Genomic DNA, 203,203 nt, shown 5'->3' with positions numbered 1-203,203 from the left:
AAGTCACTAAATGTTGGAATAAGACTGATAAAGCCAAAACCCGAAGTGAGAAGTCCTATTTTGTAGCAGCAGCTCCTGCTGCTGATGGTGGGAGGTGGATGGATGGAAGGTGCCTTTGTACACCTTCCATTTCGCAGCTGCTGGCCCCCTCCACCAGGAGATCCACTGTGGCCGCGGCTCACCTACCCTGTGGGGGTGGGGTAGAAGAGAAGTTCCTTCTCTAATTAACAGCTCAGAGAAGCTGAGTAAATAGCCATTGTTTGCTGTGACTAATAAGAGAGGGGTTCCTATAGAGGTTGCCAGGCAGCTAGTCCCCACTTTTTGTTTGTGTACTCAACATCTACCTTCTTCCCAAAATGGTCTGCTCTCCGTCCTTGGCCTGGACTGAAAGGGGTGGGGGTAAGCTTAGGGGGCTGGGGAGGGTGAAAGCCCTGGGAACCTAAAAGTCTGCCTCTCCAAGGGTGGCTGCCGGACTCGAGACGGTACTACATACAGGAAGGAGGGACCGTGGAGGGCAGTGGCAGTTTCTTCTGGAAGAGTTTCGGGGGAGGTGACCTGACATGAGCCACCTCCCCTACACGCTGGAGAAACGAGCTGACGTGGGTAATCCTCCAAAGGAGCATGTGGTCCAAGAGGGAAGACAAACACATCAAGGTATAATTGAAATGCAGTGGGAACTCCACAACAATAGGGGTGTGTACAAGTCGGGAAAGGGCTTCTGGGATGGAGCCCCTTCCTCTGGTGAGTGTCAGGGCGGGAAGGGGGCACGCAGGAGCGAGGCCCAAGTACGATCCTGGAGGGTTAACCCAGCCCGGTGGGGCTTCGGTGCGCTGGAATTTGTTGTGCGAGGCACCAAAATGGTGAGCAGAAGCTGGATCACAAAGGACCTGCGGACCATCACGCGCTGGGATTGATTTCATTTTTGTAGGCAGAGTTTAAGGAAAGGATGGTAGAGAAAAGCGTGGGTTTTAAACCGAAGCAGGGAGGTGATTTAGGAGACAGGAAGAGACAGAGGGAAGGAGAGGAAGCTGCGTGTGAAGGATGCTCAGCGACAAGCGCAGGGCTCAATCGCCGACGGGTGTTGGGAGCAGGTGATAGTTTCCAGGTTCTGGCTCGGGGTGGCGGGTGGGTGCTAGTGCCTTGGACGGATACCGAAAATGATGGCTTGGAGGTGGGGGCAGGAGTTTGGGTTTGGGTTTGTGGTCCATCCAGTGAGAATGAAGCTCAGGAGAGAGGTCAGGGCTGCAAATACAAACTGGAGAAGGCACCTGCCTATAGCGTCATGAAAACCGTGGGAGTGGAGCTGAGGAAGAGAGCAGGCAGCTAGAGGAGAGGATCGACCTGGGACCAGCCCTGAAGAGTGAACCGGCAGAGGAAGAGAATGGAGGAAGAAGCTGGGATGGAGAAGTGGGAGACAAAGGTGAGACGGGGCGGGGGAGGGGCAGTGGATGCAGAGGAGGGAGGAAGGGTCAGCAGGGCAAATGCTGCTGCTGCTCCCACTACAAAAGGACCCAAGATATCTGGGTGGATTTAGGGATCAAGAGGTGAGGTCATGGGGCCAGCCCAGTGGCAGAGTGGTTTGGTTCGTGCCCTCTGCTTAAGTGGCCTGGGGTTCACAGGTTCGGATCCCGGGCGCTGACCTACGCAGCACTTGTCAGGCCATGCTGTGGTGGCGTCCCACGTATGAAGTAGAGCAAGATGGGCACGGATGTTAGCCCAGGGCCAATCTCCCTCAGTAAAAAAAAAAAAAAAAAAAAAAATGAGGTGAGGTCAGGCAATGGGGTGTTGGAAGAGAAACCGACTGAATTTATATGACCTAATTAAATCCTGTCACTGCCCTGTGATGTTGGTATTGTTTTGCCCGCTGCACAGATGAAGAAATTGCGGCTTTCTGAGAGTATGAGAACACTGGGGGGGAGCGTTACCTTCTTTAAGTGGAACTTGCCCTACACCCACACCCCACACTCCCTGCGGCCTCTACAGTCAACTCAGTCCTCAGCACCTCTGAGAAACAGTATTGGGTACATTTGTCTTCTTGATGCTATTCTTAAGTTAGAAGTCCACATTAACAGAGGGTGATTTGGAAAAGTTAAGAATCAGTGATTACATGGCATTGAAACAGTAGTTTCACCCTGTTTTTCTCAGTGGCAGGTGGCGGTGCATCTGTGAGAGAGAAGGGAATGGGCATTAAATCGTTACATACACAGATGCCTAGAATTAAAGGAATTACACAGAAATTCAGTAGAGCTGGGTAAATGAGGTCAGTTCTCCTGGTCCGGAATCCGGAGGAGACCCGGCGCTGTCCCTCTTCCGTTTCGTCCCATTGCCCCGTGGCTGACCCGAGGGCAGCCCACAGGCTGCTCAAGCAAGGCACGAACGTCACTTTAAGGGAAGTGGCCTGCCGTGGGCAGCCCCACCTCCAGACTCCACCTGACAGTGCACCTCGCTTTCTCTCGCTTTATTGAGAAGGCAGAGCAAGAACAAGCGCGCTACGTTGTCTAACGTAACCGGCGCTGGTAGAGGACGCTCCCTGACCAGCGCTGCTGCCGCTGTGCACGCTCTTCCAGGACGCCCCGTGCCGCCCCTTCCTGCCATTCTGCAGACGCATCCACCCGGGAGTTCTGGGTCAGGAGGGCGGGATTTTCTTTACTTTACCCTTGATTCCTGGTTTGCGCAGCACTTGGGTGCAGCCCGCAGTCCTGGGGGTCAGGTAAGTGCGTTAGAAACACCATTTCTTTAAATTCAAGTTAAGGCATCGGAGTCCTCAAGTAGCTCTCATATTATCAATGTGTGATAATCCTGCTAATTATTTGCAAAGTAGGCAGATGTCTGTGGAGTTTGGGGTAGGAACGAGTGAGCCGGTTCAAAAATTCATTCTTGAGGAAGAGGCTAAACAGGAGATAAAAGTAGATTTTGAAATTCTTCTGCCAGAACTCCGCAAACTGACTGAGAGGAGGGGTGAAACACAGAAGAAATCATAGGAACAGCAGACTTTTCTAGACAGCTTTCTGGAGACGCTCGTAGATTATTTTGCACAAATTTAATGTGTACATTTTTATGTTTATGCCTATACTAATTTACACAGTGTAGTTTAAAAACAAGCCCTTCAACATATGTTATGTTGAAGAAGAAATACATAAAATGTACAAGGTATAGAGCATGTAGGAGGAACATTCAATGAAGGACATTTAGAGTTTAGAGTCTTAGACTGTCAAATCTGAGAGGGATGTGGGAGGTTAGTTCATCCCTTGCATTTCATGCACAAAAAAGCAGAGGCTCAGAGGTTTGGAGACCCAGTAAAGATTGCTCAGCTGGGTTCTGGTAGATCTTTACTAAATCTTAGTTTGGGGGAAGGAAGACTCTTGAAGTGTGGAAACCTTCAACCTTGGCCGTGAATTAGTGATATCATGTCCTTGGAGAAAATTAATCAGGAGGGACATTAAGTAACCTTTTAGCAAGAAATTCAGTAGTGAAGGAGAAATATAGGTTAAGCATTGGAGAAACAACCCAGAATAAGAAGTTAACTAAGACACTATTTTATTTGGGTCTGAAAAGCAATACCTCCAAAGTCATTTGCAGCCTGTGTCCCTTTGCCCCCAACCGCATCAGTGTGTCAGGTCTACGAGATCACAACAGTTCCCCAGGGCCTCTCAGCCCATGAACTCGGCATTCAGCAGAAGGATTGCATCTGTTCTCTAGGCATTCACACTGATTTGTGTTCATGTGTCTAACGCAGTGACTATTGTGGGTTTTCTAATGTGTCACCTGGAGGGTTGTATACCAGTGAGTCCTCAGCCCCTCTGACTATTGGGCCACCTGACTACGGATGTCCACAAACCTTCCTCACTTCGGATGAGTGCCCACACCTTTGACAGCAGAAACCTCGCATTCGTCAAGATACAGGCTTAGCTGTGCATAAAAGAGCTTAGGCACATTAGTAGTATATGTCTCTCTCATGTCAAAGATGGGCTGGTAGGACAGGTCTGGTCTGTGCAGTCATCAGAGACTAGGATTTTTCTATCCCCAGAATGTCAGCCTCCTTCGAGGAGTCTGAGGTGGCTCAGCACCCCATGCACACCCCAGCCACAGGAACAGGGAGGGCCAGGGAGGCACGCTGCTTCCCTGTAGGGCCGTGGTCACAAGTTGCACACCACTTTTGCTCACTTCCCACTGGCCAGAGTCTAGTTTCATGGTAGTATCTGGGCTTCAAGAGAGGCTGGGAAATGTAGTCTATTGTGGGCAGCCACACACTCAGCTAAAATTTCTATTCCATGGAAGAAGGTGAGAAGGAGTGTTGGAGAAATTAGTGATCTCCACCAAAAGCACCGCAAAGATTAGATCTCACACCCACTCACCTCCCCAAGCGATGATTTGCACAGTTGGAACCGAGATAATATTCTTTCGTTCATTTAATTACTCAACAAATACTTGACTGTGAGGTACTAAAATAAGAAAGTGGAAAGACATAGTCACTATCTTCAAAAAGCTCTAACCTTGGGCCGGCCCCATGGCTTAGCGGTTAAGTGCGCGTGCTCTGCTACTGGCGGACCGGGTTCGGATCCTGGGCGCGCGCCGACTCACCGCTTCTTCAGCCATGCTGAGGCCATGTCCCACATACAGCAACTAGAAGGATGTGCAACTATGACATACAACTATGTACTGGGGCTTTGAGGAGAAAAAGGAGGGGGATTGGCAATAGATGTCAGCTCAGAGCTGGTCTTTCTCAGCAAAAAGAGGAGGATTGGCATGGATGTTAGCTCAGGGCTCATCTTCCTCACACACACACACACACACACACACACACACACACACAAAAGCTCTAACCTAGGTTGGTGCCTCATAGGTCTAGATGCAATGTGGAGAACAAATGAGGGCGGGTGGTGGTGATCCAGGCGAGAGAAGACAAGGGGAGGGAGTGAGGGAGGGAAAGATGGGAGACAGACGGGAGTCCTGGCTCTAATGCGTTCTGGAGAAACACCAGACGTAGGAATTAAAAGTTGGGTGTATTGACTGTGGTTGAACTCATGAAACTGACGATCCAACCCATGACTTGGTGAGAAGCACAGATGTGATTTTTTATTTTTAAAAATAACGTATTAACATAATTTCTGCTTTATTCCTTGTACAAACTCTCATGTCCCTCTTTTAAATTTTCTTATTAGAGATAGTGCCACAATTTATTTCACTGCTTATTTGGGAGCAAAGCATTTTCCATTATTCAAAATCACTTGCAGAAGGTCGTCTACATGCTAGGCACGAGGTATGAGCAAGCTAGACACAGTCCGCCTCCATCCAGTATGAGAAACCAGTGAAGGAATTACAGAAGGATAAATATTTGCTTTTATCTTAGCTCTTCTCTAGCTGGAGAACAAAATGGAATTTATCTCAATTTCATACCTTTATGATCTTGTGACCTTTATATTACTGGAATAATTGTAACACGTATTTTGAAAAATTTAAGAAGAAAAAATGTAGACCCCTTAACAGAGGTTAGGTGCAATTTAGATTTGACTACTACCAGTCACTTCTGAGTTAAACAGAAGAGCCTGGTGTAGATTATTCACGGAATTTGGCTCTAAGAAATGTCAATTTCCTGGTGTGGCGTAAGTTTGTGACTTCAAAGGGAAACATCTGTATTTCCTTTTCCAAAAATAGTCTATTTGCATCAAATTGGACCTGTGATATTTAAAGGCTTCCATAAGATGGCGATATAGTCCTTTGGATGACAGAGTCGAGCTGGCTTTAAAATATATATATCTAGAAATATTTTTATAGACACTGTAAAAAAAACATTGTTTAGAAAGGAAAAAACTCCCATAACGCTGACATTCTAAAGCAACCATGTTCATTTGGATATGTTTGCTTCTAGTTTTTGTCGATATGCATATATAATTACAGGGGTACATTCGTAAAGTACATGGCATTTAGTCTACTTTTTAAAAATTCAACACAACATACATCTTTTACATATTTCTACAAGACTTTCATAATTATTTTAGTGGTTACATAATATTATACTTACTAAACCACTCATCTTACACATGACCTACTATGCACTTTTTCACTATTATACATAGTGCTGGGGTTGATATCTTTGGCACATGAGTTTTGGATTATTGAGGAGAATTTTAGGGATGAGATTACTGGGTCAAAGACATGGACGCCTTTTCTCTGTAACTTTCCGCAGGGCTGTGCAGCCACACGCTGCCTTCAGCCCTGCGTGAAGACCTAGGTTCCAAGCAGTCCTACCAGCTTTATGTTAGTACTTTTCTTCAGTCGTAAGATATCTACCATGATACATTCATTCCCCTCAACCTGCTGTTCCAGGCTTAAGATGGGGTACTGGGAATACAACAACGAGGAAAATACAGTCAGATTTTTAGTCATACAATTATATAAGCAAATGTAACCTTCTACTATGACAGGTGCCATGAAAGAGAGGGACCTGTGCCATGTGCCCCTTCGTGGGGAAATCTGACCTAGGTGGAGGGGCCTATGAATCCCGAGTGTTCACACGGCTGTGGGGGCTTGCCTGTGTTCTCCTCGTCAAGAACACTTCCCAGTTAACTCCTTTCCTTTGATCTCAGCCCCCACCTCGCTACCCAGCATTGTCTTAGCTCCTGATGAGGGTGGAAAGCGAATCGGTAACTGGATGGAGGGACTTGAAAGTGTGCTTCTCAAGCTGTGCGCCCTTTGGTGTGCACGTGGACTTCTTCACAGTGGCCTCCCAGACAACAAAACATTAAATACATCTAATCATAGTAGGACCGCTTGGAACACTTTACTATTTTTTTATTTAATTTTATTTTTTATTGTGGTAAAATATACATCACATAAAATTTACCATTTTAACCACTTTTAAATATACACTTCAGTGGCATTAAGCACATTCACATTATTGTGCAACCATCACCACCGTCCGTCTCCAGAACTTCACCATCCAAACTGAAACTTTATACCCACTAAACGCTAACTCCCCATCCTCCCTCCCCCAGCCTCTGGCAAGCACCATTCTGCTTTCTGTCTCTATGAATTTGACTGCTCTAGGGACCTCATATAAGTGGAATTATATACTATTTGTCCTTTTGTGACTGGCTTATTTCACTTCACGTGATGTCTTTAAGGTCCATCCATGTTGTAGCATGTGTCAGAATTTCCTTCCTTTTGAAGGCTGAATAATATCCTATTGTATGAATATTCCACGTTCTGTTTATCCACTCATGTGTCAATGGACGTATGGGCTGTTTCCACCTTCTGGCTGTTGTGCTAAGGCTGCTATGGCCCCGCGTGTGGAGATATCTGCTGGAGTCCCTGCTTTCAGTTCTCTTGCGCGTATCCCCAGAAGTGGGACTGCTGGATCAAATACTAACTCTATGTTTGCTTTCCTATTTAAAATGTGCTTTCATGCACATCGTGATCAAATGCGGTTTTTGCAGCAGCCCTGTGAGATAAGTAAGCACTAATCTCTTCTCTGGCTCTGAAAAGTGGTTTGCCCCGGGTGAAATGGTAAATGGAAGTATCCTGACCTGGAACTCAGCTTTCTCCTTATCGCTCGCTGTTAAGAGGGGTCCCAATCACACGTGTCCCTTCCAAGGACAATGCCCTTCCGATGGGAAGCAGCGGTCTGCTACCAGCTTCTCCCCATACCTGCCCCGACCCTTCTGTCCAAGTCTGACCAGGGTGGATCCATTTCACATCTGAGGGAACAGAGGCTGTGTCGTGGCCCCAGCTACAAAGGTTTCTCCTTTCTGTCTGTGTTTCCCTCTTTTAATTCAGCTCTGTCATCTGAGCCATGAGGATCTGGTGGCTCCTGCTTGTTACTGGAATCTGCACAGGGAATGTGAACTCACAGGACACATGCAGGCAGGGGCACCCTGGCATCCCTGGAAATCCCGGTCACAATGGTTTGCCTGGAAGAGATGGACGAGATGGAGCAAAGGGTGACAAAGGGGACACAGGTACTCACCCCCTGGTGGCCCTCAGCTGCTCCTCCATATGTTCCTCCAGTCCTTTTACCTCCGTCACTCACTCATCACCTGTGTGGTTGCCACCTACCTGCTCACTCCCTTCAGCCATCCACCCATCACCCCACAAACACTTATGGAGAGCCTGCTCCATGCCAGATTCTGGGCCAGGTGCTGGGGACAGTGCAGGACAAGACCGACAGGACCCTTTCCTCCTGGACTTTCTCATCTAGTGGAGATACTGTTTGTGAGCCTTCATCTCTGATACCGTAGGACCATCTTCAGGAGTACAGTTATCTGACGTCAGAGATCTCTGCCTCGGGTGACAGGTATGATGGACCTTTGGCACGTGGGTCCTATAGAGAGATCTGATTTCTAGGTATTTGGCAGAGCACCCAGCTGTGGTGCTGGTGAGAGTTAACACCTCACCGTGTGGTAAGGCAGATGATGCAGAGTGACAGAGAATACAAAACTGGACAATAACCTGAGGCCACACAGCTGCTACTCAGGTGTCTATGCCATATGTTGGGACCTGCCCCAAGCTTTGGGGATTAGGGGACAGGATCCAGCCTCTGGGAAGGAGATTTGCAAAAGCCAAGATGTGTGCGTGGTTTCCATAAGACCAAATGCCAGGCCTGGTTTTTAAATAGGGTTCTTGAGCCCTGGTCTGACCATAGGGTCGCATACCTAAGATCCGAGTGCAGGAAGAAAACATCAAAACTTCTATTGACATTTTAAAAGATAAACGTAGGTGAAGAAAAAAATTGAGCTTTTAAAATATTTAATACATGAATTGGCATGGGTAACCTCACTTGGTCCATTTGCAGATGGTTATGTGTCATTTGAGGCCTGGAATGCATCCTGTGGGGTGAGTGGGAGCCCCACAGTGTGAACAGGCTGGCTGGGAGCCCTCACACGCTCACTGCCCTTCAGTGTGTTGTGGAGGATTGCAGTCACTGTGCCTGGGCCAGGGGATTTCAAATTACAATATCAAACTGTTACAAATAGATGAGTGTCTGAAATACTCCTGCAAAGAAACTGAAGATTGAAGGTGGACTTGATAATGAAGCATTAAAGAATCACAGGAAAATAGGGCCAGCCCTGGTGGCCTAGTGGTTAAGTTCAGCACGCTCTGCTACGGCGGCCGGGGTTCGGTTCCCGGGTGGACCTACACTGTTCTGTTAGTGGCCATGCTGTGCTGGCGGCCCACATACTAAGAAATAGAGGAAGACTGGCACAGATGTTAGCTCAGGCAGGATCTTCCTCAGCAAAAACAAAACAAAACAAACAAACAAAAAGAATCACAGGAAAATAGCAGAGCTGTCATTTCTATTCTTAGTGTGCTTCAACAGTACATTACCAGGAAAAAACAATGATGAACTAGTCACATCTGACAAGAAGTCTGCCAAAAAACTGGAAATAATTAAGACTTCGGGCATATGAATTTACATTTACATTCATTAAAGTGAACCTCATCCTAACTGTAAGTTGTGCCATGAGACATCAGTTATTTACAAAAAGAAGTGCCCCAATAGTAAGTCATCTCAGGACTCTCTGTGGGATGTGAGCACAGACCACTGTCATTTGCTCTCAGCAGTTCATTTAGTAGTATAAGAACTTCACCAAACTTAGTGATAAATATTTAGAAGCTTTTTCTGATATTTCTTAATCACGTAAGAAGATAAGATATTCCTCTGGCTATATTAAAAATGGTTGAAATAATACACAGAAAGCAATTTCAGGATGGACTAAAATTAATGCTTTGTTAGCAAATGCTGTTAGAATATGGATTTATAAAAAGCCTTTGTTAAGATTCGGAGAAGCAAGTATTAGAAGAAATTACTTAGTACGGGAAGTCTGCTGTACAGTTGAATGAAAGTCTAGGTGTTTCCCTGCTCGTGGCATCTGGTGGTCTAGCGCGTTTATTGGGCGGACTGGATGAAGCAGAGGGTCACCAGGAAGCAACGTCATTTCTCTCCAACCGTTGCCCTGCACATCCGCTCTGTGGGGTCTCCTACTGGATAACACCCCCAGTAAGTCCACATCACTTTTAGGCACTAGACCTGTCTCATTTCTGGGCAGTAAAAATCCCAGTCCAAGGTAATGGCAAAACCTCAATCTTAGTGAAATCCATTTTTCCACCCTCCCACTGGGACCACTGTGTGTGTGTGTGTGTGTGTGTGCGCGCGCGCGCGCGCGCGTGCGCGCGTGTGTTTGCTGTGTGTACATACACAGGATACGCCCGTGTCTTCATGACTCCTCCCCCTTTCACTTCCACTCTCCTTCCTCACTGCGAGGACCGCCGTTGACTCCAGAGATGGGGCTGGGCAGGGGGAAGAGGTGCAAGAAGATAGGACTTAGTTGTTGCTATTAAAATCTGGCATTGGTGCCCTCTAAGGAAGATGACCCAATGCTGGCTTTTCTCTTGCGAGATTCTTTGGGGGTTCTTTGTGGACCTTCTGCACCATGCCTTGGAGTGGGCAATGCACTCGTTGCCTGACTGCATCTGACTGCCCCTGGTTTCTTCATGTACTCTCTTGCTGTTGGGGTCCCCTCACCTTGGCAGCAGTTTTCTTGGGCAGGCCCTTACTACATCTCAGGCCTGGTTCCTCTGGAAGCACCCACCTGGCCTGCACGAAACTTGAACTGTGCCTGCTGCACTCAGGAAGCAACGGGCATTCCCAGGGCAGCCGTCCTCTACTCTGCCATTCGGGCAGCTTCAGTTGGCTGCTTCTTTAGACTCTTCTGGTTAAAGTCAGGCATCAGTCATGACCTCAAACTCCCTGGGTCACATTCTAGCTTTCCCTAAAATTCTGAGCATACTCTGCTCCAGTCCCAAGGCAACATTTCTGCAGCTCAGCATGCTTCTGGCCCCAGGAGCACGGTGGGGTGAGGTGGTGGTCTCACCTGCTGGTGCTCATCCCCTCTCTCTGACTCAAAAGTGGCTGTGTGTGTTTTATTTCCAAATATATGGGGTTTCAATTTTTAAAAATTTTATTAAAAATATTTTATATACACAAAAGGAGATAGATGATAGATAGACAGATAAAAAATAAAGACAAATGCTCATATATCCAACACCAAATTTCTCAGCTTCGCCCCTATTGAATCTTGCTCCTTCTTCCTCAGTGGTATTCATTCTTTCAAGTGTTACATATTTCTTCAAAGCATATATGTTTTATATATAGTTTATATATATTGTATATGACATAAATGTTTCTCAGAAGTATGTTCAATCACATTTCTTACACTAAAAATTAACTTCCTCTTAATCTTACCCTGTTCACGTGTATTTGTGTGTATGTTCTATAATGAACACGTTGTTAGAACATTACCTGTACATAATGTATAAAGACATAAATGTACATGATTAGGGTCCATATTACTTTTTGTTACTGGGAGGTGCATGATCATGAAAGTTTGGGGGCCACTGTTCTAGAGAATGGAAGAACTGAGAATTAAGCAGGGCAACCAAAACAAGTAGGGAGAGGAGGACTCATCCTTCTGGAGCAGGCCAATGAGGGAGTGGAGTGGGGAGGAGATCGAGGAGGGAAAGGTAGCAGTGACTATGGCAGGAGACTCCGCAGGCCCCAGGACCTGCTTGGGCACATGGGCTTCCCGCCCCGCCTGGAGTCCCAGGAGACCAGACATTGTCATTGGTACAAATCTGCCTATGTCAGTCCCATGTCAGCACCTGGAAGCTGGCCCAGCCTGCCCCTGTCACCACAGCTGGTCAGTGGTGCTGAAGTACAAGGTGTCTGCTGTGTGGGGGAACCAGGGTCTGGGGTGCACTGTGGCCTACCAAGCTCTTCTGCTGCCGTGCCTGGAGCCGCTTCCATCCTGCTGACACAGGACCTTGGAGCTCAGGGTAGCCTGTTCTAAGCATCGGGACCCTCGTATGGTCAGCAAAACCTCTCTCACCTGATGTTCTCACTGGGGTCTGCCATGCCAGCTTGATCAATGACATTTACCACCACTCTAAGGCGCTGGAGAGATCCTTCCAGAATCCTCCCTTCCATCCCCAAAAGCGGTGTGTGACCATCGTCATCTGTGTTTTCACAGGAGGCTAGTAAATCTTCCACTCCACTCTCAGCAAGGTGATAGGAAAGGAGCGGAAGTGAGAAAGCCCCCCATGCCTCCAACATTCAATCACTTCCCGAGTTCTCGTCACATGAGAAAAACGCCATTGTGATCACTCATATGCACACAACTCCCTTCTTGTCCTGCCTTCTCAGAGCTGCATGCTTGGGAAGTGTGCCAAATTCATTTCATAATCCACTTCTTTTACACAACTTGGCACCCTAGCTGCTCACTCGTATTTGCCTCTCTCCACCTGCACTCCCATGTGTGGACGGTGCGTGTGTCAGGGCTGGGGGTCGGGACTCCAACCTACGTGACTGATTGCAACCAATGTCTAGGAAAGTCAGAACTGGAATTTTAACTCTTGTCTATCTTCTTCTTTTCCACCTAGGAGAACCAGGACATCCTGGTGGTCCAGGGAAGGATGGAATGAATGGAGAGAAAGGAGAACGAGGTCAGAAATTGTGTTCCACTTACCACGCTCTAATTCCGAACTATCAGTGATTTAACAAAAATTATTAAGTGCTTACCAAGGACAAGTCCTTTACTTGTTCTGAGGCCCTGAGGATGATCCAGTGACAAAGGCAACACAGTTCTTGCTCTCCAGAAGCTCATGGTTCAGTGCAGAGATTGGCAAACTTTTTCTATAATGGGCCGGATAGTAAATATTTTCAGCTTTGCAGGCCACACAGTCTGTCACAACCACAGTCACGCGCTGCATAACATTTCGGTCAACAATGGACTGCATATCCGATGGGAGCCCCATAAGATTAGCACCATACAGCCTCAGTGTGTAGTAGACTGTACCATCTAGGTTTGTGTAAGTGCTCCCTATGATGTTTGCACAATGACGAAATCGCCTAATGACGCATTTCTCAGAATGTATCCCCATTGATAAGTGACACAGGACTGTACTCAACTCTGTCACTGTAGCAAAAAGCAGCCACAGACACTATATAAATAAGCAAGGCTGTGTTCCAATGAAACTCTATTTATGAAAACAGAAATCTGAATTTTATATAATTTTCCTGTATTGTGGAATATTATTTTTGACCATGTAAAAATGTAAATCATTCTTAGCTTGTGGGCCATACAAAAACAGGTGAGAGGCCAGATTTGGCCCATGGGCTATAGTTTGCTGAAGCCTGATTTAGTAGATGAGCATTGAGGAATGAGACTGAATTTTGACTCAGTGCATCTGGCAACACTGCACGGAGAAGGTGGCACTTGAATTGCGCCCTGAAGGGTAGGGAGGACTGTTGGCAGTTGTGACTGATGGGGAGGGAGAATCGTCTTAATGGCAATTGCACAGAATGTTCACTTTGTGCTAGATTGTTCTAAGTGCTATTCACATATTGACTCACTTAATACAACAGCCTATAAGTGAGGTAGTGGTATATTCCGATTTCACAGATGAGGAAACAGAGGTGTAGGTGGCCATCAACTCTCCTAATGTCCCACTGTGCATAAGTGCTGGAGACAGGATTGAATCCTGGCATTTAACTCCAGAATCCGGGCTCAGAACCACTACTCTCCAGTAAAGGTGGAGGAAAAGGGAAGCACCGAGCCTGCATGCAGAATGATGAATACTGCGATATGCTTGGCACAATGCACAGGCTGGGCGGGATGGTAGACAGCAATGACTGCCACACTGAAGACTTTATTTTGTGTTCACTCCAGTGAGGAGCCTTTTAGGGGACGTCACGTAATTCGGGCTGAGTGTCAGTCTACTGAAAGTAGCCTGAGTTAATCTGCTTTTTGAAGTTCTTCCCTATTCCAAAGATGTGTTCTCTCAAGGACTGGCATTGTTTAGTGGTCAAATAGAAGACTTAGATGGTAAAGAGTTGCAATATTTAATGCGAGCCTCGACGCTAATTTAGTAGACAGGAGTCAGCAGGTGTTTTGTGTGTGTGTGTGTGCGCGTGTGCGCACGCAATTTAGGAGTAAATTAATTTTCAAACCCTGAGCATATCGTGACCCTGTGTACTACTTCATCTCATTTGTATGCTCAATAATAGAAAAACCAAAGTTGTTTTTCAGAAAGTAATGTCTCAGAAATCATCTCTTCCCTTTGTTCTTTCTTGCTCCATTTAGGAGCAGACGGAAAAGTTGAAGCAAAAGGCATCAAAGGCGATCAAGGCTCAAGAGGATCCCCGGGGAAACATGGGCCAAAGGGATTTGTTGGTCCCATGGGAGAGAAAGGCCTCAGAGGAGAGACTGGCCCTCAAGGGCAAAAGGGGGAGAAAGGGGATGTGGGTCCTACTGGTCCAGAGGGGTTCAAAGGCAACACTGGAACTTTGGGCCCCACTGGCCCACCTGGCCCGATAGGCCCCATTGGAAAGCCTGGTCCCAAGGGAGATGCTGGACCCTTGGGGCCCCAGGGCGAGCCAGGAGTCCGGGGAGTGAGAGGCTGGAAAGGGGATCGAGGAGAAAAAGGGAAAATTGGTGAGACTCCAGTCTTGCCCAAAAGTGCTTTCACTGTGGGGCTCACAGTGCTGAGCAAGTTTCCTTCCTCAGATGTACCCATTAAATTTGACAGAATCCTGTATAACGAATTCAACCATTTCGATATAGCTACGGGGAAATTCACTTGCCACATTGCTGGGGTCTATTACTTCACCTACCACATCACTGTTTTCTCCAGGAACGTTCAGGTATCTTTGGTCAAAAATGGAGTAAAAATACTGCACACTAAGGACGGTTACACGAGCTCTGAGGACCAGGCCTCGGGCGGCACTGTCCTGCAGCTGAAGCTTGGGGACGAGGTGTGGCTGCAGGTGACAGGAGGGGAGAGGTTCAATGGCTTGTTTGCAGATGAGGACGACGACACAACTTTCACAGGTTTCCTTTTGTTCAGCAGCTCATGACAGGGAAGCGTTTATAAAGCTGCGTCACCATCCATCAGAATGAGGTTGGTGAAGATGTGATTAGATAATTTTACTATATTAATTACTCTCATTATTATAATAATCATTAAAAGGTGAAAGTTATTCCTAAAACTGATTCTATGTAATTTACTGTCTTTCCAAGAGTAAATTTAAAAATACTTACATTGTTTATTATAATTTAATATTTTTTATCATTCCTATTATCTGAATAATACTTTCCACGTGCATTTCTTGAGGGAAGAGTGTTTTGATATCATTCTAGTGCGCCAAGGAGCCATATTATGATTTATCTCTCACCTGAATTTCTGAAGACATTCAATTTCTGAAGGTAAGAAAAGGAAAATGTTTATTCCATTTAGTGAGTAATAAGAGGTTTATACTGGTGACAACGAGACACTCCAGAAAGCTGCAGAACACTTTGCTCATTTTCTAACTTAGGTTTTAATCACCATTCAATTCAACAAATAGTTGTTTAGTAAACCATTTGCCAGACTTGAATCTGTATTAGTTTCCTAGGATTGCCATAACATAGTACCACAAACTGGAGTGCTTAAAACAACAGAAATTTATTCTCTCACAGTTTTGGAGACTAGAAGTCCAAAATCAAGGTGTTAGGAGGGCCAGGCTCCCTCTGAAGCCTCTAAGGAAGGATCCTCCCTTGATGCTTCCAGCTTCTGGTAGTCCTAGGCAATCCTTGGCTTGTGGAAGCATTACTCTAAGCTCTACCTCCATCTTCACAAGGCTGTCTTCCTTCTGTGTCTGTCTGTGTACAAATTTATTCTTCTTATAAGGATACCAGTCATATTGGATTAGGGCCCAGTCTAATCCAATATGACCTCATCTTGACCTGATTATATCTGCAAAGATCCTATCATTCACAGATATCAAGTGTTAGGACTTCAATGTATCATTTTGGGAGGCACAATTCAACCTATAACAGTGGGCTCTCTGGTCCCCCCAAATTCATGTCTTTCCCACATGCAAAATACATTCATCCCATCCCAACATCCCCAAGTCTTAACAATTTCAGCACAAACTCTAACTTTAAAAATCTCATCTAAATATCATCAACTCAAAGCCCCCAATATCATTAGCTAAATCATTTAAGTTCGTTATAGGTGATAGCTATTGTGACTTATCCTGGGGCAAAATTCTTTTCCATCTGTGAACCCAAGAAACCAGACAGCAAGTTATCTGCTTCCAAAATACAATGGTGGGAAAGCATAGGGTAGACAGTTCCATTCCAAAAGGGAGAAACAGGAAGAACAAAAAGGGATCACAGGGCCCAAACAAGTCCAAAACCCAGCAGGGTAAATTCCATTAGATTTCCTTCACTATTTACCTTATAAAATTTTTAAACGAGCTACGCAAAAGAAAAAGGTTACTGGACAGAGACACCCGAGTTACAGTTGGAAGTGAAGGATGGGGATGAATTTATCAAGAGAGTGGGGTAAAAGGGAAACTTGTCCTTCAGGCCATAGCGGACATTTCTTGTTCAGATAAGTACCATCCACTTCCCTTTCTTCTGATAAAAGTATCCTTAATGTTCACTCTCAGACCAAGTCTTTCAGATGGTGTAGACCCCACACTCTGGGGTGAACATGGGATTCAGGCCTGGCTAATCAGAATGGCACCTTCTCTGGCCACGGTAGCTATTTCCAAGATGGTATTGATCCAATCAGAGCCACTGAAATGCAATCTGCAACTTTGGAAGGACTGTTGAAGAAAAGGCAAGATCTCTTTTTCAAGCTAAGTTAGAACTTCAGCTGGCAGCTATCTTGCTAATCTACAGAGCTCGAAAACAAAGGCAAACAGCGCTGGAGATAACCCAGTCCTGACGACATCGTTTAGGCCCCTAAACCCAGCTGTACCTGAAGGCAGAGATACCCCTGGACCATTTTGTTTTGTGAGCCAACAAATTCTCTGTTTGCTTAAACCAGTCTGATGCAGGTTTTGTTGTTTGTTGTTGTTGTCACTACTGCTTTTGTCTAAAGGAATCTTAAGTGGTCTATGGTCCAAAGGGAGGGGCATAGGATTATAGTGGAAAAAGCCCAAGACTAAGAATTGAGATGTATGGATTGTTATTCCTGCCACAACAAAGGAATGTGAATTGGGTGCATTATTTAGCCTTTCTGTGCCCCAGCCTCCTATTGCACAATAGTAGTTGAACTGAATTAATTTCCTATGGTCCTAACCCTCCTCTAAAATTCTGGAAGTATTACACATGCCTAAATTAACTTGATAACACTTTTCTCTTAGTTGAGAGCAACTAATAAAGAAGGAAAAGGATGGAAGCTCAGCGCATATGCAAGCTAGAGCATTTTCCAAACCACAGCCCAGGACGGGCTGTCTGACAGGGAGTGCCACTGAAATTGGGACTCGGAGCCATTCTATCCATACTCCAACCAAGTCAACACGGTGGTAATGATATCGTCATTCCCTGGGAACATGGGATTTTTCTGAATTCTCATTATAAGCAGGCAGCACTGCTGCAGATGAAATATTAAAAAAGTACTTGGTGGTTATGGAAAATTTTGGAAATATACAGAAATAATTTCTGTTTATAGGTATTTAATTGGCCTTCCTTAATTTATGTTTCTTCTAGAACAGAGCCAGGAATAGGGGGAAGCAGGCGAGGCACCCAGGGTGCAAAATGGAAGGAGGCGCTCCCTCTGGAGAGGGTGCTGACACTCACGCACTTGACCGGGGAGGGAGCCAGTGCCTCCCTCCATTTCGCACCCCGCGTCCTGCACTTGCCCTGCTGCCCTGCTGCTCAGCAACAGAATGACTGATCATTTTATGTAACGAGCCAAAGTCCTTATTCTTTGGCTTCTTTGGCTTTTTTGAACTGTAATAATCCAAGCTGTCTTTCCCCAGTGTAAAGTCTGGTTTTGTTATGACTGAATGGGGAAATACCTGTGCTAACTCCTTCTATTAAGGAACACAACTTCATAGGCTGAGATAGGCATCAAGAAAAAAAGCACAACTTATGCCCAGGACATAGCATACAAGCTCTTACACAATTCTTTTTTGTGGGACAAATATGGAAGATGAGATGTAAAGCACATTTTAAAGGACTTTAAAAAGATAAAGTTGACTGGCAGCGGTGGGCGGAGAGGTGTCCAATCTGCCATTTGGGATTATGCTTCATCGGTTGTCTGTGAACCTGGACTGCAGTTTTTTTCCCCCCAAAGCCCCAGTAGTTGTATGTCACAGCTGCACATTCTTCTAGTTGCTGTATGTGGGACACGGCCTCAGCATGGCCAGAGAAGCGGTGCGTCTGTGTGCGCCCCTGGGATCCGAACCCAGGCCACCAGTAGCGGAGCGCACGCACTTAACCGCTAAGCCACAGGGCCAGCCCTGGACTGCAGTTTTTAAAAGTCTAACTCTGCCAGGCTCTCTGAGACACAAGACACGAGTTTGGACCATAGACCACTTAAGATTCCTTTAGACAAAAGCAGTAGTGACAACAACAACAAACAACAAAACCTGCATCAGACTGGTTTAAGCAAACAGAATTTGTTGGCTCACAAAACAAAATGGTCCAGGGGTATCTCTGCCTTCAGGTACAGCTGGGTTTAGGGGCCTAAACGATGTCGTCAGGACTGGGTTATCTCCAGCGCTGTTTGCCTTTGTTTTCGAGCTCTGTAGATTAGCAAGATAGCTGCCAGCTGAAGTTCTAACTTAGCTTGAAAAAGAGATCTTGCCTTTTCTTCAACAGTCCTTCCAAAGTTGCAGATTGCATTTCAGTGGCTCTGATTGGATCAATACCATCTTGGAAATAGCTACCGTGGCCAGAGAAGGTGCCATTCTGATTAGCCATCATCCCCTGAGGGCGCTTTTAGGGTTAAATGTTTGCATTAAAAATGGTTAGGTATCCTTGTATAAAAACTATTCTGGGCTAAAGAAAATCTCTCAGATTTGAAACTCCCTTTAAAAAAATATGATAAAATAAGCATTTTTGTCAAATATATTGATGAATTTTCTTTTTTTTGGTGAGGAAGATTAGCCCTGAGCTAACATCGGTTGCCATTGCCAATACTCTTTTTCCTGAGGAAGACTGGCCCTGAGCTAACAGCTGTGCCCACCTCCCACCATTTTACATGTGGGACGCCGCCACAGCACAGCTTTATGAGCAGTGTGTAGGTCCGTGCCTGGGATCTGAACCCATGAACTCTAGGCAGCCAAAGCAGAGTGCGTGAACTCAACCACTATGCCAACAGGCCGGCTCCTGAACTTTCTTTTTTATATGACACTTGCCATCTTTGTAAGGACCTGCTATACAAGCATTAGGCCTGCAATGTGGAGTGGCTGCCCTAAGAAGCAACAGTTATAGATAATGTGATGTTAATCAACATGGAGTTAAAATTTGGGGATTTTAAATAATTTAAAATCTCTGATTAAGAAACCAGTAGAAAATGAAATCACAGCCTACTATATATACACAATGAAATACAGAATTTATGGTTAAGTTATAAACAATTGTATAGGTACATAATGGTACTTGTCTTAACTAAATTTTAATTGTTATTTATCAGCATTATCATTTGGGCTTTTTCCCCCTACCAGGCTAAAATGGAAACAAAGTTCATTTAAAACTGAATTGTTTGGGGGTTGGGGGGGTTGGGGTTAGATGCTATCCATAGGAAGCACACACCGCTCTTAGCCTTCACTTTTGGCTCTCTGGAACTTTAGAGGTTCTTAGCACTGCTCAAACCCAACATGCAATGTTAAAACGAGCAGAGCTTTATTTACCCTGAGACCAAACATTCAGGTGAGAAAAGCTGGGAAAAGACTTCAAATAAAGCACCTTTAAGGAAACGTGACTGTAGTTTGCCATAGAATAAAAAGGTTCATTTGGGTTCTTGTTCCTTTGCACAAGGCACACCTCTGGTATCCAAGGCAAATGAAGCCTCCTGTAATTAGTTCACGGAAGCCCACAGCCGTCGACGCCCTCTGCACTCAGACTCCAGTGTACCCGAATCAGTTGGCATCCAGCTCCCGCGTGAAGCCGGGGCTGAGCCCGTATTCCGAGGAGCGGCAGAAGGCCGCAGGAGCAGGCTCTCCCTCCTGTTGCTCTCCCACGCGGTCTTCTTCCTCTCCCCCGCCACCTGGCTCCACTTCCCCGGAAGGGTCAGCTCTCAGGAGGCCAGTCCCATTCGGCCCCCCAGGCCCCCCAAGAAGCGGCAGGTGTCTGGGGACAGCCAGGCAACATACGCGAGTTGCTTCGGCAACCTCACTTTCCTCAATCCCTTTTCCAACTCCACTCACAGAAGCCTTTCAAAGTGAGAACACCATACCGCTAACAAAACCCTTGCACTCGGCCTCCGCGCTCTCCCGGGAGACAGATGCGGCGCCCACTACAACTGCCCTCCGCAGCCGAGGACGCTCAAGTCCCGCAGGGTTCAGCGCGGATCCGGGGCGAGCACCGGGCCGACTCCAGCTGCCGCGTGGTTTCCGCTCCCTCAGAGCAGGCTCCGGCTCCTCGGACGTCCGGGGTCCCCACGTCCTCCCCAGCAGCGCCGTCACGTTTCTTCTCCCCGTCACGCCCCAAATCTTGTCATTCTGGGGCGAAATCCTCCCTCTACAAATTTATATCCTAGATTATTATGACAACTTTACAAGTCAAAATAAGTGAGGAGTCACTGGTAGTTTACTCGGTTCCACACCACCGTAGCTCTGGGCGCGGTCACGCCGTCCATTTAATCTCAACCGTCTCTCGGAGTAGAGGCCGAGGGAGTCGGTCAGCGTCGGCGGCCCTGCCCACCGGGAAGGGACCCCGCCCCGCTGGCCGCCGTCTCTGACGCGCACCGCCCCTCCCGGAAGCGTTCCTCCTGGAGGGAGGCGGCCCCCCCCCGCTGAGTCACGTGGGCGGGAAGGGCAAACCTTGGCGGTTCATTACTCCAGGCACACGGGGGCGCGAGACCGCAGCGGCTGCCGAGAAGGCGGCGGGGTGACGCTCTTGCCCCAGGGACGCCGACGTGCCCCCGTCCTGAGGGCCCGGAGCCCGGAGCCGGAAGCGCGGGCGTCACGTGGCGCGGCGTGTGCCGCTACCTTGGAAACGCGGCGCCGGTGCTCCCGGCTGGAGCTGCGGTGCCGGGCGGGGGCCTCGTGGCGGGGAAAGGGGCTGCTGCAGACCGCGATGCTGTGCGCCCGAGGGCTAGGCGGCCTCAGTGCCCGGGCAGCGGTTCTGCGGCCGGCGCGAGCGGGCCTGGGCGGCCTCGGAGCCGGGATCCGGGCCCGAGGGGTCAGCACCAGCTGGTCCCCGGTGGGCGCCGCCTTCAATGTCAAGCCCCAGGGCAGCCGCGTGGGCCTCTTCGGCGAGCGCCGGGTGAGCGGCGCGAGAGGGGCCTTTCCCCGTCCCCCCGAGTGCAGCCGGCCCCTTCTCCGCGTGGCCAGCGGGGATCTGGGCAAGGTCGTTTGGGTCTGGGAGGAGCCGGGCAGAGCCCACTTGGTACAGTAGGGTGTCGTTTGCGCCCTGGGTGACCTTGACCTCCTCTTTAGGGGCTGGTTTAAAGCGGGCGGGGCGGCCTTGAGTGGTCCCGTCCGCAAAATGTGGGTGCCGGGTGCTGCCTCTGCGTGAGCCTCTTGCCCCACGTGAACCTGAAATAGTTGGTCTTGGCGGTGGCGGTGGATCCCGCCTGCCCGGTCCCGCCGTCTTCTCACACTCAGCCCAGCCCCCGACCAAGTTCCCTTGTGCTCCAGCCCTACGCTTGTGCAGTGCAAGGCCTCGCCCTGTGAGTTCACGTGCGGTTTCAAGTGTCTTTTTGCAAGGACACGCTTTCCTTTAGTTTTCTCATTAGTTCCATTGATGCCCGAAATTCCATCATTTTTTTCAGAGCTTTGGGCTCGCTTTGTTTTCTTTTAAAACTCAGAACTGTTGAGAACGGTCTAATTTCCTGTATAGTGCGATGGAGTCGGTCATGTTGACTTCTTCCCCTGGGAAGTCACTGAGTGAATTCTTTGGTTCCTGTTTATTTTTATATCTTATATCCACACGCCCAGCATGGTGTCTGGCATTGAGTAGGCACTCAGTAATATTTATTGAATGACGGAATTAAAGGTGAAACGAAGGCAAGCTTGAAAGGGACTTACCTAGTGCCTGTTCTATTTTGCATTTGTGAATTTTGTCCGCTTTAGATTGTTATTTTTATTTTTGTCTTTTTAATTTCTTTATTATTTTTACCACTGTCTTTCTTATAAAGAAGAGCCTAGGATATGGTTACAGTAAGCCTAATGATGTGTTTTCTTATATTATCCCTGTCATTAGCTTTGTCTGTTTTAAAATTATTTTTGTATGAAATTTGCTGCACTAGCTTCCATACGGGTAAATAATGTTGGTATTAACGTAGTTGGTGTGAGGAGGAGGAGAACTACTCGTAGGTACTGAGCAGAAAGACGGAAAGAGTAAGCTTGGTTTTGGGTGGATGAAATATAACTTTAGCTTTATTAATTTTTCTTTTGTAAATCATGATTTTAGGTACTTATATCAGATTTTCAAATATGTGCATTGGTTTTTGACTAAAACAGACAGACAAAAACCCTCAAAGGTTTATGTAGTTTTTTAGCATTACCATAACTGGTAGCCTGAGATTTAGAATTCCCAAGTGTTGTATGGGGAGGTGTGCTGGGAAGTGAAAATAAATAGTCTGTACTTGAATCAAATTAAATCAAGTTTGTTTTTGGTTGAGCCAGCCCTGACAGGCTAGCAGTTCAAGTTTGGTGCGCTCCGCTTCGTTGGCCTGGGTTCAGTTCCCAGGCGCAGAACCATGCCACTTGTCTGTCAGTAGCCATGCTGTGGCGGTGGCTCACCTAGAAGAACCAGAAGAACTTCCAACTATACACATCTATGTACTGGGGCTTTGAGGGCGAAAAAGGAGGAAGATTGGCAACAGATGTTAGCTTAGGGCAAATCTTCCCCCTCAAAAAAAAAGACATTTCTTTTTGGTTTTATTCTGCTGTGCACCCAACTGTCTTTATTTTCTTCAACTTCTTAATATATTTTGAAAAGGTGAACAACTTCCTGCATCCCTTCTTGCAGAAACAGTAGGCCTTATCAGACCTGAAAGTTTTACCCATTGGTATTTCCCCAAATCAACATGTTAAGCATCTACAAAGGTAATCTATGAAGTTAAGCGTCTAGTCCATTAATTTGTTTCATTCGTCAGTTCTTCTGTGTGTTGGGCATTACGTTGGGCAGCTGGTTAAAATGGTGAAGAGCAGGGTTCTTACCTCTAGGAGCTCGCCTTCTCAGGAGGAAGACTTCCAAACAGATAAATAGCAGTACAGAAGTGTGGAGAGAGTGTGGGCTTTAGAGATGTAGGGAGCAGGTTCAAGTTCTGTCTTTCCTACCATTAGTGACCTCAAACATGTTTTTTTAACCTCTTAAAGTGTGTTTCCTTATCTGTAAAAGGAGAAGGATAGTTCCTGCTCTAGGATTGTGTGATTTAAATGAAAGAACTTAAACCAAGTCACAGGCTGAAATGGGCAGCAAATTTTATGTTTTTCCAAAAGCATTTTAATATCTTGATATCAAGACAAAAATCACTAATCGGATGAGAATAAGCTTTTTCCTGTATCAGTTCAATCGCACTTGTTATTGCACTCAGGAAGAAAAAAAACACAAAACATTTATTATGCATCTGCTGCATGCCAAGACGTGTACTGTGTACTTTAGATAACATGTTTATTAAATCTTTCTAAAATATCTATGTGCTCAATAATCACTCATCCTCCCTATTTTATAATTGTGGAGTAATTGGTACTGTGTACTGGACCTGACTCGATGCCTGACGGTGTCCTAAGGACTTTATGTACACTTTCTAACCTAGTCCCTGTACCCATACTGTGAGATATGTATGGTCATCTGCATTGTGCCTGATGAAAAAATCAGTCCTAGGAGGAGAGAGGACTCGGCCAAGGTTACACAGCTAATGATTATAGCTAACGTCTCTTAAAGGCTTTTATGTGCCAGGCACTGTTAAAAATTTTTTTTTTTAACATATATTATCTAATTTAACTTTGTAACCACTTTATGAGTTAGGTTCTGTACTAGTGACATTAGCTGGATTTGGAACCTGTATCATTCTATTTCTGTTTTTTATAAAATAATTAAAAATTGAAGAAAAGTTACATTCTTAAAACATTTTTTGTCTAATTTATGTGCATGATATAGGGAATGTGAAAGTGGTATCTGTGATCACAGGTGTTGTAATTATATGATATACCAATGAAAACCAAGATTTCCTTTGTGAAAAAAGTATTTATACTTAATACCAAAAAATCATATTTTTAGGTACAAATTAGAAGTATTCTTTTGATTTCAGGGTCTTTTTGGAGTTCCTGAGCTCAGTGCCCCAGAAGGATTTCGTATCGCACAAGAAAACGCCTTGAGAAAGGCGGACTTGCTTGTGGAGCGTGTGTGTTGTACGCCCCCGGGGCCCCAGACCGTTCTCATCTTTGACGAGCTCTCCGATTCCTTGTGCAGGGTGGCTGACTTGGTAAGACGCTCGCTTGGTGTAAGACTTGAAGCTCTCTCTCTCTCAAACTGTTAACATTTCAGCTAAGTTTATTAGGTTTAATATTAGACTGTAAGGTTACAAACGTCTGAACTATTTGAGAACTGTTGGGTGTAATTTGTTACAGTGAAGTATGTCATTAGAAATGGAAAACTGTATAGGAGCAGGCTGTATTTTGAACTTGTACTTTAATATGTATATTTGAGAAAATATATATGTAATATATGATAAAAGAATGATTACTTGTATGGCAAAGATTCTTAATTTGACAAAGATTCTTCATTCGACAAAGATTCTTCATTCATGAAAACTTCTACCAAAATTCTAATAGAACATTTGTCTGTACATTTACAATAAAATTAATCTTTTGAAAAACTAGTTTTTCTAAACCTTTCAGGAGTGCCTTTTCTAATTAAAAATAAGGTTTGCCATCAAATTAATTGTATTAAGGGCTTCCTTTTGTTTTCTCATTTTGAAGTTGAAATAGAAGCTTACCTGGGTCTCTTCACCACCTAAGAAACCCATGATAGAAGGCATGATTTTCAATCAGCCCAGAAGAACCGCATCTTGATTTGTAGTATCATGAAGGCGATTGTAGTAGTGCACGTAATCCAACATTGTGATCAGTCGTGATCCTGTCTACTTGGTACTGGGCTGTAAATAGCTTTTTTTCCACAGTCATTTAATATTGAGGCCCCACCATGTGCCAGGCACTGTTCTAGGCACTGGGAATGCGGTCATGAATAAGACAGTCTCTGACCTCGTGTTGCTTATATTCTGGGGTGACTTTTTTTTAGATCTTACTAGGCACCAGACCCTGGTAAGAGCTTTACCTGGATTAACTGATTTGACCACCTCAGCATATCTCCATTTTCAGATGAGGAAAGAGAGGCACTAAGAGGTGAAGGGGTGTGCCCCAGGTCACCTAGCCAGGAAGTGGTGGAGCTAGGCTTTGAGGCCAGGCAGTCGGGCTGCTGAACTCATGCTCTTACCTGCCGTTCTGTACCCCTCTAGGGGCTGGCTGGCTGCTCAGGTGTGATGAGCAGGTCTTCCTTACCTGGAGAGGTTGGCAAGTTGGTTAGCCTCCATCTTTTTAGAAAGTGTTTGTTTATTTTTAAAATTATCATACAGTGAAATTTACTTCTTTTAGAGGGTGGTACAGTTCTATGACTTGTAACTCATGTACTCATGTAGCCACCACGACAATCAGGATACATAACTATTCCATCACCCCAAAAAAGCTCTCTTTATAGTCACACCAGCCCCTCACCTCTTACCTCTGGCAACTCCCGATCTGTTCTCCATCCCTGTAGTTTGTCTTTTCTAAAATGTCAGAGAAATGGAATCATATTTACGTTTTGAGATTGGCTTCTTTTACCAGCGTAACACCTCCCCATCTTTGCTTTTTCCTTTTTTCAGAAAATTTCCTTCCTCCCATACATGTGAATTGAGCAGTAACACCTTTCAGATTATCATACAGTCACTATAAGCTTCCCAGTTTTTTTTTTTTTTTTTTTTGTGAGGAGATCAGCCCTGTGCTAACATCCGCCAATCCTCCTCTTTTTTTTTTTTTTTTTGCTGAGGAAGACGGCTCTGGGCTAACATCTGTGCCCATCTTCCTCCACTTTATATGGGACGCCGCCACAGCATGGCTTGCCAAGCAGTGCGTTGCTGCGCGCCCAGGATCCGAACCAGCGAACCCTGGGCCGCCGCAGCGGAGCACGCGCACTTAACCGCTTGTGCCACCGGACCGGCCCCATAAGCTTCCCAGTTTTATGGAAATTGATTAGATATCTTATCTTAAAAGTTTTTTTCCCAGGAGTGAAGTGAGATGTGTTTCAGGCTCCTTGTAGTCCTCAGTTTTTTGGGTCTTGATTCTGTCCCTCAGCAGGTGGGTAGCAAAGGGAGACGTACTGCCACAAAGGAGGCCTCACACCTCTCCGCTTAATTGTGTCACTGAAACCTGAACAGGAAAGTGTGTCAGTGAGTTTCACTTATGTGGAGTCAAGTATTGGCTTTTTCGGTCAAAAATCCCACAACTCGCTGTCTGTTGTCTTAGCCTGCCTCTTAATTAAGCAGTGTTCTCGGATATTTTCCCCATTTTTGCTTTTGCTCTTTGCTAAAAGATTTTAACTTCTCTGCCCCATAGCTTGTCCTATTTTTGAAAGTTTTTATATTTATGAAGTATAATAATATCACATTTAAAAACTATAATGTGATTTATATATGTAAATCTTTGGGTAAAAAAAATTCAAAGAACCTTCTTCCTTCTACAGTTTTTAAGATTTTACCTGCAGGTAAGATCAATACCATTATAATGCATTGGTTTTACAGACTTTTTCCCACCAAATGTACATTTTGTTTTTTTCTTTTTTAATACAGTTGCTATATAACAGCGTTATTTTCCTCATCACTATTACAAATGAGTTTTAAAATGTATGCTGGTGTTTTGAATTTAATATTGTATGTTCTACAACATATAGATTAGTAATTTGTACAATTTATAAATTTTATATAGCTTATTTTCAGGTGCTTTAGTACTAATGTTATCTTATTGTTACATCAAATGTATCAAACTGTGGATTTAAATGTTTTTACATTAAAAACTATTTGATAATAAAATTAGGAAATTTTACCTTGTGATTTTATTTCATGTTATAGTCACACATGTTGTCTTCTTGGAGAATGATGAAAATACGTAGTATTTTGTAGTTCCCCTGTACTTCTCTTTTGCAACTTGCTGCAGTTAGCATGAAAACTAAAATCTAGTTTTACCTGATTTCATTTTCTGTAAAGAAGAATTGTAGCTCAGTGCAATCCTAAGGTCAGCGTAGCAGCAGCCGCAGCAGTGGTGGCTCTGCTGTTTCGGCTGGGACTGGGAATTCATATTTATTGAAAGGATAGAGAGAGAATATGCCTTTGTTTTCTTCACAAAGGCTAGAATGTAGTTAAATTGGTTTTGAAACTATACTGCGTGTCAATTTAAAAAAAAGGAAAAGCCTCTAAGAGTTGTTCTCTGGAGCCAGGTTAACATGTGAGAACCATATTGCAAACAATTTTAAGTCAGCAAGTTTTAGAATATTTGAAACAAGAGTCTGCTTTTTGAACTATACAATTAGGAAGAATTCACTTGGTGTTGATATTTGAAGGAGAAAGACTTTTCTAAAGGTTAAAGTATTTTCTCTGCAGTGAAACAAATGTGGTTCCAAGGAATAACAGAATTAATAAAGGTTCAGAAAAGCTGCTTTGCCCTACTAGTTGAGGAAAATCTCAGTAATGGAAATGCATAGGTTAAGCCAGATGGCACATTTTAAAACACAGGTTTTTATTTTTGCCCTCAGATCCTAAAAGAAAGCTTTCCATCAAATTCCCTCTTGGTTTTGTCTTTCCTCTTTATTAGGCTGATTTTGTGAAAATTGCTCACCCTGAGCCAGCATTCAGAGAGGCTGCGGAAGAAGCTTGTAGAAGTATTGGCACCATGGTAGAAAAGTATGTTCCGTTCCCCCTTCATTACAGCATTGGCTGACATGGTTTCGTGGATTTGTCCTTTAGGAAATTTGTCCATAGGGCTTGCCCCTGCCCTGCAAAGGGGGGATGGTGTGTGCTACCACTGCCTGCTGCCCAGGGTGGAGGGGCAGAGGGAGAGCCGGGGGCAGGCCGCTGCGCTCACCTTCCCAGTACTTGCAGTGTGACTTTGGGCTAGCTATTTATCTGTTCTGTCACTTAGTTTCCTTGTCTGTAAATGGAGTAATAAAATGATTTGCCTCTTAGAGTTGTCTTAAGGAAAATGGGATAATAAATATAAAGTGCTTATAATGGTGTGAGGCATATAGCAGACATCCAGCATCCTTATTACCGTTGTTCTTGTTTAAGTTAAGTAGGGGTATCTTGCTTAGTATCTCAGTGGCAAGTTGGAGACTATAGATTATCGTGTGATTAAATTGCGGTTTCACTGGTGGCTGTGGGCCGCAGGGCAGGAAGCCGACACTGTCTCTACACAGCCGCCTTGCAGTCCCTGTGGATTTGGGATTGGGAGGTCTAAGGAGATCATAATATTATCCGAGAGGGCTGAGGCTATGATGAAGTGAGTTATTTTAAAGTGATTTTGAGGTGAATTTAAATATTTTAAGCCAGGGGGCCGGCCCGGTGGCGCAAGCGGTTAAGTGTGTGAGCTCCGCTGCAGCGGCCCGGCGTTCCCCGGTTCGGATCCCGGCGCGCACCGACGCACCGCTTGGTAAGCCATGCTGTGGCGGTGTCCCATATAAAGTGGAGGAAGATGGGCACGGATGCTAGCCCAGGGCCAGTCTTCCTTGGCAAAAAAAGAGGAGGATTGGCAGATGTTAGCACAGAGCTGATCCCCTCACTATATATATATATATATATATATATATTTTAAGCCATTTATGAGAGCTCCAGCGTGCTTTTTAAAATAGCTTAGGGGTGGGCAGTGCTATATTCAATCATTTAGGCACATGACGCCCTGCCAGAAAGTGTCTAAAGCTAGGGAGAGCGCGGGACTCACCTGGCATGAATTTACCACTGAAGAAACATCGAGAGACTGTATTTCACGAAGCAGATGTTGGAGGAGGGGTCAGTGTCTCTAGTTTGACAAGGCTTCCTTGAGGACCTGATGCTTCGGGATGTGCTGCTTGTCCCCCATCGAGCACCATTTTGCTCTTTGGGACAATGCATGTGATTTTTCTTATTGAAAATCAGCTCGTCCAATAGGATAACCTGGTCCCTACACATTCCAGACACTGGGCATGATGACGGGGCTGACACTGGGGACTCCCTGGGAAAAAGAACACTGCCTGGGGAGAGGCCCCAAGAAATGAGTCAGAGCTGCCAGGTCACCTGCCTGAGGCACCCAGAATGCTGTTGTGCCCGAATTTAGATACACATCTGGTCTAAAGGACATGGGCTCTTAATTTTGTGGGAGGGCAGTGGGAAACCCTAATTGGTAGCGAAGTGTTGTCAAGAGTGTGTGTGCCAGGTCCTCGCTTCGCCTGGAAGAGCTCGTCTGTTCTTTGTTGCGCTCCGCTGCGGCCCAGGCCTGCCTGGGACGGGGAAGTCAAGTCCTGAGGCAGAGCCCGTGGCCTTCGCTGGAGCTCTGCTTTCCCTCCCCGCCCAGCACTGACTCGTTTTCCCCTGTAGTCTGAGTCATGTCGTAACTGCTGCAGTTGATGTTTTAGCTGCATGCGTAGAATTGACTTATTTTCCAGTAGTGGAAAAAAAGCCTAAAATTAGGTGTGTTTGTTTAGAATTAACGCCAAATATAAGCTTAAAATATAGACTTTATCTCAGGGTCTTACAACGTGAAACATTTGTCCAGGCTTCTGAGGAGGGTGCGGTGCAGGCTGCCTCTGAAGTGCTGTCCTTCTGACGTGGAGTGGCTCGTTGGGTGAACGGGCGGGAGGAATTGGCGCCCACGTGGACTTTCCCCCCGGGTTCCTGCCCTTCCTCTTGAGGGCTTTTCGGTTGGCACTGACTGCCTCAGTTCCCTTGGGGTTTGGGGTGGCCCATGAGAACCATGGCAACAGAAACCCTTCGATTTTTATAAAACTGCAGGTTATTGATTGTGAACTGACTGGGGAACCAGGCCATCCTGGAGTCCCTGAGTAGGAATTGGTGGTTGGTCCTTATAACCTCGCCCTTCCCTGCGGATCCACCTGACAGGACTCAGATTGTATCTAGAAGTGGCTCACTACTTAGGCCTGGGAGTGCCAGGGCTTTTGGCATCCAGGGAAGAAGGACTCAGGACCTGAAGTGGTACCCTGAATTAGGTTGAGAGCAGTGCTCAGGTTGGGGGGCCAGAGGCAGGCTGGCACGGCACCTGACAGTGGCTGTGGTCTGTCCATGTGCAGAGTGTGTGCTGTGCGCTCGTCATCTCGTTTACCCCTCAGGACGACGTTAAGGTCTAACAAGCTGAGGGAGGTCAGTAACTGCCCCAAGGTCAGAGGAGTAGGGCTGGTGCTGCAGCCTGGTGTGTGGCTCTGGAACCTGTGTCCTTGAGCTCTCCTCACAGCGTGTGCTACTGCTCCCCCAGACAAGCAAAGGTAGCCCAGGTTCCAGGGTACATACCCCGTTCAGGACTATAGAGTCTGTGTGTGTGTATCCTCCCCCAATCCTCACTCCTCTTCTTTTATTAAAAAAACAAATGGCTGTTGGCATGTTGCTGACGGGGACTGGTTCTCAGTGGCAGTGGAGTCAAATCATCAGTTATCATGTTCCTCCCTTCTTTCCTGTCTGCTTTTCTGACCCCAGCTGCTGACTGGCTTTAAATTTATCCTTTTAACTTCCAACAGTTAGTACCTTGACGCTTGGCCTAGCAGACTGCCTGTTCCTGTGCTCAGTGTGGTGATTCTAGTCCCAAGCCAAAGGAAGAAACAAACAAAACCCCAGACCTTTGGTCTCTGAGCGTGTATATGCCAGAATTTGACATATTCTTTTGATGTAAAATTAAAGGTATTAGAAAATCATTTAATTTTTTTCATTTGTAATCTTTCTAGGTTGAACACAAACGTGGAATTATATCAAAGTCTGCAAAAATTACTAGCTGATAAAAAACTCGTCGATTCCCTTGATCTAGAAACCAGGTACTCATTCGTTTCATTCATTGTGATTGTGACTGTAGAGTAATATTGGAAGACCCCCCAACCCCCCCCCACTCCTGACCTCCCCATGTCTCCGTACTCGCAGCCCCCCTCTCCCCCACATCTCTGCACTTGCAGCCCCCCGTGTCTCTCGAAGCCTGCCTACCCCCACCATATGTCTGTGCTCTCTCCACCATAGTATCTGTACCAGGTCGTGCTTCTTCCTCTTACCCTGCTTTCTTTTTCTTCTTAGTCCTAATCACTTCCAGCATTATCCTACCTGTGTGTTCGTTTGTTTATCATCTCTCTACCTCACTGGACCAGAAGCTCCTTGAGGGCAGGGACTTGGTCTCTTTTATTCACTGCTGCATCCTCAGCACCTACGACATCACGTGGCTTGTGGTAGGAGCTTCACCAATGAATGAAGTCTTCTAAACACTTGATAATTACACTTAGCTTCATGCTTAAAATTCCATAATCGATGCCACCAGAAGATGTAAGCCAATTAATTTCATTTACTGGGTGGATGTCAAGATCCTTGAAATGGTTTGCTTTGGTTCATTAGATTACGTTTATTAATCTGAATCAAAAAGGCTTCATTTCTAAGTCAATACATAAAAATATTTGATATAGGATTTTGGATATCATATTTCTTTGCTCAGATTTATTTATTTATAAAATAAGTACAGCAGGGTTTGTCATTAACCTACCTATATATTATTTGTCTCGTAGCACAGAGATTAATGTTTTTTCTTACCTGTTTGTACTTGTTTATCTACTTTTATTTATGGGATACTTGTTTCCTTTAGCTCCTCAGTTCTCCCTCCTCCTGCTTCTTTCTCTCCCTTCTGTCACCATATGTGGCTTGTGACCCAGGTGAAGCTGTATGCTCCAGGGATCGGTGGATGGTGGATCAGTTGTGTTAATCTGGTATATGAGTACTATGCTGTACGAGTAGCACAGGGAGGCTGTCTTGGAGGGCTAGTTTTCACCAGACTGCCTGGCATGCAGGTATTGGTTTGGTCTTATTTCACCTCATCCATCCTGGTGCTCAGGATGCTAGTAAAGCTCGCTGTACTGTCAGGTTAGTTTCTCTTTATTATAATTTTAGGCTTGAGCTTTCTATTGCCTTCATTAGCAAAACAAGCAAAAGTTGAATGCCTGCTTAATTGTGCCAGATTTATACTCGGCTGGTACTGACTGAGTAGCAATAGCAGGTTATTCATAATCTGACTTTACTAAAGATTCACCTTTCCATATTTAATGTGTAAAAATTGCAGTGGAATAGCAGGCTATTTTAGATACAGAGGACTTGTGCTAATAGGATACATACCACATTTCTAGATGTTACTGAAAATTCCGATAGGATTTTTTAAATAACAAAATGATAAATACACTGGGAAGAATAAGCTGGGTAGGATATCAATATGCTAGAAAGGAAAGGTACCTTGGAAGTGGGTGGAAACAAGAATTTGAAGTAATGATTATCGAAAATCATGGCACTTATACGTCATCGACAGTGTTGTCTAGAACCCAGAAAGAACCTTGCCTATGGTGAAGTATAAGACAATGGCTAAAACAAAGAATTATAGATTTAATGAATTATCTTGTCATGACAAGTTAATGTGTAAAAGAAATGATTTAAATTGAGTAGACCATCATTTTATTCTTATATGCATTCCTTGAAATGCTAGGTCTATGAGCTATTATAAAGTATTCCTAGAGGGGTCCTGTTGGTCAGTAAATTTGGAAATCTGACATATTAATGTATTTTCCTCTCGGAGAATTTTAGTATATTAGAGTCTCCGAGAAGTCCAGCCATAAAGAAACCTGTTTTACTTGGTGTTTTCCAAAACCATCAAGAGCTCTCTTGTATGCAAAGAATATAACAAACACATTCTTCAGAAAATATAGTGGAGAGAAAATCCCAGTCACAAGAGCAACAGAAGCTGTAGTACACCTTGGAATAAACTCAGGAAGGCAAAGAGTGTGGAACCTGAAAACACAGTCACACCTGGGACGCATGAAAGATGATGTTTAAATAGAAACCATGCTGTATCCTTAGATAAGAAAGAGGAAAGCTCACTAGTGTTCCCTACTGGTCTGTGAGTTTAGTGCTATCCAACCTATGTCTAAAGAAGGTTGTTTTTGTTACTTAAAATGACTTTGAAGGCATAGACAATAAATATGCCAAAATAGGCAGGAAAAATCTGGTAAAGAAGAGTACTAAAAAGGGACTTGTACCAGACAGTAAGATATATTATAAAAATACTATATTTACAAGAGCATTATACTTATGCCGGAATAGTCAATTAGATCAATGAAAGAATAGAGAAATTTCAGATACACACACAAATATATATGACTGTATTCAGTATGTGATAGAAGTGTCATTTCACATCAGTAGGGAAAGACTTGGTTTTCAGTTAAAAATGTTAGGCCAGTGGATAACTATTTTGAGGAAAAAGTAGGTCAATTAAAGATGTAAATATTTAAAAAAAAAATCATAAGAGTACTAATAATCTTGGAATTTGGAAGGTCTTTCTTAGCATAATATTAAAGTCAGACCACAAAAGAAAAGATTCTGATTTGATTATATAAAAACTGCAAACTTTGGTATGCCAAAACCTTTCCACATTCAAAGTAAGAATACACAAATGTTACTTACATGATAAAGGATTAATGTATTTACTATGTTAAGAGGCCTTACAAATTATTAAAAAAAGGAAAAAATGAACCCTCTGTAGAAGAATGGGTAAAGGATTCTTTTTGTGAAACTCTCATTTCACAAAATAAAGAATATTTATTTTGTGTGTAAAGTGGTGGCTGGAGATGTGGCCTCTAGCATTAGACTGTGTCCGGTGGATATTGGCTCCATAGCTTTCCACACCTTGGTTTTCCCCTCTGTAAGAGGAGAATAAAAAAGTACTGCATAGGATTATTTAGAGGTCTCAATGAAATAATTAATGTAAAATGCTTTGTCATTATCCAGCACATAGTAGTCATTCAGTAAATAGGACCTACCACCATTAAAGAAGATAACACAAAGCCAAGAGCCCATCAAGTGATGAGGTTGAAACAGTAAGATTAGTGTTTTGATGGTTTGAGGTAATGGGTCCTCTCTAGTTAAGGTAAACTGATAAATCTTTATAGATGACAATTTGGTACTATATATCAATGTGCATACTTTTTGATCAATGTAATTTCTTGAAATTTATCCTAAGGAAATAAACAAGGATAAAAAGATGTATGTAATAAGGATTTTAATCATAGCATAGTTTACTGGAGTGGGAAAAATGAAAGCATTTTTAGTCCATATGACGAAACACAATATCAACATTAAAAACCATGTTTTTGAAGGATATGAAGATATAGAGAAATGTTCAATGTTTGTGATATAATTTTATAAGAAAAAGCAAGATACTAAAGCCTATGTTGTCAAGTCCCAGTTATTCTAAATAAGTAGTATAACATATTGAAACTAGATTGGATAGAAGCCAGGAGAAGGTCTTTATTGTTGTTGATGTTAGCCAAAAGTTAATTGCCCCCAAGACAGTATTTTCATGAGACCAAAGATGCTGCCTCAGCCTGTGCTTCTCAGGACAGGGGTCCCGTTGGGTGTCGTGTGTCGTGTGGTCCACACACACACCCCCCCCGCCCCCTCCGCCACAACCTGGCCTCCTGGGGCAATGGATGTTTAAGAGTGAAGGAATCAATTTAGTGCCCCTTATGTCTGTTCAGAAACTCAGCAAACATTTTTCAGGTACCTACTATGCTGGGCACTGTGCCGATTTCTCTAACCTTATCTATTTAATTAGACCTCCTCTTCATAGCCTTAAAAAAAATGAAGTAGATTGGAAGGAAATACAAGAATTTTAATAGTGGTTATCTTTGGTGGGATTAGTGATTTTAATTTTTTCATATATTTCTACAGTAAAGCTGTTATACAGTAAGCCTTTATTATATAATAAACATGTTATACGATAAATTCCCATCCCCAATTTATCAACCCTTGCTATCTTTCTTTTCTTTTGTTAAAACAAACAGAAGATACCTTTGCTAGAAAAGAGAGTGGTATGTTTTTTGGGTTGACTGTTTAGGAAGGAGATCAGTGTGAGGTGGAGATAATGGGGACAGTTTAGGGGCTTGAGTGAGGCACTTTACATTATTTAAGAAAGAAGTATATGACTAAATTATTAATGTGGTCTATTGAGTTTTCAGAATTTTAGAAGAACTTTAATTCTGTTCATTGAGGGTATATTGGTACAATAATCAGGAAGATAAATATATCCATTATGAAAATTCAAGGAAAGGCAGGAGAGTAGATCAAATATTTGAATAACTTAATTCCAGAAGAAAAGTAGATTTTTAAAAAAAATATTATTGACAGAAAGATGTGTTACACTGGAAATTGGTTCCAAGCATGCAGTGGGATTGGAAAGAAAACAATTCTGGTTAGCCAAGAGACTCAGCTTCCGGCACAACATCCAAGAATTTAATATTCTAAGAAGCTGCTACTAGTTGGAAGAAAAACTGAAAATCTCATGCAGAAGGCCTTTGAAAAATTGTCCAAGTATAGATGGTTTCATGTTTTTAATTATTGGGATTTGGATGGAGTTGAAATAAATAAGTAATTATCATGGTAGCTTTCACAAGTTTGTACTCTATGAATAAAGGAATAAGCTCTTACACAAAAAGCTAATCATAATTGTTTTTCATGTTCTGCAGTACATACATTGACATTTAAACATTGGTTGAAGCTATTTTTTGTTCCCTCTTTACTTACTATACTTAAACATCAAATAAAGCATTTATAACCCAGTACAATGAAGGGCTCTGACCACAACTTTCCATCCTATGGCTTCAACACAACCTTTTCAAAAATTCTGTGTTTACCCAACATATATTTTTCTTTTAATTAAGTTTGTTAAGTGAAGATCACAAATGCTGTTGGAGCTCATAGCAGAGGCCCCTAATTTGGTTGGTGGGGAGGATGGTATTCAGAGACCTCAACGTGGAAGACAGGGCATTTCATGAGGTGCCAGGTGAGTCATGCCAAGGACTTGTGATGCTGAGAAAGATCTCCTGCAGGGTTGGAGCACTGGAGGCACGGCGGCCCGTTGTGGGTGCTTACAGTGTGTCAGGGCCCGAGTGATAGCAGCCTGAACTAGGATGGTGGTAGTAGGGAAGGAGAGAAGGGGTCATTTTGGTTGACTGCACTATTTCTTTCTAATCTTCCTCCTCCTTACCAACAAGTAATTAGCTGCCATTTATGAGCAATTTTCATATGCCAATAAATAAGTGATAGGCAATTATATCTTACATTTTAGTAATACTAACATAAGTTCTGTGAGATATACTCTTGTTTCCTGATCCCCCAATATTTATCAGTCATACTTATTTATGAGTGATGTTAGACTATTATCTCCTGGACCAGGTTTTTTCACTCTAATGGAGTTGAAGAACTGTTATCCAAAATGCTTTCATTGTGGTTGTTGTTTATTGTTCTGATTAAATTGTTACATCAGGGAGAGGTTAGGGAGTTGGGGCCTGTTGTTAAGTTTGCAGATGCATTTTATGATCATTAAAAAATGTTGATCTTTAGGGGCCGGCCTGGTGGTGCAAGCGGTTACGTGCGTGCGCTCTGCTGCGGTGGCCCGGGGTTCGCTGGTTTGGATCCTGGGCGCTCACCGACGCACCGCTTGTCAAGCCATGCTGTGGTGGCGTCCCATATAAAGTGGAGGAAGATGGGCATGGATGTTAGCCCAGGGCCAGTCTTCCTCAGCAAAAAAAAAGAAAAAAAAAAAAGGAGGCGGATTGGCAGATGTTAGCACAGGGCTGATCTTCCTTGCAAAAAAAAAAAATGTTGATCTTTACAAAGCATACTAGTACTAATTCTTGAAGTAGTGAGGAATCTTCCTTCACAGATCTTAAGCAAATTAAGCACAAGGGGAAGAGGATGGTGGCTTGAAGCTGATAAAGAGCTTGCTTTTTAATAGTGATGTGGGAATAAAAGGTGATGTTTTAAGTACTGCTGCTATTATTATTGATGGTCTTCTTCGAAGTCTCCAAACACTTTATTTGTACCCGTGTTTATATCTTTGTTTTTCCCAGGGGGAGATTTACCCTAAGCTAACGTTTGTTGCCGATCTTCCTTCTCCCCGCACCCCCTCCAAAGCCCTAGTACGTAGTTGTGTATAGTTGTTAAGTTCTTCTACGTGACCCGCCACCAGAGCATGGCTACTGACAGACGGTGGTGTGGTTCTGCACCCGGGAACTGAACCAGGGCTGCCGAAGCAGAGCGTGCGAAACTTTAACTGCTAGGCCATCAGGGTTGGTTCCTGTTTATGTCTTGTATTGTATTCATTCATTCAAAAAGTGTTTATCCCCTTATGGGACCATGCCTTATGGAACATATGGAAATCTTTACTCACAAGAAGCTTAGAGTATAGTTCTGTTAAATATAAATATGCTAAATATAAATAAGTAATATAAATAAATATGCTAGATATAAAATCTATTATAGTTACACATGTACAGGCTTACCTGTTGCAACAGGCAGCATGTGTCTGTCCCACAAGTACTTATTTGGAACATTGCATATAGTAGGCAGCAGGTATTTTTTGAAGGAAAGGCAGCTGCATAGTTGAAAAGATGTACACCTCCTTTGGAAAAAAGCAGGAGGCAAATTTGGCCTCATTGGAGTAATCGTCATTCTTTTGGTTCGATTTAAGGCTTATTGTACAGTGAGCGTGATGTTACGGCACCTGGTCATCCGTAGGAGAGCTGAACACCCCGCCAGTCAGCTGGCTGCTGTGCTCCACTTCTAAGAGGTTACGCTCCTGGTTTCAAACAGATTATCTGTGTGTGTGTGTTGAAACATCTGGCTTTTGGGCAGTAATGTTAAAAAAGACCAATTTATTTAACCAAAAACTGATTTTTGTTAACAATTGTTATTACCTCTTATAACCTGGGCCGCATTTTATTTCTAGGCGAGTGGCCGAACTGTTTATGTTTGATTTTGAAATCAGTGGAATCCATCTAGACAAAGAAAAGGTAAATCTTGCCTCTCTGTTTTGACTCCTCTTGTTTTGCTAATATTTAATTGGCATCTTTGTTGCTCCAGTCCTTGTATATTGCTTGAATTTGCATATTAAAAAAACTCTTGGGTTGTTTATATTATGAAATTCTTCCATAGGTTGTATTTGAATGTGTAGTGCTCTCTAGAAGTTGGCCTATCATCCATGATAATTCAGAATTAAGAAATTACTTGAGACAGTTGGGTGTTTTAGATGTCGTGGAATTAGGGTGAGATGGGCAGTATCAGGAAGGGCAGGCACGAGAGCAGGAAAGCTGATGCCATTGAGGATTCAGGTCTGGAAGTGGCAGTACAGGGACTACTATCATTAAGACCTTTACAGAAACGTGTTTACTCACATTAACCGTGTCTTTGACAGCTCCACACAGTTTTGTTCTGGAAGCAGTAAGCGTGGGTTATACAGTGTTTAAACTGTGGTGGGAGGGATCTTATACATTGTCCAGACCCCTTGTTTTACAGATGTGGACGTAAGGCAAAGGGGTTTGTTCAAGTTCCCATCCTTAGTTTCCAGGACTTCTAATTCTGGCCACTGTTCTTTCTAGAACATAACATCCTAAGAAACTGAGTGCCTCGTTTCAATATTAAGCTCAGGGTTGGAACAATGGGGGTGACTCGACCATCACTGAAAGATCTGTCTGCTCCACAGTATCTCCCCTACTTGCCTATAGTCTAGACTATTATGGTTATCCTTTTTTTTTTTTTTTTAATAGATAAATGTGTTTCTCCTAATATAGTATAAAGCCAGTTACCTATTAAGAGATTAGTTTATCAGAGTATCTTGGAAAGTAGAGGGCCGGGTCTTGGGGGTGTATGTCACATACACTAGATAATATCATTTTGATTGATGCTGGGTTTGAGTAGTGCTGAAGCTGCTCACACCTTCATGTGCTTATGTGGCTTTAAGGGCTCAGCACAAGACTCCTGGGCTGACCCTGAGCCTGGGCATGCCTTCCCGGCAGTCCATGAGGCTGACAGGCTCTGCTGTGAACTCACATTGCTTAAAATGGACACATCTGCCCCTCTCCACGCCAGTTCTTGATTAATACTTCTCTGTATCAATGATACCACTATTCTCTCAGTCACCCAGATAAAATTTTGGAGTCAGTTTGCATTTTTTCCATTCCCAATACTTTCATATCTAAATTAGTGACCAAGTCCTTGGATTGTTTCTGCATCTCCAAAAGCAGTTCATCTCGACCCTTATCACCAGACACCTGGGCTGTCCTAAAGGTCTTTGTCTTTCTGACACTCATTATAATTAACAGCACTTAAGCATTTGCTATTTAAGCATATATTTCTCATCAGATCTTCATAACAACTTTGAGGCTGGTACTCCTATTATCCCTGTTTTATAGATGAAGAAACTGAGGCACCTAGAGGTTCTGTGATTTACCCAAGGTCACAGAGCTAGTAGGTGGAGGCTGTTACATATGCCAGACAGACTCCAGAGCCTGCTCAGCTAGTCCCACCTGCAGGTTTCTGCTGGTCAGTCTAACCTGTCTGTGAACATTAAAGCATTGATTTGATTGTTACTCTCCTGCCCAGAACCTTTCAGTGACTTTGAATTGTCTATTGCAAAAGTATAGATAGCAGTTAATATGTAACAAGAATTCACATGGCAGTACTTTCCCAGCGCTCCCTGTGCCAGGTGTAACTCATTACACTGTCCTGCTCTGTCTGCTCACCAGGTGTGCCTGCCTGAAACCCCCCATTAAGGCTTTCATCTTCAGGCCATGGTGTCTGGGAAGCTTTATCAGTCCACCAGGTGGAATTTTGTATTCATCTGAACTCACATTTTACTTATTGCACGTATATGGCATTTATCTTTAACTGCCTTTTATTGAAGTTGTTGTTGTTATTATTATTGCATCGCTTATCTAAATTATAGGCTTCTCAAGGACAGAGAGTGCAGATCATGCTTTTTCTAGTTTTGGACTCAGTTAAATATTGAATGAATGTATGATTAATCATAATAATGATGGCTGATATTAATCATTTGATATCTTCAGGAGGAAGGTTGCTAAGAGAGAATCTAGATGAATAGTTTTATTATTTTATATAATCCTCCTGAAAGATGTTTTTGAAACTTTACTAAAAAGCAGTATGTGTCAAGTCAGGGACAGTTTCACCAGCGTTGACCTTGTTGCTTTTATCTAAATGCATGTTCTTACGAGGATAGCTTCCCTTCTAGCAAGTAACTCCCTGGGGACCCAAGAGCATTAAAGATGCAAGTGAAGTCAACCTGCTAAATTCCTCTCTTGTAACTTCCCTGTCTGTTCTCAAAGGTGCTCCAATAGGACAGAATAAAAGGAAGACATGTTACACTCTTTAAAACAGAGATCTTGAAATAAACCCACCAACATAATCTACAAGTGTAAAGGTCTATATTTTTTCTATAGGTTCTTATTTTTAAGTTCTCATGAATATAACTTCAAAGTTTAAAATTAATGGAAGTATGTGTTTTTTAGCAGTCATTTAATAATTGACAACAATTTCATAGAACAATTTCATAGAATTCTTAAGAGTTCAGAGTACTGCGTGTTTAATTATGTCAGAATGATGAAATGATATGCCTAGCAGATTGGTGCAGGCAGGAAATAAACCCAGTTTAAAATTTTCTGGAGATTTTAACAGGTGACAAATTCTTTGAAGTAATTAATTTTATCCCTTTTTTTCATAGTAAAGACTTTGGGGAAAATTTTTGAAACTATAGTGTAATTTCCAGGTATCTTTCACCTTTTTTGTTATTCCACTAGTTACCATTGGGTGGTGATAAATGGCCATATCAGAAACAAAATAGGCAAAAAGAGAAATCTGTACTATCAAGACTCTAAAAGCTAATTTTTCCCAGGAAGTTTGCATTTTCTATATTGAAACATTTTTGGTTATTAATACACAGTTAATTTTCTTCAACATCTTATCAAGTGTACATCTGCATCTTATCTACCTTTTAAAAAATATTAATGCTGCTTTATCATTTTTTAGGGTCATAGTATAGAATCTGTTAACAGCCATTGACCCCCTTCCCAGAAAGATCTGCATGTGGCTTCGCCTGAAGCCTGTCATGAGTCCAGGTCCAGACGCCCACCTGGTTTTCTAGTAACGGGTAACTGAAAATTCACCCCTCATCTTCCAGTAGACCTAATTTTGTGGACTATAGTTGATGTTTCATCCGAAATGCTTGTGGCACCTGCTTTGATAATACGAGTTTTCTCAGGAGATTGTGTGTCCTAAAGGTGTGACTGCAAGATAAAACCCACTGGGTGTGCCAGCACCACCCACGTCATCATCAGTGACTCTCCCACGGCCCGGCAGGTGCCAGGCACGGAGCAGGAAGATGGGGTCCTGCCCTGCGGGTTCTGGTCCAGTTCTCACCACTCCCTGCTGTCGTGTTACAGCTACTCAGTATATGCAAAATCAGAACTTGTAAAGTGCATCTCCCCCTTTTGGATGTCCACTACAGTCTTGGGAAGAATTGTATTAGTTACTTTCCTTTCCCTCTACTCTTTTAGTCTAATCTTCTAAGACTGAGTGTATATGTACATATATATATATATATATATAGATTTTGGGGGGGGGCCAATTCATAATTTTATCAGCATACTTTAACACTCCTCAACAAACTAAGTGGGTAAAAATTAGTAAGTTTGAGTAATATATATGTATTAGATGTTTAGCCTTCTGGAAAAGTAAACATGACTCTTGAACACAGGTGGATCGTTTATTAAAAAAATAAATCCCCAAACTTAGAAATTCTCCAGCTGTGGTGGAGGCTGGGATGCCCTGCCCAGAATCACCTTCAGGAATGAGGAGGGTATTCTCCCTGCCCTGGGAGCCCTGCCCGCAGACAGCATGCAGCATCAGCCCCTCAGGGATCGCCCCACCGCAGAGTCCAAAGCTCGCCCCTCCTGGGCAGCCTGCATAAGACTCAGTATATTTTCTCATCTGCCCTTCAAATACTTAATTTTTTTAGTCTAAAAATACTTTCAAGCATCATATTGACTAGATTCAACTAGCCCACTGTTCTCTGACTCACTTAAAGAAGAGATCTTTGGGGGGATTTGAGAGGATTCTGCACTTCCTAATGTTGTTAACTTCAGAGATTATATAAAAAGTTATATAACCTAGACATAAAATAGAGCTCTAGAAGTTATATAAACCTTAAAGCAAAGAAACACTATAAAACCAAAAGGATAATCTTTTGGTTTATTAAATATTATCAAATTAAATATCTATCAAAATAGAATTTACTTATTTATAGTATGTTATATATTATACGTTTATGACAAACAATATATTCAATATTCATTTTAATACTTTTAATGTCTTATTAAATTATAAGTCAACTATATATGTTGATTTGCCATCTTTATAGACTGTCTCTTAAATTAGTTGTGAAATATTCCTGTAAATGCCTTTAAATAACTTTTACTCCTCCCACATGTAGCGTAAAAGAGCAGTGGACCTGAATGTTAAAATCTTGGATTTGAGTAGTACATTTCTTATGGGAACCAACTCTCCCAACAAGATTGAGAAGCGTCTTTTACCAGCACACATTCATCGTAACTTTACACTCACTGGAGATCATGTGGTAATTGATGGTCTGCATGCAGAAGCACCAGATGACTTGGTATGTGTGTTCTGTTCTCTGTATAGTTCAGGTCCCATCTGTGTGTCACTGCTGTTTTAACCAAAATTCAGTGATATTATAATCATACCTTTAAAGATATTTTAGTGTTACTAAGCCCTAAAAATTTAACTGTGGGATTATTAAGTCCATAAATGCTTTGAAAGATGAAAATGGTTTAATTATTCATGTCTCATAAAGAACACCTCATTTTTATTTTATTTATTTATTTATTTATTTATTTATTTTGTCCCCAAAGCCCCAGCAGATAGTTGTATGTCATAGTCGCACATCCTTCTAGTTGCTGTATGTGGGACGCGGCCTCAGCACGACCAGAGAAGCGGTGCATTGGTGCGCGCCCGGGATCTGAACCCGGGCCGCCAGCAGCGGAGCACCACGCACTTAACCGCTAAGCCACGGGGCCGGCCCTCCTCATTTTTAAAGTATGATAAATAGCAGCAATAATTGACAGTCTGGACTACTCAGATTTTAATGCGTGTAGTCTTCTCTTCATCCAGTTGGAGGTGCTTTATGGCACCTTTATACCTTCTGGCACATGCACTGGGTATAATCTTGTCCCACCATACCCTACAACAGAGAACTCCAGTCAAGTATGTTGTTGTATCCCATACTAGTTTATGAATCTAAGAGCTTTATGTACCTTGTGTAAACCATCATTTTATTTCTAAGGCAATGATCACCTGCAGAATAAAGTGGTGAGAGTTAGCCTATATTATTATTGCATAGGACTTCTTATCATGGTATTTATATCTTTCACCATTTACTTTTTAAATATAGGTGCGAGAAGCCGCTTATAAAATCTTTCTTTATCCCAATGCTAATCAGTTGAAATGTTTAGAAGAATTGCTCAGCAACAGAGATCTTCTGGCAAAGTTAGTAGGATATTCCACATATTCCCACAGAGCTCTCCAAGGAACAATAGCTAAAAATCCAGGTAAGCTTGTTGCTCCAACTTTTAAGGGCAAAATAGGATTTTTATGGAACTGACCTTCTGATTTTAAATATTATAAATGTGTTCTATTTTTACTATGCTCAGAGAACCATTTATTGCAATTTTCTACCTCTTTATATTTTTAAATAGAACTGATAATTTGGAATATATTCTGTCCACCCAAGCTATTTTATTTCATGTACATGTTGAGAGTAAGTCATACTTAAATTTTCATTGATGCTAATTTAAATTACTTTCATTTTAATGCAACTAGTTTCTATGCTCAATCTGACCAAAATGGTTAGAATTAGTGTGAGAGAGGATGAAAGATCAATATTTCTGCTGAAATCAGGGTTAAATATAGGCTAGGTCATATAAATACACATAGTTCCATAAACCTTCTCTTTCAGAGAGAAGTGCACTGCTTGGGAAGGTTTCTGCAAGGTGGGGGGAAAAAGCATCTTTCCTTGGATTTGTGATGTTTGCATTGTGCTCTGTTGAGTTCTTTATGATTTATAATGTATAAGAGAAAATGTTATACAATAATATAAACGCATGTAGTAAGTTTTTTGAAGGCGTTTGTTAAATTACAGTTATAGTTTAGAGTCAGGAGCAGGGTGATTGTGATGGTAGAGCTGTTCAGATTCAAGATATATTTTAGAGGTTGAAGTTACAAGCCTTGGTGGTAGGTTGAGAGGGAGGAGGAGACAGAGTGATGGACACCCTTGGTTTCTGGTTGTGCATCTGGATGGACATGCCTTTCACAGATGGGGGAGCGCTGGAAATGAGCTCTGCATGGAGGAAGATCACATCTTTTATTCTCTCCTGTCTTTATTTCTTCCATGTTTATCCTTTCTCTCTCTAGTATGTTCCTGTCTTCTCCAAAGTTTTCTAAAATCCACCTTATCTTATTTCTCACTCTTTTGTCAACAACCGTTTCCTTTGACCTGTCAAGGCTCTCTATTAAACCGTAGGCACATCACACTCGTTCCTTTGCTCATGTTGTTTCCTGCACAGGGAAGAGCTCCCCCTTCCCAATCTGTTTGTTAAAATCCTATACAATGTTTCAGAGCTCTGCTCAAAACCCACCTCTTTCAGGAAGCCTGTTAAACTCTTGCATTTCCCTTGGGCTCCCTTGTCTCTGAACCCTTTTAGTACTTACAATTTGTTTCACGCAATTTAGCTCCTAAATAGATATTATATTTTATATATGTAATATATATCTGTTATAAAAACATTTTGTATGTTATTCTGTAATCACTGTTGTCAGCAGATTGATATAATAATATATTATTATTTTACATATATTTTTAATATACATAAAATATATATATATAGACAAAACAATGCCATAGGATTTTAGGAGTTCGTGAAGCTTATCAGATGCTTATGTGGCTGTTGAAGGTTTTGTGAGGGAAGAGAAACTTGAGATGCACAGGGAAGGAATAGTGAGCTTTCAGCAGAGAGAAGGAAGGTAAGGAAGGGGATAGACAAAAGTCAAAGGTCAGGTGGGCATTCATGGGACAGGGGAATTAGAAATAATTTTCCACTGAGGTGTTTATTTGCTTTCAGGGAGTTTCAAACTCATTTTTTTTTTTTTGCTGAGAAAGATTCACCTGAGCTAACATCTGTTGCCAATCTTCCTCTTTCTTTTTGGCTTGAGGAAGATTAGCCCTGAGCTAACATCTGTGCCAGGCTTCCTCTATTTTGTATGTGGATCGCTGCCACAGCATGGCTGATGAGTGGTGTAGGTCCGTGCCTGGGATCCGAACCCATGAACTCCGGGCCGCCGAAGCAGAGCATGCTGAGTGAAACCACTACACCATGGGGCCAGCCCCAAACTCACTCTTTTTAATATGACATTTTCCGGATGGATTAATTGAGGTAGATTTTTCATATATAAGATACTTGACAAACAAAATGGGTGAAAAGTTAGTAAAAAATAGTTATTTAGAAATAAAAAGCATACTCAGAGATTTATAAAAACAGCTGTCATTTGTTCTTTATGGCAGCTGGTATGATATCCTGAAATAAGATTTTTTTTTTTTTTTCTGGTAAGGAAGGTTAGCACTGAGCTAACATCTGTTGCCAATCCTCTTTTTGCTGAAGAAGATTGGCCCTGGGTTAATGTCCATGCCCATCTTCCTCTACTTTATATGTGGGACGCCTGCCACAGCGTGGCTTGATAAGTGGTGTGTGTGTCCACGTCCATGATCCGAACCTGCAGACCCTGGGCCGCCAGAGCCGAGCATGCGAACAGTTTGTTTCTAAACTTCCTAATACCGTCTAACATGGAACATGAGGCAATGTTTTTAGGATGACTATATACGATGCTTGTTAAGTGTTGGCAGTGGCAAGAAGCCTCATGGTTTCTTGGTTTAGGTTGACCTCCATCCTTTTCTCAGCCTTTTATTTTACTCAGAAAGGAGACAACTTAAATTGAACAGGGCAAGAAACTTAAAACCATATAAAAGATCATCTGGAAAATATAAAAACAGTGTTTGTGGCAAACTCTAAAATACATATGAGAGCTCTATACATATAAATCAATGGCAAAAAGTGCTAAATTCAAAAGTACACGTGAAAAATTTCCTATCATGGGAAATAATGGTAATTCCAGTAAGTTGCCTTTATGGGTTTTTAAAATATAATGACTTACAGCTGAAGTATTTTAAGTACTTAAAAAAATTCTAACAGAGCTTAAATTTTTAGTGTTCTAATTTTGCAATATTTTCTTTTGGTATTGATCCTGAATAGATTATTCTGCAGCTGTATATAAAAATAAAATAGTTACCCAGGAAAACACTGATTTTTAAAATCTAATTTTCAGTGAATCATACTTCTAAATTGTACTGATTTTTATGAACAAATGAGAGTCTAGCTGTCTCTTTAAAACTCATAAAAAATTAGACATGTCTAAGAAACTTATTTTTTTCTCTTACACATATGACAAGATAGAAACAGATTGAAATTTTGAATTCTTTTCTTTAGCCTCCCATTAACTCTACTCATTTTGGGGTATAATCTAAGGTTTTGGATTATTACTATGTCAGTTTAATTTGTTTTTCTGCTAAAGAGATCATCATCATCTAGAAATATTTATTATATGCCTAGTATATGTTAGCAACCCTGATTCCCTTTGAAAATCTTCATTTTAAGGGCATTATAGAATAGAGATCATGATCATCACGTTATAATTTTAACAGATATGTTCATTTTATTTTATGTAATTAAAGATATTTTCTTTTGGATTTCATTTTTAGAGACTGTCATGGAGTTCCTTGAGAAACTATCTGACAAACTTTCTGAAAGGTTAGTTTTTATTCTACTCTTCAGAGTATATGTCATTTAGTTTTTTTAAAAAAAGACTTGATTTATAAAAAATTAGGAAGTGATCTATTAAGAATATAAATGTTGGAATATTGGGTCACATCTGTGGACTGTTCAACCAGAGAATAAATTAACTATGAGGTACACTTTGAAGGCACGGACTTGTCTTCCTAAGGTGACAGTCTTGAAAACGTAGGCCGTCCCCCCCATTAACCAATTAATTTACTTTAGGTGATCTGTAATTAAAAAATGTTTCCAAACTTTTTTGGAATTATATATTTTACCTTGTACCATCAATTTTATAACAAGTTCATAAAGTAGTATTTCTCTTCTTTTGGCCTAAGTATAGGCGGCTCATGGATGTGGTAAATTATCTGTGTTTTTGATTTGAAGAGTGCTCTGCCTCTGCCTTTGTAACTTCAAGCTGCAGTGTTTCCCTCTCTATAGTGCATCCCTGTGTCATGTTCCCGCCTTTCCTGTCCCGCTGCCCCTCTCTTGGACCCTGTCACTGTCCTTCACTCGTACTCTGTAGAGCTTTGCTGAGGGCAGTGCGCCTGTCGCCTTCTGACGCCTAGGATTCCGGGAGGAGGCATGTCGTGGCTTGTGAAAGAGGGTGATGTTCTCGTTTCTTTCTTACAGTGCTGTCTAAAATTTCATGCCTTTTTGACTATACCAACATGTTAAATTTTAGCTCAAATTTCCATTTTCTATTATAAACTCATGCCTTAGAACCCAGTCCTCTCTAATTTGGATTATATTTATAAATTCTAAAATTTTCTTTTAACCTAATGAACCATTGTGGCTTTGATGTAATAAAGAGGAAGTGTTAATTATGCAATTATTTGAGAATTTATTCTTAGTTAAGTGTTAGTATTCTTTCTTCACGTGTGTGTAGCGTTGTTATAGATTATATTTTGAGCAAACATCTTTAGATTTTTATAATTATAAATACAAGTTAATTCTAACAGAAATTTCATATTCTACAAATATTAAGCACATATTTGATTATTGCCCACTAGAGTTTTTCTGTAGGGGAAGAATTATGAATAGCAGTCTTAATATATTCTTTGTTAATATTCTTTTATAGAATGTAAAACATTAGTCTCTTACCTTTTTAAGGTATAGCAAAGAGTAGTGATGTAAAGTTTGCTGATTAATGCTTTGCATGTTTCTGTAACATTGGTAGTTTTTCCAAGCTTTGATACTTTCAAGACACATGTGTGCTGAGATGCTTTGTAAGGTCAAAATTGCAGTAATTTATTGATGTATATACTGCTGTCTTCTAACACATGTAAAATTTGGATTAATGTTGGTTTACTTTTGCACTACAAATTACTTCTAATTTTATCATGAATATTGGAAAGTAGCATAAGCAAACTAGTTTTTTTTTTAATAATGTAATCATTAAAATTTTGTCCTAGCAATTAACGATGAACCTGTTTTACAGAACTATAAAAGATTTTGAGATGATACGAGGGATGAAAATGAAACTAAATCCTCAAAATTCTGTAAGTGACAATGTTGGAATATTTTTATTATATACAGTCTATCAGCTGAGGTCATTATGGTTTTTTTTAGCTTTTTTTTTTTTTGGTGTGTGAGGAAGATCAGCCCCGAGCTAACATCTGCCAATCCTCCTCTTTTTGCTGAGGAAGACTGGCCCTGGGCTAACATCTGTGCCCGTCTTCCTCCACTTTATATGGGACACCGCCACAGCATGGCCTGACAAGCAGTGTGTCGGTGCACGCCAAGGATCCGAACCCGGGCCACCAGCAGCAGGGCGCACGCACTTAACCGCTACGCCACGGGGCCGGCCCCTGTGGTCATTATCTTTTGACTCTAGAACTTTCTTATGCTGAAGGTGAATATAGTTCTGTTTCTGATTCGTAATCTTGTTTCTGATCCTTGGTTTTGGTGAATAAAGTATTGAAATATTTCATATGTCCAAGTCTGACATTTCCAGGAAGTCCAGTATTTTTGTTGGTTAGTTGACACAATACGCACACACACCTATTAGTGTATATTAACACAATCTGTGTTAATATATACTCATGCAAAGGCTGCTTCCGTTCTATAGAAAGTTGGCTTCTTAATTTGAAGCAGGCTTTAAGGAGGCTCAGTGGAGGATTCATCTGGCAGGTGGTAATTTTAACCATCAGTGTTAACATTGCTTTTACTTATTCGTTTGCTAATTTATGAAGCTCAATTAAGTAGATCGATATTGACCGACAGAGTACACCCCATCCTAAAAACGTAAATGGTTTTTCAATCATAAGATCAAGTGATTACTTGATCTTACTGTACAGACTAAATGTCCTGTGGCCAAAGTGCTACCCAGGTGATTGGGGTGCCCTGAAAAGTGTTGAGATTCCAGGTATCGAGACCCTGGTTCTCCTTTAGTTCAAGGGCGCTACAGGATTGCTGGGGTTGTCTACAGCATTCTTCTGTAGGTGCTGTTCTTGGTATTTCTTGATTTGGTGGTGGTTGCCAGAGCCTTAGTCATAGGGAAGATTTAGGGGAAATGAGCCTTGCAGATTTAGAAGCTATTTACTAGCTTCCCAGATACAACCAATAAGAAATACAGTAGTTCCCCCTTATCTGCGATTTTGCTTTCTGCAGTTTCAGTTACCCACAGTCAACCAAAGTCCGAAAATATTAAATGGAAAATTCCAGAAATAAACAATTCATAAGTTTTAAATTGCAAGCTGTTCTGAGTAGCGTGATGAAATCTCTCGCTATCTGGCTCCATCCTGCCTGGGACGTGAATCATGCCTTTGTCCCGAGTATCCATGCTGTACACACTACCTGCCCATTAGTCACTTAGTAGCCGCCTCGGTTATCAGGTGGATTGTCGTGGTATCGCAGAGTTTGTGTTTTTGAGTAACACCTATTTTACTTAATAATGGCTCCAAAGTGCAAGAGTAGTGATGCTGGCAATTCAGACATGCCAAAGAGAAGCTGTAAAGTGCTTCCTTTAAGTGAAAAGGTAAAAGTTCTCAACTTAATAAGGAAAGAAAAAAAATCATATGCTGAGGTTGCTGAGATCTATGGTAACTTCTATTATAATATATTGCTATAATTATTCACTTTATTATTAGTTATTGTTGTTAATTTCTTACTGTGCCTAATTTATAAATTAAACTTTATCATAGGTATGTATGTATAGAAAAAAAGATAGTATATATAGGGTTCGGTACTATCTGCAGTTTCAGGCATCCACTGGGTATCTTGGAATGTATCCTCCGTGGATAAGGGGAGATAAGGGGGATGCTGTAGATTAATCCTCTCAAATTCACCAGTTTGTAGAGTAGCATGTCAATTTGTTAACTTTTGGTTGAAGCTGTATCTGGCAAAGTAACTAGGATTAGTCATCTGCACACTTGGGCTTGGTGGGAAGGTCCACTTAGGAAACTAAATAATAAATCAGAATTTAGTTTGGTGAATATAGAAACAGAAAAAATAAAATGTGTTGCCAAAAGCTAATTCATTAAAAAGCTAATATGACTTGAAACTATCCTCCCTGGACATATAGCTTATTGATTATTTTGTATAGCTTGTTGTTATTCTACAGGTATTTGTGAAGTGCCCGATCTTCTTATGAAGTCCCTGTTTTGGTGAATGGTATTACCATTCACCCTGCTACCCTAGCCAGACCCTGGACTAACTCTAGACCTGGTTCTCAAAATGTGTTCCCTGGACCAGAAGCCGTAGCATCACCTAGGAACTGTTAGAAATACAAACTCTCGAGCTCCCCATGAGACTCACTGTATCTCGAGCCCCACAAACTGTGATGATTCCACAAGCCCCCCAGGTGACTTATCTGCCCTCCCATATAATCAGCTATCAGGTCCTGTGGATTCTACCTTCCTGAGCACTCTTCCTGAGGAGTGTTCTCTGCTCTCCATGCCCAATGCCACAGCCCTGGTTGAGGTCATCATTACTCCTCATCCGGATTAGAGTTGTAGTTGCCCAACTGGTGTTCTAGCCTTGTCTTCTGCCTCCCTTCAAAGGCGTCCTGGGTTTGGACTGCTTAGCAATGTGCATAGCTCACTGTTGACGTAGATTAGGTACTCAGCACTTATTTTGAAGTATGAACGAATGAATGAATTGCCACCAAAGGGGTTTTTCTAAAAAGCAGATCTGATCTTGTTTAAAATTTTTCAAAGCCTCCCTGTGATTCTCAGATTTACCTTCCTATTTCTTAGCTTTTCCCACCAAGCCCTTCATAATTTTGCCCCTCCCTGCTTCTCCGGCCTTATCTTCTGCTGCCCCTGTAAGCCGAGTTTGTGTCCTTTGCTCCCTTCTAATACCTGTGTGATGCTCACGTGTTTTCTTCACTTTTTGCTTTGCTTTCCTTTCTTTCACTTTTTAAGTCTAATTGATATTTGTGTGCCAGCAACAGTGCTAGGTAGCTTCCAGTCCTTCACAAATACCATCCCTTTGCCCCTCTCTCGTCTGGATTGAGTGCTCGTGTTCTTCAAAACTCAACTCCGGCTTTGTCTTCTCCAAACATTTCCTGACCTTCCACTGTGACTTAAATGCCCTCATGGGCTCTGTTTCACATGGCACAACATCATAGATGTGACAAACTTCTCCGATTGTTGGGTCACTTGTCTTCCTACTGCCTAGACCATTATCAGCTCCTTGGTACAGGGATCACGTCCTATTTGTTTTTATTTCATTAGAGCCTGCACCCTGTCTGGTGAGTAGCAGATAGTAAATGATAATCTGTTGGAGGAAATGTATGCCAGGAACTGAACACTTAGGGGCTGGAGCTCCAGGGATGCTGTTCCTGCCCTTCAGGAGCTCATGGGGAGAAAGAAAGTAAACCTACAAGTATCTTACGCTTGTTACATTCTGTGATAAAAGTATGCACTATGAGAAAGAACACCTTGTTATTCGAGGAGATAATGTCTAAACTGAAATTTTAAAGGATAGTAGCTTCTATCCTTCATGGCTTCTATCCTTCATGGAGCTCTTACTCAATGCCAGGTATTCTGTTTAATAGTTTAAGTGCATTAAGCAATGCTATTTGGGAGATGCTGTTGATTGATTCAAGAGATAACTATTGAGGGACTACTGTGTACCAGGCTGTCTTCAGGTGTTAGGATATAATAGGAAAAATGCAAACAAAATCATTGCCTTCATGAAATTTACATTCTAGGGGAAGAAAACAGATAGTAAACACATGAAAAAAATAAATATGTGCTATGTCATATGGTGATAAGGGCTATAGGGGAAAATAATGCAGAGAAAAGGGGATGGAGGTTGGTATTTTATATGGATTGATCAGTGAAGACTTCTCTAGTAAGATGACACTTAAGCAGAGACTTGGAAGAAGTGAGGGAGTACACCATGCAGATACTGTAGGGAAGAGCATTCTAAGCAGAGAACAGCAGATGCAAAGGCCTGAGACAGGAGCCTGCCCATTGTGATCAAGGAACAATGAGGAGACCAGTGTGGCCAGTATGGAGTGAGTGAGGAGAAGTCACAGGAGGTGGGCTCAGAGGTACAGTGGGACAAGATCAGATCACGTAGAAGGAAAACAGGAAAGCATCGGCGAGCAGAAGTATCTTTTCCAAGTCGTACCACTAGTGTGGATTGAGAACTTGAACTCAGGCAGGCTGACTTCACAGCCTGGTCTCTTAACCACTGGCCTGTCACCTGGACAGTTTGTGGGGAGGATGATCCATTCAGGTGTTCAAGCTTTCCTTTCTTTCAGTATCCTGTACCAGTTGTCAAAAACAACTATTATTACAATACTTCTTTAAGGCATATTTTCTTTGCCAAGATTAGAGTTAATTCTGCTTTAGTTACATTTTAAATTGTTGCTTTCATTTTGGGATCCACCCTAAGCTTCTTGCTTAGATTTAGAAAGAACTCTAATCTTACCTTTAGTGCCCTAGTCTTACCTGCAGTATGTTTCATGGATTAAGACATTGGTTACATTTTGGGAAAAATTTCAGCATGGCTGATTTAATCCATTAATGTTGACTTTTATTAGTTTACATTTTAGAATGACATTTGTTTACCTTTTCCCCAAATCCTGGGATTATGCCTCATTTATACCTCTCTACTCATAGATTCCAGGGAAGTCAAAATAAAGAGGCAGGTATTTTCTGCCAAGTCATGAATCTTCAGGGTTTTTCTAAAAGTTTTCTGATACAATACCAAGTTTACATTTTATAAGCTGGCTACATTATTGATAAAAATTGTGAAATAGTCAGTAAGTTTCATAACAATGAATTATTCCGTTGTAGGAATTAATGCCTTGGGATCCCCCATACTACAGTGGTGTGATTCGTGCAGAGAGGTAAGTTTTATGAGAAATACTCATAGATGAGAAGGAAGAGGGAAACTAATATTTATTGAGCACTTTGCACATTAATTTTGTAGCTACTCTCCTCACTCACTTGCCCATATTGCAAACCTGTATCCCCTCAAATTCAGGCCCCCTGCTGGTGGGGTCAGCATCTGCCCACGTGTTTTTATCTGGATACAGAATCCTGCTTTACCCTGCCCCACAGTGTGCCTCTTCTTCTGTGGCTTATGTCATTTCCTTCTTCACAGCTTTTATCATATGTCAATTATACCTCAATTTAAAACAATTAGAAAAAACCCAAAACTTTTAAATATCTCCCCACGGTGCCTAGAGTCTGGTCCCTCTGCCTCTTTCCGTGTGTGGCTTCCAGGTTCTCCTACTAGACTGTGAGCATTTTGGCGCTTGGACTTTGCCAGAATCCTTGTAGTACCCATTTCTGGTCCAGGTTGGGTGCTTAGCAAATATTTGTTGAACCAATGAAGGAACAGAGTAGTATTGGGCATGGTGCAAAGTGATTTTCTTATGTTTTCTCATTTTTATTCGAACATGTTGTCAACACATTGTTGGCACTTCTGGAAGGATATAAATGAAATAAAGAGTTAGGGAACTTAAGTTGATTAAAGTACTCCTCTGGCTTCTGTCTTCTCCTTTGTTTATTATATTGTGGCAGAGTAGTAGATACTTTTTTTCCCCTAAATATACCTTATTTCTGTCATTTTTACATTTGTATGTAAACCTAAGAAATATGGAGGTCTGGGGCCAGCCCCATGGCTTAGCGGTGAGGTGCGCGTGCTCTGCTACTGGGAGCCCGGGTTCGGATCCCGGGCACGCACCGACGCACCACTTCTCCGGCCATGCTGAGGCCATGTCCCACATACAGCAACTAGAAGGATGTGCAACTATGATATACAACTATCTATTGGGGCTTTGGGGGGGGGGGAAGAAATATGGAGGTCTGTTTAAAGTGAACACATTTTAAAACATGTGTGTCCCAAGCAACTTTATATGCCCAATAGGAATTTTTAAAAATCTCAGAATCCTACCCTTTAGCAAATCATTAGCATTTTTCTGTTATAGTTCCTATTTGAGATATGCGTTTTAACTAAGAGTTAAGATTGGTTTGGATAATGGAAGAAAATGAATGCGTTATGTGTTTTTCCTCATTAAAGCATGTTGGCATATGTCATGATAATAATATATTCATTTGATTGGTATTCAGCTTTAAAGACGTTTTGTTACTATGCATTATTCAGGCATCAAGTAAAGGGTAGCAAGTACCTCATTAAAATTAGACTTTGTTTATTTTAATTATTTCTTTTGGTGTTTGTCCTAAAATCAGAAAACAATGACTGTATGTGTTCTTTCCCTCACTGGCAGGAGCAGGTGCCCTGAGATAGTGTGTGGAAGGGCTTGCTCACCTGGTTTTCGTTTATCTTCCTCTCTGGCTTCTCCGTTACCTCTCTCTTCCCAAAACCAGTCTTACGTATGAAGCATAATTGTCTCATAACCTTTAGGTAATAATACTTTGTCAGCTACTATTTTTATACATGTACCCCAAATTCAGCATCAGTCATCTTCTTTGTGGAAGCACATAAACTGTTATTCAAAATCTGTAATAATTTGATCATGAACAGTAAGTGCTTAGAATACATGTAGCTTAACATAAGATATTGTTTCACAGATGTGTTTTATGGTTGCAAAACTTCAGACCCTGCTCCCTATAGTTGCATAAAAAATAGAGTATCTCTTTTAAAGTTTTTTCAAAGAAAGGTTTGGCTTGGTTGCTTGGCCTGTTAAGACATAGCAAAAAGGAATACTAAATACTTTTTTTATTAATGCTTTCCATATTTATAATAAAGTATTTTATTTGATTTTTGATATTGGAAAAGTAATGTAAATTAGATGTATTTGTTTCTAATTTTTGCAACTGTGATTTTTATATGGTATTCCTCCATATCATGCCCTTTACCCCTTATTATTTTAATTAATGCCTTAGCCTTAAGTTTATGGTATTTTTGTCATTTAACTGTTTTCTGTAAGGATAGCACGCCCAAATGGTGGCTCTGTGGAAATTACATATGAAAATTTGAAGATTTGGAAAGATATGATCAATTGGAATTTAAAGAGTATGCTTTAATTAGGGATATGAGATCCCTGAGAAGTTTAGTAGTGATCTTAAGTCAAAGCTATTGAATAAAGAGTAGTGACTTCTCCATTTCTACCAAAAATACAACGCTGGAAAGTCTTGATGTTGCTGACTGACTCTGGAGTCAGTACCTACAGATCCTTGAGCCCCCGCATAGATTGTGAGTTCTCCTCCTCCACACCAACCACAGTAACGGACAGGGTCTGATTGTCCAAATCTGCCACTGGAAAGAATGGGAACACCTGAGGCTGTGTGGTGGGGTGGCCAGGTGCGTGTTCCCTGACTTCCGAGGTACCTGGGCAAGTCTTGGCTCCACCACCAAACCAGCTGTACACGGTATTTGGGAAGCTCCTTATCCTCTCCAAGCCTCTTAGCAAGGTTATCTGTAAAATGGGGGTTATAACAGTCCCTACCTCATAAGTCAGGATTAATGAGATCATGTTTGTGTTATTAGTACTAAAATAACATTATTATATGGAACTGGCCATCTGTGGACATTGTTCTAGAGAATAGTTCACTCTGAGAGATGATTTTTAAGTGTTCTCTAGAATCTTTTGAAGGAGTGGTAAATTCTCCCTTACAGCTTCTCTGAGAAAACACTTGTCTAAAATGTAGTAAATGTATCAAATTAGTTGTAGAATGCTCATCACAGAAGCTTGAATGACAGAGAAAGAATGTTGACACAGGGAAGTCCATCCTGCCAGTGCTGCCCAGCCTCCCTGTGTCCAGAGTGGAGGAACCCTCTGTCTGGCTGGCAGGACAGCTCACTTTTGGTCCCTTCCCTCTTCAAGGTCATGGGATCACTACTACCTTCAAAATAAAATTGGAGCTGTCACTCAAGGCCTTCTAGATCTGATCACAACCCACTTTGCTTTAACAAAAAATACGTACACACCCAGAGTTATTTGTTTTGGGTATAGCCTGCCCTTCTGGTTCTCTCCACCTCTCCTCTTCCTCTACAGTTTACGTCAGCCGCACTAAACTCTCTGCCCCCAGCCAGATCCCTTTCTGTCTCAGAGACAGAGCCTGTATCTGGTGGCCAGTCGTGTTCCCTTTGCCTTCCTTTGCTATCTTATCTGTGAAATTTTGCCAGGAGTCCTCGAAGCCTCCAGGTCTGTGCGAGCCTGTGCAGCTCCTGCCTCCACCATGCTTACAGCTTCCCTGCTGCAGTGACATTCTGGTTGTGTTCTTTGTGTCATATTGTTAAATGTGTCTTGTCAACCATATCTTCTTAAAGCTTTTAAGAACAAAGTTTGTCTTATTTGTTCTGTTTGCAGTTCAATGCGCAACACACACTCTGGCTCTCAGTGAATACGTATTAGTTGATAGCCATTGTTCAAGCCTCTGTCTGAACCAGTAATTGGAAATCCTTATTAAAAGCAATTCAGTGATACATTTTTTTTGTAAGGAGAATATCATATTTTTGTGAATAACGCTTTTCGTCTGTCAGATTTGTTGAAAGCAGGTGACCCTCTGGAGGTCTTTGTAATGCTCATTTGTTGACAGAGGTTTCCACCAGCCTTGTTGCTTCTTTGAGGAAGAGAGAAGTCACCAGCTATTCTGGGGACACAGTGTCGCCTACCTGATACCCACAAGGTGCTTTGGTTTATTTAGTTCAGGTTTCAACACTAGTTCATTTATTTGGCTATTAACTCAGTAAAAGGACCAGGAAAAGGGATGCAGAAGTGCTTCAGACGACATTGTAAGAATTGGGGCTCTTAAACATCTATTTTAAGTAGCTTAAAAGGCCGATGGTTGAGTTTTGGTTTGAGGTTCCGTGATCTTGACTGACAAGCGTAGGCAGAGAAGCGCAGGTAATGGATGAGAAAAGACAGGGCAAACAGAATAGTTTGGGTTTGAGGTTAGAAGAGTGGAACAGAGTGAAGATTTCTAAATCCTTGTTAAAGTCTCCTGCTTCCAATTAAAGACTTAAATGTGTGGTTTGACACGAAATGAAAAATAGAAGGGGCTTTCCTTGACTTGAGCTTTTCTTCAAGGTAACCCCGGGGACTTTCTTTGCTTTTATGTTAAATACTTCAGATTTATTTCAAGTTTCTTAAATGTCCACCTAAAGAAAAGAAAGGAACCTCTTAGAAGTAAGACAAGAAATTAATGTGTTTTAAAATTACTAAAGGTGAATCCCAGAGATAGTGGCAAAAGTGATGGGTGGTAAGTCCTAAAGAGCAGCTAATTTTTTCCTTTTTCAAGTTTCAGTGTTAGGTTCTTCATGGAAGAGTAAAAGTAATTCTTTAAATTATGTCAAGTATATATGAAATTATTTTATTTAAAATTAAATTTTATTTTTGAATAGGCAGTACATTTATATGGTTCAAAAAATGAAAACAACATTAAAAACTGTTCATCGAGAGATTTTGATCTCCTCCCTGCCCCTGCCTCCTAGAGGTAATCATTTTAAAATTATTTAATGTATTTTTCCAGTGTTTTGTTTTTGTTTTTAATGCTTGGGGACTTTCTTTTCTGCCAGTAATGAGTTTCAACGAATCATATTTCATCTATTTTGGTGCCAGTTTATATAGGGGAAGGGGAATTCAGTATTGTCTTTTCCTTGTTAGGGTATAGTCTCACCATCTAAGGAGCATTTGGGCGCTGGCCCGGTGGCACAAGTGGTTAAGTGTGCATGCTCTGCTTCGGTGGCCTAGGGTTCGCAGGTTCGGATCCCTGGTGCGCACTGACATGCTGCTTGTCAGGCCATGCTGTGGCGGCGTCCCGTATAAAGTGGAGGAAGATGGGCATGGATGTTAGCCCAGGGCCAATTTTCCTCAGTAAAAAAAAAAAAAAAAGAAAAAAAAGAGGAGGATTGGTATCAGAGGTTAGCTCAGGGCTGATCTTTCTCACACAAAAAAAAGAGCATTTGCATAATGACGTGGGAATGTTTTGTGTTTTAAACTATTCAGAAAACATTGGGCTTTCACAGAAGGATGGCATTGTGGTGTTTCAAGATAATAAGGACTTCTGTTTGATATGTGAAATTGTATACTTTATTTGTGAGTATATGTGCAGGGAGTTTGGTGCTTTTAATTTTTTTAAAAAATTAACTTTTATTATGAAAACTTTCAAAATAAACAGAAATAGAGTAATATAAGTAACCCTCATATATTCATCTCCCAGATTCAATAATTATCAAGATTTTGCCATATTGCTTCATTTATCTCTTTTTTCTTTTCTCCTTCCTTCTTGTTATTTGCTAAAGTATTTTAAAATAAATCCTAGACCTCATGTCATCTCACTCTTATATATTTATTATGTATCTCTAAAAACTATGGGTATTTTCTTACATAACCCCAATACTGTTATTACCTGATAAAGTTCACAGCAATTTGTTGGCTTCATCTACATTTGTATTTTCTTGATAGTATCAAATCTATTTTTCCCAGTTAGCTTGTTGGAACCAGAATCCAAACAAGGCTCACATATTTCATGTGGTTTTTCTGTCTCTAAGTCTGTTACTTAGAGCAGTTCTCTATACCTCATGCCCCTTCCCCACCTTCCACCTTTTTATGTTACCACCTTGTTGAAAAGACCAGGCTATTTGTCCTACAGAATTTCCAAACTTCTGGATTTCTCTGGTTGCTTGCTTCTGGTGTCATTTTGCTGGTTCCTCTATTCCTATAATTCTTGTAAGCTAGATATTACACCCCTCCCTCTCCCCTGCTCATTATTTTGGTTATTCTGTCTTACTGTAGTATTTCAGATATGGCTATTTAGCTTCATATATTGATATAATTTAGGAAGCTGAGTGAGAGACTGTCACGGCTGTCCTAAGATTTAGTTTGAGCCTCTGTCATGGGGGTTCTGTCACCTAGTGGCACATTTGTGTAATATTATCATCCTTTCTGTTAGGTCAGGCCTGCTGGTTCACTTTCCTACTTCTCTAGGGTGATGATGAAATTGTACTGTATTTGTTAACTTTAGGTTTAATTTATGTTAACTGCAATTTCCTGTGAACTGTGTAGCTAATCTTCTGCATTAAGGAGAATTACTCCCTGATTGGCTGGATCAGTTCTGCCTCCAGCGTCAGAAGTCAGGCTAGAACAGACTGGCAGCGGCTGACTCTTTGTAAAACAGAGAGGAAAAAAGATCTCCTTTATTTTCAGTACAGTATAATTACCTGAAAGGTAAACAGGCATCTGGTGTCATTCAGTTCTTTTATTGCTACCTTACCTTTATTTAACCAGATAAAACATAGCTCTCCTGTGGCTTTCAAGACTAAACATTTAAAAATGCCGTCCAACTACCACATTATAATCGTGCTTACACAATCACTCCTGATGCCAAAACATTCTACTTCATTTTCTTTTGATAAAGTTAAAAATAGTCCTCTGACAATTTTGTCTCATGTGCTGCTCTTTTCAAGCATGCGCTTCCCCTGGCCCACACGTGCCCTCGGGCGCCCTGTCTCATGCATCCTACAGCGAGCCTCTGTAAGCGTCACCGTTTGGTGCAGTGTTCTCTCATACGCTTGCTCTAACTTACTGAACAGAATAGGGTAAGACTGAAGCCTCTGTTTACCTGCAGTTTCAACCTGGATCGCTTGATTGTGCTTAATCGTGTTTTGTATTTTCACTAGGTTCAGTGCCGCGGTTTTTGGAAGTAATGTCCAAGTTCTTTCTTTACCTTAACTGCAGGTGCATCAGAAGTTGAAATATGTGACTCATAGAATGTGTTTCATAAACACAGTGATACATTGATTTTTTTAAAAAACTCAAATTACAACCAACGAAGACTTCTTCAGTTGAAAATCTCTCATTGACTAATATTTCTGTACTTATTTCAATGATAATTACTGTTCCTGATGAGGATTTTGAGATACTGATAAATTCTGTTGTTCTTAATAAGAAAGACTTAATTTATACCATTTTACCATGTTGATTATAATATGTTCTAGTTTTTTGAAAATTGATAAACCCATATGTAGCATATTTTTAACAAGAACAAATAGCAGAGTATTTATTGAACTTCATTTAGCAACTATAATGGATAATAATTTTCTTCCTATTTCTTTCTGAGGAAGAGGAATCAAAGGATTCTAGAGATCTCTTATTTCCGGATTCAAATCAGTGAAACATCTTTATTAAAAATAGCAGTAAAACTCTCTTGTAAAACTGTAAAAGATTTTGAGGTGATGAAAGGGATGGCAATGAAACTAAATCCTCAAAATACTGTTAAATTTTATTATGTTTATGTTGGGCTGTGGCTCTGATATGCTGTAAGGTTTTACGTATTGCCTCTTGTACTTTTCTATTGTTTTGGGATCTCTAGATGATAGAAGAAAAGGTTCTTTTATGTAGTATCTATGCAAATAAGAGAGTTGTGGGGGAAGATGCTGCAAGCAGGATTCACGGGTAAACTTTGATGAGTCTGGTGCTGAGGCTGCAGGCCTCCTTTGAGCTGCGAGCACCAGCTGTGGAGATTGTCCTTGCACTTCAGCTCTGCCTGAGCAGAGGGGCCAGCCGCATCCTGAGCCATGGCTTGGGTGGCCTTTGGCATAGCATCCTTGAGGGGTCCAGTGACCTGTGACCACTGAAACGTCCAGTGTATTCTTTCACAGCATGTTGGAGTTGTCAGCTGATAGCATAAAGGGCAGGGGGCCCAGGGAGCCGGGCCGCCACCTCCTGACTGGCATGTCAGAAGGGACTGTTCCTCAGGGCGCCTAGCCCTGGGCTGTAGCTGCTGGAAATACCTTTGAGCTTTTTGAATCTCTTGCAGCCTCTCTGGACCTTTTCCCATTCTGACTGTTCTTCGGGAAGGGACTTACCTCTCGGTGTGAGAGGCACCGAGGGCGTGGAGGGCCGAAGGTGTGTGTGATCTCTTTCTTGCTGTTTGAGGTGGCTGAGGAAGGTTCGAGGCGACCCTTGCATGATAAAGCTTGCATGCCCTATTCTGTTTACTGCCTAGGAGCCTTTGCTGCTGCTCTTTCTTCTCCTGATGCCCGCCACCTCCCCCGCAGATGCCTCCCACCCTGTACTTCTCCCGCTCCTCACGTTCTCGCCCTCCCCTGCTGGCAGGTGGACTTCATCACAGCCTCGTCTTGTTCCCAGCCCTTCGTGCACTGCCCTTATGCTCTCATCACTTGGCTTCACCATTCCTTGTCGAGGAGATCTCAGGTGTGTAGTAGGTGACCAATGTAGGTGACTGCATTGACTCATACTTCTTGACAGTGTTGCTGTAACTTGTGGAGTGCTTGCTTTTCTCCAGGCTCCATGCCAGCTTCTTTGCATACATTTATCTGATCATCAGCGGAGCCTGGGGACTATTATCCCCATTTTCCTGGTGAGGAAAGTGTGGCCTAAAAAAGTCAAACAACTTGCTCAAAGCACAGACCCAGTAAGAGAGAGCCAGGATTTTAACTTCAAAACCAGGACTCTTTCTCCTAGACTGCCTTGGACTATCACAGGCCTCTCTGAGCCTCAGTTTTCTCAAGTAAAATTAAGTAATAATTCTTGCTCCACTTGTTGCATAGAATTACGTAAGGAATATGGGAGATGCTTGGTGTGAAAGTGCTTTGCAGATTGTAAAGCACTATGCAAATATAATATTATCTCAAACCATTACAGGTATTGCTTCATCAGTTATTCTAACTTTATTAGTATCATCAGTCTCTTCTATTAACTTCTCCCCCTTTGCCTGCAGAGGTGCTAAGATATCCCTTATCTTAAGGCACAGACAATTACCCCTCCCATGGCCCTTGGAGAGATTGTAGTCCTCTCTCATTTTTTCCTATCAAACCTCCCCCAATAGTAGTCTATACTGGATGCTTCCTCTTTCTAATCTCCATAGTCTGATTTATAGCCCTGTCAATCTATCAGACTAGTCTTTCCAAGTTATCAGCCACTTGCCAATCATAAAATTCAATAGCTTGTTTTAGTCCTCAACACCCCTGGCCTCTGCAGTTTTTGACACTGCTTACCATTTCCTGTTTCCTAAAATTCTTTCTTCAGTGCATACCCTCAACTCCCTGTTCTCTCCTTTCTCATGACCCACTCGTTTCTCTTTAATTCTCTTCCCTAAACTGGCAGTTCTCAATCGTTTTGTTCGCCCTTGTGCAGCCTTAGGAGTGAACTCAGGGTTCTGATGCCCCGAGGGTGGTCAGTGGCTCCTCTCTCTTCTCACTCATGAAAGTATATTGGGAAATGTGAATAAGAATGAGCAAGACAAGTAGAGTGCTTCCTTTAGTACTTTAACTTGTAACAAATGCTTGTGAAAAACACTTCAGTACCTAAACAGAAACAGGCCCTCAGTTATCTTCAGGATCTTTTTTTTTTTCAACTCGCATACCATTATCATCCAATTAAAAAGAAAACTTCAGCCCTTCTACTCATCATCATTGTGACTTTGGAATAACTTTTCATCTTGTAGATTAAATTTAGAGGAAGTGGACAGATTTGCAGTATTGAAACTTCTCTTGCCATAATCATGAATCTTTGTATCCTAGACTCGGTTGTATTTTCCAATGCTGGAATCATCTTTCTGCAGCACAGCATTTCTTTCTCTCCCCTCCTTCCCAGCTCCTAACGGCAGCTGCTCCTACATTTGTAGGAGATATCCTGTAAATGGTGGCAAAATGAAGGCCTTGCGCTCTCCTCTCCTTCCTGGCACCCAGTAAAATGAACAAAAAAAACCATCAGTGTATCTGCCTCTACATCTATACATAACAATAGAACAGATCAGGAGGGCAAGAGAGGAGATGGGATGATGTGATTGGGGGAATCATTAGATTCCCCCAATGATGATGAATCAATCAATCAATAAATGTTTAAGTGTTTTAAAAAGTGATAGAACCACCAGAGGAATAAAAACAGACTATAAACACACCGAATTACCAGAAAGAAAAAGAAAATGCAGCCCACAGAGCCGAAGAAAAAAACAAAGGAAGCATTAAAACGAACATAAGAGAATGACATTGTCGAGAGTGAGGACACTAGGCAAGGCACTTGCATACACGGTTGACAGGAATGTCAATTAATACAGCCTTTTTTGTTTGGAGGATGATTTGGCAATACCTATTTAAAAATTTAAAATCTCATAGTCTTTGCGACAACGTCATTTCTGCGATCTGTCCTACAGATAAGCTAGCACGGGTGTGACGGGTGTTCCCTGCAGCATCGTTTGTAGCAGAGACACACTAACAGCAAGCTGACTCTCTGGGAGCAGAGGCAGACCTGCGCAGGGAGGTTAGCTCTGGATGCGTTCTCTGCGGAGAAGGTAAAGTTAGTAAAAACACGATGAAAAGTCTGGGCTGAGTTTGTTATTACCATGGGTGGGTGATTCCCAACAATGCCAGTCATAGGACACTCGCGTTCAAAGTGCTGACCATCGCTGGCCCTCCTCCCTGCCCACACACGGGAGGAGGAGCCGCGCTGGAGGCGCCGCGGCGGGTGCTTGTCTAGAGGACTCTGCACCCGTGAGGGAGAACGGGCTAGGGCTTATCTACCGAAAGGGACAGTATTTCAAATTATGTCTGTTAAAAAAGGAAATCACAGGGTAGTATGAATGGTCTTGATTCTGTTTGTGTAAAAAGATATCTATATGTATTTCTGTATATATGTGTGTATATATGTACACACACACGTAAACCTTTTTACACAAATAGAATCGGGATACATAAGAAATGATTAATAGTAGTTACCTCTGGGTGGTGGGAATAGTGAGCCATGGGATATTATTTGAGGTTTTTTTAAAGCAGGGAGTTTATATTACTTTATAATACATTTGTTCTTAATCATTTCAAATTAATACCATTTGCTTTTCAGCATTTATAATAATTTTATTTAACGTATACAGCATTGAAGTCATACGTAGAGTATTATGTAAACTTATATTCTATACTTAAATTTTTTTCTCCAAGCTACATTGTCTCCTTGAATTTTGCCTGATTACCACATATGGGTGTCATGGGCACTAAGTCAGTCAATAAATATTTTTAGGTTATGGATAGGCTACGTTAGCTTTACTATATTTCTTTTCTATAAACATAATCAAATAAGTTACGTGTCTATTATAATCTAAAAAGGTTTAATTTTAAGATTTAAAGATTCTTTTTATTTTATTTATTTTTGTTCCTCTCTTTCTTTTTTTAATTGAGTTAAAATACACATTACAAAATTTACCATCTTCACCATTTTTAAGTGTACAATTCAGTGGAATTAAGTACATTCACACTGTTGTGCAGCCATCACCACCGTCCATCCCCTAACTCTTTTCCTCTTGTAAATCTGAAACTCTACCTATTAAACGATGACGCCCCTTTTCCCCCTCGCCCCAACCCCTGGCAACCACCATTCTACTTTCTGTCTTTATGATTTTGACTACTCTAAGTACCTCATATAAGTGGAGTCATACAATATTTGTCTTTTTGTGACTGGCTTATTTCACTTAGCATAATGTCCTCAAGGTTCATCCATGTTATAGCATACTGCAGAATTTCCTTCATTTTTTTTTTTTTAAGGAAGTCTGGCATTGAGCTAACATCCGTGGCCAATCTTCCTCTGTTTTGTATGTGGGATGAGGCCATAGCATGGCTTGACGAGGAGTGTGTAGGTCCGCGCCTGGGATCCAAACCCTCGAACCCCAGGCCACTGAAGCGGAGCGCGCAAACTTAACCGCTACACCACCCAGCTGGCCCCAGAATTTCCTTCATTTTTAAGGCTGAATAATATTCCGTTGTTTGTTCAGTGGTAGATGGACAATTGAGTTGCTTACATGTTTTAGCTATTGTGAATAATGCTGCTATGAACGTGAATATACAAATATATCTCTTTCTGAGACCCTGCTTTCAATTCTTGGATATATACTCAGAAGTGGAATTGCTGGGTCATGTGGTAATTCTTTTTTTTTTTTAATTTTTCGAGGAACTTCCATACTATTTTCCACAGTGGCTATACCATTTTACATGCCCACCAATAGTGCACAAGGGTTCCAGTTTCTCCATATCCTCACTAACACTCAGTTGTTTTCTGTTTTTTTGATAGTACCCATGTGAATGGATGTGAGGTGGTATCTCATTGTAGTTTTGATTTGCATTTCCCTAATGCAAATGTTGATGTTAAGCATCTTTTCATGTGCTTATTGGCCATTCCTATATCTTCTTTGGAGAAATGTCAATTCAAGTCCTTTGCCCATTTTTGAATTAGGTTGTTTGTCTTTTTGTTGTTGAGTTTTAGGAGTTACCTATATATTCTAGATATTAATCCCTTATCAGATAAATGATTTGCAAATATTTTCCTGCATTCTGTAGGTTCCCTTTTTACTCTGGATAGTATCTCTTGATGTACAAAATTTTTTATTTTTCATGAAGTCCACTTTGTCCGTTTTTAATTTCATTGCCTGTGCTGTTGGTGGAATATACAAGAAATCGTTGTCAAATCCAACATCATGAAGCTTTTGTCCTATATATTCTTCTAAGAGTTTTATTGTTTTAGGTCTTACATTTTTAATTCATTTTGAGTTAATTTGATCCATTTTGAATTAATTTTTGCATGTGATGTTAGGTAAGAGTCCAGCTTCATTCTTTTCACATGGATATCCAGTTTTCCCAGCACCATTTGTTGAAAAGACTGACCCTTTCTGCTTTGAGTGGTCTTGGCACCCTTACTGAAAACCATTTGACTGTATATGCAAGGGTTTATTTCTGGGCTGTCTATTCTATTCCATTGGTCTATATGTCTGTCTTTATGCCAGTACTGTACTATTTTGATTACTGTAGCTTTGTAGTAGGTTTTAAAATAGGAAGTGTGAGTCTTCCAGTTTTGTTCTTTTCCAAGATTGTTTTGGCCATTCGTGGTCTCTTGAGATTCCATGTGAATTTTAGGATGGGATTTTCTATTTCTGCAAAAGATGCCATTGGGATTTTGATAGGGATTACATTGAATCTGTAGATCGCTTTGCGTAATATTGACATTTTAACAATATTAAGTCTTCTAGTCCATGAACATGGGATGTATTTCCATTTATTTATGTCTTTAATTTCTTTCAGCAATGTTTTGTAGTTTTAATTGTTTTGGAACAAGTCTTTCACCTCCTTGGTTAAGTTAATTCCTAAGTATTTTATTATTTTTGATGCTATCATAAATGGAATTGCTTTTGTAATTTCCTTTTCAGATTGTTCATTGTTTATATATAGAAATGCAAATGATCTTTTTGTGTTGATTTTGTTTCCTGCTACTTTGCTGAATTCATTTATTAGTTCTAACAGCTTTTTTTGTCGAGTCTGGGATTTTCTACATATAGGATTATATCATCTCCAAATAGAATTAATTTTATTTTCTTCTTTGCCAATTTGGATGCCTTTTATTTCCTTTTCTGGCCTAATTACTCTGGCTAGAACTTCCAGTACTGTGTTGAATACAGTATACAAGAATTCTGAATACAGAATACAAGGCAGGAATCCTTGCCTTGTTCCTGATCTTAGAGGAAAAGTTTCCAGTCTTTCACCATTGAGTATTATGTTTGCCGTGGGTTTCTCATATATGGCTTTTATTATGTGGAGGTATTTTCCTTGTATTCCTATTAGTTCAGTGTTTTTATCATGAAAGGGTATTGAATTTTGTGAAATGCTTTTTCTGCATCAATTGGGATGATCATGTGGTTTTTTCCTTCATTTTGTTGATCTGGCATATTACGTTGATTTTTGTATGTTGAACCATCCTTGCATTCCAGGAATAAAGCCCACTTGGTCATGATGTCTGATCGTTTTTGTGTACTGTTGAATTTGGTTTGTTAATATTTTGTTGAGAAATTTTGCATCTATGTTCATCAGGAATATTGGCCTGTCGTTTTCTTTTCTTGTGGTATCTTTGTCTGGCTTTGGTGTCAGGGTTATGCTGGCCTCATAGAATGAGTTAGGAAGTATTCCATTCTCTTCAGTTTTTTGGAAAAGTTGAGAAGGATTGGTATTAGTTCTTTTTTAAATGTGTGGTAGAATTCATCAATGAAGCCATCAGATCCAGGGCTTTTTTTGTTGGAAGAGTTTTGATTACTGATTCAATCTCTTTACTATTTATAGATTTATTCAGATTGTCTATTTCTTCATGATTTAATCTCGATAGCTTTTGTATTTCTAGGAATTTGTCCGTTTCTGTAGGTTATCTAATTTTTTGGTGTACAGTTGTTCATAATTTTTTTTTATTTCTGTAGAATCAGTAGTAACGTCCCCACTCTCATTTCTGATTTTAGTAGTGTGTGTCTTCTCTCTTTTTTCTTAGTCTGTCTAGTTAAAGGTTTGTTAATTTTGTTGATCTTTACAAAGAGCCAACTTTCAGTTTCATTGATTTTCTCTATTGTTTTTCTGTTCTCAATTTCATGTATTTCTGCTTGAATCTTTATTATTTCCTTCTTTCTCCTACTTTTGGGTTTAGTTTGTTCTTCTTTTTCTAGTTCCTTAAGTTGTAAATTCAGGTTGTTGATTTGAGATTTTTTTTTTTTAATGTAAGCATTTATAGCTATAAATTTCCCCCTTAGCACCACTTTCACTGCATCCCATAAGTTTTGATGTGTTGTGTTTTTGTTTTCATTCATCTGTAAGTATTTTCTAATTTTGCTTGTGATTTCTTCTTTGATCCATTCGTTGTTTAAAAGTGTGTTAATTTCCATAATTCTGTGAATTTTCCAGTTTTTTTTTTTACATTTTTGCTTTCTAACATCATCCTGTTGTGGTCTGAGAAGATGCTTTTGTGTGATATCTATCTTTTAAAATCTATTGAGACTTAATTTGTGGCCTAACATATGGTCTATCCTGGAAAATGTTCCATGTGCACTTGAGAAAAATGTGTATGCTGTTGTTGGGTGGGATGTTCTGTATATGGCCATTAGTTCTAGTTGGTTTATTGTGTTAAGTCCTCTATTTCCTTATTTATCTTATTATCTGGTTGTTCTAGCCATTATTATGAGTGGGATATTGAAGCCTCCAACTATTACTGTAGAACTCCTCCCTGCAATTATGTCAGTTTCTGCTTCATATATTTTGATAGTCTGTCATGGTAGTAAATGTTTTTAATTGTTATATCTTATCGCAGTATTGAACCTTTTATTAACATATTATGTCCTCCTTTGTGTCTTCTAACCTTTTTTGATTTAAAGTCTATTTTGTCTCATATTAGGGTAGCCACTCTTGCTTTATTTTGGTTACTATTTCCATGGAATATCTTTTTCCATCCTTTCACTTTCAACCTGTTTGTGTTTTGAGATATCAAGTGAGTCTCTTGTAGACAGCATATAGTTGGATCACGTGTTTTTATCCATTCTGCCAATCTCTGTCTTTTGATTGGAGAGTTTAACACATTTACATTTTAAGTAATTACTGATAAGGAGGGACTTACTTCTGTCATTTTCATAGTTGTTTTCTCTGTGGCTTTTAGCTTTTTGTTTCTTCATTTCCTGCATTCTTGTCTTCTTTTGTGCTTAGTTGATTTTTTGTAGTGAAATGTTTAATTTCCTTCTTAATTTTCTTTTGTGTATATTCTATAGCTGTTTTCTATGTGATTGTCATGAGGATTACTTATAACATTCTAAAATTATAACACTCTAATTTTAATTTATAGCAGCTTAACTTCAATAACATACAAAAACTCTGCTCCTTTACAGTTCCGTCCCCACCTCTTTCAGTTGTTGATGTTACAAGATTATATCTTTTTACATTGTGTGCCCCAAAACATAAACTAGTAATTTTTTCAACTGCATTAGTCTCCTAAATGATGTAGAAAACAAGATTTGGAGTTACAAACCAAAGTTACAGTAATGCTAGGTTTTATATTAATAATTGGTTTTTTATTTAAATGTATTGGTCTCTTTATGTAGAAAACCTACCTTTGTTTACAAAGTTACAAACCTTTGTTACAATAATACTAGATTTATAGTTGCCCATATATTTACCTTTGTTGAGATCTTTATTTCTCTGTACGATTTCGAGTTACTGTCTAGTGTTCTTTCATTTCACCCTGCAGGACTCCTTTGAGCATTTCTTGCAGGGTGAGTCTAGTGGTCATGAACTCTTTCAGCTGTTGTTTATCTGGGACTTGCTTGATTTCTCCCTCACTTTTGTTTATTTATTTTTCCTACTTTTTTTTTTTTTTTTTTTTTTGGTGAGGAAGATTAGCCCTGAGCTAACATCTGTTGCCAAGCCTCCTCTTTTTGCTGAGGAATATTGGCCCTGGGCTAACATCCGTACCCATCTTCCTCTACTTTATATGGGACGCCGCCACAGCATGGCTTGATAAGCCGTGCATCGGTGTGCGCCCGGGGTCTGAACCTGAGAACCCTGGGCTGCCGAAGCAGAGCGTGTGAACTTAACCACTATGCCACTGGGCCAGCCCCTCTCCCTCACTTTTAAAGGATGGTTTTGCCATCTATAGGATTCTTCACTGACAATTTTTTTCTTTTAGCACTTTGAATATATCAGGCCACTGTCTTCTGGCCTCCAAAGTTTCTGATGAGAAATCTGCTGATAATCTTATTGAAGATCTCGTCTATGTCTTGTTTCACTTCTCTCTTACTGCTTTCAAGATTTACTGTTTGTCTTTGACTTTTGAAAGTTTGATTATAATATGTCTTGGTGTTGGTCTCTGAATTCACAACTTTCTTGAAGTTTGTTGAGCTTGTTGGATGTTTGTATTTATGTCTTTCTTAAAATCTGCTGTTATATCTTCAGATGTTCTTTCTGCCCCTCTTTCTCTTCTTCTGGGACTCCCATGATACAGATGTTGGTTCTTCTTATGGTGTTCCATAGGTCTCTAGACTCTGTTCACTTTTTTTCAATCTTTTTTCTTTCTATTCCTCAGCCTCTGTAATTTCCATTCTTCTGTCTTTAAGTTTACTGATTCTTTCTTCTGCCTTTGACTCCCTCTAGTGAATTTTTCATTTCAGTTATTGTACTTTTCAGCTTCAGAATTGCTTTTTGGTTTCTTTTTAGGTTTTCTCTGTCTTTACTCATATTTCCATTTTGTTCACCCGTTGTTTTCTTGACTTTCTCCATGTCTTCCTTTAGTTCTTTTATTTATTTATTTATTTATTTTTCCCCCAAAGTCCCAGTAGATAGTTGTATGTCATAGCTGCACGTCCTTCTAGTTGCTGTATGTGGGACGCGGCCTCAGCATGGCCGGAGAAGCAGTGAGTCGGTGTGCGCCCGGGATCCAAACCCAGGCCACCAGCAGCGGAGCACGCGAAGTTAACCACTAAGCCATGGGGCCAGCCCTCTTTAGTTCTTTTAGCATCTTTAAGATTGTTGTTTTAAAGTCTTTGTCTAATATGTCTGCCATTAAGTCATTTTCAGGGACAGATTCTGTTCAATTAGTTTTTTCCTTTGGGCCAGACTTTCCTGTTTCTTTGTATGCCTTGTGATTTTTTAACAGTGGACATTTGAATCTAATTATGTGGTAACTCTGGAAATCAGATTCTTCCCCTCCCCAGGGTTTGCTTTTTTTTTTGTTAGTGTTTTTGGTTTTGATTGTTATAGGTGGTCTCTGTGCTGAGGAAAAGCCTGAAGTGTAAACTTCATGTCTTCTTAGGTCCTTTCTAAGCCTTTCCCTGGACATGTGCAGTCACTTTCTAATTTTCCTCATATATGCAGTTATTTTGAATGTTCTAGTCTTTAATGTCTGGCTCCTGAAAGGGGAAAAGTGAAAAATGAAGGAGAAAAAAAGGGCGCTGGTCTTTTAAATCTCCTGGAAGTAACGTGAGCTGGAGTGGCAGGAGCTGGACAACACTGGGGGAGGTGCAACAGCACTGGCTGGCTGCCTCTTTGTCTGCATCTCTGAGATCAGAAGCTGCAGTCAGCAATCAGAGCACGGATCCCCAGTATTTGGGGGACAGAGTACTTTTTGCCCACCCTAGTCCCACAAACTATGTGCAAGTGCTCCAGGAACGCGTGCACAGCTGCCTACCATGTGGCTGGACATGAGGGCCAGATAGCTGCTACTATGCTAAGAGCTGAAATTGACCACAGTTTACCCCTCACGCTTTCCCCTGAAAGTTGCAACAGACTCTGGAGTTCCAAAATCCTTACATCAGACAAGTTCTGCCAGTGCAGTTGTTGTCCAGGTGGGGAGACAGCTTCCAGGTGCTTTCTACCTGGCATCAGCCAAGAATTCTCTATTCTCTTTTTTTTTCTTTGTATTGGTTTTTATTATCTGACAATAAAAAAAGTGAATTATCTTTTAAAATCAAATTGTCTAGCTTGAGTGCGATGTGGTTAATTTTTATTTCTATTTATTCATGTTCTCTCTGTGATTTGAACTTGACCTTTTGATTTTATACCTTAAGGTCAGTCTGGCCTGATTTAGTGTCATAACAGATAAGTGAGTTATTTATTTTTCACAAAACTGAGTTCTGTTTTAATATTCTTGTATTCACCCAAACAAGTATGTTTTGAGTGCTGATGACACAAGGGTGCCAACTCCCAAAAAGATACCTTCTAATTACCTGTAGTCCTTATGATGTTAATCCAAATGTGAAAAAATGTGCTATAGGGCCTAAAAAAGGATCATTTTTAAAGCCATTAAATTCAAATGATGGCTAATGTATTAGTTACGACCATTTCAGTTATCATGATACAAACCCAGCTCAAACTAACTTAAGCAGAAGAGAGAACTGATTGATGTGCAGGGCTGAGAGATCTAAGGGTAGAGTTTAGAAACATTTGTAGCCATGGGTACAGAAGTAGCCGGACTGCCAGGCCAAGGTCGTGTGTGTGGCTGTAGCTGGTGGCGTCAGTGCTTCTCGAACCACCTGGAAAAGGGTTTCCTGTAAGGAAGAGGGGTTCTGTAATCAGTAGAACAATGTGCAAATGGTGCTGTCGAGTGCCTCCTTCCCCTCCTTCTCTTCCTTTTCTCCCTCCCCTTCATCAGCATAACTAATATTTATTGAATATTTACTATGTGCACTTTTCTAAGAACTTTATATGTAGTACCTCATTTGAACCTTGCAACAACTACCTGAGGTAGGTGTGGTTGTTACCCATATTGTCATAGATGATCAAACTGAAACGTAGTGAAGGAAGTAATTTGCTCAGGATGACTCAGTAAGTGGTAGAGTCACATTTCAGGCTCAAGCCTGCTGGTTCCAACCTGGTGCTCTTAATCAGTACTCCTTTATCTTTCTAGATATAGAAACGCTTTTTCCCATTCCTTAAATTTCAAAAATATGCTTCACCGCACATAGTAAAACTATCCACATTCTGGAAAAAGGCACTTAGTTCCTATCCAAAGTCACACCCAGGTGGAGCACACAAAGGCAACCTGGGTAGAAGGAGAGCCTCTCCTGCAAGAGATGATGGTGATGTGCCATAAGTCTAGCGTTCTTCTGGTTTGCTCTGCGGCTCAGAAACACCTTCTGGAGCCCAGCTCTTCCAGTTTGTTCTTCCAGACTCGACCAGTTCCTGTGCACTCCTAGGGTCGCTTCTCTTCCTTGGATGATATTGGTTCCACATTCTGATTCCCCACAGTACTGCCTGTGCTCTGGGTGACTCCACTGGACAGGCATAGTAGCCTTGCACTTCTTGATTACTTCTCTTTTTTCATCCCCTTAAGAAAGTATTGTTTACTGTTCACTTTTGAATATTCAGTGTCCTAAAAATCAAATACAAAGAGATTTCTGACCAAGCTTGAGTAACAGGAACCAAATTTACCCTCCTGCATACACAACTAAAAACAATCTGATAAAATGTGTTGTAACTGAACTCAGTGGGTTTGTCTCTTGGTGAGTGCAGAGCTGAAAAGCACAACCAAGGTGGAATTGGGTGAAGAAAAGGTTTGTTGTTTGTACAAGCCATGGAGAACACTGGGGATAGCTTCCAAAGCCGTGTTCCCCCGCCAAGCTTAGCGCCTTACACCAGAGTGCAGAGGATGTGTTACGACTGTGTAACGACTGGGCCCAGTCAGGGCACATGTGCAGGCCATTACATGACGAGTTCAGTGTAACATGCCATTACATGACGAGTTCAAGGTACCATTACGTGAGTTCAGTGTAACATGCCATCACATAACAAGGTCAAGGAACATGTCATTACATCACGGGTCCAGGTAACTTTGGGACACTTAGAGCTGGAGCAGACTGCAGGGGTCTTGCTGCAGCCATGTAAGTTTCGCTGTAGGATGGCTACATCTGCACAAACGGGACATCAGCCTCTGGAAAACAGCACATTTAGCTTTCTCCTTGTCTGGAAAACATTTGACAGACCGTGTTAGTTATTGGTCAGATTCTCAGTCACCCTTTCCTTGCCTGATTCCTAGTCACAGTATGACACAGTGATTTTCTTGCCAGTGCGAGACAGTGATCCTGGAAAGAGGGGAAACAAACGAGTGACCCCTGCAGTTGCAGCAGCTTACTTCTGGGAGGAACTTCCACACTGCAGCGTGGGGATGAGGACTGCAAGAGGTCCGTGGTGGGCTCCCTGAGTGGAGATGTTGGGGCCAGGAGCCTGTGGAGGCCCAGGAGGCTACAGTCCACAGGACAGAATAAGAGGAAGGAGCTGCATAGAGAGGAGCTCTGGAAATCGGAAGAGGGTCCCTCTTGAGTCTTCAGCTGAATCCTGTTCAGAGCATTGGTGTGAGGAAACAATGTGAGAAAAGAACCATATGAAAGGAGCCAGGGAACAATCACTGTCATGCGGGGCCTTGGGTTACTCATGTTCCCATCATACCGGAAAAACCTGATAATTTGTGGACTATCAGGTAGAATACTCAGAAGGGTACTGCCTTATTAGTGGAGTAAAGTTAGGCCTAGACTTATGGATGCTCTGGCTCCTTACAAGAAGGCTTAAAAGCAAGCCTCTCTCAAGCATTGTTTCTTAACAGTGGCCCTATTGGCTTTTTTTTTTTAATTAATAGACTTTAATTTTCAGAGAAGTTTTAGATTTATAGAAAAATTGAGTGGAAGTACAGAGAATTTCCATAAATCCCCTTGACTCCCTCACATTTTTCCCTATTATTAACATCTTTCATTAGTGTGGTACATTTGTTACAGTTAATGAGACAATATCATTAATTAAAGTCCGTAGTTTACATTAGGTTTCCCTCTGTGTTATACGTCCTATGGATTTTGACACGTGTAATGGCGGGTATCCCTATTGTAGATTATACAGAGTAGTTTCACTGCTGTAAAAATTTCCAGTGCTCCACGTATTCGTCCCGGCTTCCTCCCTGGCTTCCCTCCAGTCCCTGGCAACCACTGGTCTTCTTACTGTCTCCATAGTTTTGCCTTTTCCAGAATGTCATATAGTAGGAGTCATATAGTATATAGCTTTTTCAGATTGACTTCTGTCACTTAGTAATATGCCTTCAAGGTTCCTCTGTGTCTTTTTGTGGCTTGATAGCTCATTTCTTTTTAGTGCTAATATTCCGTTGTATGGCTATACCACAGTTTATTTATTCATTTACTGAAAGACATCTTGGTTGCTTCCAAATTTTGGTAATTATGAATAAAGCTATTATAAACATTCTTATGCAAGTTTTTGTGTGAACATAAGTTTTCAACTCATTTGATTAATACCAAGGAGTGTGATTGCTGGATTGTATGGTAAGAGTATGTTTACTTTTGAAAGAAATTGTCAAACTGTCTTCCAAAGTGGCTGTACCATTTTGCACTCCAGTCAGCAATGAATGGAGTTTCTGTTGCTCCATATCCTTGTCAGCGTTTGGTGTTGTCAGTGTTTTGGATTTTTGCCATTCTAATAGGTGTGTAGTGGTATCTCATTGTTGTTTTGATTTGCATTTCCCTGGTGACATATGATGTGGAGCATCTTTTCATAGGCTTATTTGTCATCTGTATATCTTCTTTGGTGAGATATCTATGCAGATTTTTTGTTCACTTTTTAACTGAGTTACTTGTTTTCTTGCAGCTGAGTTTTGAGTTCTTTGTTTGTTTTGAATACCAGTTTTTAATTAGATATGTGTTTTGCAAAGATTTTCTTCTTGGTCTATAGCTTGACTTTTCATTCTCTTAACAGTGTCTTTTGCAGAACAGAAGTTTTTAATTTTAATCAAGTTCAATTTAATGATTTTTTTTTCATAGATAGTGCTTTTGGAGTTGTATCTAAAAAGTTACTGCCAAATCCAAGGTCACTTCAATTTTCTCCTGTTATCATCTAGGAGTTTCAGTTTTGTGTTTTATATTTAAGTCTCTGATCCATTTTGAGTTAATTTTTGTGGAAGGTATAGGTATTTGTCTAGATTCATTTTCTTTGCATGTGAATGTCCAATTGTTCCAGTACCCTTTGTTGAAAAGACTGTCCTTTCTCCATTTGGTTGTCTTTGCTCCTTTGTCAGAGATCAGTTGACTGTATTTTGGGGGTCTATTTCCAATCCATTGATCTGTTTGTCTGTTCTTTTGCTAATTCTGCACTGTCTTGATTACTTAGCTTTATAGTAAGTCTTCAAGTCAGATAGTGCCAGTCCTCTGACTTTGTTCTTCTTCTCCAATATGGTTAGCTGTTCTGGGTCTTTTGCCTCTGCATGTAAACATTAGAATCAGTTTATTGATATCCACAAAATAACTTGCTGGGTCTTTGATTGAGATTGCATTCACATTGGAAAAATTGACATCTTAGCAATAGTGAATCTTCCTATCCATGAAAATAGAATATCTCTCCCTTTATTTAGATCTTTGATTTCTGTCGTCAGAGTTTTACATTTTTCCTCATGTAGAGCTTGTACATTTTTTAAAGATTTATATCTAAATATCTCAGGGGTTTTTTGCTGTTAACATAAATGGTATTGTATTTATAATTTCAAATTTCAGTGGTTCATCGCTGGTATATAAGAAAGCAACTGAGGGGCTGGCCCGGTGGTGTAGTGGTTGAGTCTCCATGCTCTGCTTTGGCAGCTCAGGGTTTGCAGGTTTGGATCCTGGCCGTGGACCCAAACACTGCTCATCAAGCCATGCTGTGGCAGCGTCCCACATACAAAGTAGAGGAAAATTGGCACAGATGTTAGCTCAGGGAGAATCTTCCTCAAGCACAAAGAGGAAGATTGGCAACAGATGTTAGCTCAGGGCCAATCTTCCTCACACATACATACAAAAAAAGATGTTCAGAAAGAAAGAAAGTGGGCCAGCCCAGTGGTGTAGTGGTTAAGTTCGCATGCTCCACTTTGGCAGCCTGTGGTTCACAGGTTCGGATCCCGGGCGTGGATCTACGTACCACTTATCAAGCCATGCTGTGGTGGTGTCCCACATATAAAGTAGAGGAAGATGGGCACAGGTGTTAGCCCAGGGCCAATCTTCCTCAGCAAAATGAGGAGGATTGGGAACAGATGTTAGCTCAGGGCTAATATTCCTCACAAAAAAAAGAAAGCAATTGACTTTTATATATTAGCCTTGTATCCTGCAATCTTGCTATAATCACTTATTAGTTCCAAGAACTTTTTAGTCATTTCTTTGGGATTTTCTACGTAGATAATCACATCATTTGCAAACAAAGACAGTTTTATTTCTTTCTTCCCAATCTCTGTAACTTTTATTTCCTTTTCTTTGTCTTATTGCAAGGTCTTCCAGCACAATGTTGAATAGGAGTTGTGAGAAGGGACATCCTTGCCTTGTTGTTGATCTTAGCAGGAAAACATCTAGTTTCTCACCATTAAGTGTGATGTTAGTATAGGTTTTCTGTAGTTGTTCTTATCAAGTTGAGGAAGTTCCCCTCTATTCCTAGTTCACTGAGAGGTTTTATCTGAATGGATGTTGGATTTTTTCAAATGCTTTTTCTGAATTTATTGAAATGCTCATATGATTTTTCTTTTTTAGTCTGTTGATGTGATGGATTACATTAATTGATTTTCAAATGTTGAACCAGTTTTGCATACCTGGAATAAATCTCACTTGGTCATGGTGTATAATTGTTTTTATACACTGTTTTGATGTGCTAATATTTTCTGAGAAAATATTTTTGCATCTATGTTCATGAGAGATATTGGTTTGTAGTTTTCCTTTCTTGTTATGTTTTTGGTTTTGGTATTAGGATAATACTGGCCTCATAGAATGAGTTAGAAAGTAATCCCTCTGCTTCCATATTCTGGAAGAGATTATAGAGAATAGGTATAATTTCTTCCTTAAATGTTGGGTAGAATTCACCACTGAATCCATCTGGGCCTGGTACTTTCTGTTTTGGAATGTTATTAATTATTGATTCAACTTCTTTAATAGATATAGGCCTATGCATATTAACAGTTTCTTCTTGCATGAGCTTTGGTAGATTGTATCTTTCCAGGAATTGATCTGTTTCATCTAGGTTACCAAATTTGTGAGATTAGAGTTGTTCATAATATTCCTTTATTATCCTTTTAGTGCCTTGCCTATTGGATCATTAGTCATATTCCCTCTTTCATTTCTGATATGAGTAATTTGTCTTCTCTCTTTCTCTTTTTTAGTTAACCTGGCTAGAGGTTTATAAATTTTCTTGATACTTTCAAGGAACCAGCTTTTGGTTTCTTGATTTTTTTAATATTGATTTCCTGTATTGTTTCATTGACTACTGCTCTAATTAAAAAAATTTTTTTTCTTCTCGTTACTTTGGCTTTAATTTGCTCTTATTTTTCTAGTTTCCTAAAATAGAAGCTTAGATTATGGACTTTAGATCTTTCTCCTTTTCTAATATATGCATTCATTGCTATAAATGTCCCTCTAAGCGCTGCTTTCATTGCATCCCACAAATTTTGATAAGTTGTATTTTCATTTTCATTTTGTTCAAAATATTTAAAAATTTCTCTTGAGATTTCCTTTACCTATGTGTTATTTAGGAGTATGTTGTTTAATCTCAAATATTTTGGGATTTTCCAGCTATCTTTCTGTTATTGGTTTCTAGATTAATCCCACTGTGATCTGAGAGCATACATTGTATGTTTTCTATTCTTTTAAATTTGTTAAGATGTATTTTATGGGGCTGGCCCGGTGGCGCAAGCGGTTAAGTGCGTGTGGTCCGCTGCGGTGGCCCGGAGTTCACCAGTTCAAATCCCAGGGCGCGCACCAATGCACTGCTTGGCAAGCTGTGCTGTGGCGGTGTCCCATATAAAGTGGAGGAAGATGGGCATGAATGTTAGCCCAGGGCCAGTCTTTCTCAGGAAAAAGAGGAGGATTGGCAGATGTTAGCTCAGGGCCAATCTTCCTCACACACACACAAAAAAAGATGTATTTTATTTTCCAGAATGTGGTCTATCTTGGTCATTGTTCCATATGACCTTGAGAAGAGTGCTATAGTTAGATGCAGCAGTCTCTAGATGTCAGTTATGTCCAGTTGATTGATGGTGCTGTTGAGTTCAGCTGTGTCCTTGGTGATATTTTGCCTGCTGGATCTGTCCATTTCTGATAGAGGGATGTTGAACTCTTTGACTATAATAGTGGATTCATCTATTTCTCCTTGCAGTTCTGTCAGTTTTTGCCTCACATGCTTTGACGCTCTGTTGTTAGGTGCATACACATTAAGGATTGTTATGACTTCTTGGAAAATTGACTCCTTTATCATTATGTCATGCCCCTCTTTATCTGAGATAACTTTCCTGGCTCTGAAGTCTTCTCTAAGTGAAATTAATGTGGCTACTCCAACTTTCTTTTGATTAGTGTTAGCATGGTACATCCTCCATTCCTATACTTTTCATCTATCTGTGTCTTTATATTTAAAGTAGTTTCTTATAGACAACATATAGTTGGATCTTGTTTTTTTTTAATTCACTCTGACATTCTCTGTCTTTTAATTGTCATATTTAGACCATTTATGTTTAAAGTGATTAGTGATATAATTGGATTAATACCTATCATATATGTTTTCTATTCATTGCCCTTATTCTTAGTTTCTGTTTTTCTTTCTATTTTTCTGTCTTCCACTCTTTTTCTGCCTTTTATTGTTTTACCTGTGTATTTTGTATGATTACAGTTTTTGTCCTCTCTTTTCTTATCTTTTTGAGTAATTGCCCTAAAGTTTACAGTATACATTCACAAGTAATCTAAGTCCACCTTCAAATAATACTATACAGCTTCATGGAGAGTGCAAGTACCTTATAACAGAGTATTTCCAGTTCTTCTTTTCAGTCCCTTATAACATTGCTGTCATACATTTGCTTATCCATAAACTATAATCGTCAAATACATGTTGCTATTATTATTTTGAACAAACTTATCTGTTGAGTCATTTAAGAATAAGAAAAAAGAGTTTTTTATATCTTTATTTGTCTCTTCTCTGTAACACTTTTTCTGTCTTTATGCAGATCAAATTTCTGGCCTGTATCATTTATCTTCTTTTTTTTTTTTTAATAATTTTATTTATTTATTTTTTCCCCCAAAGCCCCAGCAGATAGTTGTAGGTCATAGCTGCACATCCTTCTAGTTGCTGTATGTGAGACGCGGCCTCAGCATAGCCGGAGAAGCGGTGCATCGGTGCACACCCGGGATCGAACCCAGGCCGCCAGCAGTGGAGCGCGCACACTTAACCGCTAAGCCACGGGGCCGGCCCTCATTTACCTTCTTCCTGGAGAACTTCTTTTAACATTTCTTGCAAGTCAGGTCTACTTGTGAGAAATTTCCTCAGTCGTTGTCCAAGAAAGTCTTTATTTCTCCACTTTTGAAGGATAATTTTGTTGGATACAGAATTCTAGCTTTGTAGTGTTTTGTTTCAACACTTTAAGTATTTCACTCCACACTCTTCTCACCTGCATGGTTTCTGAAGAGAAGTCTAATGTAATTCTTATCCTTGCTCTTCTATAGGTAAGGTGATATTTTTCCCTCTGGCTTCTTTGAAGATTTTTTTTTTCTTTGTCTTTGATTTTCTGTGGCTTAAATATGATATGCCTAAGTCTATGGATATATATTTTGTTGTTGTTGTATTTTTCCTGCTTGGTGTTCTCTGGTCTGTGGTTTGGTGTTTGTCTTTAATCTGGAAAGTTCTCAGCCATTATTACTTCAAATATTTCTTCTGTTACTTTCACTCTCTCCTCTCCCCTGGTATTTTCATTATGTGTACATTACACCTTTTATAGTTGTCCCATAATTCTTTGGGTATTTTCTTCTGTCTTTTTAATTCTTTTTACTCTGCATTTCAGTTTTGGAAGTTTCTGTTGACATTCTTCAGGCTTACTGAGTCTTTTCCTTGGCTGTATCCACTGTATTGATGAGCCCATCAAAGACATTCTTCATTTCTGTTAAATGCTTTTGATTTCTAGGATTTCCTTTTGATTCTGTCTTACAGTTTCCATCTCTCTGCTAATGTTACCCATGTATTCTTGTGTGTTTTCTACTTATTCCTTTAGAGCCCTTAATGTATTAATCATAGTTATTTTAAATTCCCAGTCTGATGATTCCAGAATTTCTGACATATCTGAATTGGTTCTGATGCTTGTTCTGTCTCTTCAAACTGTTTTTTTGTCTTTTCACATGACTTGAACTTTTTGTTGAATGTTTGGCATAATCTACTGGGTGAAAGGAACTGAGATAAATAGGACTTTAGTGTGAGGCTCTGTGTCTGGCAGGGGGTTAAGCTGTGTTGACGTTTTGCAGTAGCTGTTGATGTGTAGGCTAAACTTACCTCTGGTGTCCTTTTTTTTGGTCTCTGCTGTTGTCTTTGAGTTTCTCTGGATGCTTCTACTTAAATAAGGTCTGAGACGTACAGTTCTCCCAGTTGTATTCTCCCGGTTATTGTACAGGAGCCCTATTGATGTGGTGGTGATGTGTGGAGGAAGAAGATGCATTCTACAGTCCTATTATTAGTTCTCAGTCTGTTAGTGACCTGTGCCCCTGGGCTTTGATTTTCACAGTGCTTTTCCATTCCCCTTCCCTGCTTTGATGGGACGGGAAGGCTAAAGGGGGCTTGAGTTGGATATTTCCCTTCCTCCAGGTAAGTTAGGCTCTGGTAAGATAGTTTCTTTTGAGGGCAGGCTTTATTAAGAATAACAGAATGCTCTAGTGTATTTCATAATGACTACCTTTTCTCTTCCCCTGTTGGAAGCATGGGACAATTTTTCTCCATCTTTGCTGTGAGACGTTGGTAAGGCTTCTGGAGGTAAAACTCATAAAAGTGGTGATTCTGCTCTTAAACTGGGCCTCCCTGGAGTTTTTAACTCTCAGACTTGTTCATACTGAGCCTCCAGCAGTTTGTCAGTTGTAGTTTAAATTTTCCTGCCTTGCTACTAGTTTGCACTGCAGAATCCTGTGAGTTGTGATTCTCTGTATCTGCCTACTTGTCTTTCCAATTTTAGGAGCAGCAATTTGCTCTGTGACCTCAGTTCTCTGCTGGATCTAAGAAGAGTTGTTGGTTTTCAGTTTGTTCAGCTTTTTACTTCTTGTTGAATGGAGTAATGCCTTCCAGGCTCCTTACATGCCAGACCAGAAACCAGAAGCCTTGATTATTTCCTATTTTTCAACGTATTTTCTCCTCTATCTCCATGATATCCTTTTCTTTGGATTCTCTAGCAGCTGTAACTTTTCTTCTCTGTCTTCCTTTCCACTCCTTCATCTGGAAGTTCAGGGATCTGCTTCTGACCCTCTTCTCACCTTGCCTCACCCTTCCCCAATGACCCCATCTCCTTCTACAGCTTTAACTCACACCTGAATGATGAAGTCTCCTTGGTCTTAACGTCCTGAGTGTCCCACATCTTAATGGCACCTCAAACTTAGGGTCTCCAAAACAGAATTTATTTTCTGTGGATCTTCCATTCTTCTCCCACAGTCACACCACACCTTCCTTTCTTCTCCCACAAACACACCCCTACTCTCTTCTTCCTTTTTTTGTGTTCATTGCTCTGATTAAATGACTCTGCCAACCCCTCCACCCATTTGCTCAAGCCAGAAACCTGTGTATTATTCTAGACCATTCTTTCTCACTCACCCTCCAAATTCAATCACTCACACAGTCCCAAAACTTTTTCATCTCAGAGAAGAGCAAATTCAAATCTGCCTCTTCATCCTTGACCCCACTGCTATTGCCCTTGTCCAGACCCTTATTAGTTTACCGTCTGCTCTCCCTGCCTCTCCTGCATTCCATCCTCCACACTGTCAACCCTGCAGTGTTCCAGAAAGCATCACATTGCTTCTCTGTTGCCTACAGAAGCCATCTCCCATGTCTCCCAATCTGTAAGCAATCCGTTGAGAGTGTGGACATAAAATATTAGAAATTGTTTGGATTGATTTTTCTTTGTCTGAACTTATAAAAATGTCTCTCTTTTTTTGTTTTGAAATGTAGTAGAACAATAGCACATACATATAATTTATAAATATATTAAGGTTGAATACTCAAAAATTATTTTATTGATGGGGTATATGATCAAAAAGTTGAGAGACCGTGTGCCTACAACATGAAATTCCAATTCCTCAAGTTTATGTCCCAGCCCTCAGTTCTCTGGACCCCGCCCACTTGTGTTCAAGCTCCTCTCCCACTCTTCTCATTTATCCCCTGTGTCATGTGCTCCGGCATTTAACCACCTGGTTACTAGAAATTACCAGGCTATTTCATGATTTCATACATTGTTACACTGTTGCTTCTCCCTGGAATTCCCTAATTACTACTCCCTTCTCTCATCCCCCATCCCCACCCTACCTAGCAAACTCCTTTTTGTTCCTTTCTGTGACCCCCTCCTGTTTCTGCCCCCTCCACAAGTAGAGTCGGCACGCGCTCTCTCGCTGTCCTACTGCGGATGCTCGCTCACTCGTTCCCTCAGCAGCAGCCCTGAGCACCTCCTCTGTGCCCACTGCTCTAGGCTGGGGAGACACAGTGTAGTCAGTTCACTTCTCTGCCTCCTGTGCTGTGAGCTCCCCGGGGGCTGTCTGTTCTCATTCATACCTCCAACGTCTAGCAGGTCTGTCAACAGCCTGCATGAGTGAGTGAATCAATGAGTGAGGGCACTGGACCACTAACGTCTCTTTCAACAGTGAGATTCTGTTTTTATGAAAAAGTGATCTGAAATTAAGTGGTAAATTTGTGGATTTCTATAGCCAAAATCTCATTTCTAGTGCAATTTATGCTCACTCACAAAATCTAATCACTCATTTAGTAATAAGCATAAATTTGTATATATTGTATATGTAAGTTTGCGTGTTTTTTGTTAATCCCAGAAAGTGGAAATAGAATAAGTACCTACTGTTATTCTACAGCCATTCTTTCTAGCTGTGATTATAAAGTTTGGCCTGACTAAAAAACTCAAAAATGAACATTCACATCACATATTCTGGATGTGCTTTGATTTATGTTGGAATAGGACATAAAAAAGTTGTTTTTGGGTGAAGAATAATTAACTTACCAGTATGTTATCCTTCTTTTAAGATATATAACTGCAAAACAGATAAATTAAGATCTGATTGTTTATATTACAGAGATTTTTCCCTTAACAAAATTTTTACTGGATGTGAACTTTAAATTCACTTAGTGTGCCTCAGGACTTGTATTTGTTTAATATTTATGTGATATAAGTCACAACTTTTTAGAATGTAACACATTGCATAAAGTGAGGTTTACCATTATAGCTCAAACTGGTCAGACCTTATATAGAAGTATGCGTAAAGGAATGTATGTTGTGTGGATAATTGAGACAGACAGACTGCTTAATTGAGTCAGTGAAAGAGTAAATAACCTGAAAGAGATGGAGATTAGGGACTAGTAAGTCTACCTTAACTACTAGTGTTACTCTTACTACTAGTAATAATTAGACTGCTGCTCTTCTGAAGAAAACTAAGTCTGAAAATCCCTCAAAAGATAGATATACCTTTGTATTTTCAATCCTTTTTTAGGTACTATGGTCCTAAAGTTTAAATGAAAAGTTAACTGAATTTACCTTAAGAAATTGAAGTAAACAAAAATGCTATGAACTCTTTTCTTTCTCTTAGGTATAATATTGAGCCCAGTTTATATTGCCCGTTTTTCTCCCTTGGAGCATGCATGGAAGGCCTGAATATTTTGTTTAACAAACTGTTAGGGATTTCGTTATACGCAGAGCAGCCTGCAAAAGGAGAGGTGTGGTGTGAAGATGTTCGAAAACTGGTAAGCATTCCAGTTAACGTCAAGTTGCATCACTTTCTTTCTCGGGTTTGGTAATTGAATTAACCACAGTTTCATCTGCAAGTTAGCTTTGCCCTGATGGAGCGTGTCTCACTTTATTCCTGTTCCACAAAGAATCCAGATCACCACTTCTGATTTAGGATATTGTATAAAAGACACATTTTTCTCTAAAACCAGTTGTTGCCTGAAATTGATGTAAACATGTAACAGCAGAGTTGGTTCTCCAAAAAAAATTTTTTGAGGAACTTGAAAGTTGAATCTTCATATGTTGACAAATTCTAGTTGAAGGAAAATTTGTCATTACTTTTCATACTCCTGCAGTGCTAAGTGTCCTTTTTGGTTAATTCCAGAATCCATTGCATTTGTCACTTTTCCTTTCCTTCCAACCCCCTTCCCATCTTGTAGGAGCTTATATTTGCATCAGATTTTAATTTGTATCCTGTGTTCTGATTTGACTTCTTTGTCAGTAACTTCAAGCCTAGTTGCATCCTTCTCCTATTAGGGCCCACTTTGTTTGAGGTGTGAATATTTTTGTTTTTTCCGATAAGATTTTGAGGATTTATTGACCCATGTATTTATTGCAAAGGCTTTGTGTTGTTATTGTTTTGCTTTTTTGCTTATATGCTTACCACACTACTCTTTTCACTATATTTTAAGAAATGAAAGCTATCTCATTGTCTCTTGGCTAAGTTTTGTGAGAATAGAATATATGTGGTGGTGGAATTGAAAGGATAGAATGGGAGCACATTTCATCACTGCACTTAGTTACCAAACTATCCATCTGTTTGCATATTATGTGCTTCAAAAAATGATAGACATTGATAGAATGCGTAGATATAATGAAAAGAAAAACTGGTAGGAGAAGAGTGAAAGGACAAAATGCGGGTGGTGACTGCAGGGTGTGAGCCCACTTGGGCAGCACTGTTGGCCAGTTTTGTTCACTGCTGTATCCCAAATGCCTTGAAGGGTTCTTAGCACCGAGTAGATGTGTGATAGATGTTTGTTGAATTAGTGCTTGTTGAATATATGCTTGCAGGAAATTTTAAAGCATAAAATTGAGGTTCTCTTGGGCAGAATCCTCAAGTTGTGAAAAGACAAAGAAGGCAAGATGGAGACTAGTGGCTGAGCTCTTTCCTGTAAGCTGTGCCTCTTTTACAGGCCCGATTTGGGATAAAGGAATAAATAATGATGTTACTGATCTTCAGCTGGAGCCAGAAGCTACCTTTTATTGTTTCTATATTCCAGGGTTATAATTTGTATGGGCATATATCATTACATTCTAAGATTTGAAGGAGAAATAATTTTGTTGCTAAACTTGTCCAGCCAGCACTTATTTCCAGTTCTTTTGGGTGGTTTGTGAACAGTTGGAAGAGCCATGTTTGGTCGAGGTGTTGTTGGGGACTGGCAGAGAGGATGAAGGGCCAGAATGAGGAGGGTTTCCTCTCCTGGATGGAATTCCCAATTTAAAATCATCTGAGAGATGGAGCAAAAGACGTTGAGGGGAAAACTGAGTCTATCTGGAGATAATATGGGATGTAAAAAGTAATAAAATGTTTATGGTTGTAGCTGTGGATGTTTTATATACAGATTCTTGTGTTAGGGATATTTTTTCACTTTTGGAGTTTCTGATGGCTTCATTGACCACTAAATTTAAAATTTTTTTCTAGGCCGTCGTTCATGAATCCGAAGGATTGTTGGGGTACATTTACTGTGATTTTTTTCAGCGAGCAGACAAACCACATCAGGTGAAGCTTTATTTACAAACTGGTCTCTCTAGAAGGGATTAGCAGTTAATTTGTATTAATGTGAACTTTATATCTCATTTTTGTAGTTCCCTAATATTTAAAAGGCATTAATGATAGTTACTAAATATCTAAATTTGAAATTAGGGTAGAATTTAGAGATGATAAAGGTTATAAAAATAATTACATAAATTTGTGCCTGTCACTTTTATCTGGGTCATAGTAACAATGATAATAATGATAATAGCTGACATTTTATGAGCCCTCCTAATGTGCCAGCCCTTTATACACATCACATCTTTGAATGTTCACCTCAGCCTTTTGAATAGACACTAACATTATGAGGAAACTGAGGCCAGGGAGGTTAAGTTATTTGCCCAAATCACACAGCTAAGAAGTGCTAGGGTATGAACCCAGACATTCAGACCAGCGCCCCAACTCTTAACTACTTTCCACACTTGACAATGGGCCTAGTTTAGAATTACAGAAGATAGTCCATGTGGAAACTTCATCAAGCACCAGTTCACTCCTCCTGTGGAGTGCATGAGATTCATTTCCTTTAGCTGTGTCACAGGTTTGCTGGTCAGTCAGCTTCTGCAGTTTTGGGTACTTTGATGGGAAATGCCAAGAGTTCAGGTTTTAAGTTATAACAGAAATAATTTGAATAGTGATTCACAATTTCCAAAGCATTTTAATAGATGTGAGCTTATAAAATCTGGGCAACTCCTCTGGGATTTGACAAGGTAAAGATGAGGCTCGTAGAGGCAAACTAGTTTCCGAGATGGTTTGGCCAGTAGACCAGAGTCTAGGTCATCGGACACCAAGTCCTCTGTTCTTCCTCTTTGCTTGAATGGCTGGTGGAGAGTCCAGGTTAGTGATTGGGAGCCCTGGCTCCTAGTCGTCAGTCTGGGTTCAGATCTGAAATGCAGCAATCCTCGTTGTGTATCCTTGGATCCATGACTTAATATTTCCAAGACTCATTTTCAGTTTTCTCATCTGAAAAATGAGATACCTGCCTCATAGGGTTATTGTGAAGAATTAGTGATAATATGTATGTGACTCTCAGCCTGTTACAGAGAAGCTTACTCAAGATTCCTTGCTTTGTGATAGTTTAGAGTTCATCACTTCCAAGTGGTAAAGATAATAGGTAAGAAAAGTGTCTCCTAGTTCATTGCCTGACACATAGAAGGGGTTCAATAAATATTAGCGTCCTTTCCTCCAGTAGCTCGGTGTCTTTCTCTTCTCACTTGCTTGTGAACATCTTGAGGGAGTGGATCTAAGCTCTTTGGTGATGTGTTTCCAGCATCTGTTACAGCATCAGCGCAATACATATTTTTGGAGTGAATGAATGAATTCGTCAGTACAAGTCTGATGTATTATTGGTGTTTTAAAAAACTAAAATTTTAGCAAAATAAAGTGTTGGAAAAAGTGTCTATTACTAAATTAATAGAAAAATGGAAATTTGAACTCACACATTTTGGTCTAATTTTACATTCATTAAGATTATTTTATCTTTTAGATTACGTAATACTTTCTTCTCATATTATGTTTTCTGATTCTTAAAGGATTGCCATTTTACAATCCGTGGAGGCAGATTAAAGGAAGATGGAGACTATCAACTCCCAGTTGTAGTTCTTATGCTGAATCTTCCCCATTCCTCAAGGAATTTACCTACTTTGTTAACTCCTGGAATGATGGAAAATCTTTTCCATGAAATGGGACATGCCATGCACTCTATGCTGGGACGTACTCGTTACCAACACGTTACTGGTGAGCCATGCAAAGGAGACTTTTATTTAATACACCTTTAAAAACATGTATTTTAAATTGGAAAAAAGCTTTCTATTTAGAAAATCTGATCACTTAATGTCCTGTGGTCATTTATGGCAGATTGCCTCATCTTGTCTTTCCATTGTTCTGCAACCCGATTCTCTTGTATTTTTTTCCTTTCTTGCTAATAGTTCTCACCGAGGAGTAAGTCACAGTTGTCTGTCTGGAGTTTGTACCATTTTACATTTTTTAGTGTTTTATATGGAATTTAAGTTTGTGGCTATATGTGGGTGAATAAATATGTATCTCCTTAGTACCTAGCACAGAGTTAGTAACTGAATGAATGTTGCCTCTTTTTATCCAAAATCAGTTAGAAAGCATATTAAAGCATGTTGAAAAAATATGATAAGCTACTTTTTATTTTTCTTATACTTTCCCCTCTATATAGTTTTTCATGTGGCTGTAGTTGATGATATTGTAGACTTTCCTCTTATTTGTCTTATCTCTGAGTCTTAAGCTCACTATTGTATATGGTCAGCTTTAGACCACCTGGTAAATTGTTGGTATTCAGTATTTGTTAACTAACTTTATACACACAATATTTTGGGGGAGGAGAAGATATTTGAAAAGACTATAGATGAGTTGGACAGAATTATTAAATGTCACGAAAAAGTTCTTACAGGATTTGTTGCTTTAAATAATTTTTAGTTTAAAATATTGCTTTTCTGCATTGAGGATCAACCTTGTTAACAGAAGCAGTCAATGAATAAAATAAAGTACTTTTAAAAGAAATGAAGGATAAGTACATTTGGTGCTGGAATTCAGTGAATTAAATACAAATGCTGTATTAATTATAAAGAATGTTTTAATTTGTGTTTCATGTATAGCCCAGCATAGCTGAAGACAGGTTGTTTGTAGAGGGTGTGAGCCCTTGCTTTACAAGGTGTTTTATCCAGCTGTGCAAATATTTTGTTTTACTTTTCATATACAGGGAAATATATAGGATTATAATAAACTTTTCTGCAAATATGTGCAATAGTTTTATAGAAGTAAAATATTGATTTAATGAATTAAAACTTATCATAGTTCATCAGAAGTACAAATAAAAGTTTTAAAAGAGTACATAAGAAGTAAGATAAATATGTTGATTTGATTCATGCCAACTTTTTTTCTTTTCCCTCATTTTAGGGACCAGGTGCCCCACTGACTTTGCTGAGGTTCCTTCTATTCTGATGGAGTACTTTGCAAATGATTATCGAGTGGTTAACCAGTTTGCCAGACATTATCAAACTGGGCAGGTAGGGAAGCCTAATGCTGTAGTAGTGTCCTTCAGGGGGTGGCGTCAGCCTTCATGACCTGCTGGATGGTGCAGAACTGAGGGCTTTTTCAGAACTCTGTCACCCTCTCTCAGTACTGGAATCCTTCTGCAGGTTTTTGTTTCTGATTCCCTTTCTTTTTTTGCCAGTCTATAGCATCGTAGTCATAGCATATAGTCGTGGGTTGACAAATAGCTGCCCTTTGTTGTATACCAAGTGATAGCCCATTTAGTCCTCGCAGCCGTCCCCTGAGGAAAGCACTCTGCTCCTCTTTCCCAGATGAAGAAACAAGCTTTTAGTAGAACAGGCCTCTGAGCCTGTCTCACTTCAAAAACGCCTTAGCTCTTTCTTCTTTCTTTTATGCTTCTGAATATTTGCTCTCTTAATGTTGTTCCATAAAACTGAACTACATTGCCATATTTTCCCAGTATGCTTAGCATCTATATGATGCTAAGTCTGAAAATTCCTAATTTTGAGGTTCAGGTTTAAATAGTACGTTGTAATTTTAAAGATTTTTAAATTGTGTCAAGTAGGATTAAAATGAGGTCACCTTACAGTAAGTTAGCTATAAGCCTGACTGTCAGCATTGTGCAGTTTACTGTCCACATGTACTTCGGAAAATGCATTCTTTCCCTTCTCTCAGAAGTTTGATTATATAATATTACTTTAGTTGGTGTTTTTCCCCCTTAGACTGTATCTCCTGAGTGCAGGTGTAAAATTATATTCATTTTTGAATCCTTAGCACTTAGAATTGTGCCTATCACATAAAAGACACTAAAAGAAATTAATTGAAGGAATGAATGGAATCAGAAAAAGTAGATCCAAAACCACCTTTATTTGTGACTCTTTTCCTGATTGTGTCTCCAGATGCATAATGTGATTTGGTCATTTTTTTTTACTTGATTTTGTCTAGCTATTACTATCAACTGTAGAAAAATGGATGAGTTTCTTCTGAGTTAGTCTTCATCATACTGTTTTTCAGTTATTAAGATGACAAAATTGAAATATTTGAGGACCAACTAGCTACCTGTCCGTTAACCTGTAAAGAATTGCTCTGGGAATTATGTAGACTCAGTCAACAACATAGAAGCACATAGCCCATCAAATAATAACATAATCCATCCATGGCTCCACATTTGGGGTTTGGGAATGATTGGGAAGACCTAATTAAATCCCCTCCTTTGTAATTGCTCCCCTGTCCATCCTCAAGGGTAGCAGAGCATGAGGGATGTTGGAGCAGAGCTGCAGGCACAGTGCACAGGACCATAACGGAGAGCCCAGCTGGCTCTACTGGAGATGTTGGGAGAGGCTTTCACACAGGAAGTGCTGGAGGAACTAGCTCTTGAAAAAATATGTAAAGGGGGCAGTTTGCCAGTCAGCTCTCAGCAGCCCTCATCCATCTCATTACAATATTTTTATTGAGGACTCACTAAGAACATATATAGGTCCTTCAGTTAGGAAATAGTCATTGAGTTTTTATTATGCACCAGGCACTGTTCTCAGCATTCCAGAAACAGCCAAGAATAAGGGAGACAGTGTTCAGTGCTCATGGCTTTAAATCTCAGGGGAACTAGGGCAGAGCTAAAGACAAGGTTATTCCAGCCAGAAGGAAGAGCCCATACGGAGGCATCGAGAAACTTGAGACAATGGCAAGACGGTGACTGTGGCAAGAACAGGAGGAGGAAGGGAAGGAGAGACAGAAAAAGACACTGGAAGGTTCTTATTTCTAGAATTTGCTGCCAGTCTCTGCACTCCTCTTGCCCACACACACCTTTTAATCCCAGCTCATTTACTAGACCACCTTTTGTGACTGTAGAGATTTTTCCGGGCGTTCTTTATACTAGGCTTTGCCATCACACTTCCTCTTGGGAGTTGTGTCTAGTCCTTCTGGCCACTGGCTCTCATACAACTCTGCCCCAACCCATGTTCTCATTCGCCTTTGGCAGACAGGTTCCCTAGATTCCACCTTTGAATTTGTGACCTTGCTCAGCCCTTAGCGCTAAGTGAGGGCCAGAACTAAGGCAGCGGCAGTAGGGGGCTAGGAGAAGCAGAATTGAAGAGCTATTGGAGACTTAACTGGAAGCGCTTGAAGCTAGTTAGATAACAGGGGAAGGGAAAGCAGAACAGTCGAAGATGGAGGTTCCATGAACAGAGAATTCTGAAGAGGGCCCAGTTTGAGGAAGGAAGTTCTTTTTTGGATAGATTGATGAACATCATTCTTGTTTATGAGGCCATTAGTTGTACAAGTCTGAACTTCAGAATCAAATAGACACTAAGGAAGTGTGGGAATAATTGGCATAGAGATGGCCAGTGTAAGAAGAGGAGAAATTGCCCAGGGGAGAAAAGCAGGAGGCGTCACCAGGAAAGGAGCTGTGTGGGAGCTTCGGTTTTTAAGAGGTCTGAAAACCAGCTGTAAGTAGGACACACATGGGTAAGGATGACTGCAGGAGGGCACCGTGAGCCTTTCAGAGGAGTACTTGGGCTGAAATTCACCACAAATACTAAGTCAGTTTTTAAGATATTATCATCTATTTACAGAACAATCAGAAGAGCAAAGAAGGGCTAGAGCCACTGTTTGGAGGGTGATGTGATGTCCCAAAAAAGGACAATTCCTATTTTATTACTAAATTCTTCAGTAAGAAGAACCACTTTTGAACAAGATCGTTTCACGAAAACAATATTAAGTCCAAAAATGTACTTTAAACTAGATGAGATAGGCAGAAAGCAGTAAGCTGCTTTGAATCAATTCAAGGTTCAGACTCAGAAGACATGTCCAGTGGGCTAAAGGGCTTGCAGACACAGTCTCTAAAGAATTTCAGATAGTTTTGTGATTCCATGGAGAATGACAAGAGTGCCAGAGGCAAGAGACATATAAATGCCTTGAGTTTTACAGAGGGCTTGCCTCTTCTTGTTACTAAAGAAGACAGCAAGTGGCTTGATGTTTTCAAGGCCAGTTCTAGCCTTAAGGACAGGAGTTAATTCCCTAAAATCTAAGTCTTTGTAAATAAATAACATTAAAGCCCATAAGAAGAATAACAGGGTTGCATTTTAATGCTTCATTTCCTATCCTGCTGCATTATCCAGAAAGGATTTTTTTTTTTTTTTTTTACCATCATATGCTGTATACCAGAGAGCTCTCAGAGTAAAGATAATATACTGGTGACTTATTAACACCTGCAAGTATCTTATCTGAACTCAAAGATAGCATAGCCAATGAATTCCTTGTAGTAGAGGAATTAGAAGTATGCTTATCAGATTTGCAGGTGCTATATAGCTGTCAGAGATGATAAATGCCAGAGGTGCTCATTTGAGATTCAAAACTGTCTTGACAAGCTACAGCATCAAAGCGGAAGTGGAATTTATTATAAATTAATCTTAAAATCAATAGCACAAGTATAGAAGGAGTACACACTTGGTAGCAGTTCATGTGAAAAAATTCCCAGGTTTTTAGACGTGATCAACTTACTGTGAATCAGTAGTCTGATGGAGTTTCCCCGTAAATCTTATTCAGTCTTAGGCTGCATGAGGGGCCTGTGGTGTCTAAGAAACTAAAGGTCATTGTCTCTCTTCTCAGTGCTTGCTGTCCAGCCTCCAACCTAACCCCTTTCCCATTGCTCCCAGTCAGCACACAATTATCTGTAGGAGGCCCTGCTTCTGGAAGCATGATCCTTGTCCTCCCTTAAATATTCTAAGATGCAGTTTGTTTTTAGTTGTGGTAAAATGCACATAACATAAAGTTTAGTATCTTAACAGTGTTTAAGTGTACCATTCAGTGGTATTAGTATTAAGTACATTCTCATTGTTGTGCTCCCGTCGCCACCATCTATCTATCCATAGAACTCTTTTCATCTTGCAAAACTGAAACTATGTACCCGTTAAACACTAACTCATTTCCCCTCCCGGCAACCCCGACAGCCTTCATTCTGTTTTCTAGCTCTGTGAATTTGACTACTCTAGGTACCTCATATAAGTGGAATCCTACAGTATTTGTCCTTTTGTGACTGGCTTATTTCACTTAACATAATGTCTTCAAGGTTCATCCATGCTATAGCATGCATCAGAATTTCCTTCCTTTTTAAGGTTGAATAATATTCCATTGTATGGATATATGACATTTTGTTTATCTGTTCATCTGCTGATGGATGCTCAGGTTGCTTCCACCTTTTGGCTATTGTGAATAATGTTTCTGTGAATATGAACATGGGTGTAAAAACATCTGTTAGAGTCCCTGCTTTCAATTCTTTTGGGTGTATACCCAGATGTGGGATTGCTGGATCAAAGAGTAATTCTATTTTTAATTTTTTGAGGAACCACCATACTGTTTTCCACAGTGGCTGCATCGTTTCAGTTCCCACCAACAGTGCTTAAGGGTTCCAGTTTTTCCACACGCTTGCCAATACTTGTTATTTTCTGATTTTTTTTGATAGTAGCCATCCTAATGGGTGTGAGGTAGTATCCTATTGTGGCTTTGATTTGCATTTACATATGACTAGTAATGGTGAGCATCTCTTTATGTGCATATTGAACATTTGTATATCTTCTTTGGAGAAATGTCAGCTCAAGTCCTTTGCCCAGTTTTTAATTGGATTGTTTGTTTTTTGGTTGTTGAGTTATAAAAGTTCTTTATATATTCTCAACATTAATCTCTGATCACAGATATGATTTGCAAATATTTTTTCTCATTTTGTGGGTTGCCTTTTCACTCTGTTGATTGTGTCCTTTGGTATACAGAAGTTTTTAGTTTTGATGTGTCCAATTTATCTATTTTTTTTTGTTGCCTGTGCTTTTGATATATCTAAAGAAATATCTAAGAAATCATTGTCAAATCCAATGTTGTGAAGCTTTTCCCCTATGTTTTTTCTAAGAGTTTTATAGTTTTCAGTCTTACATTTGGGTTTTTGATTCATTTTTAGTTAATTTTAGTAGATGGTACAACTTTATTTTTCATATTTTAGTAATTCTGAAAATGAAATCTCTTGTTAGCTGTCTATATCTAATGGCGTAGTGTGTCGTGCTCCCCATCTGTTATAAAATCACAGGTTTTTTCCCGCAATTATTAGATTCTCAGATTCATGGAAATAAGAGAGTTTTAGCCCCTACACCAAAGTTGAAAATGCTGAGCACTTCCATTTTGCAGTCTGAAAGCCTGACCCTTGACCCCTATCCCTAAACACCCCTTGGGGAAGCTAGGCTGTCCCTGACTCGCAGATTACTTGGAATACCCAGAGTTTTCTCTTCTTTCTCTTGCTCCCCGGAGATACTGATTCCTAAAGGGGGCAGGATCTTTGTGTCTCTGCCCGAGATTTTTGATCTATTTGTAAGTTTTAGGTGGATTTCTAAAAATGAGCACATCTCATACTTCTACTTTGTATTTCTAAAGTTCTGTCCCAGCTCTCTCAGATTGAATTTTTCCAGGACTCTGTAGCTATATGTAACCTAATTAAATTAGCCAAGCACCTAAAAGAAAAAATTCTGTTTCCTCTACATTCCACACTTCTAACACTAAATGTGTGGGTGTTTTTGCCACACCAACCAAATTCTCCCATGCTTGGCTGACACCAACTGGGTATCCTACAGTTTAACTCAGTTCTGGCACTAACTGCTTGGAGTTAGCAGACCCCACATATTAAGAGCTCAGTCCCGCAAGACTTCCCCCTACTATAGATGCCAGTCAAAAGTCCAAGTTATCACCTGTGCTTCTGACTGACCGTATAAATTGGAGGTTCCCTCGACCCTCTTCTCAAGTTCAATAGTTTGCAAGAACAGCTCACAGAATTCAGGAAAACAGTTTACTTACTAGACTACCGGTTTATTACAAAAGGATGCAACTCAGGAAGAAGCACATAGCTTCCGTGCCCTCTCCAGCGGTGCCACCCTCCTAAGACCTCCACATGTTCACCAGCCCAGAAGCTCCCTGAACCCCTTTGTTTAGGGTTTTTATGGAGGCTTCATTATGTAGGCACATAGCCATGATTGCTTAAATTATTGTCCATTGATGAATAAGTCAGTCTCCAGCTCTCTCCCCTCCCAAGAGGTCAGGGATGGGGCTGCAAGTTCCCACCCTCTCATCACCTGGTTGGTTCCTTTGGTAACCAGCCCCCATCTTCCAAGAGTCACCTCATTAGCATAAACTCGGGTATGGTTGAAAGGTGCTTATTATGAATAACAAAAGATGCTTCTCTCACTCCTACCACTGAGGAGATTCCAAGGGTTTTAGAAGCTCTGTGCCGGAACCTGGGGATGTACTTATTATATCACAATATCACACCACGCTGCTTCCCCTTCAGCAGGTATCTGCCTCTGTCCCCTTTTGTCCTGTGTTCCTCAATTTCCAACTAATAATTTCCAACCCTCCTTCTCCTCCGACAGGTTCTTGCTTTGTCCCCACCTCTTCCCACAATAGGTACCCTTTGCCCTCAGCGTACTGCATGGAGCAGGGCTGCCAACCCTAGTGTATGTCAATACGTACAAAATGTTTTGTTCATTGTGGGGTGCCGTGTTTTACAGTGATATTGATGAACCAGAAAGCATTCTGAGAAGAGGCTGCTGTATTAGTGTGAAATTGGATATTAGAAATGGTGTAAGAAAATATGTTTTAGACTAGAAAAAAGAAACTGCTATCTGTCATATAATATTTGAAGGATACCATGTAAAGGAAGAAAGTATATTTGTTCTATGTCATTCCAGAAAAAAAAATATTACTAGGAACCGTGGATGGGAATTATAATAAAGCTGATTTAAGTTCAGTAGATTCTTCTCATAAATGATAAGAAAGGAGATGCCTCTAAAAGTAATAGAATTTTTATTTAATATTTAATGTTGCAAAATAATATTTGTAGAATGAATAACTGTGAAACCACCACCCAACTTAAAAAGTAAAGCATTACCATAGGCTCCTTTCGAGAGGTAAGGACAGTCCTGAATTCTTTCTAGTTTTTTGCTTAAAAGTAGTTTTTACCCATAAGTTACTTATTCCTCAGCAATATGGTATTTAGTTTTGTTTGAGCTTTACAAAATGGTATTATACTGTTTATAATCTTCTGTGATTTGCTTTTTCCAGTTATTATATGCTTAAGACACATCAGTGTTGCATGTAGGTGCAGTATATTTACTTTCAATTCAGCATGAAATTCCATAATTTATGTACTCATTCTTCTGTCATTGGGCACATGGATTCTTCCAGGTTTTTACTGGTTCACATGATTCTGCTGTGAACATTTTTATACTTTTCTCCTTATATTCATGCACAAGATTGGAATTGCTGGGTTTGTAAGGTATGCACATCTTCAAGTTTATGAGATAATGCCAAGTCGCCTTTTTTTTTTTTTTTGGTAATTGACATGTAATTGACATATAATATTGTATTAGTTTTAGGTGTGCAACATAATGATTTGATATATGTATATATTGCAAAATAATTACTACAATAAGTTTAGTTAACATCAATCGCCACACTTAGTTACAATTTGTTTTTCTTGTGATATGAACTTTTAAGATCTACTCTCTTAGCACCTTTCAGGTATGCAATACAGTATTGTTAACTGTAGTCACCATATGTACATTACATCCCCAGGACTTATTTATCTTATAACTGGAAGTTTGTACCTTTGGACCCCTTTCACTCATTTCGGCCGCCTTCCACCTCTGGCAACCACCACTCAGTTCTCTGTATCAATGAGTTTGTTTTTGTTTTGTTTTGTTCTTTTTAAGATTCCATATATAGGTGAGATCATATGGTGTTTGTCTTTCTCTGTCTATTTCACATACAAAATTGTTTTTCAAAATGTTTGTACTTATTTTCCTTCCTCTCAGCAGTGATTTCCATTGCACCACTTCCTCATCAACATTAGATATCGTCAGAAGTACTAATGTGCCAGCTTTGTGGTCATGAGATGGAATGCTGTTGTGACCCTCATGCAGCAGCATTCCCTGATGACTTGTAAGGTCAAACATCTTATGTTTGTATCGTGTGTTTCTGTTTTCTCTTCTGTCGAATACTTGTTTGTCTCATGCTCATTTTCCTTTTTGGTGTTTGCCTTTTTCTTATTGATTTCTTGATATGTTGGAATAGTAATCCTTTGTTAGCCATATGTCTTCTCTCAGTTTATGGCTTGTCTTTTCACTTAACTTTATGGTATCTTTTGGTGGATTTAATTCCTTTGTTTTAATATTGTTGAATTTAGCAGTCTTTTTTTTTTTTTATAGATAATGCTTTTTATATCTTATTTTAAAAACCTTTGTTTCCCTAGAAGTTATAAAGATATTCTTCTGTTTTCTTCTAAAATTTTTAATGTTTTTCCTTTATCTTTAGGTCTTTAATCAAGTGGAAATTCTCTTTGTATTTAGTATAATGTGGAAATCCAGTTTCCTTTCTTCCTTGTGGATAAGCTAATGGTCCCAGCACCATTTGTTCTCTCTCCAGGGATCTGTCATATACCAAGTACCCATATGCAATAGTCTGTTCAAGGGATTTCTCCTTTATTCCATTGTTTAGGTTGGTCTGTCTTGATACCAGTGCCATGCTGTCTTTATACTATAGTTTTATAATCTTGATATCTGATAGGGCAAGTCTTCCATTATTTGTTCTTCAAAAATTTCTTGTCTATGCTTGGGCTTTTGTGGTCTTTTGTATACATTTTAGAATCAATTTATCTATTTTCTTGAAAAACTCTGGTAAGAGTTTGATTGGGATTACAGTAAATCCATAGATCAATTTGAGGAGAACTTCTGTCTTTTAATATTGAATCTTCCAATCCATGAATATGATGACATATCTCTCCATTTGTTAGGTCTTTTAAAAAGTCTTTTAATAAAGTTTTAAAATTTTCTTCCAAAGAGTCTTGCTTAACTTTTGTTAGACTTACTCCTAAATGCCCTACCTTTCTGATAATATTATAAATGTATATTTAAAACAGTTATATTTTCTTATTGTTGCTAGTGTTAAAAGTGTAGTTTATCCTTTTTTGGACATAGATCTTATTTTCTACAACCTTACTAAACTGTCTTATTAATTCTAATAATTATCTATAAAATTTTTAAAGATTATAACCAGACAGTTACTTCTGCTGCAAATAATGACAGGTTTATTTTTCTCTTCCTATTTATATGTCTTTTATTTCTTTTTCTTGCCCTACTTGACTTACTAGAACCTCCAGTACAGTGTTGAATAGAAGCTGTGATATGGCCATTATTTGCCGTTATCCTGATTTTTAAAGGAAATGTTTCTAATGTTTTACTATAAAGAAAGATATTTGTTGTAGGTTTGGTGGAGATATCAGGAAAAGGAAATTATTTCCTATTTCCAGTGTGCTAAGTTTTTTTTTTTAAATCATTAATGAGTATTGCATTTTATCAGATTTTTTTCTGTATCTTTTCAGATAATTGGGTTGTTCTTTTTCTTTAATCTCTTAATATAGTGAATGTTAATGTTAAATGTTAAGCCACCATTCCAGGATTAAACGACCTTGGTCCTAACTTCCTATTTTTTAATACAGTGCTGGCTTCAGTTTGCTAATGTGTCATATATGGAGGATTTTTGCATCTGTACTTATGAGAGAGATTCGCTTGTGATTTTTCTTTGCCCTCTCATTCTTTGCTAGTGTTGGTATTAAGTATATACCATCTCATAAAATGAATTGTTGAGTGCCTCTTCTTTTCCTTACAAGCTCTTTTATAAAATTGTAATCATCTGTTCCTTGCAACTTTGTCAGATTGCTCTATAAAACCATTCAGGTCTATTATTTTCTCTTTGGGAAGATTTTTTAAATGACTGATTCCTTAATAGAGGAATCTTCAGGCCTTCTTTTTTCTCAAGTAAGCTTTGCTAAGTTCTCATTTTCTAGAAATTTATCCATTTAATCCACATTTTCAAGTTTTTTGACATAAAGTTATTTATAACCTTCTTTTATCCTTGAAATCCTGCTAAATCTGTAGTTATGTCCTTTTCATTCCTGATGTTGTTCTCTCATTTTTTTTCCTATTAGTTTTGGCAGAAGCTTGTCTGTATTATTTGTATTTTCAAAGAACTAATGCCAACTTTGTTTATCCTCTTTATTTTGTTTGTTTTAGTTCATTAGTTTCTGTTTTTATTGTTATGCTCTCCTTCCTTCTTTCTTTGTTTTTCCCCCCAATTTCTGAAGGTAATTTCTTAGCTAAGTTTCAGTCTTATCTAACATATGCATTTAAATTTTAGTGCTATAATTTTACATTGTGTGATGCAGTGCTTTAGCTACATGCTACAATTTTAATTCAAAACATTTCAAGTGTTGCTAATTTCCATTGTAATTTCATCTTTGACCAGTAAGTTGTTACAAGTGTAGTTTAAAAATTTTGAACCTCTGTGGGGGAGTTATTTATCTTTTTGTTATTGACATCTAATTAATTAGTTTAACTGGTATTGATTCGTTACAGGTTGTTGATATTTATTTTGTGACTTAGTGTGTCATCAGCTTTTGGGAAATGTTCTATTTGTGGTTGAGTGCATTGTATATTTTCTAATTGTTGGGTCTGGGGTTTCATACAAGTCTGTTAAGTCAACCTTATCCTTGTACTATTTAGATTTCTGATATATAACTAATTTTTTTAAAATATGGCTTTTTTTTGTGTGTGTGAGAAAGATCAGCCCTGAGCTAACATCCATGCCAATCCTCCTTTTTTTTTCCCTTTTTCTCCCCAAAGCCCCAGTAGATAGTTGTATGTCATAGTTGTACATCCTTCTAGTTGCTGTATGTGGGACGCCGCCTCAGCATGGCCGGACAAGCAGTGCATCTGTGCGTGCCCGGGATCCGAACCCAGGCCACCAGTAGCGGAGCGCATGCACTTAACCACTAAGCCACGGGGCTGGCCTTATAACTAATTTTTTTTGACCTAGAAAAAATTGAGAGGTGAAAGTCTTCCTCTAGGATGATGAATATACAGTTTTCCCCCTTAGTTTTATCCATTTTTTTAAAATTATTAAAACTTTATTTACTTAGGGCAGTTTTAGGTTCACAGCAAAATTGAGGGGAAGATAGAGAGATTTCCTGTATACCCCCTGCCCCACACATGGAGAGCCTCCCTCATTATCAGCATCCCAGAGTGGTACATTTGTTATAAGTGATGAACCTACATCGACACATCATAATCACCCAAAGTTTACATTATGGTTCACTCTTGGCATTGTACATCCGGTGAGTTTGTGCAAATGTGTAATGTCGTGTATCCATCATTATGGTATCATTCCAAGTATTTTTATTGCCCTATGAATCATCCTATCCATATTTGCTCTATGTATTTTGAGATTATTTTATTAAATGCATAAATGTATAGAGTTGTTATATCTTCCTGATGAACTATCCTTTCTTCCTCATGTGTTATTCTCTTTAATCTTCATAATGCTTCTTGTCTTAAAGTCTGTTTTTTCTGATAATTTTGCAACCCTAGGTACATTACTAATCACCAAATATGGTCAATTGATTTTTGAGAGAACCTACATTTTTTTTGTAATTTTGTCCATTACCCACTACAGTAAAATGTTTGTTGCTCTAGTTATCTTTCTCACAAAATATTTATCAAATAATAAATAATAGATAATAAATAATAGAAATTAAAGTTTATTATTTTATATGTTTTTTTTAATTTAATTCTATCTAGCAGTTTATGAAGTAGGTACATAGTTATCCATACTTTATAGAAACTGAGGCTCAGACAGGTAATAATTTGCCAAGGGTCACACAGTAGTAACATGGGGGTTGGTAGACTTGTTAGTTTCACGTCAGAATTTCCTTAAAGTTCTGTCAGAATTGCTCAAATCAATATTACAACATTGTGAGTGTTTTCTTTTTCCAGTTTTTGCTAGTTAAAAAATCCCTTAATATGATAGGAAACATCTTATAGTTCTTACACATTATGTCTCATAAAATAACAGACCCATTTCTATTGTAAGTGTTATTTTTGAACAGTTAAATTCCATGCTTTCGCTTTAGAACTGTTCTGTGCTGCATCATTATAAGATTTAGTTTGTGGCCTTAGTTTGTGAAAGGCAGCCCAAGGCTAAAATTGCTTGAGATCTATTTCCAAGGAGACATACAGACTCGTAATAAATCTTGTCATTCTTTTTCAGGAGATATGAATGAGGATTGAAGGTAAAAATTATATTGCAACAAGAACTAGATTAGTTTTGGCAAATTTAAGCTGTTTTGAAACTTTTCTTATTTTCAGCTCTAATGCTTCTCAGTTGTGTCTAGACAAGAGCGTTGAACTGGGAGGCAGAGCCGGGTTTGACCCTGGCCCTAGCACCATGTGCAGGTGACCTCAGATCAATTACTGAACTTGTCTGAGACTTCTCTGCTCTTTTGTATAAAATAAAAATTTAAAATTTAGAAATTAAAAATTAATACCTCCAAAATTACCTCAAAAATACTTATCGGTCAAATTTGATAATGTATGCAAACTATGAACATGGTACTATTGGAATTTTTTTAAGAAAAAATGGAAGTTAGACCTCAATCACACATTAAAATGTTTAATGTTGAACCCTGTAAAGTTGGAAGCCCGGTGACTTCTGTCTGTTTCTTTGAGCCATCGGTGAGTCTGTGATAATATGTAAGCATCTCTAAAAGTTCTTTCGTCTCACATTGTCTTAGTTTGTTAGAAAACACCGCTGAAAATTAAGTGAGAAATAATGTTATTTCCTATGGATTCAGATCTGAGATTTTGTCTCTGTGGGCCTAGGCAGTGTTTTCATTATATTGATTATGTGCCATCTGGATTACTGGTTAGTAGCAAAACAGGCTAGTTGAGACCTGCGGAGTCCAGTTGTTTTCCCGTTACAGACACGTGCAGAGAGTGAGTGCCTGGGGTGCTGTAGGATCACGCTGCGAAACTGAAGCTGCTGACTGGGCAGCTTTGATGCTTGGCTTTCTGCCTCTGGAGCCTTTTCTTGTTTTTGATGACCATGTCTCAACAAGTTTATATCATCAAATCCAGCGTGTTTCCAGGGGATATCGATGGTAGGAATTCTCTGCTTCAGGAGGAGTTGAATTATTGCCATAACAAGGATTTGTATCAGAAAATGTCTTAACTTTTAGTATTTATGCAGCTTCTACCATAATAAATTTTCTAAGTGGTGATAAATAAAACAAGATACTTTATCATAGGGACTTGGCTCTGTAAGAATTTGATGCCAAACTTTTAACATAACATTTAAATTAGCCTGGTGAGATTGCGAAGTGATAGAAAATGTCTGGCAAATTTATGAGGTTACATGCTTATGAGTTAAGCTTATGGGGAAACATTCAGAGAATTCAAGTAATGCCAAATTTGCTAAAGTATTTGCATTTTTTGACATTTCTAAAATCTTCTAAAAATGTGCTTTCTTAATAGAATAGAAAAGCTATTATTATTTTAACATTTTTTTTCTTATGTATGGTCAGCAAATACTGCAGCTTGTGTTTATCCCAAGAATACAGTAAACAGCTTCCTTCCTTTGGAGAGGCAGCATACGTAGGCTCTGGACAGCTAACAGTGTTGGACTCGTGTGGCGCTCTCGAGACTGGTTATCAGGGCAGCGGTGTAAGCTGTTGTCCAGCCAAGACACTTTTGAGAAGGAAGAGGGTGCTGTTGTTAGTCACACCGAGACAGCAGTCCTGACCTGAGACGGTCAGGCCCTCGTGCACGTGTGGTCACCCTCGCTGTGACAGCATTTAGAAAGACACATGTATTCGATGCAGGGACTTGAATTTTTTCCAATTAGTTAATACTGTTCACAAGTCGATTGAGTAACTATTACCTCATTGAATCTTCGTACTAGTTTTTTTGCGGCAGTGTTTTTATCTTCGTTTTACAAATGAGGACACAGGATACGGAGAGACTTGCCTGCTGTGACAAAGCAAGTGAGAGCAGCAGGAACTGCGCGCTGCTGACCCCAGGCGCAGCCTCTGTCTTGCAGGCAGTGCTGCCTGCTTATGGACAGTTCTTCTGCTTGTAAAATTAGGATTTCATTTTGCTCACCTTTGTTTTTCAAGTCATTGTGATGATTGTGTTTTTCTGAGTCAGGGCACCTCAAACTTTAAGGTGCATAGAATCACCTGCGGATCTGGTTAAAATGTGGATTCTATTCAGTGGATGTGGAGCGGCCGAGATGTTGAATTTCCAAGAAGCTCCCAGATCATGCTGATGCTGCTGGTCTCTGCTTGCTTTGGGCTTCCTATAACTGGGTATTTATTGTCCTTATAATTCATATTTTAATTCTAAGCAAGAAACCAGACTTTACCTTCTTGACAGAAGAAAAGTCGATTTTATAGTCTTTCATCTCCCCTTTTTGGCCATAATTTTGTTCTGGCATTTTAAAAAAAAATGAGCGAGTGAGTGCTGGGACTGGGCTCTCGCGTAGCCATGTGCTCTGGGTGCACAGAGAAGGACGGGCTTCCACTCCCGAGGGTGCTTTAAAGGGACCTTTCACAGCATGATGGCTGACTACATCTCAGAGTCTGGCTGGGGCTCCAGAAATTTAAATTTAAACCACTGGATGCATCAGTGGATATAGATGAGTAAGTTAACTAAATACTAGAAATAGGAACTGCTACTCTACACATAGCAGAACCTTGGGGATGGAGCAGTGTGGCCTACTGCTGCTCTGAGATGTAAGTCAGATCTTTGTAGTTTATGGGGACCTGGGCAAAGACAGCCTGCACGGTTAGACATTGTTGTAGTCATACAAAACCAGATCTCAATTCTTCAGAAACAAACACAAGCATTTTTGTTTTTAAATAAAGGACAAAGATAATTATGGAAAAATTCATATTGAATTATTAAAATAAATTAGGTCAAAGGGCTGGCCCAGTGGCGTAGTGGTTAAGTTCATGTGCTCCACTTCAGCAGCCCAGGGTTCGCAGGTGTGCGTCCCGCGCACGGACCTGCACACCGCTCATCAAGCCATGCTATGGCAGGCATCGCACATACAAAATAGAAGAAGATGGGCATGGATGTTAGCTCAGGGCTGATCTTCCTCAGCAAAAAGAGGAAGATTGGCAACAGACGTTAGCTCAGGGCCAATCATCTTCAGCAAATAAATAAATAAATAAATTAGGTCAAATTAGGTCACTGTAGCTAATTACTGGCGTATTATGTTCCAATTGTAGAATCAACAATTCTACCATTTTCCTATTTATCAGTGGAGAGAAAAAACCCACAATGTCCTTCTACATTTTGTAGCTAGGGTAAATCTTTGAAGTAGAAATACCACCACTATAATAATACAAGAGGCATAATTAATTGTTAGAGTAATTGCCTTTCAGACACTTTAAATAATTGCTGTCTTCTAAATTCCTCCGTTACTTTATCTTTACCTCTTTTTTGGTACTTGGGGCATTTTCCCTTGCATTATTAATTTTGATATACATTCCTTTCCTCATTCCTGGTAGCAGGATCAAGAAGGATTCATTGTTGTATTACCCAGCTCTTGCTAGGGTGCCTTGCACACAGTGGGATGCTTCGCAGAGATGAGCGGGATGGGTCTTCCTGACAAACCTGACCTGATTTTGTCACTGTCTTCTGCAGGCAGGGCCTCCACTCAGTACACACAGGAGTCAGCCAGCATCAAAGCAGAACTAATTCAGACCTGTGGGCTTCTATAGAGACAAAAAAAATTCCAAGTGTTTTTATAAAAGAAACTCAGGCAAGAATGTAAATTATCTCAAGTATAAAGTTCATTAATAAATATGATTTTTGTGTGTGTGTGAGGAAGATTAGCCCTGAGCTAACATTTGTTGCCAATCCTCTTCTTTTTGCTGAGGAAGATTGGCGCTGGGCCAACATCTGTGCCCATCTTCCTCTGCTTTATACGTGGGATGCCGCTGCGGCATGGCTTGATAAGCGGTACGTAGGTCCGTGCCCCGGATCCAAACCTGCGAACCCCAGGCTGCCAAAGTGGAGTGCGCAAACTTAACCCCTAGGCCACTGGGCTGGCCCAAATTAGATACAATTTTGACATAAATTTGCATTAGTATTCTCAAACCTTGTTCAAAATAGTCTACAGTTGTTAAGGGATACAGATTGTTTCAGAAAATCATTTCTGAACAACTTTATCCTAAGATGGTTTGTAAGGGTTGCAGATTGCTAAGCTTTGTTGAGGGTATGTACTATTATATTTAAATGAAAGGGCTCCATGAAAACAATACTGATACTAGGAGATATCTGAAAAAGGGCATAGTAGAAATCTTCCTCTTTTTACTGTGGAAAAAGAATTTTGCAGGAGAGAAAGGTAGGGTTTGGGGCTGGTATTATTTGGCGTTTTCAGCGTGGACTCATTGTCTGAGGCTGGCTGTGTCTTCTGTCTGTGGCTTGGCGAAGAATAGCAAGAGGTTTGGAGCAGAGAAGTCAGAAGGAGCTTCGGGACCCACTAATGCAATGAGGAGACTAGAGAAACAGCATCTCCTTGGAACTCTGCCCGTTTGTTCCCTGCCGTAAAGAAAAGCACATTAGTGTGTCTCCTCCGTTAGCTCCAGCAGCTTGCCTTAGCTAGGAATGACCACTCTGACCAAGGCGCTGAAACTGGTGGGGCTGAGGAAGCAGCTGGGGCATCCAAGTTTCCAGAAAACCTGAAGAGTCTACTGGACTTCGGAGAGGAGAGTGCCAAGATGGATTTAAAGAGCTGAAAAGGAGCTTTCTAAAGAAAGTGTACAGATGTAGGACTGAAAAGAAGTTTAAAAGATTAGCAAGACTGATACAACAGTATTTGTACATTTATTTCTTTAAGAAGTTTTATTTATAATACTTTTTCTTCTATTAGTGAAAGTTTCCATTTAATTTAACAAATTATTTCTCAACTAGTGTCTTGTATATTAAATCACCTGTTAATGTAAAGATATATTATGTAGTGGAAACATATTCTATGCTCAAATAATTGAGTGGAAATGAGTGTAGAAGTTAAATGGGTTTCTATACTTGAGAAGCTAGGACTACTCACAACTTTTAACAGGCTCATTTGAATTGGGAATCCTTAGGAAAGGAATTTACTTTTTTGGGCATCTCGTGGACAAATCTGACCTACTTTTATTGCTATATCTTGTGCCACAAGGCCAGGCCTCTGCTGAGTAAACCCAAACATGGGAATCAGCCAGTATCAGGTAACTTCAGACCCAATTGGATTCCACAGATACAAAATAAAGAGTATTGGAAGAGTCTCTCACCTATTTTGCTACTTAACCCATTTCCATTGATGCTCCTATAAGCCTCTTCAGGAAGAGGTGTACAAAATGCTGTTTATGGAACACTTTGAGTGAATAGTTTTATTATTTTTTGTCTAAGTGGAAAATTCAGTCTATCTCAGGCAAAATATATGCCGCGTAGACTTTCATAGTTTTCTATCTGAAACTTTGAGATTAGATCTTTTGGAATTCAGAATATTCTGAATTTTAGAAAAGTAAAATGGTTTATATTTTGTGTAATTTGAGTTAAAACAAAACCTAATGGGTTCTGGCAGAGTACCATATAGTCAAGGGAATTCACAAAGTGGGATAAATACTTTGTAAACCTCATATTTGTTCAGGTCAGGTTTTGCCTTTACATGTGTTTGTGTCAAATTTGTGAAAAACTTTCAGTCTTCAGACATTTCTGGATTATGGAACTCCAGATAAAGGGTCTAGACCTGTACTCATAGCATTTTGAATGAGGTGTCATTGAGTTTCCCTCTCTGACTAGAGCTAAATTTATTGCCCAACTGTGTAAGTTGAATGAAACTATAAGACACATATGTTTATGTGCCTAACCTCAATTCATTTTCCCACCTTCGTTTCCCCTATGTCTGACTACCTCATCTATTAATTATATACTAATTACATATTAAATACATGTACTTAACATTAATATTGACTGAAATTTTTATTACCACCACTAATCCTGTTTTGGGAGCAACTTGTTGGAATATTAATAAAACAAATTTTGCAAAGGGTTAACTTTACCGTCAAGTGGCAGTATACCTTAATTGCAATATTGAATTTTGAGGAGTACATAAATAAATTGAAAATAAATCTTCAAACCTGAAGTTACACAACTACATCATACATCACAAACTTCACCGTGTGAAGCAGGTATCAGAATTGTAATTCTTCTGAGGGCAGGAGATGGTGTTTGTCTTTTTTCTTCCCATAGTACCTAGAATGGTGCCTTATACTAAATTCTTATACTAAGAATTTATTGAATGAATGGATGAATAATTGGTTGCTGCTTTTAGCACATACTGAGATAATGCATTTGTGTATTTTACCACTTTATTTTCTTTGGAAGTATGTGAATGCAAATTATATGCATATCTAACTCTCATTCACTATTTGCTGACTACCTGTTATTTAAATGTAAGTTGCCGACATACTCACAAATGAATTTAAATGAATGAAGATTGCCTATGTAAACAGCATCATAATTAGTAATGTGATCCTTTTGGTCAGCCTAAAGGAGATGGTGCTTTAAATCTCTGTCCTTTTATTCCTTAAGCCTATGGGAACTGAAATAATGAAAAATGTCTTTTTTGTTCTTAGTGGTAATTTTAAAAAAATACCAAGCTCTCCTAGAATATAAGTTCCTTAAGAACCGGGATTTTTATCTGTTTTGTTCAGTGATATATCAGCTGTGCCTGTCACATAATGGGCAGTCAATGAATGTTTGTTGAGTGAACTGTCTTTTGGCTAAAACCCACTAACTGATACTTATAGATGCCTGCTTGACAGTATTAAAATAAACTATCTTATCACACATGCTGATGCATTGCAAGTTTCTTCCTAATAATCTTTAATGATGTGTGATTCCTGACTTAATGGAATAGTTCACTCCTTACAAAGCTTTTCTGCCTTTTTTTCCCTTTGGAAGCCGAAAGCCCAAATGGTACTAATCATGAAAGTCTAATCATGAAACTGTTGGGGATGTGAAAAGCTGAAAAGAGTGCTGCTTCCAAGCTAACTACAGGAAAAAGACAGATAAAAGTCTAACTTTTCTTGAGCTCACAAGAGAGTTGAGGTCACAGGGCCGTCAAAGCATCTGAATCCAAGGAGGTGCAGACTGGCTCACCTGTGGCAAAGCATGGGTAGAAGGGCTGGCTGCCATACAAACGGGTAAGGAGAAATCAGATAACATTTTAACAAACTGTTGGAGACCAAGTATGGGCTGGCCTGTCAGTCTGGACTAGCTGAGGGCCCTGATGTATGGAGAGTTTGCATTCACTTCACTTTTCCATCGGCCTTTACCACGTGCTCACGAGGAATAATGGGAGCGGGGCGGGAGACACAGAGCCTTCCTCAGTGTTGCAGGCCTACAGGAAGTGAAACAGCACAAAACCCTGCCTCCCTGCTCAAAGATAAATCAATAGAATCAGACTCAGGGACTTTAAAATAACTGATAACTAAAATAACTTTAAAATAACTATCAGACAGGGATTTAAATAACTCTGTCAAAGGGTATCTTGGAAAAGGTGGACAACGTCTGAACAAATGGGGAGAGAGAGAGAAACTATGAGAAACACTCAAATGGAAATGCAAGAAATAAAGCCATGGTATCATATATGAAGAATTCCTTCCAGAGGCTCATTAGGACACTTAACAGCTGAGGAAGGAATCAGTGAACTTAAAGATAGGTCGATAGAAATTATCCAAACTGAAATACAAAGGTGGGCAGGGACGAAATGGAGCATCCAAGGACTTTCGGACGGTATCCAACAGCGTGACATGCACGCAAATGGACTTCCACAAAGGAGAAGAGAGAGAGAACAAGGCAGAAGAAATATGCAAAGGGATAATGGCTGAGAATTTCCCCAAAATAATGAAAATCAGGCCAGAGATCCAAGAAGCTTAGAGAACCCCAACCAGGATAAATAACAAAAAACTCACCTAGATACATCGTAGTCAAACTATGGAAACCAAAGATAAAGAGAAAGCCTTGAAGACAGCCAGAGAAAAAAAGCAACAGAGGAACAGAGATAGAAATTAGAGCAGACTTCTGATCAGACTATGAAAGTCTAAACTATCAGGATCCATAGCATGAGATACATTTGGTTAAAATATCATTAGAAGGGAAAATTTTCTGATTAGTACTAACCTTTTCTAAATATGATCTGGACCCTGCAGATGAAGAACTGACTTATTGTTTGATAACCAATTCTACTTAAAGTGAGAGAAAAATATTTTCAAAATATGAGTTAATGACCAAGTTTTATGGTAAATATTGAAATATGGTAAATATTGAAATATGGAAGATAAACTAGTAACACTTGAGTTGATTTCATTGTTCTTCTAAAAGCCGTAAAATAATCACCATGTAGGAGAAAGCATCCTCTTCTACAGCTGGTAATTTCAGGAGGCACGTGTGTTTCATTAAGCATATTTGGCTATTTTATAAATGAAAAGAAATATAAACAGGAAACTATGAAAGTACACTTCCTTATTAACTACTTGATTATTAGGTGCTACAGAGAGAGAACTGTTTACCTATAAATCCTTTCTCCTAAGAATTTATAAATCTAAAGCAGACCATATTTACAGAATATGTAGATAAAACAGTAAAATGTAAATAAAATTTGTGAAAATCAATGATTATTATATAGAACAGTTGTAATAGTAAATAATACTAGCTACCATTTATTCAGCATCTACTGTGTGTTAAACCTGACATAATATGTTTTTTAAATACAATATCTTGTTTAATTCTCATCTAATTCTGCAAAAAGATAATATTGACATTTTGCAAATGAGGAATATGTGGCCTAGACAAGTTCAGTAAATTGCCCAACATGATGCCACTACACTGGTAAGCGGCATAGTTAGGATTCAAGCTTAGTTTTGTCTGGTTCCAAAACCTATTGTCTTTTCTTTAAACTCCAGTGAAGCATAATAATGGGAGTTTCAGGTTCAGACAGGTGTTGGGTTAAGGCAGACCATGCTCTCCATTCTCCTCCACTGGGTCTAAGAAGAAAGGTTCTCAGAAGAATGGTGTTTCTGGATTTTTGGGAATATTGTGAAGCAGCCATTTAAGCAGGCAAAAGTTAAGGATACTGGAAACAGCCTGAAAGGCCCAAAAGAGATCTCCAGTCATGCCGTTTCTTGGGCGATCATTCTTTACCGTAATTAGATTTATCTTGATTTATAGTATTCTTAGTATGCTGATAGGATTCTTTTTAATCTTTAATAAATATGGCAGTGTCTAGATCCTAAGGAATTATATGTCATTGTTTGGATAGCAGATTTATTGATGAGTGGAAGGGAGTATTTTTGACCTTGGAAGTTATGGAGATTGAAGTAGAATCTGGTAAAACATGCAGTTGATTATATGGTGAAAGAGTTATTATTTCTAGTGCCATGGACTTTGGTAAATTTCATTTTACTATAATGAAAAGTAATTATAATATTGTTTGAGGTTGAGGTGTTTTAAATGCATTTTAATTTATATATAGTTGCTCATTACCTGTCAGTTAGGATGTACAGTCATGCACCACATAATAACATTTCAGTGGCTGACGGACTGCCTGTATGACAGTGGTCCCATAAGATTAGTGCCGTATAGCCTTGGTGTGTAGTAGGCTATATCATTTAGGTTTGTGTAAGTCTACTCTATGATGTTGACACAATGACAAAACTGCCTAACAACACATTTCTCAGAACGTATCCCCATTGTTAAGCGACGCATGGCTGTATTCATTCTGTTTCTTCAGTATATCAGATGTGAGAGTCTTGGCTTTCAGAGACAATAATATGAAACATCTGTGCTACTCTGTAGATATAACCACTTTTGGAATGACAGCAAAAATTGGATTATTTCAATATTGGTTATCATGACACTGGTTGGTAAAGTGATATTTACAGAAGAAAATCTTGACTAGGAAACATTTTTCTAATTTGAAGTTTAAGATTTAACTTCTAAATATTGTTTATTTAAAAAAATTATATGTAACTTAAAAAGAAAATCAGTGTATGGTATTTAAGTTTCTGTTTTATTTTTTATTTTTCTTTTAATTAAAAAAAAGAAGTACTTTCTAAGGGAATAAATATGTAACTCCATTCCAAGAGCTGAAATGCATTTATTAATTCCAGTTGACTAACAACCAAACTCAATTTAAAAAAAAAAGAACATCTGTTTTCCTATTTGCGCCACACATAATATAGATGTATTATTTAATTTCTGATTTGATGGATTAATGATTCTTTCCTTTAAACTATTCTGCTAGGATTGTGCTTACCTTCTAGTTCCATGTTTCCGTATATTTTTGGTAAACTCACTTTGAATTCACTACAGTAGGCCTTGAACACATAATTTGGGGAGGTTTTTTGTACTTACCGTTTTATTTTGAAATAATTATAGATTCATAGAAAGTTGCAAAAAATAATACAGAGATCTCATGTCACCTTCACCACAATGGTACTCATTTCCCCCAGTAGTAACTGTTGAGGTACTTTCCTTCTATACCCATTTGATTGAGAGTGTCATAAATGGCTGTTGGATCTTGTCAAATGCTTTCTCTGCGTCTATTGAGATGATCATGTGATTTTTATTCTTCATTTTGTTAATGTGATGTATCACATTGATTGATTTGTGGATGTTGAACCATCCCTGCATCCTTGGAATTAATCCCACTTGATAGTGGTGTATGATCCTTTTAATGTATTGTTGTATTTGATTTGTGAATATTTTGTTGAGGATTTTTGCATCTATGTTCATGAGTGATATTGGCCTGTAATTTTCCTTTTTTGTGTTGTCCTTGTCTGGTTTGGTATCACGGTAATGTTGGCTTTGTAAAATGAGTTAAGAAGCATCTCTTCCTGTTAAATTTTTTGGAAGAGTTTGAGGAGGATAGGTGTTATCTTCTTTGAATATTTAATAGAATTCACCAGAGGATCTTTCTGGTCCTGGACTTTTGTCTTTTGGGAGGTTTTTTATTACTGTTTCAATCTCCTTACAAGTGATTGGTTGATTCAGAAGCTCTATTTCTTCTTGATTTAGTTTTGGAAGGAAATTTATCCATTTCTTGTAGGCTATCCAGTTTGTGGGCATATAGCTTTTCGTAGTATTCACTTATAATTCTTTGTATTTCTGTGCTGTATTTCTGTTGTAATCGCTCCTCTTTTGTTTCTGATTTTATATATTTGAGCCTTCTCTCTTTTTTTCTTAATGAGTCTAGCTAAAGGTTTATCAATTTTGTTTATCTTCTCAAAGAACCAGCTCTTAGTTTCATTAATCCTTTCTATTGTTTTTTTTTTCTATTTTTTTAATCTCTATTTCATTTATTTCTGCTCTGATTTTTATTATTTCCTTCCTTCTACTGACTTTGGGCTTTGTTCTTCTTTTTCTAGTTCTTTTAGGTACAGTTTAAGATTGTTTATTTGAGATTTTTCTTGTTTTTTAAGGTAGGCCTGTAGTACTATAAACTTCCCTCTTTAGTACCACTTTTGCCACATCCCATAAGTTTTGGTATGTTGTCTTTTCATTTTCATTTGTCTCCAGGTATTTTTTGATTTCTCTTTTGATTTCTTCATTGATCCAATGGTTGTTCAGTAGCATGCTGTTTAGTCTCCACATATTTGTGACTTTCCCAGCTTTTTTCTTGTAGTTGATTTCTAGTTGCATAGCATTATAGTCAGAAAAGATGCTTGCTGTGATTTCAATCTTCTTAAAGTTATTGAGGTTTGCTTTGTTTCCCAACGAATGCACTTGAGAAGAATGTGTATTCTGCTGGTTTTGGATGAAATGTTCTATATATATCTATTAAGTCCATCTGGACTAGTGTTTCATTTAAGGCCACTGTTTCCTTGTTGACTTTCTGTCTGGATGATCTATCCACTGACGTAAGTGGGGTGTTGAGGTCCCCTACTATTATTGTGTTGCTGTCAGTTTCTCCCTTTAGGTCTGTTAATAGTTGCTTTATATACTTTGGTGCTCCTGTGTTAGGTGCATATATGTTAATAAATGTTATGTATTCTTGGTGGAATGTCCCTTTTATCATTATATAATGCTCATCTTTGTCTCTTTATCTTTTTTGTCTTGAAGTCTGTTTTGTTTGATATAAGTGTGGCCAACCTGCTTTCTTTTGCTTGCCGTTTGCCTGGAGTATCATCTTCCATCCTGTCACTCTGAGGCTATGTTTGTCTTTATAGCTGAGATGTGTTTCCTGCAGGCAGCATATTGTTGGGTCTTGTTTTTTAATCCATCCAGCCAGTGTATGTCTTTTGATTGGTGAATTCAATCCATTTACGTTTAAAGTGATTATTGATATATGAGGGCTTACTATTGCCATTTTATATTTTGTTTTCTGGTTGTTCTGTATTTCCGTTGTTTCTTTTTCCTTATATTTCTGTCTGCTATTTCCGTTTGGTGGGTTTCTGTGATAGTTTTCTCTTTATGATTTGTGACTTTGCTCTAACTTTTTGTTTTGTTGTTACCGTGAGGTTTGTATAAAAGATCTCATAGATGAGATAGTCCTTTTTCTGATAGCCTCTTACTTCCATTAGGATATGCAGGTTCCATCCTTTTCCTGTTCCCCTTGTATGTTTTTGTTGTTACAAATTATTTTTTCTTGTGTTGTGAGTATGTGAACAAATTGAAGTTGTTATAGTTATTTTGGATGGTTTCTTTCCCTTTATCCTTTATGTTATAATTAAGTGTTTACTAACCTATTCTTATATAGGGCTGCTATTTTCTGATTCTGTTTATCTCCTTACAGCTTTGTAAACCTTTGCCTTGTTGTTCAGGTATGAGGGCTCCTTTCAACATTTCTTGTAAGGCAGGTCTAATGGCATTGAACTCTCTCAGCTTTTGTTTGCCTGGGAAAGCTTTTATTTCTCTGTCATATCTGAAGGATAATTTCTCTGAATAGAGTATTCTTGGCTGATAGTTTTTGTCTTTCAATATTTTGAATATGTCATTCCACTCGCTTGCAGCCTATAGAGTTTCTGCTGAGAAATCTGCTCAAAGTCTGATGGGAGTGCTATTGTAGGTTATTTTCTTCTGTCTTGCTGTCCTTAAGATTTTTTTCTTTATCATTGACTTCTGATAGTTTTAATATTATATGCCTTGAAGAAAGTCTTTTTGCATTGAGGTCATTAGGAGTTTTATTAGCTTCATGTACTTGTACGTCCAGTTCCTTCCCAAGATTTTGGAAGTTCTCAGCTATTATTCCTTTGAATAAGCTCTCTGCTCCTTTCTCCCTCTCTTCTGCTTCTAGGATACCTATAATCTTTATGTTACTTTGCCTAATTGAGTCAGATATTTCTCAAAGAATTTCTTCATTTTTTTAAACTCTTAGTTCTTCCACCTGAATCATTTCTAGGTTTCTGTCTTCAGGCTCACTAATTCTCTCCTCCATATGGTCTGCTCTATTTTTAATGCTTTCTACATAATTTTTCATCTCATTGTGTTCTTCATCTCCAGAATTTCTTTTCTTTTTTTTTTTTTTTAGAGTTTCTATCTCCTTGGTAAGTACTCCTGCTGTTTATTAATTTTATCCCTGAGCTCATTTATCTGCCTATCTGAGTTTTCTTGTAACTCATTGAGTTTCTTTACAACAGCTAATTTGAATTCTCTGTCAGATTTTAATCTTCTGTGAGTTCAAGTTTGGTTTCTGGAGAGTTGTCATTCTCTTTCTGTTCTGCCGTGTTACTGTTCTTCATGGTGTTTGATGAATTGATCCTCTTCTGGCACATTTGTGGTAGTAACCACCTTTCTTATTTGGGTACGGCTTTGGTTACTTTGGTTCTGAGCTGCTTCTGGTTGTATTTGAGAACCTTCACTTTCCACCCTCCACTGTCTCTGCTAGAGGTGTCGTCAGTGCCCTCTTTGTGCTGCTTGTGCCTCTGAGGTAGCTGGTGCCTTGCTGCTTACAAAGTCACTGCAATCCCAGGTGTGGCCACTGGACCCCCAGGCTGCAAGCACTTCTGATGCTTCTGAGGTCGCCTGGGTCTCATGTTCCTTCACTAGCTCTGTGTGGGCTCCTCACAGGCTTGGATGCTGCTGCCCCATTCACCACTTTTGCTGCTGCTCCTGGGTTGTCTGGCGGTGCTGGCTGCACTGCTGCCAGAGGTGATATGTTCACAGGTGTTGCTGTCGTGCCAGGGGCCTGGGGATCCGGGGACTTGTATGTAGCCCATGCTGTTGGTGGAGCTGGTGTTGGGGGTGCTTCCACTGGGGGTTGAGTCACCAGTTCTGCCATGGTTGCTGAAGCCTTTGGTCGTAGGTTCCACCTGCCACTGCTGAGGGGGAGCAAGGGCTAAGCAGGGACAGGTTGTTGTTGCACCTCCCTTGTGAAGCCTCTAGTCTCTGGCACTAGCCAGTGTGTTTTGAAAACTCAGGTCAGGGTGCCCAACCCCAGCTGGGAATATCCAAGTTTTGTATACTATCCCCACTGTTGGAAAGACCTGGCCACTGCTGGGGGAGGCGGGGGGCACATGCACTGGGTCACTGGGAGATGGATGGGGGAGCAAGCTGCACCTGTTTTTTCTGCCTTGCAGAGACCGCTCACAGTCGTGCAGGCCAGATCTGCTGGCAGCAAGCCACACCTGTTTTTTCTGCTCCCACTGCTCATAGTCACACAAGCTGTGGCACCCGCTGCCTCCGCTCCACACACAGTCTCGTGAGCCACAGCGTCCACTGTTTCCGCTCCACTCACAGTTGCGCCTGCTGTTTCTGCTCCGCATCCTGGATTGCTGCTGCTGGGGAGAGGGAGGAGGCTGCTCCCCTAGTTCGACTGCCTCCTGGGGGTCTAGTCCACCCTCCTTCAGACGTATAGATGCTTGGATCTCTTAGGCATCAGTTGTGTTGTGTAGGGAATCCTCTGTTGGTGAATGGATGTCTGATTGGTTGTAACTTAGAGGGGAGAGACAAAGGGAACAACTCAGTCCATCATGATGCGGACATCCCTCTTCCATCTGTTTTTTTAATACATAATCTTTGATGAACTATTTTCAGTTGTCCTTGTTCTTACATACTCTTTTTTCTTTACATCTTTTGTTTCATTGTAAATTTGACAAGGAAAGAATTAAACCTCATTAAATTTGTCCCTTTATCATTTGCCATTCATATGGTTATGAATCTCTGAGATACTGGCCTCTAAGTAAACAAGCTACTTCCCAATGGAAAGGGGTATGTTGGGTTTGACTCTTGATCCAATACTTGGCATTTCCACATCAAGACGGAAAAACAGAGCAGAAATAGTAAACCTTTCAAAGATGCCTGACCACCACTGTGGGCCTCTAGGGCGGCTTGTTTCTCTGCTCCTCCTTCAGCAGGGATGCTGTGCGTTTGCCTTTCTACTCTCTCCCTCTCCCACTGTGACTTGACTTTCCTCCTCATCCACCTTCCATTCCCCCCATCTCCCTCATCTGTGCTGCAGGGAGGCTGCTCAGTTCTGCCTGCACCCCAGGCCAGATGGGAATCACAGGCTCTCCCAGGGCTGATGATTCTACACTTCTCAGTGAATAACTCTCCACAACTTTCTCTAACTTCCTTAGTGCTCTGAATCTAACTCCCTCCCAATAGCTTCCTCTCTGACCTCGCAGAGAGCACACATCAAATGGAAACCCCATACCTGAACCTCCTCTCGCCTGTGATCTGTTCAGCTTCTCTTCCTGCCTTCTCAGGAACCTTAAGCTCTCATTGTCTCTTCTCTTTTCTACATCTCTAGTTTTTGTCCCCTCTATGGATCTTTACCTTCAGCATTTCTAAAGCCTGCTTGAGCATTTCCCAACCTTAAACAAAAACTTCTCCCTCTGCCGCCTCCACTTTACCTACTGCCCTCACTCTCTTCGTGCTTGTCACTCACACTTCTGGAAACAGTTATGTGTCCTATGTACTCGCTGTCTGTGTCTCTCACCTCCCACTCGGCTCCAGCCCTCTCTCATGGTGCCTCTGCCCTCGTCACTCTGCCAGTTGCTTTGGTTACTGGTGATGTGTGTCACTGGTCCACTAACTATAGCCTCCTAATTGGTTATTCCTAATCCACTCCTGCCTTCTATCTAATGTCTACACTACAGCCAAAACACAAATCTGACGATGTGACTTCTTTGCTTAAAACTCCCAGTGGCTTACCACAGAGGTGGAGTCTGAGGGTGGAGACCAGTGTCCTTTCTTGGCTCAACCTCCGGGCTTCTTTAGGCCCGGGTCCTGCCTGCCTCTCTAGCCTGGCCAGAACCCTGCTTTCCTGCCCATTGCTATCTTTCACCTCCTGCCAGTGGCCCTCTTCTTTTCTGCCCTTTGCAATGCTGTTTCTTCTGCTGGAAGTGCTTCTTTCTCCCTGCAGCCCATCCCTCCCTTGTCTAGTTAATGCCTGTTCGTTTTGCAAATCTCACTTCTACGTTATTTCCTCAGTTAAGCCATTCTAGGTTATGGCTCCCAGACCGACCGACCTGCACTGCCTTCCTTCTTAGCACTCATTATAGTTGTAACTCTTTTTAAAATCGTACTTAGTGGGTGATGCTAGCCTGTGAAGTTCATGGGCCAGGGCCCCTATCTAATCACCATTTTCTGTCCCTTGAGCCTAATACAGTGCTTGCCCACAGTGGTTTTCATTGTTTATTGGATAAATGAGAAAATGCCATCCTTCCAGATGTACTTCATTTTTATGAAAATAAAACTGTTAAAACTTTGTGAAGCATGAAAAATTCAAGTATAGCATGAGTCCTCTCAACAGAAGGTATAATGTAAAGTGAGGTTTAAAGGAACCTGAACATTTTGATACAAGCCATTGGCATGTGTGACTTAACTAAATCTTGACTTTAAAAAATCCTATTTGAGGAAATTTTTGTTTTATACAAGACAGGTGCCTCTGTTGTCAGAAAGCCCCAGGCCTTTTACCTGCACCACAATTTGTACTATACAACTTCCTTCAGTCCATATTTTAACTCTTTAAAATTGCTTTTTTTTGCCTGGTTTGCTTTCTTTATAGCCAAACAGAAAGAGAAGAGAAAAGGCTTTGTTGTCTGAGCCTTCATCATATACTACTACTGTAGTCCTTCACTTAAGAAGCCGTTTTTTAATGATGATTCTTATGTTCATTCATTCCTTTTGCAAATATTTATTGAGTGTCTCCTGTGTGCCAGGCACTTTTCTAGGCCCTAGGGAGATATGGATACATATATATGTATGTATATATATTAGTGCTTAGTTTCCCTTCCAGCAGGCTACTCACATTATCATTGATTGTATAATGCATTTCTCTTTGGAGGGGCTTTTAGCTTAATTTAAATTTATTTTAAATAGAGTTGTGTAAAGTGGTAGCTTTCTCCAATAAACATCAGTATTAATGATTTTAAAGTAGAGTAAGATTGCTTAAAGCACCTGTTTAACTACATTATTAGTTTATTTCTAAGAGAATATGTAATGTTATATGATTGGGCTTACTTAGTCTCCTAGAGGAAGCCTTAATCATACAGTGACTTTATACTGAGTTTCCAAGCTTTGCAATTCTTTCAGGTTGGAAAATAAAAGAATGCAATTCTTTATCATAGTTATTTGTTAGGATATCAATTCAGCCTTAATACTCACTGGCACTATAAATTGTAATTTATTTCTTGACATTTTAATCTTGTATTCCTATCATCAGTTATTATATACACTTAAAAGTCAACAGAGCACTTGAACAGGCTTTCATAGGTAACAAAAGAACAGAAAAAGTTCTAACTTTTATTCAGATTTTAAATAGATTTTTAAAGATCAGTGCCACTATCTTAGTTCCCTACAGTGCTGTATTTTCACGCACTAACTCCTATTTGACAATTACCACTTGTTGAAATTAAATGGAATATCTTCATCCTTTGCTATCTTGTCAGCTAAAGTATTTCAAAGTTGTTATTTTTAAACCATAATGAAATTCTATTATTAATTTTTTCATTTGGTGTTATTCTTAACTTTCCTGCCTCATAAGTATTTAGAGCAGTGACTTATTAAGCAATTTACTCACATATGTATTCTTTTGTTTCTCAAGTCACTGCCCAAAAATATGGTGTCTCGTCTTTGTGAATCTAAGAAGGTTTGTGCTGCAGCTGATATGCAACTCCAGGTATGTATGTACCTTTGTTCTGAAGTTTTTCGGAGTAATTATTCAAAATAAATATATAACTTGAAATTCTTGCCAGTGCTACACATTTATTATAATAATTATGCTTCTAAAACATCTTTCATCTGAGTTCAAAGAACTTGACCAAAATTGACGCATTCAGTCTTTGCACTGTCCTTATGAAGTAGATGTTATATAAAATTTCCCATTTTCAGTGGGGAAAATCAAAGCATGGAAAAGTTACATGACGACTTCTAAATTATACATTTCAGCAATCAAGTTATATATTTTTTATTCACTTTGTATCTTTTTAAAAATTTGTGTTCTGAGATGTAAAGTGAAAACAGTAATGACTGTTAGTTTTAGATAATATTCAAAATCAATTTTCCAGGTTTCCAGATAAAGACTAGAAAAATTTTATGAACCATCTGGATGTCTACATCGGGTCTACATGATACCAGATGTTTAGGTTATTTGTAATTACTAAGATTGTTTATGGAATTCTTACTCTTCATCAGATGTTGAGAGTTATATAAATATAGCCTAAATACCTGTATTTCATCTCAGGCAATATTCACTTTATAATGATTCAGTTACCTATTTAAAAGTGTAGCTACTATTTAATTGCTTTATAGTTTTGTAAAATTCAGTCCTTAGAAAGTAATGAATGAACTCTGTTTTTGTTGTACCTTAAAATATATATTTTAGTGCAGAAAATGAATACTATAGACAAAACCATGAATTTGCAATTGATTTACATTATTTAATGTCTATTCATATCAATATAATTAAAGAAGAATTTCTGAATTATTTGAAAAAATTAGCATTACTTGGAAAAAGTCTTTGATTTGCTGATATCTATAGTGAAAGTGGAAGTCCTACCTTTTAAAAGTCTGTGTTGTGGCTTTCTTTTTGATCAGTTGTTCCAGTGATTTTCTTTTAAAGTGGAAAACCAACCTTTCACTCCTCCCACCCTCCAAAAAGAATAACCTCCTGAAGGAGAGAAAGAGATTGAAAGAGAAAGAGAGGAGGAGAGGAAGAGAGAGAAGGAGAGAGGGAGAGAGAGGAAGGAGAGGGAGAAAGAGAGAGAGAGACTCCTGTCAGAAGAGCTGCTTGTGCCAGCTTTCATTTTATACAGTAGTCCCCTTGTACAGTGGGTGGAAAGGAAATGAATTGTTTCAGATTTCTAAGGGGGCATAAACAGTGTTTTAAAAATTGTGAACTTTTTTTGTTGTTGTACATTGTTTTAAAAATAGGCTCCTGTTTTTCTGTGGTTCTAAGGTTCTTGGTCCCAGGCATGCATGACTCCCTGGGTGGACAAAGAGGCCCATCGCTTTAGAATTGTTTGGTTTATCAGCAAATGAACATGAAATACATGCACATTTAATATACTTTGCTCTGTTTTTATAATTTAAAAAAAGTCACTCCGTGTTTATGCTTTTCTTTTGCGAAAGGCATAATTGAAGGAATGAAACTGTTGAATTCTGATTTGTTTATAGATTGGGGCAAAAAAAAACACCTCAGTTGAGGTTAGAATTTAAGTTTCAATTCCTAATAATTTATTCTGTTAGAATATAGACAAGACATGGATGAGTAATTTTGGCTCCTCTGATTATCTTCATGCATTGTTACTCATTATAGAATATAGAATTGAAAGAGCTGTATTTAGCTACATGTTTAGATTACCAGTTAGAGTAAAGCAATATTTATATTTAGGAAATGTCTGTATTTTTCTAGGGAAGGTTTAAACTTGACTTTATAATTTAAAACCATAATTCCATATCAAGATGAAGGCAGAAGCTAGAGGTCATTTAAATTTTTTCTTTTATCCAAACTAATCCTCAGTTCTTTCAAGTCAACAGCTGCACATTCTCTATGAATTCCATTTTTGAATCAGAAAGATATGTATCAGAAACATAATTGCATGTCAAAATTTTTCCTTTAAAGTAAAGCACTTTCTCCCTTCTTGCTTCAGGTGAACTGCAAACAATATTAATATTCAAGTCAAATGTTGCAGTGAGAAAGCACTTTATCTTTACTTTAGATTTCCTATGCAAAATTTAGTTTTCAGAACTTTCTAAGTGGCAGATTTCATGTTCAAACTTTTTCTAGTGCTTTATTCTCCTATTATGTTTCAATGGCTATGTCCTCCCCTCAGAGGTGAGTGACCCCTCTCTCCTGGTCGCCTCCTTAAGCCAGAATTGCCCCTGCACAGCAGCAGCATCTGTTGTACCTCCTGACACCAGGTGTGGGGTCTGATTTGGCCCCAGCCCCAGACTCCCCAGCAGCTGCTCCTGGATTATCTGTAACATCTGTACTGACCAGACACTAGATTAATATTCCTTTCTCCACCACTCCCCACTATTTAATGTTCTTTCATCTCTCATCACAAAACTAGGATTCTGACCATTTCATTTCTCTCATTTAAGATAAATCAGGATTCCAGGAAGAAACCAAACAGGGTTTGTTAGATCCAGGGGGTCACACATTGTAACTTTTATTTTTTCATATTTCCAACTGTATATATAGACAAAATTCCAGTTTTGTGATCACATATTTTATTTGCTACATTTTACATAAAGAGTACCTTATACATAAGGTTCAGAATACTTTAATATCCTTTTTGTGTGTGTGAGGAAGATTGGCTCTGACCTAACATCTGTTACCAATCCTCCTCTTTTTGCTGAGGAAGATTGGCTCTGAGTAGACATTCGTGCCCGTCTTCCTCTATTTTGTATATGGGACGCTGCCACACATGGCTTCATGAGCGGCGCATCAGTTCGCACCTGGAATTCAAACCTGTGAACCCCAGGCAGCCAAAGTGGAGTGTGCAAACCTAACCACTACGCCACTGGGCCGGCCCCTTTAATATCCTTAATCATGAAAAGGTTGACAGCTTTCCTTTTCATCATTAACATGGTCTTAAATGTGGTACAAAATATATCTCAAGCTATATACATTTATATTTGTGAATATTTTCAACTGTGATTTATAATTATTATTCTGGTGCACTTACAACATCTTTGGTTTACCAAATCTTAGATAAGAATGGGCTACCAAAACTAAATAGATGTCTTCATCTGTCTAGGTCTTTTATGCCACTCTGGATCAAATCTACCATGGGAAGCATCCCCTGAGGAAGTCAACCACTGACATTCTCAAGGAAACACAGGAGAAATTTTATGGCTTACCATATGTTCCAAATACTGTGAGTCTAGCATTTTGATCCTGTTATGTGCCATTGAACGGTTATGCTAGTGTATCTGTCGGAGTGAGTCAGTTGTGATCACTTTCCCTCTTGCAGAACTTGAAATCCTTACATTTATGTTGAGGTTTCATATGGGGCAAATGCTAGAAATTGCCTGGTTTGTTTAATGTCTCCAACCATCCTTTTACATGTGCTTATTTTTCCCCTGCTAGTAGTATTTTTCGAGATTACTAGGAAAGTGGGGGCATTGGACTTACTCTATATTCTTTTTTGTTATTTTTCTATAATGAGAAAATGGTTAGTGATGTAAGATGAATGTGATTATCAATCCCTAATCATTTTCATTGCAAAGAGAATTAACATTTATTGAGTACCTTATTTGTATCAGCGATTGTAACATGTTTTACATATCTTATCTCATTTAGTGCCCTGTCAGGGTAGAGAGCAGGAGTGTTGTTACCATTTATTAAGTGCTACTGGCTAGACTCTATCTAATTGCTTTGCAAAAAAGAAAAATCTCTAATTTAACTCTCAGAACAATTCTATAAATTAGATACTATCCTCATCTTTGAGGCTCGTATTGAGGATCATACACATTATGTCTTGTGTAAGATCATTTAGGTAGTAAGTAATTGTGTTGAAATTCAAAACCAACCTCTAAAGTCATGCTTTTTTCATTTCCTCAAAGTTCCTGTGAGAACGCTGAGTATGGTAGAAAGAGCATTGGCTGATGCAGTTAGTAATGTGACTGACTCATGTTACTCAGGGTTCTCTTAGTTGCAGGTCATAGAAACCCAGTTCATCTTGGCTTAAGCAGGAAAGGGAATTTATTGAGTCACGTAACTGAAAGGTGTAGGGCTATATCTGGTTTCAGGTAAATTGGATCTAGTTGGTTCTTACACAATATTGTTAGAAATGTTTCTCAGCTCTGTTTTTCTCTGGACTTGTTTCATGCTCAGATAGGCTGCCCTGAATACGTAGTGTGGTAGCTACCAGTAGGTCTGTGTTTATATCCTTCTAGCTTAGCCAGTCTAATAGAAGGAGAGCTAATTTGAAAGTACTCTGTAAACTGTAAAATGCCAAATAAATGTGGTTTTATTGGATACCAGCACATGTTGTGCTAAATTGTTAAGTTAATCAGTAAGCTATAATTGTCCACTAGATCTTCAGGTCTTAACACTCAGACATGCATATTTTCATATTTACCAGAAAAGTAAAGTAACAGGGTATTTTGTCTTCATAATACTCCTTATCAACAGTTTTGATCATCTTAGAAGCTTAATCATCTCCATACATATAATGCTAGTCATACTACCTACCTATTTTTGACCTTATGTGTAATTTATTGTTCTAATGCTGTATACTGTTGAGCTCTGGATTATCTGTATTAGTGAAAATTTGTAGTAGTAAGAATTATCTAACAATTTATCAGTGGAATAAATCATAATAACAATTACCTAGATTTTAATAGCTTTTTACAGTTTACGGAACATTGCCTGATTCATGTGCTTCTGTGCTCGTGTGTTTTTGTGCTCATTTTATATTCTTCTTCGCTTAGTTTTGAAATGGATGTGACTTAAACTCCGTGTGGTTACAACATAACCAGTAAGTAGTAAAGTCATAGGAAGACCCAGATCAGGAGGAACTGGGATGCTTCCTAAAGCTGCAGAACTTCTGCTTGGCTGAGTGGCTTGCACCTGCCTTTCTTTCTCTTCAGTCTCATAAAGATGTAGCTATGCCTCCTTTCAGAAGAGAACTCACACTTCCTTCCCATCCAGGTTTCTTCTGTGTAATGACTAAATATACAAAGATAAGATAACAGTGGCAACCAAATTCTGAATCAACCATCAGTAAATTATTTTTAATTAAAGGGAGGGATGATGTTATTAAGTCCTCTATCCTGTCCTAGTTCCTTTTGAGAAAATATAAAGATTTATCTCTTCACTGAGATTATCTCCCCTGTTCATTGTCAGTGGCCATAGCACTTTGTGTAAATTGTTTTGAGAGGTCTTTAGAAGAAGCATAGCTACACTTAGAAAAGAAAGACTTTGTTTTAAGGCTTGTCTTTTTTTTTTTTAATATCTGAGAGTTTGTTTAGATTTGCACAAATCCTCTATTCTTCCTACTTAGAAACTTCTGCATGTCCTCATTCATTTGTCCATTCATCATTAAGCCTATAACAAACATTTCCACAAAAATAAAGAATAAAACCAGGATGCCCATTGGACTTCTTCAGTGCAACATTCGTCAGGATAATAAAACAAAGAAAAGAAAAGATAGAAGCATTGTAAAGGAAGAATCAAAACTGTCACTATTTGGAGATGATTGTTTGCTGAGAAAATCAGAAGTATCTACAGATAAATTATTAAAATTAATGAGATGTTAGCAACTTTTCTGGATAAACAATCAATATATAAAAATTCCATCTCTGTTTACCATCAACAAACTGAAAAAAAAATTTAAAGATACCGTTATAGTAACAAAAAGTATGAGGTACCTACTAAAAAAACTTATTAAAAAAAGTGTATTATCTTTATCTTCAAAATCCTAAATAAATGAAGAACTGAACTGTATTTATAGATAGTAAGATTTAATATCAGAAGGATACTAATTTTTCTCCAATTAATCTATATTTAATGTAATGTAATTCTATTTGATTTTTTGTTTGAACCTAATAAGCTGATTATACAATTTTATTTTATTTTATTTTATTTTGTGAGGAAGATTAGCCCTGAGCTAACATCTGTTGCCAAGCCTCCTCTTTTTGCTGAGGAACACTGGCCCTGGGCTAACGTCCGGGCCCATCTTCCTCCACTTTATATGGGACACCGCCACAGCATGGCTTGACAAGTGGTGCGTCGGTGTGCTCCTGGGATCCGAACCTGCGAACCCCGGGCGGCTGGAGCGGAGCGCACACTCTTGACTGCTGCACCGCCAGGCTGGCCCCTGATTATACAATTTTATATGAAAGAGCAATGGCCCAAGGATGGCCAGGGCAATTTTGAAGAGCAGCAGCAAGTTGATGGATTTGTCTAGTGGGGATTAGTGTTCAAATAAAGCTGTAGGGACTAAGACAATGTAACACTGGGGTGGGGATGGATAAATGGGACAGTGGAGCAGAACCAAGCGCCCAGGGGCAGACTCAACACGTTTATGGACTCTTGAGCATAAGCTGGGTGACGCTGTAGATCTGTGGGCAAAGAAGGGACTTTTTTTAAAATGGCACTGTAGCGATTGATCATCCCTGTGGAAAAGATGAAACTTGGATCTCAGTCTCATACTGCACACAAGAATAGAGTGGGGTAAAGACCCAAATGTAAGAAGTGAAGCTCTAAATTTTTAGAAGATAATGCAAAAGAAAGTCTTTCTGATAGTCCCTTTTTATACTTGCTCAGACTATCTTATATCTTATTTACAATTTAAAATAAATACAATATTAACCATAAAGCAAGACTGATAAATTCAATGATATTAAAATTTGAATCTTCTGTTCATCAAAAAGCATGTAAAAATTAGTCAAAAGAAAAGCTACAGACTGGAAGTAGAGATTTTCAACACATATCACTGGAAAAGGATATTTTTTTCCTTCATTTAGTTACTTATTTTTATTGTGGTAAAAAAACCACGTAATATAAAATGTACTGTCTTGGAAAAGGAATATTTTTTAAGTGCTTTGAATGGGCAAAAGACATGGACATGCAATGAGCCGTACATAATGACCACCATATTAATCAGGGAGTGCGAATTCAAACCACATTAGAATACTGTTTTACTCTCACCAGTTCAGCAAAAAAATAAAGCAGTTGACGGTACCCAGTGTTGATAAGGGTATGGAGTCACAGGCACTCACACGTGTGGGCAGGAGTGTATATTCGGTGTGACCGCTTTGGAGAACAATTGGGCATTATCTGTTAAAGTTGAAGATGGATGTACCCTGTGACCCAACAATTCAACTCCTATGTATAACCTAGAGAAAGCGTTGTTTTATATACTAGGTATTAAGCATAGGAAGGTTTATAACAGCATTGTTTATAAATGGGAGAAAAAGGGGAGGTAGGATTCTAGAAAGAACCCAAGTGATTGTCAACAGGAAAATGAATACATAATTTGTGGCATATTCATCAGCTAGAATACTATTCAGCAGTGGAAACTGAGGAATACAGATGATAAACTTAACAGACATTATAAAGTTAAAAAAAGTGAGTTTCAGAATTAAACTATGCACATTTATAATAAAGTTGAAAATCATGCAAAACTAAGTAGTACATTATCACAGACATATATATATGTAGTAAAACTATAAAGAAAAGTAAAGGAGTAGTAAGCACAAAATTCAGATAGTGCTTACCTCTAGAACAAGGAATGAGATCACAGAAGTCTTAGAAATATTTTATTTCTTAAACCTATTAGTAGGTATATTATTGATAATTTTGTCATTCTTTCTTCCTTATTAGTAGAAATATATTCTTGGTATGTAGAAAATATTTCTAAATGTTAAAAGGTTATTTTGACTTCAATGTATGCGGTAAAGAATGGATTTGGGGAGACCAGCTGGGAAGTTATTCAAGTGCTTGGGCAAAGCCGATGGTGGCTTGAACTAGGATGGTGGCGATAGAGGAGGAAAGATTGAAATGGATTTGAGAACAGTGCAGAAGGTAGAATCAATAAGGGTAGGCAGTGGACTGGATGTGGAGGGTGGGGTGATGAGTGAGAAGTATGAATCAAGAATGATAGCATAGTTTTTAAACATGACTATTGAGTAGACGGTGACTTTATCATGTCTTCCCGTGCAGACCAAAAGAGTGACAGTTTTTCCCCTTATAAACTTATCTCCAGAAATTCTTTCTCTCAAATGAATTATTTTACTCCCTCAAATTGAACAGTGAGAAAAGGAAAATATAATTTAAACAACAACCTATAGAGTATTCATAATGATTATAGGGTCTGTTCAAATTATATGTATGTAATGTGATCTAAACTTTTAGACAGTGATTGTTTGTATCTGTATTAGCATCTCTCTAAATGCGCTAATAACTCATCTTGGGAAAAAAGTGTCCCAGCAGTTATGTTTGAGAAATACCGGTTTAAATAATGTTTTGTGTGGGTTTTTTTGTTTTTTATTTTGGTTTTTTTTTTTTTTTTTTTTGGTGAGGAAGATTAGCCGTGAGCTAACATCTGTTGCCAATCCTCCTCTTTTGCTGAGGAAGATTGGCCCTGGGCTAACATCTGTGCCCATCTTCCTCTGCTTTATATGTGGGACAACTGCCACAGCATGGCTTGATGTGTGGTGCATAGGTCCATGCCTGGGATCCGGACCTGCGAACCGCGGGCCACTGAAGCAGAGCTCGCAAACTTAACCACTACACCACTGGGTCAGCCCTTGTTTTTGTTTTTTTATCGAGGTAACATTGGTTTATAACATTACATAAATTTCAAGTGTACACCGTTATATTTTGACTTCTGTATACGCTACATTATGTTCACCACCAAAAGTCTAGTTTCTATCTGTCACCACACAATGTCCCCCTTTACCTCTTTTGCCCTCCCCAGACCCTGGTTTAAATAATGTTAACCGGGCTTCTCCACTGCGGGACTTCTCAGAATCTGCAACGTGCTAATGAACATTATGAGTCTAGTGCTCTGTTCCCTGACTTATTAACCATGGAAGTCTTCATGGTTTATTTCTAGGCACCTAGCCCTGTGTAGGACGTGTTTTGGAAAACTCTGCACTTATATTATGCAACTATTGAACAGGGGCAGCTCCGTCAACATTCCACAATAAATAATGGATGCTTATTATTCAAGTGAAGAAATAGCCTTATTATATCAGCAATTTATTAATATTTATGTGAGTACTAAAATACTCTGTACAACATATGGACAAACTTAATTTGCACTTTTCTTGCTGTTCCGTCTCACAGTAGTTTGATGCTAGAAATCCAAAAGTGCGCGCTTAGTTGTGAATAGAGGGCAGTTTTACAGTGTATGCCAACAGACTAGACTTCTATTGTTAGCACTTCTCTTTAGAGTTTTGTTTTTATATTAATGACCATCTCTTCTGAGATTATTTTCTTTCCAAATGATTGTGCATCTCCCCCATTTCTAATTCAAAGAGTAGAAAATGCTGTGTTTATTTTTATAATATTCCAGGTTTATATTTTTATTTTGTCAGTCACCTCTCTGAAGCAGACAGTCATGAAGCAGACAGTCATGTCAGGGAAAGTGGGATAAAACCCTTCTCTAGCCTTATGATCCTCCAATTCTGTCCTAATGAGTATTTTTCAAGTTCAAAACATGAACAATCAACTCTGCTAATAGACTGCAGTTTTTTCAGATTTGTTAATGATGCAGTGTTTTGAACAAATTTTGTAGATTTGTAAACTTTGGTGGTAAAACTGTCTCACACGTGGCTGTTCTCAGAGTAACGGTGTTCTCTGAATAAGTCCTGCTGCCAGTGGGAGCTTCTTTGTCACTTACCCAGCTCAAATTGAAAACAGTAAGGTGTACAGAATAAGAAAGTCCTGAGCACCTGTAAGTCTTTACTTCATGCAAATAGCAAAATACTGTGAGAAGATTGTCTTTCTTATCCATTCATACTTTAACATTTACTATGTTGATGGTATAAAAGTTGCTTAAAACTAAAATAAAAGAATTATTTTAGGAAAGCAATTACTGGGATAGAATGATATGTTGATATCTGGTCATTATTCTTGTTAGAACAAACACCAACAAAGAATGTGAAACGAAGACGTTTCTTGTAAATAGTATTCACTCCATGTTTAAGCTTCATTTCTGTATCCAGCAGGAAACTCATATTATAGTGGCACAGTGCTACACTGATTAAAAGTGGCACAACAATTATTCCAGTTTACCAGAGGAAGGGGAGATGGGGATTGATATGATTTGTGCGCATTGCTTACCTGTACATCTTTTTGGGTGGGCGTGTGCTGCTGCAGGCTTATTGGGGAACATACCTGATTGGCTGCAACCTGCTCAAGGTGCATCATTTTGGAAAGGCTGCTGCTACTGGAGACTGATTCCTATTGAGGCTTATTTCTATTAAGTCTAATTATAGAGAAGTGATAAATATATTTCACACTAAGTATAATTTTCTATCTATAGCTTACCCTGTTATTAGAACAAACAGCTGAAAATTTTGCTAAATTTAGACACATCAAAGAGCAAACTCCCTTTCCTTTGTTATTTAATATAAAGAAAACTATTTCCAAATCCCAATTTATATATTTGTACATTAATTCAGTTATATTATTTATATTATTATAGATAATATTTGTAAGTTATTTTTAACGATGTATTATATCTGTAATATATTTTTGTTAAGTGCCTACTATACACTGTCCACTGTCTAGGTGATGGTGATAGAGTAGTGAATAAAACAGGACCAAAATCCTCGCCCTGTTGGAGCCTCTGTCAGAAATGGATTGTTTAGGGGTGTGTATACATAGTTTTCATTGTGTCTAGCTGTCCTGTCAAACATTTCACTATTAAGCGATATGTTCCTGGAGCCCCACAAATTGCTTTGAGTTGTGATCAGATCGACTGAACCTAAAAGCTGAGAGAAGGAGACATTCTGATGCGTAATACAGCTAATACAAAGGCTGTGTTGCAACCCTAGTTTTAATTTCCAGAGGTAGGCTTCTTACCTTAAATACCATGAGGAGAGTGTCTTGTGCTTTCATCAAGCTCCTGCATTATTCCTCTCCTTTGCTGAGGAGGTGACTTTGCATCAGCAAGCATTTGTGGAGGCGTAGCACTGGCTAGACACTGGGAGGTTAATCAAAAGAAAAAAAACTGTGGCTAGGCAGAATAGAAGAGTAGTTTAGAGGCTTAGGTAAGCCATCAGAGAGACGTGGGTATTTGGTGTCTGATAGGTTGGAAGGTGGTGATAAAAGAGGAGTAGGGAATGACTCTCACGGTTTTAACGGGGCCACCTGTAAGGATGGGGATGGCATTCAATGAAACGTGGAATACAGGAGGGGTGGCTACCTTATGGTCTGGGGGGGTGCAAAGATGGTGAGTTTAGTTTGAGGTGACGATAGAATATCCAAGTAGAGATGCCTGCGCATATTTAAGCAGTGGGCACACACTAGATCTGCCAGTGTGATTGGAGAAGATCTAATTGGGACAGTTTTTTTTCAAGTACCAGCTAAAAACAAAATTTTAAACATAGTTTCTCTTCTGTTTCTACTACTATAATTATAACAGTATAATCCTCTGCTCTTTTATTTTAGGATTACATTGAGTATATCGTAGCTTGGAACATCATTTATAGAACATTTGTTTTGGATGTGTGTTCTGAGTTTCCAAATAACAGACTAATAAATGAACTTTTAGTGTAGAATTTATGTGTAATTTGAGGGCTGCCCCTCTTGAAATTGCTCAATTTTTAGAGCAAATTCTTAAGCTGACATTGCTGTTGTCATGATTATATGTGCAAAGGAAAGCAACCATTAATTTACCACTTGGGAGATGGGATGCAACCAGTGGTAAGCCCAGTTGTTTATATAGCGTGCTCATCCCAGATTAACTTGCACACAGACCTCTTAACCATGGGGAAGGTAGGAGTAGGGAGATGAAATCAATATAATGGAACATTGCAGAGAGATGTTGAGAGTATTCTTACCGTATTTACTTTACCGTATGAAGTTGCATTTTGTTTTTTAGTAGTCTCAAAACAAAGAAAAATAAACCATGAGAAAATAGCATTTGCTACACACAGTTTGGGTGTTAAGACTTGACTTTATTACTACTAGAATTTATTTTCTTTCCTGCTTACTTGATAGTTAATTTTGAAGAACTTCTTTCTTCAAAATATATATGTGAGTGTGTGTGTGTGTGTGTGTGTGTGTGTGTATATATATAAAAATCCATGTAGATGCCTGACGTTTATGTATTCAGATTAAAAACTGTTTTTATATTTTTAATTTTAAATATTTATTTAAAAGCTTTTCATAGGAGATTTCACAATTTTAGTTCAGTTAATATAAAATTGTATCACGGCTTGTTGACTTTATGTAGCACCAAGTGTTAATGATTTTATTCTAAAAGCTTTAATTTTAGAATAATTGATAAAACGTGGAGATAAATAATATCTATTAAATGATTTCTACCATCTACATTAAAATGGCAATCAGATGTCTTCTAATTAGTTATTTTTAAAGAAAGGCTGGTAAGAGAAACTGATCACATGGGAGTCTTTTTATACAAAGCTGAGGTCTGCTTTTGACCTTTGCTATTCTGACCTCATGCTTGTTCAGATGTTGGTTCAAAGAATGGCATAAAAGTCTCTTTTTTTAATGTGTAAAAAAAATACTGTCTATTAAACAGTGGAACTGGAGCCAAGGTGCCTAAAAGTTCCTCACTCTCCAGAGAAATTAACTTAAATTATTTGATAAAAATCCTCATTCCTCCTCTTTAGTTTTTTTCTTTTTTCCTACTATTCCTCCGCCCCTGCTCTGGTACAAATGGAAAGGCCCTTTTGTGACGTGGAGGTCCTGCCCAGGTTGTGCTAGTTTAGAGTATTTGATGTTGCTAAGCAAATGTTAGATTAAACAAAACAATATTTATTTTTTTCTTACCTTAAAATACAAAGACCATATGGTGCATATCTAGAACAACCTAAGTGGTTAATTGCATGTTAAATTCCTTTCCTCTTTGGCTGCATAAACAACTGAGAAAATATTTACCTTCTCTGTCATGCTAGATTTATTTATGACTTTGTAACTAAAACACAGAAGTGTTATAAATTGAAACTTTAATCTCATGATTGACTCATTTTCTAAAAATTTATATGGTTTCAGTTTGTGGGACAGCTGCGACTCTAGATTTCACTGATTTAAAACATGAGGAAATTATATGACTGCCGGAGTTGTTTTTATAATATAGTCCTTTGAGCCAAGTCACCAACTTTCATTTTTGTCTTGGTTTTCATAAATAGTTCTACACCATTTTTTTTGCCTGCAAATTCACGTGGGCTAGATATAATGAAATAAAAATCCAAGCTATTAGAAGTTCTTTCTTTAGTAGGTAAACTTTCTATTTTAAATGATACACATGTGTCTTTTAGATTATAGACTGTTTACATTTCAGAAAGCTTTTTCTCTGGTGATTCTCTAAGGTAAACCATGTTCTCATCCACGATGAATGTGAGCTGAGAGCAGGACACAGGGCGCTCACTATTATTCCTTGGAGTGACAGTACCCAGAGGTGCTTGTAACAGTGTTAGCAATAGAAGGAAGCCTCCAGTTGAATAATGTTAATTTTGTGTTTTAATTATATTTTGAGTAAGTAATATATGCACATGACTAAAAATCATAAGGTGTAAAAGGGTTTACAGTATGAAGTTTCCCTCCTACTCTGGTCCTCCTGGCCCTCGGCCCTTTTCCCTGGAGGCACCGGGTGTCACTGTTGTTTCTCACACACTGACTTAAAGATAGAATCACTTCTGTTAGATATAAAGATACATCCAGTCTGCAGTTCTCAGTAACTCCCTTCCTTTACTGTTCTTCCTGCCTTTTCTTCCAGATGGGCTAACTCTAGACGGGACGATTACTATTCTTCCTTAATGAATCTCCCCTTATCTACTTTTTTTCTCTCAAATCCACACAGCTAACAGTGAGATCTTTCCTAAATATGAATTTGATGATGATATGCCTCTGCTTAAAACTGTCCAGTGGCTTCTGTTGCTCTTAAGCTAAAGGCCAAAGGCCTTGGCCGCCCACGAGTTCCTGCGTGGTCCGGTTACTCTGGCTTCATCGAGCTGCAAACACCCTGCTTCCTTTGACATCATGTCTTGGCACTTGTTTCCCTCTGGCCGGAGCACTCTCTTTTCTCCTCACTCCACCTCTGTTAGAAATGTCACTTCTCCAGACCTAGTCAGTTCCTCCATTATACATTCTCACAGAACTGAGGTCTTTCCCTTCATATTGGTCATCCCAGTTTATAATTTCTTCATGTCATTTGATTAATTTCTGTCTTTCCAATGGGAATGAAATTCACATAAGAGCAAGGCGCCTTTCTGTGTTCATTATTTCTCCAGGGCCCTGCACAGTTAATTATGCTTGGTAGGTGCTCAACAAATATTTACTGAAGTTTTTTTTTTTTTACCTTTTTATTGATGCATAACTTAATAAAGTGCACAAATCCTAATATACAGCTCCATGAAATTTTGTATATATATTCACCTTTGTAACTACTGCCCAGATCAAGATATACATTTCCAGCACCTCAGAAGGCCCCTGCAACCCCCTCTCGGTGAGTACACACTCCCCACAAGGTAACCGCTAGTTCTGCCGGTTTTGAACTTCATGGAAGTGCCTTTTGTGTCTGGCTTCTTTCGTACATTATGTCTGTGAGATCTGTCCATCTTGTTGCATATTTCAGTAATCTATTCTTTTTCATTGCTTTGAAGTATTCCATTTTTAATATGCCACAACTTATTTATCTATTCCACTATTGATGGACGTTTGAGTTATTTCCAGTTTGGAGCTATTATTAATAAAGTTCCTATGACTATTCTTGTATATGTCTTTTGGTGGATGTAAGCATTCGTTTCTGTTGAGTGTGTACCCAGGAGTGATATGGGATATACTTTTATTTAGTTTTAATGTAGCTATTGCCAAACAGTTGTTCAAAGTAGTTCTTGTGAGTTACATGCCAGCCAGCAGTGTCTGGATTTACCATTTGCTCCACATCCTGTCCAGTACTTGATTTTAATTTCAGCCATGCTGGGGGTGTGGAGCATTATCTCATTTTGGTTTTAGTTTGTACTTTTCTCATGACTAATGATACTGGGCGCTTCTTCATATGTTTATAGGCCACGTGAATGTCCCCATTGTGTAAGGATTTCAGCTCTAATCTGGATGAAATAGGAAGCCGTTGCAAGGTTTCAAGCAGAGGACTGACAAATTGAATGTGGAATGTAAGAGAAGAGTCAAGAATGATCGCAAAGGTGTTGGCCTGAGCAGCCAAAAGGATGGTGTTGCCCTTAAGATGGAGAAGACTGTGGGAAGAGTAGGTCCTTAAGGGTGATCAGGAGATCAGTTTTCAGAAATACTAAGTTTAAGGTGTTGATTAGACAAAGAAGAGAAGATGTCATGCAGGTAGGTGGGTATACAAGTCCAAAGTTCAAAGGAGCAGTCTGTGCTAGAGACATCAGTTTGGAGTTACCCATACCTAGATTGTATCTAAAGCCAAGGTTGTGGTTGAGATCACCCTTAAGAATGAGTATAAATGGAAAAAGATATTTCTGAAAGATAAGCCCTGGGCCATCATTTAGAAGACTGGAAAATGAGAAAGAACCAACAGAGGAGAATGAGAGAGAGAAACCAATAAGGTAGGAGGAAAAAGTAAGAGAGCACGATGTCCTGGAAACCAATTGAAAAAAGTGTTTCAAGGAGGAGTGAGTGATGTATCAAATGGTACTTTTAGGTCAAGTGAGTTGAGGACTGAAAATTAACCATTGGGTTTAACAACATGAAGGTCATTGGTGACCTGGATGAGAACAGTTTCAGTGGAGTGGTAGGAGCAAAGACTAAGTGGAGTGGGTTTCAAGAGAAAATGGAGGGAGAGGAATTGGAGGCAGTGAATATAAGTAACTCTGGTGTTTTCCTGTGGGAAAAGGAGAGAAATTGGACTTGGAAGGAGTGCAGTATAAAGAGAGGTTGGTTTTTTTGGTTTGATTGATTTCATTTTTGTTTATTTATTTATTTATTTATTTCCTTTTTTTGTGGTGAGGAAGATTGGCCCTGAGCTATCTGGGACCACAGATAGTCATCTATAGAGCATATGAGCAAAGATACAGGCACTGGATAGATACACTTGTGGAAGTTCCCTTCAGGTTGCTTTGTTCAGTGAAATAGGAAGCACAGTCATCAGCTGAGAGTGAGAATGGGAAGGTGGTGCTGGTACTGAGGAAAGAGGAAAGGTATAAAGTGGTCATTCCCGAGAATGGGAGAGTCAGTAGAGTGAGATCTGTAATTTGCTGCCAAACAGCATTAAGGTGAATGCCACTAATTTGAAATAAGACCCATCAAGATAGTTGTGTGCTTTTCCCAGCCATATGCAACTGTGCAGGTACAGGTGTCGAGCTTTGACCAGAGTTGTGGTTTTGCCAGGTGAGTATAGTGATGCAAGAGGAGGCAATGGACTCGAGGGTATATGCAAAGATTATAATGACTGACCATGGGATGTAACTGGGCAAAGAGAACAGTGAGCACATGAGGGAGCTGAAGCATAGTGAACAGTTGGTAGGGTCAGTGGATTTTGAGGTCCCAGTGGGGTTTGAGATGAGGTACTAGAGAGAGTGAGTGGAAAAGATAGGAGGTGATAGTTGAGGAAAGGAGTATTTGAAATTGGTATTATGGGGGGGTTTCAGTTATAGTAATGACAAGGTCCAGGTTGTAATCATGGAGGTGAGAGACTGAGTTAGGGCCAAGGACAATAGCACTAAAGGAGAGAGGTCAAAGAATCAAGAGGCCAGAGTATACATATTAGTTTTCTATTGTTACTGTAACAAATTACTACAAACTTAGTGGCTTAAAACAGCAAAAAATTTATTCACTGACAGTTCTGGAGGTCAGACATCCAAAATGAGTCTTAAGGAGCTAAAATCAATGTGGCAGCAAGGCTTGTTCATTCTGGAGGCTCCAGGAGAAAATCCGTTCCTGCATCTTCCAGCTTCTAGAGGCTGGCAGGATTCCTTGGCTTCCAGCCACATCACTCCAATCTCTGCTTCCCTCTCACAGCACCTTCTTGCCTCTTTGACCTTCTTGCCTCTCTCTCATAAGGACCCTTGTGATTACATTTAGGTTCCACCCAGATAACCCAGGATAATCTCATCTCAGGACCTTTAACTTATTCACATCTGCAAAGTCCCTTTTGTCGTGTAAGGTAACATTCACAGGTTCCAGAGATTAGGACATCACATCTTGGTGGGAGGGGGCATTATTCTTTCTACTACACAGGGCATTTGAAAGATTAGCTATGGGGTCATAGATATCAGCAAAATTACAACAGGAGTAACTGGTGAGAGTGAAAGTAGAGCAGAAGTAAAAAATCTTCAAGGAATGGATGGGAATGACTGGAATTCTAGCTGATGACTGCATAGTGAAGGATAATGATTGTCCTAGGCCACTCTCAGGAAAATCAAAGTTGGAATATCTTTAAGGAGGAGGAAGGGAGAATGGTCTAGAACTGGCAATGAAAAACAGAGAAAACACCTACCCCACCTCCAAGCCCAATGATACAAGGGATTTGAAAAGATTGCAAGGGAAGTAGGATTCTCAGTGGAGACCCAAGTTTTTGTTAGAAGAAAAAAAAAGTGAAGGGAACATTCAAAGAAGGCAGATGAAAATACAGATGATTTTGCTGATAATTGAATTCCAGAAAGCTCAGTGGAAGATGGGGAGAAGAAAGAAGAGGTCAGAAAATGAGATACACAGAGCTATTGCGAGACCAGAGCTTCCTATGGTAACTGATATAAATAGGGCAGGTGGTCTTAAGACAGATAATGGTGGTGGAGCTGTGAGGGGTGGGCATAGGGAGGGTGGGAGCCTTGGCAGAGCACGCCGTGCTCTGGGGCTCCCCCGACATTGGCAGATAGAGGCTGGTGGAGGGTTGGTCCCTCTCAGAGTGTATGGAAGTTGGATGAGGAAAGCTCAAAACCAATCATACTGGAGAAACTGAGAGTTCAAGAGAAAGGCATGGAAAATGAGACATGTTTTCACATTAGTTTGCAAAATAAAAGTATTGTATTTTTGTTTATTTATTTGTGCCTGATACTCTGGTTAATCGCAGAGGCCACGATGCCCCTTCAGTTTTGTACTGAAACTAAGAACCTTTCCACACTTTGGAGTTATGTTGTAGGGACAGAATGGAGTGATGATTAACTAATTTACCTAAGGTAAATTAGGTATACATATTTACCAGAATTAGTATACATATTGCCTGACTTTGGGACTGGAGTTCTCTCTGTTAGACTAATTTACTGTTGTGAAATGAGTTCCAGATAGTGTAAACATTTAAATAGAAAAAAATAAGTTATTAAAAATGGTATATATAGGCAAATATCTCTTTCATTTAGAGGAGAGTAAGTTAAAAAGAAATGGAAGAAATCACAAATGAAAACAGTAATAGATTTGATCACAGGCATTTGAATTTCTCTCAGAAAACATGAATAAAATGCATAGGCAAGCAGACTGATTTTTAAAAATTGTAACATTTATGACAAATGGTTTACACTTGCTGCTAAAGAGCTCATAGAAATACAGCAAAAACAACAGAAGAATAACAACAAAATCTCAACACTCCCCAATACGAAAATGGACAAAGAACATAAAACATCAGTCACAAAAGTGGAGAATGTAAATGATTAATATATATATATATATATATATGAAAAATTGTCTGACTTTCCTAGCACACAAAAATATGCAAATGGAAATAACAGTGAAACAAAATGTTCACTTATCAAATTAATAAATATTTTATAAAAAGACAACATACTAGTGCCAGTATTGGTAGACTGAGATAGATATTTTTATATTTGTTCATAGGAGGATAAATTGGTTTGGCAGGAGGGATCAAGAACATGAAGAGCTTACAAAGCTCTTAAGCCAATAATGTAACATTTAGGAATTTATTCTAAAGAAATAAATAGAAAACCAAATAAAGCTTTATACCTGATAAACACTACATTTACAAAAAATTGGAAAGAGTCCAACATTCAAGGAATGGTTAGCAAACTGTGGTGTGCCCATGTGGTTGTCATCAGGCCTCTTCACTAACGTTCCACTTCTTTCTATGGTGCTTGGTAGAACTGCCCTTCCTTGCTCCATGCAGGTAGTTGTGACCATGTGACTTAATTTGACCAAAGAAACGGAGCAGAAGTGACGTGCGTCATTGCTAGGCTGCAGCCTTTAAGAGCTCCTGTGCAGTTGTCCACACTTTCTTCCCCTTGGCCCAGCAACCAATGACATTCCAGGTGGCAGAGATCCTAAAAGCGTGAATGCCTAAGTGCTGATGATTTGAGAAGAGCCTGCTGACCTGCAAGGGACATGTCATCTGCTCAAGGAACCAATCTTCGTTGTGTGGAGCCACTGAGATTTTAGGGTTTGTGTTATTGCATCATAACTTAGCATATCCTGACTAATGTAATCCTGCGATGAAATAATATACAGCCATTAATGTTTACAAAGAATTCTTAAAATCAGGTTTGTGAAAATGGATATAAAATTGTAGATAGAGTGATTTCGTCTTTTGAAAGCAGACTGAAGAGAACTTTAACATATTGACAAATGTGTATCACACAGTCATGGATTAGGGGTGAGCTTCATTTTCTTTTTTATATTTTTCATTATATCCAATTTTTCTATAATGAGCATATATTCCTTGTAAAATCAAAAGGACACACACACACACACACACACACACCCGCACCTTCAGTTGGCTTCCAATGATATGGGCATCCAATTCTCTATGTGTCGTCAAAAAGGTAAAGATAATTGAAATGACAATGATCATATGGGCCCTTTTTAGACCTGGGCAGCCGAACTGAGATGAAGCAGCAGGGCTAAGCTTAAATGAGGTTGAGAGTAGAAATTCCCCTTCCCCATGGCTTTAGTTCTGGATATAAAATTCACTCCCCTAGAACCTAAATACTTTCCCTCTTAAGTGATCTTGGAGGTTAAGAATGCAAACTCTCTTGCCTCAGAAAAGATGCATCCTGAAAGAGAGAGCTTTTGGAGTGATAACCAGGCCCTTCATAACATTGACCAGTTTTTCATTGCAGAGCACTGTGCAGAAATGCCATGGAGAGCATAGAAGAAAGAGAAAATGTATTGTTTGCCTGGATAAAACTTATGCATGACATTAATAAATGAAAATGAATTAATTTGAAGCTATGTAGTATGAGTCCCTTATTTTCCCAAATCATCTTGAAGTCTCATATGTCTATTTATTAGGATTAAATTCAATCCTCCGTGAAGTGTAGCTTAGACTTTGTTCATTGTTGTTCATGAAATGTTTTCCAAATGTGTTGATACTTTGTGCAGAGTGGACAGTATGCTTGACACTTACGTACATGCCCAGCTGTGGCCTCACCCCTAGTGTGTTTTCCCAGGCCCATTTGGGGCTCATGTTCCCTCTCTCACTCCAGAACTCTGCCCCAGAACCCTAGTCTCCTAGCCCCAACTCTTGTTCAAGGTTCTGAGCCCATTTTTCAGTATTATAGGAGCATTGCAGATAACCCTGTGAATGGGTGTATCTTTGTGCACTTGACTACTCTATCCTTAAAATAAATTCCTAGGAGTGGGATTGCTGGGCTAAAAGAAATGCTCAGTTTATATTCCAATTGCAATGCTGAAATCCAGATAGTTTCCTTTGACGAACCTGATTGCTGATTTGATTTTAATTTTTGCTGATCCAGTAGTCCACAAATAGTGTAAGATTTTTGCTTGCAATTCTTTTATTACCAGTAAAACGAACGTCTTCCCCTATGATATTTTACCATCTATATGGGAGGTGGAGGGTGAATTGCCTCTTTTTCTCATTTTCCCATGTTTCTGTTCATCTTTTTGTTATTGATTTTTATAGGGATATTAACCTTTTATCCTTTTTGTTATAGATATTTTCCCCACTTTGTTATTTTTCAATTTCTTTTATGATTTTTTAACATCCAGAAGGATTTATTTTTGTTAGTTTGCTTGATGGTGGTGGTGATTACTTTTAGTTAAATCTATCAGAGTTTTTAAAGTTTCCTGTCATGCTTAAAAAGAACTTCCAACCCAAGAATATTTAAATTTTGCCCATATTTTCTTCTAGCACTCTTATGGTTTTATTTTTCACTCTTTAATCTTTGATTATTTAAATTCATGGTGGTATAAGGTATGAGATTTGGAACCAGCTTTTGTTTTTCTCGTTGGTTTTTTAATAATGCATTTTTCCCCACTGATTTGAAAAGCCTTCCTTTGTGAGATACTGAGTTTTCATATACAACAAGATGTATTTCTAAGCTTTCCATTTCAGGGGTTCTTGCCCAGACTGGATAATCATTTGTGGAGGTTTTTGTTGATTGTTGGTTATGTTTTTAACACAGGTGCCTTTGTTCCACTATTCCATTTATCTACCAATTCCTCTCATACTATCATATATTTATAATGTTCCTCTTGCAAGTTCCTCATATATCTTGTTAAATGTATTCCTATTTTATGATTTTTTTTTTTTTTTTTTTGCTGTTGTGAATGGGTATATATTCCCATCTCCCCCCTTTTTCTAGCTGATTATTATTGGTACATAGAAAGTTATTTATTTTAGTTTGTTGATTTTGTAGCTGGCATTCTTAATGAACACTTACTGTTTTTGATACTTATTCACTAGATTTGGGGGATTTTCCAGATCTATCTGTCTATCTATCTATCTATATATATCTCATATATCTTGCAACATATATAAATAATATTTTTGCTGCCCCTTTCCAATATGTATATGTTTCCACATGTCATTGACTGTTTCAGTGGCTTGAACTTTCAAAATAATGCTAAATAATAATAGAGAAGTTGAGCATCCTGGTTTTGTTTATGGTTTTAATGGAATGTTTCTGGTTTGATCTATGATTTGAAAGAGAGCTACTATGTACGTTTGAGAGAAGAGAACATTCCAGGTTCAAGAGTCACATATTCAGATTACAAAGACAAGAATGAGAAAGTTATGTGTGGAAACAGGTTGTATGAAGCTGAAGTTCTGTCTAGGGGAGTAGCAATGAGCAAAAATAGGCTCCTCTGAGGAAGGTGAGGGTAGCTGTACATGATCGGTGATGTAGGAGTAATGTGGAGTGCGGAGCTCTAGCATCAGATGACCTGGACTGAGTCTTAAGCATCAGATCTTCCTCTGTAAGATGGTGATATTGAACCCATACCGTTGTTATGAGGACTGAATGAAATAATATATGTCAAAAGCACTTAGCCAATGCCTAGCACATAGTAAACACAAAACAAATGTTAAGTAGTAGTAGTAGTAGTATTGTCAGTGTAATAAGTGATTATTGAAAAAGGAGAATTGAAATGATAAAAATGGTGTGTGGGAATGATAATTTCATCAGTTGCATGTAGGATGGGTAAGAGCAGGAAAAGCAAATTAATACATTAAAATGGTTGGGAATCTGTGTGTTCAGCATTCTTTAGTCAATGACTTTGAGGCTGATCCCTGCTCCTGTGGGACAGCCATTTGCCAGGCCATCGGAGGGCCCGTAATAATGCACACAGGGCTACTTGCTTGAGTACCGTTATGGCGGATTTGTGCCCTTCTAACTGCTTTCCATGACCAAATGTGGTTATTAATGTGTGAGAGTAGTTTATCTTGGTGTCTTTATACATCTCGATTTGTAATGTATATATTTAATAATTATAAAAGTGAGCACCCAGTTAGTTGCTTTCTTTAATGTACATTGTCTTCAGATCCTTAACTTAGTGATGATGCAATCATTCTTTTCACATGTGTATATTTTTCTGTGTCTCAGGGAAGCTTTGAAATACTTGCTGATTTATGGAGAGTGAAAAGTGAACCAACCTTTCTCAGAACATTTAGAAAAACTCAGACACTTAAAAGCTAAAATCAAACAATATTTGAAATGATTTATACAATTTCAGCAATAACTTTTTTCCACTTAAGCCAAAGTACAGTCTAAACAACTCTTTCACAGAGCTAAGTCCTTCAAATGAAAGCAATGGAGGTCTATAAATCAAATGATAGTTTACATTTATTTCATAACCACTTTTTCTAACTCATTTTCCCTCTTAAAACTTAGTATATCCTCTAAAATGTTGAACCAGTGCTATATTGAATTTAAATTAAAGTGGATAAAGAAATACACAAAAAGATTTTGGAGAATAATATACAGCCACAGCTTAGTTTAGAAAAGCATAGTATTGAAAGAAAGTCGAGTAGTACTAAATGCTGTTGAGCTGGCTTATTTGAAATAAGAGAATTCAGCTGGAAGTTGGTTTGTCTCAGGAGTGAGTGAGTGACAAGCATGGTCACTGTGGTGGAGTAATCTCAAATTAACCTATTGATACTGATCCTAGGAATCCACCAAACACTTTAATCCTAATTATTTTTAATAACCTCTTATTTTGAAATAGTGTATTCATAAGTTGCAAAAATAGTTCTCATATACCCTTTACCCAGCTTCCCCAGTGATAATATCCTACATGACCATGGTCCATTGTCAAATCCAGGAAACGAACGTTGGTACAATACTATAACTCAGTAATCTGAATTACTTTTACATCCTGTATTTGCTCATTATGATTACTTCTGAAATTTACTGTCTTTTATTTTCCAGGGTCTCAGAATGGTTTTAGTTAAAACTGGTTCATAAGTTGAATCTTACAACCTACAACTGCTTTTGTTCTGTTTAGATGATAATGAGATTTCATGAGCATTGTGAAGACAGGACCAGTAGAAGCTGAATCAGTAGAGATTGGCACATTATTAGAGAGCCTGCATTCTAATTATTACAATGTTAGGAAAACACAAATATTTTAAAGTACTTAATGTAGAGAGCTACAGAGGCTATTTATCTCTTTATAATCTACTACCCTGCCGGGTAAAATCCAGTATATGCTATGAGATCACCCCTCTTAAGCTTTTTTCATCTGCTATTGTATCCTTAGCTTTTCTCTCTACTTATAGTAGCACTGATTTTCTTATCTGTGTCCTTGAACTGTTAACTCATTGACTTTCAAGCATTTTGACCAAACTCATAGTAAGAAATGCATTATATTACAATCTGTTATATAAATATGTTTATGTACGTTTAGGGGTGTATGTGTGTGTGTAAAAATGAAACAGAAGTACCACAGACTAAAAGTCACCCTAACTATGTGCCGTGTGCTCCAGTGTTTTCCAGTCTCTTTTTTTATTTTTAAATACTGGTCCCAACCTACTGTATTGATTTCAAAACCACTAGTAGATCCTGGCCCCACAGTTTGAAAACACCATGTTAACTTACCTTGCCCCATTATTTTGCTTATTCTACCCTTCTTTCCTAAATCAACCATAAAACCTTTTTCAGATAGAGATGTTTTACAACCAGATAATTTAGAAATAAAACTACAACTCCCATTTAATCCCAGCACTCCCATTTCTCTTCATGCGGATTAATTCATTTGACAGACATTGTCTTTTAGGAAAGATGAGTATGTCTATGTATAAGATGGTGTGAAAATGACAGAATGCAGCACTGAGAGAATTCTCTAGGAGATCAGGACGTGTTTAGTTTTGCCTCATGGAGTCAGAAATGACATTTTATCTGGGCTTAGTCACTTCTCATTCAGATTTTACGCCAGCTTGAGCCAGTGTAGGGAGGAGGGAAAGAGGGACAAGTCAAGTGTGACAGGAGGTGCTTAGAGAATATGTGAGTCTAGGGTTGCTTGACGATAGGGAGCTTGGTGTGGGAGGAGGGGCCACTGTCCAGGGTTGAAAACGAGGTGAGGATAGAAAGTAAAGAGTCCTTTATGTCTGCGCAGAGGCTTATACATGATCCTGGAGGGAATAGGGAGACCTTTGAGGTTTGAAGTTTGTGAGCAGAGTAGTGACTTGAGCAGATACGAGCTGGAGGGGAAAGTTAAGGTGTCAATACGGAGGATGCGTGGGAGGGTACAGAGACTGAAGGCAGGCAGAAAAGAATCTATCCAAGTAATAGATGAAAACAAATATAAAAATATAGTGAATTTTACCATATACTTAAAAACATCAATTTTTATTTATAAAAATTACCTACTTGATCTTTTTTTTTTTTTGGTGAGGATTACTGGCCCTGAGCTAACATCTCTTGCCAATCCTCCTCCTCTTTTTGCTGAGGAAGATTGTCGCTGAGCTAATATCTGTGCCCATCTTCCCCCATTTTGTGTATGGGATGCCGCCACAGCATGGCTTGATGAACGGTGCGTTGGTCCACACCCGGGATTCAAACCTGCGAGCCCCGGGCCGCTGAAGCAGAGTGTGTGAGCTTAACCACTATGCCAGAGGCCGGCCCCTCTACTTGATCATTTTGACAATATTTTATTCTTTCTGATCTTGGTAATGCATTCGCCAAATGTTTTTTGAAGTATATTTTATCCAGCATTTTAGTTGTTTCATTCAGGAGAGTTGTTCAAAATATCAAATCCATCATGCTACAAAACTGAAGCCCCTCCATCCAATTTCTCCATTCCTTCCTTCAGGTATTCCTGTTATGCTTTTGCTTATGTTGTATTCTGGGAGATTACTTTCATTTTTTTCTTCCTACTCTTCCCACTGTTTTTGGTTTGGTTGGTTTTAGCTTTTCACAATTATATTTTTATTGCCAGTAGCTGCCACTGCTTCTTTCTTTTCCATAGCATCTTGATCTTGTTTAATGAGTGCCACTTTTTTGGTCACAGAAAATATATATGCACATAGATCCTGCCCTAAAGGTCTTACCAGCCAGGCAACAGATGATGAGGGTCTAAATCTGGGCATCGTGGGTAGGCATGTAAATAAGGGAAAAAATACAGGAAATATATTGAGGTAAAATTGTCAGGACTTGAGGATTAATTGACAGTAACTGGGGATAAAGAATCAAGAGTCAGTACTGATCCTCACCCTGATAAAGAGCATCTAGGAAAAACCCACAGCTAACATCATACTCTGGTCAAAGACAGAAAGCTTTCCCCTAAGATAGGAATAAGACAACATTGTCTGCCATCACCACTTCTGTTCAATATCATACTAGAAGTTTTAACCAGAGCAATTAGGCAAGAAAAAGAAATAAAAGGCATTCAGATTGGAAAGGAGGAGGTAAAATTATCTCTGTTGCAGATGACATGATCTTGTATGTAGAAAATCCTAAGGAATCCACAAAAATCTATTAGAGCTAATAAACGGGTTCAGCAAGGTTGCAGGATGTAAGACCAATAACAAAAATCAATTGTATTTCTATACTCTAGCAATAAACAATCCAAAAATTAAATTAAGAAAACAGTTCTATTTACAATAGCATCAAAAAGAATAAAATACTTAGGAATAAATTTAACAAAAAAGTTTTAACACTTGTACATTGAAAGCGATAAAATATCATTGAAAGAAATTAAAGAAGAGCTAAGTAAATGGAAAGATGTCTCATATTCATGGATTGGAAGACTTATTGTTAAGGTAGAAATGCTCCCCAAATTGACCTACAGGTTCAATATAATCACTATGGAAATCTCAGTTGCCTTTTTTGCAGAAATTGACCAGCTGATCGTAAAATTCATATGGAAATGCAAGGGACCCAGAATAGCCAAAACCATCTTGAAGAGGAAGAAAAAAGTTGGAGGGCTCACCCTTCCCAATTTCAAAACCTACTACAAAGCTACAGTAATCAAGACGTGTGGAATTCTGAGAGTGACGTCACCAAAATGGTAATGTAGGAGACCCCAGTCTCCATCCCCCATAAATATCAACAATTAGACAGCTATCCATGGACTAAAACAGCTCTGGGAGAGCCCTGGAGTCCGCTTAAGAAACTTGAGCAACACAGTGGAACAAAAAACCTGAGAATAACCATGCAAGAAGAGAAGGAAGGCAGCTTCATTTTGCCTGCATCATACCATCCCCCAAGCTGACATTGCTCAGTGCCAAGAGGGAACTTCCCAGCTAGAGAGAATTTACCTCACCAGGAAAGGAAAAGCAGGCTGAGCTACCAGCTTACTTAGCCTTTCAGGCACTGCACAAAGGTCTCACTTCAGTTTCACCCCCCCACCTAGACTGGCAAAGCTAAGATGTATAGAGATGGCTAGGAACAAGGAAGAAAAGCAGGGACTACCAAGAGCAACCATGTAGCAGGAGTGATCACAGATCACAGTCACCTGCTCTGCAGACAAACCCAGCACGTTGTGCCACAGAAGAAACTAGTGGCTAGCACAGCCACAGATCCCCTGCAGATTTAACTAGTGTTAGCCCCACAGGTGTACATGTTCGCTGACACCAACCTCCTGAGTCCCTCCTGCTCTTTCCCCATCCCCTCCCCTCCCAGGCTGGAGCCCGGGAACTGCACCAGCTCAGGCCCTCTGTGGCTATGTCAGTGCAACAAGCCAACCTAGATCCGTGTGGCTGACCTTCGTTGCCATGCACACACTCAGGGCTAGCCCCTTCAGCTATGCACTTGCACACCACCGGCCTGACAGCCGTCACCAGCCTCTGCTATGTGCGCAGGCCCAGGGGAAGACTGCGTAAACATGGGAGAGCACACCAATAGCCAGGGCCCCTAAAGCTGCTTGCGGGCCCAAATCAGGCCCTGTCTTCTGTCACTGGCCTGCACCACTGCACTCACCTGCAGCTAGCCCTCTAGTGGCAACATAATAAAAGCCATATATGACAAGCCCACGGCTAACATCATACTCAATGGTGAAAAACTGAAAGCTTTTCCTCTGAGATCAGGAATAAGACAAGGATGACTACTCTTGCCACTTTTATTCAACATAGTACTGGAAGTCCTAGTCAGAGCAATTAGAGAAGAAAAAGTAATAAAACGCATCCACGTTGGAAAGGAAGAAGTAAAACTGTCTATACTTACAGATGACATGGTTATTATATATAGAAAACCCGAAAGTACAAAAAAACTGTTAGAACTAATTGACAAATTCAGTAAAGTTGCAGGATACAAAATCAATATACAAAAATTATTTGCATTTCTGTACACTAATAATGACCTATCAGAAAGAGAAATTAAGAACACAATCTCAGGGCCGGCGCCACAGCTTAGCGGTTGAGTGCGCGCGCTCTGCTGCTGGCGGCCCGGGTTCGGATCCTGGGCGCGCACCGACGCACTGCTTCTCAGGCCATGCTGAGGCCGTGTCCCACATACAGCAGCTGGAAGGGTGTGCAACTGTGACGTACAGCTGTCTACTGGGGCTTTGGGGGAAAAAATAAATAAATAAAATTATTTAAAAAAAAAAACACAATCTCATTTATAATTGCATCAAATAGAATAAAATACCTAGGAATAAATTGAACCAAAGAGGTAAAAGATCTGTACGCTAAAAACTACAAGACCTTAATGAAAGAAATTGAAGACAACACAAGCAAATAGAAAAATATCCTGTGTTCATGGATTGGAAGAATTAATATTGTTAAAATGTCCATACTACCCAAAGCCATGTATAGATTCAGTGCAATCCCTATTAAAATTCCAATGGCCCTGATAGTCAAGACAATCCTAGGAAAGAAGAACAAAGCTGGAGGCATCACACTTTCTGATTTCAAGCTATGCTGCAAAGCTGTAGTAATTAAAACAGTATGGTACTGGCATAAAAACGGACATATAGACCAATGTGAGCCGAGAAATAAACCTCTGCATATGCGGTCAACTAATATTTGACAAGGGAGCCAAGGATACTCAATGGAGAGAGGATAGTCTCTTCAATAAGTGGTGTTGGACAACTGGATAACCACATGCAGAAGAATGAAATTGGACCCCTATCTTACAACAGTCACAGAAATTGACTTGAAATGGATTAAAGACTTAAACGTAAGACCTGAAACCGTAAAACTCCTGGAAGAAAACAAAGGGAAAAAGCTCCTTTGACATTGGTCTTGGCAGTAATTTTTTGGATTTGACACCAAAAGCAAAAATTAGTGAGTGAGACTGTATCAAACTAAAAAGCCTCTGCACAGCAAAAGAGAGACAGTCAACAAAATGAAAAGGCAGCCTGCAGAATGGGAGACTATATTTGCAAATCATATTGATAATAGATTAATATCCAAAATACATAAAGAACTCCTGTAAAAAACCAAACAATCCAATTAAAAAATGGACAAAGGATTTGAATACACATTTTCCCAAAGAAGACATATAAATGGCCAACGAGGACATTCAGAGGTGCTTGACATCACTAGTTGTCAGGGAAATGCAAATCAAAACCACAATGAGATCACCTCACACCTGTTAGAATGGCTATCATCCAAAACACAAGAGAAAACAAGTGTTGCTAAGGATGTGGAGCAAAGGGAACCCTTGTGGTTACTAGGAATGTAACTTGGTACAGCCACTATGGAAAACAGTTTGGAGGTTCCTCAAAAAGTTAAAAATAGAAATACCGTATGATCCAGCAATCCCGCTTCTGGGTATATATCCAAAGGAAATGAAAACAGGATCTTGAATAGATACTTATACTCCCATATTCATTGCATTGTTATCCACCATAACCAAGATGTGGAAACAACCTAAGTGTCTGTCAATGGATGAATAGCTAAAGAAAATGTAGTCTATATATAATGGAATATTATTCAGCCATGAGGAAGAAGGAAATCCTGCTGTTTGTGACAATTTGAATGACCTTGAGGTCATTGTGCTAAGGGAAATAAGTCAGGCAGAAAAAGAGAAATACTAAATGATATCACTTATATGTGGAATCCAAAATAGCCCAACTCATAGAAACAGAGAGTAGAATGGTGATTATCTGGGGCAGGGGATGTGGGAGAAATGAGGAGATGTTCGTCAAAGGGTTGGTCATCTTCCGGTTACAAGATGAATAAGTTCTGGAGATCTATTTCACAACATGGTTATAGTTCATAATACTATATTATATAGTTATAGTTAATAATACTGTATTATATACTTGAAAGTTCCTAAGAGAATGGATCTTAAATGTTCTTAACACCAAAAAGAAATGGTAATCATGTGACTTGATAGAGGAATTAGCTAACACTATAGTGGTAATCATTTTGCAATATATGTGTATCAAATCAACACATTGTATACACCTTAAACTTATACAATGTTATATATCAATTATAGCTCAATAAAGCTGGGGGAAAAAAGACTGTGGTACTGAAATAAGGATACATACAGCAAATTGGAATACAATTGAGATCCCAGACATAAACCCATATATTTATGGTCAACCGATTTTTGACAAGGGTGCCAAGACAACTCAATGAGGAAAAAATTGTTTTTCAAAGAATGGTGGTGGGACAACTGGATATCCACATGCAAATGAATGAAGTTGGACCTCTACCTAACGTCAAATACAAAAATTAACTCAAAATAGATCAAAGACCTAAATTTAAGAGCTAAAACTGGAAAATTCTTAGGAGGAAACATAGGCATAAATATTTGCGACCTTGGATAAAGCAGTGGTTTCTTAGATTTGACACCTAAACCACAAGCAACAGAAGAAACAAAAGATAATTTGGACTCATCAAAATTTTACAATTTGTACTCAAAGGACACTATCAGGAGAGTGAAATGACAACTCACAGAATGGGAGACTAGATGTCTGATGAGTGTTTAATTTCCAGAGTACATAAAGAACTCCTACAACTCCACAATAAAAAAACAAACAATCTAAATTAAAAATGGGCAAAGGGTTTCAATAGAATTTCTCTAAAGAAGGTACACAAATGAGCAATTATCACAGGAAGAGATGCTCAACATCATTAGTCCTTAGGGAAGTGCAAATCAAAAGTGCAATGAGATATACTACTTTACTCCCACTGGGATGGATATAATAAAAACAGACAATAATAAATGTTAGCAAAGATGTAGAGAAATTGGAACCTTTGTACACTTCTGATGGGGATGAAAATGATGCAGCGGCTTTGGAAAGCAGTTTGGCAGTTCCTTGAAAAGTTACACAGTTACTATATGACCCAGCATTTCCACTTCTAGGTATATACTCAATAGAACTGAAAACATACGTCCACCCCCAAATTTGTACAGGAATGTTAACAGCAGTATTATTCATAATAGCCAAAAAGTGGCAACAACTCAAATGTCCTTCAGTCAACATTTGGATGAATGGATAAACAAATGTTGTATATCCATACAATGGAATGTTATTTAGCCATAAAAAGGAATGACAGGCTGACACATGCTGCAACATGACTCTTGAAAACATTGTGCTAAATGAAAGAAGCCAAACACAAAAGGCCATCTATGTATGATTCTGTTTATGTGAAATGTCCAGAATAGGCAAATCCATAAAGTAGGTTAGTGGTTGTCAGGGACTCAGGCAAAGGAGGGAATGCAGAGTGACTGCTAAGGGGTAAGGGGTTTCTTTTGGGGATGATGGAAATGTTCTGAAATTAGTGATGATGGTTGCACAACTTTGAGAATATACTAAAAATCATTTAATTGTACACTTTAAAAGAGTGGATTTTATGATGTGTGAGTTTTATCTGAATGTTTTTGAAAAGAATGAATGCTGACATAATGCCTTGAATCAGAAAATGGCTGTGATGAGTCACAGTTGATAGGCTCTGCTCCTTCCCATGAAGAAGGAGACTGAATTGCTGTACAGGTTAGGAATCAGCTTACCTCAAAAGGGTGTTCTGGCTATTGTTGTGTAGAATAAGATTTAATTTAGTAACCCAGCCATTTAGAAGGAAATATAAGGCCCTCAGTTCATTTCAGCCTTAAGCCATCACTCACGGCTGACCCTTTTGAAGATTACACCTTGAACTTTCAGATTTAGGAGGTATGAGAAGAAAACCAATATATAGCTCCTATTATTATAACATCGTAAAATAATACTAGATGATACTATTTTTATTTGAAGAGTTATAATAATACTTAGGTGTTGCTTTTAATATAGTGACTACAAATTTTAGCTAACGGTGTTGATTATTTTTATCTAATACTTTTTTTTGAATTGCAGTAATATGTGCTGTTTGGCATGACCCAGGTTTACCATATGTTTCAACTATAACTATAGCAGTTTCTTTTTTGTAAGAAATTGCTAAAAGCTGTTACATCAGGAATTTTGGAAATTCTTCAGATGAGATGCCCAGGGGGATTGATGACATGTTGATAGAAAGCAGGCAACCCTAGTAATTTCAGTGGATCAGTCACGTATTTTATTTCTGTCAGTTACTCTGTACAAAACACAGGTAATAACACGACCCACAGATGACAGTATCGCAAGCCCTGGGCTACACTTCAGTATATGCTGCTACTTAATAAACCTCTGGAATGCCTTCACAGTATTACATAGGGAGTCGGGGAGGTGGTTATTATGTGTTCCTGCAGGTGAAAGTGTTTTTTACCATCTTTATTAACTCCATTTCATCTTGGCAAGAACATAACCCTTAGTAAGACACATTTCCTAATTGCAGTGTCTAACTTTTGTACATCTTAGGCAACATAAATGAAAGTTAATAGGATATACTTTTTAATATGATCTTGAGGAATCTTGCACCATGTGAATTAGAAAATAAGTTTGGAAAATAGCAGTTATTTAAACCAAGGAAGTTGAGTAAATATCATTTAAAGTTATTAGGTAAGAGTTAATGTGTTAAAGAGCCAGTTAAATGGAGATGTTACTGTGCAGACACCAGATTTCACGAATTCCAGGGATGGGATAATAGGACTGTTAGAGAATAATCTGCGTGAGTCACACATTCTTCAGAATTACCTTTATACTTTGGTCTCATCTTATGAGAAGTAAATAAAAGTTAGTAACAATTTTATTTTAATTTTGTTTTGTCACTTCAGAAATTCAGACATGTGTGTATAGTCAGTAAATTAGTTATTTTTACCCATTTGTTGATATCTTTATAATTTTAGTGATTAATGAAACTAGTTAATTATAGAAAGAGAATTTTGACTTACAGATGTTAATTGTGTCTAAATTACAGTAATTTTATTCAAAATTTTTCTACTCTTCTTATCTTTCTGTGAATATTTATTGAGGACACTGCTGGGCACAAGATACAAAGAGGTACACAGTATCCTGCTTGCAAAAGGTTATATTAGTAGCTGACAAACTGAGCCATCCCTCAGGGCCAGCACAGTGCAAACTTTTCTCTTACTGTCTCTCATTTAACCCATGAGGTGGGTGTTATCACCATCACAAGCTCAAGATGAGGATTTAGGGAGGTCATGGGATCTGGTGACGGTCGTACAGCTGATCAGCGCAGAGCCCAGATTCACGTGACGCTTGCCATGTTGCAGTCATATCCAGGTGACCCTTTATTTAGTGACTGTCCCCCCAGTAGACTGTGTGGCCATGAGGGCAGTGTCCGTGAATGCTCCCTCTGTAGCAGTGTCCGGTATACCGCGGGTAGTCAATGAATTTTGGAAAGATGGCTGAATTTTGAGCCTGTATGTTTAACCATTGTGTGTCTTGCCCCTGGGTGAGGAGGAAAGAATGTGTGCGTCTGTAAGTAGCAGTGTAGCCCCTTGCTGCTGGTGCAGATGTCAAGGGCTCTAGGAGTTCAGGGAAGGAAGAACGGCCTCTTCAGTTTTCTCTATGAAGACTTTAAGGGCACGATAAAAACTCACTTGTAACTGGGATTGTATTTTGAAAATATTAAACAAGTGTGTTTTCATCTCCCATCTCCCTAAGTCATTTTCCCCTCTGCCATTCCACTATGATAATCCCAGGTGTTGACCAATTAGATTAATGGGGAGAGGGCCAGGGGCCGTCGCTTTGGTGGGGCAAAGTGGCCCTGAGCTGAGGACTCTAGTGCAACGTCAGGGAGGTCCACGCCCCCCCAGGGGGCAGCAAGGTGAGGCTGAGGTGCAGGCAGAGGAACCAGGCCCTGACCAAGCAAGAGGACATGGAGTGGGAGCTCACCAGCACAGCCTTCCATGATGGGGATAGGGTGGGCGGCGACCCAGGGGATGAGCGGGCCCTACTGCCATGAGGATGGAGGCGGAGTGCGGGGGGACCCAGCAGCTGGGGAGCAAGAGAGCAGCAGGAAAACTGAAGGTGAGGACCCCAGTGTCAGTCTCCTGGCTGTGCCCACCATCAGCACTGAGGCAGTGCCCTTTTTCATCGTCAGAGAAGGCCTCGTTGGAAAAGTATGATTTGAACAGAAACTGAGGAAAGTGGGGGAGTGAGCCATACAGAGACCTCGGGTGGGAGAGTATCTGAGGCAGAGAGAACAGCAAGGGCAGGGCTTGCAGGAGCAGGAGCTTACCTATTGTGTCTTCTGACCAGCAAAAGAGCAGAGTGAGGAGGAGAGAGTGATCGGAGGTGACGTCTTAACAGGTAGGGGCTCCAAGAAGAAAGGCCAGGGTTCTCTGCCTGGTGGGTGCACAAACTTGAATCAGATTGTTTGTTTCTCTTTCCCCTTTTTGCATTGCATCTTTATCTCACAGGACAGGGCTCCTGTCTGCCTGCCCAAGGTGAGTTGGAGATGTTGGTTATAAATCTATAGGCCAGGCCCCTGCAGGAATGAAGTAAGAGTTGAGGAAGCCTCTGCCCACACAGCCAGATTATATCCCTTCTCCACCATTTGCTTCCCTTGCACATCTCTGTGGAGTCCATGGGTCATGCACCTGCTCTTGGATTTGTTTTCCCCACTGAGAAGTTACTGTCTGCTCTGCATTACTTTTTATGCATGAGCAGAAAATCCCATCATCTACAAAGGACAGTCAGGTCTTTTCTGTGTTTACTTTCCTGGTTTTTGTCTTATTCTATGCAGACACCTGCCTTCTTTGTTGAAGGAGTTAATTGAGTTGAGTTGAGTTAATCAACACATCCATCACTTCCCTTATTTACCCTTTTTTTGTGAGAGCATTTAAGTTCTACTCTCTTAGTCAATTTCAGTCATACAATACAGTGTTATCAACTATAGTCACTATGTTACACATTAGATCCTCAGACCATATTCATATTATGACTGCAAGTTTGTACACTCTTACCACCCTTTTTCCCCCAGACCCTGACAACCACTTTTCCACTCTGTTTCTATGCCTTCAACTTTTCTTTTTTTAGATTCCACATATAAGTGAGATCATACAGTATTTGTCTTTCTCTGGCTTATTTCACTTAGCATAATGCCATCTGGGTTCATCCATGTTGTCAAAAATGACAGGATTTCGTTATTTTTATGGCTGAATAATATTCCATTGTATGTATATATCACATTTCCTTTATCCATTCATCCACTGATGGACACTTAGGTTGTTTCCAGGTCTTGGCCATTGTGGATAATGCTGCGGTCAACTGGGGTGGGGTTGCAGAGATGTTTTTGAGAGAGTGTTTTTGTTTCCTTCAGATAAATACCCATAAGTGGGATTGCTAGATCATATGGTAGTTCTATTTTGAATTTTTTGAGGAATCTCCATACTGTTTTTCATAATGACTGTACCAAGTTACATTCCCACCAACAGTGTACAAGGGTTCCCTTTTTTCCACATCCTCGCCAGCATTTTTATCTTGAGTCTTTTTGATGGTAGCCATTCTAACAAGTGTAAGATGATATCTCATTGTGGTTTTGATTTGCATCTCCCTGATGATTAGTAATGTTGAGCATCTTTTCATATAGCTGTTGGCCATCTGTATGTCTCCTTTGGAAATATGTCTGTTCAGATCCTGTGCCCAGTTTTAACCAGATTTTTTTTTCTATTGAGTTGTATGAGTTTTTTATATATTTTGGATATTAACTCCTTATCAGATACATGATTTGCAAATATTTTCTCCTATTCAGTAGGTTGCTTTTTCATTTTGTTGATGGTTTCTTTTGCTGTGCAGAAGCTTTTTAGTTTGATGTAGTCTCGCTTTATTTTTGCTTTTGTTGCCTTTGCTTTTGGTGTCAAATTAAAAAAATCATTGCCAAAAATCAACGTCAAGGAGCTTTTTCCCTGTTTTCTTCTAAGAGTTTTATGGTTTCAGGTCTTATGTTCAAGTCTTTAATCCATTCTGAGTTAATTTTTGTGTATGGGTCAAGATAGAGGTTCAGTTTCATTCTTTTGCATGTGACTGTCCAGTTTTCCCAACACCATTTATTGAAGAAGAGACTGTCCTTTCCCAACTGTATATTCTTGGTTCCTTTGTCATAAATTAATTGACCATATATGTGTGGGTTTATTTCTGGGCTCTCTAGTCTGTTCATTGATGTGTGTTTATTTTTATGCCAATTCCATACTGTTTTGATTATTATATCTTTGTAATATAGTTTGAAATCAGGGAGTATAATGCCTCCAGCTTTTTCTTCTTTCTCAAGATTGCTTTGGCTAGTCAGGATCTTTTGTGGTTACATACAAATTTTAGGATGTTTTTTTTTTTTTTATTTCTGTGAAAAATGCCATTGGAATTTTGATAGGGATTGCATTGAATCTGTAGAATGCTTTAGGTAGTATGGACATTTTACAATATTAATTCTTCCAGTCCATGAGCATGGAATATCTTTGCATTTATTTGTGTCTTCTTCAGTTTCTTTCATTAGTGTCTTATAGTTTTCAGTATACAGATCTTTCACCTTCTTAGTTAAATTTATCCCTAGGTATTTTATTCTTTTTGATGCCATTGTAAATGGGATTGTTTTCTTAATTTTTCTGATAGTTCATTATTAGTATATGGAAACACAACTGATTTCTATATTTTGATTTTGTATCCTGCAACTTTACTCAATTCATTGATTAGTTCTAACCGTTTTTTGGTGGTGTCTTTAGAGTTTTCTGTGTATAGTGTCAGGTCATCTGCAAATAGAGACAGTTTTACTTTTTCCTTTCTGATTTAGATTCCTTTTTGTTTCTTGCCTAATTGCTCTGGCTAGGACTTTCAGTACTATGTTTTTCACTGTTGAGTGTGATATTAGCTGTGGGCTTGTCATATATGGCCTTTATTTTTTTGCAGTACATTCCCTCTACACCCAGTTTGTTGAGAGTTTTTATCATTAAAGGATGTTGAATTTTGTCAAATGCTTTATTTGCATCTATTGAGATGATCATATGATTTTTATCCTTCATTTTGTTAATGTGGTGTATCACATTGATTGATTTGTGGATCTTGAACCATCTTTGCATCCCTGGAATAAATCCCATTTGATTATTTTGTATGATCTTTTTAAGGCATTGTTGAATTTGGTTTGGTAATATTTTGTTGAGGATTTTTGCATCTGTGTTAATCAGGGATGTTGGCCTATAATTTTCTTTTCTCATACTGGCCTTGTCTGGCTCCGGTATCAGGGTAACACTGGCCCCATAAAATGAGTTTGGAAGTGTTCACTTCTCTTCTGTTTTTTGGAAGAGTTAGAGAAAGATTGGTATTAATTCTTCTTTAAATGTTTGATAGAATTCACCAGTGAAGCCTGGACTTTTGTTTGTTCAGAAGTTTTTGATTCCTGATTCAATCTCCTAACTAGTAATTGGTCTGTTCATACTTTCTATTTCCTCATGATTCAATCTCGATAAGTTGTATGTTGGTAAGAATTGATCCATTTCTTCTAGGTTTTTGAATTTGTTGGCATATAATTTTCATAGTAGTCTCCTATGATCCTTTGTATTTCTGTGGTATCAGTTGTAATGTCTCCTCTTTCTTTTCTAATTTTATTTATTTGATTTCTCTCTTTTTTTCTTAGTGAGTCTAACTAAAGTTTTTTCTATTTTGTTTATCTTTTCAAAAAACCAGCTTAGTTTGATTGATCTTTCCTATTGTGTTTTTTAGTCTCTATTTCATTTATTTCTGCTCTGATCTTTGTTATTTCCTTCCTTCTGCTAACTTCAGGCTTAGTTTGTTCTTTTTCTAGTTCCTTGAAGTATTAAATTAGGTTGTTTATTTGAGATCTTTCTTTTTTCTTAACATAGGCATTTGTTGCTATAAACGTCCCTCTTAGAACTACTTTTGCTACATCCCGTAAGTTTTGGTATATTGTTTTCATTTTCATTGGTCTCAAAATATTTTTTGATTTTGCCTTTTGATTTCTTTTTTCACCCATTGGTTTTTCAGGAACATGTTGTTTAATTTCCACATATTTGTAAATTTTTTAGTTTTCTGCTTGTTATCGATTTCTAGTTTCATACCGTTATGGTCAGAAAAAATGCTTGATATGATTTTGGTCTTCTTAAATTTTTTAAGATTTGTTTTGTGGCCTGATTTATGATCTGTCCTGGGGAATATTCTATGTGCACTTAAAAGAAATGTATATTCTGCTACTGTTGGATGGAATGTTCTGTATGTCTGTTAGGCCCATCTGGTCTAACATGTACTTTAAGTCCAATGTTTCCTTATTATTTTCTGTCTGGATGATCTATCCATTGTTGAAAGTGGAGTATTGAAGTCCCCTATTATTATTGTATGGTAGTCTATTTCTCCCTTCTGATCTGTTAGTATTTGTTTAATATATTTAGGTGCTCTGATGTTGGGTGCCTATACTTGTTATATCTTCTTGATGAATTGACTCCTTTATTATTTTTTGATGACCTTCTTTGCCTCTTGTTACCGTTTTTGGCCTAAAGATTATTTTGTCTGATATAAGTATAGGTACACCTGTTCTCTTGTTTTCCATTTGTGTGGAATTTTTTTTTCCGTACCTTCACTTTGAGCCTTTATGTGTTCTTAAAGCTGAAGTGAGTCTTTTGTAGTCAGCGTATGGTTGGGTCTTGTTTTTAATCCATCTAGCCACTTGGTGTCTTTTGGTTGGAGAATTCAATCTATTTACATTTAGAGTGATTACTGATAGGTATGGACTCACTGTTGCCATTTTATCCATTGTTTTCTGGATGTTTCAGTATCCCTCTTCCTTTGGCAAATGTATTAACACAAGAGCTGCCTGATTGTGTCTTGTTCCTGCAGGGCCCCCCTTGCTCTCCTGGGCTGGCCTTCCGACCACAGAAGTCCTCATTTTCTGTGGAAGTCCTTATTACTTGACCATGGTTCCTTTAGAATGAAGAATCTGCCTTTTTCTCTTGAGACGTTACAGGCAAGGAGGAAAGCAATATTAAGGAGCTTTGATTACAAAGAAAACAGCCAGCATGTCTTGGTTCCGGTTCTGTGCTTGTTGCTTTTCATTTATTATCTCATTTAATTAGATTAATATTACTTTCCATGTTTCATCTAATAACTGCATTTCCATTTGAATCAATTATATCTTTGCTCTGCTAATGGATTAACTTTTGATAGGCACATTCTGGTATCTCCAGAGGTGTTTTGTTTTGTTTTGTTTTACAAAGCTTTTTTTGCAATATGCATATATAAATAGAATTGACAGTTGAGATTGGCATACTAAAGAGACGTATTCCTAGTTAATATTTTGTGCATCATTAATGGTATGCTTGATGTGTTACTATTAATTGCCTAAAGAGATTTGGTCAGGTGGTTAGGAATGATTTTTTCTTATAAGACCGAGTCCAGTCTCCTTAAAATAAGCCATAATTCTACCATTAGCATAGAAAATGTTTTCTAGTTGTCATTAGGATCTTAATAAAATTCTCACATTGGCACTTTTGGAAATCATTCATAATTGTATGGTGATGTGGCAAAGGATTTGTGCCTGCTACAAATTTTTACATATAGGAGAGCAGTGTTAACATTTTAGTTTATTCTTATATTTAGGATTAGTATTATTATACTTAAGCCAGCTTCTTGCAGGCTGTCAGCTCTGGGCCACCCACAGGTCCCAGAGGCCTCCCTCAGGTCCAGCAGTGTTAACATTTTAACTTATTCTTATTGTAATACTTATTATCACTTACATAAGGACTTTCCTTTTTAGCTGTAAAAATAGCATATAGTCTTGTTTGATATGTGTTGAAGCTGATATGATAGAAATTAAGTTACAAGTTATAGGAGTCAAATATAAACACATAGGTAAGGCATGAGAATCTGTTTTGTGGTCAGGAATTTGAAAACAAGCTGGTTATAATTTTCACATTTGTAGAAAGCAATAGGTCACATAATTAGATACTTTATGATGTACAGCACAGAGTAACAAGAACGCATGGGCTTTGAATTTAGAAAGACACCTGCGTTTGAGTCCTGTCTCCCACAAGTGTGACCTGTGATTGTCAGTTGGAGTAGAGGCTAAGTAGCTGCGACAGAGATCCCCAAAACACAATTATTGAAATAAGATGAAGTTCATTTCCTCTTTCCTAACAAGGCAGAGGTGAGCAGGGAGGGCTGTTGGGCTGGTGGCTCCTTAATATGTGGCTTTTATCTGTGAGTCCAAGGTGGGGGTTCCAGTTTCCACTTTTTCAAGGGTAGCAGGAAGGAGCAAACAGGACGAAGAGGGCAAACAGCTTTTTTTGAAGGACCTGGTTGTATACATTATTTCCATTCACATCTGCTTGCAAGAATGGGTCCGGTCCAGTTGTATAGCCACCCTGAGCCTCAAGGAAGCCTGAGATGTAGTCTCTGCCACAGTGGCAGCAAGTCTTGCTCAAACTTTGTAGGGGAAGGATGCGATTCTGTTTCTAAAAGGAAGAGGGAAATGAGGACGGAATACTTATCAATCTCTGACAGTAGCCTTGACCAAATTACTCTTTTTGAGTCTATTGTAAAATATAAGCTGTTAAAATATTTATAAAAAAATAAATATTTATAAAACTACCTTCCGCAGAAGATTTTTATGAAGACATAGGATATACATTTAATAAATATAGATGTCCCTTCCATATTTTCGGGGATTTATTTCTCTTAATAGTATTTCTGAACAAAACTCTCATTTTTTGGAATAGGTAATGGTATTAATTTTCTGTTGCGGTGCAACAAATTACCACAAACTTAGTGGCTTAAACTAACACCCATCTCGCAGTTTCTGTGGGTCAGGAGGCAGAGCACAGCTTAGCTGCATCCTGTGCCTGGGGTTTCACAGGGCTGCGGTCAAGGTGTTAGCTGGGCCACAGTCTCATCTGGGGGCTTAACTGCTTCACCCAGGTTGTTGGCAGAATTCATATCTTTGCAGCTGTAGGACTGAGGGCCCCAGCTCTTGCTGGCTGTCAGCTATAGGACACCCCTAGGTTCCAGAGGCACCCCCAGGTTCTAGAGCCAGTCCCTAGGTCCCAGAGGCCACCCCAGGTCTTAAATCTCCCCACCCAGATCCTAGAGGGTGCTCCCAGGTCCCCACCAGGTAGGCTTTCCCAACATGGTGACCGATTTCCTCAGGATCCCAAGGAGGGTTTCTAGAGTGAGTCTGCTAGCCAGACAGAGATGTTATATATAACATAACTAATCATGGGGTGCCATCTCATCATGTTTGCCATATTCTGTTGGTTAGAAGCAAGGCACAGGTCCTGCTCACACTCAAGGGGAAGAGATTTCACAAAGGCATGAACAGAAGGACGGGATCATGGGGGCCACCTGAGAGTGTGTCCACCATAACAGTTGTGTTTCATTTAAAATCACTTTATATTCCAAATTAAGAATTCCTGTTTGTTTGGTACTGTTGTTTCATGGATTTTGGTAAAATGTCAATAGGTACTTTTTATCAAATTAGAAATACTAGTTTATATTAATTCATGGATAATATATATAAACACACATTAAGAGAGAGAAAATATGAACATGAGAAGGCAGACAGGAGACTATCTCCTTCTGCTCTCCATTGTGGTAAATAGTTAAACACTTTTGGATGCCAGTGATTTGGTATCATAATAGATATTCCAAAAACCAACAATATTGTTTGCAAATAAGGTGAAAAGTCAAAATAGTCTGTCCACAAAGACTAGCTCAGGCATTTGCTTCTTTCTATCTTGCTGTCGTTTAGTTATTCTAATTACAACAGATACACTTTGAACAATAGGCCTTTATGAGCTTGTACGGTATTGCCAGACCACTTTGAGTCTATGAGCTTGAAAGAGATTGAATCACACACTAGGAAGCACTACACAGATTCTCTACATAGTCCAGACCTGGAGACTGGTGCCAAAATTAGCCTCAAAAGTCTTAAATCATTTATCAAATAATGTAGTCAAAGAATTCTTTTAAAAAAAAACTATTATTAATAGCCTGAAATCCAAAATTTGGTTTTAGCATTATAATATCCTCTTGTTTGTGATTCGGATATCATTCCTGGCCTCCTCATCTCAGTCAAAAGTCTAATATGTCAGTAACATTGAGCATCACTGTGAAAGAATCCTAGAGTGTCTGTCCATCCGTCCGTCTGTCCATCCGTCCATCCATCCATCCAACAGATAACTGTTGGATTCCTCTTGTGCTCCAGGTACTGTGCTGAGTCTTGACATGGACACAGCATTGCAATCCTTGCTCTTAAGGAAATTTCAGTTCAGTATGACACACACTAAGGAAGCAATGGGTGTCATTTCTGTTCTCGTGCAGTTTTATAATGTTCCAGTAATAAGATTGTTTTAAAATAAATTTTAGTTAAATGCATTTATATACATATAACTAGAAATGAAGAAATGATGTGCTATTTGAGAGTGTAATTGAGAGATGATTAGTTCAGTCATTCAACATTTAACATAGAGTTAATGAGTGCTTACTCTGCACTAGTCCCTCTTCTAGGTTCGAAATGGAAAATAGATAGTGTCAACTTAGAAAAAATAAAAGGAGAGCATTATTTGGGGTCTTAGAATTACAATTCAGAGAACACAGGTTCCAGGATAACTTCTGAGCAAATGACTTGCAGGTCAGCAAGGTCAGCACAGTTTCATATTTTTAATAAGATGGAGTCCAGAGTAAAAGTGGAGTCGCTGTCATCAACTCCTTTCACATAAGTAACTGACTACTCTGCTACCTTTCCATTTCTGGCCCTGTCTCTGATTTGGATGGAGGAAGATCATGGGCTTAGGACAGGACTGTAGTAAATAAGAATCCTCAAAGGGTTCCCTTCCCTGAGGTCTAAAGCAAGTTACAGTATCCGTGGCGTTCCTTACCATGCTGCTTGGTCTGCTCCACGTTTTTGTCTTCCATATGAGATCACTGAGGTGATCTAACTCAAGAAAAGTTGTTACTAGCCGTGCCTGGGGATAGTGTTAGACTCAGAAGGTCTCCAGCTCCCGTCAGAACACAAGAGAAATTGCAGAGGGGATGGAGGCTCTGTTTTTAAGATCAGGTCCACACAGTACACTTGGAAGGAAGGGCGAAAACTTTTGTCCATCTGACAAATGTCCCTTAGGAAGAAGAAAACTTCAGTTTAAAAGGAAGAGGATAGCATAATTCCAGAGCTTAAAATGAAATGCTGTCTTTTATTTTTCCTGATGAATGAGTGAAATGGTAACAAGGACTTAATATTAGGTTGAATTAGCAGGAATTCGGCTGTTTGTGGTCAAGCAGCAGTGGAATTGTAGGTCTTAGTCTGCCATAAACTTACAAACCGCTGATGAAAGGTGTCAGGTGGGTATAATTTATTAGCACATCTTGAGGTATGGAAAGGGTGTAGTACCGAACTCAAACTGGTGATTAAAGAACAAGACACAACGAGGTGTGTGTTGTACCAGAATAGCTATATCCAAGTGGGGTGTTGGTGTAAGGCAGATGCTGTGGCAGTTCAGGAAGCTGCATTGCACAAATCCTGATGTCTCTGTCTACACTTCTGAAAGGTCTTATTGTTATTACTTTGTTTATGTGAGAACTCAGTTACAACTCGATGAAACTAAGGAACTTACAAATTTCTTAGCTCAAATCAACTGTCACTATTGAAGTAAGCCTGCTTTCAAGACGAAACAAAACTGTATTCAGCTCGAACCTAAACAAAATTAAGCTCTGCTCTGTACTGCAAAGGCTGCCAAACTAGTCCTGGCAGATCACCAAGAGGAAGAAGTTTCAAAGACAGAGCCCCTGAACCGTGTGCTGCCAGTCTCGGGGCTTCCGCCCTGAGAGAGGCTTACCTCATCAGTAGCATGAGAGCCAGTAGGGGTGGAGTATCAAATCAAAGCAGCAGGCCATATTCTATTACAAAATATACCATCACATCCCAAAGGCTTTATATGAGAAAGATTACCAGTGGTCCATTAAGATTCCAGCATCATACAAAAACTGACATAGATCCCTTTTTTTAATACAACAGAGTATGCAGAACTATGTATGTGTTATAAATGTATTCCAAAAGCCCCAACCCTTTGACTAAAAATTTAGTCACTCAAAAAGTTTGTTATGACCGAATTTGAGCCATTGATGATCCTTGGCTATTTGCCTTCCATTTAAATACTACTTGCATACTACCTTCCCATGCCGCCTCCCTGAGGTTATTTGCTGGCAGGAGAGTGCATTCACATTCTCCCAGCTGGGGCGGGGCCACAGTTGAGCTTCTAGGGCCTCGGCACTACGGCTTCCTGCTTTCATGGTGCTGCCTGCTGGCGGCACCTGTGCCTGGGGTGAAGTAGGAAAGACCATGGGCTAGTTACTGTAACAGACCCAGACTAACAGCCCTGCGAGCACACGCGCCCACACTGTGGCGGCCGCGTGAAGTCACAGACCACGCTCTCTGCTCGCGGCTCCCCCTGGGTAGAGTCTCGCCTTCACAGATAGCCCGGCGTGGCCCACCACAAGGAGGAAGGGACACATCTCTTTTCTTCAAGGGCACAACTCACAAGGTGCCCACTTTACTTTCAGTCATATCCTTTTTGAAAAAAGGGGAGAGTGGATTTTAAGAATAATTATTTGTATGATTATTCATGATATTCTCATGTTCTCAATTAGTTTGAGTGCTCTGGCACGCCTTCCTCTATAGCAGCTCCTTTGCCCAGTCCAGGCAAAGTATTTGTCTTAAAGTGTTGGACACACTCAGAGAGTGACTAGCTCTGTGACGCCATCATTAAAGTCGCTGTGTAGTGGATATAGGACTTAGAATGTGTTCTAAAATTTGCCACACCACTGTGATCAAGGAACCATTTATTGTTTTAATGCTTGTTTCTTAATCAGTTAGGTGGAATTTGCTTATCTAGTTTATAGATTTGTGGTGAGGATTATACTTTATATAAGTTAAAAGATTTATTAGATGATGATTATCTTAGTTAAAAAACTTAGGCTTTAATTTTGTTTTCAAAAAACGTTAGTTTGAGATAAAGCATACATTAGGAGACAGTAGATTATTGCATGTCAGATTTGCTCAGAAAAGTAAAAATTTTGAAGTCATAAATATGTCTCGTGAGGATGGTTTTCTCGCTTTTGTTGTAGCAGTGTTGCCATGAGCACACTGTGGTAGGCCTCTGCATTTGCACTTGGGTAACCCTTCTCCTGCCGACCAATCAGAATGAAGATGTTTTCAGCTTTTAGTGTGGAGAAAGGAGAGTATTCGTAGGAAAAGAATTTTTCAGTGGAAGAGTATTCGTCCATGAAAATTCACGTGGCCTATCTTACTATACCTACATCTTTGTCTTCACAAAGAATGGGTACGCTCAGTGCCCACCCCAAGGTCCCCCTCCTGCTGCAGGTGGCCAGGCGCTCCATGCAGGCTGGGACAGGTGTAACAGTCCAGACCCACTCCCTTACCGTCATCTGGCCGCCGCATCTGGGCCGTCCTCTCCGCGTTTCTGTCACAGAGATGCATCCCAGCAGTGCTGAGCTTGTACGGCACACTTAGGGGTCAGGTTTGGTCTCAGGAGAGGCCTCTCTCCTTGGCTTACAGATGGCCATCTTTGCTCTGTGCAGGCCCATCCCCGTTGTCTCTCCCTCTTCTTATAAGGACACCAATCCTCTTAGATTAGGGGCCACCCTAACAGCCTCGTTTTACCTTAATCACTTTTCAAAGGCCCTATCTCCAAATAGTTACATTCTGAGATACTGGGGGTTAAGAGCTTCAACATATAAATTTTGAGGGGCAGTTCAGCCCATAACAGTGTATGAAACATGAAAAAATATTAATATCATGAGTGATGTGGCTCCTTAGGGTGAAATTTAAATTAAAACATCTGCAGACTTCCTTACTGCTTCCATTGTGTTCTCATACATAATATCTGAAAACACGGATACTTAGTTGTTTCTTGTGCTGTGTTTCTATTTGGCAGGCCTGGCAGCTGCGATTCAGCCACCTTGTGGGCTATGGTGCCAAATATTACTCCTACCTGATGTCCAGGGCAGTAGCTTCCATGGTTTGGAAGGAATGTTTTCTACAGGATCCTTTTAACAGGTAATAAGGCTAGGTGAGATTTCATAGAATGTCCCCTTCATCAACTTCGGTAATCCCCCACACCCTACATCCAAAGTCAGGCTCCGAGCACCTCAGCCACTCAGAACACAGCTCGAACCAGGCAGAAAACTCAAGCTCTATGAAGTATTCTCATCACACAGCCCAAACGGCTCTCTGGCCCTTCCATCATGAGCCTCCCTCCTGCTTCCAGAGACAGAACGTGGCCCTGAGCTTTCTCTCTCCATGGCGCTGTGCGGCTACTACACTCCGGTGACGGCGTGGCGCCCTCCTGTCATGCCCACAAGGACCCTTTGTGTGAGAGCTCTTCACTTCTGCACGAAATGGGCTAGACTGCTTTGATTCCATCTCCTGCAGGTTTTCTTAGGTTTCCCAGGCTCCCCCGTTGTCAGTACCCTCCTGCTCTCAGTGCTTCCTGTCACTTTTGACAGGCGTCCTTATTTTCAGCATGGGCTTCTGAAGTTTCGCTCATGTGAACACCTTATTTCTTCTTTATTGCCCAAGAAAGGACTTGTTACTATTTTTCATTTGGGAGCAGCACCGTTGGAAACTTTATTGACAGTAGCATCCAGTTTGTTCTGGAAAGTTCCCTCTCTGCCTGACTTGGGGACACTTTCTCCCCTGTGGAGGTCCTCCCCATGGAAGACAGTGGCAGTCTGAAGAAGGGGAACTGCTCCACCGACCGTTCCGTCCATAGCTCCCCTTCGTGGGGGCCACTCGTGGCACTGAGAGAGTGTAGGGAGCTGCCGAACTCCCGCCCTGCCTCACCCTCCCCTGCCTGCCTCCTAGGTGTCCTCCTGAGCAGTCTTGCTTTGCTTGACTTTTATATCATCAGGATAGTCAGTGGTTCAGACAGCACAATCACAGTTTTCTCTGCAGAAGGCTACACAAAAATGTGTGTATGGTGACTCCCCAGCCCCCTCCCAGAGCACCTGTTATCAGATTAGCCAGTGACGATGGTGAGCCTGTAATGATTCCATGAGGAAATCCCAGGTAGGTAAATTTCTGTTAGGGACATATGATGCCCACTCCCTCCCCCACAATGAGGCAGGACATGGCGGTGGGCGAGTTGGGGGAGCACTGAGGGTGGGGCCTGGGATAGGCAGCCCCATTTCCCCAGGATCTTAGTAAGGCCCCTGTTGGGTGGAGGACAGAAGAGCTCCCAGTGCTCCCTGATTGGGCCTCCCTCTGACAGCAGGAATCAAGGGGAAGTCAAGTGCTGGTTTCACGAATCCTTAGAAGGAGCTTCCTTTGAAAGCAAACCACTAATTATCGTCTGGTCTAATAGTTGTTTAAAACAACTATCTCTTCATCACTCAAATAAATACGTCTCCAAATGCCTCTCAGGCAGCCATGGCTGATGACTGTTATCTTCACTGCTTTCACAAGGTTTGTGATTAGTGGCATCTTAGATTTTAGAGTGCTCTAGAGTGTTCATATGGTTTGTTATTTTACATTCCAAGCAGCCTTGGCACAGCGGGGAGGCTCAGAGAGGATAGCTGATTTGTTCAAAGCTGCACAGTTACAAACTGGACTAAGATTGTCTTCTAGGTCTCTAATTCCTAGTCCCTGCTCCCTCCCGCCTTATCCACACCCCCTCAGCTTTTCATAGAAGATGACATAGGTTTGGATTTTCTCAGCAGTTAATAGTCATATTCAGTTTCAAAATCTTTTGAACTTGAATGTGATGTAATAGCATTTTTAAATGTTTTACAGCTTGGTACCCACATGTTATTTTGTCTTCTGCCCTTTGCACACTGTAGACATTTGGTCTGCTTTTCAGGTTTTATTATTTTCAAAGGATCTAAAGCCAGAGTTGACCACAGTAAATTAATTTTGGGGATTATAATTCTTTACTGGAGATTTCTGTAAAATAGGTAAAATATTATCTTGTTTAAAGGAACTACACTTTACTAGAAAACCACATACTATTAAATACATATATTTCCAAGTATTTATATCTTGTTTATGTATGCATCCTTGCCTAGACATGTAGTTGCCGTACTTTTATAGACATGTAAAAGTAAGCTAGTAAAAATACTCATTAGACTAGAAAATTTCTAACCTCTGTCAAAAGATCCTTTTTGATCCCAGTTCTGAAAAGTCACCAGGCTGGAAGCCGCCTATGTCAGGAAGCCAGGCAGCACGGAGCCGAGGCAAGCTGACAACTGGAGGCCTGAGAGCCGGAGTTTACATACGAGAGGGGCGCTCCATGCCGCGGCTCGGAGGAGATGCTGAGCCCCCAGGCCAGAGGTCAGGCAGGGCCTCCCAGTCAGCCAGCCCCCTCAAGGCCCAGCCTTCTGTCCACGTTTCCTGCTTCGTGGCACACTTGGCCGTACCGCTCACTTCAGGATGTAACCAAGATTACTGTTTGATGTCACCATGTTTTTGATACTGTAATGCTATCAAAAATTGTGATCAGGGACAATGTTCACAAAATTGCCCATACATAAGATGTTCCAGAAATGGTGGAATGAAAACATCGTAACTTATTTAATTTATGTCGTCATAGTGTGTAGTCATTTGCATTAAAGGAATTGCATTATCCATAAAATATGAAAGAATAGCACTAAATAGCTTGTCTCCAGGTGCCAGTAATTTGGAGAATTTCTGTCTATAAAGTCTTCACAATCTGCCTTCACGTATTATAGACAGTGTTCCTTATAGACTCCAGCTGAGAGAGTATCACATGATGAGAATGAGCTGTTCCCTCCTTTGCTTTCCCCACCAGTTCACGCAAGAGTCAGTCTTCTGTTCTATTAGCTGTTGTCCTTAGCCAAGGTCTCCTGGTCTACTTAACCCTCTCCTGCCAGGTTTTTTGCCTTCACTCTTACTTCATAGTGCTATTTTTCTCTCTTTGTTGGGTGCCATCCCAAATTCTTTTTTGAAAGTAAAGAATGGTATAAATGATTTCAAATCTCACTTTAAAATAATCTTAAAGATAATGGAGAATAGGATATAATTTTTTACTTATTCTGTAATACATAAACTAAAGAATCCTTTCTATGAAGAGAGATTGCTTGCTGCAACACAGAAAGCTAAAAATATAGTTATCCTTTTATAGTAAATATATCACACCTGGATTTACTTGTTAGACTAAGTAAAAATCGAAATTAGATTTTTAGAAGCAAGAAAATAATAAAAGGCCAGTTGTCTCATGGTGGCAGCTTTTCTGAATATGACATCAGTGTGGCTTCACACTAAGACAAGTGGGAATGGGGGCCTAAGCTGGCTGTGCGCGCAGGTGCCTGTAACAGTCTCCTGTCTCCCCAGGGCGGCGGGAGAACGCTACCGCAGGGAGATGCTGGCCCACGGCGGGGGCAAGGAGCCCATGCTCATGGTTCAAGGTAAACCAAAACAAGGAATGGTAACTCTCCTGCAATCCTTTTTTTTTTTTTGAACGTTTTATGGGTTATATGTCTTAGTATTAGCCCTTGGAGTTATGTTTTTGTACCATCTATAATGAAAGCTGTTTCATATTTTCTCCATATATTTTTTTGTTTGAAAGAGATGGTGCTTCAGCTATGTACTTTGTTCTGAGCATCTATTTCATTGTATCCCAAATAACAAATTAAATTTTAGTTACTGTGATCTATTTAGAATGCCAGGATAAAATTTCAGGCTTTAGCGTTCAAAATGTTACTAACGCTCTAATAGGAATTTGTAAAATTTGTCGTAAATTCTCAGAAGCTTTGCCTTTAGATTTTAATAGGTCACAATGTATTTCTTTAGCCTAAAGAACTCATTTATTTCTTATTCCTTAATTTCTTTCTCTGAAAGCTTAGCCATACATTTGCTAGAAATTCCAAGACATCAAGTTGGATTTTTTTACCTGTTGAAAAATTAGAACCTAGTTAAATCTTCTCTTTGAGGTATCACAATGCTTGTTTTCCTATGTAATTTTGGAGGTAATTTTTTAATTTAAGTATTTTCACTGAAAATTTAATTGTAAATGGAAGTGACCATCATGATTTTTCATAAAATGTTCTCACAAATATTTCAAGGAAGATGTGGATATTATTGGATTCTCTCAATATATCAACATTTATATTTGCAGGTGATCCCTCTGACTGTCTGATAAAAATTTCATTTAGGAAATAACTTCCAGTATTAGGGGAACTTTGTTTATGTTGTAGTAATTGACTGGGTCTTGATAGTAATGGGTCTGCTGTGACCCTTTCCTTGTCTCCATCTGTTCTGTCAAATACCTTTTGTCCTTCCTAGCAGAGCTCCACATCCTTTCCTTGAGCTGTTCATTTATTCAGCAGATATTTGTTGCCAGGTACTATTATAAGTGCTGAAGGTGAAGTATTGAAAGACAACATAGACAAAAATCCTGCTCTCATGAAACTTGCATGCCATCAGCTTTCCCAGAAGGGTGCGTTCGTCCAGGCTTAGTCTGCCCAATACCACAGCAAGTTTATAAAACAAATCAGCCAGCCTAGAGATCCTGCACTTTCTGTAGCCCAGCCCAGCTGTCCTTTGCCAGCAATACTTTGGTCTCCCATCATAGGATCATGCCTTGGAGTTGTCCTCCCGAGATGAAGAAGGCATGCTGGTGCTGCCCCAGCTTTCCTGTTGATCCTTATTGGCCCTTATTGAACTCTGCTACATCTAGGAACTGTCTTAAATGGTTTTCATGTATTGATTAATTTACTCTTCTAGCAACCCTATGAGGTAGGAATCACCATTATCCCGTTTTACAGATGAGGAAACAGGTCAGGTCCCAGCCCATGTCATGAGGCAGTGAGTAGGAGAGCCAGGGTTGGAATCCGTGTCTTCTGGCAGCAGAGACCAAGCTCTTCAGCAGTCTCTGCTGTTTCACGTGCTTGTGAAATAGGACACCTAGTTAAGGGGCTGTTACAGACTCAGATAAAAGCGAAATTAATTGGCTCATCATAGTAGACAACTGGTAGTTTGAACTGTGTACTTTTTAGCTGGTGGTTTGTGGTGCTGTGTAGACAGCCCACTGTGAGTTGAGAAGGGAAGAGAAGCTCCGAGACTGCTTTCTCGTGTGGGTTTTCTATTAGGTGTATTCTCCCAGTAGCTGTGCTAAGCTTATCCTTTTTGAGACCAGAGTCTAAATGCTATTTGCACATAAATATTAGCTTGCATATGGTTCCACCAAAAGGAAAAAAAAATAAATCTTTTTCAATGTTTGTCTTTCGGCTGGTGTATTTTTCTACTCTGCTTCCAAGAATGCTGTAACAAACCTCTCTAAAACTTCTGTTCTTTATAGGAAACATTTTTGTGTTAAGAAACTTAATATTTTTCACACTAAAATTCACACACTCATGAGAGAAAAACAAGACCGTTGTTCAAAACAGAGATGATAAAGTATTCAGATTTCAGTTAACACCAACAATAGAACAGTCCTGCTTTTAAATTTTAATGTTTTTCTTAATGTTGTTCTGTCAGATCTCATTAATTCACATGATTTGTTACATGTCAAAGATGAATGGGGGACGTGCAAAGAGGGTATGCCTATTGTCACTTTATAGGGTTGGATTTGTAAGCCGAGACCAGCAGTGGCTTCTCATTTTCTTCTATGCAGTCAGTCTGTACCCCAAAACAGGAATGTCTTAGATGATGCCTGTAGCCTTAACATTGGTGTATCCCCAGGAGTAGTGATTGGTGAAATTACTGAAAGTTGTGATATAAAAGCATAAACGATCTAGTTGGTATTATTCTTTTATGAAAATGTAATTTTTTATAGGTGCTTTATATATTTTATGTAACTACTTACTAGGTATATGTGAAAACTTATATTAAATAGCAAAAGGTAAAGAAATAAAACACTTACCTTCAAATCATGTACCTCCCTGACCAAATGACAACTTTATTAACCTCCTTACTTAAGACTTACGTTTCAGATTAACTCCAAGCCATTCCTTAGAGTCAGAATACCTGTGCTTTGTGCTTATGCTCTTTGAATGGTACATATTCAAAGAAATCAAATATATAATGCTTCTGATTGTTGAATAATAAATACTACACAGGTGAACGTTATTACTTGTCTTTTTTAGAATGAGTGTCATTAGCTCCGAGCCTCTTTGTCTTTTCTGGTCGTTCCCCAACCAGCCCCGCCATGAGTCTCCTTGTGGCCAGAAGCCGAAGGAAGTCCTGGAGAACAGCGGTCCTCTCCTCCCTTTTCTCCCTGTGAGGCAGCCGAGTCTCTGTGTGAACTCTTAACTCTATACTGAGGGAGCCTCACAGGAAAAATCCAAGTTGCAGCCACAGGAGCTTTTCTTAAAGAATCTATATTTCCTTCCTCAGAGAAGAAAAGGGGTCACATGGTTAAATTGAATTGGATTTGCAGTTACTAGCTCTGCTGCTTACTGTCTATAAATTAGCTGAGAAAGTCACTTAATCTCCCTAGTGGAGGTAAAATGTGATTTGACTTCAGAACACTTCTTTCTAATCTGCTTCTCGTTAGCTCCTTTTTCAGTCCATCCCTGAAAGTGTGTGTTATATAATTAATGTAGTAGATGCAATAGAAATTTAGAGCATTACAGATCGAAATTATCCTCATCTAGTTTTAAACACATTGATACCATGTATTAAGATATATGTTATAAGCACAATGTTCAGTTGCTTAATCCCTCGTTAAGCACAGTATGGCCATACCTGACTGAAACCAACTTTCTTAATTGCCAAGAATTCTGGGGTGAGGTTGAGCTCTTTGTATTTAATTGTCAATATTAACATTTTTCTGCTGTTCATTCCATAACCCCACAATTTTTTTTGGTTTAAGTATCACATTTCTTAGTAATAAGAGAACTTAAAGCTTTTGCTTAAAATAAACCATGATGATACAGTATTTTCATTCATTTTACCATTTAAAAAATGTATACTAGAATATTTTTTAAGTGTGCTATGGAACATGATCCAAAGCTCAGTTTCTATTATAATCATTTCAGAAAATGTATGGTTTTCTAGAAAGATAAACATGCAATAAGGTTTGTGAGTAGCAAGGAAGTAATATTTTGTACCCATTAGGAAGCAGAGTTGTTTCTTTCTACAACAAACAGAAGGGTAGAATTATCTGGCTATTAGGGACTGAAGCTATATTATTTCAGCAGTTTGTAAATGACAGATGAATTACACATGCAAGATTACGTATCTTCCTCTGTAGACCACCTTATCTTTTTATCTTTTATTTTATTTAAAATTCTTGAGTAAATGGCCTTTTTTGAGTTTTTAGGTTCAGATTTTACTTATCTTTGGATAACCGGAAAAAAACCCAACATATTGAAAAATTGCCATGTGCTAGGTGCTCTCTGCTGTGCTCCCTCATTTAGTCTCCTATCATGTAGGTCAGATTTTCCCCATTTTTATAGATAATGAAACTTAGTCAAAGTTCATTCTCTTTCCATGCTGACTCTCCTCCCGACTCCCACATCTTTCTCAGGTCATCTTTAAATTCTGACCTCAGATTGAGCTGCTCTTTAGAACATGGGAGATATAAGTGATGTGAGCCTTGAGGCCTTAATGATCTAAAAGTCCATGTTTTTTTTCCTAAAGTCACATCCTATCTATTCCCATTGACGTTGGAGGGGCCGGCCTAACAGCCACTGATCAGCGATAAAATTTTCCTTAATCTGTTTTCATATAAGCTCCTTTAGACTTTTGTGGCAAAGCTGTCAACTTAGTTTATAATCATTTTTAGTCATGGTGGTTCTGATACAGAGATTCTCACCACAGCCAAATAAGCGTGATACTCAGTTCAGTTTCATGTTTCTGCCTCTGGTTCCAGCATTCCTTGTGCTCTTGCCCCTCAGCCTTTGCACAGAGAATTTTGTGGGAGAAAGGAAAGGTTAGCATGCAAGGTTTCAGCATTCCAAGAGGTTATTTTCAAATGTTAAACAACTTTATTTCTGTGCTCCTTTCCAGAAAAGAAACTGTTAGCTTTATTTTTATGACTCTTTGGCTAAAAGCAGTATGCAAGTAGAAATGCAAAGTAATACCTTGACAGAGTTTTAAAAAAGACCAAACATCAGATAAGACAAAAGAAATAGTAGATAAATGAGTCAGTTCTCAGTGACACTCCCTTCAGTTTGTTTTTCTGATGACAGACTGACTCATGGAACCAAAGTCTGGGAGCCCACAGGGCCTTACCGTAAGCTGATTAAAATCATAATACCTTATATTTCTGCAGAGCTTTATGGTTCTCAAAACACGTTCATTTTTGCCGTAATTATCCTATATCATCTCTTCTAACTTATTACGTATTATTTTTTTTTTCAAGAAACAAACCAGAGAATTGTGGTTAATATACCAAAAGTCACTCCTGTACCCCAAGGAGATTAATACAAACAATCTATAATGATAACTACTCTTTTCTTTGAAAACCTTCTTGGTCCTAGTAGCAGTGAACCCAGCCAACGCCCAAATCTTGGCTTCACACCATTCTCCATTAAAAGGAAGCGGGGCTCCTTGGAGAAATGGCTGATTCTAGGGCTGGGTATCAGTGTGAGCCTGGAGCACCTTGTAGTACCAGAAAAAAAAGAAAGTGCTGAGAAACACGCACAATGATGGGTGTATAAGTCAAAGGGAGTCAAGCGCTCACTAAAAGAGTTCCCAACGGCCAAAGTTGCAACAATCTGAGCAACCAAATAAATAAGTTTTGGAATATAACACAAAGTATAAAATATATATCCATGAGTTCATATTGATATAAATGATTGAATAAATAACTGGGAAGAATAGACAAATTTCCCATGTAGAAGAATTTCAAATAATTGATGTAGATACTCCTCCCTCAAAGAAGTGGAGCATAATTCCCCACCCCTGGAGTGTGGGCTGTGAAGAGGAACTTCTTTCCAAAGATGACAGCATGGAAAGGGGGAAAATTAGAGTAACTTTATAGGAGAGAAACACTGCCTCAGCCTGGTGTTCAAGGTCACCTTCAGCAGTGATAAGTCATGTTGATAATATGTACCCTTGTATGATGTGATGAGAAGAGCACTTCAGCTCTGTGGTCTTCCTCCCCAAACCCATAACCTGTGTCTGATCATGAGAAAACCGTCAGACAAACCCAAATTAAGGGGCATACAAAATACCTGACCAGTCCGCCTCAAAACTGTCAAGGTCATCAGAAACAGGGAGTCCGAGAAACCATCACAGCCCGCAGGAGCCTAAGGAGCCATGACAGCTACACACAGTGTGGTATCCTGGTCGGGACCCTGGAACAGAAAAAGGACATTAGACAAAAATTAAGGAAATCTGAGTAAACTCTGACTTTAGTTCACAATACTGTATCAGTATTGGTTAATGACTCGTGACACATGTCCCATGCCAACGTAAAATATTAGCAGAGGAAACTGACTGACTGGGTATGGAGTGTGTGGGAACGCTGCACTGTCTTCACAATTTTTCAGTAAATTTAAAACTACCTTAAAATTAGAGGTAAAGAAACAAAAAAGCGTCTTTGGTAAGATTTTTGGTCATGACACTACAACCCATGGTTCAGGCCCGACTCTAACTCCATTTGCCACATTTCCCTGCTGGAGGCCATCCCAGGTCCCCCTCTCACTTCCTGTGGGGAGAGGACGTAGAGGCATATAGGTATAACGGAGGAGGAGGGTTATTGTGGCATAAAACGAGCTGGAGAGGTGAACAGGCATCAGCTCATGCAGGGTATCATAGCCACCAGGAAAGATTTTGGCATTTATTCTGAGGACCATGAGAAAGCATAGACAGTATTTTTAAGGCAGGTAGTGAGTGACAAGATCAGATTTATGGTTTATAATATCCACTGGCTGCCGAGGAGGGGGCCATGGTAAGGGCTGATGTGAATAGGCCGCTTGTTGTCGGTGGTAATCCTGGTGAAAGATGAGGGCGACTGGGCCTGGGAGAGTGGGCAGTCGGGATGAAAGGAGGGTTTCTGATTTAAGAAGTATTTATGAAGTAAGAGCCGCAGGTCTTGGAATTGATTTGGCCTGGAGGTGAGTGAGGGGTGTCGAAGACGACTCCCAGGTTCCCTGCTCGCACTGCTGGAGAGGTGGGCGTGCTGTTAGGGTGAGTGAGAGCTGTGGGGACCCACTGATCAAGCAGGACGAGCAGCAGCTGACTACTGAAGTGTGACGGATCAGAAACAATACGATAGAAACGTAGAAGAAGTAGGCCCATTGCCCTGCAACAGTTCAGCTACTGTGTAGAACTCAGCAGAAGAAGCTCCCAAGTGGAGGGGATTCGATTCCTGAATTATCGAAGGGACTTGTACTGAATTAGCTGTAGGAAGCCCTTCTTTCTGAGCAGTTGGAGTGGTGGGAAACCCACTGTGTCACAAGGCAAAGTCATCCCAGTTGTAGACAGCTCTAATCGACAGGATGACACGATTATTCAAATTGACCCAGAGTATTTCATTTACTTTAAAAGATTGATGTCTTGTTGACACAGCATCTTTAGGTAACAAGCATTAATGCTTTATCTTTTTTTTAATAACGTAGTTACTAACCTAATACGCCAAATGTGTTTAGTTTGCAGCTTTGCTGTTGGTGTTGCTTGTACAATACAAACATGACGCAGTCAAGGAGCAGTGAGTCCTGTCTGTCGGCAGAGGTACCGCTGACGTTCAAAGTGAGACAGCTATGTAAACAGTCGTTATTCAACACTAGCTTGATTGATTTTCCCTGTTGTCAAAACATATACAGAGTAACTTAAACAGAAAAGGCATTTTACATTGTTTTATAGCTCTAAAAATTAGTTGCAGTTATTACTCTCAGTTTTAAATCATGCAGTTAACATTTAATCATGCAATCTGTTAATCCCTAAATATTGCCATCGTGTGGCAAGGCAGGCAGGCCCAATGCTGTATGAGAATAGTAAACGTACACAGGCTTTAACAGTTTTTCCTAGGTTTATTTTTTAAAATATGTCTCTCTGCTTTTTATTGTTTTAATTAAGTGACATTTTCAAGGAAGAGATAAACATTAACACACGACGGGTTCTGCCTGACTTAGCCAACATCTGTGCACCCAGGTGTGTGGCTGCTGAGCGTAGATAATGCCAGGACGTGCCCAGAGGATACGCACGTGGCTTACGAGTGCCCACCCCAGAGTGTCTTTTACATTTGTAGGTGACTTATGAGGAAACCCCTCACAGAGACATATTAAATATTAAAAGATACGATGATTTAAAGCTACTAGCATGCCAAGCAAGACTGTGCTGTTGTAAATAAATCATTCCGATGAATTTTGATGGGTTGCTCAAAAGTTGATAAGTATAGATCATCTTTATTTCCCTCCTACAGTCGGGAGTCCTTCCCTGTCATTCTCTGCCCCCTTACTCCACAGCACATATTTACTGCCTGACATAATGTAACATATATTATTTCATTTATTAGTTTATGGTCTATGCTCCCCAGTAAGGTAAAAGCTGTATGAGAGGAGGGACAGTGAGTCTGTCCCTGCTGTATCCCAGCACGTGTGATACGGCTTGGTGCATAGGCAGTCAATAAATATTGAATACGTAAATAATTAAAATATACTTAAAAGGTCAAATATTTCTTGTGCCATAAAAAAGTGGTGATTATTAGAAACGGGACAGGTTTTTATTTACCTCATTCTGAAATTTTTCTATCACAAAATTTTTCCAAGTATTGTGTGGGCCTAAATATATTTGTGAAACTGTTTTGTAACATAAAGGAAATATATATATATAGTAAAGGTGTTCTAAAGATATAGAAACAGACATACAGTGAAGGTGCTGTGTCACCACTTGTTCAGTATCTTGCCTCCTCTCTGATCTCCTGTCATCATGTCTGCTCAGTTGTCTGGATATCTGGTGTGCCTTTGTCCTCCTGCCGTTTGTTCCGGCTTCCTTCTCTCCACCGCACCTACGTCAGGACCGCTGCTTCACTGGCCTCAGTCCTTTTTGATCAAAGAGCCTTCATCAGCAGGTGGGAGGAAGCCATGGCTCTTAAATGAACGCCATCCATTTGGCTCTCTGAGATGTGTTCTTTGTAGAGCTTTCCTCTAAACACCACATGTATTTATTACACTGTATATCACCAGTGTGCTAAAAGGTATAATAAGACAGCTCATTTCTTGTGTTTTATAATTCTTCTAATGCAAGACCAAGTCAATCTGGTAAATTAATAGTTATTTAAGAAATGGACATTAAAGTGGAAAACACTTTCACTACTGTAAGAGGTCAGAGATAGATTCTGCAACTTGATTCATGACAATTAGTAGCATGCTTTGTTATATAAGGTAAGTCAACTCTTGGGGCTTAATTAAAGCAGAGCCAACTCTAAGCCAGCTCTACCTTGGGCCAAGTTGTCCTCAAAGATGTCGGCCTTCAACACTTTCCTCTGATGGCTCATCTTCCTCCCAGGCTCCTGTGACTTGGCTTCTGGGACTGTTTGCTATCAGCTACACCACTTTGTAGCCTAAGGTTGAAAGAGCTGTCCAGAATACTATCTTTTGTTAAGATGTATTATTTTAATATCCTTGAGGTAATGACAAATAAATAATCTGATAGAATAAAAAAATATTATGCTAGTTGTTGATGAAGTTAATTCACTTAAGCTTAGCAAATATTTATTGAATACTCACTGCTAACCAGGCTCTTCAGGGACTCATAAATAAATGCATAAGAATAATATACAGACCCTACATTTATGTGAGGGGTATAGCATCTGGTGAGAATTACGAAAAGGAGCCCCCTGGGAGATGGATTGCAGAAAGGTGCCAACTCTGGGCCTGTGTGGTCTGCACCAGAACACAGGGCTTGGGGACCTCGGCTCCTGGGTGTCACCCTCCTTCCCTTCAGCCAGCTACCTCAGTGTTCTGCACCAACTGGACGACCAGATGAGGCAGCCTGGGGGTGAGTAGTGGGGGAAGGTGACATGTTGAGGGCACAAACCTAAGTAAATAAGACAGGTTGCCTACGCTCAGGAAGGCTCTGTATCTACCTAGTATATTAATGGGCATCAGATCTTGGAGTCTGCAGCCTGCTTCCACCAGACGCCATTACCAAAATACGTCCAATCTATTTCTAAGGACAGGAAGCATTCTATAAAGATCAGAGCCACCCACGCTTTGAATAGCTACTCAGATAATCTTTGCTTATAAATAGAAAAGAAAAGGTCAAACTTTGAATAAACAGATTAATAGAATTTGAGATGCAAAGAACTAAAGCTAAAATACAAGGTCAGCATTTCAAAGATACAGTTAAACAAAAGAAAAAACCTGTGGGTATTATAAGAGAAATGCCCTCATGGAAAGAATGGCAGTTTTTTTATTTTCTAAATAAATTGACTTTGGAACACCAAGAATAAGTAATTCCTGTAGGTTATAGTGTTTTGTTAACACATTGGGCAGCTAACTTGCATACCACCATCCTAGAAACAGAGGAGCATTTTTTATAATTTTTACAATGTAGGATAATAGAAACCACAGGCATATTGATCTCTTTACACCAATAAAAGGAAGTAAGCCTTTAACAGGAAATAATAGATCTTTTCTTCTGCCGAACTTAACCCAGAAGCTCTACTATTCTTGGATTTTTTTTTCCTATTTTATTGTCAAGTTCCAATGTCTAAATTCAACCAACATAGTTTTTGCTCGCAAAGATGGTGAAAAGCCTCTGGGCAAGTAACTTTTAAGCAGAATTTTAATTTTTACCCTGTCAACTGTGTACTATGTTATATATATTTTAGGCACTTTTCATTTCATCCCAATGCCTTGGTTCTGCCCACGGGGCGAGTGAGTGTTGATTGTGAACGACTGGATAGAGGGATAGGCAGAGGACCATGCAGGACAGAAGGCTGTTCACTGCATGTTCCCTGGTGCTCAGGGTGGAGTACCACTTATTACACCCTGGGCATCAGAATGTCCTGCCTAAATGATTTCACATGATCTGCAGTAAAGGGCATGTAGGAGGGAGATTCGCTATGCAGGGAAGTTGAAGGGACAATGACATAATTAAAGTGTGCTAGACGTGGACATAGACAGTATCCTTAATCCACCTGATTTGGGAGGTGGTGTTATTCCCATTTCACATAAATGGAAAGCAAAGCCTAGAGAAGTTGAGTAACTTCCTCAGTGTTGCAAAGCTATTAAATGGCGTGGTTGGGATTTGACCTGAGCCGCTGTCTCTCCAAAGCCCTTGAGGTGCCAGGTGCATCTGCTGGCTCACAGCTCTCCACCCCGACCCCTCTTGGAGCTACAGACTCTTGACAAACTTTTTTGTCACTGTTTACTTTTGGTGGGTCGTGCTCACTTGGATAGTTTTCTCTGAATAAGAGTAAGCAGTCATTTTCTCCTTGCTGGGTGAATGTGATGGAGCCCTCTCCCATTTGTGTACCCATCTGAGATAACATCTCTGGAGTTTGACTTTATTTAAGGTGTGAGAGGTTTTTTTCCTAAGTAAATATCTTGTAGTAGACTCATTCCAAGAAATATACCAGCATTAACATTTTTAGATTATGTCAACCTACAGTACTTTCTATGAGGAATGTAGATAATATTTTTTAAGCTCTTTGATTGCTTAGTGGAAACATCATTAAAATCTTCTTTAAAGATGGTCATTACAGATGATGTTTTTCACATGTGGTTACAAATGTGCGCTGTCGGCAATGGGCGAAAAACAGGTTAGAAAAGCAGATGTCATTTCCCCAAAGCTCTTGATCTAGAGTCTTAGCTTGACCCCCTGAGGCATCGAGCTTCAAGGGTTGAGGAAATTAAAAGCCAGAAGTATCTCAGGCAGGACTGATGCTGGGGATACACTGATGAATTTACGTTGAGAAAGTATACCGATAAACTGTAAAATAATAGTAGCAGTAGAGATTTAGAGCTGATTTTAGTTGAAGAATTGAAATTGACATTTGCTAACCAACTCTTGTTTGAAATGTTGCCAGAGAGCATGGAGACAGGAAAATTTCTCTTGCTTTAACTGGATCATTTCCTGGAAGATGGTTTACAAGATATCTTCTAGTGTTTATTTGAGTGTTTTCAACTGTCTCTAAAAGAAACTTTTTCCTTTTGACTATTATGTAACATTACTAATAATGAAACTAAATTAAGGAATGATCATACCTAAACCTGATTTTCTTTTTTACTTAATAGTTCATCTTTACATTAAAATTTTTGAAATAGAATCATCTCTCCTTAATCTCAGACTTTTCACATCTCAAATATTTGAATAATATTATCAAGTTCTTTTTCACCCCCTCACATAAGTTAGGGTATGTCAAGTAACACGTTTAGTTTTTTAATCTCTTTCCTTACAGTCCTAAGTATGTTTAGTTTGATTAAGTTGTAGGGTCAGGAGGACAGCTAAACTCCACTTAGGTTTTCCCTTCAAGCAATTTAAACAAAACAGAGCTTTAAAAAATTCTTAAAATCTTAAATCACACACTCAAAATAATGGGAATTTCGGCACCACATTCATTTTTGTCTTCCTTTTCATGCCTGTGCTTTTTTCACTTTGGAATTTTATTAAAATACTACAGGAGCCTTATATACCGGTTTTCCTAAGACAAATAATACTTTATGTTGGATATTAACCAGTAAGACTAATTTCTCCTACTTTTGTCTTTCTCGAGTTGAATGGACAGGAGAGAGAGCAGTTTTAGCAATAATGACAATAATGAGAATCCCAGTAATACTGCTGCGAGCATATGTGGAGTGTGTGTCCTGTGCCAGGTACTGAGCGAGGCGAGGTGCGTGCATTACCTCAGTCAGTTCTCTCAGCGGGCCAAGGGGCGCGTCAGTAACTTACTGCCCCAGGTCACAGTGGCGACTGGTAGAACTAGGATTCAGGGTCAGGCGCTCTGACTCATCTTGTGTGGGCTGGTAATCTCTGAAACTCCTGTTTCGGGTTATACCAGGAAGCTTTTGCTTTGGAAGTAGTTGCCTTTGTATTCCACTGTATCTTCCCCCTGCTCTCTTATAGTTTTTGGTAATTGACTTGCCTTGTCATGAACACATTGATGCTCAAAGAAGACATTGCTGTGCACTGGGAGCAAGATAGCATATGCTGAAAGGTGGTATATGCTAACTAGAATTGATAAGGTATCAATTGCCTGACATACAGTAAAGAGGTTTTACAGCAAAATAAGAGCTGTTGAATGAGAATGCATGAATGCGGAGCACGTTTGGTGCTTTGCAACATACTCGTTGGCAGAGACCTTTTCTTGCACAGCGTAACAGGAATAAAGGAGGAAAGCATGTCATGGAATCAGACTTAGAGTTTAGTGTCTCTAGGATTACGACATAGTTGCAGTAATAGAGGTAAATGGCAACCAGGAATAATAGCCAAGTAAATAGAATCCCTAATCTTTGGTTTGTTTGGATATTTACTCAATGTAGCCTCCGAAATAGCTGAGCGCTTTTTAGAAGAAAGAAATGGAAGAGAGCACCTGCGTTCTCAAGGCTAAGACCTCCCTTTTGTAAATGCACGGATTTTTTTAAGAGGGTGTGTACATGTTTAATGTGTGGGTGTGTTTGTTTAAGGAAAACATTGCCCTTCAAAAGGCACAATGTTTTGTAACCCAGAAATGTAATTGTAAATGGAGTTATTAAATCTGATGATAAAATTAAAATAAACTAATTTGTAAACAGAGCACGTATGTGGGGCTCCACTTACTGGGTCAGCTCCTATCTAGCAGGAAGCTCAGTCAGTCAGCTTCAGTCCAGTCAGTGACCCCAGAGATGGAGTCTCATATTTGAACAGCGAAGGTATTAACCCAACTTAGGGGGCAGTAGATTTTTTTCAGTTCAAAGGAGGAAAGGAATTTCACTTTCTGGCTGATATCCTCGTTTTCCCAGGAACTGAATGTAGATAGTGGGAATCCACCTTTAGAAAAAGGTGTGGGTAACCACAGCCTTGTACAGAGAAAAACTTCAAAGCAGAGAAGGTAAGCCATACAGTTGCCCTAGGCTTGGGAGAGACAGATCTGGAATGAGAGTTCTGATCTCATAAAATTCACTTTTGACTTTTCAAACTGCCAGGCAAGCCTTTGACTATAATTCTTAATCAGTCTGAGCTGAGTTTGGCACATATATTTATTTTAGCATAAAAAATAGCCATTAACTATTATGATGGATTTTTAGAATTGATAGTGGTGTTGGGAATACACAAACACTCCTTTCCAGATCTGTATAGATAATCTACTTTTTGATATATCCCAGTTATTTTTGTTTGCTAACAGAGGATGGGGGTAATAATAACACAGTCAGCAGAACATCTGGATGAATCAAAGACTCTATCTTAGTACTTTTGGTTTCTCTTTTTTTTAATTGTAGTCAAGTATATATAACATAAAATTTACCTTTTTAACCTTTTTTTTTTTTTGAGGAAGATTGGCCCTGCGCCAACATCTGTTGCGAATCTTCCTCTTCTTTTTTTTCCCTCCCCAAAGCTCTAGTACATAGTTGTAGAGCTGTAGCTCTTCTATTTGGGATGCCACCTCAGCATGGCTTAATGAGTGGTGAGTAGGTCCGAGCCCAGGACCCAAACCGGCAAATCCCAGGCCACCGAAGAGGAACACAGGAACGTAACCACTACGCCACCAGGCCAGCCTCTGCCTTTTTAAGCATTTTAAATGTACAGTTCACTGGCATTCACAATGTTGTCTATTAACAATCTTGTGTAACCATCGCCACTATCCATTCCAGAACTTTTCCATCATCCCAGTGATCTCTTCTTGATAAACCCTTTATCACAGCTGCTAACAGGTAAAAAAATGGATTGATTTTAGTTACATCTTTTATTTCTTTCTTTTAATAGATGAACAGTTATCTCTTAAAAAGCAGATGGCAAAAAGTACAGAAAAGCAAAGCAAGCAATGATTCAGTAACTGGGTAATTAGCTTGTGATTGTGAGTTTGATGATAATATCCTAAATACTTAATCATAGACCAATGTTTTGGAATTCAACACTTGCAAAAACAAAGCAACTTCATCCTTCAGCTCTTAAACTAGGAAGTCAGTTTTCATAAACCTTTGGATCTGATTGTTATTGTTACCAGTTATGGAGCATTTTCCATGTGTTAAATGCACTGTCTTACTTAATCCTTATAACAGTTTAGCAAAGTAGATGACATTATGCCAATTTTATGATCTTCAAACATCATACTTAACTCTAACATTTTACCTTTACTCAGATTGCTTGTAGCAGAAATGAAACTTAGGAAGTCAAGTGACTGGTCTGAAGTCCCTTAAGTTGTTGGTTAACTCACCAAACTCTTGCTCTATCTATCAGGATATAGTGCCTTCTTTAGAGGCATCTCATGTTTTGTTTAGAAAGGGAAGAATTTATCTTTCCTCTCTATTCCTCCTTGGCAACCCTTCAAAGGAAAACTTTTGAATAGTTAGAAGAGGAGAATTAGACTGAAATTTTAAGTTATAAGATGCAATACTGAACCAGACAATGTTGCATTCAGCCTCAAATCCTACCCCGCACAGTGCCCCCGCGGCTGTCATTACTCTCTGGTTTTCATGCTCAGGCCGTTGTCCCCGTAGGGCCCCCAGCACATGTCCTTTTTGGAGCCTAAGGCTCTTCTTGGTCCACCAGACTGTCCCCTGAATAATGATACCCGTGGGCCTTAAATATAAACCTGACCGACTAACATTAATTTTAACCAAGTACCAGTGCTGTGTCTGAAACGTAAGAGTATGATTGGCTTTAGCTCTGATTTTAAAAGAACTGGTGAATTATTTTAGGCTTTGAATGCCTGGCCAGTCCTGATGTCAGGAGTACATCCCCCCGACCCCCAAATATGGAGCACCCAGGACATCCCTCCTGGACAACCTTGGACACACACCCAATCCATGAACTTCCATTGCACCTCTGAAATCCACAAACAGAAGAGGGTTTCTTTCCCTGATTCCACAAGCTACTGAGACAATCCCATCCTGCTTCCTGCCGCACCCCCCATCACACCTCCTCTCGCCCCCGGGCCAGGACTGTGAGGCAGTGAACCAGGACCACTCTCCTTTCTTCCCCAGTGAACTTGGAGACAGGAAATCTGACATTAAAGCTTGCTTGTATATCACCCAAACTTTATGAATCTGAGGAAAGACATAGTCATTTAAATTAAAAAAAAAAAAAAAAAAAAAAACCTGCTTCTAGTCCAAATCCTGGGTCTAGAAAGTTGGTCCTTAATCAAACAAAAATATCAGTATCTCCTTGGCATCACTAAATCCCTTTTTAATAACTTGTGAACTGATCTTTTTATCAACGGGGAATCTTACTGAAAGAAATAGAACCAACTTAGATTTACCAAGAAGAAAAGGAATTTTTTGGAACAATACGGAGGCAGACACAGAATCAAAGGGAGAAGTCAAACTAATGCTCAGCTTCAGGGGTCGAGGGAAGAAACAGATGTGCTCTTTAGGCGCTGGTGCCAGGATGAATCCGTTCCAGTCATCTTCCAACTTTTGATCATTCTGCTGCAGATGCAAATTCCAGGAAGAACACATCTGGCTGGCCTAGCTGGGCAGAGTGAGGGCAGGGAGGCCCTTCGGCCCGCAGCTCCAGCAGGCCGCACTCCCTGGGACGGCAGCAGGGGCCTGCCTGTGTATGGGAGGGGTTCAGCAGTGTCCTTGCGCCCAGTAGAGAACCACTGCTCTAAAGTCAAGTCAGTCCTCTAACCAGAGGGAAATGGGTGCAGGGGCACAAGCAAGCAATATCCAGGAAGCTTTCCTCCCTCAGTCTGTCTCCCTGCTGCTCCTGGAGCTGGTTGTAATCCAGCCCCGTCTGTGGCTCAGCGGCCCTGTGTGGGTTCTCATTCACATGGAGACCCTTTGCCTTCTGACAGCATGGTGTGCCCCCCCAGCAGTTAATTAGTCACTCCCTCTTTTGCACCATCTCTGTATCTTATATATGCTGTTGTTCTGCATAAACAATTACGTACTTCCATGGTCTTCTCCCCAAATAATGAACTTCTCGAAAACAGAAATCATGTCTTACTGCTATCTGTGTGCCTGGTGCCTCTAGCACACAGTGCTTGGCACACAGGTACTCGGTACATTTTATTTTTCATAAATATGTGAGCAGACTCTCCGTCTTAAATGAGTAGGGCATGAGAATGGTCCTGCTCAGTGTAGCGTGCATGGAGCTTGCAGCCAGAGGGGCGTCCATTCAGAAGCCCTAAAGGAGGGAGCATGCCAAGTCTGTGGGGAGTCGATATCTGAGCAGTGTCCATCCCCCTCTCCACTAAGAATCACCCTAGGAAGACCCCACTTCCGTAGAACTCGTGACATCCCCGCAGACCACTCGCGCCTGGACTGACTTCCTGGTCTTTTCCCTGGAGAAGGAGCTCCCCCTGACTGAGGTCTGATTGTAGTTCTCAAGCTTGGAACAGTCAGAATTGCCACGAGAGAAGCTCTTAAGATGTGTTGCTGAGCTTTGCTCACTAAAGAGTCAATAATGGAAACACAAAGCATGTTTCCCAGGGGGTGTCTAGTAATCAGAATGTGCTCTGCTTCTTTTTTTAAAAATAGAAACACTGTTGCTAACCTCTGAGAGACTTCTGAGCAAGTTGGTAGTCACAGTGTGCACCCTTCTGCTCACAGCTCTATGGTTTGTGTCAGCTTCCCTTCTAGCCTCCTTCCCCTCCTCCTCCAGATTTTAAGGCTATTTTCCTGCCAAATCCACTTGATCCTTTTAGATGCTTTTCCAGCCAGCTGTGTCATCTCTCTTGGGGCTTGGTAAGTATAACCTTGAACAGTGTTCCAAAGAAATCCTACTTTTGTTTCATAAGATTGTTTCCTATTTCACTTGAGAAACAAATATTTTTTAGTTTAGTCAAATAGAAAATCCATACATCTTTCTTGCTCAATATTTTTCAAGTTATAGTTGCCAGTTGAGAAGAACTGCATCTCATTTTTCCATGTGGCTCGGTCTCCTTGGGTCCTTTTGAGCAGTGGTTCTCACAGTGCACATCCAGGTCCCCCAGGGGACTTGTTACAGCACCGACAGCTGGGCCCAGCTCCTGCTGCATTAGGTCTGGGGAGGGGACCCAGAATTTGTATTTCTAGCAGGTTCCCAGGTGATACCCTTGATGTTGGTCTGGGAACTACAGCCCTAGAACCACTAGATTATACATTTCTATAAGGCAGAGTCTTAGTAATTTTTATACATAGAATCTTCCTAATAAATAATATGTGATCTTTTTGCCTGCCTTAAATTCACATTAGGAACTCAGGTACAGATAGAATGAGTGAGTGAGTGAATGAATGAATGATTGAAAGAAAAAACCCTTACAAGGATTCTATTTATAGTTACTTCATCCATTCTTTTTTGCTTTCACTAAATTTCGATATCACACAACCAGTTTTATTTGATTGGACACCCTTGGTTGGTGTTAAGCAATATATGAAACAGACTCAAAGAGGAGATGTAACTATTCTACTTCTCTTCCAAGGCTTAAAATAATTCTGTTTTTTAATTGCCCCAATAATCCCCTGTATTCTTGAAATTAAATGATACACAGGCCATTTCACCCCAGGCACTTGGTAGAGGGCCCAGGACAGGATTCAGACTTTGCCAAACTAGCCTAGAGGAATAGTCAAACTGCCAACCAGTTGCTCTCAGTCTTGTTTTCAAATTGTATTAGTTGTACATCCAGATGGGCACTCAAAAGGTTAAGGAGTTCATGCCAAGAGTATGTTGATATTTCAATGAAGCTCTGGTTAGATTGTATATTATATATTACAAAATAACAGGGTGTGGACTTGCAGCTTGGTACACGTATTGAACTCATCCTGGGGCTGACAGAATTTTTCCTTGGTGAAAGCATAGTAATATGCATAGTTACGAGCCCCTTAAACATGTAAGGGCTTCTGTTTGCAAGGGGTTACCACAGATACTTGGAGGCCACCCAGAAAACATCCTTAAGTGCAAAACTCTTAGGCACTTTTTTCTCCCACTATTATGCCTAGAGAAGAACTCCAGCAGCAACCACGCGTGGCCGAGCATTGTGCCCTGAGAGGAAGAGGCTTTTGGTCATGACATGACTGCCTGTCCCAGTCATGGTTGGGCAGAGCCATTTCCTGCCTTTTCAGCAGAGACTGCTCCCACTCTTCTGCATTCTCTGTCTCCAGGGATAGCTACATAGTTGAGACTGCTCGTAAAGTATGCGTACTCCATAGTTTGGAAACGGAATGGCCCAAAAAGCAATGGACATTTTGGCTCTGTCTTAAAGGCAATAAGGGGACAATTAATAAGTTGGGTCCACATAGCCATGGGTGACATCAGGAAGCTATTAGACTTTTTTCCCCCAGAATTTCTACACACATTTGGGTTTTGTCATATCCGGGATGTTGACACGTAAATATGGACCTTTCTAGAATGTGTATTATTTTACAAAATTCTGGGGCATGAGGCAATATATCACAGTGTTTTAAGAGCATGGGCTCTGGAACCAGACTGCCAGGTTCAACAAAAAAACATAAGTGTGTGTGACCTCTTGTGCTCCATTTTCTTATGTGTAAGATATGTTCCTCACAGGTGTGTTTTAAGGCTCAGATGAGTTAATACTCTTAGTCCAGTGCCTGGCACACAGTAAATGCCCAACAGGTAGCTGCCATTACCACTTTGTTGTTTGTGTTGATGGCGGTCTTTCCAATAAACCCTTTCTAGACCAGCTGTCTGTGGGTCAAGTCCTCATGCCTGGGATCTTTATCCCCACTTTATTTCCAGCTCTATTTCAGCAGTCACTGGAGAGAAGAGCACCTAGTACAATCTGGAAACCTTTACTGCTTCAAGAGTCAGTCTTGGAATCCTTTTGATATAATTTATTTTAGTCAGGCCTAGAATAATTGCCTTAGTACTTCAAAGTTATGAAACATGCTAGTCTGAGCAGAGCGGTCAAGACGAAAATGTTCTGGCTTGTACCAACTTTTATTAGCCCATTTGCCTCTCATGTAAAATGAGGACAAAAATAAATTAAATCATCATTCTTTAACTACTCATTATATATTCTCTATTCCTCTGAGTGCAACAAGTAGATAAAACTCACTACTTGTTTTCCTTTTTATGCACACACAATGTGAGTCCTAATGCAACTTTGTCTTTCTTAAATTGCGGTTGACACTTGTCTCTTTTGAGTTGTCATTTGTTTGTTTCAGTCCTTTTGGCAAAGTCAGTCCATTTCCTCCCCCCAGTTGAGGTGATCTCCACAGTGAAATATGTTTCAAATGCAGAGTTTGTAAACTCCACTCACTTATGGATGTAACAGCTCCAGCCTGGTTCCCCCAGGGCTCCTAAGAAATTGCAAGTCTAGTCATCACCCTTTGAGGATTAAGACTTGAAGACAAAGGGGACATCTTTGTCAGCTTTTTTTGAAAAATCAAAGAGCTCCTGGAATTTTTTGAGTATACACATATATAAAAGCTAACTTAATTTTTCTTATTTGTGGAATTGCCTAAAAACATTGTATTTTTCTTTTATTCTCTGTGTAGAGGTTAGTTCATGTTGACACTTGCAAAACATTTCAGTCTAATTAAAGCAAGGATACCGTAACAACATACCAAGAGAATTCCTGCCCCACCAACTATTCTTTATGCTTTCGGGTCCTGATTTCCTCCTTTTTGAACCTTTATCTTTAACAATCACATAACATCCCAAATTACCAAACCATTTAGCTCTGATCAAATTTTATTTAAAAATACCGTGAGTGTATATGTTTTTCTCTTGTTGTTGCCACAATTGCCATTCTCTGAGATGCAGGAAGCGTTGAAGATTGGAAATTGGAGAAGGATGTGTGCTAGTTCCATTTGTCTGCCGAGGACAGAGCAAGGGCTTATTTACGTTGGCAGTAGGTCGAGTTGAAATGAACCACTTCAAAGGGACAGCAGGGCCATGCTTAACTGAATAGGTTGGCTGTAAATAAATGGGTTTTACCTTCTGACAGTTCTAGTCATTTAATTATAAACGACCAGTCATTTAATTACAGAATGTTTCAAATATTAAAAGGAAGAAAATGGTGTAATAGGTTAACACCTTTGATTAAAAGCCATGTTTAAATGTTTTCCTTACAACTGTTTTCTGCATTCAGAAAGAAACCTGGCACATAGGGATGCATGAAACCTGATTTATTAATCAGATTGCATCTGCTTAAGTACTAGCCTACATTTAGAAGATCCGATGTGAAATGTGCTACTTTCACAATCATCCAAGACTCAACATTTCTATCATTAGTGACACAGCTGGACCAGAGGAGAGGCCGTCTTTCATCTGTAGAGATTATTTTACTGTAAAAAGAAAATTGTTTTGAACTTTAGTTTTGCAAATAAAGACATAGCAATGAAATTCTCTTCCATTAGCTGCGCCCTATTTCTCAGATATTCCCTAAGATGGAGATACTAGAACTTGAACCTGAATGAGGATGAAAATATCTTGGTCTACAGGTGAAAATATCACAATATTCTCACTGCTCTGAGCTTCTCTAGGTCTGGTTAGTGGCTTACAAGTAGCGTTTGGAGCTGCTACTGTTCTTACGTCCACCACACAAACCAATCTGGACTGTTTCCCACACGGTCGCCCTCCCTGGTGAGAATGACCACAACTGCGTGTCCAGTCCTGGGCCCACCCCCTGGACTCTGCGTGCTCACTGCTGACTGAGGCCCGGGTGCCTGCACGTGGAACACACCCGGCACTCAAACATGACGAGCTCTTGGTTTTCCTCCTGCTCTCCGGCTCAGTCACGCTCCCCATTCCTGGTCACCCTGGCTCCGAGCCTCAGTCTTCCTGCGTGGTCGTTCTTCTCCCAGCGTCTCTTCCACCCTTAGTGGTCAACATACATTTTGCATTTTCCCCCTGTTGTGCCTTTCTTATGTCATCCTCTCCATCTGAAAGGCACTAATTTTGAATCTAAATCTTTCCCATCTGTTTAAGTTTCTACTCAGAAACCACCCTTCCATAATGCCCTCTGCATCTCTCCATTGGAACTCATTTTTCTCTGTTCTCTCACTGATGCGCTTTGTGTGCTAGTAACATCCACAGTTTAGTTTTTCCCAAAGATTGTGTGTTGAAAATTTTCAAATATTCAGCAAAGTTCAATGAATAGTACAGCAAACACTCATGTACTTGTCATTTAGATTCTACGATTAACATTTTGCTCTATTCACTTTATAACATATGTCCATTTCTCCACCCACCTATCAATCCATCATATATGTATTATATCTATTATATCTTTTTTCAAAGCAAGTTGCAGACATCAGTATATTTTACCCCTAGACACTTTTGCATGCATGGCATTAACTAGAGTTCAATATTTGTTTTCTTTTTTAGGTAAAATTTATATACAGTAAAATGCAGAAATCTTTAATGTACCATTCAGTGAATTTTGATGCATGTGTTCACCTTTATAACACATATCACTATCCAGATATAGAACATTAATTACCATCATACCAGAAAGTTCCCTTGTGTCCCTTCTCAGTCAATTACCATCTCCAGTCCCAAAGGCAACCACTGTTCTGATTTTTTTCACCATAGATTAGTTTGGCCCATTTTTGAACTTCATATAAATGAAATCAAACAGTATGTGCTCCTCGGTGTAAGGCTTCTTGCATTTGGTGCACTGTTTTTGAGATCTGTCCATGTCGTCATGTGTATCAGTAGGTTCTTCCTTTTTGTTAGGAGTAGTATTCCATTTTATGAATAGACCACATATGTTTATCTATATCCTGTTGATGGGGACTTGTGTTATTTCCAGTTTGGGATTGTAAGGTCCTTATCTTTGTTGACATACTTTCATTTCTCTTGGGTAAATACCTGGGAGGAAATTGCTGAGTCATAGAGTAAATGTGTGCTTAGTTTTATAAGAAACTGCTGGACCTTTTTCTGAAGTGGTTGTGTCATTTCACTCTTTCACCACTCAAGTATGACAATTCAGGTTGCCCACAGCCTTGCCTACATTTGGTGTTGTCAGTCTTTGTAGTTTTAGCCATTCTGGTGGGTGTGTTGTGGTGTCTCATTGTGGTTTCAGTTTTCTTTTCCCAGATGACAATGATGTTGAGTGTCTTCTCAGTGCCTGTTAGTTGTGTGTATTTATTTGGATGTCTTCTTTTGTGAAAAGTCTGCTCAAATCTTTGTCCATTGTAAAGTTTTTAAAATATGTTGATGATGAGTTGAAGGAGTCCTTCATATATTCTGGATACCAGTCCTATGTGAAATGTATGTTATGTAGTTCCTCCCAACCTGTCATTTGCCTATTCATTTTCTTAATGAAAATTGTTTCTTTTAAAGAGTGGAAATTTTTAATTTTGATGAAATCTAATATGTCAACTTTTTTTCCTTGTATAGTTATTGCTTTCTGTGTCCTAAGAAACCTTTGCCTATCCAAAGCCACAGAGATATTCTATATTTTCTTCTAGACACTATAATTTTAGCTTTATACTTAGGTCTGTGTCCATCTCATATTAATTTTTATATATGGTATGTGGTAGGGGTCAAGGTTAGTTTTTCCCCCATCTGGATGTCCAGTTCCCCACAGTTTACTTTTGTGATTGTGTCCTGCTCACCCTTGTATTGTGACTTAGCCTGTTTGTCTTCAAATGTGAATGACCTGGCCCGATCCTTTACACACCGCAAATACTCAGTACATGTTACTTGAGTTGTATTAAAGATTTAGAGGATAACGGGACTCTGGGAATCTTTTAATGTCTCAGTGTTGGGATCCGTCCCCCAAATTAAATGCCAGTATATACAGCCCTGTTGAAGCCTTGAGTTAGCATTATCTGCCAAGAATATAGGTTGAGGCAACAAGGTAGATTGCTTGAATCCTTGTCTTTGGCTTCTTTGGAGTGAAGAATGGAGATAAATTCAGCTTTTTATTGAATTGTTTATATATGCTAGACACGGTGCCTCATTGCTTTCCAAAACGTCTTCTTGTTTTAGCTTTGTATATTAGATGAGGAAATTTTAGTACCAGAGATTTTAAGTGACTTCCACGTTATACAATTAGCAAGTTGCAAAGCTAGGAGTTCTCCAAAATAGGAAAATCTGGAAGAAAGGAATAACTTGACTCTGATATAAAATTTCTGCAAAAGAATTAACACTTGAATGATTTTAAAATGTGTAGAACTTGATAATAAAACTTGATAAGTAATTAAACATACTAAATTCTGAATCAACCCAGTCAAAGATAACTAAAAAATTCACTCTTCTAACATCACTCCAAGTATATAGTAATATGTGCAAAGTAAAAACCCTTGGGAAACATATTTGGTCCTAAATCTCTATGCTAAGTGTTGATTAGATAGTAAAAATGCATTGAAATCATAAATAGCTTCAGGGCCCACACACTGCTCATGACCTTTTGTAATGTCCTCATAGTCAGGTTATGGAGCCGAGCTCTTATTTCAAAAAGCCGGAATGTTCCCCTGGTGTACAGATTTGAATGTGTGTCTTTGGCCCTCCTCATTGTCTGCTGGAGAATGTGCTGGCTGATCTTTTCTTTGTTTGCAGGCATGCTTCAGAAGTGTCCTTCTGTTGAAGACTTTGTAAGTGCCCTCGTTTCCGACTTGGATCTGGACTTCGAAACTTTCCTCATGGATTCTGAATGATGGAAACACTCAAATCTTTTAAATCAAGGTCATGTAGATATTAACTTTGTTGTAAATGCTACAGCTGTGCACGCTCGTTTCTGATTCAGTATTCATTTTTGTAATAACTTCTGAAAAACCTTAAACTGATGGAACTTGGAATAAATAATTTGTTTTAATTATGCTGGCTTTCAGCCTGTTTGGCAGTTCCTTGAATACATGGAAATCTACTCAGTAAACTAGTGAAAACTAGAGCATAGTTGTTAGATTTAAGGTATGAGCGTTTCCTTAGTCCAGCCACACTCCTGTTGAACTTTTCCTATTTCCATTGATTGTTAATTGGTTAAATTAGAGACTTAATTAAAAGCAAAATTATTTTAATTTGAAGCAATCTTCAGAAAGATTACACATAAACTTCTTTTCAATGACTGCCGTTTCTTAAGACCACTATACTAGGCTTTGAAAATGCACTCAGTGTAGTTAGTCACAGCGACCAAGAGACCAAGTATGGTGTCCAGAGTACTCGTCATTGTGACTGCATTGGGTTTCCCTGAGTATTTAGGCACTACACAGATGGACTCAGAAGAGAGAGACCTCAACTCATACTTTTCTGGCTTGACCATGAATGTACAAAAATAAGTGCAAATATGGTTAATAACTGATGTGCCAAGATCCAGCAATTGACAAATAAGGAAACTGGGATTCAAACCATGTCTGTCTTTATCCTGAACCCATCTGCTTTACATCATTGCATACTGTATCACTGTGTGTTAATAATAGGAAAGAAATTATTTAATGTGTTTTTCCCACCATCAAAGTCACAAATTTAATTATAGACTTTAGTTTAAAATGGCATTTGCTAACAGTCTCTTCCTGCTTTTCACTAAATGACTAATGATGATGGTAAAAGACAAGATTAAAAAATCCCCAAAACTAGGACACATGTCCAACCTATTCACAGAATTTGGAGGAATTTCTACAAGCTCAGAAACCGATGAGATCCACCCGTCCCGGGTCTAGCTGGATACATGGGGGACTGACCCTCCCATTCCTCCCCCACCTCCTGCTCACACGGAGAAATCCAAGGTGTGTGCCACCCGGAAAGCAGAGCCGCTGGCACACCACCCAGGAGGCACTTCACGTCGCCGCCGTGCTGCCCCCGGCCCTCTCCCGGCTCCTCCCCACCTGAATGGCTCAGTCTGGGAGCGCGCGGAGCTGCAGCTCACAGAGTACTTGGCAGGAAGTGGGAAAGCCTGGCAGTGCTGCCTCCTCTGTACCCAAAACAAAGTCGGGGGAGGGAGGGCAAGGCTTAGGGTGATGCTGGCGACAGGAAGAGCCCCGATACCAGTGCCCAGGGGCAATCTAGCTGTTTCTCTACTCCACCCTGTTTGTTTACAAAATCTGCGCTCAGGTGAGGACAGACCTCACCTAACAACTTGCACTACACAAATGCTAACTCTGCTCTGGGAAATGGACTTGGAGAAACTGACATCAACCTGCCAGTCAGTTACAGGTAAATCTGAAAAGGTGCTCTCACCAGCTCCCAGGTATACCAAGAGTGACAAACTCTTGGGTCTTTATCAATCCCTTTTCAGGTGAGGGTGAGTAAGCAGAAGAATCTCTACGGAGCCTGTGTACAAACATTCTTCACAGAAAGGAAAGGGAAAGATCACCTGGAAGACAATAATGTGAAAAATAATTTTTAAAAGGAACAAAAACAGGGGCTGATCCGGTGATGCAAGCAGTTAAGTACACGCACTCTGCTGCGGTGGCCCGGGGTTCACCAGTTCAGATCCCGGGCGTGCACCAACGCACTGCTTGGCGAGCCATGCTGTGGCAGCGTCCCATATAAAGTGGAGGAAGATGGGCACGGATGTTAGCCCAGGGCCAGTCTTCCTCAGCAAAAAAAGAGGAGAATTGGCAGATGTTAGCTCAGGGCTGATCTCCCCACAAAAAAAAAGGAAGAAAAACACATTGTAGAACAACTCTCTGGTATCCTTAGTGAGATTTGAGAAAACATGGTATTTATGAAGCTGAAAGCCATAAAGAAAGAGCAAGCAGAAATAAAAAGATAATAGGATAAGCTAAAAAAGAAGATCGGTAGAAAAAGAAAGAAATGCAGAGAAAGTGAAACAGTGCAATGACTTAAAACATTATCAAAGCAGAAAAGAGCAAAACTATTGATGACAAACTTGAGAAACGTCTCAGAATGCAGGTGAACGGGATGGGGCGAGAGCCGATAGCAAGGAAGCGAGGTGGAGAGCCAGCTCCTCTGGGTTATCTGAGGGGAAGCCCTGACAGAACAAGAGCAAGAACACAACCAAATGCGGTGTCCTCTGGTGTCCCCAGGACTCAGGACAGTGACCAGTGTATGGTAGGGGTTCTAGGGAATACGTGCTATCCAGTGAATTTAAGGAAACTTTTCTGAGCCGAAAAGAATAAAGGAGTGTGCAGTTGAAAGGGGAATCCTTGATGGTTGCCCAATAACATGCATGTACTTTTAATGCCACTGAACTATACACTTGACAATGGTTAAAATGGTAAATTTTATGTTACGTATGTTTTACCACGATTTCTAAACAAGAAAAAGAGAGAGAATCCTGCATTCTAGACCAAAACAAACAAAACCGTGAAAAGAGACCCCTGCCTAGATATAATGTCTTTTCTTTTGAGAGTTTAAATATAATTAAAATTATAAGCCAGCATATCCCAAATTGGGCTTTGTAGCACTCTTCCCAGGAAGTGTTACTTGGTGTTCCGTAGACTCAAAAGGGTCCTGTTGTTAAATACATTTGGGAAATGCCAAGTAAGTGTTGAAGGTTCACTGTGCACGTTAGCAACCCTGCAATCACAAAACATATTTAGCATTGCATATATGACCCAGTATTTCCCAAACATTTGATATGGGACCCACCCCTTTTTTGAGTACCTGTTGATGACATTTTTCAGAACATTGTGAAATAACTGCTAAAAGCATTCAGCTAGAAATAACAGGCTTACATAGAAAGGAACAAAAATTATGGTGATCCCAGAATGCAGTTGTCATTGCCATTAAAAGCAAAAGAACAAGGAAAAATTAGTTTTGAGGTAAAGGCTGAAATGCACAATGGCGTTCTCAGATATACAAGGGCTCAGGAAACAGCTCGGCTTTGTACTCTTCTTTAAAAATTGCTAAAAGAGTAAGTAATTTAGACCAAGCATCAAAGCTAGGAAATCTCTAAGGAACTTCTAAGAATGTAGTGTGGTCATTGCCTCTTTTCACAATAACAGCTGGATAAATCGTAATAGCAAATTATTTTATTATGAATGCTTTTCCATATGATGGGAATAAACCCATAAGCACACAGCAATTGCTCTGGGAAAAATTCTCTCCTGTATTATGATTTACCACCAGCTTCCAAAAATCCAATTTAAAGTACTTAGGACTATGTAAACACTAGAAAAATAATGTAGAAAAAGAACTGGAGGATAATAAAATGTTAATATGGTTGTCTTTAGTGTTGAGAGTTGAGCCTTTTGCTTTTCTTCTTTCTTCTTCTACTTGCAAAGTTTTAAAAGTAGGTAATGTGTTAATTTTAATAATAATTTAAAATGTACAAAAAGTTTAATAATGACAGAGCAAATTTAAAGCATTTTTTCAACTCTGAAGAAATGCTTGGCTGATGTAAGCATATTAAGAAAATGTCTCTGAAACATTCAGGGAATGATTTGTACACTCAAAAACTTTACTACTACCCAAGGGTTAGCCTGATTTGATAAAAGTGATTGAGATAAAATATTAATAACAATAGTGCTCGACATTTATTTATCATTTTTCAGTTTACAAAGAACTTTGTCATACAGTGACACTCATCAGCTATGAGATAAGGAGGGCAGACAGTGTCATTAACTATGTTGCTAGTGAGGCAGATAGGCTGGGTGACTTGTCCAGCGTCACAGAGCTGCTCACTGGCAGATGCACGACGCGAGCCAGCTCCTTTGGCTCCTCGTCCCGTGCCCTTTCCAGTTCCTACAAGTCTTCAAAGATCATGTCTGTTTTCTGCAGGCTCATAGGTGTACATTCAGACACAGACATAGAGTGTTGAGTGGGTACATGACCCCCACAGACTATAGGGCCTTCTGTCACTCACTGTCTTTCTGGTTGAGGAAGCTGACACCCCTGGACAGGTAGAAGATGAAATAAAATGGGAAGTCTCTTACATCAGGCCAGGAAAGATGAAGGCTTGAATTAGGGCAGTGTTGGGGTTGGAGGATGAAGAGTAGAGACAGAGACATTCTGGAATATTCATTTACAGAACTTGCTATCAAACTGCGGTGGCGGGGCAGAATTAGGTAAATATGCCACCTACCTGCTCATGTAAATCATGACTCAAACTTGATTTTAGAAAAAATGTGTGGGGAAGCAAGAACTGGGCACAGCTTGTGGTGGCCATGAGTGACCGTCCTTTAGGTGGCTAGGTTGTTCAATCTGCATCTTTTGAGTAAGATCATCCAGCAATTATGAGCTGTTCTCCAAGAATATTTCTCTATCGTATCTACAAAACAGTCGTGAAGCACCGTGCCAGGTGCCTTTCTGAAATGCAGATGCCTTAGGCCACAATTGCACTCCGCAGGCACTGTGCTCTCAAATACTTTCTCGTCGCAGCAATTCTTTGGGGTGGGTGAAATGATCCCCATTAGAATGACACCGGGGAGAGATCACGTAAAAGCCCACTCTGAGCACATGCAGTAAGTGGTATGGTGTAAATGTGGATCGTGAGTCTTCTTTCCCACGAGAGAGCAGGTAGGGAATGCTTCCAGAAGGAACGAGTCAAGTGAAATCTTGAACTAAATGGTAAGTGTGAACTGGAAAACAAACTCAAAAGCGAGCTCATGGTATCAGTGTGGTTAATTCACCTTGGCAAACTTGCCCATATCTGAAATAAGAATTCCTCTTTTTGTAATATGAAATAACAAAGGATTCAGGAATATAAAAGTATCAAATACATAAAAGACCCAGGAAACATGCCTACTGCATGAATGTAAAATGCATGTGACCTAGAGAGGCCCCAAAGTAGCAGACAGAACGTGTTATACATTTCCCTTCCACTATGCAAACCCTGAGCATCAAGATGCCACGTGGGATGTCAGGTGGCATGCCACTTTTAGAACCTTTGTCCTGAATTCCAGGTGTTTTTCAAGCTGTCTGCATTACCTGTATGTCTTAAAGACACATCTAAGTCAACCTCTAAAATCAGACTCATCTTCTATCCCACACACTCCTGCTGAGTCTCTGTGTTGATTAGTGGCATCCCAGTCTTCCCAGGAGCTGAGGTAGACACCTTATGAAAGGTGAGTCGCCCCTCGGTGCACCCTTATCCTGCACTTACCTCCCCTGTCACACGTGACCTGTTTGTTACCTATCTGTCTCAGTAAGTCTGGGAGTAGGTCCTACTCATCTTAGCTTCATTTTGCCAAACCCAAGTGCCAGGTACGTATCAGAACATCAGAAAAAGCCTCCAGTGTAGTCCAAGCATAAAGTAATAAGGGACCAAGGACTTGACAAGGAGGAGCAGTTACAAGAAATGCTGTGCAGGCAGGCTTGAACCATAGAAGGAATGGAAGGCTGGCAGTCCCATTCTCCTGGAAACTTTAAAAATCCGTCAGATATAGTTATCATTAAAAATGATTGAGATTTATGAAAATTTTCTATTTGCTCCTATCACTGCTTTAAGAAGAACCCACAAAAAACCTGTCAGGAAATGCAGGGTGTCTTTTGGAATTGATGAGAATGAATCGAAGAAACACGGAGGAAACCAGGACCAAACCAGCCCGAGCAAAGAAGTCCCGAGCACAGCTGTATGTTTGCGTTAGGATTTGCGTGGAAACCTCTTTTGACCTGTTGTTATTGTTATTGTTGTTGTTGACGATTTCCACCCCAGTGTATCTGACATAGCTGGTGGGAGAGAAGGCGGTGCTCGCTGGGCAGGAGCACGCTGTGGTGGACCCCAGATCTTTGTCTGATTCTGGGCTGCAAGTCCTATGCGAATTTGTCAATACTCCGCAGGAAGAGGGAAGAAAAAGTCGTTGACGTTTGGCGGGAACGTTTTCATGGCGTTTCATGTTGACTGAGCATCAGTACGGCTCCTCCCTTTGCTCTTCTCACGACTGGTGGAGAAGGAGCTGCTGGCTGAGCGCTCAGAGCCGGGCGCGGGCTCCCGGGTGGGCCGTGAGGGGCAGCAGCCAGCACCCTGGGAAAGGAGCAGCCCCGTCCAGGCCTCCTGCCCGCACTCCGAGGAGGCCAAGCTGCTCACGAGAGCTCCATTTCAAGCTTTTTAACTTTCAAAAAAAGTTTTAAGGTTGATTTCTTAAAATTTATTCAATTTAGTAAAAGTTCCAAATTGTGTTTATATCTTTTCAGATCCTGCTTTTCAAATTCAGTCTTAGTAATTCCTATGTCTAGCCAGTGAAAGTATTTCTTATCTTTGTGAACAAAGGGGGTGGGGGAGAAGAAGGCCTGGTTGTTGTAGTTGTTCTGACTCAGGAAAGGGACCCCCAGCAAGAAGGCGTGTCGGGGACATGCTGGCTGGCACGGTCAGTAGCGGCTGCCACGGAGGCTTGAACCAGAGCCGTTCCCCGCAAAGGCATCCGAAGTTAAAGAAACAGAGTTGAATGGGAATGAAGCACGTAAAAAGGTGCTTAGCCCCCATCCAAATGGGAGCCACTAAGCAGAGGGCAGCGCTGGTTATTCCACGAGTCTTCTCAGCCTCTTTTAGACTCTTCTTCACAAGGACGGCTGCATCTTCAGCAGTATGCGCTAGACCGTAACACAGCGAGACACATATACTAGAGGAGGCAGGACTTGGGTTAACAATTTGTTACAGTGGAGAAAAAGCATGTGGATTGAGAGCAAAGATCGTAAATGTGCCCAGAGGATTGGTGAGGAAGATTAAAGATAAGCAGTGTAAATAACTATGAAGCACAATGTGTTTCTAATAGTGCTCTCATTGTCTGCAGATTGTTTATTAAATAAGCCAGTTCCGTAGCACAGATGGCTCTTAATTGGCAAACTTATGGCTCACTGTGTGTTCTCCAAGTTGCTTTACTTTTTAGGTTGGAGGAAAAAACAGCCAGAACATGTGCTATGGTCTGAATGCTTGTGTCCCCCCAGAATTAATATATTAAATCCTAACACCCAATGTAATGGTATTAGGAGATGGGGCCTATGGGAGTTGATTAAGTCATGAGGGCGAAACCTTCATGAATGGGATTAGTGCCCTTATAAAAGAGGCTTCAGAGAGATCACTTGCCTCTTCTGCCATGTGAGGACACAACCAGAGGTCTGCCACCCAGACGAGGGCCCTCACCTAACCAGGCTGGTACCCTGATCTCGGACCTCCAGCCTCCACAACTGTGAGAAACAAATTTCTGTTGTTTACAAGCCACCCACTCTGTGGTATTTTGTTATAGGAGCCTGAACGGCTAGGACAACATGTGATAATACGATTGCCCACAGTGCTTTCAGAGTGATGAATCAAAAACGTAAAGGAATGTTGCCTGGAGCAGCACATCTTCAGGAAGGGGGGGACAGTCTTACCACTGTTGGCCAGCAGGTCTCTGGTTTGATCATCAAACATCACGTTAGAATACTTGGCAAGCCCATTAGCTCCCGAGAGGTCAAAGGCCAGGGGAATTATTCATTACAACATTAGTTGGAATCCTTATGTGAGAACAACGTTAACACCCTGCTGGGGCGACGGACACACCGTACAGTCCTAGAGAACAGGCAGTCCCTCTGAGCTCCTGGGAATCGTGAAGAAGGAGCACAGAGGAACACGCGTGACACAAAGTGTGACGTGTGGTGTGTGAGTTTGTCTTGTTCGCACCTCTGAGCATGTGAGTTCTCAGTCCTGTTGGTCTTGGTTCAGAGACTGAGTCATTTACTGCTCGTTTAGGAAGGACATGCTGGGTGCTACAAGTACAAAGATCAATGAAATCTGACTGCTGTGCTCAAGTTGCTAACAGTGTCATCAGTAGGTGCTGAGGAATCGAGGGAATTTCAGCGTGATGTTGTGAGCCAGACAAGGAATTTCAGAGAAAGTGAGTCTTCAGGAAGATCTTGAGGGGGCAGGTGACAATTAGAAAAGTAACTGAAAGGAAGGCTCAGCATGTCTGTTTGATGGATTTGGCTGCATGCATTTTGAAGTGAAAAAGTCTGTTCCTGCAGGACGAACTGACAAAGGATTCCAAAATAAAAAAGTGATTCCTGCCCGAAAGAACCAGGGCGTCTCAAAACTAAAAGGGTTATTTTATATTCATTTCCCTACAAATAAAAAGATGCTCATTTTAAGGGGGCTTTAAGCGATATTCATATTTTATAAATTTCCAAGGCTATTGAGTTTCAAATAGTTATGATGAAGTAGCTTTAATCTGTGACAACTGTAAGTTGTCCGCTGCTCTCCCTCCCGTCCAATCAGACACTGCCTCCGTCCCCCCGCACCCCGTGAACTGCCGTCGCTGCCTGTTCAGGAACCTCTTGAGAGAGCACCGTATCCTCTGCCCTAGCTCCCTGTGTCCTCTCTGCAGTCAGGTTTCTACCCCTCTGTGAGACTGTTCTCCAAGGTGACTCTCAAGTTGCCACACTTACTTTGTCTTCATTCACATCTTCCCTACTTTTTCTGCTGCATTTGATGCTTGTTGACAGACCTCTCCTTCGTGATACATTTTCTGTTTCTCCTTTGGGTCAGTGTTTCTGACTCGGGCACTGGTTTCACTTGTCCCTCCCACCATCAAATGAGGATACACACTGCACCCCAGGGTTCAGGGAAGGAAGCAGAGCCCACTCTGAGCATCTCAAGCAGGAAAGGCTTAATCCAGGGCATTCGATGTGTCTTAGTCAGCTCAGGCTGCTATAACAAATGCCATAGACTGGGTGGCTTACACAACAGACATTTATTTCTCACAATTCTGGAGGCTGGACGTCTGAGATCAGGGTGTCAGCATGGTTGGCTTCTGGTGAGGGTTCTCTTCCTGGTTTGTGGATGGCCACCTTCTCACTGTGTCCTCACATGGCAGAGAGCAAGCTAGCTCTCTGGCCTCTTCTTATAAGGGCACTAATTCCATTGTGGGGGCTCCACTCTCATAACTACCTCCCAAATACCAGCACATTGGGATTAGGGCTTCAACATATGAATTTCGGGGGGCACAAACATTTAGTCCATAATAAGATGCTTTCAAGCCTGCTGGAAAGACTCCCGGAAGTAAATACTTGGCCACTACTATCTCTTAACACTGCCACTGGAGCTGTGCATTCAAGAATATACACCCACAAATGAGACCTAGGGGTCAGGAAGCCAAAAACACGCTGCTGCCACTGACGCAACCGCCCCTTGACAGCCTAGAAGATGGAACACGGACAGATCCTCCCCCTCCCCCCCCCACACACACACAATCTCGAGTGCCAGCAGAAACCAGGCAGAGGGAGCAGGAAGGTGGCTTCCACCACACCTGACATTCTCATCTCACAGAAGTGCATCTCATCGGTGGTACCTCATTCACACAAAGAACACAGGCAGAAGTTTTTAGATATCCCAAGTTTTTACGTGAAAAGGTCTTTCCTCTTCCTTGAAGCCATCATTACCCAAACACATGTAGCTTTAAATGCCCTTTTCTGTTAAAGGCAGCACTATCTTCTCGGTCACTGAATTTCTGAAGCAGGACCTCGCCTTGATCTCCGCACCGCCCCCCCCCCCCACACCAGCCCTTCCTCCACGGTTGTTCCCCTGCCCGGGCTCCACGGCCTGCCTCTCCTCCCCCCAGGCCTCCCTGGGACTCGGCCCCATTTCCTGCCACCTGAACCAGTGGCATCCCTGCTCATTCCAGGCCATCTGAGTGACTGTCAGAGGGCCCTTCTAAAGCATGTCACTCACCATGTCATGTCACTGCCAAAAACCTGCAGTGAGTCCCCGTTGAACATTTGAAAAAAAAAAAGCTAAACTGTTTAGCATGAACCTAAGAGCTGCCCACAGTCTGGGCCCTGTGTGCCCTCTACCTCACCTCCCACAGGTGTGCCTTTTTTATGCAGCTGCTTCTGCCTGGAACGTTCTTCCTTCTGCTCCACATGCCAAAATCTTGCGCTCTACTTCAGGTCCAACTCAAGTGTCACTGGCCTGAGACCAAAAGTGGTTTCCCTCCTTTGATCTTGACTTGTGCATATAATGAAATCTGTTTAAAAGCTCTTGCACTTTCTCTTTTATAATGTATTTATTTGTGAACATGTTTTTCACCTCTGCTACTGGACTGTTAATTCCCTAAGGTGAAAGGCCGCATCTTACTTGTTTTGGGATGGGTCTCTTACATTATGTCTTGTACACTATAGAAACTCAGTATTTACTTAAT

General features: G+C 39.9%; 2 protein-coding genes across 3 annotated transcripts; both read left to right on the top strand.

Moving 5' to 3' along the window:
* The first annotated feature begins 7,792 nt into the window (after positions 1-7,792).
* Positions 7,793-15,030, top strand: C1QTNF9 (C1q and TNF related 9). The gene is made up of 3 exons (XM_058547670.1): positions 7,793-7,958; positions 12,436-12,498; positions 14,139-15,030. Exons 1-3 carry the CDS (start codon positions 7,793-7,795, stop codon positions 14,909-14,911), a joined length of 1,002 nt encoding a protein of 333 aa, XP_058403653.1. The 3' UTR covers positions 14,912-15,030.
* Positions 15,031-20,993: 5,963 nt separating this feature from the next.
* On the top strand, positions 20,994-193,015 carry MIPEP (mitochondrial intermediate peptidase). Of its 2 annotated transcripts, none has more exons than XM_058547856.1 (19): positions 20,994-21,263; positions 24,259-24,432; positions 27,851-27,939; positions 30,960-31,046; positions 38,036-38,099; positions 42,590-42,772; positions 43,568-43,724; positions 46,985-47,033; positions 48,499-48,559; positions 53,312-53,364; positions 84,320-84,473; positions 86,159-86,236; positions 87,799-88,003; positions 89,192-89,301; positions 119,249-119,323; positions 122,409-122,528; positions 165,178-165,299; positions 168,591-168,664; positions 177,090-177,435. In XM_058547856.1, exons 1-19 carry the CDS (start codon positions 21,075-21,077, stop codon positions 177,245-177,247), a joined length of 2,202 nt encoding a protein of 733 aa, XP_058403839.1. In that variant the 5' UTR covers positions 20,994-21,074; the 3' UTR covers positions 177,248-177,435. The 2 variants fall into 2 exon arrangements, with proteins under 2 accessions (XP_058403839.1, XP_058403840.1); XM_058547857.1 differs by lacking the exon at positions 177,090-177,435 and adding an exon at positions 192,750-193,015 and having other exon boundaries at positions 20,995-21,263.
* The last annotated feature ends 10,188 nt before the right edge of the window (positions 193,016-203,203 follow it).

This window comes from Diceros bicornis, chromosome 9, assembly GCF_020826845.1.
Source record: "Diceros bicornis minor isolate mBicDic1 chromosome 9, mDicBic1.mat.cur, whole genome shotgun sequence".
Lineage (NCBI taxonomy): Eukaryota > Metazoa > Chordata > Mammalia > Perissodactyla > Rhinocerotidae > Diceros > Diceros bicornis.
This window is presented reverse-complemented; position numbering and strand designations above follow the sequence as displayed.

Excerpts from the sequence above, each read along its gene's own strand:
- MIPEP (XM_058547856.1), top strand. The coding sequence starts at position 21,075 with ATGCTGTGCGCCCGAGGGCTAGGCGGCCTCAGTGCCCGGGCAGCGGTT. Across the intron at positions 165,300-168,590 it reads CTACAGGATCCTTTTAACAG|GGCGGCGGGAGAACGCTACC; the intron begins GTAATAAGGCTA and ends CTGTCTCCCCAG. Across the intron at positions 168,665-177,089 it reads GCCCATGCTCATGGTTCAAG|TTGTCTGGATATCTGGTGTG; the intron begins GTAAACCAAAAC and ends ATGTCTGCTCAG.
- C1QTNF9 (XM_058547670.1), top strand. The coding sequence starts at position 7,793 with ATGAGGATCTGGTGGCTCCTGCTTGTTACTGGAATCTGCACAGGGAAT. Across the intron at positions 7,959-12,435 it reads GGGTGACAAAGGGGACACAG|GAGAACCAGGACATCCTGGT; the intron begins GTACTCACCCCC and ends TTTTCCACCTAG. Across the intron at positions 12,499-14,138 it reads TGGAGAGAAAGGAGAACGAG|GAGCAGACGGAAAAGTTGAA; the intron begins GTCAGAAATTGT and ends TGCTCCATTTAG.